The sequence below is a fragment of the Motacilla alba genome, chromosome 1A (genome assembly GCF_015832195.1).
Source record: "Motacilla alba alba isolate MOTALB_02 chromosome 1A, Motacilla_alba_V1.0_pri, whole genome shotgun sequence".
Taxonomy (NCBI): domain Eukaryota; kingdom Metazoa; phylum Chordata; class Aves; order Passeriformes; family Motacillidae; genus Motacilla; species Motacilla alba.
This window is the reverse complement of record NC_052031.1, coordinates 48189047-48465106: the sequence shown is the minus strand read 5'-3', so window position 1 is coordinate 48465106 and position 276060 is coordinate 48189047. Positions and strand designations below refer to the sequence as shown.

Sequence of the window (276060 nt, the reverse complement as noted above, 5' to 3'; positions counted from 1 at the left end):
CAGTGTGCACCCTGCTAGGGAACATGTCCTTAGCCCTGCTCACCAAGTCACACACAGCTTGGGCCATGGGAAGCATCTGTGCACTTACTTTCCTCCTAGAGAGGATGCTGTGTGAGGAAACTGCACTGGGGGAAGAGGTCAGTGGGAAAACATTTATTAATAAACCCAGCTTCTTTATTTTTTGAATCCATCATGATGCAGATTAATCTAAATTCTTGATAAAATCAAAATTGGAGATGTGAAGACACAGGGGTCCCATGGATATGCGCTGTTATTGCTGTATAAACTGGTAGTGACCAGAAGGTCATATCCAGTGAGGCCTGAAGAGAAAAGATTTGTCACACTTCTCCTTGATGTGCCTTCATACAGACATAAGAACTTCTGTCCTTCTGGTGAAAGAAGAGGCCTGAACACATTCATGTAGTGCAGGGGGAATGAGGAGCCATGTGCACTTACTTCCAAGGAGCATCAGTTGAATACATACAATGTGAGAAATGTTAGTTTTACATTCCAAAGATTGTTGAGGCCATGCTGGCAAGAGTTGAGGGTAGCTTTTCCAGTACAATTGAAACCAAAATAGTCAAATTGTGAGACAGAAAAAGCATCAGGAGAAGAACACCTGTTTTCCTTGCAGGTTTGAGCCTCAGCTGTAAACTGGTGTTTTTTCACTGAAATAAACTTGTATTTTGGAAAGGAAGAAAAGGAGTGATGATTTCAATAATCAGATCTTCTAGGAACTTCAGCAGGTACAAAAACAAGGCAGAGAGACACAGGTCAGCCAGGAAAAATCCAGGTTCTGTGGAAGATTGAGAGGAGCAGGGTGGAAACTCCTGAGAGGTGGGAGGAAGGCTTCATATTGAAGGTGGTTAATGCCATCACACAGCAGCCTGGCAGAGGGAGTTTGCTGTAGATGAGAATCCTCAGCAATCCTGTAACGGAGCCTGCCTACTACACTATAGAGAAACATTTCTGGGCAGTGACAGCAGATGATGCAAATGCTGTCATCCTCTTCATCGTGTTTGCTGCTGCCATTGCAACCAGGAACAGGGTCATGTTGTGTAGTGTCCTGTGCACAGTGAGCAGCAGAGTTCCTGACATGCATGAGATGGGGAGGTGTGTTGGTCACTGGCTGGGCACAGAGGATGTAACTATGTAGGGCGGCTGGGGGGAAAAACATGGGCCAGAAAGCAACAAGCTAAATAGTAAAAGAGGCCTGGCTGGGAGTGACTAGTTGGAGGGAAGTGGAGGAGGAAAGGCTGTGGGCACACTGGCTGAAGCACACAGCTGTTTGATTTGTGGTAGAGGAAGGCACTGGAAAGACTTGGTTGGGTATTATGGGATGGCTCTGGGCAGAGGTCCCGTGGACACACAGCTATTGTGGCTTCCTGGAAAGCTGCGGGCTCTGGTCAGGAGCTGAGCCATGTCTCATTCAGCCTCACCCTTTTCTCCCCAGGATGGGAGTGGACAGGACAGGACCTGTCCATTCCACATAACTTCCCTCCCTTCCCAGACTAATTGTCACCTCTTGTTTCTTTGCGGTTCCTCCTCCAGGCAAGAGCAGTGTGTCCTGGTGCCTCTGGGACAGGAGTGGTGCTTCCTGAAAACTGCTCCAGGTGCAACAAAGACAAGAGCAGGGACCAGACCAGATGACAGCTCCAGCTGACTCATTTCCCACCACAACAGTCCTGTCCCTGGCAGCTCCCAAGATTGCCTCTTTCAGGAATGCTCATATCTGCAATTTATCTTGTGGATGGCAGTGCCCCAGAAAACTATTACTTGTTCCAGAGAGCCTTAGGAGGCACAAACATAGCAGAGACCCCATAAATTGGGTCATTCATAACCATCTGAATTAATCCTCCAAAAAATTACATTTACCCAGGGGTGGGATAGAAGTCTCTAAAGCTAGATGCCAGAGTAGATTTGGCTTGCTTTGAATTGGAAAAACACTCAGCTCTGGAGGTGCTCTTTGTCACATTTCCTTTGTTCTCAGTGGATTTCCTATGCCTGCCTTAGCTGTGGGCTTCCAATAGCGCCGTGGCCCTCCAGGCAGATGGTTGGGAAGGATGAACAGCTGCATAGTTTTGCTAATGGAATACGAAGGCACGTGCCCCCATCTGTACCCCAGCACAGCTCTAAGACAGAGAGGGAAAGTCCTGCTTCCATGGGAGTGAGATGGCCTCAGTTTTCCTCAGCAAAATTGCTTGAGAATAACTGCAGCACAGCTGGACATTGCCCTTGGGAGCTGTGGTGGGGATTCAATACAGCAGCAGTGTTTCAAAAGAAGCTCTAGGCAGCCTGGAACTTCTCCTGTTTGAGACCATTCATTTCTTGGTTTTGGGGTATCAGCAGCCAAACTGTCAAAGCCTTTTTAAGGGTCATTTGTTTTCTTTCAGCCCACATGCCTTCCCCAGACTCAGCTGACTCCTGTATCTTTCTGTCAAGCTCAGACCTCTTGTGCTATGATGCTGCAGGATCCCTGCTCTTGCTGGGGACCATGTTGTCCTTAGCAGGTATGAATAGGAAGAGATGGCTGACAGACAGCCTGGGTCCTTACAGACAGCCTTGGTTTGGAGAGAGAAGCAGCCACAGGAATGTATCTCTTGCTGTCCCACCCAATGCTCTCCCATGGCCCAACATCACAGGCCTTGGATTTTCCCATCCCGATTTCAACTCCTTGGTTTATTGCTGCTCTTGGCAGCTCGTGGACTCTGCCTCCTGCCAAGGCTTGTTCCAAGAGCTCCCAAAATTGCCTCTGTCCAGGCTGCCAGAGTGTTTTCAGAGCAGGGAAATGCAAAAAGGCAGCTCTAGGTGTCCTTCCTGCCCAGGACAGTACAACTTCTGGTGATCCCAAGGTCCTTTCTCACGTTTTCTCCCTGCTCAGCACCTAGTTCTCTGGTAAATGGCACCTCACAAGGGAAGGCCACGTGCAGAGAAGCAGAGCTGTGGTGAGCCCAGCTGCCATGTGAGCACCCCAAGAAGGGGGAGATGTCTTGGCGGGGCTGGTGGGGAAGCAAAGCTCATTAACTTTTTGGCACTTGTTTTGGGGAATTAGTTTTTAGAAATTCTTTTGCCTCGGGCGGGAGGTGCAGGCACTTCCTTCCACTGAAGTTCACTGCTTGGCTGGCAGATCCCAGTGCTGCTCCTCCACACAGGGAGACAGGCAGGCACAGTTGTACGCATACTTAGGCACGTGTATGCATGCCATACCCTGCTGGGGAAGGAAGCCCTTTCAGAGGTAGGAAGGGAGCTCTGAGGAGTGAGGTGTCTGTGTGACATGTTGATACCATCCAAAGTACCCAAAGGGTTGTATGCCCATGTTGCAGGCACCAGGCAGGGTCTTTAGCCAACAAAGAGCCCTAGTCCCACTTTTCCCTCAGCTGTACACCCTCCCATGCTGGCCTTCTCTCACCTCCTTTTCGTCAAAGTAATCTGCTGTGGATGCTGACACCCCTGTGGTCTGGCCACAGCCTTCCCTGCTGCTGCCGTTCTGGGTATTCCTGCAGTTCCGTGGATGTTTGTTGGCACTAGCAGCATCTCAACCCAGAAGAAAACAAGTTTCTGGGATGTGGTGCAAGTGTCCTTTCAGAATGGCCATGGTAAAACTCAGACTGCAGGCCTCTGCCAAGGTGCAAAAAATTCCTTACCAAGCCCAATGTACCACACAAATAAATAATTAAGTCTGGAAGCTGTAAGGGGAAGGTACAATTGTCCCGGGAACTAGTACAAGAACAAAAAATTGTACAGATGTCTGTAAAGAGGCAGTGATTGACCACTGGCAAAGGGCTTGCTTGGATAAAAGAAAGAGGAAACCACTTACCAAGCTGGGTTTGGTGCAAGAATAAAACCCTGCAGGTGGGCCTGGAGCCTCCACACAGACTTTGACGAGTAGGCTTGATTTGTGGGATGTGCAGCAGAAGACGTCTCATGCGAGGAGGTACGGAAATTTCCAAGTAATGGCTGTGCTGCCAATGTGAATGGTCTTGGGTGACTGAAAGAAATGGAGAAAAAAAAGGGAAATAGTCTTGCTTCAAGAACAGCAGAATTCGCAAATCTTCTAGTGGTTTCTAAATGTTTTTATCCTTTTTTCCAGATTCACTTCAGGAGAGTGTCATCTTGTATGTCACCACTAAGTCCCCTCAGTACTGCTGGCTTCTGCCTGTCCCTTGTCACTGCAAATGGCCCCCGGATGATATAGAACACATAACAGCAGGTTTTATCTCTGGGGAGGCATTAATTTGACTCTCCTCTTCCTAGCTTATCTTTCAAACAGAGAAAGATATTTAAATGTATTTATCCCTTTGCCAAGGTGAGTAGCATGCTTGGGAATGGATGGATGGATGGATGGATGGATGGATGGATGGATGGATGGATGGATGGATGGATGGATAATACTGTTGTATAAGCTTTGTGTCCTTAGAAAATAAGACAAAAAGTTTTTATTTTCTAAGAGAACACATTCCATTAGATTACCAAGCCAAACTTTCACCTTATTGGAGGAAGCTGAGATAAAAGCAATTAGTAATAATACCCACTAATGCCTTTCTTTGGTCAAATGTCATTGCTGCTGCTGGGTTCGCCATGAGCTGTGCTTTCAGGCACACCTGAGAAACAATTAAATTCCCTTTTGTAGTGATGGCCTCATAAATTGACGAGCAGCCAGGTGCCACCACCAAGGACAAGACTCAAGCAATAATCTGCAGGAGTTTCTGACTGAGGAGGCACACAAGTGGGGCACTGGCTCTTGTTTTGGATCTGAGAGAGGCTGCAAGACACTGGCAGGAGTGGAAACAGGGGAAGGGCCATTCCAGAAGTGCTGGGAAAGTGGCCCTGTGGAGGAGTTGAAGGAATACTCCTGAGGCTGAGGGAAAGATGGCAAATTGGACCCATGAACAGAGAACCCCCTTACCCAGCTCCTTAATAAGCAGGGTTGTATCAGAGGTCTGAAAGTCTGAAAAGATTCTTCAGGGTCTCAAACTGCCAGCAAGGCTGTACCTACGAGTGACACCTCAGCAGTATTGCTCTACAGTTCTCTTTGGGCCCGATGGCACACCTCTCTAGAGAGGTCCTGTCAGAGACAGGAGAAGCATTAGAGGTTTTGAAAGAGACATTTACATGCTTTGGTGCCAGCAGAAGCACCTGAACACTGCAGGAAGGCAGAGAGAAGGCAGGGGAAGGAAGGTATAAGAATTGGTTGCTTAAAAAAAGAACAATTATTTTGAATAAAAATGTAAAAGGAGGGAGAGTATGGACCAAGGCAAATGTTGAAGGACCCACAATCCTCCCCTCAGGACTGCTGAACACACTCCTCGGGCAAATGTGCTGAGAGGTTCAGCCAAGCACAGCTGGGTGGTGCGGGTAGCTGCCCAAGAGACCTGCAGAAAAGACAATGAAGTTAACCCTGGTCTCTGCCAGTTAAATTTGCGTTCCTGGAGTTTGGCCTTTGCCATCACATTAGGTGCCTCCTTTTGTGTGCTGTTGCAGTGTGATTTCATGGTTTGCTCGGATACCCTGGGTTTCTTCCTGAAGATTCCTTCCCCAGGTGTGTCAATCACCTCTCCTTTCCCCACCCTGACCCCTGCTGAGTACTGTCTATCAATCCTGGGATTCCAGAAGGGCATCAAGTGATTTGGCAGATTCAAAAGATGCCCTCCACCGCAGGGGGGCACTGGCCCATCCAGGTGGCCTTTGTCCCTTGGGACCTCCTCTCCCATACCTGGTTGGCAACCCCCGTATTCCTTCCCTCCCCCTCTCCCCTGAGTAACAGGGCAAGCAGACCACGTGGTTGAGGAGTTCTGTTAGAGCTGGTGCTAGATTCAGAGGCCTGCGGGCCACAATAAAAACTCTGGATTAAAACTGTAATAAATGAAGGAATTAATTTGCGCTTATAAATGTTATGTATGAAATAAAATATATCTGTGGGATGCCTGTCTGGGATAGTTCCGAGGTTTACCAATCACACACCTGGACTCGAGAGATTACCTCACTACCTTGTGAAATCACAGGTGGTCACTGAATAGAGTTCCAAATTAGCAAGTGAAGGAGCTAGCCACTGCGGAAATGTCGGGCATGTTGGGCGATTTCAGGAACACCCAAGCCATCAGTGATCGGTAACGACTCAAGATAACCCAGAACCCGGCCCGCCCCATAAAGTAAATCCGGGAGATTGCTATTGTACACCTAGGAACTGCTTTGTCCACCTGGAGACAGTCTTCTTCCAGCTCCAGACAGAGAAAAGAGACTGTATGAATATTCGAAGGGAAAGAAAAGAACAAGAGGAACTTTGCCCCGGGCAAGAAAAATAGTATAAGACTCAGGCTAACCAGACAGGCTCCGTGAACACTGGGGGTTCTGATGCTATAGAGATCGGAACAAGGTTCACCCATTGCCGAGACCCGAGCTCGACGCTGTCCTTTTGATTGTGGCTATTGAAATTTTATTTCGATTCGAAAATAAATTCTGTTTCTTTTATGTTAATTTGGCTCTCTCAATTATTGATTTTCGGACCAATCATATTTTACCTATAACAAAACCCTCTATCAGAACCGACTCCTTTCCTTCACTTCGCCTTAAAGCTTCTCCGTCAGAGGGAGACCTGAGGAGCGGACCCTCTTTGAGAGGAAAACTCCAGCCACACCACCGGAGCTCTGGCATGCCTGAACTTGCTCTCATGTGCCCTGTTGCAACGTCTAGCCAGCCAATAGTGTCTCTGGGGTGAAGCACCACAGTTGCCGCTATTTGGTTCATTCGCAGGCACCAGGCAAGCCAAGGCACGTCCCATCAGCAATATTGGTAAATTCCAATGGTGTGCCATCGACTTAGGGCCAGTATAAGTTGACTATGGCTGGTTGAGTCTGTGAGAAAATGTGCCATTGAGGGCTGACTGGGTTTCTGAGTGATGGCTGGAGCAGAGCTGCTGGCACCTCCACTAAAATGGATCACAAAACCAGTAAAAACATATCTGATCTGACAACAGTGCAGCCAGCACAAGTGATGCAATCTGTGGCCATGCCTGCATCCTTCCAGAGACATTTCAACTTCATTCGCTAAAGCAGCTCAAATGCTCTGCTCTCCATGGCAGGGACATGGGGGCAGACAGACATTCCCTACTGCTATGACTCTACTCCATAGTATATTTTCTGATTTCCTGGGGCTTGTGGACAGGGTAGCGTTGATGCTTTCAGCTAGTGATGTTAACCAAGCTCTTCTGGTGGGCAGGAGCTCACTGTGCTGGAATTCCGAATCAAGAGGGACATACAGTATTGGTAGGAGACTTTGTGGACATGGCAAACACCAGATGAGATGTATATCTTGTCACTCTCAGACCTCTAGACAAAAATTAGAGATGTCCATTGCAGGCTAATAATTCAAACTGCTAAGAAACAATTTAGATGATCTTTAAGGTACTTTCCAACCCAAACAATTTAATGATTCTATGAATTTTCTCTGAATTAATGTCTTCATTTTCTGAAGCCATAAATGTCAGTCAGTTGCTGCAGCAGTGAAGTTGTGGAGTTCTTGGGTCTCTCCAGACATTTGGTCAGATGTTTGTTCAGCTTTCATAACAAGTTTGAGCCTGAGACAAAATCAGGGGGTCTAGCTGCACCTGGCTCTGGACATCTACCATGCTCCCCGTGACTTTCCCATGCCAGTCTGTGATAAGAAGCAAAACTAGGCATATATGACAGCAGCTGTCCCAAACATCAGTGATGCCTGGCATGACTGAATGGACTGGAAGATTTCAGGAGAGGACATGGATGTCCTGGCTGTCAGGCTGTGCTCCAGGAAGGAGAGATGTGATCATGTCTCTTGCTCACAGGAGCCAGGATGCACGGACCATCTGCAGACTCTGCTGGCTCCAGCTTTGGGTGGGTGGAGAACACTGTAACAGTCCAGGGTTAGTATGGTACTGTTCTCCCTGAATGGCTTCACCACTGATGGTTATGACTGGCTCAAAATCTGAACAGGTTGTACTCTACAACATGATACAATGTATCATTCTACTAAACTACCTGCTGTCTGATTTCTGAGCCTGATTAGATTGGGATCTAGATCACAAGTCTTCTCCAGCTAAACTCAAATTCTCAACTCCCCAACCTGGCTAGATAATTCCTTCTTTTTGGTTTCTACTGGGTTAAATCAAATGCATTTCTTTATGGAACCAAACGCCATGCCTGATTTTGCTGGGCTGTGTCCAATTGCTGTGGCTCACAGACCAGCGTAGGAATACCTGGTTTCCACAGACTCACACCGGCACTCTAAGGCTGAGCCTGGCAAAACAGACAGGAATAAACTGAGAAATAAAGGCACTTCTGTTGAAATATCACACTCGGCAAAAGAAAAGACCACAGCACATGTAAGATGCTACTTTTCACACCAGGTTCTGAAAAAGAGGATCAGACCTTTATCCTCTGGTCTCCACTAGTTTTCTCCATGTTAAAAATTTCACTGACAGGAGAAGAGGGGCTTTGTGTGCTCAAGATCTTACTTAACCAGCTGTTACCAGGGTATTTGCAGGGTTCATGAACTCTCTTCCCGTACATCACCGCTCTAAGAAAAGGCTGTTTGCTTCCTGGTAAAATTCTGTGGCACTTCAGAAGAAAAAAAATCCATATTTTGGGGATGATGCATACTTTATAAGAAAGTGCTATAATCAATATTAACTTAGGAGGGACACACAGTAATTGTTGCATCACATACAAATAATGTCACTATCTTCATCTCAGCTGAAAAGTTGCAGGCAGATGCAGACAGCATGCGTATCTCCCTGTAACAGCCTGCACAGCTTGGAGCTCCTCAGAGCCTTCCAAGAACGTGTCAGAGGATCCCTCTCCTGTTGTGTTTGCAGCCAACGTGTACACCTAACAGCACACACTTGCTTTTTTTCCCCTTCAGACACATGTATTTGTTATAACACCTTGGGAAGGAAAAGGGTGCTGCCTTTGCAAAGTTAGATAACTGGCCCAGTTCTTTGCTGCCGGATTGGCTGGGAGAAGCCCTGTAAAACCACGCTGGCCAGGCGCCCAGCCCAGCCCTGCAAGGCTGCGAGCTATTTCCACAATTGGCCACTTCGGAGTGGGAGAGGGGGAGGTGAAGACAGCCGGGCAAGCTGCATCTCTGCCAGGCTGCTTCCCATTCTCCTTGTTTTTTCTCAGCCGGAGCAGTTCGGCAAACCCGCTCCGGGTGCCCCCGAGCCCATCTCGCAACGCCCAGGATAGTGGGGTGTAACGGTGGTGGCCGGGCACCTGGCCCTCCCTTAGCTCTGCTGGCACAGTCCCAGGACAGGACATGTCAAGCTGCAACAACCCTGGGGGCCCCACTGCCCTGGACTTTCCGGAAGTCCTGAAGTCCCTACTGGAGTATTCTTTGCCCTGGACCAACAAGATGACAGGTAGGACTGAGGAAATATGTACTGGGGGTTCTGTTTTGGTTTCTCCATCCCCTCCTTCAGTTGCAAGGTGAGAAAGGGGCAGATCTTGTTTGCTGCAAGCCCTTCTAGGGTGTGTTTCCTCAAAGTGTCCAAGTCAGACAGGGAGTTCTGGCACTGTGCATGTTGTGCAGCTAGGAGGAAAAACAGCAGCAATGGATTGATTATAAAATCATGCTGAGCTCCTGATCCTTTTAATCTCTGTGCTCAGCTACTTCTTGGAAACCCTCAAAGATTCATGCACAGGAAAGGCTTGGGCACAAATGTTCATGCTCACATAGAAGCGACTTCCAGGATTGCCTTTTGTTATTGTCCTATGGTTAATAACCACTAAGTCTCAAGACATTGCCTTTTCCCAGACTCAGACTGTCCAAAGAGCCCAGCCTGCACAGGGCAGGCTGACTGCGCAAACTTTAATTGTTTATCAGTGAAAAGCTGGGATAGAGAACATAGCAAATGCTGCATTTTCTTTGCAAGAGCACTTCTGTACTCCTAGGCTTTCTCAATCTCTGTGCAGCATCCTAGAAAACAAATGGAAAGGACCCAGGAGGTTATTTAGTTTGGGCTTTTGCTGTGCTGAACACTTTGCTCATGCTGCACTGATGGCTTCGCTAATGCTGGGTCTGCTCCAAGCACCCATCACACAGCTTGAGTACTCTCTGGTTTTGGATAGGATGCTACATACCCTTGACAAGCTGCTTTTTAGTTGCTGTGTTTTAACATTTGCTGCACAGGGCTGGGGAGGTGTGTGGGAACACCTCGGCTCAACAAGCCTATGTCTGGGCATGAGTGAGTTGAGCTCACAGAAACAAACATGCACAGAGCTTGCTCTTCTCTAGGAAGTTGCTACCAGGACATCCAGGCAGCTCTGCAGTGTTGAGGGGCAGCAGAACCCAGGAGCAGAAAAGCCAGACACACAGTGTGGAGAGGGACCCTGCTCACTCTCCAGGGTCAATGGGAGAAAAGGCTGCTCCTGTGACAGTAAAGCATTTATGTAAGGAAAGGCACCTGCCTACACCTGCTGTAATACAGTGAGCCCTATGGCACACGCACAGCTCCCTGTGGCACACGCACAGCTCCCTGTGGAAAAGGGAAATAGGGCAAGGGGAACTGCCGCACCCCTAAGGGGCTCATTTTGTCCCATTGCTCTGCTGCCTCCTGAGAGCTTGCTCTCTTCTTTGCGGAGGCTGCCCACTAACAGGTGTGTTTACATCCCACACCGTAAGAAGTCCCACTGTTTGTGTGGACCGGGGCATGTTTTCCCAGCTGACAGTACCCAGGCAGAAAGTGGAACTGCCTGGGAGGAGGCAGTAACAGCCAAGGGCAGCTCATGTGGTGCAGAGCCTTGCTGTGGCTAAGCTGAGTTCAGCTGCTTTTCTGGGATCTCTGCTCTCCACAGCCGAGTGGATTCAATTAATCCAAGGGAGGAGTGCTGGCAAGACCTATCTGTTTAGAGTAGGGGGTAGAGGAGAGAGCAATGATTTGAAGGGAGAACAATTTAGTCTTAACTCAATATGACTTATTTGGCAGCTGAGAGTGCTGTTTTGTGGCAGCTTTCTTCCTCAGCTCCAGGACCACCCTGCCTTTCCGCATCACTTCCCGTAGTCCTCAGAACTGTCTTTATTATGCTGCCTCCCTCTCCAGATCAGCATTCCCATCATGGCCCTCTTCCCCAGAGCTCAGTTCTCTCCTTCTGGGTCTCCATACTTGGACAGCACTCATCTGGATTTGCTAGTTCTCAGGCCTCTCTCTGAAATCCTCTGTTCTGCTATTCAAACCTCCCAGTGGGGCTTGCTGTACATCTCCCCCTCACACCCTGTGCCCAGCAGTGAGCTGCTTATCACTTGCCTCCCTCCCTGCTGCACCCCAGAACCAGGCTGCTCTGTATCATCTGGCCCTGACAAGACTCCCAGCAGCAACTGCCAAGGCCGCTGCATTCCTCTCCTCACATCTCATTGTCCTCCACTCTTCCTTCTCAGCTGCAGACTGAAAGCAAATGTAAATATCCCAGGCAGATCCCAGCTTCACCAAGAAGGTAAAGCTTGTGGTACAGTGCCTGCTTTCTGTTGGCAATTGCTTTGAGCACCTAATACCCTGAGGCAGTGAGGAAAAGCTCTCAGGGCAGCCTCCCTCCTAGCTGGCAGGGCAGCGCTCATGCTGGAGCAGGGTGATGTGAGAAGCAACCCACAGGAATGTGCCTCAGGAACTCCCTCCCTCCTGCCTTTGGGAAGAGCAGCTAACACTGTGTAGTCTAGACCTTCTCCAAGGACAGTCACAACTCACAGTGGTGCAGAACAAAACTTAATACAGTGGAGCATGGGTGGAAATGTGATGGAGGAAGAGCTTGGTCAATTTAAAGGGAAAAGCCCTGGAGTAAAAGCTGCTGAGTGGTTTTAATAACCTCCCCTCACACAGACATTACCCAGCAAAGCAGCTGCCATTGAGCTCTGCAGGAGCAAAGTGCGCAGACCCTGTTCCTTGAAGGAGTGTTGTACAGTACTGAGGCACAGCATCATCCTTGGGGGCCACCAGCATTGACAACAATGGAACAAAGTGACCATGAGAGCCACAACTGAATGGGAAGCCTGCAGCCTGCCCCACTTTGGCTGCGTCTACTTGTCTAAAAGCTGCTCCTCTGTGACCTCACTTGGTTGTGTTCTCTATCTACCACCTATCAGTAGCTGTTTCCTAGACAAAAGCACCACTGCGGGCTTGCTGCTCCTTGCCAAGCTGTGTGTGCTGCCTCTGTTGTGTGTGGTCTGACATCTGTGTCTCATTACCCTCTGTGAAGTGGCATCTCCTTTTCACACATGTGCCTTTTCTTCCTGCCAGCTGAGCTTGGCAAGGCAGAGGGAGTCCATGGAGGGCACGTAGCAGCCCTGGAGCACACTGGGCAGTGGAGCATGACCTGCTCTGCCTGCTTCTTACAACTGGATTTATCAGCCTTGATAAATGATGCATTAACCTGAGCCGTTGCAGCCTATACTAACAGGGTCTCCTTTCCCAAGCTTCCCGTTGAGCAGCATGTGTGCAAGAGTTGCATCGGGAGTCCCACCCGTTCCCTGTGAAGGAGGGAGCAGACTGGGCCTCCCAGCCCACGCAAGAGAAGTAGCTGCTGGGTATGGCAGCTTCACCAACCTCTGCCCAGGTTGGGTGGAGATGTCCTCTGGTCCTCACTGCAGTAAGACAATGGAGAAAAACACCTAACCTGCGTGACTTCAAACCCATTCCTTTTTCTGGGGCATGTGGAGAAGAGTTTAGACCTGATTTTGGTTTTGGGGTTTTTTTGTCACAAAGACCACCAGGGTTTATTAGTAAGGGTCAGGTAAAATCGTGCCTTGCTAGTTAAATGTCTGAGGTTTGTGGCAGGGAAGTTCAACCAAGCAGATGCCCAAGTGCCTACCTGAGAGGAAGATGTCTTTTTTTTTCTGCTGGCACGTATGGGAATGCCTCTGCTCTCGCGGCTGTGTTGGATGCAGACGGGCCGATCCCAGCGGAGCACACCCCTCCCTTTCCCGGCTCGCAGCACTGGCTCGCTGCAGCCCATCCTGCCGAGGGAAGAGCAGCCACTGCTGACAGGAGAAGCCTGTGGCTGCAGCATGACACTTCTGCGAATTTATTCATTCTCATGAGAGGCTCCTCAGTATCCACCTGGGCTCTCGGGAATGATCTTGGCAATATTTGCTCCTTTTGTGTGTTCAGCAGCTTAAATCCCAGCACGGCATCCTTCCTGCTAGAGCAAGGGAGCCGCTTGGAGTATCACAAGAATTCTTGTGATCGCGGTAATTTGGAAAGGCGGCCTCTCCTCCCTTCCCCCAGCAGCCCGCCCATGCCAGCACTGCAGTGAAGTCCCCCTCCCTGCCCATATTATGTAGGGCACGCCGCTGCGGGCATCGTGTGGGACGGAGGGAGATTAAATCCAGGGCACGCGCGAAAGGTGATTTCGGGATCCTAACTGACGATATGCAAGGGCGGGCTGGAGCGTTGGCGCCGGGACAAGGAAGGGAGGGGAGGGGGTTCGCAGGCGTCGCGCTGCCGGGACGGCCCTCACGGACGCCCGGTCGGCCGCGGGCCCCTCAGGCACGGCCGGGCCGCAGGAGGCGCGCGGCCTCCCCCCGCCTCCTCCGCCCGCTGCCGGTGACGCAGCGCCCGCGGGAGGGGCGGAGCTCCGAATGCTAATGAGCTCCGTTGAGACCCCGCCCCTGCACGTGCCCTGGCGGGCGGGGGGCGCGTGCCCGCGCCTGCCGCGGGGAGGGCAGGGCGGGGAAGGCGGGGCCCGTCCGCGCGGAGCCGCCCCCCTCGGGGGGCACGGGCCAATCCCGGGGCACGGAGAGGCCGGGGCGAGGCGGGGCCCCGCAGCTCATGAATACTGAAGCACGCGCCAGGCGTCAGCCGGCCGCGCCTGCGCCGTTCGCTCCGCGCTTCGCCGCTGCCGCCGCCGCCGGGTCCCGGGGAGCCGCCGCCGCCGCCAGCCCCGCGCCGCCGGTGACCGCTGACAGCCCGCCCGCCCGCGGGGAGTATGCCCGGCCGCGCCGCGCACCAGGAGGCGGCGGCGGCGGCGGGAGGACCAGAGCCCACTGCAGCCGGGGGGAGCGCGGGGGCCGCCGCGCAGCAGGAGCGGCGGGGCCTGGCGGGCGCGTTCCCGCTGGTGCTGAAGAAGCTGATGGAGAACCCGCCGCGGGAGGCGCGCCTGGGTGAGCGCGGGGCGCGCGCGGGGGCCGCGGGAGCGCGCGACGCCCCCCGGTTCTCCACCCCCACCGCCCCCTTCCCGCCCCGTGGCTCGGAGGGCGGGACTCGCCGGGTCACGGCGGGACTGGCCGCGGGGGGAGCACCCGCGGGAGAGGCCGCACGCCCCGGCCCCCTCCCTCCGCCCCGTCCCTCCCTCCCTCCCTCCCTCCCTCCGCCCCCCTGGCCGGCCGAGCCAAGAGCCGGCAGCACGGGATCGCTCCCCGCCTCCCGGGGATCGTCCTCTCCGGAGCGTGTAGGTGCCTGCGCTGGGCAAAACCCAGCGCTGCGGGAGCGAGGGGTGGGCAGGAGCCGAGACGTGACACGCTGGTTTTAGTCCCTCGGCTCTCTGCAGCCTCCCCCGCCTGTAGACGCGTAGCTGGGAGCAGCGGCGAGAAGGTTTCCAGTCTTGCTTGACCTTAATTGCTGGGAAGTTGCCCGATGACACGAGTAAACAGCGGATCCCCTCAGATTAGGTTCGGTGATAATCCATAAGGGTATGAGTGACTGCCTGTACATGCAGTCCTGCATGGGCCGGAGCTGCCTCTCTGCCACTGGTGATGTGGACAGCAGCTGTGTAAATAACAGTGCTGCTGCTTGGAGTCTTTGATGCTGATGGCACACTTTCTTTTTTTCTTGGCTTTTTTTTTTTCTTTTTTTTTTTCTCCTCATCTGGCAGTATTTTTGCCTTTCTGAGTATCAGTTTCATTTCGAGGAAGGCTCAGGGTTATCTGCACTGCTGTAATGCCCAGTGTACTGGTGTATAATAAAAGAAGTCCTTACACCTATGAATTTTGAGGTTAAAAATAATTTTTTTGAACACTAGACAACATCCAGGGTAAACCACAGCATAAACAAGGTTGGCAAGATTGTTGTCAGTGAGGATCCTACCTACCTTGCATATCTAATATTGCACAATACCCTGTAAATCCATTTTGTGATTCTGGAGACTATCTTTCTCTCCTTTCTGCTAAAAAAAAAAAAAAAAAAAAAAAGTCAGTTTGTGATGAAGGTTTTAGTATGTTGCTATGGAGCAGGATGCTGCAGCACACAGAATCTTGAATCTTCAAAATAATGGGATTTCTTAAGATATTTCTGCACCCGGTCCCGGTCCTTTTTAAAGACATTAGTGCCAGCAGGGGCATTTTCAGTTCATATATGGTTGCTGATAGGGATGTAGTGACTTTGTCTTGGGGCTGATTTTTGTGTTCAGAATCATGTGATGTGGCCTATGGAGATGTAAAATTCTGAAATTAATATGATTTTGAGGTACTTCATTTTTCCAAAATTAGAAACATTTGATACTAGATTGATTACTGGATGACCCCATTCCAGCTGGTGAAGGTGTTCAGCTGGATCCTCTGAAGCTTGCTAGTGAGTCCATTTCATCTTGATTATCCCTCTCCATTCATGGTGTGGTAAAGTTCAGGTTGTTCTTGTTCTTAAAATTTCTCCATAGATTTCCTTGGTTCACCTTGTTCTGTTTCACTTCACACTTTGTGGAACTTGTTGCTCTCTGTTTATTTTGGTCTCTGATACTTTTCTTGTTTGCATATTCAAGACAAAAGAAAGAATGCCTTCATTGTCAGCAGGTAGTTACTCCTGATTTACAAAAGGCTTGTCAGTAGACCTGTGACTCAACTGACTTCAGAGGGTCCTTGATTATTTTCTGTTCTTGTAGCAGTGATGCACTCAAAATGTTAAAAAATTACTCATTCACCTAATCCAGTGGTGCACTTTCAGCAAACTTTCCGAGAAAAGACTCTGTGCTGTTGTCTGCAATGCCTATTGACAAAAACACAGTTTTCTGTCTTACTCTGCGAGGAATTAGATCAGCTAGCAGCAGCGTCTGTCCATTTGTAGTCTCTGCAAGCTACCTCTGGGTCTTCCAACTGCTGTGGGTAATTTGACGACCCAGTCAAAGCAAGCAGCTTTGTAATCCTCCTGAGCAGCAGGGGAGGGAGCTCAGCCAGTTCCAGCAGAATGCCATCCCCTTGAACGCCCTGCCATGGCCCAGGTACAGCTCACCAGCCTGGCTGGAAGTTGTTGTTGTGTATGTTGGAAGGATTAAATAAATAAAAATAATGATATTTTTATATAAAAAAAAAAGGAAAAGTCCCGTGGGTTAAGGGAAGGCAATTATTATTCTTGAGCAGGAGTGTAGGCCTCTTCCATTAATAACGAGCTGCTGCATCCTCTCCAAAGGATGCCTTCCTTAATCACCAGTTGCATGCTGCTGTGGCAGGAGAAATGCCTCAGCAAACATCACAGCAATGGGCATTAGGGGTAGGGATCCCTGCAGCCTGCCTTGCTCCATCCTCACAAGTGGGACTAAAGGTTTCATTTGACAATATTTTTTTCGGTGAACAAGAGGAAGTTTGTCAAATAAGTATTTGTTCTGTTTGTGGCTCGGCTAGTTCTTGACAGCGTGGTGGCCAAAATCTTTTGCTTGGCTTTTGGTTTAGTTGGTTTTTTGGTTTTGAAGAAAAACCAGGACAAGGAATAAAGCTCTTTTCATGCTGCTGCTTCTGGTTAAAACAGCAGTATTTCCAACAGTTCAGTAACTGGAATGGTCCACTTAAGTCACTGAGCAGAAACTGGTGTCCTCACTGCTAACAGCAAATGTGTAGGCCAGTTAATAGGTCACAGGAGCAGAATGAGGGGGCTAAATCGGACAGGAGCCATCATCTGCAGAAGTACAGTTGGGATTTATCAGGGTGACCTTGAATCACTGCAAATGGAGCCTCTTAGGATACTGCAGCTCTACTGTCAGGTAATACCTGTTTACACTATAAATATCTGAAGAGAATTAATCTTTCAGGTCCCTGTGCTGAGGTAGGCAGAAACTTCCCCCTCAAGATGCAAGAAGTTAATTAGTGTTTCATTAGATATTGTGCACCCAAGCAGGATGTTGTGTGGCAGAAATAAAGATTAAATGAATAGAAAGAAAGCCCGTGGGAAAACATCAATGCAAAAATGATCGTACAAAGGTTTTACCATGTTATGTATTGTCTTTGAAACAGATGAGCTCCCAATATGTGTGTTAATTTCTGCTATTTTATTTCAGATCCTGTTAGAAGTGAGGGAGGAGAGAGAGACAGCATAGCTAAACAAAGACAGCACTGGGGGCCCAGCGCTTGCTGAGCTGTCAACTTGTAGCAAAAGGACAAAAAATTTCAAATGCTTTTCTCACATGGAGGAAGGATCTAATCTGGTGTGAGCCAGGGACAATCACAAGAGGAAATTGGAGGAACCACAGTTTTTTCAGGTTACTGCAGGACAGCAGAATGATCGTGCACATACAAAAGGCATTAAAAGATCTGAGAAGAGCCACATATGCCAGTAGTGTAGTCTTTTTAGCATCTGTCTTCTGAAAAATATTTTTAAGCCTTATATTCAGTCTAACAATCAGTTAATTTTTGTTCTCCTCTCTTGGAGGTGTCATATTAGATGTTGCAAAACAAAAGCACTAATAAAAGTGGCATAACATAATGGTGTACTGTTGTTTTCAAGAGTTAAGAAATTATTTTTTCTTGTCAGTTGACATTTTGACTTGACATTTCACAAGTTTTTTATCATGCTAATTAAAAATAGTTATTTACAAATATGTCCTTATTGTTGCTTGGATTTGTTTTGGTGCTGTCTTTACTAGGATATCATCCACAACATCCAGTGCAAATCTGGGTTTGGTTGTGCTGGGCACTATGAAATGTTGGGGAGTACACAATCTCTTCACAAGTGAAATGTTGGTTCCAATTTGGTGGGATGTGCTCCAGTAGTAAGGGAAATCCTCCTTATATATGGAGTAGATGCTTTTTCTTTACTGGCTTCAAGTAGGAGCTGTTTAGAAACATTCTGGTTATTTACATCGTTACTGTTAACCTGCATGTTTGCTTTGCCCAAGCAAAGGGTAGCAAAGTTTCAAAAGTCCCCACGAAAAGGAGTTTATAGCAGGAAAAGGAGCTGGAAGATGGGGGTTTGGAGGGAGCAGTGTGAAGTGACAAGGAGAAGGCCAAAAGCTGCAAAGTAATATTACCAAAGCTTAGGTCCAGGAGCCACTGGTCTGAATTTAATGTGTCCTTTAGGTACTTGCTCTTGATCCCAAGCTGGTGGCTGGTGAATACTATCTCAGCTGCTTGGTTTAAAATCAGTATCTTTTGTATAAAATATTCAGAATATGGTAGATAATTTACTTTGTATGGCAGCAGTGTTATTTAAGCCATAGAAAGCTCTTTCAGTCTCAGATCCACACCAGCTAAGGCAACAGCGGAAGGAATGCCACTTTTATCAGAATAGGTTTTATATAAATAGGCTTTTCTGATTTAGAGCTGAGTTTCACCCCCACTTCCACCCCCGATAAAGAAAAATGCTTCTTTAGCATATTGTAGCCAGTCTAGAAAACCCTAATGCTAAAGAGTGGTGCATTTATTGGGCTAATCTCTCTTAATACTGGAGATCCAAACTGGTCCAGTGTATGTCCTTGGAGTCCCTGTTCTATTGAACTGAGTATTTGTTGGCTTCCATGGTAATGCCCATTTTGCAGGTGATTAGGGTACAACTGGTGACTGTCCCTTCCTTTTGACAGCAGTGCTGGCTCAGTGCTGGCAGTACTAGCACTGCTTCTGGAATGCCTCCTTCACTGCTGATAGAACTGCATGGCTGCATGGAGAACTGGATCAGGAAAATTACTTGGATTTTTAATTTTTTTTTTCTGCCAGCTTATTTTTATCTCTTAAATTATGTAATTATTCCATAACTTGAGTTTTCTGCTTGGATTCTGTCCCAGACAATTGTTAAGATTCAGTAGCTATGGGGAACATAGAAATAGCCATTTTTCTGTAATATGTGCACAGTAGCACAGTAAATGGCAAAAAACTCATCAGTCTCTTGTGACTTGGGGGTGTGATGTGGGAGTGTGCCTTATGAGACATCTCCCCAAAGAGTGAAAATTGTATGTAGGTACTCTGAGCTATCTATAGTGAGCAGCACTTGGAGCTATTGCTTTCTGTGGACATGCTGAGTCATTTCAGAGAGAAATGCTTCTAAAATGCTGAACAATAAGCATCCAGGTCTCTGATGTTCTGTGGACCTTTTGACTGATTTTCAAATGTAATCTGAAAACCCATATTCCTCTCCTGTTTGTATTTAAATTATTGTTCTGCACCTGCCTTCTTTGTGCATAGAGTAAGCTACTCTGCTTCCTCAGAATTTTCTTAACGATTTCCCGTGGAATCCTGCTTAGGGACACTCACCTTCATTGTCTTCTGAGATGGGTTTGTGAAAACCAGGCTGTTTTGCAGTGACTGGTTAATAAGCTCCATGCAGCACTTCATCTCCCCTTGGTAAGCTGTCACAGCAAAGATGCTGGTCTGCAAGGCTGCTCAGCTGCCTGTGGCCCAGCCATCACAGGGGGTTACAACGTTCCATACGTAAATGCTCCTTTTCAACATCTGGTTTTCCAGATCACGTCATGAGGCAGAACCATGAGCTTAGTGAATTTCCTTTCATGGGGATTTTGTTGGACTCTTAAACCTTGAGTCTCTCCTGTGTTTCAGCTTGTACAGTGACCTACTTGTATCTTACAGATAAAGAGAAGGAGAAAATAAAGCTTGAAGAAGATGAGGCAGCAGCTGCCAGCACTATGGCAGTCTCAGCTTCCCTCATGCCACCCATTTGGGACAAAACTATTCCTTACGATGGCGAGTCTTTCCACCTGGAGTACATGGATCTGGATGAGTTTCTGCTGGAGAATGGAATTCCTTCCAGCCCTACTCACCTGGATTTGAACCAGAATCCACTCTTGCCTGTGGCTGAGCTGGAAGGGAAGGAATCTGCCGGTGCTTCCACTGGTTCTCCTGCATCATCCTCTTCCACTGCAGTTTACCAGCAATCTGAAGCAGCCTCCAGCACAGGTAGACGGAATAATATGGGGCTCTGAGGGACTTCTGTTGTTCTCATATTAAAAGGTGTATCTCTAGATCAAAGAGGAGATATGCTAACCTGTCAGTGTTTGCTGTGGCAGGTTAAACAGTACAAACATGCTCAATGTAGAGCCTTAGTTCATGTGTCAGTTCATGAAGATGCTGCCTCTCCTTTTCTTTCCCTCTTCCCGTCCTATAAAGAAGGAGTGTCTGTCAATGTGCAGTCTGTCTATCAGTGTGCAGTCTGTTTTGCTTTTAAAATTATAAGAGCTGAAATAGCAGCATAAAGTATTTGCTTTCTTGGTATTGCTAATATAGGAAGAAGCTGGACAAGTTGAGAACATGCTTTCTCAGGTTATTTTACAACAGATTTGATAGCTTGTCACAAGTAATTTTTACTACCTTGGTCTGCTTGGGTGAACTTATGTGAACTTAATGTACCTCAAATAACAATGTTAAATAGAAAAACAATGCAGCAGTCTTTATTGTGGTAGCCTGGGAAATGTGAAAACAGACACTTGGAAAAGGTGTTTTAATGATGCAGTTTGATGTTCTTTGGTGCTTTGAAGTGGGAATGGAGGAACAAACGAACAAAACTCTGCTTAAATGGTACTAGGAAACTTCATTTGTACTATGGAGATCTTCTCTATTAAAGAATTCAGCTGCTCAGTTTGCCCTAGATTTGGAGTTTAAACATGATAGCCATCACAGTACTATTTTACGAGCAAGGTTTAAAGAAAGCATTTTGCTCTGGACCTCTTTTGTGAATCTGTGGGAATGATAACATGGAACTCCTTCCATAAGCTACAAGGTGTGGTGGCTTTTTTCTAGGTGGTATATGCAAAACTTATTTATTGATCACTACTGCACGTTGCAGTGACATGCAGTTTTGCAACTCATGTATATGAAGTTTTGTAAACAATAGATAATTATGATAAAGCTCATATGAGCACTACCAGTGTCAGACTTTCCTGTTGGGGCATTTACTTCTGTGTGGCAAAGAAGAAGAATGCCGTTGCATTTGTAACAAATCCTCCTTTATTTAGTCAGTTGTTTGGAAGTCTACTTGTCTGACCTTTGAAGGTCCCAGGAACTGGCGTCTTTGGGCAGGCTTATTTCTTTAAGGATTTGTATGGTACAAAACTCAGGCTGATACAAGTTTCTCCCTTCTTACTGCTGCTGGAAGTGATTTTTATGTGTGCAAAGCATGTAATTTTTGCCAGGGAAGTATTAGCTCCTGTCCTGCATCTGTCTGCTCATGTCTGTTATTCTGGCATATGCTCCTGGAGTTCTGTTACAGACTGGACTGTGAACTCTTTCTCTGTACCAGCAGCGGTACAGCACCCACCACACCTCAGGGAAGCACCAACTAATTCTGTTAGATCCTTCTCACCACAGGGCAATAAAGTTGCCTTCTTTGTTGATTCTCTTCTTCCTGCTGAATATATTGTAATTTCTCCTGTTGTTGCCAGAGTCCCCACCACAAAATGAGAGAAATACGCCCAGCCCCATTGATCCTGACTGCGTAGAAGTTGAGGTGAATTTTAACCCTGACCCTGCTGATTTAGTGCTGTCCAGTGTGCCTGGTGGTGAGCTCTTCAATCCTCGCAAACACAAGTTTACTGAAGAGGACCTGAAACCACAACCTATGATTAAAAAAGCCAAGAAGGTTTTTGTCCCAGATGAGCAAAAGGTAACAGATTTATTGCTGCAAACTCTTCTAGGCTTTGATAAAATTTTCTGACTCTTTGTCCAAACACTTTGATACACAGAGCTAATGCAGTTTACCTACATGATTGGGCAGAAGCACTGCCAAGAATAGAATTGGCAAGCCAACTGCTGTGCTTGCTGGTTTGCAGGTTTTGGTATCATGAGCTAATTACTGGCAAGGAGCAACTGATCATGCTATACACAGAAATTAGAAGAACTATCAAGTCAAATCCTCATCACCTGCACTTTTGAAGGCCATTGTCTATATTTGCCCAGTATTGTGTCTAATCTGGATTTAAGCAACCCAGATGACAGAACAGGTGGTTTTATGTAAAAGTTCACTCCTGAATTGAAACTAAGTAAAGGAAGCATTTCAGTTGGACAGCTTCTTAATACCCAAGTCTCTAAATCTGTTTAGTTCTAGCAAGCCACTGGGTTAATCCTAAAAGAAGACTTGTGTAAAGATGAAATCTTACAGTACTGCGTGGTCTCCATTTTGATGTCCGAGCCCTGCAAACCTATGGAGGAGATTCCTCAATATAGCAGTCAGTGTGAATATCATCATACAATAAGAGGTGTCTCCAAAGCACTTGTCAGTTTGGTATCTTTTTTTTTTTTTTAATACAGGATGAAAAATACTGGACAAGGCGAAAGAAGAACAATGTGGCAGCAAAGCGTTCCCGTGATGCTCGGCGATTAAAGGAGAATCAGATCACAATTCGGGCAGCCTTTCTTGAGAAAGAAAATACAGCCCTGAGGACGGAGGTGGCAGAGCTGCGCAAGGAAGTGGGACGATGCAAGAACATTGTTTCTAAATACGAGACCAGATACGGACCCTTGTAAGCACACCCTTTTCCTTGTTAGGGCTCTTTGTTTTAGCCTCTTAGACTTCTCTGCCTTCTGTAGAGACTCCCAGAAATAAAGTTTATGGAGGCTTCGCCATTTTGCATCTACACTAGAAAGAAACCAACAAAACACAAACAAACCCTGTTTCTGTTGGCACAACTCATTCAGGCCCTTTCCTGATCATTCTGTTGTCCAAAATCTTAGTGTCCATATTTAGAACCTTGTTTTCAACGCTGATAAAACATTTTCTGATGTCATACAATTGAACAGATTCACCTGTCTAGAGGAATAAATGTGGATCCCTCCAGACTGGAGAGAGCTTTACTATCTGTTCTAACCTTCATTTTTAAGTGGAGAAAGAGCCTAGGAGACTCTCCTCTCAATTTTTTTTTTCTTGTTTTGTTTTGTTTTGTTTAATTTTCAAACTCTTGCTCTTTTCTCCTCTCCATTCCACCTCCCTCTCCAGTAAAAGTGTAAAACATAATTTTAGGATATAAGTAGATGTTGCTGGGCAGCATCATTAAATTGTTTCCTCTCCCATTCAGAGGCACTAGAAAGTATCTGTTGGATAGAACTCTGTTTCTGCTGAAGAGGAATAAGAGAACCTTTAGGACAGGAAGACAGGAAAACATTCAATCTCTTGTAAAAACAGAAGTATTGCAAGGTTAATCTATGAATGTTATGCAGAATGGAGTCAGTGCAGTTTAGATTACAATACTGTCTAAATGTCTTGATAGGTTCTAATCCTGGATAACTTGCAGAAACCAAGGAGAGAGAACACTAGTGAATCACTCGCTTTACATATGTGGACAAAATAATTTTATGTGGGTTCTAGACTATTTCTACCACCACCCCTCCTTTTTTTCCTTAGAGGGTCTTCCCTCTTGAACTGCTGATAAAGCAGCGTGTTGCACTTAACTGAGAAGTAAGGGAGATTTAGAAAAAGAGGTCTGGCTCATTAGGCTGAACCTTGAGTCCCAGCTGTTAAAAAATGGCCAGCACCTTATGCTTTGAAAGAAGGGGCTTTTTTAAAGAAGTCAACAAGCCACTGTTATTTTACTGCACCTTACCTGTTGTGCAAGAGATTGAGAAAGAGTTTTGGTCCTTTGCCTTGTGAACACACTATGGGATAAGCTACACCCACTATAAACATGAACAGTTTACCTCACTATCTCCTGTGTAGCAGTATATCTGGTCTCTCCACGCTTGCTGGTTCTATCTCCAGCATGTTTCCTGATAGAAAATTAGCACACAAGACTTGCCCTCTCGGAAGTAATCCATTCTCAGCACCAAGCACTGCTTCAACAATATATGGTGTTAAAAGAAAAAAATACGCTGTGTGTGATGTTGAGACCTTCTACACGACCTACTACTGCAAGAACTAGAAGCTTTACCACATGTATATGTCTAGAAGTCCTCTTAACAGAAGGAAAGAGAAGCTTCAAAAAAGAAGCTGTCTTAAGATAGTGGCTCTGTCAGAACTCTTAGGCTATACTTCCTGGGATAATATTTATATTAAGGAGTAAATATGGGATGGTGGTGTTGCGGGTAGTTGCAGTTCCTCTATTGAAATCTGAAAATACATTAGAAAAGCATTAGGGTTTATTTTCTATGCTAAAGACTAGCTTGTCTTTTAAACACAATGTGGAAATTATGAGTTTAGAGCAATTTTGTGTTGAATTCTTAAGGAAGTGGAGAAGCGGGCTAATCCACAACACCTAATGTATGCTTTGAACTATTCCCCCCCCACCCCCCGCTGTTTTGCTCTTAATTTGACTAGAGTGGCTCTTGATGCAGTGTTAGTCTAATTTCTTTCAAACATACTAAAAATTGTCACCCTTTCAGCAGGGGTTTTTTCTTTCACAGGGTGGTTTGTGGTGGTGATGGTGGGAAGTATGTTATAAATAAATTGTCACACTTAACACTTTGCTTTGTTTAAAGTGACTTATCTGATTCCGAGTGATGCAACTTTAAAGACTTTTAAAAACAAAGAAACTAAAAAGCACACATGAATCGCCAGACTTCAGAGTGAGCAGTGAAATCTATGAGGTGTCCCAACACAAACAACTGATGATGACCCTGCCTGCCTCCTTGCCTGCAAGTACCCCATCTGACTACCCAGGGCTGGGCATGATGAAAAGTACAAAGTCTCCTTAATTCTGTATATGGCTTTCTTATCTGTCTTTCTCACTGTAACTATGAACTACAATAAGCTTACCTACTGGGGTTTTGTCAAGACACTCAAAGTTCATGTCTCAAAGTCTGTTGACAGCCTGTGTGAATAGTGACTCTTCGTTTTGGCACTCGAGTGGAAGAAGAGAGGGAGTTTTAAATGAAAGTGTCTGTATCTATAAAGAACTGCTATATTTTAAGACTCTTTTCCCTGCAGTATAATGAATTTTATTTAATACTGCGGCTCACTTCTGGTACAGTGTAGCGTATTGTGGAGTACTGTGAGTGCAGAACTAAAGACACCGGGAAGACAGCAGCCCGTAATGTGTGTGACTTCAGTGCAGAAGATTACAGCAGATGTACTGAAATAATCCAGAAAGCACCACAGTGTGCCATACAGAGAGTAATAAGCCTCTATCAAATGTCCCACGTAATAATAAACCACGTCAGTGGCTTTCCTGCTCCACAGCTACACTGCTGTAACCTGCCTTTTCCTTTATTTCATTTATGAGGCTCACGTTCTTTTACGGTATCTTGCTGAAAAAGGATCTATTCTTCTGCTAACGACTTAGCAATCATGGAAAAGGTGCTATTCTGAGCTGCTGATCTCCGAGTCTTTTGGCAGTCTGAAACTACCGAATGAGAATTAGCTCCAGGAAAGCAATGGCTATTAGTTGCCATATTACCATTTTCTGTCTCTTGACTGCAGGACAACTGTGATGCTGAAGGTGAAACAGCCAATGATACCCCACAGTTACAATGGGCAGTTTAAGAATGAGGACCCTTGTGCTCGTATGGGAGGGTAGATGAAAGCTTGGATGGATTGCGGAGATGTCTATTATGTTTAGAAGATGGTGGAAGTAGGTGGAAGTTCTTCTGTTATAAGAATTTCATCAGCATAACAAGAATCTGCTCTTATATTAAGGGAGCTTGAGAGCTAAATCTCTGTGGGAAGAGCAAGAGTAATTATTTTCTAGGAAAGGAGTACAGGGCCATGCTTGTAGCCAAAATGGAGCTTGTAAGACACGAGTGTGTTCATGCCTGGAGATTGATGAATAGCATACACCTCAAAAAAAAATTCTTGAGAGCTTTCTGAAGCACAAGTGCCAAAATTATGAGGCATGACTAGTTACCAGCATAGTTCAGTGCTATCATATTGAACAATTATTTTGACTTTGTGTTTATCCAAGAGATTCTACCCCTAATTTCAGAGCAGAAACGCAAAGAGAAAAATGTGAGAAGCAGCAGCTAATATTGTAAACTTAATAAAAAAAAATTCAAAACCCAGGATTCATAACCAATGTTTGACAGCATAACCTTTGTACAGAGCTTATATATTAAATGTAGTTTTTGACCTATCATTTTTATGGACTATGTACTGAAGTAAAGAAAGTGTTTTTAATTTTTTGCTGGTTACCAAAGTATGACTTACCTATGACTGTATTATTATAAAGCTCTGAGATAATCTTGGGATATTTTTATCAAATAGATAGATATCTTAGTTCCATGTTGCTGATATGGCAGCATATATCTCTACCTGTATTGAGTACTGCTGATTTGGACTGATATTTTCAGTATGTACTGGTTTTTGCTTCATTTTGGTGATAAAGGCCCAAACCATGGATTAAGAAAAACAAACCAGCAACAAAACAAACAACCATGACAGCATGTAAATGTAGCAACTTTTTTCATTTATGATTTCTGAATTTTCAGTTAGCCCTGGCTGTTCTTAAACATCATGCTTTCTGTTTAAATCACAAAGCGAAAAGCTAAATAACTGGGCAAAGAAGTTGCTTCATTTGGATCCTACTGTGCTTAGGAATATCTTTTAAATACTTATATATTGTGTACAGGATTTGGTTTTGCAATATGTCATGACATTTTAACAGCAAAATATTCAGTCAGTGAGATTAGCATGTGCAATTCTGTTGTTTTATTTCTGTTATCTTAAAAGCTTACACATTGGAAACCAACAGCGAATGTTCATTAGATCTTTCTTTCAGAGAAGACTGTTAGCAAACATTTGTGCTTCCCTGTAGGACAATGCAGATTTGCACAATCTGTGATTCATGTGTCTACGGGTTGCAAAACTGGAAAATCGCACTTTAGGGTGAGTGCAGCTCAACTTTTGTAGCTGGAGAATTTGGTGTTGTTGTTATTAAGAAGCATTATCTTTAAAGATAGATGAGAAGGTAGTGACTATTTAAAGGAGTGCAGATATAGCCAGACAGAAAATACTGTGCAATGCTGAATTGCTTTCTCAGTTTTTGCAGTCTCAGGAAGTTAAGTTTATTGCTCCAGAGCTCCCTGCTCCTCTCAGAATGATTCACTATATCATTTTGTTCCTTTGACTAGGATGACAATCCTATCTGTAAGTGATAACTTGGGTATGTTTTCTCAGTGATCATAAGAAGACAAATACTCTTTTAGCTCAATTTGGATATTAAAAGATGCTGAATTGACACTGTTAGGGTTTGAAGTTCTCTAGCTTTGGAACATACTACATAGAGGCCATAAGTTTGCCTGATGCCAGCCTACCCAACAAAGGGACCATCTCCAAGGGGAGAGAATAAAGGGCATGTGCACCTTTCAGCATCACTGCAGGAATTGCCAGGAAAGAGAACAGTTCATGACAACTGTACTTTTATTAGGAAGAAGATTGACACCACATGGCCGTTTCACAGTACTGACTTTGAAAATATATAAACTGTGGATGAAATTTGTGGACAATGAGAGTCGTTTTTACTCTGCAGAAGACAGCAGCTATGAATAAATAATGTGCAATTTTTAATACAGTATTACTTTCATACATGATGATCTAATCTACGTATAGTGGGTTTGTGTCTAAAAATTCCAAGAAGCTTAATCTTTCACCTGTTGCCAAGATCTGCTTCCACTGAAGCTAGTAACAAAGATCTCATTAACTCCCACAGGAAAAAGTCTTTACTCTTATGTGGTTATTGTAAAGTTTTAGCAAGTGCTGGAGTCATGGGTGTCTTTGCTTTACTCCGAAGCATTTTGTGCTGGGATCAGGTGGATGCATCTCAGATTGCAGGTGTAGTGTTGGTAAACTGGTCCTGATAGTTTTGATGTTCAGATAATCTGAACTCTGCTTTTTTTTGGTCCTCCATGGACAGAGTGAAAAAGTAGTGTACTATAAACTTGTGTTGGAGAAAAAAAGTTCTTGGGTTGTTTGGTTTTTTGCTAAGCATCTTTTTGCAGTAACATTTTATATCTTTTCTGACAATTCTCCATTTCCTTGCTGTGCTGCTTGAAAGCCCAAGGTGTTCTAACTAGAAATCAGCATTTCAGCATTATCTGCAGACCTGCTACTAATTGTACCAAATCAGTTTCAAGTTGCAAGGTGCAGTGGAAGCCCAGCAGCTTTGGGAATACTGTAATAAAACCACTTATGCAGATTTTTTTTTTTTTTTTTTTTTTTGTAGATAGCTAAAGTAATGGACCTGCACAGAGAAGAATATTGCTGCTTCAGTATTGTAAGCCACCTGAGCATAAAAGGGCTTTGTTCCTTGTGATCAGGTGCTTTATTTTTAGTAAGAGAGAAAGTATCTCAGACCTTTGTAAAATCCAGATAGGCTTTTGTTCACCCCTAGTTTTAGCTGCTAAGTACAAGATGAGAAATGCAAATTTATCTTAGTACATAAATCTCATGTTTTTGGCAACATACACCTAAATGCATAAAGAGCAAAATCATTTGTTAGTGCTAGCATTGTGCCTTTGCAGCACTACAAGACTCAGACTGGCTTTCTAGATGTTCAGATAATTACTCTGGTCTGTATATCTGCCACTGTAACATGGTGAAGATAGATAAACTCACAGTTGAAGACTGGGAGAAAGGTAGAAGGAATAAGCTTAACTAAATATCTGTGGAGATGCTAACAATGCTAATTGAGAAATTACAGTGATTTAACTCATCCTAATGCAAATTGACATACGGATGTAATTTGTTAGTTTGATAGTTCACTATCCCTCATGAGTCACTTTTGCAATGCAAACTTCTTGAAGTTCAGACACCTACAGGGAAAAAGGAATCCTTTGAGTAGATACATACGTAGATAGACATAGATACTTGGCAAGGAGAGCAAAGAATGGAAGAGGAGAGTAATGCAAGAGTCTGACCTGAGTGAAATTGCTAAAACTAACACCTCACTGTTTACAATTTTAGGCCAATTTGAATCCCCTCAGTTTAGCATCATACTGAAGATAAGTAATTTTTTAGGTCTTGGGAATCTCCTTGTCTTGATCCTACTTCCACAGTCCAGAAAGAAGTGAAAGGAATATACAGATAGGGAGAAGAGTTACTGCAGAAAGGCATGAAAAAAGAGCTGTTGCTTCAACTCAGTGTGCTGTTGCGCTGGGACTTGACCTGCCAATGTGACCTGGTCAGTGCTGTCTCATGAGGAAACTACTATCTGAGGCCCCAATCTTTTAAGGCCTCAATTCTGCTGTCATTTCTGCATGGGAAGAGCCCTATATCTATAGAGAACCATGTGGACTTCACAGGATCTGTTCTTGAATGTGAAGCTCTGCCCAGGCAGTCAGCTGCAGAATTGTGTCCTTTACACACTGTCCAGTTGTAGTTATAGGGCTGTTGATATTAAGTGTAATCTGGGTGCCTGTTATATAGCCAAAACCCTTGTTACTTCATTTTCCTAACTAAGGCATGAGCAGAAGCCCTTTGCTGTACAACATCTGTAAAAAACTTTAAAATGTACTTCACATACGTCTAGTAAATTAAGGCATGTGATTTTGGTCTGTGGGTCTCAACAAACCTTGCTCGTGTACCTGCCTGAATGTTTTCCTAGATCTGCAGCTACGTTTCAGTGAGAAGGGATAGTGGGATTTGTTCTCTCGAGGGGGCACGATAGCAGCTCTCACCTGTCACTCTGGGGTGACCGCTTGCTACTGGCCGTGATCAGGGATGGATGCATCCTCCGCACTTTTATGTGAAGTTGTCTGAAATATGGTGATTAACATAATTATTGGAATACTGTATTTTGTATAACTTAGAACATGTAAATACACTTTTAAAACTAATCTGTTCTATGAAGTAATAAATAAGTGCTTCCATTGTAATATCTGAATATTGTTAATGCTTCATGTAGCTTGATTTGGGATTATTTCTTTCCTAGAGAACTACAGAAATCAAAACAAAGATTGATGTTGTGGAATTCTAGTCTAGTTGTGATGCTTTCTATCAACAAAAATGTTTTAAAAATAATAATGAGCTACTTTTAGCAGAGAAACTAAGGTTTTGAGGGAGCTGATTCTCTTCCAGTCTTTCTTTAACAGTAGTCACTGATTCCATTCATAACTACTCTTCCCATCCTGTTAGCTGGACAGTTGATTTATTTGTGAGTAGCATTTGGAAAGTAGCAGTAGTAAATTATTTGTAAACTTTAGCGACTGAGGAAAACTAAAGCTGGGTGGTTTTTGTTGGGTGTAGTTTTTTTTAACTATTCTCTCTTTTGGCTCAAACAGATCTGTCTCCACCCTTCAGCTAGACTGCAGCAAGTTGCAGTGCAACAGTGAGTGACTGTTACTGAAGCTCATTTGTGACCTAGATAGTCTACATCTTTTTTAGTTCCATTCTGTACACAGATGACACAGGTTTCCTGTTGTGGTGTGGAGAGAGAGAGAAAGTGATTAATGACTTGTGGTTTTGCTGAGTACATGTTCACTGGATGCTGCACAGCTGGACCTTTCATCCAATTTCATGACCTTTTCTATCTTGTGTTAAAAAGAAAAAAAAATAGAAAACAGTGGAGTAAGAATCGTAAGTAGTCTGCTAGGAAATCTGAACGCTTGGGTTTTGAGGAGGAGGTGAGATTAATCCATCAGCCTTCATATAAAGAGATTAGCCTGTGATGACACTTTCTCCAGCCATAATGTAACTTTGTCTTTAATGCTGTACTGGAGCAATCTCCTCTCTGGTAACAGCTGTGTCTGCAGTGTTCCATAAATGACAAAGCCGTATCTTTTGTAGTGGGCAGAAACAAGGGCATCTCTTTTTATTTTCTTCTGTTTTCTTTCCTCCTCTCTCAGCGTTTCTAGGCTGTAAAATAGCTATGAAAAAGCTAAGCAAATGTGCAAGTTATTCTGAAAACTCTGTTCTTGTTAAGCTTTTTCAGACACATACAGTTTTTAACTGAATAATTTGAGGGAACTCCTATCTGCTATATTTGGCCTGAAATTCTGTTGCCTCTTGGATAAAAGTATTTTTTTGTCTTCAGATGTGACACTGATCTGTCCCATTCATTCAGTGGGATGGATGATAAATCTGCACAGTATTTATATAAGATATAAATCTGATCTTAGTTTTACTGTGTGTTAAGTTGTTTAATCTCTTGGATGTCTACTCCTTGAGGTTGTCTATATAATTCCTGTATATGTAGCTGCTTTTTGAAGCAGTCCATCAAGAGCATTTGAGATCATCCTGACTGAAAAATTCCATAGAAGTGAAAGTGATAATAAAGCTTGTAAAGCAGCTGGGTAAAACTGTATTGCCATAAATGGTTTTAATTTATATATGACTTTTCTGTCCCAAACTGCTTATTTTGTACATAAACCTAAACACTCCTGGCAGCTGATGGGTGAAAATAAAGGTGCTTAAACAGCAATCTAATGAGGAAAGGGCATTTCACTATTACAGAGTTGGTATTATTTTATATTTCCATTTATTACACTTTTTTAAATGTATAAACCACAGATTTGAATTCTCAAAGTCTTCGGCTTGGATTTTGTGAGTAGTTTAAATCCTCTCACCTCTCTGCTCGTAACTGGTTTTTAAGAAAAAGAAAAGCTTTTTGTTTAAAATGTAAAATTTTGACTGTATTAAATTCTGTTAGTACCCTTCCTTTTTAAGAAATAAAATGTATATTCCACTATGCTGACATCCAGTAATTTTGTTCTCTAGATAGCATACTGTGTGGTGTACAGCTCCACTGCCAGCGTTACACCTGCAATTTGCAGTGAAGTTGGTAGACACTAAAGCAGCTGATCACCTTTTGGAAGCAGGCTCTTGCTGTGTATTTCCCATGTGTTAAGTGTGCTGGTACAAGTATACAGTTCCCTGCTTTTATTTTCTGGATTAACTGATTTCAAAAGCATTGCAAGGTTTTGTGTTTGTCCTGCAATGACTCTTGGTTGAACTCTCAGGTAGGGGTAAAATCTGAGAACAAGTCAGCCACAGACACTTGGACAGTGCTTTGTTACATTGAGGCTGAAAACATTCACAGAGTAATCAGAATTTTTTTTTTCATGGGAAGAAGTAAGGTTCTGAATAAGTAAGTTTTTCCATGAGGACAGCTTTCTCTGTACCTTTCTATTCTCTTTTTCTTTTTTTTTTAACTAAACCTTGGTTGGTTGGTTGGTTGATTTGTTGAGGGTTTTGGCTGGTTTGTTGTTTTTTTTCATTGGTGGTTGGGTTTCTTTGTTTTTGTTTTCCAAAAGCTGGTAATTGAAGATCAACCTGGTAAGAAATTTATTATGTCTTCTGTATATTCACTGCATCTCACACATGCTTTCAAGGTAGACAAGATCACTGGTGCTTCAGTGTAATCTCTAGATAAACTGCAGTAAGGATCTTCACTGTTGGATCTTCACTTTTGTAGAAGGTATCTTGGATGATTGGTGATGGAGGCTGGTAGCGAGGAACAGTCACTGAGTTGTTTTTTCTGGCTGTTTTCCAGAGCCATGGCAGGATTAGTGACCCAGGTAATTTGTTTGTGAAAGCAGAAACCCTTCCTCTTTAGAGGGAGGGGCCTGACCTATACTACATACCAAAGGCCAAGGACTTGACATGGCCAAGCGAAGGATTTGCCCTAGAAACTGAGTGGATGCAAGGCTGTGCTGGGTGTATCCTTCTGGTGTTACATGGCCTTAACAGAGTGGAGGATATTTGGCATTTTTTCCCTATTGAGATATCAGCTGGCAGCAGCAACAATGTTTGTTACACTGCCTTCTTTTCAGGGAGCTTGAATGTTCTCTTGGGTGGGTGGGGAGTGAGTTTATAAATGTACTAACTCTGCACATTATATTACTAGTTCCCTTTGGGAAATGTTGCAGCTATTAGTGATCTGAAATATGACAACTCCTTACTCAGCCTTCTTCCTCTTGTGTTTTGGGAAGATCTGCTGATCTTGGGACTTATTGGTACTCATTTTTGCTCCTGTTGGCTACGCCAGATCCACAGAAGATCAGAAAGGATCTTTCTCCAGTTGGGTCTGTAGCACTCCAAAGTGGCAATGGAATGCTGTGATTGAGAAATGTGCAAGAGCTGCATCTGCCAAGCACCTTGGGGCTTTTTGCTTGCTCTTGGCTGTGGTTGTTGGCTGGACATGACCATTGAGAAAATGTGTCTTAGGCTTCTGAGGAAATGGAGAGCAAACTCTCTCCAATAACAATAAGAGAGTAAAGCCAGAAGCTGATGGTATAGCTATGATAGACATGTGCTTAAGTGGGTGGAGTGTCCCTGGGAAATAATTGCAAAAGAGTAATTATGGGACTAGCCTTCTTCCCCTGAGGAGAGGAGGTGAAAGAGGCTGGCTTGGGAGGTGGAGTGGAAAGTTGCTGGCAGTATTCCAGATGTTGCAAGAGGCGAGTTCACGTACCTTATCCCTCTGTGCCTGATCACAATTTTAACGATCAAAACTGGCTCTTGTATGCTTTATTCCTGAAATAAATAGTCCTAAAATATGCTTCCAGCTTGCAAGAGCAGGCTCATCACCCACGCCACCCCCGGCTGAAGGTTGGAGCAGCAAGGCTTTGAGCCAGATCCATGTGTGTGTTCCAAGGCCCCCTGCCCAGGCTTGGTGCTGTGGCTGCACCTTGTGCCGAGGCGCTGCTCACCCCCCCTGTGCTGGAGAAGGGCGCGGGTGGCTCGCAAGCAGCTGCTGCTTCAGCCTTCGTAATCTGCTGGAGCATTCGTTTTGTCCTGATGATTGCTAATTTGTTCCTAAAGCTTCATAGGGTGTAAAATGTAAACTACATAATTTGAGGAGAAGTAATCTCATCTTCTCCTAAGTTCACATACTGCCTCAGTCCATCAAGCCACGGTTTGATGTCCTGCTCCTGCACGCTGCTTGCAGCCAGGGACACGCTGCCGTTCCAAACCTTAATCCTGAAGGAACGGCCGGCTTCATCAAGTCCTAAGACGGCAGTCGTACTGCAGGGCCCATCCCGGGGTGTGACAGGGTCTGGGGGCGCGGGCAGGGAGCGCCCGCCGCCCCCTCACGGCCCCCGCGGCGCCGCAAATGGCGGCCGGGCCGCGCCCTCCCGCGGCGCCGCCAGGTGGCGCTGCCGCAGCGCGCACCGCCCCGCCCGGGCCCCGCCCGCCCCGGGCCCGCAGGCCGCCGCGAGTGGCGGCGCGGCCGAGCCGGCCCCGCTCGGCTGCGGCTCAGCCGGGTCAAGGAGCGACCTCGGTGTCCTGCTACGGCACGTGCCGGGCTCCGACAGCTTTCCGCAGTCCTCCGACCTGACTACCCGCAGCCCTCACGGAGGCTCCCGCGTCAGGGCAGGTGTGCCCCGCAGCCCCAGCACTGAGGGGCACAAGGGGCAGGCACACATAGCAGGTCGCAAAGGCTGAGGGTCTTGTGACAGTGCGGGCTCCGTGCCACGCCGAAACATGGGCCTGAGGCTTTGGACTCTTTTGGGCCTGCCCGAGTCAAGGCACTTGGGAACCACCCAGGGCACGTCCTGACTGACTGAAGGCACCCTCTCCCTTCCCGTTGCCAAGGTCCGCAGAAACCTAAGGATGTGAACAGCAGCAGGAGTGAGCGGGAGAGAGCAAAAGTGTCTCTAGTGTTCCCCAAGCACCTTCAACAGGGGAAGTGCAGCCAAGGAGCCCCAGAAGGGCATTGCCTGCCCTTCTGATGAGCAACACCTCAAGCTCCCCAGGTTGCCACAGCACACCAAGCCTGAGGGAAATGCTTCCCTAGCCCTAGAGCTGCCTTTGTCCTGAGCCTGTGAGCAAGGCAAACCAGCACACCCAAAGCGTGACTAAGAGCAGCAGGAGTGACCCTGTCCTCCCTGCCTCACCCCAGCCCCGTGGCTACTGTGGCCAGAGAGGTTACAGAAATAAAGGAAATGAATTTCCTAAAAACCCAGAAGGAAAAGAGGTGACCTCTTTCTTGCCTCTTTAAAGATCTGGGAGGACCCTGAAGCATGACATTAATGATATGTAACCAACCTACAGAGGATGCAATACACTGCGGTTTCAGCTCTGTACCAATACCTCTGGGGACCAGTTTGGGGACATGATTGCAAGCTTCATTTCAGACCTGCGTATGGCTCATTCTGGGCTCCCTCCTCTTCTGCCATGCAGTGACTACCAGCCTGCTGAGTCTCTTACCAAATTAGGCTTCTTCTGCCCACCTTCCAGCCTGACAGGCTGTCACAGAAGTTTATACCATGGCTGGCTAGGAACTTCTTTCTAATTTTAATTCTAAATGTATTTATGATCCAGATGAGCTTCTGAGAGAACAAATTAGACATTTGCCCTAGCATATATTTTTTATACATGGATGCCATCGCCTCTCAAATTCTCCTGTTTTAGATTAAACAAGCTCCACACTCAAAATGGCCACTCACAAACCTGCTTTGTATCTGCTACAGGCCGGCTCCATCTTTCCTGAGGAGGGGTGTCTAAAGCAGCATCTGCAATGCCAGGTGAAGAGGTACCTTGCACTTACTGGTCTCTCCAGACAATTCTTTAATGGGTAAATCCTTGAACCAAGTCTTTATTCAGAGCCAAACTGGCAGCACATGAGCAGAGTCCACCCCCTGCATGCCTTCTTCCAATGCTCCGACTTGAGGGGTGTCTTGTTCACAGCATTCTGGGGCAAAACACTGCTGGTTTTGACAATTCTCCCTGTGACTGTCAGAGCCCCTTTCTTAGACAGCTCCTCACCCACCTTGCCTCTTCCCTACTGGTCCCTGTGCCAACAACACTCAGTGGGAGATGGGACAATTATGCAGGCCCTTGCTCCAGACCATCTGTCTCTTGCCCTCACTCTGAGGGACAGGGTGATGCTGGGGTATCATATTTCTGCAGTACAAGGTAGGTTTTTCCCCCTTTAGATCCCTTCTGCTCTTCTCCAAGGAACTGTGATAACCCTGTGGCTCAAGGAGGAGGGAATGACCTTTCTAAAATTACAGAGAGAGGCTGGGGGAAAGAAAGGAACACTGCTAGTCCTGCCGACAAGCAGGGCTCTGAGAGGTGAAGGAGAGAATGTCGGGGGACTGTTGATGGCCCAGGAGAGCTGGAAGAGGACACGTCCTCTGGGTCCCACCAGCCCTGTGCTGAGGTGCTGCATGTACCTCTGTGGCAGTACAAGGAATTGCTCAGGACCTGTTCAGCAGAACCCAGCAGGACCAGTTGCCCCCATGGGCTGGCCATCCACACAGTCTGGCTGAGGCTGTGGGGAAAAGAGCTGGAGAAGAAGGGCAGGGGGAGATTTAAAAATAGTTCCCCTCTCATTTTTGCAGCCGTCATTCATGGTGCACAAACCAGCCCGAGGCTCCCAGCTCCCATCCGCATTACGCCTTACATAATGGGAGACACGCGGGCATCGCTTCGGGCCGGGAACAGGCATCAGGCTGCGAACAGGCAGGGACGTGACATTTACGCTACCCTGCCAAAGCCGATGAGCAGCTCCAGGGTGTCCAGGCCCTGAAAACAGCCTGTGGGTTGGGGAAGGCAGCTTGTGTGGCTGTCAAGGGCAACCCAGCTACAGCCACAGCCTGGAGAGGAGGCGAGGGAGAGTGGGATGCAACCCAAGATGAAGGCTGGCCTCCGTATTGGCTGCTGGCAGAAAGCTGGTCCAGCCTGCCAAGCCACTGTGGTGCTTCTGGAGGAAACTGCTGTGGGAAGGGGTTGGCGGCTGTGGGGAGGTCTGTGGGAAACACCACAGTAGGTCCTGGGGGGTGACTGTTTGCCAGAGGGGAAGATGTGGCCCCAGGCAGCAGACAAGGAAGGAGGGGTGCAGATATGGCACAGAGAAGCAGAGAACAGGGATTGTTGAGTAGCCTTCCAGGGAGGGGAGCTGGAAGAGAAGCACAGGAGGTGTGGGAGGACAGGTCTGGGGAGAAGGAAAGGGACAGGCAATGAAGGATGGGATAGTGCTGAGGGGAGCTGGTGTGAGAAGGGGGCTGAGGGGATGAGGAGAGTTTTGAGAAGGAGGCAGGGTGGGAAGGGCAGTTCTGGAACTGTTGGGGGTTGAGGAAATGAAGTATGATTGAAGTGCTAGAGGGAAAGGTGAAGGTCCACCAGAACCATGAATACTGCCTATCCTTTTCTGCCACCTTGGTGCTACAGGACAAATGTTGCAAAGGGCAAAAGAACATACGACATCCCCCCGTGTCAGCCACACTGGGCTCAGGTGCTGCTCCCACATGTTTTTTTCCCTACCTCCCAAGCCTCTTCAGCTTGGAAAACTGCTAGCTCGGGGAAATTCCAGCGAGAAGGGGCTGCACATGTGGCAGCAGGTCAGGAGGACAGAGTTGGGCAACACTTGGGAGGCCACTGCTCTACACCTGCGAGCCTCAGCCTCCCAGCAAATCTCGTTTAGAAATGCTTCTACCCCTCCCACCTTCTGGCCAGGAACTGAGCCATATGTCTGCTCACTGTAGGATCCTCTCTTCTTTCAAAGATCATCGGCTTTCATGCTTTATATGCCAGCAGCCAGCCTGCCTTGGGTAAGGCATGAGTCACTGTGGTGTGGTTATTTAAAGTGTGTCTCCTTAGCGCCAGCCACGTGCCTGTGCTGTGCAGGCTGAGAAGGAACGCGCTGCTGGACCCCAGAGTTTGCACATGGAGGTCCAGCCGCTGAAAGAAAGGCTGAGACTGGGCTAGCTTCTCCCAGAGCAAAGGGAAACCTTGACATTTCTCAGCAGCTCCCTGTCAATGGGGAGAAAAATGCGGCTCGTCCCAGTCTCAAACCACACCGGGCTATTTCTGCATCCACGAACCAACCATACTTCACAGGAGGTGGCTGTGTAGCCTGGGGGCTTGGCAGATCTGGGGCTAGTTTGGCAGCCATGCAGTCACCCGCTGCACAGGAGGCATGACCTGGACTCACTAGGATGGTGCTGGGATGGTGCTTGGGTTCTCCTAAGGCTGGAGCAGAAGATGGAGTCCGATCCTGAAATTTCAAGCATCTAAGGACTTCTAACAACTGTTGGGGAAATGGATGCCTTAGCTAGTAAATATTTATGGCATATTCTAACTCCTCACTGCTGTTTTCCATTAGGACTGACATCCCAGAGCAGTGAGTAAGTCCTACTGTATGTCCTCCCTGGTTCTGCATCATTCAGCGGGACCCGCTGCAAGGCTGCTGGCTGTGAATGAGTCAAGGTGTGGGGAAGCTCGTTCTCCCCCTGCATCCCACTGGTACCAACTGAGACTCTGGGCACACACTGTGCTTAGGCCGAGCCTTGCCACTGTGCCCCACTAAGGAGAGGTAGTAAGTAAGAGTCAGCCTTGGCAGAAGTTTGAGGAGCTGCTGCTGGCCAAGCTGAAGCAAAACTGGGCATTTATAACACATGGAAAAGGAGGTGTCTCTGGTGAGCGTGACGTCTGTGCTGGCAGTCAGCACAAGGAGCTGAGAGAGTAGAGCAGAGTTTTGCAGGGCCACCATGTGCAGGCCAGCTAAACGGAAGATCTCATCTATGTTTCCTCACACAAGTGATTTTCTCTGGCCCAGAGCAGAGACTGCACCTCTGATCTCCCAGTCCGGGGCAGCAAAAGCTCAGAGCAGGGCACTGAGATGCCAGGATGTGTCCGCATCTTTCTCTTCCTTTGGACCAGGCCTCTGAGGATCAAAACAGCCCTTTCCTGAAGCATGGCTGCTTCTGCTGCCTCTTGTGCAGCCTGGACCCACATTAGCCTTTCAGGGAGGGTCTTTTCACAGGGGTGAGAGATGCCTCGTTGAGCCCATGCAAGATCACTTTTTCTCTCCTGTAACATTTGTCATTTAGATGCACAGTGTTACAGAATGTATCAGGGAAGGTATTTGAGATAATTGCTCACTAGGCATTTGCAGAAAAAGCCAGGCTCATCTCTTCCAAGACAGCAACAGCAGGAGAGAAATGTGCCAGGTATGGGAGTTGCTGTCCTCTTCACACCCAGGTCCTTCCTGCCTCCCTTCTCTGGCCTGTTGGAAGGCTGCTCTGTCTCTTTGCGTTACCCTTTGCTTTCCCCTCCCTCCATCTCCTTTGCTTGGCTAAGACTTCCCACTAATGATATTGTTACCCTAACCTTAAGCATGCCAGTCTGAACTGTGATCTCTTTGCAAGGCACCTTAGGCCTGCCTGGTATTAGGCCAGAAAAAACTGTAGTTGTTGGAGTTGGCACCAACCACTTGGGAGCCAGCAGTGGAAGGCTCTGCCGCGATGCCCAGTCTGGACAGCGGGTAGCCCGGAGCCGCATTCAGGCAGGATGCTACCCTGATACCTTGACAACAATGTGTCCAATTAAGCCCCGTGGTATTTTTGTAATAGCAGAGCTGTGAATTGCAGCTTCCCAGCTAAATTGCACTTGAGTAATGCTCTCATGACTTGACTATCTCTGCAAATTTTAATTAGTCATTTCTGTCTTCCTTTCCACGACATGGTATTAGTACAAAATTATCGTTATTAGTACAAAATGGTACTAATGCCATGATACCCATTGTCACACAGCTCTTTTCAAGATGGGGCTGTGTTTCAGCAGCAGTGGGTGTTTTTGGAGCCATTGGGGGAAAGAAGCATCAATATAACAGATGCAGACCCAAGAGCAGACTTTTTCACTCCTTTTCTTCACAGCCCACTGAGGGCCTGACACCCAAGGGCTGTAATGCTTCCACTGAAGTCAGCTCTGATACTGAGTGCAGCAGAGGCAGAAACAGGTCCTGGGGAAGGACAGCAAAGACAGGAGCTTGGGATGGAAAAGATTCAGATGATCCATGTATCCTGACTCCTCAAGCATAAGCAAGCAGAGCTGGATCTATACTCCTGCTTTATGCAGAGCCCCGAAAGGAGCAGTTTGTACTTGTAGGGTAACACAGCAATGGTGATCATAAAAACCTGCCTCCCTTTTTGGCTCGAGCAATTAGCCCATACTCAGTGTTTCCATTAGTAAGAGAACTGAATGACAGCATTAGGTAGTTTGACATAATCCTGTTTGACTACAAAGAAGGTACAAACTCCTGGTTCTGTAAGCACAGCAGGAGTCAAACTGCATCAACAGCTTCTTTGGTCATAGCTCTAAGCCTCTTTTTAACCAGTTCTTCAACCTGCTTGGAGAAAGCTCCTCAAGCTCTTGCTGCGTGTCAAATTGCATGTTCTTCACTGCACTGCCTGTACACTTCTAGACAGTTTCTACCACCACTCTTCAGCTCCTCTCCTCTCCTCTCCTCTCCTCTCCTCTCCTCTCCTCTCCTCTCCTCTCCTCTCCTCTCCTCTCCTCCCTCCCATCTTCCTTCTATAGCTTTGCTTTAGCATCAGTAATTCCCAACTGCCTCAGGTCATTTGTGATAGACACACAGTGCAGGAATTTGGTAAGACAGAGCTTCTTTCATCAGACAGTGACATATTTTCCCCTGTGTCATAATGCTGCATCAACATGAGTGACATATAAATGCCCTGTTGCCACTTTGCTTCTGATTAAACGCCTTTGGGGTTTAATGAGTTTTCCTCCTGCTGTAAACCAGTGGCCACAGCTATAATCCCAAAATAATTTTGAACGTCCTGGGAGGGGTGGCAGAGCTAAATGCAGCTGCAGCATCCTTCAGAGATTGAAGGTTGTTTTGGAGACTTCTGCAAAGCAAGAACACACCTTGTAAAATCCATGATCTCAGCTGGTCTGAAAAGACTGGTCTTAACAAGCTGCTCCAAATGTGCTCCCCTCATCTCTAGCCACCTTCTGCAATCCTCCCATCTGCCACCTGCTCCATCATTAGCTCTTGGGCTGCAGCCAAACACTGTGGCAACACCTGAGCTACTAATTGGGCTATTGCAGCAGTGGTAGCAGAGCAGGGATGCGGCTGCGAGCCAAGCCAACTGCTCCAGGATGGGCCAGCGTGCAGCAGCGCTGCCACTGTGCAAGCAGCCCCCAGCTCCTGCAGCTGCCTGCTGGGCCGATGGTTTTGGAAATGCTGTTTTGCTGCATGGAGGGCAGCTGTTACCAGACAGGCAAGGCATATGTGGGAAGTGGAGAAGACCGGGAAGAGCTGTAGAGGGGGAAAAAGGGGAATCATCTGCTTACAGGTGAATGGCACAAGGGGGTTGGTACAGCAGGAGTCAAAGGGAGAGATGGGGCTGCTCACTGATAGCAGAACTCTCCCTTACACCCTACTGCTGGCTGCTGTTTGCTCCTAGGATCAGGCCCCAGCGTTTAGGGACAATAATCCCTTGGAGCAAGGAAGATAGAGAGGTGAGGGAAAGGATAGAGCTTTGGGCCCAAGTTCCCCAGGAGGATGAGCTCCTACCTGGGGAATGTAGCACCCATAGTGATGTTAACTGGTGTCATATCCAGAGTGCTGGGAAGCCTTTCCATACCCTTGGGGTCTTCCTATAGCTTTTGGCAGCATGTGCACGTAACAGGAAACATTACAGGGGTGCAGTCGCATCTGTTCACCTTCCTTTCTACTCCACCTGCTGAACAGATCCACAAAGCAGAGCAGACACTCTCATCTCTGGGTCAGTTTGAGTGTTTAACTCCCTGTTTAACTCCCTGAGACCTGCTTTTCTTGGCAAGGTGTGAAGAGGCCAGCATTCACCCAGCATGAGTTTTGTCAGGGCAGGCTCCAGGCAGGAGTGAAGACAGCTGCACCCCTGGGTTAGAGGCTTTTAAATGTTTGTGGGGTGGAGAGCCACAGCCCTGCAGCCTGCTTTGCTGGTGGAAGAGCCTAGAAAGCCAGCCCCTGTCACCACAAAGATGAGTAAGATCCTGCCAAGTACCAATTACCTCTAGGAGGAACAATTACCACTTCCCTCACCAGTATTTGCAGGTTAAGAGAGTGGTCTCACCAGGCACGGGAGCAAAGGAAAAGCTCTCTGGGCATTTGGCTGTCAGGGGAGCAGCACAGCCTGCAGTGGAGAACCCCTTCTGTCTGCAGACCTTGCAGGGAGAGAGGATAACATTAAAGACAGTGAAATAAACGGGGGAGGGGGAGGGGCTTGCTAATTGTACCTTCCTCAACAGAGTTGTATCACAGAAAAATACTTGGGAAGGGTTTGTTGGGGGTTTTCGTGAGGTCAGAGCCAGCTCCCTGTACCCAATTCTGTCAAGGCTAACAAGCGTCGCTGGATAAAATCATTGGGTTTTTGTCATCCAGGCAAACACAGTGACACCCTTTTCCTTTGCCCTTTTCCTCCCGGCTGTGGAAGCCAAAAGGCACGTCCAGCCAATTGTGGGAAGCTTTGTCACATCACTGAGGTGACAAGGTCTCCCTCAGTGTAGTGCTGTGGTCTGGCTTTTGTGGCTTCCTCTTGGGGCCCACCCCCAACAGTTCTTGCAGCCCTGTGAGAGCGGAGCAGTTCTGAAGACACTTGTGCAACTTTGAAGCACATTCCAGGTATGTTAAAGGAAGATATCCAGCTCAAACCGGTTCTGGACTATGAAGCTCTACTGGCCAGGCAAGGCAAGGGTCAGCACACAGTTACCAACAGAGACCTCCACTTCCTAGTCACACTTTGAAGACTGCTATTGTGGCCCTCCGACGGCCTCATTCAACCAGTTCATTCCACCTTCCAGGAAAGCTCCATCACAGGTAGAGATCAATCAGGTGCTGCTGGAAAACCCACAGGTCTTAGCAATTACTCTGCGCACTCAGAGGAGTCAACAGTTCAGTCTAAGGCACCCCACAATACTGGAATCAAGCTTGGATGGACTTGGGTCCTTTCATAGGTGCGCACTGGGAAGCCTGGACTCATTTCTTTAAAAATATAAAGTAACAAAATCTTTTCAGCTGTGATGTTGTCTGTGTGTTCACATAAAGATGTGGTCAGTGGCTTTCTCCTGCAATAAATAATATAATGTTACTGGCCTCGTATGACTGATGGAGCACATGCTGGTTACATGCTGTATTATTCTCTGCTGGCAGTGGAGCTCTTGTAGCCCCCACTGTCACCTCTATAACCATTGACTTTGGGAAGGTTTCTACTCTAAGTTCTGTGACTGGTCAAAAAATTTACATAACAAGTATTTCCATGAAGGAAAATTGGGTTTTTCAAAGAGCATGGTACCTTTGGAGAAGACAGTAATTCCAAGATTAAAAATAAAGCCTTATCAAAATAAAATAATCTTTCTTAGCTGTCTTTGACTGGTTATTCTCAATGGTCACGTCTCTCATTTGAAGAACCAAGTGATGTCTCTTTTGCATGGTTGATCTGTGGTGTGATATATAATCCAGACCGTAAGAAATGTGCTTTGTTTATGTTTCTAAACCCCAGCAATTTGTGGTTCCTGTGCTGATGTGTTAGCCCTTAGACTGTGGGTTATAGCATCCAATGCCTCGTCCAACAGTGACAGCTTACATTGCTCTCCTCAGCAGTGCAGATCACCTTCAGCTATGCCTTGGAGCATCACAGCCTACCTGTGCTCTTTCTGGTCTTGTTTTGTTAGATCCTATTTTGTCTGGATTTGTCAAGCCTTTTCCCTTCCTCAGTGGTGGCTGGCAGCAGCATGGCTGCAAGGGATAAGCTGCCCTTCCCCACCATGTTTCCCTCCCATCCTTTTGCATCACCTCCTTTCCCATTCAGAGCAGCTCCCGGCGCTGGAGGATCAGCGTGAGGCAGCAGAAGACACCAATGGTTACCAGCCCAGTGCTCGTACTCCCTGGGAGTGCAGTGAAGCCATGGCTTCCCCCCAAGCCTCGGCATCTCCACGTCTCTGCTGGAGGCAACGAAAGCACCATGATTCATGGCCCCCCTGTAAGATCTGGCCAGGTCCCCAGAGGGGAAACACTGTGCCAGGATCAGCCCAGATTGAGAGCTGGAGGAGGATCACGTATGAGAGTTTGACAAGCAGGGAGCCAGGTGGGGATGAAGAAGCTCTGCTTGCCTGCACTTGCAAAGAAGGAGGCCCATGGAGCTGCTGCCCACGTTGGGTCAGTAGGAACATGCACCTTTTCACCACGTAGGGATGGGGAGAGTTCCTGCCTTCCTTGCCTCCCCGTGACATCAGCACCTGTGTGTAAACACCTCAGAAGTCCCTGGGGTGCTCGCCTCCTTCCCTGTGCTCCTCAGTCCTTCCTTGGCTTCATGTTTGTGGTCTTCCAGACACCACTGCTGCTCTTTTCCCTGTGTTCTCCACTGTGCTGCCAGTCTGTCCCCACAAGGATGCCAACCCCAGTTCTCCCCTGGCAGATTAAGTCTCTGGGGTTCCCCTCAATTTTTCTGTGTGCCACTCACTTGCCCAGTGCATTGTGCAAGTGCTGCCACTTTGGATGTTGTGGGGGACGTCCAGAGTGTTCTCCCAGCTGCAGCTCAGCAGCCCAGCAATGCTGGAAACAGGTAGGGACAGAGGATGACCTTGGTAGATTTTGGAAAGGTGCCCGAGGCCTGCTGTGACGCCACTCATGCCTCTGAGGGAGCCTGCAGCAGCACATGTTGACACTGAACCTGACCGCAGGAAGATCAGGAAATGCAAGAACGCCTGTTGCTGAGGGAAGCTGGACTTAGCCCTCGCCTGAATTTGCTGAGCTCTGCAACCAAGGCCTGTGAAAGAAGCCTTTCCTGCTGCAGCAACATCGCCCATTGCCCTCCCTACACATTGTGTAGGTCATTTCATTTTTGCCTGATGAAAGCCCCAGCTGCACCTTCTGCAAGCAGTTTCTGGCTGATTCACTTGAAGGAAAACTTTGTCCTTGGTGGAAACACCCTGCCAAGTGGGAGGGACACACTCCCTCCTGAGGATCTGCTTCCTTCAGCATGCAAACTGCGCCAGTAGTGAGAGGCCAACAAAAATAAGCACAAATGCCCCCCCACACCTAGGACTCAGCAGCTGCAGAATAACATGGGGATTACTCTTGCCTTCTTGGTACCATTCCCTGCCCCTCCTCAAGGCAAAGAGGGAAAATTCAGTCCTTACCCTCTTTTCCTACCTCATTCCTGTGCCTTCTGAGGGCTTTTTAGAGAAGAAAAAAGACTTCCTTCCTTCCTGACTTATGCATGTACCATGCTGGAGTCACTTTTGCCACTGGCAATGGCCACACACAAAATGTGCCCTTCACTAACCAGTAGAACTCAGAAGTACCGTATGTGCCAGATGAGGCTTATCCTTCCCTGGAACGTCTTAGGGATGGAGGGTGAAAGGTTCATTCTTCATCAGCTTTATAAAAATACCATGTTTCTGGAGGTGACAACACGGGCAGCAGTAGGGGGACACTGGAAGAACAGCTCTGCAAGGCTGGGAGTGAACATGCTCCGGGTTGTGTTTGAATTGGAGCCCTGCCACAGAAACCAAAGGAAAAAGCGCAAGCTTTTGGAGGTGGCTAACCTTGGCTACAGCCTGCAGCTGGGCTGGTGCCTGCGCTCTGGCGGAGGACACGTGGGCTGGAAAGATCTGTCTAGCCCTTTGCAACCGTGGCGTCAACCTTGCCCCTCACACCCGCTGGGGCCACGGGCAGTGCTGCGGCTGCAGCCATGTGAGCATGGAGCAGGTGGCATTGGCAGGAAAACTCCTCAGGGATGCCAAGGACTCAGCAGGTCCTGCCCCCCCCACTAGTGGTGTTTTTCCACCTCTCGGTTCTGGCATGTCGGCAAGCGCTGGGACACAGGGAGGCACCCGCTGTTGGCAGCGCCCATGCCATGTGTTTTTCAATCCCAATAATCCCAAGTTTCCAGGAGGCTCTGCTGTGGTAGCAGGAAATCCTCTCCTGTTGAACTAAACTCAAGCTATTTTGCCGGGCCTGTATTTTAAACACAGTTCAGGGAATGGCTTTTCATGCTTGTCTAAGGCTTTCCTCTGGGCACCAGCCCCTTCCTATCCCCCAAACAGCCCAATTCGAGTCAGACGCTGCTGCTGCTGTCACAAACTGAAAAGCCCCAGGCTGAAGTGTGACATTTTCTACCTGTCTCCTCCTTTCAGACAGAAGCCCGCCTTCTTGGTGACTCAAGTTGCAAGTTTCCTTCTTAATAACGGAGTCTCCTATGACGAGTGTCTAAACAATACCCCCACGCCCCTCACTTTGGAGGCTTCAGGAGACAAGTCCCATCTTGTTGCTATGCCTTGCTGGAGCAAGCTGCTTGGGGACTGACTCGGTCACTGTCCAAACATCCGGCAAACACTCCCACACCCAGGCACTACCCCACACTGGCCCAACACGGGGCTCCAGCAGCTCCCCTCTGAAGGCTGATGGAAGGCAGAGCCTCTCCCTGCACACTGCACTACAAGGGATTCAGCTCCCTACACTCCTCCTGCTCCCTGAGACAGCAGAGTGACAAATACCTCGGGAGGAACAAGGCTATACTAAACCTCTTCCCTAATCCCTGCCCAGGCTGTGCAGCTATCAGCTGTAAGCCAACTCCAGGCCCTACCTGTGCCCAAAAAGGGAAAGGCTCCGTGTCTCCCTGCGTCACAGCTGAGCAAATGCAGGGCAAGGATCAGGAAGGCACATAGTCGCCCTCGATTTTCCATTTCCAAAAACATGTCTAAGGGCAAGCGTTGTGCATGCTTTAGATAAATGATTACAAGGGGTTTGAGACACAAAGGGGAAAAAATAGTTTTGTTGCCTAGTGCAGTGTGACAGTCACGCGGCACACGGTAGGCATGAGCAGCAGCCCAGCTCCTGGGGCTCACAAAACCAAGGGCACAGCGAGCTCTCCCAAGAAGAAATTCAGGCTAGAGGGGCTTAGAGGGGCTGAGGAGGCATGGGGGATGCTAGTGGGCGTCAGCTCCAGTTCCTTGTTTGGTTTCCTCAAGGACATTCAGAGCAGCTCCCTTCAATAGCTTTTTAAGGAGGCAGCATGGGGAACTTGGGGCACCCCTCAAGGAGGAGGCAGCAGGAGCGTGGTGGGGCTAGGGAAGCTGGGTCAACAGCCAGCAGCACATATGGGGCATGACAGGCATTTCAGCACCCTCCTCAGTCATCTAATCTCCCTTTGCTAAAAAGGAGCTCTCTTGAACAGAAATTCTGATTGAAACTGAGCAGTGAGAGTTTACAAAGAAAAATGAATTCAGACCTCTATCATTCCTGCATGTTCTCATATCCAAGCCTCAAGCCCATCCCATCATGGGAAGTCACCTTGGATGAACATTCACAGCAGGGATGACAGAGCCTGCATATGTACCTCGATGCTCCCTTTGCTTAGCAAGTACCCAGCCACCCCAGAATAAATACAAACTGGTTTGTGCAGAGGGGAAAGAAATCAACCCAAAATCGGCACCTCTCTGCAGGAAGCACTGCCATGGGGAGCTTCATCTACCCCGTGAGTTACACCAGAGGGCTCCGAATCTGGCCTCAAAGGTGATAGTCTTCGTGAGCTGCCACAGAATTCAGGTTTTTTAGGAACTTTGCTGCTTGACTGAAGGCTCTCTCTCCTCTCCCTGAGAGAGGAGAGCCAGCTCTCCTCCCCCCACTCCAGGGAGCTGAATCATGGCAGGACCAGGGATGGCCAGGCACATCGCCACTTTTTCCTATGTACTGCTATTCTTGGCAGCAGGAGAGGTCACTGAGACAGCTGTCCTGGCCCTGTTGCACAATCCTGGGCATCACTGAGCTATTCCTAACGCTGTGAAACCAGGACCTTGCCTGCAAGCCTGACACTGAGCACCACTTCATCCAAAGGCAGCAGTATCCCTCCTTACCCAAAACTAGGCATGTCCAAGGTGTTCTCTCTGCACTTAGCACACATCACACAACAAATGGTTATTATATCATGCTTTTAATACAAACTTAAAAAAATCTGGAACAATAGAAACTGTACAGATTTGATCAACCTTTTTGTGGGGTTTTTTTGTTTGTTTTTAACTAAATCTCTAGACACACCAATATCCCGTTCCAAAATATTGCACAACATTCTGAATACAAAACTCTGATTGTATTCCTCCTTCGCTAAAGAAAAAAAAAAAAAAAGAAAAAAAAAGAAAAAAGACAGCAACCCCCTGGTTCCCCCTCTCAGTAGTCCCCTTCTCCAAAAAAACCCCAAGCAGAGCACACACAGAAACCCTCCACTCGGAGACATACAGACTTCTGTCCTCTTTCACTCCTCTCCCACAAGGCAACTGTCGATTCACTCCTTGGAGAGGGGCAGGAGGAAAGGGAGGCTGAGTGGGGAGAAAGGAATCTTCACCGCTTCTTTTTTTTTTTAAAGTTTTTTCCTGAAAAAATATTTTTTCTCTCCTCTTAAGAAAAAATCTTGAAAAGAAAAAAATTACATTTTTTACGTTAGAAATATACATATATTATATATACCTCTTACATTTTACAAATGTAGCAAATTATTCAATACAAACGGACATCAACAAAAAGAACATAAACCCATAAAAAATAAAAGTTAAAAAAAAAAATCTTCTCTCTTCTCTTCCTAAGAAACCAGGTAAATTAGTGCAGGTTTTTAAAAAATAAAATTGAAGCTGAACGCCTACATCCAAGACTAGAAAAGACCTGAAAAGGCCATTAGTTTCCATTGGTGCCTGATGCTGGAGGAACATTTCTGAAGCACACTTTTTTCCTTTAAAGATGCAAAGAGGTTGGTCCCTCTTCTTTTCCTCCTTCCACTCACACCACTATTTTTAAAGCAGGTATAATACGTGTGGCAGGGCAAAGCAGCATCAAAGCTTCACACACACATAAGCAAGTGGACAGGGGACATCCCCACTTCCTCCCTCCCTCCCTGTGCTGGAGGAGAGCACACTGTCTCACTGCAGCAGCTCGCAGGTGGCTTTGCCAGATGTGGGAACAGTGGGGGGCAACTGGACCAGGTCCTGCCATCAGGGGCTGAGCACCCCTCACAGTCCAGTGCAGCATGTGGGGTGGCACCCAGCCACCTGTTGGCTCCCTGTTGGGGAGAAGGACTCCATGGCAGTGGTAGCATCCTTTAAAAGCAGTAGGTTCAAAGAAAAGAAAAAAGGGAAACACAACAGCTGGGCCATTCCTCATCAACATGTCCTACTCTGGAAACCTGCAGGGTTGAGGTTGTGGGCACCAGCTTTGGGCAAACTGGCTGGGCTCTGCTCTCCTCACCCACCTGCTGCATTGGTCATAGCTCAATAGCAAGCAGCCTGCTTGGGAACCCATGCTGGGCACAAGGTCAGGACTCTGCATCCCATCACCCATGGAGGGGAAGGGTACAGTGGAAACTCTCCTGGGAGAGTTCTGGGCAGAGACAATCTCCCTGGGACAGCCCATTACCTTCTGCAAATGCTCCATGGCAACACAACTACAAAAGGGCTGGCATGCCTCCATCTCAGTAAAGGGAGCAGGAAAAGCACATGGTCAAGCTCATCTCACCTGAAACAGAGATTTCTTTAAAGAGCACATTGGTTCCACAAGTGTGGGAGGAGTGGATTTCAGACTGTGCTCCAAGAAGCATCATTTAAGAAAACCAAACCTCAAGTTTGGGAAGCAGCAAAAGCTTATTTTTCATTTAAACTGAGAACTTCAAAGACTGGAGTTTCATCATCTCCATCTCTCTCCTCTTTGCACACTTCCATGCTCACACAGCAGCCTCCAAAGAAACCTCCCTTCCCACCAAGAAAGCCTCCATCCTTCCTGGGCATGAAGCAGTCCTCCTTTGCCTTTCTGTGAAGGTGGGTTTTGGAGTCCTCAACACAGAAGGGGATCAAGCTGAACAGCCACTGTTGCCTGACTGCCACACATTATCCTGGAGAAAGGTGCAGAGTCCCATATCCCATCCCTGCTGTAAAGAGGCACCATACATTCATAGACTGAGACAACCATTTGCCTTTGGAGAGCCCATCCCAGCTCTTCCCTAAGCTTGCTGCTGTCCATGCTGATGTGATCTGGCTGGAATGAGGAATTTATGATAGGTGCCTTCTTTTCTCACTGGATCAGCCACCTCCTCATACTACTCCAGAAAGGCAAGGGAAGGGATTTAGTCAGGTGCATACCTGGCTGAAAGCATAAACCCTTATGCTACCACTCAAGACAGCAGCTTCAACTACATCACCCTATCTTCTTGAAAAGTTGTGCTCCCTCACTAACTAAAAAGAAAGGAATTTCCTCTCTGAGACAAGATTAATTCACAGCAGATAATGAGAACTCTGACTTCAGAGGCCACCCCAAGTGGATGCTGGCTCCTGCTGCTGGGGAGAACATCTGGGAAGTGGGGGAGGGATCCAAGTGGGGTCCAGCTGGTTCAGAGCTACCTCCCCCAAGTCACAGAGAGAGGCAGGTGGTGATTCTACACTGCAAGGGCTGTCATCCACACTGACTGGGCAGCCCTGAGACAGCATAAAAAAGCGCTCTTGCTCAGGTACAGAAAGATCCAATAACCAGAGCCACTAAGACACTGTGCCCCTGTAGCCACAACTGGAAGTGCAGATGAGGAAGGGAGCAGGAAGAAGCCATTTCACAGTAATCCTGTGCCCTGACTGTGATGTGCTGCGAGATGGTCAAGGAGAAGAGTTAGTGCTTTTCAGCACACAGAACAGCTGATGCCAGCTTGGGCTAGAGCCACAACCACACAATGGTCTGCACCCGTGGGCACAGGCGATGTTCTCTGTATACACAGAAAAAGCAAGCTCGCCCACCCATTATGGCTAGCACGCAACAAGACTGTGTGTGTCCCCACCAACACTGACTCATCCTCTTCTTGTCCCTCCTCCGGCACAGTGGTATGAAGGTGACATCCCTACGCCCAGGTAGAAGGACCCCATGTCCAGTGTGGGGTAGGGGGTGGTGCAGGGAATCAGGAGCACTGTGACCTACAGTTACACCAGTCCTGGGCTGGGGGGGGGGGAAGAGGGCACACAAACCAAAAAAAAGCCCAAGACTCATTTTAAGGAGTAAAAAAAGTGAGTAGGAAAAAAGCACAGGTACTGAGTTAAAAAACAATTCAGTGCTTCAGGAGCGTTACCAGCACAGCGCAACAACACTGAGCTCTCTCTTTTCCCAAGAACCTATATTTGTAAGGTTTTAATATTTTCTGTATATTTCTATTTTTCTTTTCTCTCCCTCTTGTTTGTTTGTTTTGCTCTTGTTTCCCCCCTCCCTCCCTCCCTGCCCCAAAATACTCTCCTTCTGTTGTATTCAGTTGGCCAGGACGACAGGCTGGAACGACTGGCTAGGATACTGCATGGCATTCAGGTTGTAGCTGAGTCCTTCCACGAAGGGAGACTTCTCCAAAAAGAGGCTATTGGTGCTGCCACTGAAGACCTGAGCCATATCAAAGGTACCACCTGTGCTGGCGTTGAACTGCGATGCTGGCGGGATGCTGCTGGCCTGGCTCTCACTGGCAACACCGTCGAAGAAGAGGCTGCTGGCTCCCGGCGAGGCGCCGCTGTAAACGAACTCCTTGGCATTGGGGGAGAGCTGTGACTGTGGGGCTTGGCTCCCAGCGCTCCCGACGAAGTTCAGAGAGTGCATAGACAGGGAGAGGCCCTTGTGCTTCAGCAGGTTGGTGGTGGGAGACCTGACCATTCTCGACTGCTGAACAGCCCCTGCTCCACCACCCCCTCCTCCGGCTCCTCCACCCTTCTTCATCTTGGTCGAGCCAAACTTGGTGGCAGCAAAGGTGGCAGTGGTGAAAGTGATGGGCTGCGCAGAGCGAGGGATGAAGGTGGGGCTGGGTGACTGGCCAAAGGAGGGGGATGGAGAGTTGGACAGTGAGTTGTCCTGGCTGCCGATAGGGACGAACACCTGGGCGTCGGGGTTGAAGCTGCTCTTGATTTCTTTGTCCAGCTCTGTGGCACTGCAGCCCTCACTGTCATCTAGGTAGAGAACCTTAACAGAGCCCTTCTCACCGATCTGGTAGGAAACCTCAAAAGGATCAATCCAGACACTCAGCTCTTCTGGCACATTGGCACGCACATCCTCCACAGCCAGCCCGCTCCGCTTGGCCGCCAATTCCACCACCGGATCCACCGTCTCCCCTATATGAACACAGCGATAGCCAGATCCCTTCAAAGGTTTCTCTGGGTACCAGTGACCCTCATATTTCTTCTTCAGCAGGCGCTCTAGCTCCTCACCAAACAAGTCTGCCCGCCTCCGAGGAAGCTTGTTGTACAGGTATGAGATGATGAAGTTAAGAGCAACTTTGATCTCCAGATGCATACTCTCTTCCCAGCAAGCAAGTCAGGGCAGTGTATTAAAAGTGACAAAACGACAGAAACATAGACAAGTTTTGGCTCCAAAGAGACCTAGGGAAAGAGAGAAAAAGATGGATGAAGACTAGAGAACACAACTCTCCCCCTGTTGAGATAAATAACTGTGCCTTTTCATGAACAAAGCAGAATGAGCAGTTTGCACAAATACTAACAAGAAATAAGGCTCTTTAGGAGAGGCACCACAAATCTACTGATCCTCAAAACAGAGGGATGCTGATAGGGAGAACTCTCCCTGCTCCTCCTTCAGAAGAAATAAGGGTGTAGCCACTACCCGCACACAGGTACGTACATCACGCTCCCCTCGCTGTCAAGCACTGCTGCTGTAGCTTGGCAGGCCACTGTCTGCTCTGGCAGAGCTCTGTCAGCACACCTACAACGCCTCTCCTGCCCCAGCACTCAGCTGCTTCCAGCACAGCTCACCTGCACCAGCCTCTCCAGAGCACAAGTGCAGCACCCGAACAGCCTCGTGACTCGCTCAGCAGCTTTGTGCAGAGACCTGCCTGCGCTCCGGACAGCAGGGCCAGCCTCTCCTCCGGGAGGCCGGGTGCTTGTGCCGGGTGCCACGTCCTGCTGGCACAAGCGCGGAAGGGACGAGAAGGAGCGAGGGAGGGTGCTGGGGCACCAGCTGCCAGCCCATGTTTACTATCCCCTGGACTAGCAGGCACGTATCTTATGAAGTGTACCCAGTTGCGACTCTGCCTAGCTACAAGCATAAAATCTCAGTTCAAGTCTGCTGAGTGGGGAGAGTGGGACAGTAAAGGTGCAAAGGGTCACAAAACACAAACGTGCCAACAGCCTGTCCAGTACAGTTCACATCGCTTATCCCTGCACAGAGGGAAGATGAGCTCTGCCAGGATCAGATACCTACTTAATAAAAACTGAAATTGTTTGCCACAGATTGAAGTAATCCTCCCTCCTCTCTCTCTCTGCCTCGTAAGGAAGTCTCTGAAATGGAGAGAACCCACAAAGGCACGATGCAAAACCACAACACTCAACTCTCCCATTATACACAGATTTGCAAACGATGTTCATCTGGGTACAAAAAACCCAAAACCAGGTATGTCAGCACTACACTCTATCACTCATCCAAGGAAGATGAATCTCACCGATATTTTAAGAGCAAGCACACTTCTAGTAGCCTCCACACCTCGCCAGGGGAAAGAAGAATATCCAGTTTTTAATTGGCAGCTTAGTCAGAGGCTGCTGTCTTCAGCTGCCCTCACCTTGCTCAAAGAGACACACTGTGTTCAACCGTCTTCCTAAAATGGGCTTTAGGGATATTCCTGTACAGCACTCAAGCCAATGTTTACGATATGTGACAATTATTTGGGGGTGGGGATGAAGTACAAACATACATAGCTAGCATTCCCCTGAAAAAATCCCAGCAGCACAACCAGATATCCATGCTGGCCTAAGTCAGCAGGAGTTAAAAAACTGACCAGACCTGTTTGCTTGGTCTAGTTTAGTGGACAGGAAGGATCAAATAACTTTGAAGAAGCCCTCAAATATTTTAAAGCTTTACTGCAAAAAAGGGACGCAGATTCTATGTTTTTCTGTAATACTCCACATTCACAGAGGCTTAGCTTTAGGAAGATGGTAACCAGAAACAGATAGCACACCTCTGATCTGCCAACAAGGAGGCCAGTTCTGGAAGGAACCTCCTTTGGGTTTGACTCAGCAACATAAAAACACACAGGAACAAGGGAGTGGAAAAGAAGTCTTGCCTTTAAAACTAGCTTAAGGAATTACTGAAACGTAACAAACTTTGGTAGGTCACTGCGACCTGACCAAATCTAAGTAAGAGCACCACAGAAATAAGCAAGCACGGTTTTTCTAAGAACAATTAAGAAGAAGCCGTTTTCAGAAGGCAAAAGTCTTGGCACAATGACAAAGCCTTTTCTACAAAAATTAAGTATGAAGCAAACCCCTAAAGAGCACACCTAAACCCTAACAAGAGGTTGTATAGACTGTACTACCTCAAGAGAGGATTACACGGAGCTCTCTAACTTCTTTGGCTTTGAGATGTTTAAAAGAGAGGACACCTTGGGATCCCAGCAAGTTAAGCAGGAAGAGAACAGCCAGTTGGTAAGTCTTTTATCTTGTGATAAATTCTAATCCAGATCCAAAATCTATTATGAGATCAGATAAGACTGGGAAAGGAACAGTGACCAAAATTGGTTAACAACCTATCTGCTATACAAATGTCTCAATACACATTGAGGACCCCAGATCCTCATAGACTTTTTTGCAGAAAGCTGTGAGGAGGTACAATTACATATAATTTCCTTTTTTCTTTTCTCCAATTTTCCTAAAAAGAGAATACTCTGTACCTTGGTTATGAAAAAGCTAAGTTAATTAGCCTAATAACATCAACAGCTGCCAAAGTAGAGGCATACAACTGATACCTTCCAAAGGCACAAAAAAAGTCACTGGCTTCTCAGGTTGTTGACATGGCAAGACAAGCTCCAGTAGGATCCCCTCAATCCACTGCACTGAAATGTGATCAAATAATAAAAAAAAAATAAATGTAAGAACCCCCAAACCCACTGAAATCCAGCTGAAGCAGTGTGGGTCTGAGAGAAGAAACTACTGAATATCAATTGTAAGAGATATTCTGAGCAGTCTTCCATAAAGGCTAGCATTTTCAAACTAAAGGCTTGCTGTACATCGAGGGGCTGGCAGGGAACAAAGAGCTGTTTCTCTGCTCTTCGAGGGAAGGCAAGAGGCCCCTCGGACTGCCCGTTTATCGGTATGCTGAAGGAGATAGGCCACACCACCACTTACAACAGAGAAGAGCGAACACGGGAATGATTCCCTCTCATCCCGGCTACACCAACACGGTGGGTGACCTTGCGGGCATCCCCCTTCGACCTCTTGAACGAGGCCCGACCCTGCGAACAGGCTGGCCGCCGCCTCGGGACTTAAACAGACAGCTGTCACGGCGGCCTGCGGGCCCACAGCCGGACACACCCGTCTGGAACGAGAGCGCCCTCCCCAGCACCCCGCCAAGGGCGGCGGGGAGGCTCCCCCCGCCAGCCGAACGGCCCCGCGGGGACGAGCCCCGCCGCCCCTCCGTCCCCGGTAGCGCGGCCATCGCCGGTGCGGGCCGGCCCCGGCACGCCGGGAGCTGTAGTCCTCGCCCCCCCTCCCCGCCCCGCGACCTACTTCTGCCCGGACTGCGGCTCCCGGCGCGCCCAGCGCCCGGCCCGGCGCGTCCCCCGGCGGGGCAGGGCACAAAATTTTCCAGGGCACATGCGCGCTGGGGCCGGCCCGCCCTTCCCGGCGCTGCCCACGGCCGGGAACACGCCCCGCGGCCCGGGACCGCCGGGCAGCCGCCCCCTTCTCCCCTTCCCTTCCCCTCCCTCCCTCTCGGCAGGGATGGGCGGGCGCGTCCCCACCCCGCAGCTGATCCCCCCCCACGGCCGCGGGGCGAAGTCCGGGAGGCCAGAAGCCCAGTAACCTTGTGTCCCTCTCCCCCGCACCCGCTGCTTGTCCCCTTCGCCCCGGTGGGGCACGCGAGGTCGCAAACAAGGTTCCCAACGCAGCAGGTCGGATGGACGGGGATATGTCAACAAGAGCGAGCTCCCGGCCCCGCACACCCAGCGGGGCACCGCAGATCGGGGTGTCCGGCAGAAATGGGGGAGGGGGGGGAGGGGGGTGCAGCCCAGCCCAGCCCCGACAGCGCCTTTGTTGTCGCCGGGCTTCTCCCTCTCGGACCTCGTCGTGCACGAAAGGGAACACCCCGGCGACATCCCGCTTTCCCGGGAGCCCAGAACGCCCACCACCGCCCTCGGGCCCAGCCTGCCTTTTTTGGGGCTGCTAGGGCTGGGGCTGAGCCGCATCCCGCTCCTGCCCCCCCAACCCCCCGCCCCTCAAACTAGGCTGTGGAGAACAAAATGGTGAACTGGGGCACCGCAAAGCGTCCCCGATCCAGTGACTTTCTCCTCCATTCTTCTCCCTTGAAGCCCCATTAATCCCCCCGGGGACCATAGCCGCACAGTGACTCCACGGACGGGCAAATCGCTGTCCCTGGTGGGGAGGGGGACGATGAGCCCCCTCAGACCAAGCTCACAAAGAGGACGCGCGCTGGAGGGGTCCCAGCCCAAGAGGGGGTATGGGAGAGGAAAGCAGCCCCAGCTCCACTTACTTCGCTCTCGGATCCAGGGCCGGCGGCTGCTGGCGGCTGTCGCGGGCGCTGCCGGCAGGTCTCGTCTCCGCTTTGCCCCGTCTCGTCCGTCCCCTCCCTCCCTTGTCCCCGACGGCGCGGGGCGGGCCCAGTGCTGTGGTGCGGATGCCGCTGCTGCGCCCCCAGAGCCGCCCGCGCCCTGGCCCCGAGTGAGCCAACTCACGGCAAACTTTCACCCTTAGCAACCTCTCGGCGCACGGATCCGCTCCCGCCCCGCGTGATGCGGCCGCGGGGGGTGGGCCGGGACTACTTCCCCCTCCCGTCGGCGTCCGCAGCGCCCCGGGATGAACGCGGCGGGGGGGCCGGTACGGTGGAACCCCCTTTGCTGCCCTCAGGGCACCGGGAGTATCCCGAATCCGAGCTCAAGGGAAGGAGGGAAGGGGCCGCGGCCTTAGCGGGGATTGACCTGAGGATTTCCCCAAGCGGCTTAGCCTGAGGCGCCGGGGGGATGGGAGTGGAATCGAACGGAGCGAGGAGAGGCGGGACGGCCGGCGTGGTCCCCGTCCCCGCGCACCATGGGTACGGTCAAGCCCCAGCTCAGCGGCAAGGCCAGCCCCGGGACTCCCCAAGGGACAATTCTCTGCACACCCCAAGCACGTGTGCGAAGACCCCCGTGGTAGAGCCCCCCGCCCCGCAACAGTGGAAGAGCTCGGGGAGACGCGCCCACGGGCAATCCCAGCTCCCTCCATCATTGCATACCCCTCGGGATCCCCCGTCCCCGATGCGGGCCGGGACCCCGGTGGGCTGCGAGCGCATTTCCCCAGGGAACAACGGGGCAAGGCCAAAGCGGGCGGGCTGGTGCCACCGCGGGGAGAACAGGGGCACCACGGCCACCTCCGCGGCCCCGAGACGGGGACGGAGACCCCGCCCCCGGCACGCACTCCCGCCTCCCGGACTATTTTGTCTCCGCACGGCTGTGTCCCTGCGCCTCCAACAGAGCAGAGAAGAGCCGGCCCCGCCGCGGCGGCGACGAGAGACCCGCAAGGTGCGCGAGCGCCGGCCGTGCTAAAAATAACTGCGGCGTGTTAGCAACAGCCTTCCCATTGGCTGGCCAGCCCCGGCGGCGCCTTCGGATTGGAGCGCTGCCCCAGCCAGTGAGTCGGAGGGGGCGTGCGCGGTGGGCGCTGCCGGGAGATGTAGTCACCGGGGCGGCCGCGGCCTGCCCCCGTCCCGGGTGCTGCCCCCGCACCGCGGGGCCATCGCGGGTTCGGGCGGGGCTCGGGGTCACAGGCTGCCCTGGGGAAGGACAACCACGGAGACAGGGAGCCCTGGGGCCGTGGGCCGACGGCGGCACGTCCACTGCCCAAGGCCGAGTTGCACCACCCACTGGCAAGCTGAAGGCACTCTCAGGCAGCACACAAACGGACCCGCACCCTTTATTTCAAAGCAGACTCATTACTAGGGTTCCAGGAAAATGAAGAAAATGCCTACAGGCATCCCCAGGCCGTGTGTGTTACAGTCCAAGGTCACACCACCTTTCACACACGCCGCTTGCAAAGGCTGTCTGCTGTCCACACTTAAAGCAACTTCTGACCCAAGTAACACTCCAGACTAGTGGAAAGGACACCGAGAATGGTGTTCCCAGGCTCTCCCAGCCGCGTGTCCTGCATCTTCCTCGTGCTGACACAAGCAGAGGGTGACGCAGGCATTACCACAGTTCCTGTTGCAGCAGGGGTAGCTGGCCTGGCAACCATCTCCAAAGTGCAAAAATACAAAGTTCATCTCTTGCCCTATTTCCACAATAGCCCTCAGCCTTCTTCTGGGTTTGGTTTGTCCTCCTCTCTCGTTCAGGAACATTTTACCTCAGGTACCGCCTTTGCCACAGAAGAGCATTTCTTTTGAGGCCAGCCAACACCATTTGTTAAGAAATCCATTAATGTTCCTTCCCAGCCACAGCAGCCAGCCTTGCTCATTTTCCCACTGATTACAAAAAAAAAAAAAAAAAAAAAAAAAAACCAAAAAAAAACCCAGTAACTGCCACCATGATTTATTTTCTTAAAAATCCCTTTGCCAGGATTTTTTCTCCTGAGAAGCTGAGAAGCCTCAGAAAAGACTGAAAACAATAATTATCTGATTGGAGTGTGGTCTGGAGGTTGTTTACCAACAGGTGCATGTTCGATTGGTTCCAAGTGAATTGTTTTAATTTAATGACCAATCGTGGTTCAGCTGTGTCGAGGCTCTGAGGCAGTTACAGGTTTTTATTACCATTCTTGTTAAGCCTTCTGATGTATCCTTTCTCTCTTTCTTTAATATAATATCATAAAATAACAAATCACCCTTCTGAAGGACATGAAGTCAGATTCTCATCTCTTCCCTCATCCTGGACACCCTGCAAATAACTTTTGAAGTTATTTTATTTTCTGCAGGGAAAGGGGTAAGAGAAGAGGAAGATTTATGAGAGCTATTATGAGCAGCCTTACTTTTGTCACTCCTATTTTAAAAGGAATTTACTTGCAAAAGAACACCTTTTTTTCTTTTTTCCCCCCCCAATTATTCCCTTGCTTTGCAGGAAGCAAGATCATACTGTCAGCCAGAGATCAGGAAATTAAAATGACTGAGCTATTTTTAGCATCATTAAGCAAAAAAAAGGCAATTACATTTCTAAAATTCTATTATTGTTTTAATAAGGTGTTAGTAAGAGGGTGTCACATATTAGGGCTTTTTAAAATACCTGTGCCTTGACCGTGCTCCTTTAATTATGGCGTCGCCCTTGTACACACGCAGGCAGAGGAATTCTGTCACAGTAGCTGCTCCTGCATTCTCAGCCATTTGGCTATGAAGCCAAAGCAAAGCTCCCGTGTCACGTGTGCATGGGGAGGGGAGCAATTGCCAAGCCACTGGGACAGAGCTCGTTTGGTTGGGTTATTTAATGCCAAGGAAGGGGAGTCAGGTTATAATTGGACATAATTGATATCGCCGTACCCTGAATCCTCTGTACATTCAATTCACGTGACAACCCCAAGGAAATGAAAAATTCTTTCCTGCTATTGAAAGAGGCAAACATCCCCGGCTGATGTCTGTAATGAGAAAATAACAGCTTCTGTGCAGATAAGGTTTCAGAAGTGAGATTTTTGTCCAGGCAGCTCCCACAGGAAAAGCTCACAGGCGGATTCCAAACCTCCACCTACCTTTTCTTTTTCTTTTGTTTCTTTTTAAAGAGAAGTAATGCTTGGGGCTCAAGGGCTTTGTCAAGACGAGGTCTAGGTGGTTCAAGGAAGTGGATGTATGTTACAGAGCTATTTGCTGAGCTCAGCTGTAGTTGTGGCTGGCAGTTGGTCTGAAGGGGCGTGTAACAGGGAACACCTACATTTCAGAACACACCATTGCCTTGTTAGTACTGGCAACAGAGGCCGATTTCTTAATAGGATAAAAGGTCCTACGTTCTCTCCTTCAATGTAAATATTTAAAATTGAAGGAGGGGGTCTTTTTTACTTGTGATGCAACATTTTAATAAAAAAACTAAAAATAACACTACCTAGAAAAGTAATGGCAGGAAGATACATTTAGCTCCACACATTAGGATTTCAAGACACACCACGGGGGTTCAGCTGCCACGTTGACAAAGCTGTCCCTGTCTCTCCCACTCTTCCCTGCTGTTGCCACACAAGTACTTCGCAGCTGGCAGCCAGGGAGCCCCTGAATCTGGCTGCATAAAACTCCATGGATGGATTAAGCCCTTCCAAAGCTTGGCCTGCACACAGCAGCAGGACGTGTCTTGTTTCATTTTTTTCCTGTGGGGAAGCTCACCCTTTTAGCATGTGCTCTGGTCTCCAGTACAATCTCCTTCTCCTGGTGTTCTCCTGGACAAGTACTTTAAAATCTATTTAGGTGAAAAATAATGCACTTTTCTAGAGGCCCTGCCTAGGTATCATCTACTGGTGCACAGAAATCATTACCAAGCAAGCAAGGTCATGTTTTTCTGGGCTACACAAATGTGCCCATTACCCTTGTCTGAATTAGCAGCTTCAGGGCAATGTCCCATCCATGCTCTGAAAGCACCAGAAAGGCAGTGGCACTGAACTGATCCGAGCACCAGCAGCATTTGGCATGCTCCCCAGAGCTGTCTGAGCAAACAAGGCAAAGGGGAAAAAGCCTGTCCCTCCCTCTCTCCACCTGCCCAGTGACTCAGAACAACTAGAAATGGCAGCCTAACTCTCAGAATACAGACCAATATATCCAGCAGTCAGCGTGAGGGCATCGGGAGTGCCAAGGAAGTGAGTATGTTCAGCTGTTTTTGGGGATGGGGGAAGGGATGGGGATACTTGTACCTCTACAGCAAGCCCTGCCTGGCTGATCCTGCTAAATTATTAGGAACAAGGGGTGCTCTAAAATTAGCTCACCAGGGTGTATTGGTTCTGAGACAAAAAATAATTCCTTACCTAATTTCCCTGTACCTTTACTGAAAAACTTTGTCATCGTCCAAATTTCTGGGAAAGAAAAAAGTGTGTACAAACCTTCTGCATTCCTAATGAGATAATTTGGGCGGCCTGACTGAGGGTAAGTGATAAATTCTGGTTGAAGTGATAAAGTTCCAGGTACAACAAATCTGCATGTCATGGCCTGCTTTTAAAGAAACACAGAATTTAAAATGGCCGATAACAGGGCTGACATGGACTTCCCAGTCTGCCGAGGCAGTTGCTTATTCCCATAGAACTGCTTTGGGAGAATAGGTTTGCTGTAACCGATGAGCTAGATTGCTCTGAAAATCTTGGCAAATGGCATCCATCAGAAGCTGTGTAGGGAAAAAGACATTGATACTCTCAGAACTGCAAAAAGCTTGGAAGAGAAACCTGACAGAGTTAATAGCTGGGGCAGGAGAGGGAGGAACAGCTGAGATAGCTGTAGGGCCAGTGACAGCTACAACCAGCTGCAGCAGGGAAGAATTATTTTCGAGGGGAGGATAATCACAACTTGTGTGCTTTTCACTTTTATCCAAATGGTTGGAGCAGGTAGAAGAGGTATTTAAGCCAAGGAGTGTTAGAGGAATTGGTACTAGCCTCAAGGGAATAGCTGAAATCCTGGAAGGGGCACAAAACAAAGAACGGTTTTGGGGCTCTGCACCCCAAAACTGCACAAAGACAACTGTGTTAGTGTAGCACACGCTCTGCTCAGACAACAAGCGCTTGAAGGACTGCAAGGCTCACTGAGCCAGGACCCTGATTTAACCATCTGAGGAGTACACACCCATGGGGAACTCGGTTCCGCCTCTGCACAAAGGCGCCTGTTCCCAGATCTTTGCTGAGCCAACAGACTGCTTTTAGCCTCTACTGGTATTTGACAAACAAGCAGCCTCTGGTTTCCAGCACGCACACGGCCAATAGCCCAGAACACAATGGTTGGTTTCCCGTTACAGCAGGGAAGGCTTTAACTTATTCACAAGAACAGGACAGCGAGTCAAATAGCTTAGTAGGTTTTAGAAAGGGATTGGATGTTTGCATGGTGAAACAACATCCACGGCCGTATTAGCCAGGATAAGGGTTACAAGCTCAGCGATCCTCATGCTACGGGACAAAATGATCAGTGGCTGGGATCACAAGCAGACAAAAGCAACAGCCGTTCCCTGAAGCTCCTTGTGGCAAGGTCACGTGGCCATAAGCAGACACTGTCAGAAACCAGATAACCCATTGTAAAGTGCTAGCTGGGCTAATCCTCCATGTCCCCAGCAAGCTCCGGAGGGGCTAGGCACAGAATGAACCAAATAGAAATCCTTGTTGTACCAAAAATAAAAACCCAAAAGAAAAAGCTTTATTGGTACGCATCCTACAGAAATGGTTACAAGAAATGGCCTTGGATTTATCTGTCAAAGAAAACATGGAACAGCTGTGCTCTCCCTAGGAAGGTACCAGCCATAAGCAGATTCCTTACAAAACAGGGCAGCATGGAAATATACTGGAGGAAGGGAGGAGGGGAGCGGATTGATGTTTTGTTCTTCAACACTGATGGATGGGGCAATTTCAAACAATTGAGAGGAGGCCCAGTAAGAACAACCACAAGGTGTTTCTCCACACTAAAAAGAGCACTTTCCATTTTTACATGGCTCCTTCTACGTGTAAGTGCTTGCCCACTCTGCTTTGTATAGAGAGTTGGGGCAACTACTAGCAGAGCTTCTGCAAAGGCAAAAGACAGTAATCTTCATTTGCCCTCTCTCATCAATTGTTCTCATCAGGTTTCAGTCCCCACTCCGTCTGTTATTTCTCCAATCCTAAGTGTATTACTGAATTTGTATTGCTTTAGAAAAAAGTAACCAACAAGTTTTCAGTAAGAGTAAAGTCCAGAGATGTTCCAAGACCCTCTTGCCAACCCAACAGGAGGTAGCCACGTACAAATAGGATCACCTCTTCTTGAAGCCATACTTCTTCCTTTCATAGAAAAGATCTGTCTTGGAACTGCCCAGGTTGACGATCTTAGGGCAACCATCTCTCTGTAATAAAAGAAAATGCAAGTTAGGAAATGGGCAAACACAGAACAACATCATAGTTGTGGTAGGTTCTCAGTTCCTACACTCCTCGCCCTGTCCTCAACACATTTCAAACACCTGTACAGACAAATTGCTCTCCAGCACTGGTTACCAGTAAGACAGTGGAACAGAGAAGAGCATGGACGTTTCTTCAGCATTACTGTAGGACATGGTCTCCCTCAGGGCCAAAATGGGAAAACAGCTCATAGAACATCAGCCATTTAATGAAAAGGATGTGCTGTGCCTCAAGACCAAATTCTTTCTAAATCAGGATAGCAGGACTTCTAGGGCCCAGAGGAATAACCTTTCCCCTCCTTAGCCAAGAAGAATCTTGCTGCTCTAGATGTCACCAAACCATTCTTGTGTTTAGGAACCCCTCACCAGTGACAGCAGAACTGAATCTCAGATTTCTTGTATCCTGGATTGATTACTGCAGAGGCTGTGGGGTCAGCTACTCACAGCAGCTACATAGATAAGTTCTTGTACCTGAATTCCAGCAGATGGTGAGAAAAAAGCCTCAAGAAAAGCAAGGCAAGTAGGGGAGACCCTCCTGAGAGATGTGGTTGCAAAACCAAATCAGAAATGCCCTCTTGGTATACCTGGGGAGATTTGCCCGTGGGCCACCTGAGCCCAGCATCTGCATAATTCTTTAGGGCAAAACATTATGACTGGCCACAGCAGTTGTGAGGGACCCAGCAGGCAGAGGAACACGTGTCCTCAGCTGAAGTGCAAGCCTGAGTGCATTAGATTTAGAAAGCCCCTGGGCAGATGTCAGATGCTGTAGAATGTGCACCCAAGCTGCCTGGCTCCCATGCCAGAGATAATATCTGGTGGGGAGGATCTGCATGATGGGGATAACAGGAGAGGTGGGGAACAGAAATCATCCCTCCCCCACACACCTGCCACGACTCATTTCTAGCTACTGTCTCCTTATTTCATTTTGAACCTCAATAGTAGGACTCTTTCAAGACTTCCTCCCACAATCCATGGAATCTGTTCAAATCTTGACAGCCTTATTGCAGGGCTCTGTTCATTCTTCCACCTCCTCCTAAGGACACAGCTCATGAGCACCCTCCTTTCTCCAACAAAAATTACTATTTACAACTCAGAGATGTCCTGGGTGACAAGGTGGGATTCAGGCCCTTACCCACAGATCAAAGTGGGCTGAAACAATACCTCATTCCTTCCTCCACCAGAATAAATGAACCAAGAGTAACCAGGTCCTTTGCTTTGTGCCCAATAGCATTCCATCTCTGCCATCCATTTTATTTGCTTTCTTGCTTCACTATTTTTCCCAGTCTTTCTCTGAGGATGATGAAAATGCTGTGGCTGAAGCCTTGGACTGTTAAAGCTTCAGGTACAGAGCTCTGCCCATGTGGTTTTCTTATTCACATCAGCACCAGATACCATAATTGTGACAGGCAGCAGCACACTAAATTTTTTCTTCTTCTGGGCTCCCTATGCTTGTGCAAGCTTTCTTCAATCCTGCAACAAATCATGTCAAATCTGCTGTTTCAGACCTGCAACTTCACATCTGCAATAATATGTAACATCTGAGTTTTCTGCTACAGAGCAACTTTCTTCACTCACAGCAGCACTCACCCAGGTGTCAAAATACCCCAGACCTGTTATTCTTCTCCAGCTCTATGTTTTCTACAGTCCTCCCTGACAGAGCAGCTGGTTATTTCACACCCGAACCAAACATAAGATACAGGTAATCTTAGGTTATGAAAAACACTTGTTGGGAATCCCAACGAATTGATAAAACTAAAACCAAGCCTATTTTACTCATGACTTATAAAGCCAGGCACCTTCATTCCAAAGGCAAGTGAACAAAATTACTGTTTCTCACAGCATTTATAAAGTAGGAGGCAGCACCCCCCCTCAAAGCACTTATATCCATATTTAGATACAGAGAAAGATTATGGTCCTGTTAGATCTGATGACTAAACTCAAAGGAGGACCTGCTCCTGTTCTGGATTTGGCTGCAGGCCTCTAGAGAAAACAGGCACTAGAGAGAATAAAAACAGCAACTCGCTCAGCTGAGGACACTCCTGTAAATCACTCTGAACAACTCTCTCAGCACGTTCTTCACAGTCATTGGGGTGTGTAGGAAATGGCATTTGCAAAGCACCAAACAACTTTTAACAGACACTCTCACAGCTACCAGGCCTACATTCTGGGATAGCAGAACAGTAAGCATCATGTTCTTGTTCTCCTGTGAGATCTTTCTGATGCTTTGTTGCAGTTCATGTTCTGCACTCATTGTGTTGGAGTATTAACAAAGCCTCAGGAAGGGTGAACAGCTGCCTCATTTCCCAGGTGCAATGGCTTTCAGCACAATATTGTAAAAAGATGATAGCTCTGGCTATAGACAAAAGGGACCATTACACCAAAAAGCATTAGAAGAGAAATATCTACAATACAGACAATTCCAGAAAAGAGTAAGAAAATATACATTGTATCCCACTGAAATTATACAAGAAGCATCAAACTCTGAAACACAATTACCAGTGGAGCCACTGGACACTAAGGACCAAATCTACCTTGTTATTAAAAGGAAAAGAAATGTTTTGATTCCACAGGCCTTATAGTACCATATGTGCTCTTCATCAACGGCTCATAATGGACTTTAGGGAGGCTAAAGCTGCCTCCCTAAAGCTGCTTCTGCCACCGCCTTGCAGTGTCTGCAATATTTCTGACCCTGGTGAAACCTAGGCTGGAGCTGTACTAAGATAACAACCTGAAGTGTTATCAAGCAGTGTGTGGAGGAAATGAACTGTGAGTGTGCAAAACAGAGACCCTTAGAATGAAGGGAGTTACAATACCTCAAAATGCTTTGCAAACACAGAGACCCATCGACAGGGGAATAAATGTTTCAGGTATCGCAAACAAGAGCCAATCGTCCCACCACTAATTTCAGCAGCTCCAAGCCCCTTAAAGGGAAGCATGACTACTGTGTAGCTGGGATGGCAACTTACATCTTTTTCCTGGATGGTGCACTCCTTGCAGTAGTAGGCGTCGGACACCCCGGGCCCCCCGCAGATGACACATCGGCCCTGGTAGGAGCCGTAGTTACACTCGTCGCAGATGCGCACCAGGGTGCAGGGCCGCACGTAGGAGTCGCAGATCACACACTTGCCATCACCTGCGAGCACAGCACAGCCTTTGGTTACAGAATGTCCTTCCTGCCACCCCTGCATCAGAGGAAAAGCTTCCTGGTCGAATAACTTTCCTGTACACTCTAAGGCAATACAGCTGAACTGCAGAAACGTGCCTTGCAGGCACAGGGCACAACTTTGTATTGCACACAGACCTCGGAGCAACAAGGGCCGTGGCCTGCAATATTTGAGGGTTTTTTTAAAATTTAGTCATTCATTCACAGTCAGAGAAGAAACCCAAGTAGTTACTTGGGTAACTACTTTGTGATTAATCAAGACTTGCTTAGATTGTACCACTACTTTTACTCTAGAACTTTTCCTGACTTATTCATTTGCAAAAGAAAAAAAGCCAGAGTGACAGGACTAGAGTCCTTACCTACACAGAAGCAGCAGCGTAAGCTTCTCCCACAGTGCCACTTCAACAAAAGTCTGGAGTTATTATGCCCAAAGAGATAAGAGATTATACTCATGGGCCCTTTAATCCTTCATCTCTGACAAGGCCAAAGGAAGGGCAAACTGGCATAAGCAGCCATTTCACAAAAGTTGCTCTTGCGCTCTCACAAGGAACTGAGTGAAATTCAAGTACTGATATCATACAGGCAAGGAGCCAGCAGATGCCAGTGACAGTTTCTGCTGAGCTGGACCTTAACCAAAACACTGACCTACGGATGAAAGGCTTCATATCCTATTACCAGTTCCCAAGGTATCTAATCCTGACGCCCACAAACAGCTTGCCTAACCTGCTCTTAAATCTCTGGCGTGACAGCCCTCAGCTACTACCAATGGCAATCTGTTTCACTGTCAGGTGCTCTTGAAAATTATCTTCTTGCTTCAGGCTGTCCTTCTCTCACTTTACTTATTCTCACACTATTTTTGAGTCACAAAGTACTCACCTCATTTGTTCTGTTCCCCTACATGATCTAACAACAGATCACAAGGATCTAACAACAGATCATACTCCTTCTTCCCTTTCACAGCTAAGCATTTGATTATGGTCGTTTTTCCTGCTCTGACTTTAGATGTTTGCCCTCCCTTTCTTCTTCTCCCAGCTGCTAATGGGAACCTTTCTCACAGTGTGATGAAGCCAAAACCCAAAAATGCATTTTTCCCCCTGCTTTAAAATGATCAGGATGATATTCTGGTATTACAGATTACAAGGATTCAGTGAAGCAGGCACTGTAGCCTCAGCCCCTAGAAATGCTGGCAGCAGGTACTCCAGTACTGCGTTTGTGTGACAGTCTGTTTGAGCTGGCAACGTTAAGGTAATTGCTCCCTTCTCAAAGAGTGACGTTAAGTTTGGGGTTAAAGCAAAATAGATTCCAACCTTCAAATCCAAACTGCATGCTCTGACCAAAACACCACGTTCTCAAGCAACTAAATGTGGATGCTATACTTACATTTTTCACAGAGTCTTCCGATTGCTGGGAAAAAAAAACAAAGAAAAATTTATTTGAGGCAGGAGAAAAATCTAAGTACAAGCTTGAATGTCAAATAATTATCTTCTGCAATGAGCAATCCTTAAAAAATTAAAGGTTAAGATACAGAAACAGTTTGAGCATAAATACCAACATTCATGATAAACAATACATATCCTCCCAGAGAGATTTACCAGGACCAAAGATGCACTATGAATGCACAATGGCACCCCTCTGCAGTAAGAGAACCTACATTCATCATTCCATTTCAAACACAGCCAGTGTGTCTGACTGAAGGAAATGTTGTACGTGAGTCCTGGCACAGGTTTTACACTGGTTTTAGTAGGGGAAAAAAGCCAAAATCAAGTGTTTGCTTAAAGCAGTCCAAATACCTTCTTTGCTTTAGAACATGAAGGTAGTTAAATGTATCCTGGAAGTCTGGTCACTTGTCTGGGACACTCACAACAATGATGTTAGAAACTTGGATAAATGTAATTAATATTGAGTGCCAAAGACTAAATGTGCACATCCATAAAGACTAAATATTGATTTGTCTGAAAACTTAGAGAGAAGGGATTTGTCAGGACGAGACTTTTCAAAATAGACAGATAGTTAAAAGCTCTGACTATTCTAATAAGAGATTTCCTATGGACAATGCAGCTGAACGCTTTGCATTTATGGATCTTACTGAAAGCTGCTTAATTTGCTTTTCCAAGGAGTGACAGGAACCTGGAAGGGATACCTCAACTCCTAATCTTGTCTAAGAGTTCTTTGAACCCAAATGCTGACTCAGATGCGGCAAGGGTAAACCCCGTTATCTGTATCACAGGAATAACCCGGAAGATAACTTGTCTCGCAGCCAGAAAGATGCTCCCAAATGCTGCTGGATCCAAGACGCACGGCGGGGCATCGGAAATAAAAGGAAAATAAAAAGAAAACCAAAGGAGGAGGGAGGAGCGGGTGGCGCGCGCCGCCCCGCCTCCACCGGGCCTAACGGCCGCGCGCGGGCCCGACGGCCGGTAACGCGCGCGCGCCTCCCGCTCGCCCCGCGGCGGGAAAAGGGCGAAGGGAACACCCCCATCCTCCTCCCCGGGGACCCACCGACGCCCGCCTGCTTGCGGCAGAAGATGAGGTCCGGGTGGTGCTTGGCCATGGCGAGGCGACACCCGCCCGGCGCCGCTGCTTCTGCGGCCCCGCGGAGCCCTCACCGCCGCGCCGCCCCCGGGTCCTGGCCGGGGTGAGAGCAGCGCCTGCCAAAGCGCCTCCCCCGAGCGGGAAAACGCCGAGGAGATGCCGAGATAAACCCTTCCCCTAAAGCCACCCCGTCTCTAACCTTCCCCCGCCCAGAGGAGCCCCTCGTGGCGGCCGACGACCCTCTCCTGTCGCGGGTGTCTCCCTGCCAGGACCCGCGCGGCCACGCCCCCCGCGCGCGCGCCGGAGATGTCAAAGGGGCCGCGTGACGCCATCGCGGCGCGACTCCATCTTTGTCAGTGAACAAAATGGCGCCGTACTGCGTGCTGGCGGCTCGGCTGAGGGTGAGCGGCGGCGGCGGGCGGGGCGGGCAGCGGGCGGGACGGGCGGCGGGTATTGCGGCAGGGACAAGATCACTGCCCGCTGGGCGGCCACGAGGGCGGCCGCTCGCCCGCAGCCTCGAGGTCGGGCCGTCCCCGCCTCCGCGTGTAGGTCAGCGTGTCCCCGGGGCGGCCCCACGCCCTGTTTCCATGGCGATGGTGGGGCAGCCGCGGCTTTGGCGGCGGTGGCGCGGCCCCTGCTCGGGCCCTGGGGCAGCATGTCTCCCGCCACCGACCCCGGCTGGCCGTCAAGGTGAGTGCAAGGTGAACGGGGCGGCGGGGACGCGGCCTGGCGCCGCCGCCTCTCCTGTCTGCCCGAACCCCGCTGCGGAGGGCTGGAGTCGCTGTCAAAGCCCCGGCCCTGGCAGGGCAGAGAGCCCGAGGGCGCGGGCCCGAACGGTGAAATAAAAGATCTTTCCCTGGGGCAGGCATTTTTCTTTCCCTCGTCTTGTATTACTTCCCCTTATGGGCATGGGGCAGCACAAGGTGACTCCTTGTTGTGTGAGTGAGCTGTCCTTTGACTACTTTGCTTCAGAAATCCTTCTTCTAATAGAAACAGAGGCCCCTGGGTGACAAAGATGCCAGCCTTTCTGTGTGGGGAACTAGGACGGCTGAAGAAACAGGCGGGTCAGGCACATAAATTACCTTTTTTCCCTGGCTGTGATAGAGGCTCTGATAGTCTTGTCTGTCATGACCTCTAAAACTCACCTTCGCTAGTAACATGATCTTGCCACAGAGATTGCCTTCCTTAAGGCTTTGTTGTGTTTTGTGTCTGGTCAGTAATAAAGGTTTCATATCTTTTAAGGCCTGTAAGGCAAATACCAGGTGCAGTTTTCTGTTTAGGGCTGCTAAGGGATAAGGAAGCCTTTACTCCCTGTGATAAAGGCAGGCAGCGTAACTTCTCCGTTTGCCACTTGTGACCTTGGCCAATGTGTTCCCCTTTCTTGGGGAACTGAAGTAAGAATTTGGTTGGCTTTTAGTATTCTAAAAGTCTTTTGTGACTCCTAATTCCGGTTTGGTTCTAATTGTCTTACTTTAGAGGTAGATGCTTTAGAAAAGTGTAGTAGTTTTAAAATTTAAATGAAAGTCACAGAATAGCACCATTTCAGTTAGATTGGTACACTTGTTCTTACTTGTTAAATAGTTTTTAGTTTGTACTTTGAACAGAAATGACTACTCATAAAATGAAGGCAAGTCTTTTATTAGGGTAATGAATTGGTTCTTGTTTTATGCTGTGACATTGCATGAGAACAAGCAGTCATTTGCTAAAATTAATATTGTATGATCTAAACAAAGGCCGTGCTAGCACAGTCAATATGGGCAATTTAGTATTCCAGGAGGCTGTCATCTATTATCAGGCTTGGGATGCGTATTTCTTTCCCCCCTGTGAAGGACTAAATCTGTGATGCTAATCACTCATGCCTCTAGGGGATATCTTCAGGAGGCTGGGGTTTTTGCCCCTGTGTAGCAGCCTAGAGATTAATGAATATGAGCATCATCTTGTCAATCTCTGTGATAGTGCCAGCATTGACTGTGGCACATATTGCCACTATTGGTTCTGTTTGCCTCCCATCCTGGAACTGTTTTGGAGCTGGAACTGCAGAGAGAGCTTGCCTCTGAGGGAAATAAATTGGAATTAGCCTGATTTGGACTGACTGTCCTATTTATAGTTCTAATAGCCTCAAAGGGTCAAGATCTCTTTTCTGCCTACCTGAAATAATGCCTTTAGTTGCATTCAATTTTTCAAGGCACATTGCCTGAAGATTGACTGAAAGGGAGGGCTGTAAAGCTCTAAACTGCCTGAAATATCAGGTTTATCGAAGGCATTGTGGGTAAGTACCGAAATTATGTGTGGGCAGCTTTGTGTATCTGGCAGAAATGTTGGCCAGGGCTAACTGATCTTCAAAACCATCATTTTGGTTGCTCTTTTGAGGTGGGTCTAGAAAATGAGCCTGCATTTACAATTTGATTATACCATGCTGCTTTTTTTTTTTTTTTTAGGCTGAATCATGGTGAATGTTGGAAACTTGGCCAGTGTTCTTAGATCAGGGAAGATGAGGAAAGATGGTATTTTGGGTTTTAACTGGGATTTCTAGGACAGATTTCTTAGATAGAATGTAATACAGTTGCTACTCTTTTGGACATGAGCTTTTGCTCACTGGGCTCATCTGCCTTACTGGCTGCCAAAATGCAAGTTATTTTCTGAATTCAGACTCCCCGTGCATCTGGAACATTCATTGTTGTGAGCACGTTAGCTACCTTAAAATTGTAAAGAGCAGTGTTAGCTTTCTTACAAAGATTTCAGAAATAATGACCCATTTATTAGACTGGCTTTCTTGTGTCTTTAAAGGAGGCTTTTCACCTCGTGAAACACCAATAGGCATAGGAGCCCTGTAATGACTACTGCCATTCCTTTTACTGAAATTTGAACAAGGATACTGCAAACTGGAATAAGGGATTCAGTGCCAGGTGAGAGGAGGTCACTTGCCAGCTTTTTGGTCAGCCTGGGAATAAACAGTTCCTGGATAAAAGGGAAAATTTATAGATTTCTATAATGCCTACCTCCCTTGACCTTTGGGCTCAGGGCACTTCTCACTGCTTACCAAAAACCACGATGAAAGCCCCCACAAAGCACTTGTACATTCCCTCTCAGAGAAGAGTGAGAGGGAATGAAACTGGGAACTGTCAGGCTTGTGACTTTTCCTTAATCTTGCAGTTCTCCCACCCTGTTTCTGAGGATGCAGTAGGAGAAGGACAGGCATGCAGAAGAGACAGGTGTGATGAGTGACACCGTGTAGATTCTTTGTGAGAGAGAAGACTTTTGAACCAGGCAGTTTATACTTGTTGCTTGGTGGTGGGTGGTGGTGGATGCTTAGACTTGCTGGATGCCAACATGAGAAGAACCATATTGAATCAAATTAATTCCCAGCAGAAATACAGGATTATGTTTATATGGTAAAATGGTAAAATGAAGATGGCACTTTTTAAATAGTTGCCTTTTAAAATTCTTATGTAGAGAAAAATGCTGGTCTAGTCTACTGAAGCTGATTGGTTTAGGCAGTTATTTTCCCTGGCTCATATTGGCCATTACAGAAATAGACCTTCAGTTTTCCAGATTTCTCCAGGTCCAGACAGAATCCTTCACCTTAAACACACTTTCTTCCTGCTTCAGGTAGTCTGAAGCTGAGGTCAGCAGAATTCAACTACTTTGTATTGCTGATCTTGCAATTACCAGCTGATCACTGACATAATATTAGAAAAAATATTACATTTCCTTGTGCCATTTCGTGAAGTGAAAAGACCCGTAGACATGTATGATCAAACAGAAAAGATTTTACCTGATTTTTTTTTTTTGAAAAGTTTTGTTGTTCCTCTCTTTGGAGCGCCCTGCTTCAGATTTCTATTTTAATCAGCTTTGGTCCCAGGCAAGACTGAGATGCTATGAAGCCTGTGCTATTACTTTTATTTGCATATCTGTTCTTCTTTATGATGAATTAAAAAGAAATTATTGCATTAAACCACAATACATTTCCTGGCCTGGGAAAGAGATTCTTTTTCCATGAACAGTGATTAAATAGCTCAGTGGTTTTTTTTTTTCCAGCCACTCCAGCAGTTGGAGACTTTCACAAGACTTAATATCTTGTGAGGTAAAAGAAAAAAAAAAGGCCAGAACAAAGCAAACATAAAAGTTACGTGGCTGCTAGGTAAAGAGCAGCTTTGCCTAGTTTGTATGTTAAACAATGAGAAGCTGGGTGGTGTTTTATTGGTGTGGGTGGTTGTTCTAGTTTTTTTTTTGGGGGGGGGGGGGGGGGTTGGGTTTTTTTTTTTTTTTGCTGGTGGAGGAAGGAGAGGTCTTAAATCTGACACCTGTGATAAGTTCTGGAAGTTCTAGGATTAAAGTGCAGCACAGTGAAATTTGATGACAGGGTTTCCCATGCACTCAAGGAGGAGCAGTGCCCTCTGTACCACTAAGTTCACTTGCCTCAGATATTCTTTCATAACGGTGGTGTACAACTGCTGTAAGTCTGTCCTGCTTCTACCAAAAGCTCTTTCTGTAATGGCTGAGGATAGCTTGGTAAAAATGCAAACTGCACCCTTCTTGCTAGTGCGCTGAGTAGTGTCATCTTGTCTAGCTTTCCCAAAATTTTTGTTGCAAAAGATACTAAAAGATGTTATCAGAAGGACAATAAAACAAGAGATTTTGCTAAAAGTTGGTGATGTCTCTTTCATCGTTATTATTTCAGGCAATCTTTTCAATGCTGGTAACAAGAAAGCTGGAAAAAATATTCACAGGAAAACATGAAAATGCTTGAACAGATTTAAAGAATTAAATAAATTTTCTTGACAGTGGTTAAAAACCCCCAGTGGTAGGTACAATGATTATGTTCTGAACAAGGAATATTTACAATCACACATGCAAAAGGGGTGTTAAGTGTAATACTGCTCCATTTATTAACCTGTACTTATCAAAACTTTGTAACTCTGAAATAGTGGAAGAATAGAAGAAATGGGATTGACATTAAGGTATAGTACTGGAGGAGGAAGAGTTCTGAACTCTTTTCTTCAGTCTGTTTCCAGACTTCTAATGCTGACGAGTGAGACTTTGAAAGCATGTAAGAAATGCGTGTGCCAAATCCTTGGAAGTTTTTCTGGAGGCTGCTGTCTGACTCAGTTTTCAAAGCTGCGTGAGAGCTTTTAGCCCTGGGCACTGACCCATCTCTTTCAGGTCAGGTACTGTAGAGGTGCCTCGCCATAGCCTGCCCTTCTCCTGTGTTCCAGGAAACTCTCTCACTGTGGAGGCTGCCAAGTGAAATTTGGGCTTTTTTTTTCCCTGGCACTTTCTGCTGATGCATTCAGCTCACAGTATAGTTCACCTGTCGTGCAGCTAACTCACCTGTAGGGTAAGTGCAAGGCTCTTCAGAGGCAAAAGGTGAGGGTGCCTTTGAGAGAGTGAGGAAAAGAGCACCAGCCAGGCTGGTGGAGCTGGTGAGTTTTTTCCACATCTTGCTTCTCCTGCTGTGTGTTACATTGCAGACCAGGCCTGTACACCAGTCTCCTCGTGGAAATTTAATATGTTTTGTAGCATTATGGAGGGACCTTGCCTAGGAAGCTTAGTATGTGATGGTGGAACAGAGGCCCGTCCAGTCAGACTGGCGCTGTGTCTTCGCCAAGGTCAATTTCAATGTCAACACAGTGCCAGCAAGCAAATACAAACCCAGGGATAGTTTGCTTTAGAAACAGCATTGGTTCTTCACCATGACTCTGATGTGTCAGGAGCAGGGCAAACTGGTGCTTTCTTGAGAATTAGCTCATCATTGCCTGAAAGCAGATTTCTCATTTGAAAGCATAAGGCATCTGGTGCAACAAAGAAAAATGTGGAATAATTTATTAAATGTTACCTGTTCTGGGTACTTTGGAGTATTATGATGAGTATATGGAGTATTGTATGATGAAATGTACTTGGGTGCCTTTGCGTTCCTCAGTCTATAAAATCCCAGTAACGAAAACTGAAAAACATTTTTAATTGATATGTTACAGAAATTCAGTCTGCAGGGTTCCAGTTTTAATACTCGCCTTTTTTTCCAGCATGCCTTGAATAGTGGGGTACGACGCTACCATGTTGCTCCTGTCCTGTGCCAGCGGGCCAAGGTGGCCATGAGCCACTTTGAACCTAATGAATACATAAATTATGAAAAACTGGAGAAGAACATCAACATTGTCCGTAAGAGGTAAGAGTGGAGAAGGGAAGAAGGGAGGGGTCAGTGTATTGAATTGAGCTCTGCAGTGACAGGAGAAGAAGAAGAAATTGTTGTGGGGCCCTGGCACAAGGAACGTTTACCAGGGAAAGCAGCACTGAACTGTGGCAATTGTAAATATAGTGAAGCATGAGTTGTATTGTCTCCTTATAGTGGTGGGGCACTGTGGGAAGGGTTGAACGATATGATGGAGCACTGCAACGTGCAGAGAACCAGGCCAGTGCAGAGGAGGTGCTAGAAAGGGCTCCATCCTCTTTGTTTAATGCCCTCATTGAGGAGTGTTCACATTGGCCCTTGCTTCTTTCTGGGGCAGCCGCGCATGGGTCATGGTTGTTATAGGCTAATGCTTCTTAGCGCTGTGTTCTGCTGTAGGTGTTAGGCACGGAACAAAGGGCTAGGAATTCATAGCATATGTAAACACAGTGACCTTAATCTGCTGATCGAGGCTTGTGTGCCTGTTAATTTGTCGTTCCTGCTGCACTTACTGTGGCGATGGTTTGTATGACTTGTCCTTCAGGCTTTGTGTCCCTTGTTAAATCTGGTAGTTCTCATTTCAAGTTGTTGTGTTGATTTAGTTACTACTCAGAAGATCTTGCTACATACATAAATAGATCCTCAGCTGATACAGCTGCAGAATGAAAGGTCTGAGGTCACGGAGCTCCACTTAGTTATATTTGCTGTGGGATCTGGTATTTGTGAATTGAGTCTGACCTCTGTCTCACCTCTACATTTGCTGTCTTGAAGTATGACTCAAGAAATGAGCAGTCAATGTTTCTTTTATAGTATAGGAAGATTAGAAAAGAAAGCATAAAATGACATTAATTTATGTGGTTTTGAACTTTATGAACTGAACCCTTGTTTAACCATGTGCCAGTTGATATTTTAGTGCTGTAAGAAGAGCATGGAGGTTTCTCTGTGCTAATAAGTCTTAACAGTCTGAGCAATATAGGGAAGCATTCTGTTACATGCTTAAAATGGCAAATGTTGAAGTACATGAGATGCAGATACTAAAATTATTCTCCCCAGGCTTGACCGCCCTCTGACCTTGTCTGAGAAGATTGTATATGGACACCTGGATGACCCAGCAAAACAGGAGATTGAGCGCGGCAAGACCTATCTGCGCTTACGGCCAGACCGTGTGGCCATGCAGGATGCCACAGCTCAGATGGCAATGCTTCAGTTCATCAGCAGCGGGCTGCCAAAAGTGGCTGTGCCTTCCACCATCCACTGTGATCACCTCATCGAGGCCCAGTCAGGTGGTGAAAAGGATCTTCAAAGAGCCAAGGTCACTATTGCAGAGACGTAACTTCTGTCGGTTTGAAAATGTCCTTCCAGTTGAAGGATGAGCTTATTTTAAATTTTTTTCCCATAAGGACAGCCAGGAGTCAGATATGGTAACAGATTGCACTGATCAGATATGGTGACAGATTGCCTGTGGTGGTCAGCTCTGTAGGTCAGATGCAGTGAAGAAACAGACTAAATGAATTTTTGGGAGTTCTCCACCTCAGATTCATCCATTACATGGTTTAAAGGACCATGAATGTGGGAAGAGCTAGTCTTAAGTTGTTAGTGATGGAAGCCCAGATCATGTGTGTTCTAGAGAGAGAAGATATTTCAGCCAAAGGAGAGAAAAAAATTATTTCAAAGGGAAAAAAATGAAGTCAGATTACTCTATGTTGCAGTATGGCAGTGTGAAAAACTTAATGAACATATGTCTGCATTGCACTGGTGTATCCTGTGAGGGGGAGGCAAGTAGTTACTTTCCCAAGCCATTTGCTACTGATTATCTGAAGGGCAATAACTGCAGCTTTCATGGCTCATGGGTATAGTATAAATGTGTGTAAAAGTATGGAGGATGTTGGGTTTTATGTGGGAATTTCAAAGTGCTGTCCAACTGCTGATTCAGTGCCATTTTAAAATTTTCTACTCAACTGTTTTACTGCTTATTCCTCCCCAAATGAGCTTCTGTAATCTATAGACACGTTTATCTCTTACCAACGTACCACAGTGCATCTGCCAAGGAAATCTTGTTAGTCCAAGTGGACAAGTCGAGGTCCACTGTCAGAGCCAGGAGGAATTGTACCTGCAATGTTGATACCAGAATTTATGAACAGTAAATGGGTCAGCTGCATTTTAAGATTTTAGTCCATATCTATTCTCAGAAACTTGTGGTGTTGAAGTATCTGCTTTTGGCTTTCTTCAGTGGGCCACAATAAATCAGCTTGCACCACTCAAGAGTGATTTGGGGAGTTCTTGCTCTGCTTGTCTCAGTCCTAAGCTGTGCAATTAACAGTTTGAGACTTAACTAAATCAGACAATTTCTTTTCTCCTGTTCACCTCCTGTTTTCCCTTTTCCCCTATTCCTGCATTTATTCTCCACAGTGCAATTATATTTGCTGCAGCTCTGAATTGAGCTGAGTCCCTTCTTTGCCATCCACTCTGAGCAGAGCAAGTAAAGGTCCTGCCTTCTTCTGACTGGCGTCTGCTGCTGCCAGCTGGCACACAATGAATGCTGGCAGGCCAGAGGGTGGTTTGGGTTTACTGGGGGAGGGATGCACAAACAGAGTGGAGTGACCCAACTCCCAGTGGAAAACAAGGCTTAAAGAGCTGCTGTGGCCTCTTGGGAAACTTCAGCAAATGTGTGCTGAGACAATTCTTCAATTAACTCGTTTCCCTTTTCCCTTCATTCTGAAGCTTAGCTGCATGAGAACAGTCTTTAAGAAATTCTCTCCTTCTAGTGCTTATCTTATCTACTCCGGCACTCTCCTGCCAAGAACTGTTAGGATATAATAGTGTCATACTTCCTTGGCAACCATGGTTTTTCTCACAAGCAATTTTCACGGTGTGACCTCCACCAACAATGGTGACAGTGCAGCAAGAAAGACAGCATTGTGTGGGTCTTAAACAGGGGACTTGCTAGAATGACAAATGACACTCACCAACTCCCCTGGCAGTGAACACTTCCAGTTCCATTTCTTAATCTGTAAAAATAAAGCCAGAATATTTATCTAAGGGATTTGAAATGTCTCCAGAGCATCTGTATAGGAAAAAGAGCACTTGGTAGAGAAGGAAGGAGGGGCTAGAATGAGTGAGGGAAACAGGTTAATAAAAGCCCCTGAGAATAGGGAAAGTGAGCACAGCATATTTAAATGTCTTATTGGCAGGGTTTTCCTTAAATTGTGCCGTTTGGAATTAGAAACTAAAAAACTTTTAGTAGAGCTACAAGTGGGATGAAATTAAATGGTCTGTTATAACTGTCTGTCAAACAGTCTTAATCTTGACCTTTTGGTTTTAAAAATTATGTGCACCTCCCTCCAGCTGCTGCAAAACTGGAAAGCAAACTACAGGCAGGCATGTAAAGGAAAGGAATGTGTTTGAACGAGCTTTTGATGTATGGAAGAACAAAATGTGGTACTAATGCTCTGTGCTTCCCTGTGTGAATAGGACATAAACCAGGAGGTGTACAACTTTCTATCAACGGCTGGTGCCAAGTATGGAGTGGGATTCTGGAAACCTGGGTCAGGTATCATTCACCAGGTAAAGTGTGTGTGTGTTTGCCATCTTTGAACATGCAGTAGGTGTTTTACCTTAGGGTGGAGAGAGAACTCAAGCACAAATCTTTAGAGAATTTTACTGGTTTAGGGAAACAACTTGCTTTGTTCCAGGCAGGCGAGGTTTCTTACTTGCTCTCTCTCAGTTATCTTGACCACAGTGGGGTTTTTTTTAAAGGTTATTTTGGTCAAACTGTAACCTGATGTATCATTAGGTAGTGCCAACAGCATGCCATGTGAATTACAGAAGCTTGAAATACCTTAACTCCTTGTGGGCTGGCTCCTCTTAGTACAATTCAGACAGTACGGTGAGGTCATGAAGCTGGCTACATAGGGTTAATGTGAATTGCTTTTGTTGGTAAGGAAAGCAGCCTTGGGAACATACTTTTTTAAGGATTATTATGTATGCATTTAGTTCTATAAAACCCAGAAGAGTATATGAGGACACAACAGAGCAGCATACTTCAAGTACTCAGGAGTGGCAACACATAAGGAGTTGCTAGGTGAATTTGAATAAAATGCAAAACAGTTTCCAAGTCTGAGATTCTCTTGTTATTACACTTGGATCTAAAAAAGAATATGACAGTCCCAAAATAATTTACCACTTAATGAGGCTTTTTTTTTTTTTTTTAAACAAACACCTCTGTCAGGATGTCCCTAACTTGCTTGTGGGTTATTTGCTTTGAGGGTCCAGTAGTCATTTTTCATTGTTCCTCTGAGTCTCAGGCAGCAAAAGTTGAAGAGCAGCATGAAGCAAAAAGAGTGGAGAGGAGAATGGATGATTGGTGAGCATCCTGTCAGCAGGGAACTCGTGACCAGGTGCAGTCAAGAGCTCTCTGCTACGTTTTCTTAGCTACAAAATGAGTTACTAAGGTTACCTTAACTTAATGTGACGCAACAGATGAACTCTTCAAAAGGTTATGGGAGCACCTCAGGTCATTTGTGTTCCAAAAGCACTCGTAACATCTGTCATGCGGCAGCATAGTCCGTGCTGTGGTTACCAGTCTTCTTGTGGCTGACTTTCTCTGGCTGGAGGAAACCGGTCCTGTTGAATAGCTTCAGAGTACAACTGTGCCAAAGTGAGGCCTTGAGAGTGACCTTTCTCACAGAAATATGTTGATGTGGCTACAAGTATATAAAGCTGAAAGTTCTGAAAGCAAAGCCTTGGTCTTTTTGGTAAAGGACTGCCTTAGTTCTGTTCAAGCTGTTCCATGATGCATGTGCTGTGAGTTCTGTGCTTCCCACAAAGGCTGTTCCTAGTGTTGGTGTGGCACACATGCAGTGAGAAGTTCATTAGCTTGAGTTCTCTACAGTGTTGCTACCACAGAAATCTAATTTTTTTCTTGAAGAACGGTTTTGTGGTTTTGTTAATAGTTGAAAAGTCTTGCATGGAACTGGTAGCATCAGTAAGGGAAGGGAGTGTCTTGATGAGAAGTTCCTCTACATAATTGAGTTTTGGCTGGCAGCATGGATTGAGGAGCCTGTTGGTATTCTACTGCTATGGGGCACAAAGGCTACAGAAGGTCTCGCTAGCATTGTATAAGTGAACTGACTTGCTCAGCTGTTAATTAAGGGTATGGAGATTATGGAACAGACTCTTGAGGCCTAACAAAGGTGGCGCCTTAGCAAAAGCCTAAACTGGAAGGAAAAAGAGGAGATTGTTTTCTAAATTTTTTTATTATCCTGGGATGAGCAGGGATCCTGGGGCTGAGACTTGGTACCTTGTTTTGTCATTATATCTTCCACAAGGAGTTTGAAACAAAAGAGAATTTCCAATCCAACACAAATTCAGTTATTTTCTTGCTACTGAAATCTGCAAATACAAACTGATCTAAACTCTTGTTTTTGTTTTCTTTCTGCTGTCTTCCCCTCCTTTCCCACAAAACAAGCAAGCAAACAATCCATTTTTATTTTCAGATCATTCTGGAGAACTACTCCTACCCTGGGGTTATGCTGATCGGCACAGATTCACACACCCCCAACGGAGGTGGCTTGGGGGGAATCTGCATTGGTGTGGGTGGAGCTGATGCTGTGGATGTCATGGCAGGAATCCCTTGGGAGCTCAAATGCCCAAAGGTAGGAGCAGAAGGAATATGAAGCTTTGATGTCAAGGGTGAGATATATGATGTGTAAGGAGCATCGATTTTCAAGCACTGTATATAAGGCACCAGATACCATTGCAGTGTGACAGGATTATACCCCACAGCAGAACTATATGCTGTTATCTTTCTGACAGGAAGTGGTGACAGTATTTTTTTTCCCCCTCGTTGATGTTGCTCAGGTTATTGGTGTAAAACTGACTGGCAAGCTCTCAGGCTGGACTTCTCCTAAAGACGTGATCCTGAAAGTGGCTGGCATCCTCACTGTCAAGGGTGGAACGGGCGCCATCATTGAATACCATGGGCCGGGTGTGGATTCGATCTCCTGCACAGGTAAGTCAACACAGATCTCTTATCTGAGTGGATTGTTGGTGGAGCTGGATATAGAGCTGTCTGTGGAGGCTGGGAAGGGAACCAAACAAGAAGTACTAAATGTTCTCCCTTAGCCTAGCCCGGCAGTTTGTACATGGCAAACTGGAAGAGCGGTGTAACAAGATAGCGCTCCCTCTCAGTGAAGAAGTGACTTCTCTCCATTAAATCTTCTTGTGATTTTGAGAACACGGAATGGTTAATTGTGAAGAATCCTGTAAGATGGTGTGTCAGGATAAGAATAAGCGTGAATGTATTCCAATGTAAACTTAGAGGGTGGAGATGTCAGCAGTAAAGGAATGACATATTCATTTCAGCCTAAAATAGACTGTGAATAGGAAAAAAAAACAGGGTAATGGGAATATATGTGTGACAGCTGCTAGACAAAGAGCAGAGGTTCTGAGACCAGAAGGCAGTTTATAACACACGGTTTATACTAGCTAATTATGGATCTTAGGCGCTGAATTTGAACTAGCAAAAATTGTAGTTCTCTGTAATATGCTGGTTAGGACCAAATTGCAAGAAACATCTTCCTTTAGCTTGATGTGCAGCCTCAAGCTGGACTTCTCTCAATTTGCATGACTTGACTACAACTTGGAATACTTGGTTTACAAACTGAGAGCAATTTTGGATTTTTCTTCTATGAAATCAGAGGAATTTTATATCTGCTTCTAGCTTGTTAAATGTAAAGCAGGAGCTCCTACAACTTCATTGCTGTGTCCTTGAAAGGGACAGTCGATCCCAGTGCTGTAAGCAAATATTTGGGATTTTTTTATTGTGTTCCATCACTGGAAGCATTTTATTCAGCCCACTAAATTTCTCACAAATGTCTGGCTCCTCCAGTGAAGACAAATGAGATGGTAAGGAGGGACAGGACACTCATTGCAGGTAGCAGAGACACTGCTCACTGCTGTAAATTATTTGATGCTCAGTGCAAACAGGAATTCCTTGTTATTTCAGTATCTGCATGTATCAGTAGCAAGAAACTTTTGGCTCATTCCTTCCACAAGAGTCTGGTCACAGGTCCTGTATTGATCAGAAACATAGAGGGCTGACCCAGCCATTATGTTGTCAGTGTCCTCTCAGCTGTAGCTTTAGGTTTCTGTGGCTGATGCCCTGATCTCTCTTAGCTTTGCTGTCTTTTGCATATACTGACTTCTGGAGAATTGGGTGGCCTTGGACTTTCTCATTTGACCCTGTGGTCTCTTCTCCCACTTCTCTAGGAATGGCAACAATCTGCAATATGGGGGCTGAAATCGGAGCTACCACGTCAATCTTCCCTTACAATGAACGCATGAAGAAATACTTGGGCAAGACTGGGAGAGCTGGTAAGAGGATTTGGGGATTGAAGTGGGTAGAAGTATGGGTTCAGGTGAAGGTGTATTCTGGGAGCAGTATTCTCCTACAGTGTTGTCTGATGAGATTTTTGATCTTGTGTGCTCCTGTAGGTCATCTGCTACAAGCAGGCAGTCTGTAGATGAAGTGGCTGGGGAATTACGCAGTTGACCCCCCTGTGTTTTCTATACTTTTTTATCTCCCTCATGTTTGCTGCACTTTTCACATCTTCCTTCTTTCTTATTCCAGATATAGCTGCACTGGCGGATGAATTCAAGCAACATTTGGTACCAGATTCTGGTTGTCAGTATGACCAGGTGATAGAAATCAACCTCAGTGAGGTAAGGCTTCATTTCTTCTTGCCATCTTGAATGCTGTGATGTGACTCTGCTTTGTGTGACTGAAGACCAATCTGGGAGTTTGCAACACCCCTGGTGCTGTTCTAGAACATGTAAAATACATTCAGGTCTGCTTCACCTGCAGTTTGTGCTCCAGTTTTCATGTAGGAGAATCTTAGTTAAACAACTTCCACACAGAGCTGTGAAAGGAATTGATTTGCTGCTGTGTTTTGGGGTTATTCTTTGCTGCTGTGATTTCTGACTTTGTCACTGTTTCTTAAAGCTGAAACCACATATCAATGGACCTTTCACACCAGACCTGGCGCACCCTGTGTCAGATATTGGTGCTGTGGCAGAAAAGGAGGGCTGGCCTGTTGATATCAGAGTTGGTGGGTAGCATTTGCTCTTTCCTCTGCCTTTGTACTTGTGGCATAAACATTGTTGTCTTGGCATAAGTTGTTGGTCACATAGCTTGGGATCCAGTTTTTTCACTGCTGCTACTGCTGCTGTCTGTCCTTTGACTTTGGTGCAGTGTCATCTGTTCATGGCCATGTGAATTTTCTGGGAAAAGTAGTGACTGCATGGGCCAAATGTGTAGGTTGAGATGCAGGATAATAGAAGGGATTTTAATCTGAAGAGGTAGACCAGGTTTCTTCCATTTTTGAAACGTTTGAATGTTTGGATTGACAGGAATGTTACCCATTGAAGATCGTTTTTATTAAAAGTCTGTGGTATGGATTTACTTGTTGCAGAGAGTTGTCAGGAGCATGATTGTCAGCACTCCCAGCAGTTGGCTGTTGAACTCTTGGGACTTAGTAAAGTTAGTAATTGCTGTCCTAAAAAGCAGGCTTGGAAATTTCTGTGCTTGCTTTTGGGATGGTAACTTGTGGGCTGACTTCTCAACTGTTGCTCGTGGAGTGGAGGAAGGAATGAAAAGAATGGAAATACATTGTAAAGCCATGTCCCAGGTGGGAAGTGTATTATATTGTAGTGTTACAAATAGGATACAGTTACAGTAGCTGTAACTGAGAGAGAATTTTTATTTTGCTGCTTAGCGCCAGAATGCTGTCACGATGGTACAGCATGTCCTTGTGTGGTCTTCATACTGTACTGAAGATGTTTTCTTTTCATCATTTTCCTCCATTTCTTGCCATCTTGATTTAAAGCTTTTTCTGTCTTTGTGGAACAATACCTCTCTTTGGTTATTTGCTTAACCAAAGTGCAAATAGGTGACACTGAGGTGTTGTAAAACAGTAATGTAGTCAGATTAGACTAGGGACTGAGTAGTGTGTTCTGACTGTGCAACTTCCAGAGCTGGACAAGGGACTGCTTGTGACCACAGTATATTGCTGGGAGGCTTGGCAGTGTTGGTACCTGAAACCCTTTCAGATTCCTTATCAGCAGATAAGGTGGTTATCCCTTGTTTGTTCTTCGGGGAGACGGGTCAGGGAGAATCTTCCAAGTACCAGGGCTGCAGTAACCACCCCACTGTTTCTGTCAAACACCACAGGCTTGATCGGCAGCTGCACCAACTCCAGCTATGAGGACATGGGACGCTCTGCAGCGGTGGCAAAACAGGCGCTTGCACATGGATTGAAGTGCAAATCCAAGTTCACAATCACACCGGGGTCAGAGCAGATCCGTGCCACCATTGAAAGAGATGGTTATGTGAGTATGGCTGCTCTTTGCACTTCCGAACAGAAAGGCTTAAATTCTTCAGGACAGTACTCGGAGGGCCGAGTTAACTAATGGAAACCTCCTAAACTTTGTCTTCACTTATTGTTTGAGGTGCAATTACTGATGTAGTAACTGGTCTTGTGCTACTGTGCCTGTGGGTCCTGCCATCATCTTGACAGTGTTCTGATCTGATATCTTTACTGCCTGGGCATGTAAAAACAGGATTAGAAATGAACAGGGCTGAGGCAGTTGACAGGAACTGGGGCCCTGAGGAGAGAACAAGCAGAGCAAGGGATACCTCATGCTCCTGGGATTCTGTAGATGGCCATGGCTGACAAAAGGCTGCAATCCACTTTTATCCCAATATATAAAGAGAGCATGCTCTTTTGTTGGAAGGTGGTTCCCAGTTTATGGCAAAACCAAATTTATGGCAAAACTCATATTGGCTTTAAAAGGAATGTTTCTGTTGAGGAACTGTTACCTACTTTCTTCATTTTTTTTTCTGTGCAGAAGATGTTATTTTAATTAGCTTTACTATTTAGTAAATTTTAGATGCTGTCATAGTGCGAGGACCAAACCTTTACATATGGATATGTCCAGCCAACGTTTGATGGCTCTTCCAACCAAGTCAAACCTTTCCTTACCAGCTGCCCCCTTAATTGAGTTGTTTGCTGAGTAGACTGAGCAGGCACACATACTTGCCTGCACTGTTGCCAGTTCTCTCCTTACATGGACAGGAAGTCTATAGAATATTAATCAAACTAGACACTGCCCTTCAGTCAAATGTCTGCAAGTAGCTGGATTGCTCAAGTTGAAGCAGGTAGAGAATGGGACCATCATGGCAAAATATCCTGTGCTCTGCCCCAGTGTTAACTTATAGTCTTCCTGGGGTCAAACCCCATGTATTTATAAAAGTGACTCAAAACTGAAACAAGGAAGGGAATTTTCTCAGGCTCGGTGCACCCTGTTAGTGTCTTCTTCCTCCAAAAGAGCAACCCCAGAGACTCATTCCAGGCATTCTGTGGTAACAAAGTTGTTTTCTGTCCCCAGGCAAAAATCCTGCGAGAAGTTGGAGGGCTGGTTCTTGCTAATGCTTGTGGGCCATGCATCGGCCAGTGGGACAGGTAAAATGAAAGATGGACCTCACTCTAGCTCTGTATCTTTTAGCTTCCAGAATGCTCTGTGAAGCTGATTTGATTATAAATACAACACACTGGAAATTAAATGTTTAAAAACTAACTAGCCATAGCTGTCTGGTGTGTACTGGAGGAGGCGAAAAGAAGGACTACAGATTTATATTGAGCCTTTAGGTGAATAAAGCTGCAGAATGGACACACATTCTGGAGGCTTTTTGTAGAAGGCAAAGAATGGGGAGAAAGATTTGTCGTCTGTGAGAAGGTGGACTGAAGTTTGTATGGGCCCTTTTAAATAGGAAAATTAAATTGGTTCAACTTCAGTCATTGGAGTGGCAGGAGGAATAATTGCCAATAGAAGGGATGGGAGGCACATTTTTATGTTGCTTTATCATGGCTGACCGTGGGATATCCAAAGGCAATATGCTTAGTTGATTATTGTTTGGACAGTTCAACAGTGAACAACATGGGCTGTGAACAACATGGGCTGCTGCAGGAATCAGTGTTTGACTTGGGTTTGCATTCATTCATTTTAGGTCTGTGCTTAAGGGGGGAAAACATGTACAGGCACCAGCTCATGTTTCTAAGATAGTGATTGCTGCCAAAACCAAGCTGGGGGATTCTAGCAGTGAGACATCTAGAAGCAATATTCCATTTGGATCTGATGAGCATGTTTGCTTCTTTCCCAGGAAGGACATCAAGAAAGGAGAGAAAAATACAATCGTTACATCCTACAACCGGAATTTCACAGGGCGCAATGATGCCAATCCAGAGACTCACGCATTTGTGACTTCTCCAGAGGTAAGAAACAGCCAGAGGAGGGGCTGTGGAATAGTTCAGGGCACCTGCAGAAGAGGCCCAGTGTGCCTCGTTTAGTAGCTTTTGGCTGGTGGCTTTGAGACTTAGATGTAGGGCTTTCAGGTGAAGTGATGGGAGGTAGAATATGCCTTTAAATTTATCTTTTTTTTTTTTTCTTTCAGATTGTCACAGCCCTGTCCATTGCTGGCACTCTAAAATTTAACCCTGAGACAGATTACCTGACAGGAGCAGATGGGAAGAAGTTTAAACTAGAGGCACCTGATGCAGATGAGCTGCCCAAGCTGGTAACTGCTCTGTCTGGGGGCAGAGGGAGGGAAGACCTGACACTAGCAGTGTTTTCTTAAAACTGAGGGAACCTGCAGGCACTGACCTCTTTCTTGACACATGCTGGTAGAGCTAAAATAGGTGCAGTTGCCTGTATTGGCTTGTTCTTCACATGCTGTTGGGGATGGCTGAGGCTGATGATTTTCCTTTCTTCTTTGGAAGGAGTTCGACCCAGGCCAGGACACCTATCAGTACCCTCCCAAGGATGGCAGTGGGCAGCACGTGGATGTGAGCCCCACCAGCCAGCGTCTCCAGCTTCTTGAGCCCTTTGATAAGTGGGATGGCAAGGATCTAGAAGACATGCTGATCCTCATCAAGGTCAGGAACAAAGTGGGGGAGCATCAGCAATGACAGGTCTGCTTGAACAGGGTTTGCATAGCAACTGCTAGAAGCTTTGGATGTGCCTTTGAGATACCTGATTCCCTCCCCTACAATCGTGTTGTTACAGAAAGGGAAGCAAGGGGTCTTCCTTTGTTCCAGGTGTTTCCTTCTGATACTTCTTTCTGTTACAACTAAGTGACTCTTCTTTGGGCTAGTGGTTTGCTAGTACTGTGCAAAAGCAAGCTTGTTATAGCATGTAATATGATCCTGTCCAAACCATGCAGTCTGCAGAATTTGTCCCAGTTACAACCTGCAATAAAAAGGTGGATGGGTTCTTTAATTGGCATCTCTAATACTGACTGTTCTAAGATGAATTTTGTCTGAAATTAGGTCGTTGGGAACTTCTCATCCATCAGTATGCATGTTCTCTTCCCACTCTTAACAATGTGAAGAAAAATTACTTCACACTTGTTAAACATTGCAATTTGGTCTTTCAGTGGAGACATGGGTTTCTCCTCACTGCTTGAGGTGAGTTAACAGATGGGAACTTCAGTTGATATGGTGAGGGGTTCTGAAATGCAATCCCTTATGAACTGACCTTTGGGAACATTCCTGATTCTCAGTGACAGAGTTGGATGTACTCCCAGGGCCCATACTGCTGTGCAAAAGTTTTTGATATAGGCGATTCCTTTATAAGCACTTTAGAACTTAACCAGTTGGAAGGCCATTATCTCTGATTGGGAATTCTGTTCTTACAAGCTGAGAAGGCTTATGTGCAGTTTGGAAACTTAGAGGGTAACACTTGGCATCTTGTTGAAGTTCCCCAGCAGGAAGGTTGGGCTGTAGCAGGAAGGGCTTAATTGCTTTTTGTACCTGAACAGCCTACTGCTGAGGGAAGTGAGGACACAGCAGGAGATGTCATGGCTAAGCTAATTTTTGTAATTTACCCTTTGGAAAAAGAATGTTCTTCTTACCCAATGCGTGCAGAATGACCACTGTGTTCTGCTTTAGAGGGCCTTGAATCTGTAACTGATGTGCTTTTCTGGGGTTTAGGCCTTTAAAAAGAGATATGATGATCACAGAATGGGTTAGGTTGGAAACCACCACAGAAGGTCATCTGGCCCAACCTCCCTGCTCAAGCAGGGTCATCCCAGAGCACGTGGCACAGGATTGTGTCCAGATGGTTCTTGAATATCTCCAGTAAGGGAGACTCCACAGCCTCTCTGGGCAATCTGTTCAGTGTGGTCACTGCACAGTAAAGAAGTTCTTCCTCGTTCAGGTGGAACTTCCTGTGCCTCAGTTTCTGCTCCATTGCCTCGTGTCCTATTGCTTGGCACTACTGAGCAGAGCCTGGCTCCACACTCTTGACACCCTCTCTTCAGATACGTACAGATACTGTAAATGACAGGTCCCCTCTGATTTGTCTCTTCTTGAGGCTGAACAGGAGATGGTCCAGTCCCTTAATCACCTTTGTTGCCCTCCCCTGTAGCTGCTCTAGGGGCTCCATGCCTCTCTTGTACTGGGGAGCCCCAAACTGGACACAGCACTCCAGAGGTGGCCTCACTAGGGCTGACTAGAGGGACAGGATCACTTCCCTTGACCTGCTGGCAATGCTCTTCCTAATTCACCCCAGAATACCATTGGCTGTCTTGGCCACATGGGCACACTGCTGGCTCATGGATTGCTTATTGTCTACCAGGACCCCCAGGTCTTTCTCTGCAGAGCTGCTTTCCAGCAGCTGGTGCATGGAGTTACTCTTTCCCACGTGCAGGACCCTGAACCTGCCCGTGCTGAACTTCAGACTGCCCACCTCTCTGACCTGTTGAGGTCTCTCTGAAGGGCTGCAGAGCCCTCTGGAGTGTCGACCACTCCTCCCAAATAATGCTTCACAGTTACGAGTATTGAGGAAGGGTCAAGTACATTGTCCATCCTGAGACATTCTTCTCTTCTGCTATGCTTTAGGTAAAAGGGAAATGCACCACTGATCATATTTCTGCAGCCGGACCATGGCTCAAATTCCGTGGCCATCTGGACAACATCTCCAACAACCTGCTCATTGGCGCCATCAACATCGAAAATGGCAAAGCCAACTCTGTGCGGAACGCGTTAACCCAGGAGTTTGGCCCAGTCCCAGACACAGCCCGTTACTACAAGGTGAGACCTTCCCCTGACAGGCCTATTTTAAGAAGATGTTTACACTTTGGGCAGTCTGTACCAAATATAAGGATCTCGCCCTCCTGCTCTCAAGTAACAGCAGCTGCAAATTCATTCAGCATTGAGGCATTTTCTTGGTACTTTCTCTAATGATTCCAGTTCCTGTAGGAGATTTTGTCCCTACCTGCTATGGGGAAGAGGGAGGAAGATCTTGTGACTCAGAGGGGACCAGAAATCATAGACGAAAGAGGAACACCTTTAGGCTCTGCACACCTTACAGGGCATGGGTGCCATCAGACTAACTAAATCTTGCCTCCTGGAATGCTTCACCTGTGACTAGTCTAATGTTTAAATAAATTATAGTCTTATCCCCTTTATTCTTTAACACTAGGCTTCAAATCTCAAGAAATGTCCTTTTACCCTCTGGACAACTTGGCAGTTGTTTCCGATTGGCTCTTTCAGTAGAGAGAAGTTAAAATTTTCCATATCCCTTCCAGAAGTAGAGCAGAGGTCATGGCTCATGCAAACACGGGTCTGGCATAGCATGATGGAAGGAGAGGTGGCAGGAAAAGGAAGGAAAATATTTGCTCTGAATCTGAGCAATCTTCCTCAGCCCTTGTCAGCAAGGATGGCAGTGCCTAACTACCCTGAAGCACTAAACTCCTTATTTCTCTCCTTTCTCAGAACCCAAAGGAATCTTTGGGAGAAGGTGTCATAGCATAGCAATGTCAGTGAAGTACTGAAATTAGATATGTGGGTGGGTATTAATTGTTAATTCCTCACTTGAGTAGCTGCACAAATGTAAATCTGTGTCTTTTGTCACAGAAAATGGGTATCAAATGGGCAGTTGTTGGGGATGAAAACTATGGTGAGGGATCAAGCCGGGAGCATGCAGCACTGGAGCCACGTCACTTGGGAGGAAGGGTCATCATCACCAAGAGCTTTGCCAGGATCCATGGTGAGTCAGGCTTCCCCTGTGGTGTTTGTAAACAGGATGTGTTCAGCTTGAGTGGAAGTGGTGTTTATACCTTGCCCAGGGCTCAACACCTACAGGCATGAACCCTCGCTGCTGACAGATGGCCAGGTCCCTCCTGTCAGGAGTCCTGTTACATACCTAGTTGGATATGCCACAAACAACGGATATGCTGATTTTGCTACAAAGATAGTAATCGTTGTTGGAATAGTAGCCTGAGCAGCCAGAAGGTAATCATGCTTCCCTGGAGTGGGATGTTACAAGTGTGGTTGGTGGTTTGTTCTCCACAGAAACCAATCTGAAGAAGCAAGGTCTACTGCCTCTCACTTTTGCTGATCCAGCAGACTACAACAAGATTCATCCTGTGGATAAGCTGAGCATTGTGGGGTTGAAAGACTTTGCACCTGGAAAGGTAACTGTCTGGGTGTCTTGTCATGCACTTGGGGGCAGGAATGTGCCACTGATGGGGATCAGTGGGGAGTTGTGTGCTCGTGAGGCAGCACTGGCACTGATGAGCAGCACAGCCTGCCAGCCAGGTGAGACACAGTGGGCTGGGAGACACAGGGCAAGTCAGAATCAGTGGTGTTCTGAATAGTTCAGAGAAACCTTCGTACAGTACTCTGAATTCCTGGACCTGTTGACTTAAGCATGAGTGTTCCCTAGAAGGAACTGCAGCCTCACTTTTATGTTAAGATCCACCCTGAGCTGGAATTTTCCCTTTTCAGCCTTTTAAAACCATGTAGAATTTTTCCTACAGATAACCTTCTCCCTTTAAAGAGAAGGGAAAATAAAACTGTCTTCTTCCTTTAGCCTCTGAAATGCATCATCAAGCATCCCAACGGCAGCCAAGAAACAATCATGCTGAACCACACCTTCAATGAGTCGCAGATCGAGTGGTTTCAGGCTGGCAGTGCCCTGAACAGAATGAAGGAGCTGCAGCAGAAATCAAGCTAAGTGCGCACAATGCCCCAGTGCACTGGACTCGATTCAGCTTTGGCATTTTCATGAAAGTGCAATTCCATGCCTACTCTTGGAATAAATGTCTGATCAAATGTAACCATAGCTTCCTTTTTGTTATGGTACTTCCTCTTCACTGACACTATGAAAAGGGAGTGCAGCTAGGCTTACTTTTGTCTTTTAAATTCCCCAGCTTCCTTTTTCTATTTTGGCTCAATTTCAGTTCTCACACAGTTATTTATATTTGGAAATAACCAGCAAAGGTGGGTTTGTCTGCTCAGTTGGTTGTTTTCTGCCCATTCACTTTACTGATGGCTAAAGATTTAAAATGAAAATAAAGAATGTGACCATCTCTTCTGTCATGTGTTACTGTATTCATCATCCTAATGCCCGTCACTGTTTCTGGAAGGGTGGGAAACAACTTCTCCTAAACCACTGCTATATGGAGAAAAAACCCAAATTGAACAGTAACTCAGTGTGGTAAAGAAAGAGCCCTCACAGCTGTCCTGGACTGTTTAGCTCTTGACATTAACCTACTGCAGGCTACACTTGTGATCAATAACCACCTTCCCCCCTACATTCCTGTCTAGGGCAACACTGCCACTATTGCAGCGATGACAAACTTGCAGAGAACACCTGCTGTATCTGATTTCCCAGCACCGCACACTTAGTTTCCTAAAGCACAACTTAGAGCAGGAGCCAGATGTTGAGGAGTCTCTCATGAGAGCAACACACAAAACCACGTTCACTATACTCCCGGGAGCCCTGACCCTATCCAAAAAGAGCTGAGCAAAACAACTACCTGCAGTAGCTGGACTGTTTTCTTCCCCCTGCCCTGGCACTACCCCAGAACAGCCTGTGTGGAAGCTCCTCACTTGTTTCACACAAATTTCCACCTATACCAACAGCTGTGGGGTTTCTGCAGTTGTTTCCATCGCAGCTCGATGTCTGCATGTGTGAGCACTGCTGCTCTGTAGGTGGCATTCAGTAAGCTTATTCTGTGCACAGATGGACCTCAGTTACTATGTGAACCTAAAGAATTCTAGGCTCCCTTTTAATTAGGGCATTGCACCAGGAATAACAGTTGAGAATTAAGGGGTTCTAACGATGCTGCAGGGAGGGCGCTGATGACTCAGGCTTTGTTTCCACAGTTGGAGGTGAAGCAGACCCACTATCCTAGGGAATTACAGCTCCTTCCTGCCAAACGTGGCTGGCTTTGTAATTATGTGCAACATCACTCTCTTGGCAATGGGCCCTGCATAGATTTTACTCACTGTTTTGTTCCCTCCTTTCCTTGTACTGCTGTCAGGGAGGGTGATGGCAATTGTTTGTCATTGGCTGTTAGCATAGAGCAAAGCACTGGCCTCAACTCTGTCTGCCTTGAAATCCAAGTAGCTAAACTGCAGGAGGCAAGTGTTTTCTTCCTGCTAGGCAGGAAGCTAATAGTTTCCCCACAAATTGTACAGGAAGGCAGGCTGTGTGGTTTTTACTGTTTATTCCCTTTACGGTATTAAAACCCCCACAAATGAGGATTTAGGTTGCTCAAAGCAGCCTTCATCCATTTCAGTCCATAATTTCATATTTTCAGTCAAGCTCCTGCAAAGTTTAGCTCATTCTGCACAAATACAGCCCACCCAAAAAAGACATTCCATTCAGCACAATAAGCAGCCTGTCGTTTTCCACAGTGGTCATCTTCACTAAGCCTGAGTTACTTTTGGGTAAACTGTCATTCCTGTTCCGTCTGGCTGACTTGGTGAAGTTTCCATACTTAGCAGAACATCACCACCACCTCCCCTGCTCTCTCAGCAGAGCATTTTCCAGGTCTCCAGAGTACCACACCTCTACTAACTCAAGCCTTTTGCTGTGTCTTCTTCAGTTCCTGTCAAGAGAAGGGCAGATTTCTACTCCTCTGAGATCAAGGAGTGGTACTTCTCGATAGGTATTCTCTTCTGCCTTTACTCACTAAACTCAACTCTTTCCTTGATTCAGGCAAGCAAAGACCTCCACCATTTTCCCTCTGGGGCAGGAGACCAAAGCTCCAGCTGAGTTTGTAGCTGCTGTGCTCAAGGCTTTTTGTGCCTTTAAATTCACTTCTGCACATCAGTGAAGACGTTTCTTGAAAGCAACTGTCTCTCTGTGGCAGCTTGGAAGCTGAAGGGAAAACAGAATGGCAGATCTAATTTCTTATTCAGCTTCAGAAGAGCAATGAGCACCAGCAGGGTCCCATTATCCCCCAAACATCCACCGGAAAGACTTTCTGTGGAGCAGGCTCTGACGGCAGCTAACTGTTTGTCCACCACGACAGGAGGCCCAGGCCTGGCTCGCTGATTGATCCCTGCTCAGAGAGAGAAGACGAGAGCACGCAATTGTAAACTGCATAGAGAACAGAGGAAAATGCCTAAAAATGCATCATCTTTCCCATCTAAGTACGGAACACAGTTGCCACTGGTTCAGGTCCACCTTTCTCATGCATTGTACTCGGGTTTTATGCCAGAACATTGCAAGGAAAGACCGTTCAGCTGCCACATAGACCTTGATGTGTTACTACCAGCTCTGTGCTCTTTATGCACACACAGTTTGCTTTAAATCAGCCTCGTGGGGGAATCGCCAACAACCACGAAGTGTTCCAGTGGAAACACTCAGAAAACAGAGCAACCACGAGAACAACCTCATTTCTCCCCTTTCCCACTCCTTTCATTTGGTGACTCTGCTTCATGGTCAGCTTAAAGCAATCAGTTCCTTGGGAAAGGGGTGCTATTTTAGGCACTGAATAAACCACAACACTCACAAAGCCGTGAGAACTAATGCACATAGTTACCACAAGAGTGTAGGGCGCCTCTTTCTTCTGGACTTCTTCTGCAGCATTTGAAGTGGAAGCCTCTGCAGAGCTTGGACCGGTTGGTGACGTATCAACAAACGTCTCATCCACGACTCGGAAGCGGATCTCTTCCCCAATGTCCATATAAAGGTCATGGGCCCCTTCTTCTGTCTCATATTCCCACACCCACACCTGCTCTGCTTCATCACTGGCCAAGGATTAAGGAGGGAAACAGCATTGTGCTTGACAGATCACTTTCTGACAGTTCTGAGAATAGGCTCGATTCAAAGCCTTTTCACAGTTATTTCCCAAACCGCAATGTGCCGTCCCAGGTCATTGTCTGCACAGCCCAGCACTCCCATCTTTCTGATTTTCCTGCATCAAGCTGTATGCTGCTTGTCTACACATCCCCCAAAAACACCCAGCAGCAGAAAAGACCCCCAAACAAGCAAAACTCCTCAGACCCAAGACAACTTCGCCTACCCCACTGAAGTACATCAGACACACGTGTATGCAGACATTACATGATACGGTAAAACCTGCACTCGATCTTCAGCAGCGGTCAAGACTGGAGGCAGGGATTACAGCTGGGCAGGGGACACTGCCATTTGTTTCTATCAGCAGGCACAATGATCCTGCAAAACCTAATGAGCGTGAGGGCCTGTCTAGCTGTGATAACAGTCTGTGGGACCTGCCCGACAGAGGGGCTCAGCTTCTGCCGCTGAGCACCTTCATTGTTGCAGTGGTGAATGCCTGTTGGGCCAGCACTGCACAATCTTTTGAAATTAAGTGGTGAAGTTATCAACTGTGATCAAAGGATACAACTTAGCTGGCTGCTGCAGGGATTCTGGTGGGATGACAATATCATCAAAGAATCCAAGAGAAACTGCGGAGAAAATAATTTGGTTAAGACTGAAACAATTCTTTGCAAATGATGTTCCACAGTGATTCCTAAAATGCATTTCCAGGCTCATTTTCCTTCCTCTCTCAGGAAGGACATTGAGATTATGCAGGAATTATTCTTTGAGCCACAACGCTCAATTTCAGTTGGCAGCAAAGCAACCACTCAGCTGAAAGTACATACAGCAACAGAGGGCACAGTCTTCGTGCCCGCTGGGAAAGGAAAAGGTTGTTTGGAGCAGGAATGGAAATGAAAGCGTTCCAAGAAATGAGTCAGATGCTATAGAGGTCTGTGACAAAAAAGAGCTTAGAAATCACAGATGTAGTACGTTAAATAAAGACTGATATAACGTTAGAACAGCCCCCACACCCCCCTTAAGATTTCATGATGTTGAATTTTATCAGGGAATGGACCATGCCCAAATTCAGCAACAAAAGCAGCCAAGGTAACCTTATTGTCCTAATTTAACAACGGAGCAGCAGAGCTCCCTTGCATGGAGGACTCCGAGAGGAAAGGAAAGCAACTCATCAATTATATATTCCATGACTCTGGCAGCACTTTGTGCTCACAAAGACATTTCCCTGACACCTTTTCAGGTGCAGGATATGAGCACAAATTTGCACAGCACTATAGGAAAGATACATCAGACCAACACAAGCCAATAGTTCCACTTTGAACAAAACAAATTCTGTTAACTGAAGCAAGGAAAGGAAACCAGTCTATGCTCCAGACAGGTTTGCCTGTTATTCTTGGGCAAAAGGAAAAGGGAGTGAGGACAAAACCATCAAGGTCAGGGGAAGCTGCCAGGCTCAAACTACCAATCACCCTCAGATCAGAGCAGCACTAGAGGCCAGTAGTAGCCATTAAACCAGCCACAGAGAGCATTACTCCAGCCAAAATCAGTGTCTCAGCAGACCCAAGCACTCTGCAGCTCACGTGTCCCTAATGTCAGAAGTTGCAGTTTACCGTGGACGCCATCCTGACTGCAGCTTTTAATCTGTCCAATCAGAATCTCATCCAGGAAGGGATGGAAGACCACATAGCGGAAATGCACTTAAAAGAAAACACATCATTAATGTTATGTTCATGTTAGTAAACTACAGCCCTCCCACAGGGTGGCAGCCATTAAAACAAAATCCAACATCCTATATGCCCTCTAAAACACCCAGTTTCTTTTACAACTTCTTTGCAGGCACTGATTAGATAGAAAAACGGGAATAAGAGTTCTGATTCCTAACTGGTTTGTACAAATTCTGGCAGCAGATGATCAGCAGTGTCCTGTTCCCAGCTCCCCAGTTTTGCAGAGTTCACCAAAAGACAGTGTAAGATGACAAACATGGAGCACGGCCTCTGATTAAGTTATGATAGAAGCACAGTGCTTCACGGTCAAGAGGATCAGTTGAAATTATACCTTCTCGTAAGACTTCTGCCTTTTATCTTTGTCTGCAATGCTGTATTTTGTCTGCAACGCTGTATTTTCATTCAATGAAATCTTTTAAATCAAGTGTTATCAGGTTAAACAAGGTTCTCTAACATAACTGGATTTTTCCTCCAAGCTAGATAAAATGTTTCTAAGCACATGGCATTTATTATTACAAGAATGCTACACTAAGACAATCTCAGGCAAAGGATGCTTCTGAGAAATTTGACATCACTGCAGCTGTACCTCCTCAGTGCCTCTCCTTTACATAAAACTAGGCAATGCATTATAGAAAGAGTTATTACCAGGCACAGGAGGATTTATCAAAGTGCTACCCCAGATTCTGAAAGCAGACTTTTTTCCCGAGCTCAGAGAGAAAAGTTCTCTTCTTTCAGTTCAAGGAGTAATTCTAAGTTGAGAAGCTGAATGGAGATTAAAGCAAGCAAGAAAGCCCGACATCCTCCTTCAGTATTAGAGAAGCTTTTATGTGCAGGAAATGAGTTCTACTGGAGTTAAAATTCAGACCAGGGAAGGCACATATTGCCAGTGCAGCTCCCTTCTAACAGGAGATACTTCACGAGCTCAGCCTGTGATTCCACACTGTAAACTGAAACTAGAAAAATGCATCTCTTACCAGTTTAAACCTTTATTTTAACTTAAAAAATGAAATTTGCTTTTATGCACATCCAGTTTTACTCAGATTTGGCAAGAGTTAAAGTAGAGAAATTAGTAATTTCTTATTTTAAAAAAACACTAGAAATGTATGATGAACCAGATCTGTCTAAGTTTCAACAAAAGTGTCATAAAACTTCCAGCCAATACAAGAGCATTAAATGCTGTGCAAATGCTATATGTAGAAACAGGTTTCACATCCTAGCTAGGGAAAATAAGCCTCAAAAAGAAAAAATATCAGAGAAATGCAGACCAATTATTACAACTTATTTTCTGTGGGCAGACTTTCAATAATTTTTCAACTAAATTAACCCTTTCCTTACCCCACACCTATGGCTCTAATTGTGGAACAGAGATGGGCTGCTGGAGAAGGCAAGGACTGGCTATTCAAAGCTGTATTTGTACCCAAAATGGCAAAGAAAATAAGAGACTTTCACCATGTTCCTCTTGCCCCTCTAGCAGGAACACAGTTAAGGCTGTGAACTTAAGGCTGTTACTGAACTCAGCTTACATTTCCAGGTCATTAATTAACCTTCTGCAACACACCATAACCGAGGAAAAGCACTTACCTTTGGTATGTGATGCACCATCCCCAGGAAATATGTATGAATCTTCCAGCTTTGTGATATCATACAGACAGATGCAGAGCCCAACATTGTATACGACCTGATAAAAGAAATAAAAAATTAAGAGCAGTAAATCAAGCAACCCGCCAGGTAAAATCAAGCAAACTGTGGAATTCATCCATCATGCACACCTTTTCAAAAGGCAGCAACAGAGGGGTGGCAAAATGGGACAGAGTCTGTTTTGGAACACTGCCTTCAACACCACCAGCAGCGAAGGGGAGCCCCAATCCAAGCTGTGGGAGCACATGTTCACTGGCACTGGAAACAACACTGCTACAAAGAGAAACCCTTGGGGAAATGGTCAGCGGTGAGAGAACGTGAGCTGCCAAGACAGTGAACAGCTCCCCATCATGCACCAGCCCCACAGCTTGTCCAAATGCTAAACATGTTTTTTTGCTAGAGCTACACTCTCAGAAGCCTCCAGGCTTGCCTTTGTTTTATATTATATTAGCTCTGGGGAGACATGAGGCAAACTCTTGGATTCTCTGCTACTTCTGAGACAGCTTCACTGCCTACAAAATCTGAGGCATCTACCAGTCATCAGTGGATGAAGAAAGCCTTTTGCTGTTCATAACCTGCCTGTATAATCTGCTATTCACAACCCTCGACCCCTTCAGGTTGCTCTTTTGAGCTCCTTTCACGTTTACATTTTGAGTTTTGCATTCTTCACGTTTGCATTTTGAGTTTTGCAGCTGCCCTGTGCCATACATTAAAAAAAATTGAAAGCCATACATTAATCACAGGCTTCACAGGGAAACTCTGACCTCCAGGTCCACCAGAAAACACTTTTCATATCCTGCTCCAAAGACCAACTTCTTACTGCCACCATGTATTCCAATTACTGTATGTATTTCAATTACTAAGCACGAACCAAAGCAGCTATTAACAGCAGCTTCATTTCTCTTCCAGTATTACTGTTCTACATGTGTTTATATAGGTCTTTTTCTTGAAATTCCCCACTGGATGGATTAGTTGGCATTTGTTTTTCAGGCTGCACTTTGGATTGCTCCTTTTAACACAAACCAGCAGCTGCTCTCACTTCTCTTCCATGCTCCTCTGCCCCATGTGGTGTCTCAGTATCTTCCCATTCCAACATCAGCCATTAGAAAAATGTCCCCTTTGAGACGATACGTGGCCTTCACATGAGCCCCTGTGACACCTCACCCACGCACCTCAGCGGGCACAAACACAAGGAAGGAGCGCTCGGGGATGTTGCGATGCCTGCATCAACCTTTACGTGACCCACGCTTTACCTTGTTGGCCAATTTCTTGTTTAGCTCTTCAGCAATGGATTCGTTCAGTTTCCTTTCAAACTGCCAGGGAGGAATTCTTACAGTGTCAGTCATCTCCACCAGGACAAACATGGTGGCGGGGTGGGGGGGGCGAGGAGACGCCAGCAGCCAGGGGAGCGGGCGGGCTGCGAGGGGCGGGCTGCGAGGGGCGGGCTGTGGGGCAGCGCAAGGCGCGGCACGGAGCCCCCGGGGCGGTGTCCCGGCCTCAGGAATTGCTGTCCCGCGCGCCCGGGAGCGCCCCTCACTCACCCGCCGCACGCGGAGCCGCGCCGCGCGCCCCGGCCTCGCGCCACTTCCGCCGCCGCCGCAGCCAATCGCGCTCGGCTGGCGGGTCGCGCGCCCTGATTGACACGGGGCGGGGCGGGGCCCCCGCGGCCGCCATTTTGCCCGTCCTCGGGCTCGGCCCCCGCTGACACCGGAGCGCGGCGGGACCCGGTGATGGCCCGGGGGCCGGTGTTGGCCGGTATAAACGTGGAAGGGGGGCTAAGCGCCCGAGCGTCCTTTGCAAGGATGCGGTGTAGTTCCCGCCTTCCTCTCCGGCAGGTGGGTCCCCGGGCACTTTCTCCCGTGCCACAGCTGGAACAATTCCCAACTGCGGTTATTCTGATTTAATTTATCATTTCCATAAACTTCAATCCAGATAGGGCAGCAGAGATCATAAAAGCACAGAAAAGGTCAGATAGGAAGGGACCACGGTGGGGCATCTGGTCCAAGCTCCTTTCTCAAGCAGGGTTGATAAATAACATAAAGAATATAAATTTTCAGAAATAGTCTCCTGTGTGTCCTATGTAGATAAAGAATGCCTGCTTTCTGATGCTTCAGATTGTGTTAGAAAGTTTGTTTTCCAGCCATTTTGGTATCGTGGTCATCCCAAAGTACATGGCACAGGAATTGCGTCCAGAGGGCTCTTGCGTTCCTTCTCCAGCGAGGGAGGCTCCCCAGCCTCTCTGGGCAATCTGTTCCAGTGGCCGGGCACCTGCACAGTCAGAAAGTTCTTCTCCATGGTCAGGTGGAACTTCCTGTGCATTCGTTTCTGCCCCATTGCCTGTTGTCCTATTGCTTGGCACCACTGGGAAGAGCCTGGCTCCAACCTCTTGGCACCCGTCATGTACTGATACACATTGGTGAGGTCCCCTCTCAGTCTTCCCAAGCCTGACCAGGCCCAGCTCCCTCAGCCTTTCCTCGGAAGAGAGGAGCTCCAGTCACCCAATTACCCTTGTTGCCCTCTGCTGAACCTGCTGCAGGAGTTCCATGTCTCTCTTGTGCTCAGGAGCCCAAAGATTAAAGTCTCTGCCCTTCCTTCAGCTGTTTGCCCACATCTCCAGCAAATCTGAGTGGGTTTATAATTCTCTTTGCACCTGGAAGTCCCTCACAGCTGTGTCTGCCCAGTGCTTAGGTCAAGGTTCTTTTCAAGGACAAACTGCCACCATATAGAGCTGCAGTAATTTGTGAGTGTTAATTGCCAAAGAGAAACCAAACCCCCTCGTATAATTTTTGAGGCCTCGGTGCGTTCTGCAGTGAGGGAATCGGTGTGAGGGAGAAGCAGCATGAGGGATGGCAGAAAACAAGGGGGTGTGCTAACGTCTGAGGTTTGTCAGGGAAAATGAAAGGAGGTTGTTTGAAGTGTGCTTAAAAAAAGATCTGCCAGGAAAACCAAACATCCCTGGCTGACAGTGAAAACTGCACTGTCAGCATCATGGCTTTGATGCTAAGGCTAAGTGTGTCATCCCCCACACTCCCCAGCAGCGTGGTGGGACAGTAATGAGCAGTTTAGGTAAGAAATCATTAAATGTTGAGCTGTCTGGGAAAGGGAGGGGGAAACAAAGTTGGAAATACCCTGGTTAGGCCTCATTAAGAAGGTACCTTTCTTGGACAAGGAGGTGTTGATTTCTTCTCAATTACTCTGTTGCATCAGGGTCTATTAGGTTGTGGGGTTGTTGTTTTTCATAAATAAATGTGGCTGATCTGCCCGTGTTTGGCGTGTTAGTATTAAATAGAGAGCCCAGAAACAAGATTTCCCCTGCCACCTGGGAAGAGCAGCATTTTTCTTGGAGCATCTACTGTCTCAACAAGGAGCTCTGCTGCCAGCACAGCAGGCACCACTCCATCAGAACACCTCAGCCCGAATCCCCAGCGTTTCTTGCTCTTCTTGTCCTACTTCAGGGAGCCTTACAAAGGCTCCTTTCTCCCGCACTCCGCTCAGGGCTGCGCTAATCTCGGCACAGCACAGTTTTGCTGGCACACATGCCGCATCCCTTGCTGCTCTGTCCTGGCCTCATGCAGGTCTGCAATGCAAGGTTTGACCTTTATCTAGTGCAGCTTTAGCAGGTGTCTGTAGCTACTTCACTCAGAAGAGCGAATTGTTCTCAACCTGTCCTGATGGCAGGGGAAGAAATAGCTCTGGTATCACACAAGGAAAGAGAACTTAGGCACTGTTGGTTTTGGCAAGGTGATCACTCTGGGTGCTTGCATACGAGAACTGTAGGGTTAAGTAGGGGCATGTGCTCAGGGAATAGTAGACAGAAATGCCTGGGAGAACATGGGAGATGGCAAGAAGTGAATTTGGACAGAGTCATATTATACTTTCATTTCTAGCCCATTCTTGAGCTAACATTTTCCACGCTTCCAATAACCGTGCCCCATCGGGAGCTTTTGGGTGCCCAATACAAAGCAGACACATCTCCCTTCAGCCTTATCCACAGCCCCCAAAAACAGCTGTGTGAGTAGCAGGTCTGCAGGGCCTTGCTTCATACTGTCTTGGGTCCTGTGAGTGAGGTCTTTCGTGTGCTGTAACGTGCAGACGCCAAGCAAGATGTGCAGAATCTCTCTCCTGTATGAGCTCTGTGATTGCCAACAAGGATTGAATGCTGTGGGCCACTCCTCAGTAAGGAAAATGAGATTCCTCTTTTCTCTGCAGCTGTGTATTTCGCTGAAACTTGTGGGTATTTCGATTTCATGCTGGGGAAACTGAATTGAAATGTGTGCAGAGAAAGCTGGTGATGGCAGTGTCGGATGAGCTCCACTGCCTCTGGCATCAGGCTGCAGTCACCCCAGAGCTGAGGCTGGCTGTCAGTGTTTCAGCCTCCACCAGTAACATCCCATGCTGGGGGAAATTGTTTCCAGTCTCACTTACTTTCTTCAGGTAGTCCCTCCCCAATCCCAAGTGGTGCATGCCTGGGCTGTCTACGCATGACAGATGTTGCTCTGTTCCCACCTAGGTTTTCTCCCTGGAGGAATTCCATATTTCATAAGTGCTGTCTTCAATGTAAAAATATAAACAGAAGCCAGATTATGCTCTGTAAAATATGGGTGTTGCCTCAACTCAGCTAATGGTAGTGCTCAGACTTACACTATATTTATTGCTGCTGCTGAAGTGTCTTGCTGTTGGAGATGATGTGAACAGCTTTGTTTTGCTGAGTTGTCTCCTCCCAATAACACTGACATGGTGAATACCCAGAAATCCACAGTGCCTGTACATAGTTTTTTACACATAGCCATAAAGTCTCTAGAGTCTCTCTCGGCAGTGTTGGGGCTTTTCCAGTATCTCAGAGCATGATTCTCAGCTGCTGGGTTGGTTTGTTTTTTTTAAGCTTGAGCTGCTGGAATCCAGGGGTTGCAGAAGAGTTTTTCTGTCCCTCAGAGAAAATACCAGACATTTCTCATTCTCTTGATTGTACAGGAAACCTGGAAAATAATATTTCAAGTTACCTGAAGGATTGGAACCTTTGAGGAAAATGAAAGGAGCCCCCGAATTACTTGGCTTAAGATTTTCTCTGTCCCCGCATGCCCATGGCTCTTGGAGAAAACTGGCTCAGGAATGCTAGGGGAGGTGAGTTATAATTTGCATCTCAACAGTTCTGGCCCTCCTTTGATTGACTCCAAAGGAATTATGTATCTTCTCACATAAAAAGTCCTCCGCGCTCCTGCTTTTTCTTCCATCTCTGCAGGCATCTCTGGCACCCCCACTCCCACTCTCTGTTTGATCAAAGCTTCCCCTCTTCTCCTTTTATCATTTTTAAAGCATGCCTGCTTTAGACTCTCTGCCTCCTCTGCTGCAGCACATGCCCAGAGTCACCTTCCAGCCAAACGTACTTCAAGTTCCTATGCATTTTCCATCAAGAGCCTTTATGTGGGAGAGCCAAAGTTGTCCCCCAAGAAAGGAGGAGCCATCTCAGGATAAACTCAGAGTGTGGACTGAGAGCTGGCTGGGGCCTCCTCCCCTTCTTTTGCCAAGTTCTGAAGGGTAGACTGGAGAGATAAGACTTGTGGTGTCTGTAGGTCATGAATGGGGCTCCTGTTCTGTCCTGGAAAACTACTTGAAAAGCCACAAACAGAGTGTGATGGGCAACGGCAGAACCCACTGGCACTTGGAGTTTCAGTGCTTCTGGGTGGCCTTGCCATGGGCTGTTCTCTTCTGCCTGTGGAGCTTTTTTCTGCATTATAATTCATTGACAGGAGAGAGACAAGTGCTTTGTGATCTCATCCTTCTGTCAAAGCCCTTGGGACAGCCCCATATCAACTCCCAGTACCGGGATGGATGGATGGATGGATGGATGGATGGATGGATGGATGGATGGATGGATGGATGGATGGATGGATGGATACAGCCAGGTGGAGCAGTTGAAACCCTCTCTCCTGACTCTGTGCCATGCCTCGTGGTTCCCACACGACTTGTGCGCCACCCTGCAGCCCTGAAGGTTGTTGTGGAACAGGTCTAGTTAGCATCACCGTGTTCAGCTACTTAGGATGTATCAAGGAAAAGTTTAAGGAAACAAAAGCAACCCACCAGCACCCCATGTCACAGGATGCTCATAACAGCTCCCTGCAGCACTGACACTGCATCATGGTCGTTTGGGGTTGTTGTAAATTTTATTCCAGGATCACAGGGATTTTCTTGGTAAAGTGCTGATATTGACTACCTTTCTACTCCAAAATTAGGTTGATATCGTCTAAATCCCCCCTGAGTTGTGCCTACCCAGTCTGTTCTTACAGCCTGCAGTGATGGAGACCGTGGTGCTTGGCCCGGCAATCTACTTGAGTAATTAACTGTCTGTTCTGTTAGAAAATATTTCCTAATGTCTAACATCAATCTTGCTCTTTGTAATTTAAACCCCATTACTCCTCACCCTATTCCCCAATGGAATCAGCAAACGATTCTGCCCTCGTCCCACTGCTGTACACCCTGGCTAGAGAAAGTCTCAGGCCAATTTAGGGCATGGCCTCTGCCCGCAGAGGAGGCTCCCCTGAGCACGGTCCCACAAGCACGGGGGAAAACAGAAAGGAAAGATCTTTTGGCACAGTGCACTGATAGAAATGAGACCCTTAGAAAGCACTCGGGTTTGTGATGGCTGGCTATGAGCCCGGAGGGAGTGGGGCCGTAAGATGGGTTTGTGGCGTGTGCCTCCTGTTCTGTCCTACTGCGCCGGCAGTGACTGTAGTTCCCAGGGGTGCTTGGGCAGGCGGGAAGAGCGGCTGCAGGGCACCAGTGAGACTTGAGGTGACAGGGGAGAGGTTTCACCCATTGTGAGGGACCCTGTCTGCAGTGCACACCCCATCCTGCTGTCCCTACAGCCTGTGGGGCCGCCCCACTGCGTCCGGCTGTGCCACCGATGTGCGTCACTTTGCACAACCGGAGCGATGCAGCCCCCCCGGGGCCGACCCTCGTCACCTCCGGCCCCCCGTACAGACTTTCTCCTTTCAGCCTAGCTAGCTCAGAAATGACCAGGCTGATCCCTCCCACCTGCCCGCTCCCCCTGGCCCGGCCCTGACGTCAGGGGAAGGCGTGCGGATGCGTGTGTGTTCGAGGCGCACATCATCCATCCGCACATCAGACAGCGCAGATCCATCAGCCGGCAGGCAGCCAGCCGAGACAGCCCCCGAGCCGGGCTGCGGGCGAGAGCGCTGCTCCTCGCTAGGCAGCGGAGGAGCGTCCGGCCCCTCCGAGCACCGATGCTCTGCAGAGCGCAGCTCCAGGGAGCCCGTCGCTGCTAAGGAGGTGAGTAAGGGGAGGCACAATGGCCACGCAGCGCGCCAGGGCTATTGTAGCTGGAGATTAAACTTCACGGACCACCTTCTTCTTTGAAACCTGCTTTTTCCTTTTGACGGTGGAGAGGTGCGAGGACGAAGCGTGACTTCCCTTCTCCGGTTTGGTTATTCCCCACCAGCCTCAGGAACAATAACTCCCCTGGGGGTGGCGGCGGCAGTGTTGCACGTCTGCTTTGGCTTGGGGGCAAATAATCCCGGGCTTTGCCACGGAGGGCTGAGCTCAACTGGGATCCGGCTCTCGGATTGCTGGGTGAGCGGGAGGCAATTTGTGAAAAATCTGACTTATTAAAGTAGGCTGATAGTGATGGGGGCTGGAATTGGGATTTCTTTGGACTGGCTGCACTATTCCTGCCGAATGCAAGTTAGATCCACAAAGGAGGAAGGAAGGACACAGACGAAGCTCTGTCTTTGAACAGATACTATGCTAATAAAAAAAAAATCGCAAAAAAGTAAATAAATATCACAAATTTGGTATTTGGGAATGATGATTATGCATACATGCTTAAAAGATAAATCAAGCCTCCATGATGGTTTCTCCCTTTGCTTCTCCTTTGCATTTGTCAGCCTGCTTGCTTTCCCTCATGGCCTCTCTGAGAACTGGGCAGCCCAGCACTGACTAAGGGAGCTTTTTATAATCAATCCATAAAGGTGACATTCATATTTTAGCGCTAAGCAGGCTGTATCGTAGGCGAGACTATCTCAGCAAAGATCTCTAGAGTTGGGAGTGTGATTGGCTTAGCTGGGGAGGGGATGCTGTCAGTGTGCATTGCCCAAAAACCGCCTAGTTTTATTTTTCCTGTAGTAATTTGTCTCATCAAAGGGGTTTGTAATAGGCAGGGTAGGTGAGAAAATTGCTTTGCTTGGTATTTAATTCTTAACCTGATCTGGTGACCAAAAACGGGAGAGGGGGGAGCCGAGAGGCTTTCATTAGCATCAGACAGAGACAGCATTTATAAAAATCTGCCAGACACCAAGGATGTGAGCCTTCTTCGAGAAAGGAAGGATGGAGAAACAGAGCCCAGCCAGCGTTGCAGTGGCCCTGCTCACGGAAACCCCTGCCTGGAGCCATCGTGGTTCCCCAGCTGGTTCCTGCCCTTCATGGCAGCCCCCCTGGGATCTCTGCTGGCCACCGTGTTGTTTTGAGTCCCTCGGCAGGTGAATATGCCCAGCAGCCGAAAAATGGGATTTTTGTTTTTGCATTGAGCTCTGGGGACGCGCTCATGCGTCTGGAGGGGTGTAGCTCTTCTCTACAGCCTGTGTTTCAGCCTGTGTCTAGACAAGCTGAGTCTGGGGGGGCATCAGCCTCCCTGAGAATGGCAGCGGGCCAGAGCATTGCTTTCTGTGCTCCACAGATGAGAGGGTGAGGAGATGGCTGCTGGCAGCTGGCTGTGGAGATGGGGTGTCTTTTTGACATAGAGACCTTTTTTTTCCACTGAGGTGGGTTTAGAGGGGGTAGTAAACCTGACTCCTGAACTGAGGCCACTGGCAGTCGCAAGGGATCGAGGAAACATGATGGAGAGTGGCATGGAAGAGCCCGTGCAGGAGATTGCTGCAAAAGGCAGCAATAACCTCCGGCTCCTTGGCTGGGGCGGGGGGAGCAGCGGCACTCGGGAGAGCCGAGTGTGGCAGCAGGCAGCATCCCGAGCTGGGGATTTACAAAGACGAGCGGCGCCGTGAAAGGGAACTGCCCATAAGGCGGCTGTCTGGCCAGCCGAAGGGTCGCGTCCAGAGCCGGAGCGTGAGGGCCGCCAGCAAAGCGGCCACCCATCCGCCAATCCATCCCGGGCATGCCGGGGCTTCCAGCGGATGGGAAGCAGCACAAAGAAACGCCGCACGGGAGGGCCGGCTCAGCGAGGGCGATTAAGCTAATTAAATATGTATTCCCCCGCCCGGGCGACGGAGCGTGAGGGGTTTTTTTTCCGCTGCCACTAATGAACGGGGAGTGGCAGACAGAGGCTGCTGCCTCTTCAAAAGCCTCTTTCCCCCCTTCTAGCGGACCTTGAAAGGCTGTTTAGTTAAACAAGGTCACAGCCAGCACCCAAGTCAATGTGTTCGGCTCTAAAGAAGGGGAGAGAGACAGTGATTTTATTTGATAAACCGCAGACCTTTCAGTCGCTGCTGATGAATGGGGTACTTGGATCTCGAGATAAAAGCTGATGTGTCTACTGCCTGTCTGCCTTAATTGGCCTGGCTTTCCTGCCTCCGCCTGCAAGGGCTCCTGACTGTCAGCTCCGCTTGTTCAGGAGCCTGCCCTCCCAAAAATATAAAAGCAAAGCTGGCTTCTGCTGCCAAAGAAGACCCTGTCACCAGAGGGCTCTGGAGTTTGGCTTTGAGATGTTTTTTTGGGGGGAGAGGAGAGAAGGTAGGCAGGGAAGGAGGTGTTATTTATAAAGAGCATCCTTTCAGGAAGCCCTGGGCTTGCAGCCACTTTCCTCCTTGGCTCGGAAGAGTGTCACCCCGGGAGACCCTCGGAGCAAAGCCACCAAGAGGAGGCAGGGAGGAGCGAGGTGGAGGTCCAGCAGTGGCAGTGGAGGGTGGTTACTCTGGAAAGGCTTCCCGTGCCCCGCAGCAGAGCCGGGCTGCTGCAGCCTCTCCACTTTTTTCCTCAAGTGACCCGGATTTCGCCCCTGCGCTGTATACGTGCCCGGGGTGGACATAGTGCTGTGGGATGGTGTCAGCCAGGCCGGGAGAGACCTGAGGTGGGGAGAGATGCTCTCATCCTCAGCAGAGGGCAGACCGCGGGAGATTGAGGAGAGGGTGAAAATGCCTCTTGTGCCGAGGTACTCCCTCCTTGTCCCCTGCTAGGGCTGCATTGTGGAGAAATGGTTGGGGAGAGGATGGTGGGGTGGAGAGCAGGGAGGGAAGGAGGACAGCAGAGGTTTTCCGTGATCTGGGTCTGGGCTGGGAGGGGAGGAGACACTGGCCAGGATACGCTCGTGTCCCCACTCTTCTTCCAGCCTGCTTTTGCCTTGAATTTAATTTCCTCGATCCCTTTGTTTGCAGCAGGGATTTAAATGAAGTGGGAGGTAGGATACAACCCTGGAGACCCCCATGTGCCAAAGCTCCTACGCAGCCTCAGCTTCACCAGCACCATCAAGGCCGGGAATTCAGCTGGGCACCAAGGCTGACCAGCAAATCTGGGATGCTTGATCCAGGTGCTGAAGAGGGGCTGCGTGAGACAGCCTCAGCCTGGCTCCAGGACAGGGATCTCTGCTCCAGCCCCTCCTCCAAGCAGGAGATAGAGCAGGCAGCTCCGTGACGCGTCCAGGCAGTGCATCCGCCAAGGATGGGGATCCTACAGCCTTGCTGTGCCCTGAGCCTGTGTTTATCCCAGTAAGCTGCCACCCAACATCCCCATGGGCCATCCAGAGAGCGCTCAGAGTGCCTGTGAGGAATTGTGCCTTGCTTTTTCTCCCACAAGGAGCAAGCTCTGCTCCTGGGGACAAACAGCAGCCCAGGAGGGCACCCTCTGCTGCTGCCCTCAGCTCTCAGGAGCAGGCTGCCTGCCTCCTCAGCAGTGCCCAGCATGCTCCTGTTCTTCACCACCCCTTGTCCCCCAAACCAGGGAGCCTTCCAGGGCACCTGGGCCTGGGCTGGTCCCACAGGTGAACCTGGGGCAAACCCATTCTTGGTTGCCACTTCACCAGAGCACACCGTTTTGTCCCTGCAAGCTCCCCCTCCTGCACACCCCCTTGCCTCTTATTTTAATTTTGCCTCTGGGAAACTTCCATTTTTTCCAGCCCCTTGTGGATGCCAACCAACTCCCTCAGCATACTAATAGTTTTCTCCAAGCATCCTTATTCAGGTTAAATACCCTCCATTGTCCCTAAACTGGTGAGGGAACAGAAAAGCCTCCTCTGTCAGAGAAAGCCGCACAGAGGAGGTGCACCGCCGTGGTGAGGCCATTTTCATAGTGACAGCTTCATGATGTGGCAGAGAACTGAGGGCTATTTCCCTCAAATCATCCCACTCCTCCAATCCTGACACCTCCTGGGAAGGTGACAAACCCTGCAGAAATGCATGGGGATCTCATCACTTTTTGCTGCCCTAAAGTGGCCAGGCTGCTCACAGCACAGGCAGGGCAGTCAAATGGGGGCACAGATGAGAGCTGTGAAGCAGTTTGGTGTCTAGTCTGGCTTTGGGGTGTCTCTCTTGGGTGCTCCCTGAGCCTCGCTGAGCTCCTTAGGCATGGAGGAAGGAGATGTGAGCCTGAGCCTGGGAATGGGAGAAGGAGATGCTGAGCCAGGGTTTGGGGAAATAGATGCTGAACCTGGGCATGGAAGCAGGAGCTGAGCAGCTCCTGTGTGGGGTGGGATGGGAGCAAAGGCAGATGTGCATGCTCCAGTTGCTGCATGGAGAAGAGGAGCCACCCTCAGGAAGGGTTTGGTGTGGGGGTGGGTGGAGAGCCAGCAAAGGGAAAGATGGCTTGGAGGGGTTTGCAGCCACAACTGGGAGTTGTCTCAGAGGGCAGGAGGAATGTGGTGGCTTCTGCCTTGGAGTAGGACTCTAGTGTGGCCTTCACTGCCTGGGCCCGGGGGTGAAGCTCTGCAGGGCTGAGAGGGGGTAGCTGTTAGGAGGCTGGCTGAGGCCCGCCCGTATGGGCAGCATCCCATGGCAGAATCCAAGCTGGACTGGCAGCCAGGCATGGGGGCCCAGTGGCAGGCACAGCCCCTGGCAGAAGAAGAAGGTGAAGGTGGGTGAGTGGAACAGGAATTGCCTGGTGCCTCCTTGACACTTCAGCTGCTCTAGAAATCTTTTCCCATGTCCTTGGTGCCTGCTAATTTCAGAGTGGAGGTGACCCCCTTTTGTGCATCCCCCCAGGGCCTTCGTGTCTCAAAAGGCCACAGTGAGTCAGAAAAGAAATTAGATATTCTCTGTGTTTCCTGGTGTGTGCAGGTGTTGTCCTAAAAGATGCTGCATGCCCCAGTGGGGTGGAAAAGGGCTGATGGGAGCACTGGGGAAGGGGATGGGATCCGTGGGATATTGGCCCCCTCAGCTCCAAGTGATGGAAACTCCTGAGGAGCAATGGAAATGGGTGAGCCCAAAGAGAGGTGCCCTCAAGCAACCCCTGGCGTGGGGCACCCTGGGACAGAGGCACCTGCGTCAGATGCAGCGACTGATCGGAATAAAAATCAACAGAACAAGGCCTTTCTGAGCAAGCAGCTGCAGTGCTGATCACACGCACATCAGAGCATCTGGGAGACTTAAAAATGCACAGCCCCTCCAATTTCATGCTGGGGTGCTTCAGTAAGGACAAGAGTGCCCACAATTGTGATTGCTCCGTCTGCAGGGTTTCTGCCCCTTAGGGCTTTAACTCCTTGCAAATGGCATGATGCCTTCTGAAACGGAAGCCTGATGATGGAGGCAGCAGGAGGTTGTGCTTGTGTAGCGGCTGGACTGAGGTGCCTGAGGGGCATGAGGGCTGCTGGCAGCCTCACCACAGTCTCCTGGTGTTCCTTCTTTCTGTAGGAATGTGCCTGGATGGGCAGCAGCTGCTGGCTGGGGTTGGGGTTGTGTCCTAAATCCTGTGGGGCTCCAATCTCCTGTGCTGAGAAGACCTCACACCCCTGACCTTGACGTACTGGCCTGTTGTCTCAGCCTTTTTCTTCGCTTTTTAAATCAGCAGTCTCAGAATGGGGGAAGTTCTCAGAGCCTGGGACTGGAGGTCCAGGCATGCTGGCACTGCATGGGTATCCTTCCCAAAATGGTCCCTGCCTGTGGCAGCCCATGCTCCACTGCTTCTTTTCCCAGGGTGTGCTTTTTAGTGACTTCATCTCAAACATGTGGGATTATCCTGGCAATTGAAAGGTTGAACAAACCAGGTTCTTCCCTTGGGATTGATTTTCTAGAACATCCCAGGTGACTCCAAGCTGGGACAGGCTTCTTGGGGCAATTCCCAGTGCTGGAGGTTGGTGTCCAACGCTGAAGGCTGGCAGCATGTAGGAGCTTCCTGCTCCCACAAATGGCTGGGAGCTGAGGGACAATTCCTGACAGCAAATTGCGCCAAAAGCCTCAGAGAAGGCCCTGTAACTCTCAGCCCCTTTTGCTCCCCAGGTCACCAGCAGTAGGCCCCCACGCCTGGGCATCCTTTCTCCTGCTGCCCACCTGCCCGATCCCAAAACGGAGGAACCCACCGACCCCACCATGTCCTCGGACCCCAGTGCCCCGCCGGCAGTGCCGCCCCTGCACTCCCCCAAGTCGCCGGTGTGGCCCACCTTCCCCTTCCAGCGGGAGGGCAGCCGCATCTGGGAGCGGGGCAACCTCCTGCTACGGGACCTGCCCAGCCCCCTCCCCACCAAGAGGACCAGGACCTACTCAGCGTAAGTACCTGGCGAGTTTGGGACTGTCCAGTTGAGCCGTGGTCACCTGCAGTGCTTGCAGAACCCTTTGCACCTGGTGCACTTTGCCACCGCGGTGCCCAGCATCGCTGCACAGCCCTGCCCAGAGTGCCGTGGGTGGGTGCACTCAGCCCGGAACTGTCGTGTTCACAGCAAAAATCTCTCCCTGTGCCTCCACCTGGGCCAGCGCCACCAGTGAAAAATCTTCCCTTTCCTCCTGTAGGACAGCGCGTGCCTCCGCTGGCCCCATCTTCAAGGGTGTCTGCAAGCAGTTCTCTCGCTCCCAGGGCCACGGGTTTATCACCCCAGAGAATGGCACTGAGGACATTTTCGTGCACGTGTCTGAGTAAGTCCCAGGAATGTGCAGTGCTGGAAGACCCCAGGGAAGCCATGCCATCAGCATGGAGCTGGAGACTTGTGGGCTGGGGTGTGGATGTCTCCATGGGGTGGACATGGGTCTCTGCTTGTCCTGTACCCACCATCACCAGTGGGTTTTCTTTTCCAAGGCACCACTGGTGGGTCAGGTGCCTTCCTTCGTTTTGGGTGGTCTGGGGCAGGGGTCCATCTCTTGGCTGCGGCACCACCACCACCACCACCTCTCCTTTCCTCTCCTGCAGCATCGAGGGAGAGTACGTCCCAGTGGAGGGGGACGAGGTGACGTACAAGGTCTGCCCTATCCCTCCCAAGAACCAGAAGTTCCAGGCAGTGGAGGTGGTCCTCACCAACCTGGCGCCCCACACGAAGCACGAGACATGGTCTGGCCAGATCATCGGCTCCTAGGCGCCCAGGGGGGCCGCCAGCCACTCAGCCCCATGGAGCAAGCCTACCCAGCCGCTCACAAGGGGTGTGGGGGGAACCGAGGCGGCGGCGGGGCCGGGGCTGCCCCCAAACATGCAGGCGTTTGCGTTCAGTGTCTTTTATAAGGTTACGGTTTCCTTTCTCTGTGTGTGTTTGTAAGTGTCTGTCGAGGGGGACAGGGGAAGCAGAACCCTCCCCGACTGTCCCCCAGCTCCAGGGGCAGCACCGAGCCCCATGTTCCATTCTTTGCTCCTGAGGCCATGGGGAATAGAGGGACCAGTCCTACGCCCCAGCCCTCCAGCTCTACTGGGCTGAAGCAGGTGCTGAGAGCAGGAGGGGGTGGGGAGAGGCTGGGTGGCTCTGCTCACCCTCCTGAACTCCACTCTGGCAAGATGGGCACCCCACTCAGTCCACAGTGGGACAGCAGCAGTGGGACATGCCCTGGTGCAGGGACAAAACGGGGTGGTGTGGGATGGCATATCACTGTGCGGGGTCTGGGTGGCTGAGACCCATCCCCATTGCTGGCAGCTCACAGCACCCACCTGAGCCACATCCCTCCATCACAAGATCTCAGGTCAGCGGTGCCACGGGGAGGTGACTGGTTTACAGAAAGCAAACATTCGGTTTTAAGAGGCAGACAGCTGCTGGCAGGGCACCCAGGACACTCGGTGCGGTGCCTGGGGGGCTGCACCTGGGCACGGGGCAGGGGGCACTTGGCACCTGTGCTCCCCACTGCTGCTGGGCAGTAATGCACTTTTCTTGGCTCACTGCTGACATGGTTTTGGGGAGACAGACACTTTCTCCTCCTTCTCTTGCCCCCTGGCCCGCTGGGGACCCCCTTCCCACACGTGTGCGTGTGTGTGCGTGTGTGCGTGTGTGTGTGCATGTCCGTAGCTTGCTGGGGCAGTGAGGGGCTGAGGGGTCTGAGCAGCTCGGTCATAGGGTGAGCACAGTCACCTCCTCCCCAGCCCCTCGGTGTAGGCAGGGTCTTGTATACAAAGCACAAACTTTGGTTTTGGTCTTTTCTGCCATACCCTGGCCAGGTGGGCTCCCACAGCCCCAGGGAGTGACAGGGCAGAGGGCACTGGGACAGTGCCACGCACTGGGCTGGTCTTGAGCTCATCCCAGGGAAACAGTGCTGACGCTCCAGGAATTACCAGCATCGTAAGGGGTTCACAGCAGGGCTGGGGACAGTGGGGTGGCAGCAGGTCCTCCCAAGCAGGGCAGGAGAGGATAGGCAGCTCCCGGAGCACAGTGCCAGGAGGAGCTGCTGGCACTGCTGGTGCTCAGCAGGGATGGAGAGGGGTGTTCGCCACCTTTTTTGCTGCCGCTGTTGCCAAGAGGGCTAAGTGGGGAGAGGAGCAGAGCAAGGCTGGTGCCACGCAGGACAGCCAGGCCCTGCGGATTCAGGACGACCATGCTGGTGTGGGGACTGCCCCAGGACCCTCCAGCCCATCTCACTGCCAACCTAAAGCCTGGCTCTCCAGGGGCTGTGGCAACTGTGGCTCAGGCTCCAGGCATCCCCAAGACATGCAGTCAGCTTGGCCAAGGCAAACTGTTGGATTTTTTTTTTTTTTTTAAATAAACTAAAACCCTAGACTTGTTGGTGTTTTTACAACTCTGGTGTGGTTCCCGCCTGTCTGACCATGTGTCAACCTTTGTAACATTGGCAATAAACCATTAAAAGTGACTTTCCCATGAGCCCTGCCCATCCCGGCTCTTTGTCCTGTGTCACAGTGACTCTCTCAGGTAGAGTTCCTGGAGCACCCAGGAATTTATCCAGACATCAGAATGACTCATCCACAGTATGGCCCCGAGCAGGCTGGAGATGCTCCACCCTGTGGGCCTGGGACAGGAGGCTGCTGCTCACCCTGAGGGGTGACCAGGAGTGGGGCTGGTCCCCCATTGCTGTGGGGACTTTGAAGTGTGTCTTGCCTGTTGTCTGGCTGCCCTTCACCCAGCACAGCCCAGCACAAAGCACACACTGCCTCCAGCTACTGCGTGTTGTGGCTTTAATAGGACTTTAATTTTATAATATACATATCTATGTATTTAAATATATTTCTCATTTAACAGTTGTCATCAGCCAGACAGGAGCTGCCCATCTCACACTGACATGGATCCATACACCAAGACAGCTCCAGGCGTGGGACCTGCCATGTCTGCTTGCTCACATCCATGGGGAGAAACCCCCACTGATGCTGTGGGCACCCACCATGAGAGGAGCATCATGGCAAGGGGACCTCAGGGACAGGCATGAAATGCCTTTCACTTCCAAGGCGCAAGTCACCTCAGCCCCCGAGGCCACCAGAGTGCCCCACACTGTCAGGGCCAGACCCTGCTCTTCACCATAACCAAGCTCACTAGAGGTCCTGCTGGCTATGAATAGACCCACAAGAAAAATAAACTCCCCAAGACTCACACATTACCTGATCCACAGTGAAACAGAGAGGAAGGAATCACAAAACACAATTCCTCCATGAAGGTTGCAGTGGAGGGCCAAAACGTGTGACCTGTGAAAAGGGTATCCTGCATACAAGCTTCTCCAACAGGGCCTCTTCTCCCACACAGGTATCTTCCCTGGGTAGAAAGAGGAATTTGTGGATTTGCTGGGGATTTCTGGATGCTGGGCAGACCGCTGTGCTCGTGCAAATGTGCTGCATCAGAGATCTATGCATGCTAGTTAGGAGGTGCAGTCAGGTGGAGGAGACAGCACCCCACCAGCACTGGTCATGCAGTGTCCCTGCTCCTATGGCCAGGCAGCAGTGCCAAGGGCCACCGGGGACTCTGCCCATGGCAATGTGGGAGTCCTGCCCTGGATCCAAAAGCACCAGTGTCTCTCGCCTGAGGAGGATGGTGGTGCCTTGGTAGGTGGCGGTAGCCAGCTGAGAAACTCCTCTCTGCAGTCCAGCTGCCAGTGGAAAATGGAGAGCCACGATGAGGAAACTGGGAACAGAAGAAAAAGGGGAGAGAAAACAGGACCAAGAGACCGGGCAGTGCCATAACCAGCAGGGATGAGGTAAGAAAGGCTCCTGGGAAACAATGGGGGAGGGTTTGCAGAAACCTCCAACGCTCTCCAGGTCCACAAACACCAGATCTGTGTACCTTGGGGAGCTACACGCAGGACATCTCCCTGGAAGGGATCCCTGAGCTCCTTTTGAGCACCAAGTTGTGACAAGTGTCACCATTGTGGCCACACACCACAACGCAACTGCCAGGAATAAAAGGACAATGTGAGGGAGAAGGTCAAAGGTTGAAGGAGAGATGTGGGTTTGCAACCCACGAAGATCCATGGAGAGGAAGAGGACATATGACAATTGCACTGGACAGCCTGTCTCCCTGAAGGTGAGCTTGTAAACTGGGTGTGTGGGATGAGATGGGGGGAAGAGCAGGCTTGGAGGGCACTGCTGAGCAGGTACCTCTTGTAGCTCTATGAACCAGGCGTGGCCGGTGCTGGCCCCCGCTGAAAATGCCTCTGGCAGCAGGATGGAATGCTGAGCGCTGAAGAGGGAAGGGGACTTGGTCTGTTATGAATGCCCTGGGTAAGGTTTTAGAAGGACACGTCTCTCTTATGAGGAGAGACTGTGGGAGCTGGACCTATTTAGTCCAGAGAAGAGAAGACTGAGAAAGGATCTCATTAATGCATATAAATATCTCAAAGGCAGATGCCAAGAGGATGGTGCCAGATTCTCTTTGGTGGTGCTCACCAACAGGACGATGAGCAATGGCCATAAACTAAAACATGAAGCTCCACTTCAACACGAGGAAGAAGTTCTTTACACTGAGGGTGGCAGAGCACTGGAACAGGCTGCCCAGGGAGACTGGGGAGTCTCCCCTTCTGGAGACATTCAAAACCCACCTGGACACATTCCTGTCACCTGCTCAAGGTGACCCTGCCTTGGCAGGAGGTTTGGACTAGATGATTTCCTTGCAACTCTAACAATTCTGTGATTTTGTGATGCACAATGGATACAGGAGTGGGAAGACCACTGGAAATCCTTCAACCCCAAACTATTCCATAGCATGAAGAGCCATGATCCTCCAGCTCTGCCAGGCAAGGTCTGACTTGAAAACAGAGAATAATATAGAAAATAAGCCCTGGGTGTTTTTTGTAAACTAAAGAGAAGAATTGGTTTCTTTATGCACTGAGCAAAGCTCCGATCAGCAGCCCAGCCATGTTAAAGCCATGGTTCCCAGGTCATCTGCACAGAGGGACTGGCACAATGTGGCACTGAGGGAAAAGACACAGTGACCTCTCCATTAGAAAGCACAACAGTGCAACAAACTGGGATCTCAGCTACTCCTTCCTACCACAGGCTTGGAGCAAACAGCCTTCCCGGCCTCCTGCCTTGGAGCAGTTCTGGTGAATGCCTCGAGCCTCAGCAGCCCCAGCCTCTCTGGCCAAGGTGCAAGGGGAGAGAAAGGTGAGCCACGTGTTCCCTCATGCACAAGTGTTACGAGAAAGTGAGCGGAAAAGGAGAGGAGAGGGAGTACAGGACGGACACACACTCACTCTTTGGCCCTTTCAAATGCTTTCTGACCACAAAAGGATCTGCATCACCGCCCACCACAGCTGAACTGTCAAGAGAAGTTTCTCTGGAGGCAAGGAGGGTCTGGTGCAGCCACACACGGGGAGCGCTGAGGGGCTGCTCAGCCAAGGCCCCCTCCAGCCACCCACCCACATTCACGTGTTACATCCTGACCAGCTCTGTCAAGTGTTTTTTTTTTTGGTCTACCCTGAGCAGATTCCTCAAATGAAAGTGCTTTTCCTGGTGGGGGGAGAGGGTGGGACTGGGGCAGGGCTGCAGGGACCGGGCAGTCAGCACTCGTTTGCTCTCTCTGGAAAGAAGATTTCGCGGCATCGCTGGACCGTGTCCTGGGGGGACTGGACACTGTGTCCTACAGTGCGGGGATCGTCATAGATTTCATAATCGTTCCCTCCCTGCAGGGGAATAGAAAATAGGAACAGCATTAGCAGGGTCTTGCCAGAACAACCTCATCCATGAATCCACATTTTGCTCTATCCCGTGGGAAGCTGGGCTGGGAGCCAGAGGCTGGGCAGGCAAGGCTTTGCTGGCCCACTTGGGGCAGAAGAGGCTGGGCTGGGAGCTCTGCTCCCTCCCTCTTGCATACCTCTTCAGTGCCAGGGGAGGAGTACAGAAAAGATGGGGAAGGTCCCAGATCGGCAAAGCTTGCCCAGGAGCCTGAGTTAACCCCTGCCCTGCCTGTGGAGGGGCTAGCAGAAGGTAGGATGGGCACATTTGGGGAGCAGAGGCTGCCAGCATCAGGGAAGAGCCGAGTGGATGACCAAGCTGATCTACAGCAGTAAGAAAGCATCATCCTCCACTGCTCTGAAGAGAAGGTGAAGCTATTGCTGCTGTTGAGGAGTCCTCTCCTAAGTGCTGGAGTGCTGGGGGCTTGTGTTCTGGGTCATACAGGCCACAGCAGTGGTTGCTGCCCTCTGAGAGTGCTGGAGCAAGGGAAGCAATGCTGAGGTGGACCTGCTTCCCAGCAAAGTGAATCCAAGGTGATTTCCCCACGAGGGCATCACAAACCCACAGCACAGGGCAGCATCTTCCCCCCGCGCACCACTAAAGGTCTGTGTTGTCGCCAGTGGGACCACGGGACCCATAGAACCCGTGATGGGGCAGCAGGAGAGAAAGCAGCCATGTGTGGGGCCAGTGGGGCATACTCACGGGGGTTGTCTCATTCCCAAAGAAGTGGATGGTGTCAAATCTCTCATCATCGAGCACATTGAGGCAGTAGCGCTTGTCCCAGCCCTCTGGGAACACGTCAAAGCTGATCATGCCACCTGCCAGGAGAAGGGAGGGCATCAGGCAACGTTGCTGGGAGCTGGCACGGTGTCCCCCCACCCTGGGAGGGGCAGGAGGATGGGAGGGGGCTGGATGTCTGAGGGGAGTCTCCACCCCAAACAGCAGCCATGAACACCAGCTCTGCCTTGGTGTTCCTCTTGGCACATGGCTAGGATAGTGGCAGAGGCTGTTCCTATGACAACAGGCTGCAGTGACATCAGCATGGCTGGAGTGACATTAACACAGCTTCCCTGCAGGCAAGCAGGAACCAGAGGGTTCTTCCCAGGAGAGGCATCTTTTGGGGGGAGATTTTGGGTCACACCTTGGAGACTGGCACCAAACTCTCTCCTAGGCTCCTGCTGGATATCACTGGCCCTTCTAAAACCACTCTTCTGATGCTCCTTAACTGTGCAGGGAATGTGGTCTCCTGGATGCTGTCTCTGCACACTGATCAAGGACTGAGGACCTTGCCGTGGAGGTACCACCACGGAGGTACCACCCGTTGACATAATCAGGGCACGACCCTGACCTGTGACCTCTTGACACAAGAGTTTAGTCAGGGTTGCCAACATCTGGAGAGGCACCAAGTCACGTGACCAACAGAGAGTGCCAAGGGAGCTTTCCCAGAGAACATGTGTGTGGACATGGATACCCACAGCCACCAAGGATTAACAAACTTCCCCGCCCTTGCTCTTAGACCAGGCAGAGTTTACCCCAGCACTTCATTGTTTTTTGGGGGCATTTGGAGGCAGCACCTTCCCCATCCTCTCAAGTTCCCCACTGTGTCCACAGGCTGCAGAGAGACCTTTGTCCCAGCACCAAGACAGGAGAGATGCTCTTCCCAAAATAAAGCCTGCAACTTAGGGCACATGCATGCTTAGGTCTCACTCAGAGCCAGAGGAACAGGGATTCGAGCTGGAATGTGTGACCTCCTGCCAGTCAGCTTGTCTTCTCCAAACAACCTACTGGAGTATCCATGAGAAATCCTGGAGTTTCACACCCTCCTTCTTAAATGATAATCCTACCTCTCTAAGGAAGAGGGTGAGTAGACAGAAAATCACAGGGTCAGTTCCTGCTGAAGAAGAGGCACTGACACCCCAGGCTGCTCAAATATGCAAGCCCTGATGCCATGCACCTCCCCTTCCCGGCTGTTTGGAGTGTCCCTGTTGGTCTGGGGATCCTGAACCAAGCCTCCTTGGAGCCTGAGAAGATGAGGATGGAGCCTATATGTCCACCTTGCAGCACAGAGACTGGACAGGGCACTGTGATAAGGATGGGAGCAAGTGCCCTATGAGCTCAGGGGAGGCTTGCAGCAGGATCCAGCACCAGAGCAGGAGCTAAACTTGGTGACATCTTCTTTTTTTGCATCCAAAGCCATTTACCTGTAAAAATCACTGCCTTTCACTGCATTCTAGCCCTCTAAACAGCGCTGGGCAGCAGGAAGGGGCTCCTGATGCCAGATGGAGCAGGTAAGAAATCAAAGGGTGAAGAGGTGGTGTGAACCAGCCCGCACTGTTACTGCCCAAGGTAGAGCAGGGGCCTGCAGGGAGACCTCCCACCACCTCCGGGCCTTGAATCCTCCACAGCCAGGAGAAGGCACACGGAGCCAGCCTGGCAGAACAGCTACAATCCTGTATGCCCTTTTTTTTGGATGCCTGACCTGAGACTCCCCACATTTTCTTTGTGGAGGAGCAGGGGCCCACAGCTCCCCTTCATGTTTTTATACAACAGGCCTGGGCTCTTGGTGGCAGCTTCCCAAAGCCCAAGGAGAAAGGCCCATTGTCCAGCTCTCACACCCTGTGCCTGAGGACACGGAGCAGCAGGGACCTTGTCTTTCTCTGCTCTGACAAATGGTGTGTGCCAGGGCTGTGGGCAGCACAGGATGCCCCTGGCAGGATGCTGAAGGCAAGTGAAGACTCTCAGAGAAAAGCTCTTGGAGGATCAGAGGGCCTGGGGTGTCACCCACTGCCTCAGCCTCACCCCCCTTGCCCTGGGGCTGGGCTGCCACATGGAACCTTCCTATCTCACATCCCTGCAGAGGATCCTCTACCAGCATCACCCCCACAACTTACACACCCTCATTTTCCTCCCTATCCTGGCCAGACACCCAGGATTGCTCAAGCCCCTCCTTCAGCTCTGCACCTTTGGTAAGCTGGCTGTCAGAACCATCCCAAGAAGCGGCCCTACAAAAGGCCATGGCAGGGAGCTGCAATCTTCTTACTCCTTGTCAGCCCTCCCTCCAAGAAGAAAGATGTTTTCCTTGCAGCTAACTGTCCCAAAAAAACCCCAGAGCCAAGACATGCATTAGTCTCCTGTGCCATTCCTAGAGAACAGTGCATGTGCCTGGGGCTCTGCTGGCTGCCGTGCTGCTGATGCTTGAGCCAGAACAGATCCATCGGGCAGCAGTGGGTTCCACCAGCTGAGATTAAGGCAGGGATAATGCCACAGGATGGAAACCTGGCTGGCTGGCTGATTCCCAGGGAAGGAAGTCTGCAGCATGGCTTACTCTCCACATGGATGCAGACATCTCGGATGCAAACGTGACTCCCCCGTGGCATCTCTCCAGGACTAAAATCTCCTTCTGCTCTTCCCAAGGTTTCCAGACACTCAGAGGGAACAGTTTGGATTCCTGCTCCCTTTCACAAAATTTTATGGGAAACATGATAAAGGCAAAGCCAAAGAAGCCCCCCCTGCTCACCTCGGGAGAAACGCAGCCCTTTGCCAGCAAATTCCCTCTGCAAGGCTGCCACAAACTTCTCCCGTATCCGCTCTTTCTGTGGAGGATAAGGAGGAAAGGGAAGGGAAGAAAAGAGGGTTTGAATAATTAGATGTTGGCACCATAACCTGTCTGCTGGGTCCCTCTGCTGCCTCCCCACCTGCACTGGGCCCCAGTGTCGTGCCACTTAGCCAGCTTCCACCAGTCCTGCCCAGTGTCCAAGCAGGCCACCAGCTCACTCCACCGGAAGGAACAGATCCCAGATTTTCCCTAGCAATAAAATGCAACTGCTCAGTTTCCCACAGCCCAGTTCATAACCAAAACCCTCCAGTTTTGCTTTAAAAGTCTTGCAAAGACCAGCTGATCCCTCAACCCCAAGAAAGCTTCCCCAGGCAGAAACTGGTATGAGCATGGGCCAAACCCCCTAGAGACCTGCCCAGCAGATCTGCCACGGCCTTCCCAGTTTGGAAAGCCTGTTAGTTCCAGGTCTGTTGGGGCTGGGGAAGTAGGAGGGAGAACACAGCTGCTGGGCCATCTCTGGGTACTGTAAATGAGGAAACGTGCTGTTAAAGAACTGCCTCATTCCCTGGGACTCTCCCACAGCACAGGGAATCCTGCTGGCCAGCCCCTTTGGTTGGTGGTCCCTAAAGAAATCAAGTTTCTTCCATCCATCTGTGTCTTCCCTTGGGTTTCCTGGCTCCCAGTTGTGTCTCCCCCTTGTTGCATATGCACAGCTTGAAGCTGGGCCTCCCTTCTCCTTGTGAGGGGGGGGAGCACGTAAGGCCTGAGAGCCGGGGTCGTGCAAAACCAGCCAAGGGGAGGCCGAGCCCGGGCCTGGCCCTTGTACCTTGTCCAGCTCGGAGAACTCGATTCGCTCCTCCGGGGTGCAGCTGCGACCAATGGGGGAGATGTTCAACATCCCATTGCGAAACTCAATGAAGGTCCCTCTGCGGTGGGCAAAGGCACAAGGTTACTGGGGCAGGGAGAGAAAAACAACCTTTCCCGGAGGATGGCTGCTTACAGAGGCTCTGCAAGAACACGCAGGAGGAGAGAAGCCATGCCCACTCCCGAGTGCTTCGCAACAGGCACAGATCAGGCACCAGCAACTGCTTAAGGTCTCAAGGAGCTCAAAGTTTTATAAAAAGAGACTGTGAGAGAAGAGAAATAAACTGTCCCTCTGTGCCCTGGGGATAGGCTGGAAGCAATGAGCTTAGGGGAGATGACAGATAACATTTTCTAATGTTGTGATAGCTGCAAGAACAGCTATGGACTGGCCTGGACTAGCTGCCTGATGAGGCTGTGGCACCTCTACCCCCCAGGAGGCTCTTAAGAAATGCTGTGTGAGCTGGGTGAAGCTGGCAGTACCTTGGGGCACTGGGATGGCCCAGGTCAGTGTAACTCGCTGTTGATGTCCGGCAGCAGGCTGAGGAGCAATCAGGGCCTCCTCGAGGGACACAAATCAGAGTCTTTGTATCTCCCTCTTGAGCCCTGCACCTCTGACTGCAGCTCTTATCTATGCCTGCACAGACAGGATCCAGTTCCTGCTTGCCACCCTCACCTTGTGCTGGGGTCACTTCTCGGCCGCTTCCTCAGTGGGGTGGCTGAAAGCACCGAGCTGGCAGAAAACTGCTCCCTGCTTTCATCTCTGGTAAAAACCCAGCTACTTCTGTTTGCTTATGGAGGAGTCGGGGCAGAAACAACAGGGGATGGCAGCTCTGTCAGTGTGAAAACAGATTGAAATTCTTGTGCTGGAGAGGGACATCCCCTCCCCTGTCCAGCTGAGGACCCCTGAGCTTATTGTCCCTCTCAGCCCTGCCTGCTGCTTCTCTGTGATAAAGTGCTTACCACTCTGAGTCTGGAGGAAAAGCTCTCCCCCTCCTATCTCCTGACACAGTGAGGAACATCGTGGAATGGACACACAGGCAGCCATGCCTGCAGCCCGGGAGCAGCATCTCTGCGGCACTGAGGGTTTGGTGGCTCACACCCCAGGCCAGCACTCAGGAGATGTGGGTTAAAGTCCTTGCTTTGCTAGAAATCCCATAATGCTAAATCCACAGAGCTTTTTGGAGCTGAAACTCTACCAAGGCTGTTGGGTAACCAGACAGCAATGAGGCAACCAAACAGCCTTGAGGGTTCTGGGTCCCAGCCCGTGCTTTCGGGGGCCTGTTCTGCCGGCAGTCCTATTGCAAGGAGCCACCCCAGCCCCCCTCACTAGTCCTTGTACTGCCACGTGGTGACTCATAACAAACAACTAATCTGGATCACAGTTTAGCAACTTCTACCAGAATAATTTCACCTGCTTATGTTCACTGTACAAACGCAGGGAGAGAGCAGGAAAAAAATCAGCCATGACAAGAGGAGGGCTGCTCCAAACAGTCCTGGGTGGCTCACGTGTTCTTGAAACTGTGATCTGAGGTGAGGTTTGACCCTGCAACCAGGCTGGTTTAACTGCAGGCTGCCTCTGAAAGAGGCCCACCTGCTCCCCCTTTCTACCTTCATGCCATCCTTTCTCTTTCTCTCTTTCTGTGCTAACAGAGTGAGCTGGTCCAATGGAAGACAACCCTTTCTTGTCCTGGTAGTGGCCTGGTCTTCCTTCAGCAGAGCTGTACCAACCCAGCTCGCCCTCTGGCTGCAGGGTCTCAGGGGGAAGAGCAGTGAGGAACACAGGGCAGGGAGCAGAGCAGGGCCAGCCAGCAACATTGGGTTAGAAACAGCGTGAAAACGTGTGCTCAGGGGCTGGACTTCCCATCTTAAGATCCATTGTTTGCCTGGTTGGAAACATATACTACCAGTGATGCCTGATGCCCTGACCAGTAACAAGCTGGTACCATTGTCCTAAATGAGATACACACGGTGGCTGCACCCTGCTTCCCAGGGAGGAAAATCCAAGGGGCAAAAGAGCAGGCATTATGCTAAAACATAGTGCAGACTCTTCAGAACAAACACACTCCTCCATTATTTGCCCAAGGTGCCCAGCTCAGGGAAACAGTGCTCCTACACAGAGCCTCTGGGCGCTAAGATAAAACCTGGAGCAAGACAAGCTCTGGAGCTGAGCTCTTTTTAGGAGAGATCTGGAGCTCAGCTCCATGGAAATCAGTGTCGTGACTTCCACTCGTATGCGCTTGAGCCGTTACCGTTTCTTGGGCAGCTTCAGCAGCGCCATGTAGTTGAGACAGAAGTTGATCAGATCCTGCAGCAGCTCCTCCCCCAAGTGGTCCTGAATGGCCTGCAGAAAGAGAAGGGCAAGTGACGATGCTTGACTTCCCACGAAGCCCACCTGGAAGAGGCAGCAGCTGGGGAGAAGAGGCTGTCCATTTGCGTGGGTAGGGCGGGCACTGCTCCCCAAGGTGCACAGGGCAGGAGAGCCGTGGCTGCAAAGGAGCTGGACTCACCTGTTTGGAGACCAGCTGCCCATTCTTGTATTGCACTGTGCCGTTCTCTGCGAAGACGTAGTCAAATTTATCAATGACTGAGAGCGGAGGAAAAAACAGGAAACATTACTACTGCTGGGGAAAAGGGGCAAAAAGGACTGGGATCAGGACCGAGTGAGCCATCTTCTTGCCTCCTTAGTACTGTGCTTTCCACAGTTCCTGTGCTCTGCAAAGGGCCACTGGCCATCCTACAGTCCTTGCTTTCCGCAAAGTGGATGAGGAGATTATCTTCTGCTCACGGGTGGGGAGGTGACGCACGCAGGAGGAAACGACCTGACTGAGGTCACGGGCTGAATCAGTTGCACGACAAAGATAAAAGCTCACAAACGTTTGGCTTTCAACTACATACGTGCTACTCCACTCTCTGCTGCGCCCTCCCCACTGCCAGGCTGCTGGGGCAATGTGGTTACTGGTTATCTAACTCCAGCCCCCCCTGCAACCCAGACGCGCAGCACTGGCGCCTCAGCAATCGGCCTCAGCCGGGAATTTCTCGGCCTCCCTCCACTAACGAAGCGGGAGGCAGAGCTTGGAGCCCAGCGGCGCTTGTCATCCGTGCGGAGAAGGAGAACACGGTGGAGGAGGCAGGCGCTGCCCCCTTGCCCTCCCACTCCTTACTCTACCCCAATCCCCCCTGGAACGTGAGGAGGAACCTGCGGAGACCCCACCACGGAGCAGCAGGGAGGCGAAAATTGCCGGCGGGGCGTGAAGCTGTCAGAGCTCTGAGGTGGCTCGCACAAAACGAGCCGGCAGCCCTGGACTGGAGCCGGCAGCACGGATTGGAGCATCCCTGCCCGCCCTCCACACGCGGGGAGAGGGAGCCAAGCAGCAGCTCCCGCCCGAGCACGGCCAGCCGCTCCAAGGGCAGCCTTGTGGCTGGATTTAGGGCACAGGTGGCCCCCGGGAGAGCTCGTCCGCCGCGCTCACCTTCGTCCCCTTCCCCCAGCTGCTCGGCTATCTTGGCATAGTCGGAGCCTCCCACCACGCCGATGTGCACCCTCTCCCGCAGCTCCCTCAGGAACGCGTCCACCTCCGGCTCGATTTTCTGGCGGGGAAGCAGCGGGTGAGGCCGCAGCCGGCGGGAAGAGCTCCGCCTCGCTGGCCTCTCCCCCCAGAGCCCCGCGCCCCCGCGCCTCGCTACCTGCCGGGCCGGCGTCAGGGTCCCGTCCACGTCGAAGAGACAGAGCACCCGGCCCCGCGCCGCCGCCATCCCGGCCGGGCTCTGCGGGCGGGGGGCGGGACCGCGGCAGCTGATGGCGGCCGCCCGCCCCCGGGGCCGCACGGGCGGGACGTGCCGCCGTGCCCGGCGCCCCTCGTCTGCTCCCCCGCGTCTCCACGGCCCTTACCGGGATGCGCTAAGGCGCTGGTTTTGAACGGCTTCCCCGCTCCTGCTCTTTCCTTAAATCATTTTAGAGCCTGGAGTCTGGGGGACGGTGCGCGTGTGGCGCGCCTCTTCACATCTGCTGTTATTACTGCAGTGCCCCCCGGAACTGAGGGGCTCTGGGTCTGGATTGTGCACCTGCTAAGTTCAGCTCCTCTGAGGTTTCTGTGTCCTAGTGAAGGGGACAGGAGCAGCTCTTTCCTAGTCAGTGCCTCACCTTGCTTTTCCAATGGGATGCTGTTAATATTTTCACTGGGGAAGCACCCTCTGCACAAAGCCAGTAGCTTTTGCTTTGACCCGCCTACCATTTACCCTACGAGTCATTTAGGATTTAATTCGACCATCTGGTCAGACCATATTCAAACGGCGCTGTATTATGCTGGCCTGATGCTGACAGCCGGCCCCATACCCCTCCTCTTTGCCCCCAACCCCCCATCTCTTACAATAATTCCTGAATTATTTTCCAAAATCAAAACCAGCCTATTTGGAACATCCAATGCTTTCTGCTCAAAAATTAGCTTGCATTCTCTCCCCCAACAGTGCTCATTGTGCTGAGCTAGGTTGGAACTGGGGAGAGATTTCTTCTTTTAGGGTCTGATTGTTTTTTGCCTCAATATAATTTGCTCCAGGATATCATGCAACCCCTTTTCCCAGTTCTTCACCAGACTCCTCTCAAAAGGAAGCATTCAGGTGGCTTCACAGATTCTGGTTTTTTTTTTTTCTTGTTTGGGGTTTATGATTTTCCTGCTCCCACTCAGAGGCAGGGGTATGTACAGAAACAATGTTAATAATTCACCTCTGTGCCATTGCCTTGGACAAGGCTTACCAAAACACCTTCAGCTACTTTCTGGGGGAGACATTCGTTGAGTCCACTGGGACAGCTGCTTCCATACTGTTCCTGTGAGCTGCTTCCACAGCACAGCGAGTCAGGAAGTCTTGGATGGGTATTACGTATGTATCTCACCCCAGCACTGCTATTTCTGCAGAATCTGTGGCCTTCTGATCAGATCCTGGTTATGGGCTCCCACCTCTGGAAAGGTGGACTCTTTTCTCAGATGCAGGGAAGCTCCCAGAATGGTTTCTTAGCACCCAGCTACTTTGTCTGCAGTTGGGTGCTGAGTTTTGAGTTGAGTTTAGGGTTATGCTCATTTATAGAACTTGTCGAGGTGTGGTTACGCATTTATCATCAGTTAATGTGTGGACACTTACTCCAGAATATGAATCCATCCAAGTGTGCCTACCATGGCATGCTGACGGGTGAGCAGAGATGCCTTCCTGGATTTGGGTGCTTGAGTGCCAGGAGCCAAACAGCTGTTCTTCAACGCAGCAGAGCCGTGAGCTAACACCCAGGACTCTCAAAGGACAGCTGTGGGGTCAGACACACCGTGAACTCCTGGGGTTTCAGGAATGCAAACCTTTATTTTTCACAAACCATGACATGGTACAAGGAAGACACTTCCCATGTCTGGGTAGAAGCAGTGTGGAGTTAGAAAACCTATTGTAGCAGTGCTGGGTTCTGCTGTAGCTCAAGCTTCTCCATGGTCGTGCCTCCTGGCAGCCCCTACCTGCAGCTTTGCCGTCTGGGAGAGACCTGCCTCTTGCACTGACACTATGGGCATCCCAAAATCAGGAGCTGCTCTCCCCAGGCTCAGGTGCATCCCTGTGCTGCAAGGCAGCAGTGCCACCTCGGGGCACTTTCTAGAATTGGGAGGTCTGCTAAAATATGGGACACGTTCACATTTTCACGCTCCTGCAGAACTGTTGGGTTTATGCTACCCAGGAGAACTTCCTGAAACCTGAATTATCTGCTGTGCTTTCTCAGCTTGTCCTGCTGCTTTAGGGAGCCTCTTCATGTCAAAATGCCTCTCCCAGGAAGCACCTTGGCAGCCATTTGGTATCAGCTGCTGAGGACCTGGGACAACTTGCTTTCCCTGGGAGCATAAACGTGCCTTGTGCTGAAGTGCACAGCTGTCCACAGCTGTGGCTGCTCCCTCAGCCGGGTTAGCTCTGAAAACAGGGCCACCGTGGTTGTTCTGGTTATTTAATACTTTGCACTCCAACCACTCCTGCTACATTCGCTTGGTTGCCACTCAGATAGGCAGCAGCTGTTGTCAGGAATAAAATCTCTGTTACCAGCAGGAGAGGCCAGGAAATTTTGTTTGAGGTTTAGAAGGCAAATAACTGTGAGCACTGGCTTACACTCTGTCTAGAGCAGCCATTAAAGTCAAGGTTTTCCTTTTAGTTTTAAAATTTAATTTTTAAAAAATTTAAAAAAAATCAAAATATCTGTTTCCAGGTATTTTGTGTGGGGCCAGTATTAGTACTTGGTAGCAAACCAGCCATCTGAGGAACACAGCCAAAATAACCACAATCACACATCTCTGTTACAATCTCTTTCTGTTACAAGACCTCTTCTGTACTGTGCTGATACAGACTGTTACACAAACAGCAAACTGTGTGGTTTATCATTTAGATGCCATCAATAAGCATGCAGAAGGCTGAACCAAGCAGAATGAATTTCTTCCCCAGAGCCAGATATTTTAGGCAGTGCTATATAATCCTCCCCAATATCCACTCTGAAGCTCCAGAGGAACCCAGTCATGGAAGTCTACTTCTTACTCTACTGCTTCTTTCCTTTTTTTTTCCCTTTTGAAAGTAGCATCAAGGCAGTCAGGAAAATACTTTTTTACCATGTTAAAACTCTGTTTGGCCTCTTCTTCAACAGCAGAAATTAGAAATTTCATACATGTAGACTTAGATGACCAAGGGCTGAAGAAAACCTGTGCTGACAGAACATCTTCATTCACCTCATCCAAGCTGTGTCAGGCTGCAGGAGTATGGTTTTAAATACTGTAGTACTTACAGAAGAAAATATTTACCAGACTTCAATAAGAGTATTGCCTTTGGCCAGTTCGAGCAAAAGGCAGTTGCCACCACTACTTCCAGTAGCAACACCTGGCACAAACTGCTTGGAGAATTTCCCATGCTGTGCTTCCCAGGTGGGACCAGAGTGAAGATAATGACTTCTGGTCAGCTGCATTGGCACATGCATTCAATCAGAAAAACGGGTTGTATTTATTTTTATTGTAATAGAAAAAAACCCACAAGTAAATCAAAACATCACTTTCTGCCTAAAGACATTATTAACATTTTTAAAATGGCACGGGGGAACCTCAGCAATACAAGACAGAATAGTAAATGTGGGCAAAAGGATTCTGTTCCCTTTCAGGATTTCAGTTTCCCTGCCCCTTTGTCCAACAGCTGGCTGAAGTTCATCACCTATATACATTTACATACACTTCTCAGTCTAGTTTGTTTTCAGCTGGGTGGAACACTGAGGGCACAGTCCTGCAATTTACAAATAACCATCTTTGGAGAAAACAGGTTTCCTAAGAGTCCTACAAGGTACAGGGATCTCATCACCCAGTAAGAGCAAGCAAAGAGGATTCCCTCTTACAGTTCTTTTGCCACGAAACACAAGAGTAGGTCCTGAGCCCAGGAGCTCTTTGACTATTGCAAACAATATATGACTGAGTGGAATTTTACCCGGCGACCTTTATGAAGGAGCATTATCTCTGCAAAGGGGCTCTGCTCAGGAGGGGAAAAGGCAGATTGCAAAATGCACAGTGTGAATGTCTTCCTTTCTTTCCTGCCCCAAGAAGAAAAGCCCTGAAGTAGGCAGCCAAGCAGAAGCTAGGCTCAGGACATCTGAAGTGGTGGACATACAGGGCATAGCCCCATTGTGTAAGTGTGTGGGGCAGAAACCATGGCACCAGTGTTTCCATCACAGGCAGCTGTGCCTGAAGTGATAATTTGCTGCAGGGCAAGCAAGCACAGCTATGCTGCTTGCAGGTACCAAACGAGCACACCAGGATGTTGGGCTGCACTGTGTCAGCTTGAGTGCACCTGCTCAACTGAGGAAGCTCCAAGATCTCTAACATGATCTACAGCATTTTGTGGCACAGTCATGTGTGTATTAAGATGAAAGGCTGGTTACTCTTCACAAACATGAATGGGAAAAAACTGGAGATGATACATATACTGGACAGGAAAACTAAGCTGTGGCATAGTAAAACCAAACACCAATCCCTCCTCCAGGAGCATCAAAAGGCATTAATAACTGACGTTCATAGAATGTTTTCTGCAAACAGAACATTTGGAGGGGGAAAGATTGAAAGCTTTTGTATAAAGCCATCTGTAGTAACTACTACAGTTACCTCTGAGTCCAGTCTGTCAAATGAAATGCTTAAGGAGGAGTTGATGGCACAAGCTGAGAATGACAAGGAAAAGAAGCATCTGGGCTGCAGGGGCCACTGCTGTGCACCAAGAGCAGGTAAACATGAAACAGCAGAATGGCCTGACTATACCCTATTCCCATCTGTGCACTGGCTCCACAAGGTGCAGGACAACAGAGTATTTGACAGTGACAAAATTGCAGTTTTCCTCTATTCCCACTCCTCAAAAATACAAACTGTTATAGTCCACACAGAGTGAGAGTGTGAGAAATTTATCAATCTATCTGCATTAATCTGGGAGAAAGAGCCCAGCAGAGGAAAGACATCTCCTGTAGGTATATAAGAAGTTTCCAGTTCAGGAAGTTTGAGATGCAGGACTGAACTTGCAGCAACACTTTTCACAACAAAGCACTGGACAAAGGGCTGTACATTTGCATAGATGCTTTTTTGGCAGCATCTGGGATGTGCAATCCCCCTTTACAGAGCATCAGCAGTGTTCTGGGGTTTGTCTGATGTCTTTCTTGTATTCCTTCCCAAATGTAACTGCTAAAAAATTGTTCAGGAAAGTAGTGTATATATATATGCATGAAAAGAAAACATTGTGCCTATTTTTTCATTCACCTGTTCTTTCCCACTGCAAGTAAATGCAAAGCTCTAAAAATCTTAAACTAGAAGATGCAGTATTGCTATAATCAAAGGTTAATCTAAGCACAGGACTGCTTCTGCATGTATCCCAAGAAACTCAGTTGTTTCACAGAAAAGCTTAATTTTACTCTTCCTCATTTTCTTTACATTTGGGGAGACCTAGCACTTATTTCTCTTAAGGAGAGCCCTGATGTGCTTGACTGCTTTGGAAAGGGCAGCACTTCTTTGGAACTCCTACTGTGTCTGCAATTGGATATTGAAGGCAGAATTGGTCCAACTGGTATTATCATGCAGTTGCCATGCTACTCCTGCCCTACTGTACAGTAACTCTGGCTTTGCAAGGAAAAAGAACCCAAGAAAACAGTTCTTATGCATTAACAAGGTTCTGTCTATCTGCTGATAAGCTTATGTGTGAGAAAAGGAAACATTTCACTTCATTTACTTTCACCTGAAATTTGTCTCTATCACTTCTGCTCATGAGATTCTGCTCTTTCAGCTGGTTCTTTCCCGTAATTCTTGGATCTGGCATTACAAGGCTCTTCGTAACCTTCAACTCCAGGTTCCCTCCCACCACAGCAAATCCCACTGAATTTCAGCTTCTGCGTGTGACACTGACACATGATTCAGCTTCATCACCTTTCCCTTACACCTGTACAACTGCAAATATTCTAATCAGATGAGTTCAGCTCTTCCCTTGAGCAAATGTCAGTGAAATATGCAGACTAACCCTGGGACACCTTCACTTCCTAGGCTACCAATACTTGCTCTGCTTTTTTTGCTAGACTTCAGCAAATACCCCCATGACAGAGGCAGTGACAAGACAGAGATGCAAGTCTGCAAGGGATGGCCAGGACATCCCCTTATTTACTTCGAGTTGGGTAATGGGCCATTGAATGCTCATGGAATGAATTTCCACTTACCAGCACAGGAGTTACGTAGAAAGTGTCAGCCTACTTGGACAAGACAGCCTTTATAAATTAGTATAATACTATTAGAAATTATGGCAATATTTTTGGTAGCATTGTTTTACATGCACCCTGATAAATTCTCTCCCCAGGAAATTTTAAAACTTGTCTTGTAACTTCTTCAGAGTTAATTCTCATGAGAAATTATAAAATAGAAATCTGGTAGATTCATGTTTAAAAAGGAAGAGGCCTGGTGAGGCTGGGCACACGGGGTCACTCCTGTTAGCTCTGTCCATTATGTCTGCTGAAGGTATTGCCTCCGGGTGGCTGGATCTGGATGGAGTCCAGGAGGGGCCTTAAAGCTTGTCCAAAAGGTCTGAGGAGGTAAAGAAATAAACATCTCAAATAATTTACTTGGTCAACAACTCCCATTTACCACTGAAGTGCACTCACTTCCTAGAGTACAATCAACCTAACATTCTAGAAGCAAATTTGAAGAAAAGACTTCCACTACAAACTAAAGCAAACTAATTTACCCTGTTAATTTACTGTTCAATAACTAAGAAACTTAAACATGATTTTATATCATATAATCATCAGAGTTCTAGTTCTGAGTCCTAACATGCCCAGACTGCTAATGTAACACTGTCTGAAACCAGCTCTCAGTAATTCATTCTACTTAAGTGTGCAAACAAAATCCCTGTTATGCAACTGAAGTGTTCCATTAAGTACATCAATATTAAGGCCTGCCAAAAGAATAGCCTCTAGCTTACTTAAAAGACAATGGTTCAACACTCCCAGAATAATTTCTGTTGCAATCTGTAGCACCTGGCTTGTCTTTCAGTAAGACTCACTCTGTTACAGACTTTATTTGATTTTGAGAGATCTGAAGTTCTAAGAGTCCAGGGCAGAAGACCGATGTCTCACAAATAATGTGCTACAGCACTGTTATGAGAAGTAAGATCTAAATGATGGAGCTCACATTGTCCTACTGGGATCCTCACTAGCTGAGAGTTAAAATAAAACAAACAAAAACAACATCTGAATTATCCAACAGGAAATTCTTAATTTCCTTTTTTTCACATCCTGTTTTCCCACCCAATCCTAGCTTTAAAACTGCAGCATTAATTTTAAAATTGTATGTCCCCTGCCACTTCACAAGCAAAGTGACACCTCTGCAATTATGGTGCTTAGAGAAATGACTTTTAACAGATACTTTAGACTTTTATCTAAGAGGGAAAAAGCCCCTTGCGCTGTTTTCTGCAGCTTCGTATATAAGAGACCATCACAAACTAGCTAGTTTAAGTTAAAGGCAGAAGAACATCCTTCTCCTCTCTTCTTTGGAACACCAGTGCCAGTTAGCACTTGTCATACAGTGTTGTAAGCGTTGACGTAAAGAAAATTGCATCCTCTCCTTAATGGTTCTCAGACAGATCCATCAGAAACTGGTACTGCTGGCTCTGTCAAATGTTTAAGCATTAGCATGAAGCAGCTACAGAGAGGAGGGGCATCCATACTCACGTGGCAAGAACTTCAGATGGAAGGTCAGTGATATAGGAAGGGATTTTTTTTCCTGTCAGAAACTGTGCCACTTCATTACTGAAGGTGTTGCAGTTATGTTCAAAGAGGTTATAAGACTCTCCTCTGTGCCACAGAAAAGAAATTGAAACAAAAAACCCCACAGGTTCAGCAATAAATCATACAAGCAGGAAAAAACTTATACCCTTAACGAAGAACATCTTACATTAGCACTTCCTCCCCCCACCCCAAAGAATTCTAAGGTAAATAGGTAAAATACAGACATCAATTCACCCTCAAATTCAATTGAATCAGGGTGGAAAATGACATCTCTCACATCCCTGACTTTAATGCAACCATTTTTGGGAGAATAGGTGAGGTCAGATTTCTTCAATTAAAACCACAGCAGCAGTAACGAGAAATCACAGGAATCACTGACTCTGAAAGACAGCCAGAACACTAAATGTTGTGCTTTCCTACTTTTGTGAGAAGCAGAGTAGACTCTTTAACAGTCAAGACCTTGCTTCTACTCATGTGAAAATCGGCAGCTTTACTACAGTGACTACCTATGACTCGCAGGGCAAACTGCTATTTACTGACGGATTTCATTTTCTCTGGTGATTATCTCAAAAACATTTCAGGCATTATTCGATTTCACAAAAAACAGTGTTAAAGACTTTCCAGAAGACTGCTTTCCCAGCCTAGGAGGTAGCTCCTTGTGTGAATTGGTGCATCAGTCCAGTTCACATTTGAAGAGTTCCAAACGAGAGAGGAAGCAGACAGAAGGCCTGTGAGCTGGATTGGTTTCATAATACCTTCCTCCATTCTGCACCTTTTTGGTATACAGGTTTTCCAGTACTTACCTGAACGCAGATTCTCCCAAAGAGGAAAGATATTCCAGAAAAATTTCTTCAGTGACTTCAGTGTTCCCCAGATCAACAACTGTGTCTGGAGGGCCAAGAAGTGTCCCTCCCTGTAAAAATGAACAGCCAGAAGATACTGTCAAATGATCAGGCTGAATTCTCTTGGAGGACTCTACTGAATAAAGCTAATATGGTTCGTCCAGGCACAAAAGAAGGAACTTTTGGTATGTTTATCAAGCAAAAAACTCCTGCTGGTCTCCCTTATTCTGCACTCAAGAGAATGATAAGGAACATGAAACTTCCATTTTAGCTGGTAAATTTGGCTCTTTGGGCTGAAAGCTCTAAGCTATGGCAAAATTCTGCTTTAGAAGCACAGCCCATCCATTTTACCTCTTTAAGAACAGAAAGGTCTGAGAAAACATCGTGGTTTGTGGCTTTTTTTCACTCTTAAAAAGTCTGCATGTAACACTTAATGATACAGAATTGGACAAGGTGTCACTCTGGCAAAGCAGTTGCAAAAGGTGTTCTGGATAGATAGACTCTACCAGAAGAAGCAATCCCCAGGCTGAATTGCATTTGGCTTAAACCCACTGTCCATGCTCCCTTCACCCTCAGTACTCTGGGAAACCATGACAAGCAGCTGGCTACAGCATCTGTCTGAATTCAGAAGTCTTTTGCTGCTTTTCTAAAAGACAGTAACACAAGCAATTCTGATCAGGTAACTTGACAAAAAATTATCAGAAAATTAGGTTGAACTTACAGGTGCACAGCTGGAGATCCCTCCACTGCCATAGAAGAATTCATCCTTATGGACTATTATGGAGGTGTGCCTGCCACAGAAAACAAAACAAAACAAAAAGTTGAAATAAAGGAAAAAAGTAAGCAGCCTAGCACATAAATCACTGATTAATTTATGAGCTCAAGGACATAATGAAGGGAATAACTGAAAGAAAAGGTCAATGTGTTTCTGTGAGTGGGAACAAGATCTGCTGGGACATGAAAGGATATGGAAGCAATGATTATCAAGCCTACTGGGATTCTGCAAGCAGTTAGGAAAGAACAGGTTTAGCTAAGCGCCCAGGCATGAGCCTCTCTCAGCTAACGGGCTGAGGGTGAGGTGAGCCCTCAGAGACAGAACTAGCCCTGCTAGCACACTGACAGAGACTTCTCACTGGCTGAGAGGCTGGTCAGACAGCCGCTGGAGACGGATCAGAGGAGAGGAAATGGATGGACAAGGGTTTAGGGGTTTTCTTGCCTCTGAAATGAAACTAAACAAGCTCTCTTTGTGTGATATCATCAAAATTCTTGGTATGAATTATAGGAAATTCGGGGTTTTTTTGTGACTGAATGTAGATACTGCTCTTATATGACAGAAGACTTGGTCCTGTAATACCTTCTTCCCACCTACTCTTTCACTATCATGTTTAGTCATGTCTGGAATTATAAGACAAAGTGCTTTGGACAAGGACACCATTTTATCCTTGAAAAAGTACACGGGTGCACAAAAACACAACAGCTACTAACAGCACCCTTTTCGTGGGGTCCACTGAGCTTTGAACAGAGTGGTTTAACTAGCACCTGACTGTTCACCATCTTACTGCCAATCTCTATTCAGGAACAAAAAGTGCCTTGGTCTCTCTTCCACCACAAAATGTTCTTAAGCTCTGAAGCATATATAACTGCATATTGAAATTACTTCCTACACCAGTGTTTTACCCACATTATGCAATTTAAATCTAGTCACTTACCAGATGCCATCCAGCTGTTTCCCTGTATGCAGAGAAAAGAAGAGTTATTAGCAATGTAGTTATTAGCAATTTTCCAGATTTCAGCCTACTTTCCGTCAATCACTTAGGAACCATGCTTATTATTTCACCATGACAGCAACACCAGAAATTTAATCCAGAGTTGCTCCTAAAAAATCCAGAATATCTTTCAAATTAACTACTCAATCCCCATATCCGTTGTACTTCTTCCCTCCTGGCAGGCAGAGGTAGCAATGCCATCCTATCCTGCCATGTTTACCTTCCTTAGGTGTTTTTCTACAGGCCAAGAAAGAAAACATTTTCGTAAAATTAGAGTCTTCAATCAGGAGCAGAAGAGTTGAATTTGACAGATTTCATAACTGCAGGCAGCTGGCCAGCAGACTGTGTTCAGTTCTCTTTTTCAGTAACTGATGAGAGGTCTGACTTAAACATATGACCAGTGGTGGTAGCCTCTATAATGTATTCCACGATTTCCTCTTTTCCCTCCCTCCCCCTGCCCTTAAAAATTAGTCTAAGTGGGAACTGAGGTAGAAAAGTACACCACTGAAATTTATACAAGATATAAAGCTGTGTGTTTTCCAGAACACAGCAGTGAAGACTTGCTTCAGGCACCACTACACTGATAATATAACTGGGTCTCAGAGAAAAGGTCCCTTTTAAAATGTGTTTCCAGTTCTCTAGAAGCAGGAGACCTAAACCTCTCTGTTGTTCATGGTAGGATCTCAAGATTAAACCTATTTCTAAAAGGTCACCAGCTTTTACTGCTCTAGGCTCAATTATTTTATCTATCATAACCAAAAGGCTTGGTCCCTGGTACCCTCCCTTTGGGAGCCTGTAGGAGCCAGTGGATGCTGTGGGAGATGTGCTATAACTTCCATTTCCTGAACAAGGTGCAGAACCTCCAAGAAGCAGATTTAGAGCAGAAAAACTTTGTGCATCCCAACATTTGGTATTTTCCTGAACCCAAGCACTAGACTGAGTACTCCTCTGCCACAAGAAAAAGCAGTCACTAATACATTTTTTTCCACTCAAGTCTGAAGCAAAATAGGTACCTGCTTCATATGAGGGTCATGGAAGAGCAGAGGCAGGGAAAAGGCTGTTGTGACAACAGAGACATCAGCTGAAGTGAGCACATCTAGTTTTGAAGCAGGTGGACTGATCCGCCACTCCCATGGGTCACAGCCAGGCAGCAACCACATTCCCTGTCAACCCATTGCACAGAAACGTAGGCTTGGAGTAGGACAAAGGCCAAGAGAGAGTGGCAATAATGACAGAACCAGAACACTGCGTTGCAGTATCTTAGAAGCATCGGCTGGCCCTTTAGCATGTCCCACTGTCGTGCTTCGTGATCCTTTGGCCCTTGTTCCACACGCTCCCCATGGGAGGTTTCACCTCACACTCTAGAGCTGCCAGCTCTGCAGCCCATGGGCCCTGCAGGCTCAGCACCACAGGCTGCACTGGCCTCTGGCTGGCTCTACCCTTTGGCTTTGCCCAGTTAGCATTCTGTGTATCTATTAACAAAATTATTACACATTTGCTCATGATAAATAACTTTTTCACTAGAAACTTGAACTTTATCCTTTCTCCTTCGGAGAAACAAACTATTTCAAAGGTGGTACATATTAGAATTGTGCCTGTTCTTTGCATGCTAAATTGAAAGAGAACATCTTAGTATTTACTTTCACACACACCTGCAGCAAACAATAACAAAAGACTTTGCAGAGAGTTGTCACTTTGTACCTAGATTCTGAATGCAGGTGAAAGAGCTATGGTAGATTTTGACAATGTCACGGGTGCTGCCAGGACCTGCTCGGGCAATTACAACCCCTACCTGAAAATATCATTGCAGCAAAGGCTACACAATGGGCTGCTCTAGCAAGGTTGCAGCCCACAGCTCAAGGGAAGTGACTCTGTCCTCTGTTTTGACACTTGTGAGACCACATCTGGAGTGCTGTGTCCACTTTTGGATCCCCACAATATAAAAGACACTGACATACTAGGCTGGAGCACTCAATGTACTGAAGAAGAGCTGAGAAAACTGGCGTGTTCATCCTCAAGAAGAGAAAGCCAAGAGTCTGTATTCCTGTCTACAAGTACCCAACAGGTATGGATGAAAGGGACCCTTGCTCTACTCAGATATGCACAGTGAAAAGCAACAGGTGCTCGCTGGAAAATGGGAAATTCACAATTCAGTAGGAAGCAGGAAAAACATTTATCATGAAGGTGGTCAAACACTGCAGCAGGAGTCCAGAAAGCATATGGGATTTCAATCCTTGAAGATACTTAGAACTCTGCTGTCCAGGGCCCTGAAGAATTTGCTCTTGCTGGCTTTACCTTAAGTAGGACTTCTAGAGGTCCCTTTTCACCAAAGTAATTGTCTGATTGTACGTACAAAACCCAAGCAGAATTGGACTTTGCTTTGGACTGCAGTCCAATCTTTACTGCTACACATGAAGTCTGTAGCAGTCCAAAGGCAGCAAGTGCCAGGGCAGTAGCAGAACAGCTTTTGGAAGTGAAGCTGCCTATCTTCACAAGGCAGGTCTGTCTGTCGCTGCTCAGCTCGGTTGGTTTGTGCCAACACTGATTTGAAAATCTTCATGAAGCTGCAGACCCGCTATTTTTCCTTGGCTCCTAAAAGTCATTAACCAAGCTGGCATTGTGGAAAACACACACCAGATCTGCAGCACTGCTGACAATAAGGCTTCTGTGGTAGCTCTCCAGCCTGCCGCAGACAAAATATAATCCCTTTCTTCCACTGATGGACTGTGTCTGGTGAGAGGCAGTGCAAATGTCTTCAGGGGCAACCCTGCTGGGGGAATCCCATGCCTAAGAAACCTGCCATTATTGGCTGCATATGCATCAAACAGAGACATCCAAGACCGAGAACTTTTGCTAAGTGTCTGCAGTACCCCAGGTTTCACAGCTGGCTGTTGTCATTTCAACTCAAACTGAGCCACAGAGGAATAAATCAATGGCCACCAGTTTGTGAGGAACTCAGGCAGCTCCCTTTCCTGCTGCTCAGCAAGAATCTCAGTGTTGCTTGTCTCTCATGTAAGAGGTTATGTACAGACATTCATGGACACAATCGTCTTCCTCCTGAAGTTCTGCCTCTTCAGAGGGTGGGGACCCTCCTCTATGACTTTTCTTGACTCAGACACTGCACAGAACAGGTGACAGCTCACCACCACTGCCACCCCTGATAAGCTACGGCAGAGCAATCACGACAGCCTGCACTAAGGAGTTCTGTTTTGCTTTTTGCTTGACACTGCTCACTACACACAAAATTTGCCCAGAGCCTCTGAAGGCTTGATACACACAACAGCTCCAAAAGCATGACCAAACAAGGCTACCAAGCATTGCTGTGAGTGCTAAGACACAAGCTGTATCCAGGCCTTGCAGCAACACTTTCTAATAAAGCTACTTCTGGCAGCACTGTCCAACTTGAAAGCCAGAAGCTCAAGGTTGCCATGAACCTCCTCAAATAATCCTACAGTGCAATTGAGCTGACATCAATTGAGTGGACTGTAAGAAGGGATTGCAAACACTATCCAGGATCCTGGCAGATATCACGTTTCCTGTTCTTCCACTCCTTGCCACAACACTCCGAACTCCTGTGGTCACAGCAATGTGGGTAGAGCTGTGTGCTGGTGCTGCCACCAAAGCCAAGCCATTTCCTCATAACCCGAGGCTGTCTATTACTATATAGAGATTCTCCAGTAATTTCCATCAGAGCTGCAAAAGCCCTTGCAGCATTAAATTGCAAGCATTACCCTTCACTCAATACCCACAGTAAAGCTAATCCAAAGGATGCACATGCTCATAATGCAGAACAGGAATGACCTGATGGGATGATGCTCTTTTGGGCACTTACTGTATCTGAAGGGAGGGTTATCAAGAGGATGGATACAGGATCTTCTCCATGGTGACAAGGAATAGGACAAGAAGCAATGGGCAGAAACTGAGGCACAGGAAGAGCTATTTGAACATGAGGAGAACTTTTTTACTGTACAGGTGGTGACACACTGGAATAATTGCCCAGAGAGGTTGTGGAGTTTCTCTCACTGAAGATACTCAGGAACCAGCTGGACACAATCCTGTGCAATGTGCCTGAGATGACCCTGCTTGTTCAGGGAGGTTGGACCAGATAACCCACTGTGGTCCCTTCAAACCTTACCTCTTCTGTGATTTTGTTATCCAGGTAAAACAGGGAAACAGCAAGATGCTAACTAGTTTAAATATTTCAAGGGTCAGTGGCTGTTGAACAGGAAAGGTTGGTGCAAATTTAGATGTACACATTTAATCACACAACATTTACTGCATATGGCCAGGCTATCAAGTATCAACCCTCCCAGAGAAATTGCCCGTGTGCCAGCTCAGCCTGAGGTAAATGTGAAGCAAATCAGCTTAGTTTGATCTGCATCCATTCCAAGCTAATGCAAATCAAGGTACCTTGTTTTCATCACAGACATGAACAGGGACATGAAAAGCTACTGCATTATATTTGTGAGAGTTTAGGGGGATAGCCTGTCAGTCCTTGGAAATATGATCACTACGTTTTTTTGTTTGGGGATGGTTTTGTTTCTTTGTTTACTTTTTTATTTTTCCCTTGCTGATGTGCTTCTGTGGCTCTTTCCCGAAAATACTCACTAGAACATGGAGGGAGATGCCAGTTCAGCATAAATCTGTGTGCTTAAGCATCTCAAAGATTCCATTTGTTTCAATAAGGCAGAGTAAGTAGAACGTAAACAATTTTTTATATTTGCTGTTTTATTTTCTTTATAACATTCATAGCTCAAATACTTTAATGGTGTTTACATGAGGCAGAAACCTATGAGAAAAATAGAACATAAACAATTCCAGGACCCTCAGCTTAGTCACGGGAACACGGAGAATGAAGTACTTAGATTAGTTTCTTGTAAAACCAATTCAGAGGAATGTAATTGTTTAGATACAGGGGTATTTTGAAAGAAGAAGCAAGCCCATATAATTTTAGAATACAATCAAACTGGATTACTTCCATGCTTAGATTTGTCTGGAAGGCCAAGCACCAGGGAGATTAGATGCTCACCCATCTTTTTTATCGTCACAGTAATTTATTAATCTTGAGGGCCAAACAATGTTGATTATTCCTGTGCATTTTAAATATCAAATGAAAGTGGCATTTGTATATTAATCCAAATTATTATACTGAAGGGCAGAAGAGTTCAGAGACATGAGGGAAGGAACTGTCAGTGCAGATGGGCCCTTAGTTTACCCCATTCAGAGTTCAGGCCATCCAACCCTCAGTGCAAGATCTACACTGGCTTTTGAGCTGTAAAGAAATAATAGGAAGCTCAGTATCTTTAACAATATATCTGTGCTCTGCAATGGATATGCAAGCCCCAGAAGACCATAAAAGACTCTAAAAAAAAAAATAGTGAACTAGTCTCCTGTGGAATCGGAAGTAATACAATTTGGTCAACCAACATGGGTGTTTCTAGCAGTGCATTGCTTTGCATATTGTTGTAATTTCTCCAGGACAATCCATTAAGATTCCTGCCTTTTTTGAATTGAAAATTACTCTAATTAGGCAAGCACTTTCTTCTCTGTGCTACCCAGCGTGCTCAACCAAAGCAAAAAAAAAAAACCTAACAGAGAGGGAGGAGCCTGCTTCAATTCCCTTCTCCTTGAGGTGCCTAAAGAGACCCAGAAGTAGGCTATATTGGGGGAGGGTAACACATGCCATTTTTCTGAAATCCCCAGCAAATGCTGGAAGCAAAGCTGATAGAATATCACGATGAAGCAATTCCAAACTGTTCAGAACAGATGGAGGAGAAGCAGAGAAATGTGCTGGCCTGGGAAAATGGAACCAAGCAGAAGGCACCTCCTTTCAGCAGTTACCTTTCGCTCCAATTCCCTCTGGGCTGTTAAGTCCCTACAGCTGAATGCACCACTTAAAAATTTCAACCAAAACATATTCCCAGTCCACTCAACGTTAATTTACACTACACTGAGCCAAAGCTGCTGTGGTTAACCAAGCTCCCAGCTCTGCGAGTCACAAAAGCAAAAACCTCAGTTACAGGACAGGAGAACTTTGAGCTGGTAGATATTTTTCTTTAAGCCTATGATGCAATAGGATTTTAATCTTCCTTAAAGACTTCTCTGCCTTTGGACGTCTATTTCAAAATCAGCACTGCAAGCTGAACTATTTTCTTTTCCTCTTTACCCTCCACATAATCAGGTGGATTATGTTTTCTGTCTTGGCAACAGAAAGCTTACTGCATTCAGGTCAACATTCCTTATTATTATAACATGTATTTGAACAGACAAATGTAGTCACACACTGGGAGAGGGGGAGAGAGGACCAACAGTAGCTATGGAGAAGATGCAGTGTAAAGCAACATAAAAAACGTGCTCCTTCTGATACCAAAGGCAACTGAACTACAATTTTTGGTCATGTACACTTCAGAACAGAAATCGTCACTGAATGACAGGAAGCTTACAGAAAAGTAAGAAGACTAAAAGCAGTCTGGGTATAGAAAGAGTAAACTGGCCAAGAAAAACAAAGACTCTCCAAGGGACTAGACTAAGTCACTCTAAAGCCTGCTATGAACTGTGCTAAACATCTCTGCCTTCCAGATTCATCCTTAAACGACAACAGAGAGAACTGGTACTGAACAAGTCAGAATAACATTTGGCAGCGAGAGCTGATCCCTGGAGGCTGTGCTGACATAGTCCACAGTATCTCTGGACCCTTTCAGTACCACAGAAGACACAGTGCAGTGATGCTCTCGCAGTGGTCAGTCTCATAGGACAGGATTCATCCCCCTCTGGCAAGGGGACCTGAGCTGCTGTTTTCAAATTGACAGAAATTGATTTTAGCACAATCAATTACCGTATTTATTTTTTTCTTTCTAAAACAATGTATTTTAATCTAGGCAATATTACAGGATTATCACTCAAAAGCATTGTTTCAAACTTAGCATTGATGAAAAGAATACTGTAAGTATAGATGCCAAGTGTAAATCCTTTAAGAAATGCCTTCCTCTTGAATTCCTATGACTTTCCCTGATGACCTACAGTTTATGAACAACACTAAAGAAAGAATTTATATTGACCATCTGAAAGTTGATATACAGAGAAATAAAAAGTTTTTTGTTGTTCTTCAGGGAAAAAAGGTAAGAGGAGTATTCTCTTGATCACTTGGCTCTTGGGGAGGTTTCCAAAATGATCTGAAACAGAGCTGAGTGTGAATGCACAGAAGACACAACTGGAAGGAAGGAAGGAAGAAAGGAAGATTTGTTTTACGGACAATCATGTCACAGGATCCACAATCTCAAATGTTCTGCAGTCTGCACTGTCACCGTGACCACGCGGGCCTAGTTGGCCACATTCCATGAACACATCTGAACACAGTTACCAGGCACTACTAGCAAGTAGCACTTCCCCTACCACCCAGAAGTGCTCAGGTTTTTAAGCTTTCCTTTTCACTGCTCAGATTCCCAAAATTTACCACCAAACTATATGACAAGCACAAAGTTTTCAAGTTGTTGTCTGAATAGATTAGAAAACATCATAATGAAGTCATGCACTACATGTTTTTATGTGGAAATTCAGAAAGCTACAAGATCCCAAGACTGACTTTGTAGGTAAGAAGTGAGCCAAAAAGCCTTTGCTTGATCTATGTGAAGACTGGCATGGGGATAATTATAGTGGCAACCTATCTCTATTACAGTCTTTACTTGGACCAACACTTTGATGTAAGAGTAGTTAAATTCTACTCAACTCAAACACAGGTAAATCATGCACCCATGTAATCTCAAGATTTATAACTCTTAGCACATGATAAAACATGGCTATTTCACCTGATAGGTGAGAAGATACTTCCCTAAGGGCTACAATAGAAGCAATTCTGACCACATGAAAAGTTTTGAGGTTATCCAGTGCAGGAAACACACATCTCCCAAAGTGGTTGCTGCTAAATGACTAACAGAGCACAACACACGGGATCCCTGTACTATTTTCTTCTCAACTTTGCAAACCTATCGTTGACCTTCATGAAACCCCATGCTAAGGTTTGGGTTTTCATTTTAAGCTTGCAGGAAATCACAAGAATCTCCTCATAGGGCAAATGAGTAAGTAAATGCCAACAAAGTGTAAAACAAGATTACACAGAGCCATCTGTTCAGACAGCGAGTCTGTTGAGAAATCTCATCCCACAGACTGCTGGTCTGACACGGGTCAGAATCTGCTCCATAACAGGTATGAAACACTCTCTTGTTGCATTCCTAACTCACGCTTCCAAAACTTTAAGCAAAACCCGTTTCCTTTCCATCCCAAGTTTCAGGTCCAGTTGGAAACGCACACAATCTCGACGAGACACACAGCAGACTCCTACGAACTCTGAAGGAGAGCGGGGAGAGCCGCACATCACCAGCCCAGCCCGGCCTCGCCACAACATGGAGCCGCTCGAACTCAGTAACCTCGTAAACAGCAGACGCCTTTCTTCAGCTGAGCCTTCCGGCCGCGGCAGCACAGCAGCCGGGGAGTCGGGAGCCGGGCTGTCCCTCGCCTCAGGGGCCAAGGAGCACTTTTAATCCGCCGTTAGCAAATACCACCCGCGCAGCGGCAACGGGCGGCTGGGGGAGAGCAGGCTGGACCCCGAGCGGCTGCATCTGCCGCACCGACAAAGCTCGTCCCGAAGGCGGCGGGGTCGGGAATCCCGCAGCCAAACCCCGCTGCGTTCCCGAGCACCGAGCCGCCGGGCGAGCCCCGCACATCCCAAGCCGCGCCGCACCCGGCGGACACCGCCGCGGCCCGGAGCGCCCTCAGGGAGCCTTCCCCGGCGGGCCGCTCCCTCAGGAGAACGACACCGGGCGGGGACGGCCACCCCCGGGGCAGGAGGCGGCGACTTCGGCCCCGTTTTCCGGCGCGGCAAAGCCGGGCCGCGGTGGTCGGTGGCGGAACGCGAAGCCCCGGGAGGCGGCGGCCGGGGCGGCCCCGGGTCCCGCGCCGTGCTCTTACCCAGCATGAGGTGGCTGAGGCGCCGGGCCATGCCCTTGGACAGGTCGTACACATAGAGCTTCACGGGGTGCAGCGCCAGCGGCTCCTCCATGGGGACGCGGGCACGGCCGCCGGGCGGCAGCCCGAGCCCTTGCAGACAAGGCTGAACGGCCCTTCCCTCCGGGAGACGGAGGGGAACGGGAGGAAAGGGCGGCCCCGGTGCCGGTCCCCGGCGCAGCGGCACCAGCCGGGAAGTGACAGACGGGGAGGAAGGGGCGACCCTGCCCGGGCGCATGCGCGGCCGCCCCGCGCCTGCCGGGCCGCCCCGTCACTGCGTGACACAGCCGGGGGCGGAGCTACAGCCGGGGGGCGGGGACGGACAAGTCCCGCCGTCATTGGCTGAGGCTCGGAGCCGCGAGCAGCGCCTGAGGAGTTCCCGCCCTTCGCTCCCCCAGTGCAGCCAATCGGCGTGGAGGGGAGGGGCAAATGCAGGGAAGGGGCGGGGCTTGGCGCATTCTCGCTCTCGCCATTGGTCAGCGTTGTTGCGGGGGCGGGGCGATCCGGCGAAGGGCGGTTGGCGGAGCGCGAGCGGGGCCGTGCGGCGCGGGCCATGGCGGGCTGGGGCTCGTTCTACCGCGGCGAGGGGCTGGAGGAGGAGGACGAGCAGCAGCAGGAAGAGCAGGAAGGGGCTGAGGCGGTCGGTAAGGGCCTCCCAACCCCCTCACGGAGGGCAGACTGGGGACCACTGCCTGCCTTCCAGGCTCCACGGGCGGAGGGGCCGCTGCTAAAAGTGTTTCCTCCCGTTCCGTAGCGGAGCAGAGGTTTTCGGGCCGGGACAGCCTCATCTTCTTGGTGGATGCGTCCAAGGCCATGTTCGAGTCTGACGGGGACGCAGAGACTCCTTTCGACATGACCATCCAGGTAGGGATGGATAAGCTGCTAGTTGCTAAGGCAAGACTCCTTTCTGAAAACTATTTTCTTGTCATTTTGACCTGGGTGCGTTTTTTTCAGTGCATCCGGAATGTGTATACCAGCAAAATTATCAGCAGTGACAGGGACCTGTTAAGTGTTGTGTTCTATGGTACAGAAAACAACAAGAATTCGGCAGATTTCAAGCATGTTTATGTTCTCCAGGAGCTGGACAATCCAGGTAAAGTGGTTTGAAGTTGTTTCAAAAAAATGGAGTAAGGAAATTGGTGTAGTAATATTGTCAATAACTGATCTCTAAAATCATAGAGCTGTCAGGTAAGTTCTTCCTGAAATCTACTCTTGGTGGTGGGGATAGATTTAGATATTTATTGAAAGGTTAGAAACTTCATGAGAGTTTAGCATTTTTTCTTAGAGTTGGTTCAGATCCTTTTCTATGCCTTTTCTTGTATTTTAATGTAGTGGCTTCACTTGCTAAACCTTAGAGTGTCTCAAGAGAACTCTTGAATGCCCATCAGAAAAGTGCGTGTCCATCTTAAGGCACCATAGATTCCAGCTGATGGAGAATATCACAGAATGGCTGAGGTTGGATGGGATTTTGGAGGTCGTCTTGTCCAGCCCTCCTGTTCCAGCAGTGTCAGCTAGAGGAGGTGGTTCAATATGGTAGCCTGTTTGGGGTGTTCCATCTCTTATTTCCATAATAAGTTCTGCAATTCTTGAATTTTGCTCTTTCATTTTTGTGAGATTTCATACCATCTGCTTGATAGCAAGTGCTGGTTGCTGAATTGGAAAGGCAGTAGGAGAAGTGCAAAGAATACATGCTAGTGGTGACAGATTGTCTGGCAGTTGAGAGTCTTCTGGGGGAATTTTGTCTACAATTTTTAATACAGCCTTTATCTCTGAGGATGTTAGATTTAGTTTCCTTTACTGGGGGGTGCAGGTTTAACGACACAGGGGCTTCTCCTGAAAGAATTGAGCCTTTTCCTGTTTTCAGAATTTATTGCAATAGAGACCTGATAGGACTGCCTTAGGTTCTTCTCCCTTTTCTGGCAGACAGTGCCTTATAGGTCTTGCTTTTTCATTTTCCTCCTTCTTCCCTGCTTGTCCTTTCTCCCATGTTAGAGGCAGTAGCCTCACCATGAGGATAAAAACAGCACAGGTGAAAGGTGGGTGTTGTTCTGATGCCTTGTGAGGCTACCTGGAGCAGAGGCTAGACAGAGTTAAAGGAATAAAGTTGGTATTTATTAAAAGGCCTCCAAAAGATACATCTTGGGCAGTACAAGAGCCCGGCCATGGCTCCACCCAAGATGGACGCGCGGTCACGAGGTTTCACACTTCTATAAGTTTTGGTCCATTTGCATATTAGGGTTAATTGTCCAATTTCAGGTTCAGGTTATGAAGTCCCATTCTCCCAGATCGCTCTCCTCAATTTGCTGTTGTTTACACTTTTTGGGCCCGAAGCTGTAACGGTGTCCTTGGTTCTCAGGCTGGGAAAGGATTGCTTTGTCTAACTGCCCTGTGAAGAGAACTTGCTAACACTTCATATGAAGTGCAGAGTTATAGACCAATGACAGAAGCTAGAAAATATGAAAGCAAAACTTAAGGCATCAGTTCAAAAGGAGCAGAATTGGGTATTTGCTGGTCCTGTAGAGCAGTCCTCTGGAGAAGGGAGAGGTGCTTTAGGATTATTGTGGAGTACATAATTATGAAGATTTACATTGAAGGACCGATGAGGAGATGAAAATAAAATAGTGAAGGCAGAGGAAAACATTTTCAAATGAAATTTTGTAAGCGCTGTAGAGCTTAAGTGAAGGACTGCTGGAATTTACCAGTATTGCTGATTGGGACGTGCCTTGGCTTGTCTGGCCCCTGCAGCTCAGCCAAACAGCAGCAACTGTGGTGCTTCACCCCAGAGACACTTCTGGCTGGCTAGATGGGCACGTGAGAACGAGTTCAGGCATGCCGGAGCTCCCGTGGTGTGGCTGGAGCTTTCTCTCCTAGAGGGTCGCTCCCCAGACTTCCCTGTGCCAGAGAAGCTTTAAGGCGATGGTGAAGGAAGGAGTTGGTTCTGATGGAGGGTTTTAATCCAGAGTTTTTATTCTGGGCCGCATGGCCCCTGAATCCAGCAACAGCTCCAACAGAACTCACCAACCGCGTGGTTGCTAGCCCTTTATACCTGGGGGAGAGGGGGAGGGAAAGGGGTTGGGAGCCACCAACGAGGTACAGGAGAGGAGGGGACAAAGGACACCTGGATGGCCCAATCCCCCGGGGGGGGGGGGGGGGGTAGAGGGCATCTTTTGAACTTGCGCAATCACTCAAAGCTTTCCTGGAATTTCAGGATTGATAGACAGTACTCAGCAGGGGTCAGGCTGGGGAAAGGAGACGTGATTGACACACCTTGGGAAGGAAACTTCGGGGAGAAACCCGGGGTATCTGAGGCAAACCATGAAATCACACCGCAACAAAGGACAAAGGAAGAAGCTCTGCAGAATGCAGTGGCTGAAAAATGAAAGCTTGTTTCCCGTTGTAGAGTAACAGGAGAGAACAGAACCTGCTGTTAAGACAGGTGGGAAAATGAGTCCCTAGCTGGGTTGAAGTAATCCTCAGAGCTGCAGCAAGGCTGTGGACCCCTGACCTGAATGTTGGTGTGCTCAGCGTGGTGATCTGTGGGTTTCATCTCACCTCTGTGTGCATCCTCTCTGATAGGAGGGGCGAGGAAGGAGGAGGAAGAGCTCTCCATCTTCCCAGCATGCTGTGGAGATGCGGGATGCATTTCAGGCTCCTCTCTTTTCTGTGGTGGTGCAGCAGTCTGCTGTGCCTCTGCAGCAGGTGCAGTTTGCTGCCTTTGCAGCTGAGCACTTGCCATTCAGTGGAGGGGGTTTGCAATACTTTGATCCCTGTCTGTTTCCCTTCCCCACAGAAGGAGCCCACATTGGTGCCAGGGCATTTTGTGTCCTCTTGCCCTAGCGGGTGCTTTCAATGGTGAGTGGCTTGTGATAGTGCAGATGTTAGGCCATGCTGGGCAGTTTTCTCAGCTGAGTGTTGGAAGGACTCTGTCACAGAGGTGCTTGGGAGCATTCCTTGGATGTCAGTCACAAGGGACCCCCGGTGCATTCTTGGAAGAGCTCGTGGTACTTCTGGCAGTATTCCTAAAGCTTGTGAATGCTGTTGCCCCTCTAGGTGCCAAGCGTGTTCTGGAGCTGGACCAGTACAGGGGAGATGAAGGACGGGCCCTTTTCCGGGAGAGCTTTGGCCACAGCGCTGACTATTCCCTGGGTGAAGCGCTCTGGGCCTGCTCCAATCTCTTCAGCGACGTCCGAGTCAGGCTGAGCCATAAGAGGATCATGCTCTTCACCAACGAGGATGACCCTCATGCCAGTGACAGTGCTAAAGCCAAGCTGGCCAGGACCAGAGCTGGTGATCTGAGAGACACAGGTCATTATTTCCCCTTTTCATTTCAGCCACAGTAAACGTGATGAATCTTTGCAGCAGATGTTAACTGCATTGCTGGTTTGTGATGGAAAAAGACGCAAAATCATCGGAACTGGGGAATGTTTCTGAAAGTTCCTAAACTAGAAATTTGGTATCTAATCTAAATTAGAATACATGTTTTCTGCTCTGGTATCCAGTAGCTAGCGCTTGTTTTCTAGGATCTCTTTCTAGTTTGATAGCATAAATGGGGACATGACAGGGCCAAGAAAATAGTTTTTTTTTGTTATTGTACCATTTTCCAGGAAGGGAATAATAACACCAAATTAACACAAAAGGAAAATTACTTTAATAGTTCCATTTTAAATTAGCTGAAGGACATCAGCCTGGGCTCAGAGAGTAGACAGCATTAGTTCAGCTGTGTAGCTGAGGTAACCAGTGATGTTGGAATTCAGGAGATGTCCTGGATCTAGAAGCTGTGGGGCTTACTTAATCCATTAGCCCCTATAACTAGGGGAAAGGGGATTTTCTGAACTTGTTACTTCCCTCTATGCCTGAGGTAAGATTATATTTTAGGGGAGCTTATCAGAGCCATTTCATATTCAATGCAGTCCAGATTCTTAATTAGAGAGGAAACATTTTCTATTCTTCATTGTTTTGACTGAAGTTAATATTCCCTTTCTCCAGAATATTTCACATCTGGTACAGAGGACAATATGGACCTTATTCTTACTTAAATTATTTGTGTAGATAGAGAAATCTGAGAGTGCTGAGATACCTGCTGGTGCAAGAAAAAAGCAGTTTCTTATCCTGCTCTTATCTCTTCCACTGTTTCTAGGCATCATCTTGGACTTGATGCACTTGAAGAAGCCTGGAGGGTTCAATATCTCTTTGTTCTACAGGGATATTATAAATGTAGCAGAGGATGAGGACCTTGGGATCCAACCTAAAGAGTCAGAGAAACTGGAACATCTCATGAAGAAAGTACGAGCAAAGGAGACAAAGAAACGGGCTTTAGTCAGGTTTGTGCCTGCTTGTGGTACATCATTCAGCAGGGGCTCCTGATGTTATTTTCAGGCTGCATCTCACTTTCGTCTTCTGGAATGATTGGCCTTTAAAGGCACTTTAAAGTGCTTACATTCCTCAATCTTAATTCTTTAGTCCAAGACTGGTGTTTCTTCTGTAGTTTCCAAGGATATTTGTGGATGAGAAGAGCAGGGTGGACCTCTTGTTTCCTCTGTGTGATATCTCCTATATTGAACTTGGCCAGAAATGAGAATTTGTTAAAAAATTACATAATTGCCAAGTACTTACCTAAAAAGCCACAACATAAAAATAGTTTATAGTGAAATCTGATTGAAATTAGACTTTTCTTGCCAACACTCACTTAAAAAAAATGCATCTGAATGTGAATGCTGGGTATTTTTTCCTGTTATTAAATAGTTATATGTTGCCAGTCTGTCTAGGTACTTGGCATGGATTCACACAGCCTTGATATTTCTAATCTCCTACTAAAAGATTAGAGATACTTAAGAGAGATTACAGGGATCTTGACAAAGCAGATAGAAAGTATTTTTGGAATCGTATGCTCCATAACAGTTGTATTTTTAGGGAGTGAGTTCATAGCAGAATGCTGTGGAAGCACAGTAAGGGAATGAACTTCAAGGCCTAATTTGTTTCCCAATAAATATTTATAAAGTATCCCAACCTGAGCTGTTGTCACTGGCATTCTTCTTCTGCTTGCAGCTTTTATTTTCTTTTCTGGGAATGTTCCTCAAATTTTTTCATAGCTGGGGAGGAAGACTCCCAAACCAATGATGCCTTTAACAAGAGAGGAAGTTGCATTTGTAGAAACTCACTGTTCTGCTCTCATAACTTGAAGATTACCTCTGTTTTTAAACTTTTACATCTAATTTTTTCTCTAACGTCTGATTTATATTTTTTTTTCTTAAATCTTGGTATTGTTTGTCTTAGTGGGTTTTTTGGGAGGAGAATTTTGCCTTCTGTGCAAACAGCCTTGAGAATTCAGGGACGTTACGATGAGCACAATTGGGGTACCCAAATGGGGACTTGTCCTCTGCTCTGTTTGAGCATAGCTGCCCTTCAGTGAAAAAAAGCTCAAAGAAATATGGTAAATTACTTTTGTTTAGATGACTTTTATGATGAGAAATGAGGACTTGCAAGAATATTTTTATTCAAGTGAGATTATGACTCAAGTGATAGTATGTTTCCAAAGATATATGTGATTTTGGGGGAGGAGAATGGGAGAAGGTCAAAGGAAATAAATGAGGAGATGATTTTCTTCTGCAGTAGTGATTTTTCAGGAATCTCAAGTCTGTATCTGCTTTTTTACACAGGCTAAATCTGCATCTGGGCAAAGATGTGGCACTTTCTGTTGGTGTTTACAACCTTATTCAAAAAGCTTATAAACCACATCCAGTGAAGCTTTATCGGGAAACTAATGAACCAGTTAAAACCAAAACAAGGATGTTTAGTGGAAAAACAGGCAGCTTGCTCCTGCCCAGTGACACTAAAAGGGCTCAGGTAACGTTTTGATGATGTGCCTGCTTTTTCTTGTCTCTGATGTGTGAGGGAGATGCCCATTCCCTTGCTGCTTTTGTTTGTATTGCACTTTCAAGATGAGATACAGAAATATTTGTATGCACCACCCAGGGACAGGCTGGTCGTGTTGTAAGCTCTGCAGGGTGAGAATAGGTTGTCTCCCTGGCCTGACTGTCACGAGAAGGCATAGCTGCTGGTGGAAGTGCTGTCAGGAACACAGGTCATTTCCTCCTGTGAGGCAGAACGAGATTGTCAGAGCCTGACCTTGGGTGACCCTGCGCCACTGCCGCTGCTGTCAGCTTTTGGTTCCTTAGGAACAGATTCGGTCCATTTTGTTAAACATACAAGTGTGAATTACGGGGGAGTTGGAGCTGTTTTCCAAACAAAAGGCATGTTTCCTTTGGAGTTTTTTGTATAAATTTTTCTTTGTTTTGCCTTCCCGCTTGAAGTTTGGCTGATGTAAATTGAGAGTCACATTGCGATCCAGCACAGCTGTATTTCAAACCAGGTTGTGGAGTTGCTAGGTATACTGTCACAAGTGTGCTTTATGTCTTCTTCCATGTTAGTAGTTCTTGAAGTTATGTCTTAAAATGTTTAGTCTATTTGTAGTGGATGTTGATTTATTGACATAAAGTATAGGAGATAAACAGAAAGCTGAGCCATAAGCCCTGATGTCTACCTTCAGCTGCTGGACTATAATATGGTTTTGATTTTGTGAGGCATGAGTGGTGCTACAGAAACATTGTTTCTCAGTCACTGTTTCTGTCAGGAGCAGGCAGCTGACTGAAGCGAGTTTACAGTTGGACAGGACCTTTGAAAGAATCTGGTATAACCTGGCCCAGAGCAAAACCAGATCAGGTTGCTCAAGGTTTTTTTGGGACACCTCTGAAGAACTCCAGAGATGAGATGTGACAGCCTCTCTGTATCAGGGCGTAGCCATTTTCTTAGAAAAGTGTGTTTTGCTTATGTTCAGGTAGCATTTCCCTTGGAATAATGGTCACAGACTGTCACTTGCCATTTCAGTGTGCACTGCTCATGAGGGTTTACACTGTCTTGTCTATAACCTTCTTTTAAATAGTGGAACACGGCAATTGCATCCTCTTCCTGCACTTCCTGCCCTGTCCTGCCTCCTGGTCCTCATTTGTTTTTTATGCTGGCAGCCCTATCATCTGCTCTTCCCTGGTTTAGACGTACGGAAACCGACAGATTGTGCTGGAGAAAGAGGAGACGGAAGAATTAAAACAGTTTGACTCTCCGGGTTTGTTTCTGATTGGCTTCAAACCGCTTTCAATGCTGAAACAGCACCACCATGTCAGGCCTTCCCAGTTCATCTATCCTGAGGAGTCCCTGGTGAAAGGTAAGCAATGATGGCAAGAGAAGATTTATCACCTTGCATTAGTGTAACCTGCTGATCCCTGGTGTGTTTGGGTGGGGATCATCGAGTGTAAAAGCTTTGTCTAACTTAAAAACTTGCTAATGTTAAGAAGAATGGAATTAACTCTTATTGCCCCTCTCAGCTGCAGATATTTCTTGTTTTCTTCTGTAGCAGAGCAGCCAGTTGTGCTTCATGTTTATCCATCGTGACAAGCAGCCAATTAAACCATGCAGAGGTAGTCACAAAGTACTTGTTTTAGCCATTCATGAAAGTGAAGGATCCTAGTACCTGACAAGAAGGTAAAGATGGTTAAAAAAGCCCAAACAAAATCAACCAACAACAAAAAAAGAAAAACCTAAATCCCAAACCAGGCGAGATAATTACTGTTTTTAAGTCCATATCAGCTATATCAGGAGTGGAAAGATGATACTCAGGAAGTATAGTTGAATTAACAGCTCTTTATAGGCTTGTAAAGAGTGAAGGCAAGGACATTTAGATTTGCTTATTTTTGCCTTTTTATGTGTATACAGACGTCTGTTTATCTAGAAATATATCCCAATCTGCAGTAGTAAGAAAAAAACCTTTAGCTTCTTGGTCTAGCAGTGGATAAAAAGGGCTGAGTTATGACCAAAGGCTTTGCAGTGTCTGACTAAAGAAGAGCCCTTATGTTTGCTTCTCTAACTGCAGTTTCCTGGCTCAACCACATTATTTATATGTCAGTCTTTCCCTGACCACCGTGTCTGGTGAAACAAATCTGAGGCAAACGTGTGCCTCAGGAGGAGTACTGAAGTCTGAATTCTTACTGTGTTACTTCCACAAAAGGTCTGTCATCTGCTTCTATTGTGATGTCCCACCAAACAAAAATAGACTTGGTTGAATACTGTGAAATTTTATCTATCTCTCAGATGGTAGTGACTTCACTTCTTCCACCAGAGCTCTCACTGCCCACTGGGAGAGACTCACCAACATTGTCCATTTTGAGACTTCACCCTTCCAAAATTTGCTTTTTGCCTCTACAGTAATGCAAGCATTTCAAATTAGTCACAGGGTTATATCTAGGGTTATATTCCAGAACAAAGGAGCAAAGCTGTCAGTCTGACCAATCCCCTCTTTCCTTTGCAGGGAGTACAACGCTGTTTAATGCCTTGTTGATGAAGTGCTTGGAGAGGGAGATGATGATGCTGTGCAGGTACACCCCTCGCCGGAACGTCCCCCCTCGCTTTGTGGCCCTGGTTCCCCAGGAGGAAGAGCTGGATGAGCAGGAAGTGCAGATAGCCCCTCCAGGTATGGGAAGAGATGCATGACTGGATGTAGTCAGTGTACTGACATCCTGTATTGAGGGAAAATATTCTTAGTGCTACCCCCGCTTAAAACTGGGGAAAATGCTTTGCAATATTCCCTTTCTTCAGTTTTGTCAGTGTAAGCATCTGATGTTGAATCTATTTTTAAAGCCCCAGCTGCATCAGTGCTTGCTCAGGTATGACCTGGCTAGAGTGTTTTCCCTGCCTTCTGCCTCTTTTTTGCCGATTCAAATTACTGATGTAGAAATGAAAAGCTCTTTTTTTCCTGTTTGAAGACTCGACAGAATGTCTTTTCTTGAATTACGTTGTATCCTGGAGTAGACTGTAAAGTATTAAATAAATAATCTCACACATAGTGAGCCTCATGCCACGCCAGACGAGTGGGGAATGATTAGGGAGCAGATTTCTGCTGTTTTGCATTTTCTCACCTCTTTGAGTACAAAAACATCTTCTGGCAGAATGTAAAGTAGGGAAGTAACACTGCTTGTGTACAAAGTAAAGTATTTCAGAATAATGTGGGCAATATCTTGATTTTTCAAACAAATCTTTCTCAAGCTCAGACCCAGTGGGAGGAGTGGACTAGTTGATCTCCTGCATATAAAGCAAGTCTCTAGTATCCAACTGGTAGCTATGAATTTAGTCTCAATGTCTTTCACAAAGCTATTGGTGATGCTGGTTACAAACATTGAGACTGGGATTGAGTGTTGTGCTGTAGGCACCTGGAAGTATTAGGACTGCTGCTGTTAACAGCAGAACAGGTAGTTAGTTTGGAGTCATCAGACCTAGATAATAACCATCTTGGTTTTTCCCATAAATGATTTTGAGACCATGCTTCTGTGTAACTGTTGTCTTCCTCTTTCTCTTCTGTGTAGGTTTCCACATAATTTTTCTACCCTATGCAGATGACAAACGTAATGTTGATTTTACAGAAAACGTGCCAGCCAGCCAAGAGCAGGTAGACAAAATGAAGGAAATAATTCAGAAGCTACGGTTCAAATACAGGTACCTGGAGATAAATAGGGTGCAGGGGGTGGCGTGGGGAAGAAAGTACAACCATTGCTTGCTCTGTTGCACATGTTGTTTAGCTGTGGTGTTCCTGAGATCAGATTTTGATGTATTTTGAAAGAAATTGCTTCTCTTTGCAGTAGCTTTGTCCAAACTTTATTCTTAATCATTCTGGATACCCAGGCACCACAATGCTTTATGTAGCACGTTCTGGAGTTCTTTATAGAATTGCTCTTGTTCTCTGGGCTGTTGTCATTTGTTGCAGAGGTATCACATTTTATTGTGGTTCTGCCACTCTACAGCAGATCAGACCCAGATCATTTAAATTAGAGCACTTTAAAAAGAAGAGTTAGGTGTTTTTTTCATTTCAGCTGGGATAAATGCTATGAAGTACTTCCATGGGAGTTTTTTTCCCAGATATGTGGAAGCCATCATAACTGTTATTAAAGTATAATGCCACTATCTCCTTTTGCTTCATACAACTTTCTAACTCTCACACTGCATTCTTATGTGGTTGATACATGACAGGATAGTGATTCAGCAGGTAAATTGCAAAGAGGAAAAGCAGTTCTGATGTGATGGATTCTTGTGTGGGAAAGAGGAAGGTTTTATTCTCACATAAGTTGGTGGTGGATCTTAAGTGTTTTGTCTGTCTTCTTGGCAGCATGCATTGACATTTTGGGGGATTCTTGACAGGGCTGACAGCTTTGAGAACCCAGTTTTGCAGCAGCACTTCAGGAATTTGGAGGCTTTGGCGCTGGATATGATGGAACCCGAACAAGCTGAGGATCTTACAAGTGAGAGATATTGGCGGGTGTGAAGGGAGGCAGGGTAGAGGACTTGTGACTTTGTTATAAGTCAAATATGTGCTACTACAAATCCAAATGTATTTTAAGAGGTATTTCAGTTGTGTGCATTTCACTATGTAGGATTCTGGATGGGTCCATTCTGAAATACTGAAACCTTATTTCTATTGCTGTCACTTTTAAGGTAAAGAAAAAATTGCTCACTTTACCATACAAAATTAAAATTGAATCACCTTTTTCCTATGGTGAGAAATGTTTTCTCTGAAATTCCTCTGTTCAAGATTCTCATTAATATTTCAGTGTGATAAATGGGCCGAGTGAAGAGAATTATTCTGCTGGGGGCAGGGCTGCCACCTGGTGACAGGGAGAGTTTAACTGTGTCTTGTGTCACCACAGGGTGGGTCAGGAGGGAAGGGACTGCAGTGGGTCATCTGATCCACCCCCCTGCTCAAGCAGGGTTATCCTACAGCACATTGCACAGGGTACGTTCCAGGTAGTTCTTCAATTATTTCTCCAGCGAGGGATGCTCCACAACCTCTGAGGGTGAACTGTTTCAGTGCTCAGTCACCTTCCCAAGAAAGTTTTTCCTCATGTCAGATGGCCCTTCCTGTGCTTCAGTTTCTGCCCGTTGTCTCTTGTCCTATTGCTTGGCACCACCGGGAGCCTGGCACTGTTCTCTTGACACCCTCCCTTCAGACACTTAGCTGCATTGATGAGATTCCCCTCTCAGTCGTCTCTTCTGGAGGCTGAACAGTTCCTTCAGACTTTCCTCATAAGGAAGCTGTTCCAGTCCTTTAATTGTCTTTGTTGTCCTCTGCTGGACCCATTCCAGGAGCTCCATATCTCTCCTGTACTGGGGAGCCCAGAACTGGACACAGCATTCCAGATGTCCTAACTCTTGATATTACCAAGAGCTGTAAATTTCTCATTTGGGAGTATCCTAACACAAGTATTTGCATTTTTGCATGCTTGCAGGACACTTGTAGACTAGTTATTACAGAAGCACTGTTGTGTCTGGTGATGTTACTGAAAAACAGTCAGACTTGTTAGCCCCAATGCAGCTTTAAGAAGCAGGTGTTCTTTCTTACAGTGCTGGATGCATGAGGGGATATCTCCGCTAAAATCATGCATCTCTAGTACAGAAAAAGCTGTTTATGTAGATTTTCTCAGAAGAAACATACATGTGGTAATCATTTCCTCAAAATCATGAACATGTGTTAGTTCCCCTTTGTGCACGCATTCTTCTGTCCCAGGGGGTCTCTCTGGTGGTCGTAGACCCTAAAGTTACAGCTGAGCCCTTGATGAACTGGTGTTACATCCAATACAGAGTGGAGTTGGCATATCTAAGCTGGTTCATATTTTGTGGGTCTCTTCTTGGTGACTGTTTAATGTGATCCTACAAAATCAAGTATTGTGTGCTTCCATACCCTAATGGTTTTGTAGAATGAGTGTTGTATTTTTCCCTCCAGGTGAGCTGATAGTTCATCTGGCAGTAGGGATGGCCTCGTAGACTTGTGATCGCACTGTTTCTGAGCAGGCAAATCTTTATCTTTTGTCAGTGCCAAAGTCTGAACAGATGAGCCAGAGGCTGGGCAACCTGGTGGACGAGTTTAAGCAGCTGGTTTATCCCCCTGACTACAATCCTGATGGGAAGGCTGTAAAGCGAAAACAAGGTTAGTAATGGTAGTGCAGACACAAAATACAATGTCTGTATTCTGTTTAGAAGCTCCTGTGTTTTCAGTTTGTCTCATAGTTTAAAGTAGCTGCTTGTGCAACAACTCTGCCAATCTCCACAATGAAGCATTACATCCAGTATTGCTTCTTAGAGAGTATTGTGGTATCCACTTGGAGAGTTGCTGGAGTGACACACTGCAGAGTGAAGTATAGGAGGTAAAATGGGTAAATTACTGCAGTGTGTGTATGTATATATATATATATGTGTATATATATGTATATGTATATATATATGTATATATATATGTATATATATATATAAATTTTAGCAACTTTCTGTTTTACAACAGAATAGTAAAATCACTCATGCGTTCAGTTTGTGTTGGTGAGACTTTTATGCATGGGCTGTTTAGCAAGTCCAAGATGGGCATCTTAAGGGCTAAATGTGTAAGCAATGCTGAAGTCCATGTGTAATTTGGGAGTCTATGAAAGACTGCATAAACTGAGTGTCAGCTGAGCTCCCCGTGGAATCATTGCATGCTGCTGTCTCAACGAGAATCCCTTAAAAGTTTCATATGGAGGGTGATGTTTTCATTAGAAGACACAGTTTCATACTTCATTTAAGATCGCTCCTATCAATGAAATACTGCATGATTTACATAGTGACACCTGTTTCTTAAAAGAAAACATGAAAACTAGATCTGTGAGTGTGTGGCTGTTGAAGCACCATGTACTAATGGCCATTAACTATGGTATGTGTAAGAAACATTGATGTCTTTCTAATTTTTAAAATCTTTCTGATCTAAAATGTATCTTTCTAGCTTCTGATGGTCAAACTGAGAAGAGGCCCAAGGTAGAAGTCTCAAAAGATGAGCTGTGGAGTCACGTGCAGAAGGGCACACTAGGCAAGCTCACCGTACCTGTCCTGAAGGATGCATGTAGGCTTTTGGGGTTGAGGTGTGGAAGCAAGAAGCAGGAGCTTGTGGATTCTTTAACTGAATACTTTAATGAGAGCTAAGCTGGTTTACTTCTGTCTGCTTAGAATCTTACTTCTGTCTGCTTAGAATCTTGTCTTATGTGAGTGCTGCATCTATTTAATCTTGCTATGAAAGAGATGGCAACTAAATGTTGCTCTCTCTAGCAGTGGAGAAAGTTTTTACTTAGTTGTGAAACATCTCTGCAAAGTTGGATTCTGTTGACAGTAGGTAAAGGCAGAACTAAATTCCCTGTGAACTCAGGTCACCCACTGCACATGGACAGAGCTGTGCCTTGCTGGTTTCTTAATAAAAGTTTGGATCTTTTCCTTTGCAACACCGACTGTGCCGTCTCAGTGTCATAAAGACAGCAGAACTCACTTCAGTATAAGAAAACACAGTGATCTGTGTTAATGGCACTGCATGAATTCAAGCAGCAGATTGAGTCTGTGTCCTAACTGAGGGTATAAATAAGTATTACTCTCCAAAACAGCCAGTGTATCAGTACTAGTAAGCAAATTGGGCTCTTTTCCGCCATCACCGTTACAAATATTACCAGCAGATCTTAAAAGAAAAAAAATCATTACTGGGAAGCAGTATCCAATCCCTTGGGCAAAAAGCTGGCACTTAACAAATCTGCACACACAGGTCTTCCCTTTTTAAATGGTAAAAGCAGAAGCTGGTTTAAAAATGGAAAACAAATTGTGTTCCCCGGAAGGCTGCAAGCATTTATCCCAATTAAATTACTGAGATGGCATAGAGCTTTTCCACCTCTCTAAGTGAATATGAGTCAGACTATTGTGCAGACTTCTGTACTCAAACATGTGCTTTCAAAATAGAAGAATAGGAAGTTGTGGAGAGAGCCCTTGTTACATACAGTATTTTTACTTTTTTAGGCGTATTTAAGAAGGCTGCAGCTGGGTGTTTTGGGTTTTAGACTTCCATCCCTGGCAGTGCAAGATGATTAAAACCAATAAACAGTTGTTGCTTTTGCTTTAGGAAATTACTAATTGTTTAGTGAAACTCTTCACTTTTTACGGGACACAAACACTGGATACCTGAGGTATCCATTTTGGTCTGCATAGTGGTTTTAGTGTCCAGATTCCTGTGTGTGGCCCACAAACTATCCTGTCACCAGTCTGTAGTGTGACACGTGTGGAGCCAGCTGTGACCACCCTTCTGGCACTGTGACTGTCCTAGCTGTGCCAGCACGCTGCTGCTCCTCTACCTCCACAATGCCTCCAGAGAGCAGCTAGCCTGCATTGAGCTCTGCAGTACTGAGACTACATTACCTGTTACACTTCCAATCAGCCTGGAATAGTTATTTTTAATAAAGATTTGCCTAAGTACACAATTTATTTTGCCCGGGGGCAACAAAGTTTATGTAAATGCTTGTCTTAGCAAGGCTTGAAGAACGGAATAGTGAGAGTATCCTGTCTGTAATTCTGTGAATTGAATTCTGCAAATACCCTTGTTAACATCTCTTTTGGCTTGCTAACCCTCAAGTACACTATGTTCCAGGCTTTGGATGATTGTGGCATGTTTGTTCTAGGTTATTATATCTTCCTCCTGGTTTGTTTTTTTTGTTCTTTTTAATAGCAGGCTAGCATATTAAGCAGAAGTTCAAAAGGGATGGTGATGGAGTGCTTCAGAGCATAAAAAGACAGTTTTGCTTGCTCAAGTATCCTTTATTTCTGCTCCTTGTGTGCTTTCTCTTACATCATCTGTCTTGGTACAACAAGGCAAATCCATGGCAAAGCTGTAGTTCTAAACACAACTAGCTCAACAGTCAGCATCACTAGAAGGGAATAGGAGCCCTTCTAAACCTCATACAAATAAAAGGATTCTGAAGTATTTGGATCAAGTTGATCTCAGCAAGGATTAATGGTATCAGCCATTTACAAAAATATACAAATATGATGTCTTCAGTCTTTCATGAGCTGACTTCAGCTGCTTGGGCTGTACTTAGGAAAGGTATGAAGTTAGTGCCTCTGTGGAAACATTACAGGAAAATTTATTTTCTGTTCTGCTATTGCACCTAATGGAGTTTCCTCACTATTTTGCTTTAGCATCCTGCAATAGGAAATAGGTTTGATATTCCAGCACAGGGTTTTAAACTTTTCTGATCGGAGCAGAAGTGCATTTATGATACAATATGTATTTAACTAAAACTAGATCCATAAAACCACCACTAATCCAGACTGCTGTTGGTGCTCTATGCTGCTTTTCCAGGACATGAGATGATTCAGCATTCTCTTCTTGAGACAAATATTAATTCATCTGAAAAATTACTTGTTCTCTGTTTCTCTGGCCATGCCTTAAAAGGGTTCATCTTCAGTCAGGTGACTAGAGTGCAGTAGCTAAAAAGCAGGGTGCTTTTTATAATCAACAGCCAGATGTAGGATACTCATCAGCCACAACAGGCTGCTCTCTGCTATGTGTTTTGTACTTCACTTCTCTAGGAAACCCAACCTCAGTGGTAACAGTCCATGCAAAGGAAACTGAAGGAGAACAAATTACTGCACTGCAATAGCCTTTAGGCAACCTGGGAGCAGTTTAGCTTTACAAGCAGGAACATTCCAGTTAGTTGCAAATACTTCACCAAGGGAATGACAATTCTATTTCGCTTTGCAGCATTTTTTATTTTTTCTTAAAAAGTCAGTATTTAAAAATAATCAAGTGAAGAGAGTTCCCCTTGTGTACTGCCGTAAGATTTCTGCTTGCCGTGCGTTTCATAAAGAAGTCTCTTGTCTGGTTTCAAGAACAAGGGGTGTGCTATGTGCGCTGATCTTGGCTCCATCTGCTGCTACACAGTGGCTGCTGCCTGCCTTACACCTGCCTGTGCTGCTCCATCACTTACTGACTCCAGCAGCCTGAACACAGGGAACCTTTTCCTCAGTAGCCTAAACCGTTCAGAAACAGAGTTACACCTGCTGGAGGCTCAAGCTTAGCAAAAATACTGCACCACAGAGAAAGCTGATAGGTGGGTTAAAAAAGCCCTGAGCAGGCAGAGAGGAAGACAAGGGGGGACTTTTTTTTTCTGTCCTTCTTTTAAACATTAAACAGGAAACACAGTTGTACAGTCACTTTTCAAGAAGTAATACAATGAGAATGAATGTGTTGGAGTGGAATAATAGAAAAGTAAGGGGATAGGAGGCGGAAACACTAGGAATTAAGCAATTATTAAACAAAAATGTGGCATTTTAAAATGAAACATTGATATCAAAACTATCATCTCAAGTGAAGCTAAACATTTCCCCTAATCTGCGCTTTCTATTTCACAAACACACTCTCATGGGCACTTAGACCAACAGTCTTTCTATAGCTTGCTGTACAGACTGGATCTGAGGCTTTAGCTGTGATCCCTCCTTGATGGTGATGGAGCAGGCGATGACAGGCCGGGAAACGCCGCACGCCCGGCCCAGGGCTTGCTTGGAGCGCACAAACACGTAAGGTACGTTCTTGTCCTCGCAGAGAAGAGGGAGGTGCAGGATGATCTCCAAGGGCTCCGCATCTGCTGCCATCACAATGAACTCTGCTATCCCTCTGTTCAGTGTTTTGGTGGCTGTAAAAGAAACGGGAGTCAGTCTAGGTCTTTCTGGAAAGCACATCTAATGTACAACAACTTCAGGATATACTGAAAGTGGCATCAGTGGGAAGATCTCGTGAATGAGACGTGGGTTCTAAGAGATTGCTGAGTTTCTACCCTTAGGAATTGTGGGATTTTTTACAAGTTTGACTAGGTGAAGCCCCAAGCAACTGTGAAGGGGGTTGTGTGCAGGTTGCACCAGAGGTACCTTCGAACGCAAATCTTTTATGGTTCTGAACTGGTTAGGCATCTGGTAACCCCAGTGCCACATCACTGAAGCGTGCATGATTATAAACCATGCACCAGGAACAGTTTGGGAATCTACTAGAACTGCATATAAATGTCAAAAAGACTACAGCTTAGTTCTGTCCCTGAATCTTGTTAAAGCAGGCTTGAAGGAGGAGAAAGGAGACACACAAGTGCAATAGCCAGGACTATGTAAAATGAGTGATTTACAGCTACAGAGAAAAGACAATCTCTACCCATGGCATCTCAAAAAATCCTTGTTGTGACTTGTAGCACACTTTCCAACACGCAACTCTCACCTTCATTGGCTCCTTTACGTAGCTGCTTATAGTTGCAGGATTGCTGCACAAGATCCAGCAGTGTTTTGGTGAGCTGGGCATCAGCCAGCGGGTAAGCTTTGGGATTCACTTCTGCCTCACTCTAAAGGAAAAAGTAAAGAATATTACAATAGGAGCAAAGGAGGCTTTAGTTCAATCAACACTACACAGGCATCATGTCCACCACACATGCTGATTTCTGAAGTCGTGTCTAATCTGCTCTGCCCATATAGAAGAAAACATTAAATTTTACTCCTAAAAGAGTAAGGATTCTTCTTGTATAAAAGGGAAAAGTAAGGAAGATATGCTTTACATCAAAGTGAAGAGTGTATCTACTCACAATCTACACCCTACAAACCAGCAGCAGTGCACTTATGGGGCAGTCTTCAGGCGTTTAATACCACCAAGACTACACAAACTGAAACACTTCAGTGCACCTCAACAGTGCAAATTAACAGACTAACAAAAATTCTGAAGAAATCACCAGAAGAGCACGTATCAGGGTGATTTCTGCAAACCGCAAGCACCTTCTAAACGTTAACATGGGTAGCGGGGTGGCACACAGCGAGGTCACAAGCGGTGTTAGCGACTGGCGCTGGCAGAACCGCGGCCTCTGCGGCTCCCAGCACGGCGCGGGGGTGACCCCAGACAGAGTCCCCCGGTAGCGGGTGTCCCCAGGACCGCCAGCCCCCAGGACCGCCAGCCCCCAGGCCTTCTGCCCCGCAACCGGCCGCACCCCCGCCCTCCACGTGCTGCCCGCCGCGCAGCCGGAGGGCGGCCTCCCTCTACCCCAAGCGGGTAGAGTGGGTAGGAGGAAGAGGAGTAGTAAGAGGTGAAGGAAGAATAGGAGAAGAAGAAGGGAGAGGAGGAGGAGGAGGAGGAGGAGGAAGGGGAGACCGCGGCCCGACGCCACTCACCATGGCCGCGGCGCGGTCGCTGCTGTCGGCCCGAGCGCGCTGTGAGGGAAGAGGCGGGAGCGCTGCTGCGGCCGCCGGAAGGGAGGCGGTGCCGGGGCGGCCCCGCCGCGGAGCCGCCGTCCCCAAGAGGGGCGGAGTCGCACGGCAGCCCCGGTAGCGCCGATGGCGGCGGGAGTGGCGGCGCCGTGCGGCGACCACGGGCCGCGCTGGGCGCTGCCGCTGCGCCCGCCGCTCTGCCTCGCCTGCGCCGTGGAGACCCTGGGCGACGGCAGCGCCTCGGTGGGCAGCGCCTGCCCCGCCGCCCCTTCCCGTGTGCGGCCGGGCCCCCGCGGAGCCCCCTCAGCGGGCCCCGCCCCGCCCCGCCGGCCGGCTGGCTGCCCCTCTCCGGCGCTCAGTGTGGGGCCGGGCCCGGCCGGTGTGGCCCTCGGCCGGTGTGGCCCTCGGCCAGTCCTGTCGCCTCGGCACCTTGCCCTGGTGGCCCTTTTCCCCTCAGGGTGGTGGGAGCAGCGCGGGGCTCGGGCCCAGGGCCTAACGGGCTGCTGTGCTTGATCCGTAGCTGGTGCGCAAGAAGCACGTCCTGTCCCGTCTCCAGGATGCCCTGGCCTGGCAGGCGCTGTCAGCCGTCCAGCTGCTGGCACCAGACGAGAGGGTGTGCATGCATTTGATAGGAACTCTCTTTGGTAAGAGCTCTGCTGAGGCCTGGTGCACCAGCAGGGAGGAGGTGGTTACCTTTTGTTGAATGCACGTGAAGCTTCCCCACATTTGAAGCCAAAACAAAAGAGCAAAAGAACGTTGAGGTGCCTGCCTTCATACTTCCACCGTTCTGTTGTGTAATTGCTCCCTGCAGAAAATGACCTGTCACTGATTTAGAATAGGTTAATTAATTTTCTCATTCCCCAAGGTGCAGGATTGGCATGTTCATAAAGCTCTTGCGATTTTTCAAAGTATCTTGACATATCTGTAAAGTCCTTCTGGAGAATAGGGAGTGCCTGGCATTTTACTCTTCCCTGAATGCTTTCCATTCTGGTCTCATGCCTCTGGAGTTATATGAAGATTCATACAGAAATCAAAGTGTGAGCCTAAAAAGGTGTTGCAGGATTTAATATTGAATGTGCAAACCACAAATCTCATGTAGTTGGATTTTTTTTCCACCATCATTTTACATTTGGAGAAATCTTTGCTACTGTACAACTAAAACCTGCTGCTTTCTGGTGAGTCAGCCTCAGCAAAATAGTGTTCGGCAGGATGTCAGAAAGTGTCTTTCCTGTAAGTCTCTGTGGTCTTGAACTTCTTTTAATGGAACTTTTCTTAATGGTTTGCATAGCAGGGAAACGTCTTTGAAATGTCTAAAATCTTGATGGAGAAGAAATAATGGTCTCAATGAGGGAACAGTAAGGCAGGAAGGGAAAGGTGGAGGGTAGAAATAAGAGTGCCTTCAAAGTGCAAATATACCAGATTCCTTCAATTCCACCATCTCATTTGCACATCACAGATAATTCTTGTTCTTTATGGAAAAGTAGCCTACAAGACCCTATCCCTGCCTTTTCACACTGACTTGTTCAAGCAGTTGATTACCCATAAATAGTTTTGGGCACGTTTTGGAAGCAGCTTTGTTAGAAGCAGAACTTCATGCAGTTTTTATTCTGTTAATTGCACAATTTTTTTAATAGTGTGTCACACATAATCCTTTAGAGTCGTGGAAAAAGTGGTGATTGTGAACAATTCAACCCTACACTGTATGGCTCTAACACAAAATGCCCCAGAAGACAGGGCTGCTGTGCTTTCCTTTCAGTGCTCTTGTCTGCTTTAATAATTCTCTGAGAAGAGAATTCTCATTATGATTGGGTAGTTTGAGGACAGCTTTGGGTTTTACTGTGCTTGGTGGAACTCTTAGAGCAGTTGGAATCCTAAACTTGAGGCTACAAACAGTGGTGTGTTCATTTTCAATAGAGCTTGGATGAACCAAGGATCATTTGGTGCAAGAGTGTAAGGGGGGACCTCCCCAGAATTCGAGCAGTTCTGTGGAGGAAGTATTAGTTGTGAATTCAGGAAAATAAATTTGGAGAGAGAATATTGGAATAAGCACAGGCAGAAGAAAGGGTTAGAAAGGTGGAATGTTACTTACGAGGTGGTGTGTTTCAGATAAGCCTGAATTTAATGCAGCTAATATTGTGATGTTCAATAGTGCTGTATACAAATCTTTTTAAAGAGTTACTAAGAACTGGGTAGATGAGGCATGAAATAAGTAATTTCTTCACCTGTCATAACATTGCTTTAGTTGGTCAAAATTCTGAGACATCATGGAGCCTTCAGAGGGGAGTTAGTTTGATTGGATGTATTGAAACAAGTGATTTAGTGTGGCAGAAGTGGGGATCCAAGCCATATGCCTGATGCTATAGGTTTGAAGGGGCTGGGAGGTGGAGTTTCTTGTCTGCTGGAGTGTAGTAGAGTGAGACAGTGGTTGTTTTGATATATCCAGTCTTAGGCTCTCATAAAATTAACGTGTGAAGTGATGCCTTCAGGTTCAATGAAATGTTGGAATAGTTTCCACATGATTGAAACCTGGTGTTCAGGTTTGGTTTCAGGGTTTTCAGTACTGTGGAGGGAGAAGACTGATCATAGTAACTGATAAGAACGGAGGACACAAAGGACAAAACCCACTTCTGTCATTCCCGGGTGTTGTTTCAGATGTGTAATACTGGATACACACAGTGAGATGTGGTGGTGGCAGCAGTTACATATTCCCTGACATAGGTGGAGCCATTGACTTCAACTATAAAGCACATAAAAATTTGCAAGAGAACCGAGCGTCTCATGTCCCTGTGTCCTGCTTATGGAGGCACCTTTTGCCATACTCCTGGAGAGTATTCATCCTCATCTGACAAAGTCAGGCTGGTGTTATGTGAAGCAGGGAAAACGCAACAGTTCTGAAAAAAAATCAGCTCCTTTTAACTAGAAGGAATTGCAGCACTGGTGATCAGAAACAGGAATGAGTTCCATGACCTGTTGTGGTTTGTCTTGTAGGGATGTTGCATTCTGTGGAAGACAGCAGTGCCCTGAACCTATTAGTTGAAGGTGAGAGACAAATGCCACATCTCAATTACTGGCAGTTTGTGAAGGGGACAATCTGTCTTGTCTGATACCTGTAGTGAGATGCTCAGCTTCGACACATCTTCAGTGGGGAAGACCATCAATATCCATTCAACAAAAATGAGTGGTCTGCTCCAATATTGGGGGGCAGGGGAGTGCATGCATTTATAAATATTTAACATTTCTCTCACAGGTTCTGTGTACGTCATGAGTTTAATATCAGATAGGTAACAGTGCCTCAACTTCAGCATCATTGGACCTGACCAAATTTTCAAAGCAAATGGAACTCTATGGGATCTACTGCTTTCTCCTCAGGAGTAGAGGGTATTTGTGATTTAGCTGTACAGGCTGTGGATTCCTCTTTGTGAGCAGTCCCTCATTTGAAAACTGAAGGAAATGTCTGTAGGGCTGACAAAGGAATTTCTGCAGTCCAGTTAACCCTGGGCACCTCTGCTGAGTCTACAGATATCAGCAGTGCAATGATGCATTTCATGACAGCCATGAAAGGTAAAAGGAGCTATGATAAACTTCTTCCAGAGGGATTTTAGTTTCCAGACACTTGCTTGAAATGGGGTTGAAAAGTGGAGAAATCTCTCTGTCGTGTTACCAGTCTGTTGAGAGATGGATGCTCTCTAAAAAAGCAATTTTAAATTAGTGTTGCCTAAGTCTTGAAAGTGTTTTAAGTTTCTGAGGGTTTAGGGCAAGAAAGGGCTATTAAGCCACTTATAAATCACCTGTCTCAGACATGCTTCTGCTGAGATGTGTACTCTGTAGCTGAAGCAGGTCTAGTATTGCCTTGGATATACCAAGAAATGGTGAGCCCAGAAGTCTCTGGTATTTCTTTTTAGAATGCTTTCCTAGGATACGAATCAAAAGTGTAGGTTTTCCAAATGAGTCATGCCATGACAGCAAGCTGCAGCCAAGACAGCCTTACCAAACCCTGTGTAGAAATGTGTGCAGCGTCTCGGTGAAGGGGCTCTTGCCAAAATTTTATCATCTGAACATTCAGGTGCCAATTCTAAAAGTACTGGAGGAGGAACTTTGCTTGCTGCAACTGGCCTGCTGGTATATGTGTGAAGGCACAAGCAGCCTGCCAGGATCAGGCAGCTCCCTTGTTAGGGATTTGGTTAGGGAAACCCCAGGTGATGTGTTGCCACTGCCTGGAAAACATAATTTCTTGCTGATTCCTGTTATTAGTAGAGAGCTGACAAAGTTCTTACTATAATAACAGCACTTGCTTGGGGCTGAGGAGGTGAACAGCACCTCAGAGGTGACTAGCACCGTGCTTTCTGGCAAGCTGTATGGGACATGTGCAGTGGGGAGGAATGGCTGATAGACTTCACTTATCTTAGGGACAGTAGCAGCTGAAGGAGGAGCTCTGAGTGTGCATCTAAGGATCCTCAGCAGTTTCAGTTCTGATATTTTCTCTGGAAGGATGCATTTTTAAAGGCCAGTTTTCATACAGTAGGAAGCCTGGTCTATTCAATTACCATAATTTTTTATGCTTTTAAGCTAGGTTTTTTTCCCCTTCCTTTCCTGATTCCTTGTGTTTACTTGCTGTCCTGAGGCCCAGTTTGTCACTTGCAGCTCATTTCCATGCGTGGTTTGTAGTGCAGCTGAAGCAGGACTGCTGGAATGATGCCTCAGAGAGCTTGAGCTGGGCTATCAGAAGTAATAGTGCTGGGAGTGCTGCTGTAACCCTGCTCTCTCAGCACGTCTGTGCTCATTGCATTTCCAAGCTCTTTGCTCACTGGTCTGCTAAAGCCCCATGGAAGATGGATTGTGAGTGCTCTTGTGTGTGTATTACTGATCCTGTTTTTTCTGCCTAGTTCTGGTGAGGCTTGTGGAGCTGAAGTCAGAACAGTACTTATACTGCATTTTGGATGAAAGTCAGAAGGAGGTCAGTGAAGATGAGTTCTCTTCCCCTTCCTTCCAGTCTTTCAGAGATTGAGGAATGAGTGGCCCTGTGAGACTGGGATGTAGCAGTGGGATCACAGAATCATAGAATGGTTTGGGTTGGAAGGAACCTTAAAAATCATCTAATGCCAATCCTTCTGGCATGGGCAGGGACACCTTCCACTAGACCAGGTTGCTCAAAGCCCCATCCAACCTGACCTGGGATGTCCTAATGCCAGTTCCCCAGCTGCGATGTTGGCAGTGTTACTGTCTACCGTGGAGTTTTTATATTGTTCTCATGATGCCTTGCAGCCACAGGGCTTCGTGATATTCTTATGAAGCTGTGTGGTTTCCTCAGATACTTCTTTTCCTAATTTATTGTTCAGTTATATGAGGAGCTTTCCCAACCTGTGCTATGGGCTCTCACTCTCTTAGTTCCTAAGTTTGTCATGGTCCCACAGGGTACCAAAAAAAGAGAAGCTGCAAAAGTGGTGAGAAATTAATCTGCTCATGTAAGAGGTGGAGCGGGGAAAGAGGAAAAGGAACAACAAGCAAGCAATTCCATGAATTAATTTAAAGACATTTTGGAGACTTAGTGTGATATTTAGGGTTTTCCTGTGGTTTATCCCAAGTGGTGAAGAGGGCCCATCTTTGGAAAAGATCCTGTTCTGGAAGGTTATGCATCACTGAGAACTTGCTGGTTTGGGTGCATTTGTGCCTTTGGACTGTGTCCTTATCAGTAAAACATTTTCCTTCTCTGTTTCCTCTACAGCTGTGCAAAGCAACTACCATGAGAAGCAGCCTGCCCACATTTTCTCTCTTGGGCAAGCTGGCAGATGCCATTCCAGGCTTTGCTGATACTCTGGTGGTAAAGCACAGTGAGTAGTATGTCATGTCCCACTGAAGGGTGGTAGTCACAGCCCTAATACACATGCATGCATGCACTCCCCTGTCCCCCAGATGAGTTCATGAAGGTCACTAAGAAGCCTGTCCAGAAGTCAGAGTGGCATTCAGGCCTCCTGGGATACAGGTCAGAACCTTCATAGCAGCTTGTTATCATGCTTTTAGCTGGGCAAAAGCAGCCTCTGTGACCTGGGGTTGTGTGTCTGCCTCACAGGCAACATACATTTAGGTTTTTCTATCTTGATCCAGTGCTTGGGAGTCTGATGAGCAATCTGAACTGTGTGTGGAGGGAGCTAGGGATGGTGGATCTTCATATGGTGAAGAGTGAGCTCTGCTAGCTGTTTATTACTGTGCCTCTGCTCAGCGGGACAGATGGTGCTGAGCGCATCACCTGATTGTGGCATTCATTAACCTGCAGACACCAGTCTGGCCAGTAGGCTTTTGCAAGTTTTCAAGGGAAATTGGTTGGTGCTTTCAAAATGTCAGTGAATGTTTGCTGTTCCTCTTTCTCATACTAGATAATTTAGTGGATCATCTGCTGATGGGCTTGACATACCCAAATGAAAGTATAAAAGCTGCTGTCTGCTACTTGTATGGCAAACTGTACTCCTCCCCTGCTGGCGCAGAACGGCTCTCAGGACACTTTGAAGAAAGGCTGTGTGGTGTCTTCTTGAATACTCTGGGGTGTGCACAGACAAAGGAGCTGCAGGTTAATTGTTTGGGTAAGGCATTGCTGAGAGAAACTGCAAGGTGCAAGGGAAGGCTTAGAATGAGGAAGAAATCCTTGGCTGATTTAAATGCTGTAATGTGGGTTGTTCCATAGAGGATCTTTATGCTGCTTGTCCAAAGCCATTAGTCCTTTCTGTTACTCCAGTGAAGTGGCTCAGACCTGCTGCTGAGCACCCCCAGGCCCACATGTACCCTGCTGCCTCACGTTTGCCCAGCACTGACTAATCTTCAGTCTCTTCAGAGCTTGTGCTATGGCCTGATCATCCCTCAAAATGTCTGAATGCAAATACTGTGCGCAGGCAGGTAGGTTTTTTAGAGACGTGGGATGAAATCTGAAAAATACAGTCTTTAGATGTGGGGCATCATGTAAATTAGATATAGAGCTAATGTGGAAGTGGCACTTTCTTGCAGTTATCCTTCCAACTGCATGTTTCAGCAGTCGCTGGGGAGCACAATCTCAGACTTCTGACATTGCTTGTTTGTAAACTATCCAGGGAATTAATTTTTCTAGAAGGAGGCAAGCAGGAACTGGATTGCTCCTCAGCTTATCTACTCAGCTACTGGAAATAGATTATGATTCCTTTGAAAGTAGAAGTCTGTAGCTCAGACGATACCCCTGTGAATTTGTACTGATGTGTACTGATGATTTTCATCATTACCTGTAGCAGTGATCTATATTGCTGTACTGAGGGAGTTTTTTGGAGTGTGGGTATCCTTTAGCTGAACACAGCTGTTTCTGTATGAGCCTGTGGAAATAGAAGGGGAAGATGAATGCCTATTTTCTAGGAAGTGTTCTAGGGAAAATGTCTTGTCATTGGGGGTAACTGACTGTTTGGAGAATAATGCAGGTCAAGAGCTCTCCCAAGAAACAGTTTAAGGTGTGGTTACTAACAGAAGGTAATGCAAGTAGGGAGCTCCTGAGATGCACCCCTGTACATATGTGACTCTGAGAAGGAACAGAGAGCAGATCAGACCAGCAAAAATATCAGCAACAAGGGGTTGCAAGACATGGGGGTCATGGCAGTATGTGGCGACACAGTGAGAAGAAGCTCCCTAAATTGGAGGTGAGGCCCTCCAGGAGAGGGGAAGAAATTGGCAACAAGTCTTAGTCTGTCAAGTCTTAGTCAAGTCTAAACACTTGTGTGTTAATATAATCTTCACTGTGCTGCTCAATATGGTGCTCATTTCTTTTGCAGGTTTGCTAAAGGAGCTGCTGAAATCTGACCATTTTGTATCTATTCTTATGAATAATGCAAAGGCAGAGGAGGAGACTGAGAACCCTAACTTTTTAGAAGGGGAAAATCCACTGCCACTGGTTCTCAAAAAGGTGATTGCTGAAGTAGTAGGGAATTGTTGGTACATATAAATAATTTGCTGGCCTGTGATGAACCTTTATCTAAGGCACTGTATATATAAAAAAGCAGAATGTTCTGTTACCAACACCAGCAATAGAGGCTGCACTGAGAAATGGGGATACCTCTGTGGATCACCTTCTTGTCCATTCCTGCATCCTGGAGCGGGGAAAATTTTAATCCTGGCCTTAGCTGATCTTACTCACTTACATTTAAGGTTTGATACAGCACATGCAGCACCAGCATGACTAAGCCTTGGGGGCAGAACTATTCTTACTCATGATCTCTGTTGTAGTTCTCATGTGCTTTTTTGAGTCTCTTTGGTTCAGTGTTTTATCTTACCTTAGCAAGTTTAATCTGTGAAATAAATGCCGAAAAAAAGACCTTAATTTTTGTTTTAAATTGTAATAAGTAGAACAAACTGTTTCCTACTCACAGCTGCATAGCTGACTTCCTTTCTCCTTTTGACTTTTGCTTCCCAACAGCTCTTGTTAACCAGAGATGAGATGTTACAGGCAGCGAGTTCTCACTGTATGGCTGCAGTGCTGGTTCACTCTCCTAGCAGATATGCTCCTGCTTTTATCCATGCAGATGTCCCAGGTGAACAGATGCAGTAGCATCTTATTGTTCATTCCCCCGTATCAAACCTGTCCCTGGCTGTTTGGTTTAGGAATCAGGCTGGCTCCATTAAATCCACTGGTGGCATAGTGTGGTGGTCATTTTATACCAGGTGATTTTAGGAGTAGAAGGAGAGAGTATGTTTTCAACTGAAAGTTTAGAAGCTGGTGTCACCAGGCAGAATGGAGTTTCCACTGTGAGAATTTGGCCAAGTATTTGAGGTCGAGGTCCTTCTTGCAGAACCTTAGATACAAGTTTAAGCAAACTGGGTTACATCTCATTCCACTAAATATTGTAAGTTTGCTCAGATTTTGGTCTAGGATTTAGCTTTAGAATGCAGCTATGAGAGATGGTTTATTATTTCTCTGTAATCCCAGAATACAGAAATACTTTAATGATACAAAGTCTTTGGGAGATGTTAAAGTCATGAGGAAAAAAAGGTCACTGCATCTGTGATTAAGGCTTGCTTTGTGGCTTTTCATTTGTGCCAAAGGCTAGATCCACAATTCAGCTCCTTCCTACTGAGTTTGTGCTGGGAAGATGCCTGCCCATGGGTCTCTGCTCTCCAGTCACCTCTTTTTGAAGCCTAGCATACCCCTGAGCATCCACTATGTTCTCCATTCCTGCCATTGCATGGTACAGCCGTTCCCCCTGTGGCTGTTGCTATGTTTCCTCGTTTCCTTCGCCTTCCTCTGCTCTGTTCTAGGAGCAGCTGTGCCATGCTGTGAGCAGCCTGCTTCTTACCAGGGTGACCTTATTTGTGTGTGTGTGTTTGCAGAGTTCCTCTTTGAGTGTCTCTTGTGCAAAAGTGAAATCCTCATCTGGTCAGTGTACTGCTGCCTGCTCCTCCTGACTGAAGAGCGCCTTTTCTTCTCCAAGTGTCACACTGTGTATGGTGAGTCATCAGCCTTTCTGGCAGAGTGACTGCAGTAATTCTTGTGCCTCTAGCTGAATTCCAGCACTTTACACACAACCACAATTTCCAGTCAGGATGGATAAAGGACTGAAAATAAGTACCTATCAGACATGTTTGTGATGTCCAACATAGCTTGAATTTATAGTGTCATCGTCCTAATGAGTTTCTGATGAGCACTAATTCATTATAATAACCAGTTATCATGATTGACACTCTTAGAGTTACTACTAAGTATTTCTTTGGATATGCCAAGAGTAGATTTAGGAAGAATGGTTAAATTCCTTCTGTTCTTTGGGACTTATCTCCAGCAGTGAAGGTTGAGGCCTGTTATGAGGGAGCTGGGTGAACACTCAACAGTTTTGGACAGTTGTTTCTATTAGTAGCTCAGAAGAATAATTGTTCAAATCTTTCTTCCTTTTAAAAATTAATTTTGCTTCCATTCTGGAATCTGGAACGTTAAAAGCCTTTCTGTGACTTCTCTTGAATGTGTACAGGCATTGAATCTCTAGTGAGGAGTCTCCAAGGTGTCCTGCTGCTGAACAATGTGGAGTTGCACAAACAAGGGCTCCTGCTCTTCACTGAAATACTGAAACGGTAAGGGAGTACCCTGTCAGGCTTGCAGGCAGAGTTTGGTGCCCCAAAATGGAGACTGTGAGGCTTTTGCTTTTAAGATTTTCTTCCAAGATCAGATATCTACACACAAGAGTTTTTGTGTTTAAAAAATGGTGCTGAACAATCTCATCTCCTTTATTCTTGCAAAAAAGGGCCTGATGGTTGTTTCTGAACCTCCCAGCTTGTCCTGTTTGTGCTTACATCCACCACTAAATCTTCCTCTTCCTGCTTCCTTACCAGTTAGGGGGGTGAAATATCTTTTCAGCTGTAGACAGGGCAGGAGAGAAGGCCAGGAAGGTCCAGGCATATGTGAGCAGGCCAGCTCCTGCTAAGTGTGCCTCTATGACAAAACAAAGCATGCAAATTCCATGGCCTCTAGTCTTCTGTCATCATCTGAGCTAAATTCAAACTGCAAAAACAAATTCTATGCTGAAATATTAATGTCTTCTGTCACTTTTTCCCTCTTGTTTTCTGCTAAGAAATAATATACACTGGCTTGTTTTTCTTCTGTGCTTCCTGTTCTTGCCTTTATGATCTTGTTCCTATCCTGTCATGCTAGTGACAGAGTCTCGTTTTTGCCACTTAGATCCCCCAAGAGAGCCCTTGAGCAGAATTTTTGAAATGTCATAGTCAATTTTGTAGCAAGTGTCAGGGTAAAAAGGAGAAGAAAAAGCAACAGTGCTAGAACAGTGTGGTGATGCCAGTGTGGGATCTGACAAAAAGAGAAACCAGGATATGGGGAACACTAATTACAGCATTTATGCTTGTAAAACAAAGAGAACACTCTGTGCAGTTGCTCTAATTTTCTCATACACCCATTCTGTTTTTCTGAGCTTTGCCTTAGAAATCATGTTTTATTTAAAATTATATCATAATGGGGAAAGGGATCTTATGCTGCAACCTCTCATCTTGGTTTTAGCTTGCAGCTGGATTCTCCTGTGTATGTGAGCCACACATTCTGGTGAGGTCCATACAGGACGTACTGCTCCCCTTGGCAGTATGCCTCCTTGGAGTGACCCTTGTCTCTCCCAGCATAATCAAAGTGGCAGGTGCAGTTTGGGGCCCAAAGATGAGAGGTTGCAGGAAGCTGCAGGAGTGCTGCCCTTCACACTTTCCCCCCAGGCCCCGAAGATATCACAGTACACCATCTTGAAAGTGGGTTTGTGCATCTTGAATGAGTCAGCAATACTCCTCCATCCCTTCTTCCCTGCATGAGTCACTGAAGACTTTTTTCTTCCTGATGTGTTTTACTTCAGAAGGTCAGTGATTAAAGAAAGGAAATACAGAGGATTAATAGAATTGTCCAGTGTGAGTAGAAGGAACTTGGAAGTTCAGTGCATCACTTGTGGCTTGGCTCCCTGGGCCTGAGTTCCACAAGTCCTTTTCCTTGCCGTGCCCACCTCACAGCTTTTTCTCACGGCAGAATGTGAGGTGGCTGTGAAGCTGGATTCCATCCCACTGAGTGACTAAAAAGAGTGGTTCTTCCTCTGTTCCCTTTTTGCAGTGTAACTGGGCTACTAGTGTAATTTCTACTGAAGTTCACTTTGCTTTCCCATTTGTGCATGAGAGCATGTGCTCCTGGCTTTCTTCAGTCAGGCATGACTGTGAAAATGGAATAACAGGGAATAGTTTTGGCTCCCAAATCTGGCTCCTGTCATGCTGTGCTGCTTTTCTTGCTTCACTTTGGAGAGACCCTCTGGCAGGTTGGTTGTGCCTCTTGTCTGCATGTAACTCTCTATCTTCCCCCTGCCCTTCCAAGTGTACCTGACTTGCCAGGAGCCAAATAAGCACAGTCTGCCATTTACACAGCTCTGTCCAATAATGGGATTAATGGCCTGTTGTCCCTCCAGGCTCTCATGCTGAATGCTCAAAGTGTTGGGCCACAGATGACCAAAGTGCTCCCTGTCGAGAAGGATTGTCAAAGCAGTTGGATTGTGTTTATATTCCTTGTTCAGTTTTCAAGTTTGTGAAGGTTCCTGCCCTGGCAGCATCTGGCATTAGGAGTGCAGTGAGAGAAGCTATTCTCATGGCATTATCCTCTAGGATGGTGATGTTTGTTTGTATACTTGAAAATATAAGTTGCTAGATGAACTCAAAAATGGCAGAGCAGATGGCCTGAACACAGAGTCCAAGGCACAGAGATTGTGGGGACCCAGGACATCCCTCTGGGTGCCCTGGATGGCCAGAGCCACTGGCAGGGGGCTCTGAGACCCTGGCATGCAGCCAAAGACACACGTGGGGTTTTGATCTTAGCCCGTGGAGCAAATCACCAACTCTGTATGAAGAATTACAAGCCACACACACAAGTTTAGGTATTGTAGTAGAAGTAGTCACGAAGTGAAAGGAAGGATTTCTGAGTGCTGTACAGGGGGGTTTTAAGCCTTGTACGCAGGGGTCCAAGTTTTGTACATGGGGGTCAGGAGTTCCAAGATGGAGGGATTTGGGTGTGCCCTGTCCTCTTTCTTTCTCCTTCCTAGCCTCCATGTCTTTGGTGATGTTGGCACTCACAGATTGGTTTAGAGTAGAAAGTCACCATTCAATATAGATAGTAGGCATTGAGGAAAAAGTATAAACATGTAGTACGTAATATATGATATAAAAGATGGCACCAGCCCCCTGGGAGGGCAGTGTGCCTTCGTCTGACCTGCTGAATGGGCCACAGCAGTTCAGGAAAAGAATCTTTTAGATAAACAACAATAAACAACCTTGAGACCGGACAACAGAAGACTACTGAGTCTTTCTTTGAAGGCACAGGTTGGAGCAGAGACTTTTCCATCTTTTGGGGTCACCCCAATCCAGGGCTGAGACCCCACAAGAGATCACTACATTTTGCAAAGCTTGTTTTTCTTGTGCTTTTCATGACTGTGTTCTGGAGTAGTCACACAGTTATCCAGGCTGTGGATGTTTTATCACGGTAGTGCTTTAGACTGGCTGAAATTTCCTCTTTATAGCAAACCCTCTACCTGCTCAAGTGTGAGAATACCTCCTTGAGAGCAGCTGGCTCTCAATACTGAAAAACATGGCTGCAATCTCATTGCTCAGCTGTCCGTTTCCTGAAATGAGGGAAGGGCACTACAGTTACCTAACTCTGACAACATTCTCCTTCCTTACTTTTTTTCATCTTCACAGGCAGCCAGTGGAAATCAAATTGTTCACAAACCGAGGCGTATGTATAGAAGCCATTGATGTTTTGATGGAGACAGTGAACTGCCCGGTGCTGGAGGTGGCGGTGGAGGCTGTGAAGGCTGTGGCCGCTTTCCTTAGGTAGGCAGGAATGTATTTGCAGACTTTTCTTCAGATAGATCTGTTGATAGCATCTTGGGCTTTGCAGTTCCCCTGTGGCTGTGTGGGTGAATGTGCTCTGCAGTGGGACTTGTGGCTGAGGCAGGCGTGGGTACAGCAGAGCCAGCTTCCCACCCACCTCAGGAAAGCTGCCAGAGCAATGAAGCTGTGGCAGGCAGCAAGTCATTGCAGGAAGGACCTAGTGTTCCAGGCAGGCTTGTACAGCAGCTGCTGTGGCTTTGTCACTCTGTGCCCCATCCAGATTGGTAAGAATAATAAACACAAGACTCTGGACAGTCATGGGCTTCCTGACTGTAGTGGGAGCAGACAGAGCACTGAGGGTGTGTTTGGGCCTATGTGTGGGTGAAGGCACTATTCAGATATTGTTAGCTTACTATGCTCTGTAAGGAGAGAAGTGGCAGTGGCATATTTCCATCAGAAGAGCAGTTATTTCTGATGGTGTTGCCTTCCTAGTGCAATGTCCCCTGCAGGGACTGTGCATCTTATCTTTGTCTTCACTTGTTAAGGAAGGACCATCTGAGCTCCCCTCCAGTCCCATATGAGGAACTGCAGAAGCTTCTGGAGGCAGTGCTGAAGCGATGTGCTGACCTTTCCCCACCACAGAGTAGTAAGAGGCATGCAGTAAGTCAAAAGCTGTTGCTTGTTGGTAGGACCGAGCAGGATGAGGATGATCTTCCTATGTTGATGTTTTATAGATGTTCCATTCCCTTGCTTACATCCCCCATGGTTGTTTGGTTCTCTGCTATTTCTTTTGATCCTCTTGCCTTGAGATGGTACCAGACTTTGAAGCAGATGAAGATGGATGCTGGTGAATGATATCCTTCTAAATCAGTGAAGTTCTGTGGGGCACTACTTGAGCATGCTACTCTCTTTATGTGTCCAGTACTCCAAAGCCATTTGAACTTCCCCTTCTTCCCACCCTCACCTTGTAGGCTGCATTGGTCAATCTATTTTTTCAGCAGTGAACATGTCTTGTTCTACATCCGGATCAAGAATGTCATCATATATGTATTGTGATCCCTCAGCAAGGGAGTTGTTAGCCATTATTTGAACCATAAACCCTTTCCCGTTCTGTAGTTAGTGTGGTGTGCTGCTGGGACCTCTGCACTTCTGAGAAGAGCCCCAGGTGCAGATGGCTAATGAAAAGACAAGGGCTGAGCCTTCTTGCTGTAGACGTAGAGCCATGTAAGTTTAGATTTTGTGCCATTAGTGGGGAGAGCACCTCAATACTCAAAGGAGTAGCAGAACTCCAAATTCATGATGAACTATTTTTGGACCCAAGTTCTGTGGTACCAGATATTGGCCTTCTCTGCCCGAAGAAGGCAGAAGTGCTTTCTGTCCCACAGGCAGATGTTGGCCAGTCAGTTTCCACACACACTGAGCTAGGTGTCCCTTTCAGAATAAGGAGCTTCACAGGAAGGAAATCAGATAGTGAGGATATGCAGGCTGTGTTTAAAGGGAGAAAAGGGGAAATGATTATACCTCTACCAAGGTATCTCAGCATGAAATGGAGAAGGAGTTCTGAACTGCCAGGCACCAGTGTGTAGCTGTGCCCTCCTCTGGTATTATGAAGACCACCACAACAGGTTAAGGCTTAAAGGCAGATTTTGAGTTCCAAGTTGTTCCCAGTTTGAGCAAATGATTAACTCTGATGCTTCAGTTGGCTTCAGGCTTAACTCAGTGGGATGCTGTGTGGGAACAAGAATTAGTACATGGATAGCTGCTTAATACTCTGAGCCAAAGTAGAAGAACTTCTAAGATTTCATTGCTAAGCAAGGAAAAGAACTATTCTGTGTTGTCTGAAGAGTACTTGGAAGAAAGAAAATTTTAAAAAGTACAAAGTTTTCTCAGAAGGATTTAAAGCTTCATTAGCTGAAATGCTTAAAACTCAGATTAGATCAAATAATGGTAATACAGACTCTAAAGACAGTGCAGTGCAGAATTAATAGCTCTGTAACTCTGTCCTCCCTTGGGAGAGCACACAAGCTGTTGAACTCTGTCCTCTCTGGGGAAAGCACGGTAGTAAAAAAATTGTTGTGTGAAGGAGTGAAGTGAAATCTGTTGTTCCTCCTGCTGCTGGTGTCGGAGGAGAAAGCTATTTTTTTCTGAAAATGGACATAAGATTTTAAAGACTTTTCTCCTTTAACAGGGCGATCTCCTATTCTCAGTGTCTCAGAGTCACTCGGCAAACAGAAATCTTGGTAGAGTTCCTCAGAGACAGGGTCAGTTCTTGCTCAATACTCTGGAAAGTTTCAGAAATGCTTGCAGGTGAGGACAAGTCAGGAAGGTGTGTGGGTGGGTGGTGTGTGTCCATGTCTGTCCATTCTTCTGTCCTTGCGACTATGTTCCTCCACCCAGCCCCACCACAGAAATATCACAGGTGAGTTCAGTGCATGGCAGTGGTCAGTGAAACAGCAGAGTCAGGGTTATGTATTAATAGTGAAAATGTTGTGACACCTGAATATGTCTCTCATGAAATTTGCCTGGGACCTATCAGTTTATTTCATGTCTTTGGACTTTAAAGGACTGCTTGAAAATTCACCAAAACTGCTGATAATTTAAGAACTATTGGAAGGTATGTGTGAAACCAGATTCCCATGCTATGTGCTTTCACTGCCAGAGGAGATTAACCATTTAACAAATGTATATCTGCTCCAGATGCTGGCCTTGGATTTGCTCGTGTCTGTGACCTGTTACTGGAAGTGGGTTTATTTTACCTCTTTTGCTGGATCAGAGCTATTTGGCACCCTTAGCTGCACATCAGACAGTGGTAGATGAGTTTGAGCATGAATCAGAATGAATCAGGATCAGCTTTTAGGGTGGTCCAGCCAAATTAGTTTTTGCCTTGCATCACTTGGGTTGACTGAGGTAATTCAGTCAGAATCAGACATGCCTTTCTGCACTGACCCAGAGTCTTGGGGTTGTGTTAGAGGGCACTCGGGTTCTGTCATGGATTTTATATCAGCCAAATGGTCCCTTGGCTGATTTTAACCATGTTTGCTGTATTGTGCATCAGGCACTCTGGTATGGCTGAAAACAAGTCTTGCCACACCAGAGCTTCCCACAGCACATGCTTTCTTCACAAAAACTAAGTCTTCCTTTCCCAATGTGTACTGTTGTGCAACCTTGATGACTTTTAATAGTGTCACTCAAGAGGCAACTGAGTGTGATTGCCAGATTCCTCTCTTTCCAACCCATTGAGCGTTTGTGGGTCCTTTATGGTGAAAATTGTGCCTAAAATGTAGTATCTCCTGGCTTCCTTTACAGAGTGAGTAGGTTTCCTCTTTCCTCTGTTATCCACTGTGTGTTTGTAGGTTAGCAGTGGAATTCCAAGGTGACTTCATGGCCCAGGAGAATGCTTTCACTGCCCCCAGCTCTGAGAGCAAAGACACACTAAGCAACTTCTCTGAGTTCCTGTTGAGGATTTGTGACAGTCTCTGCATCCCCATGGTCATGGTAGGATTTCTTTTGAACTTGGTCTGTTCCATGGGTACCTGGAAAGGTGCTTTCAAGCACCAAGAGTGGGTTGAACAAATGTTTTTTTTTGGAGAAGAGGGCACGTCAAGTAAACCGAGAACAGTTGTGCCATTTGCCACTTTTCCACAGCCAAATATGGAATTACATAGCTCATGTAAACAGTAGTGTATGCTCTCAGAGGGTGCAGAAATTCATAAAGTTTCCATTTGGATGTCAGTGTCTTTCTTCAGACTGTGCAATCCCATAGCCTACCTACCATGCTGTGGGATCCACTGCAGCTCCGGATGTGTCAGAAAATGAAGGGTGCCTGAAGTGTTATTTCCCCTTTTGCCACTTTTTCAAAACCAGCCTGTGTCCCAGAGAGCTGCCATGGTTTGTGCCTGCAATTTCATTTCTATACTTCTTCCAAGAAAGTACTGATGAGGCTGCCCAGTCTGCATGGGCAGTATTAAGTACTGTGCCTCAGTAAGGCCTGTGACATGATTTAAAAAGTAGCTGTGGAGACTCATGAGTGCTTTAGTGCTCCATACAGGCCTGTCCCTAAGACACTTCAAGCAGAATTGTCAAAACAATGGGACTTTTGTTGTGATTCCTAACATTTAGTAAAGTTCGCTTGTTCTTTGTGACTGGCACAGGTGTATGGACTCTTGCAGTTGTTAGGAGCTTGGAGATGTTTTGGTTGGTGTTTTCTTAATCAATCTCTTGGTAGGCAGCTGCTGTGGCACTGCTGTTCCCTTCCCTGGCAGGAGGGTGCAGTGCATGTCCAGTTTGGCAAAGCTGGAGTCAGTGTTCTCTTTCATGCTCATTGAACTTGGGTGAAAATTCATGGACTGTGAGAAAATTGTCCAGTGACCTTCAACAAGAGTGAGTTGAGTCATTCTGTTCTAAACAGTTCAGAGCTGGATTCTGTAGAGAGCTCAAATGCCTGTGTTTGCCACTGCTCAGTGAGACACTGAAGCACAGGTGTTAAGTGTTGCTGAAGTCAGCTGCACTTAAACATATGTCCTATGTTGTATAGGAGAATTAGCCATCTGACCTGTAAGAGCAGTAACTTCCAGGGCTACGTGGGCAGTAGTGTCAGGCACTGTGCATTAAGGCCTAACTGGTTGCCTGCTGGAATCCAGGAGAAGTTTCTTGTCTGGTGCAATGTCTTGCAGAATTACCAGCACAGCTCATAGCACTGGCAAGGGGGAGTGTTGTGTTCAAAGTGCTCTGTGAGCCTGCTCTGCTGCCAGGCATAAAAGAACTGCTAGTCCATTTGTTTGGATTTAGAAACCTTAATTTCTGGGCAGTCAGGAAGCTGGAAGGAAGCTGCAGCCTTCAGTGTTTATAGCATCTTGTGCACCTGATGTATTCGTCTTTCCACAGAGCTATCTGGAAAGGGCTGTCAGCCCCTCAGTGACGGAGGTTTTCATCTCAACACTCAATACCCTCTTTACAGTGGTGCCAAGCATGCGGAATAAGTTCTCCAAGAAGCTGGGTAGGAGGGTATTGTGAGATCGTGTTCTCTGTGCTCTTAACTGGTGGAACTTGCTGCTACTGCGTATTACTGAGCCAATGAGCCTAACATTGAGACTTTATGTGGAAGATTCTGTTACAAGTTTATATGAATAAGAATATAAGACTATGAATAAGAATATGAATAAGAATAGAGTGCATAGTCGTGTTCAGCAGCATGGAAAAGTTATTTGGTCTAGCAATGATGATGGGACAGGTTTTATTTTGGATAAGAGTGTTGTGTCAGCTTTATCCTTCCCTCTGGAATAATTCAGAATTGAATTGGCTGTTCCTGTAGACAGGGATTACGCTGGAATTGTTGGTGGGATTTTACTATGTAGAAATCCTAGTTTAGTCTATGTATGCCTTATTGTTCACACATCAGAGAGGTGGTGTGGACAATTCCTCTGTTCTAAACATGTGAAACGGGCAAATCTTCACTTCTCCTCCTGAGAAAACAAAAATAATGTCAGATACTCTCCTCACACCCAAGTAGTTTACTTGGAGTAGTGTACTTTCGGAGAGGCAGCCTAATAGATGTATTCTTACTGAGATGGCCTGCCCTCTTTACCAGGCTTGTATGGAGGTCTGTAGGGGTGATTATGGGACCTGCCTACCTCTTTTTCTAATCATACATGTTCTGTGCTCCTTTGACATCTCTGTCTTGCTTTCTGTCTAGCATCCTCGTCTTTCATCCGACTGACGCTGGAGCTGAAGGCCAGATTTTGCTCTGTACAGAGGTATTGTGATGTGTGCATTGTAAGTGAGCCATAAAGTTCCAGATGGGAAAGTAGATCATGCCTTATCTAATACACCTGATTAGGCAAGACGAGAGGCTGAAAGACTCAGGAATGGTTGTGTCTTACTGAAAAATGTAAATGGTTACCCACAATGAAAGAGCTTGAGGTGGGAGAAGGGAGAAGTGGTTTGGTAGGGGGCAGATGGATTTACACAGCATTGTGTGAATTCTGTGCTCTGTCATGAGTTGCACAGATAGAGCAGCCTGACTTTGGAGTGGTCAGATCAGTGAGTGTTCTGAAGAGAAGTACCAGTAGCATCAGTTCTGTGTGAGCTCTGGCTTCCTGAGCATTGGCTACCACTGTTCTTGTTCCTCATGGTGTGATAATAAATAGAAATGGGGGGAAGGAGGATAACTTCAGTAGCAGGCATTGCAAAAGATCTCCTGTTGTAGAGGCTGTGATTTCTAGGTTGAGGAGTGTTTGGGGAGACTCTCTGTGGGTCTGCAGAGATGTTTTACCTCCTCTTTCCTGTGACTGTATCTCATTTAAATAGTAAACAAAACACTTCTAGTCCAGTTTACTAGTGAGGAACTTCCAGTGGGGGCATTTGTGCCTGTGAATGGTGTGTGGTGGGAGTGATCTAGGTTTCTGAATAGAGCACTGTGCTGTGCCAAGGATGGTGTGTTACAGATATCTGCTTATGTCCTGTTCTGCAAGGAAATGGTTGGAGAGAGAGAAATACCTGGAAATAGCTGTTCTCACCCTTTTAGTTAATATTTTGGCATTCTTCAGTGTTCATCCCTGGCAATGTCATTGCTAAAAAATCCAAGTGTTGTTTGCCAGTGGAATCATGTATTGTGAGCTACCCTTAAAGAGCTCCCATTCTTTGCAGTGTTAGGGATCCTGTCCTTGTAGGACTCTCTGTGTAGACAAGGTGTGATGGTTGTGAGAGTAGCCCACTGTATGTATTCACACTGGCCCAAGGTATGAACATGTTCACTGTTGTCACTGCACACACCAGCACATCTGTGAGCCAACAGTCCATTGGGAACTCCTAATTTTCCTGGAAGCCTAGGTTGGCTCCTAGAGTCTTCTCGTGATGGGGCAGGTGCTTGTATGTGATCATTCAGTAAAATGGGGTTCTGGCAGACAGTGTGTGATATCAGAAGTAGGAAGAGGATATTTCTAGCCTCCTTTACTGTCTCTTTCTGCTCTTCTTCACAGTAATCCTGCCCTGAATCACACCTGTTCCAGCTTCCTCTGCAGCTTATGCCTGAACCTTTACTCAGCCACAGAGAAGACGAGAACTTCTTCTCAGGAGGGCAAGTTTGGGAAAGAGAAAAATTGCTTAATTTAGTTTGAGGCTCTGCCACCCTCTGTTTAGGTAACAGGTGAAAAAAAATAGAAAAGGACAAAGGAGAAGGGAAGGGGGGACACACAAAGCTTGACTGAGAGATTTCTTTTCCCCTGCTTGTTTTTAAGCTGGTCCAGCAGGGACCAGCACAGAAAACACTCAGAAAATGCTTTTTGAAGAGTTTGGAACCCTACCTGAAAGAATGCATTTCATCTGCCTATGGTTTTGTTTACATGGGGACATTTATTAGCACAGCTGTGCATGCTTAATTGAAACAAAATTACTTGCCACAGTCAAGTGGCATATCTGCAGATTAAGGTAACTTTTTCCCTCTGGCATACTCTATAAACCTTTCCTGTCTGTACTGTAACTTTCCATAATAGATAAGTCCCAAATAAATGAGGTGAAAGTTTTTACATCAGAAAAGCCACTTTTCCCATTAGCTGTGGTTGGTCACCATACAGGCAGAATCAGCAAAGGGCTGGGAATCTCAAACAGATTGTGTTTTTTCAACCTTAAAGTGTCTTTTCATCCTTTGAGCCAGCTCTGTTAAATCAGGTCTCACACCGCTGTTGATGCCAAATCACAGAGGTGTGCTTGGTGTATGCAGACTGTGGAGTTGTTCCATAGACATTGCTCATCATTTCCTGCCTGCTTATGTTTTTATTTCCAGAACAGGAGATGTCTGAGCTCCTGCAGAAGGGTCTGCCTCAGTTAAACTACACCATTGCTGAAAGCCTTCTCCTCCTGTCTGAAACCCCTGAGCCTTTCTTTTTGGATCAGTCCCTTTGCAGCCACCAGCACTGTTTCATACTACTCTTATACTTTGCCTACACCTTTGGGGACAGGTGAGCCAAGACTATACAAAGCAAGTGGCCATTACATAGCATGTATTGGTGGGTAAAGCTTATCTATTGTTACTGTTTCCACTCCAATCTCCTTCAATGCAGGTTTGTCCCAGATGCAGAATTATTTCTAGCTGCAAGAAATTTTCTCCTGTCAGCACAGGACCATGGAGACTGTCCCCCTCCACACATACTCAGAGCTGCACTTTACCTCCTTGCTGTCTGTCAGGACAAAGGCAAAGCCCTGGACATGGTAAAAGAAGATTTCATTCCCACCTCCTGGAGCCTTTTTGTTGAAACTAAGGTTTCTCTCCACTCACATCAACCTTCTTGTAGAAAGTATTTTGGCATAGGTGGTTAGCAGTGAATGAGTGAAGACTGTGCAGTGCATCTACACTCTGGAAAGTTAACTATGAAAATACACAGGGGAATATAGATATGACAGAATAAACTTGTGTATGTGTGGGAAGTGTAACTGCGTTGGATAGGCTGTGAATTCACATACAGAATATAATGAATTTCATAGCTCAGTCTCCCAAACACATCTCCAGCCTCTGCAGCAGGCTTTCTAGTGTTCCCATATGGCTCTTCGCTGCTGCACAGCTTTGAGCTCTGAATAAAGCCTAAGGTTTCTTAGCCTTTGTGATGCAAATAGGCTTCACAAAATGATGTTTAAGTGATGTGTTTGATTGTCTGCTGAAAAGGCAGTGTGCCTGTTTCTCGCAGTAAAGTCTCATCATTTCATATGCTTTATATTTAGTATTACTGACTATTTTGTTCTCTGTCTCACTTCCCCTTTCCCTCTTTACCAGAGGTCTTTATCTACCATAAGAAGGATCCTGGATAATCTTCCAGATCTGAGCTTGGTCTATGTCCACTGTCCTCTCCTGCTGAAATTCTTCCTGCGCTATCCTGAACTCATGGGGAGATTTGGACACCAAGTCCTCCAACTCTGGTTTTCCTGGGAAGACTGCAAGCAGACTGAGGTTGAAGAAGCTGATTTTGGCTCGTCCGATCAGCTGAACAGTGCTAACCCATTGCTTCCCATTCTGAAGAGCAATTCCAGCATTTTGCTTATTTTACTGGTATGTGGCTTTCACAAGGATGGGCTGCTATCTTGGTCCTGATTTGGGGGGCTTTTTGGTTCTTAAAGCTTTTAGTGATGTTATGAAACCAAGGATTTTGATAGAAGGGGCCGTGTGTGTACACAGACTTCCACCTGCAAGGGAAGCTTTATGTGGAAAATGGAACCTTGTATGTGTGTTATCTCTTTCTCTGTCATCCATCTACTGTGAGAGGAAGGGATCCTCTGAGAGTTGGCTGGACAGGGATCTGAAGAGTTATGCTGATGTCTTGTCATGAAAAATCCCATTCCTTCCTCTATCCAGATATGCAACTGAGTACTTCAGATTCTTCAGTGCCAGCCTTTGAAGAAGCTGTTTTGCAAATTTGGAAGCAAAGCTTTGGTACTTGTAGATGAGAAGGGTATAATGAACAAGAACTTTGAAAAAGCAGTGTGCAGAGAACAGGTCTGGAGGGCTCAGCTTTCTGTTTGTTTGAGGTTTTCATTTTGTCTCATTTTAACTGGAGACTCTTGTCAGATAATTTTGAAGTACTCTTGAGTTTTTAGGACTGCAAATAACATGTTTTATTGCTCTTAAAAGATAAAAAAATAGTCTTGTGACATGGAAAATTAATCAGTTCAGAAGAGAAAGGGTCCTTGAAGTAGCAGGCTGGGATGTTTGCCTTTACCTAGTGTAATGAGCTCTGTTAACCCATGTAATCATGACACAGCCTTTTCTCACTTCCACTGTTCTCACCTCCCCGTCACCCCTCCCCGTCAGTGGCCTGTTGTCCCATGACTGTTGAGCCAGTCACATAGTAAATATTTGCTAACTTTTCCACAGAAGAACGTGAGATTTGCCTGTAAGGGCAAAAGCTAAGAGCTGTGATATTTCTTCTGCAGTCCCTTAGAGAAATTAAAACTATCATTGAGAAGGCAAAACCATGTCAGCAGATGGTAAAGAAGTAAGAGGAAGCAAGGCTTGACTCTGAGTGGGTATCCACTGGGCATTACAGAACATGTTTGTTCTGATCTAAGAGGCTATGGCTAAATTTTAATATCTGATGTTACTGAAATGACTGCCAGGAGGGCTCTCCCGTAGGGCAGTTATTTCACAGTTGGGATGATATTGCAGAGCAAGTAACAGCATCCAGGCATTTAGTAACATTGCAGAGCGTTAGTAAAAGTGAGCAATGAGTTTATGTATCTGGACAAATTAAGAAGGTGAAGTGTCCCATGAGGCTTGTCCACACTGTTACCTTTGGCAGTAGTTCTGGAACCTATCACTCCGTAAACTGAAGCAGGTCTGTCAATAAGCAAAACCTAAACAGTGTCTCCCTACCCTGAATGGTACAACATTCCTGCTCTCCCTTTTCTGCCTTGCCATATGCTCTTGGAGAAATAAATTCATTTAGCTCTGTTCCAGTCTTTAAAGTGAGTTGTAATAAGTCACAGGCTTTGACAATTCACCCTTCAGTTGTGGAAGAGCATAATCAATCTGAATCTAGATGGACTAATAAAACAGTCCAATATGCAGGGATAAATATACTGTCAGATGTAAAGAAAACTTACAAGATGAATAACCTAAGCCTCAGAATGCACTAGTGGAGTGGAAAGGCCTCTGCATGGTACAGTGAAACAAAAATGAATGTCCTTCCAAGGATGACTTCTTTGCTTATCTGTTTTAAATAATTGCCTGGATTAGATATAACAGATGGTTAGTGACTTCATCTGAGACCTTGAGCTTCTGGGTAGGAAGGAACCGATTAACACAATGGTGCATTTGCCAGGACCAGGAAGGCTGTGGCCATTGGTTCATATAATTTGGTACTCTGTGTGTTCATCTGGGGGTGAATGTTGTCATGATGACACACTGTCCCACTTGTCTTCTCCATGCTCCAGGTGTGAGGTGCTCTTTCAGAGAACAGAGACGTTAGACTACATTCCTGAATGTCATATGAAGCAGATCTATGTCAGCAGAGATGATTGTGCAGACATCTCTCTGCCCATTATTTGTGAAAGTCTCTGCTAGAGACAGGAATTCATCTCAGAACTAGAGAACTTTTTCTGGCATAGCCAGCCTGTTTTTTCCTTACTTGCTTTCCTTGGGTACGGGGTCCCACAGCCATTTTCTCTGCATCATTGAAGTCTGGATGCAGTACTGCTGTGTGATAGGGGAAGGCAGCTGGGAGAAGCAGCAAGCTGTCCAGGCAGGCTGTAGGCTCAGTTGCTGAGATCTGTTTCCTGTTTACCTCTTCAACTCTACCATTGCAATGCAGTAGCCAGGACTACTGCAGGAAGAGAGAAGAGGTAGGGCTGACCTAATATGTATTGAGATGGTCATATTATGTTTGCACCACCAGGCATTTTCAGTCTGATATTTATACAACTGCCTCTGTACATTCTGTGCAAGTGAATTTAATGTTATATACCTCACCATGAAGACTATGCCCAAATTAAGCCTACTGGCTGTGGGATTCAGCTTAGAGACTCCAGACAAAGCCTTGTAGTCAAGAGGCAGGCTTGTGACTCTCCCCTTTCCTGTGGTTGATTGCTTGCCCAGCTTACATATTTTTCATGCAGTTTAGTTATGTTGCTACTGCACATACAAGGCTGCCAGCCTTTTGAAAGTTAGGAACTATGGACTGACTCATAAGCTTGATTTTAGGCAAGCATCTTTAACATGCAAGCTGATTGTTCAAAACAACATGGAGAGCAGAGGTGCCAGAGATTGTTCTCTTGTTTAGGTCTCCCTTGTCTAAAACTGTGGCCTTAAATATATGTTACCCTTACACTTACAGAACCAGATCATTCTTTAAATGGGATATTACTCAGAGGTGCCTAATAGACACGAGTCCTTCTGCTTTATTCAGTTCTCTATTTAATCAGGACATACTTAATCTTAATGGTGCTTTATTAGGCTGTTTCCCAAGGCACCAGATTAGCATAATGGTATTAAATAGTGGTGACTTCTGCCTAATCGGGGTAGAAAGGTAACATGTTTGTTTTTTCCTTTGCAGGACCTGGTCTGCTCAAGCTCTGTGGAAGTGGCTTGGAAGGTGTTGATGACTCTAAGGACCTTTCTGGAAAGAAATGAGGATGTCCTTGTCTGTGACCTCCTTCGGAGCCGATTTTTACAGATACTGCAGCAGCTGCTGGTTGAGAGCAGCTCAGCCACCCTACAAGGTGACCCCACCTCTGTGACTTGGTCTTGCTGTAATATCTACTAGCTGTAGGGACACAGTCTGGGATAAAGTAGTTTTGAACTGTTGATGTAGCTTTAGTACTTAGCTGCATGAGGGAATTTATGGACAGAACTGCACTAATCTAGTTTCATTTTTCAGAGATTAATTTTGAAGTGAGAGCCTTTTTTCTAATTTAGGTTGCTCTGGTTTCAAACTGTGATTGTTAAACCAAAGCAAGGTTCTTGTATACTGCTGTCAGTGTTCAAATGGAGATTGTGCTGGTAAATCTTCCTGCTTGAATAGGGGCCCAAGTGGTGGCTGAAAGACATCCTTCTTTTTGCCTCTTCTTTGTGTAAAACAGCTGGGTGTGCCTGAGTATACACAGTTCCCAGAACACAGAAATCAGGAGCAAGGATTGAATCTTTCATGGTATTGATCCCCAAACAGGCACTATGGTATCACCAGATCTCATAACTCTGTTAAGTCTCTCAAAGGGAGCAAGGCTGTGACTAGGGGAAATCCCTGTTTCCTTACTAACTCTGTCTGTGATGTTGGAACTGTTGTCCCAGTAAGAAAGGTTCTGTGCAAACCAGTCTGTGAACTTGAACTGAAAGATGGAGCAGTGCTGGGATGTCCTTGGCTCCTTCAGGATAGAGACTTAGCACAATTTTTACTTGTTCCTGACGGGGCCACTGATGTTTTTGAACAACTTTGCTCTGTTTCAAGTGTTTTGTTCTGCAGCAGTTGGGATGGAGACAAGAAGAAGGAAAGTGTTTTTGCCTTACCTCCAGCAAAGTCAGTAGGCTGGAGGAGGGGCATTGAAAGCAGGAACATGGTAGAGCATGAGGCTACAAGGTCTGCTAGGTCTGATCTTGTCTGGAGTTGTGCACATTTGAACTTGCATGTCCCTCTGTCACTGATCTAGGAATGCCAGGAGCTGTGGGAAGGCAAAGTATCCCTTTCCTATAGGTAGTCAGACCTATTCCTCCAAACCACTGGTGATAGAGATAGGACACTGAGCTATAGGAGCTTTTACAAGATTTGAGCCCTTCTGCTGCTGCTAATATATGTAGCTCTTCTTTGTATTGCATCTTGAAGTTGTTAACTGACATCCTGGCAACCTATCCAGAAAGTCAAACACCAGATGTATTCTGGAGGCAGACTTCCTTGTCTCCCAGCACACAGGCAGCTCTGTGGGGCGTGGGTGGTTAAGTCCAGGGGATCTGCATCCCTATTCTAACAGTAGCCTGCTTTTAGTTAAGAAAGAGGCCCAACAGTGGGACTCCATCAGGAATTTGTTAACATTAAAGACACCCATAAATGTTTCCTCCTCAGAACTGAAAACTCTTGAGCCTTTGTGAAAATGTTCACTGGAGGTGATAGTTGCTTGCTGTAGGTATGGCTGTATACAGTACAAAATCTTTACCTGTTTACAGCACTGCAAAAAAGTGAATAGTAGGGAGAGGATTGACCTGGGGGTTTGGTGGTCTAAGTAGCCCCATTTTCCTTACATATAGGCCTGATGTGTGAGGTTCTCACTTCTGTCCCTGCCCTTCCTTGTGGGATGGGATGGACAGCATTTTTCCAGTCTCACTGGATGGAGGAGAGCAGATGCTGTGCAGCTGGGCTGCTGTCAGAAGTAACGGTGATGGTCAAGTGGGCAGGAAGGGAGCAGTCTAGAAAGGGCTAATGACTTCTAGTTTATTAGCAGTATCAATTTCACAGTGTGAGGAACATGCTCCTTACATAGCTCATGATGGGTGTGAATGACCGTAGCCTCTTTTTCTCTCCTTCTTTAGTTGCTCCTAAAATGGTGTTGGCAGGATTCAAGTGTGACTCAGGCCAAGTCAGAGTGACACAAAGGGGACCTCGTCCAGAGGGGATGAGAATAAAGTTGGGGCTGTGTGTCTGTGTTCCAGAGCCAGAATATTAACAATTCCTGGCACACTTTAATGTACAAGAGTTTGGAGTTCACTGACAAGCTAAGCCGTCTGTGCCCTTCTTAGCTAACAGGAACCTGCCTGTTTTGCTGAGCCTTCTTTTCCTGGTGCAGCTGCGGAGCAAGGGCATAAGGGAGCTGGACAGCACAGACTTCAAGCTGCTTCACCAGGGTGAGTATGTGCATCCATCTTCTCCCAGGGAAGTGTTTGTTAATTGTTCCATAAGATGATTAAGGGCTTGCTCCTTGTCCTTTGAGGGAAAATTGACCTTGCATTATAGTAATGGTTGCTTAGAGGTGCTTTCATACCCAGAGCATTGTAAAGAGTTGTGGTAACTAGTTCAGTTAACAAGGCCCAGGTTCTCTTCCTCTGGCTTTTACAATAATTTTTTTGTCTGAAACCTCACAAGGTGGCCAAAGTATTCTCCTGACCATGACATGATTTCAGGGTCAGTGACTGTTGCTGGTTTGGCACATGACCGCAAGGCTGCTGTGCTTCCTGAATAATTCCTGTCCATTCTTGCTCTAACAAGCGTCTGGTTGGGGTTCAGGCCACAGTCATGTCCTGGTAATCAGCTATCAGGAACCAGCAGTCTAGTGAAATTGAGCTTTCCTTGGAATGTGAATCCAGAGTATATGGCTCCCAACAAGCTGTAGGGCTTGCCCACTCCACCCCAAAGACAGAAGAGCAGGCTGTGTTTGTTTACTGTACCATAACCTGCTGCCTTGTCTGGTGATCCTTACTTGGTGACTTCTACCTTCTTACTTGGCTGTTGGAGGTTCATATAGCTGTGAAAAAGAATAGATATTAGGAGGAAAGTTCAGCTGATCCATCCTCTCATCTCTTCCCTACTCTGACAAATTGGTTTCTCCAGCAGACTTTGAAGGACTATCCCCTTCAATATCTCAGGGCTGTGTTCAATATCTCAGCTGCCTGTGCTGCCCTTGTAAAGAAGCAGCGTTTCTCAGACATTCATTAGCCAAGGGAAGTGGGGATGTGGGGGAACCACTGCCTCTTTATCCCAGCCTTTTTAGCTGCTGTGATTTTAGAACACAGCTCAGCTTCTCCCAGGAGCCACAAGCCCCTTTTGCTCTTGCTTTCTGCTTTGTATTTTTCCACACAACTCTCTCCCTACCCCAGCCACCCCATTTATTCCCCCCTTGACCTCCAGACTGTGTTCTCTAGGGGTGGATGTGCAAGACACTCTTCTCTAATGAGGCCTCTTAGATGGAAGGGGTGTGTTGATGTGTGTTTTTTTGAGAATTGCTTATTCAAGTTGTAAGCTCTCCAAAAGATCTCCAGTGACAGTTTTGCTGAGCCCTGCAGTCCTGGATTTCCCTCCCTTACTCTTACTAAACATTGTTGCTAAGTGTTTGATGCTTTCAACAAACATGACATTTTACTCCTAGCGTGAGCAAAGTTGGTGAGAGTGGAGGAGCACAGCTCTCCATGGCTTTCCCCAGTCTGGTCACCATGAGAGACAGTGACATCGTTGTTTATGTTTGTTCTAGCACTAGAATCAAACTCACACTGTGGAAACAGATAACTCACACTGCATTTTTTTCACTGTGGAAACAGATAACCTAAAGTCCATTGCTCTTGGGTTCATTACTGCTCAGTGTGGTATATGCACTCTAATATACCTTTTTCAATTCCCCCCCTGCACTCATCCTCCACTGCACTGTCCACTCTAAAGCAAACACTGTAGAGCAGACGCCTTTGCTTTGTCTGTACCAAGCTTTGTTTATTTTCACTTTGTCTGAATTCCCTCCCCACTGACTGACTTCTTTCATTTGCTGAGGTGCTCTGTTAAGTGGGTGTCCTTGTTACACCTCTTCTTTTGTTTCCAGTCTGTAATCTCTGTGGGAAATGCAGGCCAAGGGACACTGACCTCCTGCAGCCATCCTTGAATTTTCTGTACTGGAGCCTTCATCAGACAACACCTTGTAGTCAACAGAGAGGTGAGGGAAGATTGTATTGATTGCTAAGTTAATTTCAGTGAGGTTGTAGCTTAACAATCATAACAATCAAAGACTGTATTCTAACTGTCTTAGCAGGTAAGGTGGATGTTTCCCCATCCAGACACAGTATTATAGTTAAAGACCATTTCATATTTTGGATGAGGCTTTTTAGGTTGAGGAGTTTGGTTTGGTTTTGCTGCCTTCTCATGATTCTAGAATTGGCTGCTGAAAGACAGAATCACTGTATTTTTCTTGTTCATAAACACAGCAGTGGGCCTTTGGTTCCTAGCTTGAAATATCCTGGTATTGTCATAGTTCAAAAAATTAAACAATACTAGGGAAAAGCTCTAACTGACTTTCCTACTGTGTTGTTAGTTGACTAGCTGGCTGAGCAGTTGCTTGTGCTCTGGGAGATGAATACCAGTAGCTGGACAGCCTGAGATGAGCTGTGGCAGCTGGGCTGCTTCACTGCAGCAGGGGTGTGCTCTGCACTTCTGTTATGCTTGTCAAGGTGGTTTAACCTGTGCCATCCCATCACCCTCTCTGATTATGTTTCTCTCATGCAGCTGTGGCTGTGCTGCTCTCCAACGTGTCCTTGCTAGAACTCCTGCAGAAGGTTTTGGAATGCACCTGGCTGTGGTCTCCTCCTTCCAGACCTGCCTACTTATCATCTGAAGATGCCTTGCTGTGCTCTGGATGGCTGTTGGTGGCATCTCTTTTGCTTTATCAGCATCGCTACAATACTGAGGTTAGAACCACTCTAAACCCCTCTAGTGTTCAGAGTCAGCACATGGATAAACCTTAAAAATAAATATGTGTGTAAATATATATATATACATATATATGTAAAAATATATACACATGTTTTGCTTTGGCCTGTAATCTGATTGTGTTGATTTCTCTTTTGTTATTGTCCACAAGTTATTCCCTGCTGCACCTCTCCAGCAGGACTGGAAGCTAGCATGTCCCTGAAGGTCTGAGACACAAATCATTGAAGAGTTAAAGAGGGATGCAAATCGTGTGGGGAGAAGTGCATACCCAGCCACCTGATCCAAATCACTTTCCTCTTCAGGACAGAGCAAAATATATTTTAAAACCTTTCTCAAGGAAAGACGGGGGGGTGAAAGGCACAGCTCCCATGTTGTAAACTGCTTTTTTGTTGCTAAAATGATCAATAGTGAGATAGAACCTATTACTGGAAAGTAAGTGTTCAATATTAGCAAGCTCTTACGAATGTGGGCAGCTGTCATTGTATTTGATGCTTTGCAGTCCAACAAGACATCTAAGCTGGAGTTGTCAGCTATTAATGGAATTACAACTTTGAAGGAAGCATTTTCCAATGCCAGTACAAGGGAATTTTCCTTTTGAAGTATTTACCCAGACCTCTCTTGATATGGAGTTAAGAGAGCATGTCATGAGTTGTGAGCTCTGCTCTTGCAGTTATGCCCAGCAGAGTATGCTCGTTGGGACTTGGAACACTTGTTTGCAGATGATAAAATCACATTAAGGACATGCATGCATGTGCACAGAAAAGCAAGGGTTAGATTTCTAATGCTGAGGGAAGATGTTTTCCAGAAGACCAGCCCAGACCAAGTTTGCACCCATTACTTTCTCAGCATGCAGCCTCTGCTTAGGGCTTAGAGCGTGGTACTTGTACAGACTGTCAGCTGTGGGAATGCAGCCTGGCCCTGCTGTATGAGCTGCTAAGTACAGCCTGCCTTCTCAGTTTCTAAAACAGGGCTGTGTCTGGTGCTGTGCCAGTCCCAAACGATGTTCTAGTGTCAAGTGTCAAGTATTGAGCTTCATCTTCTGGGAGTGGTTCTCTCAGCTCATATTGATCCTTGAAGTGCAATCTTTTAGCAGCTTATAAGCCTCTTGCTTGGTTTTATCAATACCACTGGCTTGATACGATATACAACCCAGAAATGTTTTTGCACCAGAGATGAGGACAGAAACTGCAGATACAGCTGGGAAATTGAAATGCTTCAAGACTGCTTCAATGTTTCTAATCTTCAGCATTTCTAATTGTCAGTGTTTCTAATCTTCTGTTGAAGGGGAAGAAGCAGAAGAGTCGATTCTCTTGCTTCTTTCTGCTGTTCAGTGTAGCTGGAGCTGCACAAAACATCCTGGAGACTCTGATAAGAGCACCTTTGTGGCTGTGAATGTGAGCTGATGATGGGCTGTCTCCCTGAGCCTGCAGTTTTTTAGAGGAGAACAGTGGCTTCAAGAAATGGCCGCATTCATCTCAGGCTGATGTTAATAGTGAGGACTTGTCTGGCCATAGCCAACTTACATCTTAACTGTGTTACTGCTGCTGGCTTTACCCTGTGAATAAATAGGGCTCATGGATGCTAGGCTATTAGAGGCTCTGGCTTGTCAGTTCAAAGATGAGTAGCCACTGGCACCATGTTGCAGGAGCTACTCCTAGTTCTTTGTGGAATATTTCTCTCTTCAAAAGAGTATTTAAAGAAATCAGCCCTGTGATCCTTATGCCTGCCTTCCCATATCAACTCTCTGGCTTGTTGAAGCATTTGAACCCTTCTGGTGTTCTCTGAGGCTTCATGCCCTTGCTCTTGAATGGCTGTTCTGTGAAGGAAACAATGCATTGCAGATTTCCCTCTCAAGCCCACCATACCTATTTCACCTAGTTCCCAAGTTCCTAAACTCCTCTGCCACTTTCACCCATGCAATAGCTCCTATCCCTGGGCTCTTGGCAGGCCCCAGCTCCAGCAGGCAAGGACAGCTTCTGGCCACTGCTGGTTTTTGGCTGCCTGGCTCTTCAGTCTCGCTGCCTGGCTCTGTGGCTAAGGTAAAGCCACCTGGGTGGTGGCTGTTTCTACCACATCATGTGCTTGGCGGGCTGACAGCCACATGCCAGAGGTCCTGCAGGAAGCAGTGAGAACAAGACAGACCAGGTAGGCTGTGGTTTGGAAGGTGTGTAGCTCAGGCTAATGGTGAGTGAAACGCGAGGGTCCAACGATGTAACTCTCCCTTCTGTGTCAGCCTCCTGAAACCCTGCTGCTGTTCCCTGGTTTTCAGTGATCATCATAGGGTACTGTCTAAGGGCTAGAAGTACATAATGGAGCTTTCCATCTGCTCCAAACCAGCACCGCTTTTTCTCTTTTATTTAATTCTCTTCTAGGTTCACCAGACACTCTCCGTAGACCTTACAGAAGTCCTGAATGCAGTCATCTTCAGGAATAAGAAGCCAATCCTGCTGTTAGGTATTTTGCATCTGTTAGGGGGATTTATCTGGAAGCAGCCACTAGTAGCATGATACAAGCAGCAAGGGAGAACTGGTGACCGTGGAATGGAATGGTGGGGTTGCTGGAGGGAATCTGGAAACTTCGGTCCATTTGACTTTGTAAATGTGTAACTGGTGGTGAGAAGGGGCAAAAGGGAAGTTCTGTAGTTCTTCTGTGTTTGGACAGATCTTCCTTGGAGGTTGGTAGTGACATCTGGAACTGAGTGTGAACTGTGTTAGTGTCTCAGAGAAGGAGATGAACAAAGCAACTCATGTTGCCATTCCTGTCTACAGCTGTCAGCAGCTGCCAGACAACTCTGGTGGGCTATTAAGCTCACATATTCTCTTGTCACCCTCTCCCATGCTATTGCACAGGCACCAACACACAGGGTAGAGCAGAGAAAAACACTGACACACGCTAATAAGCATCTCCCTGTCTAGTGAGCATCATGCAGTTCCTGAGAGCTGTCCTGCGACAGAACTTCTCCTCCTCCCTGGTGGTGATTGTTGGCCAAAACACAGCCCCAAGTGCTACTCAACCACAGCCATCATCACTGCAGGACACTGCCCTGCACCCCCTTACCATGCAGCAGGTCTTCTCGCTTGTTGTCAGTCTGCAGAACCTTCTGGTGCATGTCCAGTTGCAGGTATATAAAATAGGACTGTTGGAACAACAGTAGTGTTTGGCTTCATGCAGGAACATTAACCTGAGGAGAAACCACCCTCCTGCAAAATCAAAGGGGCTGCCTGCTTGTTTTTTCTTCTGCCTGCATTTTCCACTCCTTACAGACGTGTGATGAGGAGGAGGGAAAATGCTCTTGCTGCAGCACAGAGCAGTGAGAAAGAAGGTAAATCAAGCTATGCGGTGCTCCCTGCTGCTCAACTGGGTAGCTGAAATTCTGTGTACTAATGACAATTTCTGTCTTCCCATCTCTTTCTCTGCAGGGATGCCACATCCATAGGGACAGATGTGGGAAATGTATAACAAATCCCAGTCCATCCCCCGTGCCCCTGACAAGGTGCTTTTGGGGGTAGTGAGTGCATCAGCATACATTTAATTTGCTCAAGTGATGCTGGGCTCCAGGGGTAGTACATCAGTTTACACAGAACTCTTAAGCTGTGTTGGGCTCCTATCTTTATTCTTTGGAGGCTGTTATTTTCAGTCTCAAAATAAGTAGTCGTACATCTGTCTGGCTCCTTGATGTGACAGATAATTTGCAGCACATTGCATTCCTTGAAGGAGATGAAAGGTGTTATTTTCCTGTGCTGCATCCTGGCACTTTATGAATTTTCCTCTTGCAATAGCTGTTGACTGGGTTTTTTTTTGGTTTTTTTTTTCCTTTCTCTTGGTATTCCAGAAAGACTTGCTGCTCTCTCAGGCAGTGGTTGCCTGCCTAGAAACCTTAGTGGAATACCTGCATGTGAAGAACCAGGATGTTGGTAAAGTCTCCATGTTCTTTCTTCTCCTAGTTCCCCTCCTGCAGTGATTTTGAGCTCTTTGTTCTCTATCCAGTAGTGCTCTGGAGAAAATGTGTAATGAGTTTATGCCAAGTAAGAAAAATTATTTGTGTGCCTAAAGTTAATATTTTGCTTTGTGGCATGAGATCAGAGTGCCTGGCTCTCCTGCAGGCATGAACCTTCTCTTTGGCTCTGGACACCAAGATGCTTTACAGAAGGCAAGAAGTAGTTCTCCAGCCCTGTAAGAGGGAAAGGTTTGGGAACGGAAGGAGTGTAGGAATAGTCTTTGACCTTGAGGCCACTTATATCAAACCTTTAGACCATAAACATACGGGAGGGAGGATCGGAACGTGATGTGTCTTGCAAAAGGACAGTGGTGGTCATAGTTTAGCCCTGAAGGAAGGGAAGGGAGAACAGGATATTAGGCAGTCTTAGGGAATGGAAGATGGAAATTCTGGATTTCCAGGGGTGAATTCCGACCTTGGTTTCCAAAGTGCATGTCAGACCTAATGTATACCATGTTTTCAGTATAACATAATGTAACTGCATTGTACATTTGTACAATATACATTGTACATTGTTGGGGGGAAGAATAGACCCTTCTGCGGAGGCTCTGCTCCTTTGGGATTAAACTAATGAAATGCTGCTGCAGCAACAGCTGAACCTGTCACTTTTGCTGCTGTGGTGCTGAAGTTCATAACAGCAATAACAAGAGTCTCCTTATTCCAAGCAGAATGAGGGTCATAGCTCTATTTGGCTGAAAGATGCAAGAACACTGGAAAGAGTCTGTCCTGGACTCTGCCTCTCAGAGTTGACTCACTTGAGGCTTTCTAAAACCCTCTTTTGGTTCAGAGATGTTTCAAAATGTGCAGAGCAGGCTCATGCACAGTGCTGGTACTTTCTCATTTTCCCCAGATGAAAGATATCCCCAAAATATTTTACATTATTTTTCAGTGTTGTTTTCCTATAGAAAACATTCTTGTAGTGGCAATAGGGAGGTTATGTGACTGCCAGTGGAAAAGAGACCTTTTCAACACTCTGGTGAGTTGCTATAGCATAACAAGTTATATCAGCTGATTTATTTGTCCATCCCATGCTCCTGACCTGTACTAAATACAAGGTAATAACATTTTAATTTCAGCATTCAGTGAAAGACTTCATGCCATCATAGACTTATGGCCTTACCTAATATATGTTATCATGTATGTTCTTTAGTAAGAGCATTTTGTCTACTGACTGCATTGCCACCATCAGCCTGGCTGGTCCCTATTGTCCACTGTCTGATGTAGATCCAGCCTCAGTTTGTTCAGCTTCTGTTATAGGGCTTTCTTCATTACCTAAAGGGTATTCTGCAGCTAAATAAAAACTGAGGTCAGGAGAGTTGTCCTCATATTGAAACTAGAGGGTATTATTTTTAAAACCCCAGGCTAAAGATATTCTCTCACTGTTTTATGACATACACCCCAGGAGAAGGTTTCTCTTCCTGTACCAGCACAAAGATGGACAATATGTATTTTCTGCTTTGAAAAGCTATTAAGCTTTTGTCCTCTTGACTGAACTCTTGCCCAGAGAGTGACAGATTAAAAAGCAAGTAAGAGCAGTGAAACATATCCCTTCAGTGTTTCACAGCATGGGGTCTAGGAGAGAAAACTTGGGATCAGTATTGAAGACTGTCCTTAGCTGGGTTCAGCCTGTCACTTTGGCAGTTTTACAGCTGTCTTTGATTGGCTTCTCCTTCTCCCCCAGCTCTGCATGTTGCTTCGCAGCCGTGGCACCGATTCCTGCTCTTCACACTACTCAGTGGGGGCCAGAAGTCCTTTCTGCAGCCAGAAGTTCTCAGGCTGATGACTTTGGTGAGCAGCAGAAGGATGGGCTGTTCCCCATCTTTCCCAGTATGTTGGCACAATGCACGTGAGCTGGTTATTGGTAGTTAACCTGCGATGCAACACAGTCTCTGCTCTTGCTGTGGCTTTGCCTGGGATTGTATTCCTGCCCTCTGTTAATAATGATACTTTCAAGTGAACTTCCACAGCCTGCAGAAACTGACTGCTGTTAGTGAGCACCTCCTGTTCTTCTGGTGTTGGTAACATTTATTTATATCATCTAGGATCCCTGGGGAGGAGAGGGGAAACTTGCAGTGAGCATGCAACTGCTGTTACCAGTCAGGGAGCAAGCTGGCTGCTTGGCATCACAGCTTGTCTCCCGTCTCAACCTTACAGACCTGACTTTTCAGGGCAGGGAGTTAGTACAATATTCTGCTGTATGTGGGGTCTGTAGACTAGAGGGGAAATGTGATCCTACCCATCAGAAATACTGAAGATATAGCCCTCATGGCAGTGAATGAGAGGAAGGGGTTATTAAAGTGAACCTTCACCCTCCAAATATAAGATGGCTCTGTGAGTATTTGCTGTTCTTATTTCAGTTTTAAAGAGTTACCTCATTTATCTTAGTTCCTTCCCAGCTTAAACCAAAATAAGTCTGGCTATAAATCAGAGCACCAGCAACATAGATATTTGCACTAGTTCCATTAGAAGTGGTATAAAAATCAGGCCTGTGGTTAAGGTGATGCAGTAATGGTGCACAGAGGAGGTCTTTGCAAGTGATGAGTCACTGTTGTGCTCTTTGGGTCTTCCACTATTTATTGTCTCTATTTTTTCCTTTGTTCAAGTTTGTGAGATATCAGAGCAGCAATATTATTTCTCAAAAAGAAATTAGCCAGATTATTCAGGAGGCAGCAGAAGCCAACATAGCAGAGCTGCCTGAGGCCACGGCTCATGCTCTTCACCTCTTCCTTTCTCAGGTAAGAAAGCAGTGACTGCTTAGGAAAATGGGAAGGGAACCCCTAGGTGTTTTCTTCAGCCTTTGAAGATCTCACTGGTCTGTGTGATGATGAGGGAGGGAGTATGAAGGAACAAGCCCAACAGTTTTATGTTGTTCTGGAAATAATTTTTTTCTGACCCCTCAGATTCAGAATAGTCATTACCAGGTGGAGCCAGAACAGTCAGAGATCATTCAGACCTTGCTGGATCGGCTCCTGGGACAGAGGACCATGTGTGTAAAGCATCAGGACATTGTGTATCCTTTGACAGCTAATGCGTGTGGCAGGTGTAACAGAGATAGAAGGGACACTTAATTTGCTGCTCCTTCTCTTGTTCCAGCTGAAGGCAAACAAAATTGAAAAACTCTGAGTGGTACAGTGGCCAGTACTGAGTGGTTTCTACACTTGGCTAACTGTGGGATGAAAGTCTTCATCATGTCCTAATCTGAGAAGACATTTCGGAAATGAGGAGACAATTGGGATTAAAGAAGGCTCTGTGTGTTGGGCTTGCATTCATCTATAAAGCAGAGATGGTCTGATGAAAGAGGGGCAGGCTTGGGAGTCTCTGGCTTAAAAGCAGTAACAATCCCTGTATTGATTTCCCTGGAGGGTGAGCAATGAGTTAATCTCTGTTTGCATGCTGTCTAGAGCCAGTATGCCCATTAAGTACTGGAAACCCAAATATGACTCAAGCACTTTCAAAATGCAGAGAGCATTTGGGAATCACTGAGTGGAATTACCAGATTTTATTCTGTTTGAGCCTAGTCTGCCACTGTGAATTAAATCCTCTTCTCTGGAGATAGAGGCAGAGGCCACTCCCAGGTGCCTTGTGGAGAAAGAGGGAAACTGATGCAGTATCTGTTTTTTTCTCAAACTTTTTTTGCCTTCCTGTTTTCATCATGCTGCATTGCCTCAGATGTGTAGCAGTGATGGAAGTGACCATGGCAGTGATTTCCTGTGGGTGTGGGCACTTCCTTCACTGTGGGGCACTGTCATCAGCCATGTGTAGGGTACGTGGTGGGTGGGGTGGTTGTCCTGTCAGGAGTAGCTTGTCCTCATGCTTACCCCCAGTGTGATACTACTGCTCTGTTGTGGAACAATCAGAGGGCAAGTTGTCCTGGTGGAGGCCATCGAGCCCCATGAAGTCCCTCTCCACTCCATTTTGCTTCTTTGTACAGAGATGAAGGAATTTGGATGGGAGGTTTTCTTGCATTGCTGAAGTTACTTTTCATTTCTGACTTTTTTAATGTATTAATAAACCTTCAAATCTTGGTGGTTAGGAAGGATCTTAGATGCACTTGAAGTGCAGCAGTGGGGCTATGTGACTAAGATTGTCATGGACATGGAAGACAAAATCCTCTGGTCAAAATGGAGCTTTGACTTTTCTTCAGGTTTACCTACACTGATGTTTCTCGCGTATGTTGGGAGTGAGGTTCCATGGCTTGGGGAGGGTTGGTTTAGTAATGAAAACCTCCTGCCAGTAATATGTCAAATGTGGGAATGCCTTTCCTGTGGTTTCCACTCATGCTGTCAATGACAGATGTCTGGGAAGCGTGGCAGTGTCCCTCTCACACATTGGAGATTGAAATGAGAAGATACAGAGCACAGAGCAGAAGAACAAAGCAAGAATCTAGGAGGAGACCCCATCCTGCCATTCCTTCCCAGTGAGTAGTAGGGAGAACATGGACAAAGGAAGTTACTTGTTGCTCATTTTTAGAAAAAGGTTTGTTGAAATTAAAAAGTTCTGTTACTGAAACGGCTCAGTTTCCCCTTCTGTGCGGGATAAGGCTTGGTTGATGCCCTTCATCTATCAAAATACAGTCTTGCCTGGGGAAATGATGTCGTACAGGGGTGCTGTGGAAAAGGTGCTCTGCTCACTCGCCTGGGCTGATAGGGCTGCGGGATGGTCCCTTTGCTCTGGGCTGGAAGGGGCGGTGGGGGCTCAGCCAGGATCCCGGGGGAAGCAGATACGCTACGTGTCCCATAGGGATGAGGAGACTTCTTCCAGGTCACGAGTGACCCCTTCGATTACAGCCCCAGCCCTCGCTGTCCTGTCGCCTCCAGACCCTCCGAGCGCCCGCCGGTGCGTGGCCGGTGCGGTGCCGGGGCGGGGCGGGGGCTCAGGAAGTGACACGGCGGGGCGGAGCGGCGAAGCGGCGGTGGCGGCGGCGGCGGCGGCAGCATGGCAGCGCGGCGGGCGTGAGCGCCGGCCTCGGCACCCGGCACCCGGTCCGCAGGTGGGGGACCGGCCGCGCCGCCCGGGAGCCATCCCCGGCCCGGGAGTCCCGGCGGGACCGGGGGAGAACTGCCCGGCCGTGGTGGGGCAGGAGGGAATGGCGGGAGCAGTCCTGGGGCCGCTCCGGGGGACGGGGCGGAGGTGGCCGGTTCTCCCCGAGCGAGACCCGGGAGGGGCTCTCCCTGCCGGGCAGCCGGGACGGCCGATCAGCGGGGCGGGCAGTGCGGCCCCGGGGCACCTCTCTGGACCCTGGGTTAAAGGGCTGTGCCCGGCGGGCTCTGCCTGCCGTCGCCGCCTGCTCGCCCCGCTTCTCCTCGCCCCGCGCTGCAGCCGCGGGAGGAGCAGATCGCCGCGGCTCCGGGCAGCTGCCGTCTGCCCCGAGGGTTCGCATCCTCCCGGGTGCCGCCTGCTGCGTCCACTTGACACGGCTCCGGGTGGGATTCCCGCAGCGCTAGTCCCCTTCCCACCGTCCCCGTGTGATTGCCTTTACTTTCAGGGGAGCTTGCGGGAGAATCATCATCTCCTGTGCCAGCGGCCGCCCGAGCCCCTCGGGGTGCTACTTGAACCCCTCTGGCACGACGGGGGGCACGAGGGTGGGCTGGAATGGACCCATTCCTGCTGGAAATCGCAGCAGGAAATCGGGGCTGCCCATCCGTATGGTACGCGAGCTTCTGGGCTTGGTGGTTGGGAGACTTTGGAGACGAGCAGCTGTAAATGGCCAGGACTGTTTCAACTGAAGCAGCTGGTCCTGTAAGCCCCATATAGATATGTCCTCCTAGAGGAGTCTGAGCAGAAGTGTTTCGTTTCTGAAGCTTTTGGTTCACCTGTAACAAAAGATTAATCCTCATCTGGTTGTTGGAGGAGCGTCTCAGGAATGGGTTCATGGGGCAGGGAGTTTTCATTGCTTGTTTTGCCACAGCATGCTCCTGGTGAGGGATGATGCTTTCCCCCCTACGTTTCAGTGCCTGCAGAGGGGAAGTGGGGGGTTCATGCAAAAGTTTCTCCAGGGAACCAAAGCATTGCAGCGTGGCTCTGCCTCGCAAGCTCATTAAGTACATAAATCTCAGGATGCTTGGTTCAGATGGGGCTCCTGCAGGAAAATTTATAAAGTAATTGAAAACATTTTAATGGGAAGTACTAACCATCTATTACATGGCATCTGTTGTCATGTCTTTGGAAAAACACATCTAAATTAAGAGGTTGGTAGACAGTGAGACAGACTGGTGGGCTTGCTGCTGAAACAGCCAGCTGGCCAGGGCTGCAAGGCAATGTTGGTGGAAACTCCTTTCCATCTGTAGCATCAGGCCAGGTCCTGGCTCCCTGGACTGCTCTGGGAGCGTCAGGCAGAGCTGTCTCTGGCAGAAATCAATTCAGGGAGGAGCAGGGAGGGAAGAGAGGAGCAGCTCTGCAGTGTTTGTCTCATCTCATCCCTCAGCGGGTGTGAAGACATGAGAGAGAGTTTGTGGAGAAAGCACAGAGGAACGTCTGCAAGGAGCTTTGGCATCTCTGCCGTTACGTACTGTGGCCTGGAGAGGAAGGAATGTCCTCTGCTGTTAAAATGGGGTGAAATTGCCAGGGCAGTGAAAGGAAATAAAGCTGAGGTGGTCCCACATGGCATCAGCAGCCCCAAGTTCCCTGTGGGTGAGAGAAACAATTGGGCCCTGCTTCATTTTCCCGGGCGTGTTTCAGCCCTGATGGACAATGGCAGAAAAATAGCGCCGATGTGAGAATGAGTGCCAGCAGATCAGATGAAAAAGTGATGGGCTTCCAGTATGGCATGGTTCTCCAGTCCTCTCCTTCTGACCTTGACCCATGGGACAATCTTTAGGGCTGGTGTAGGAGGATCTGAATACATTTGCATTGCAAACATTGACCATCCCAAGCTCATCACTGTCTTGAGAGTTGGAGGCAGCCAGGCAGGCTGGTGGCCCTTGTGCTGCAGCAGCTGGTTGGTCGGCAGCTGCTTTGGCTGAGAGCCGGGCTTTGCTCTGCTGCTGCTGCCTGGAACAGGGTTTTTGCAGCTCATCTTCCCCCTTGTAGCACCTGTGGAATATCCTCTGGCCACCCAACTCCAGTGTTGGAAAGGGGGGACACTGCAGCCCCTGTCCTAAGCAGGCATGTTGGGACTGCCACAGGCAGCATGGCAGAGCTGTTGTGGGCAGCATTTCTGCTCTTTGCCTTCCAGCCTAGTCTGGAGGCCACTGGCTAACTCCAGTTTTGCTTTCCAGTTCTCCATGAGCATGGCAAATAGCCAGCCTAATCCTTATGTTGGTATGTCTGATCCGAGGGGCAAGCAGGAGCCTGGTCCTAGGGCAGTCACTCTTCGTGCTTTTGCACTGCTTCATTTCCTCCTCCCTGAGAGCTTGGGAGGGATTGAGCAGCTGTGGGGCTCTGCAGAGGAGAGACCTGTGCCACCTCACTGAGCCAGGCCCTGGGTCCTTGGCTCATGGTTTTTGGCAGGATGAAGCAGTCTCTTGGAAGGTGACCAGGCTCGTAGGTCCAACAGAACATCTGTTTGCCTGGGCTGGAGAATTTTCTTTACAGCCTTGGCTTGTTGGTGTGCTTTGTGGCATTCAGGATGGCTGGAATATGGCTTAAGCCTCACACCACAGCGGGAAGTGGGGACAGACCCCAAACCTGGCATGGAGATTTGTGCTGCTGTCCTGGCTCCGCAGCATGTCAGAAACATGGGGCGTGTTGCTGAGCCCACACGAGGGGCAGCCACGTCTTCTTCAATAATGCTGGTTGTATTTACTCTGGTCTGTTCCTTTCCAGGGGTGTAGCCTTTTACAAAGCACAACGGCAAAATACTTCAGAGGGTTTCTCATGTTTGTCTGACACTGTTCCCCTGCCTTTGCCAGGGGCGTGAAGATGCTTGGCTTGGCAGGAGGTACATGGTGGGAGCTGCTGCTGATCCTTGCAGGGCTGGGAGAACTGCTGGTGCTGCCTGCTTTGCCTTTTTCATGGGCTTGGAGTTGAAGAAATTGTATTCATTTCAAAAAAGAAAAGCAACAAGAACAGAACAAGAAAGGATTTTGTTTTGTTTCAGTGTTAGGGCATTACGGAGAGAAGTTTGGCTGGGCAGGCAAACTTGGACTCCAGAGGGCAGTGGGTCATAGGGTGAGGTCAGCTCTGGTGGCCTTACACATCTGCCTTTCCTTCGGGAGCAGAAGGTGGCTCAGATGGTGCCTCTGACGGAGCTCTTGCTTCTGTAATTGCCAGTGGCCTGTGCTCAGCTCCTTGTGCCTGAGGACAGACCACCCTGAGTTCTGCTGCCTGGGGACTGAGCTATTGCTCTCCTTTTCCATGTACAGACTGTCCAAGAGGATCCTCATTCTCAAGGACCTTTTCCTCCAGCTGTTGACTTCGTCTGAGGGACATTTGTGGTCAGGAGCACCTCTGCCCAAGAGCATCCCTGCAAAGTCTCAGACACTGTCTGGGAAGGGACTTGTTGGGAGGGAGGGGGAAGTTACCACCAGGTCACCCAACTGTTGTTTTTTGCTGTGGTTGCTCCCAGCTTGTAGTGAGGGAGAGGGTCTGGGTACCAATACCCCAAGTGGTGAGGGGAGGTCGCTGAACTGGTTGCACTGGAACTTGAAGGAGAGATGGACTTCAACCCCTCAGTGATCCCTCTCTTCCTTCCAGACCTGCTGTCGTGGCTGTTGGGCTGCTCTGCCTCACAAACCCAGCAAAAACCTAGCTGTTATTTTTAGAAGAAGAGGCAGGACTTAAATTTTCTGTTGGGTCATTGCTGGGTCAGATGCCTGGGGCTGCCTGTGCAGGCAGGTAGAGAGAAGAGGGAGACCAGGGCTTCACTTCCAGGGGAGAGCAGGCTGGCTGCACATCAGCATCACCGTGTGGCTTTGCTCTGGCCACTGTGTCCCTCAGACCCCTCATGGAGACAAGGGAGAGATGGGCAAGGACCCTGGTGCCAAGGGCAGTGTGCCATCGGTCCCATGTGGCTTGTGTGACTTCTCCTTTTGGTAAGTCTCCTCACTGACCATTGGTTTTGTTGGTCTTTTTTCTTCCAGGCTGCAGTGGCCAACATGGATTTTTTCATCGTCTGTCCCTTTCTGCTGGCCTTGCTGCTGTCCCAGGGCAGCTTCACAGACCTGGAGAAACAGAGAGTAGACTCTGGCTTGGAAATCTGTATCCTCTGCAGCCTGCCCCTCGTGACCACTAATGGCTACGGAGGCTGGAGGGAGGACATGCACAGGGAAGGGGTCAGAGACCATGGACAGGGGCACAAGGGAGTGGAAAAGAGAGGATCCAGAAGCACTGGGAAGTTGCTGCTTTGTCCTTCTGTAGATGGGCTTTAGCCAAGCTCCTGGGTTTGCCAACCAAGTGCCCGGCTTGGTGCAGGAGCAGAAATGGCACTGATGCCTGGTGTTCTTTCTCTTCCATTGTGCTGGGCGCTGAGCACATTTCCCAGTCTGCTCCTGGAAGTGGCATGGCCAGCCAGAAGGGAGAGCACGCCTGCACATCTCAGTGCTTTGGGGTCACCAGCTGGGATGGTGGAAGAGGACTCCTGGGCTTGTGGCCCTTGGTCTCCTCTGTGCCACAGGCACATGAGGAGAGATGGGCTAATGCAAGCCCTTCTTAGCACACAGCAGCATCCCCTGGCGAACAGGCAAAGTATCAAAAGATGAGTATGTGGAGACCCATGGGGAAGGTGGCAGTTCATGTTCCTCCTCCATATTCCTCCTCCCTGCCCATCAGTCAGAGCACGGACTGGCAAGTAGAGAGCTCCCCACAAGCTCTTTAGCATTGTTAAGGGCCCTGCTGGGGTGTTTGGGCAAGGGGTTCCCTGGAAATCTGTGTTCCATCCTGGCTCAGGTGCTGCCCCTCAAACACCTCATGGGGGGTCTGGGATGGTGCCAGGGGCCGGTGGAGGGGGGAGAGCAGCAATGTGGTGGGAGAGTGTTGACAGTGCCCTTGACAGTGGTGCAGATAAGAAGCTGTTTGAGGTGAAGCGCAAGGACCAGATGAATGCTCTGAAGAACTTGATTGAGCTCAATGACGTCAACCAGCAGTACAAAATCATTGACATCATGCTCAAGGGACTCTTCAAAGTAAGCCACAGTGCAGGCTGCACTCTGAGCCCACACGGGTGGGCAGAAATGGGAAGGGTTGGGGGCTTCTGTGGAGTGTGTGGCCTTAGGACCTGAAGGGAGGATGCCATGGGGTTTCAAAGTGAGGCAGCTGTGGCAGCACCTCCAGGGTGCAGGGCAGGCAGGACCAAGCAGTAACGAAGGACTCTGGCAGGTGCTGGAGGACTCCCGTGCTGTGCTCATCGCTGCCGATGTGCCTCCTGATGGGCCCTTCCCTCAGGATGAGAAGATAAAGGACGGTAGGTCCTCTCTGGTTTTTACCCCCCTCCTTTTTCTTGTGCTCTGGTGCACCACAGACATTCTTCCTGGGATCAGTGCTGGGGTAGGTACAAACCCGTGTGCATCCAGACCAGACCTGGGCTGGTCCCTGTCTGTTGGGGACGCTATTGCTGCCTCTGACCAGTTCATACTGGGGAGCCTGTTGGTTTGCCCTCAGCCTGTGCTGACGGGGCTGGTGGCTGTCGCCGCAGCATACTCCCATGTGGTGGAGAACACCGCCTTCTTCGGGGACGTCGTCCTGCGCTTCCCCAAGATTGTGCACCACTACTTCGACCGCAACTCCAACTGGAACAGCCTCATCCGCTGGGGCATCGGCTTCTGCAACCTGACGGGTGTGTTCGAGCAGGGACCCCACTCCCAGGTCCTGAGGCTGGTATGGCTCCTCCTCCCCGCTGGCGTGACCCCTCTGTGCTGCTGGGCTGGGGGAGGTGAGGGTTTTGGGGTAAAAGGAAAGCAGGGGCACCCTGTGTCTGGGGGCTGTCCTTGAGCTGAGGGATGGGGGAAGAGCACAGAGCATAGATGGGACTGGTGGGAGAGTGGGTGACCCTGTCACACAGCTGGGGGATGCGAGTGGGAGGCACCACTCCCCAGTGAGGTCTCCCCTTTGCTCTGCAGATGGCTCAGGAGCTAGGAATCAGTGAGAAATCACCCGATTACCGCAATCCCTTTAAAACGGACCAGTCAGAGGTAAGATGGCAACACTGCCAGCTTTTCTCATGGGCTCACCCATCCGTGTCACAGCTCCAGGTAGCTGGCTGGGGAGTGGAATGGGTGGCTTGTGGAAAATGGCCCAAAGCCCCTGTCACTGAAATGGCATGGCTGAAACACAAGCACTGAATTCCCCATCTGTGCTCTACTTTGGGCACCTGGTGTCCTCTCTTCCTTTCTGTGGCCACTTGCCTCGTATTGAGACTCTGTTTGTCACGTGCTGCATCTGTGCTCAACGCTCCCTGGACTGCAAGGCTTGTGCCTTGGCTTTGGTGGGTTTGGAGGGGTTGTGCCTCTCGGAGGCTGTGGGTGTTCCCCAATGCTGACTCCTTGCTGTCAACCCACAGTTTTTCCCCAGTGCTGACACCTTTCAGAAGGCCCTGCGGGATGAGGAGAAGAGGAGGAAAAAGGAAGAGAAGCGGAAGGAGATCCGCAAGGGCCCACGCATCTCCCGCTCACAGTCGGAGCTGTAGCACGCTGGGACTTGTGCCTTGGAGTGGGGGTGACACCACTGGGACACAGAGTGGCTTTCTCCCTTTTCGGCAGCTTTGGGCCGGTGCCTGGCCGTTCCCTTTCCATTTGTGCTGTGGGTTTTGTTTTGTTGCCTCTCGTTTTTGTTCAGTGGAGGTTGCGTGGTGGTGCTGGTGGGTTGGCCCGAAGGGGCTCAAGTGGGATACCCCTTCCACAGAGGTAAAGCACAGACAGGACAGCACTGGGGCCATCCCCTGGTCAGGGTGTTGCTGCCTGTGGGGAAGTAGGGTGTGGGGGACATGCCTCTGGTGGAGCCCAGGGATCCCTCCTCACTGCAGCATACCGCACACTGAAGGTGCCTCCTCCAACACGGGTGGGCTGGGGAGTGCGTCACACCAAACAGCCTCATGAGCAATGCTGCTTCTCTCAGTTTTGCTTTTCGTTGAGCTAAACGGGTGATCTCATTGGCACCCCCCACTGGGTTCTACCTGGTCTCTGCGCAGCTGCTACCTCTGCCAGATCAGACCTTCCCTTTTCCCAGCGGCTGTTCCACCGAGCAACGTGTGTTTCATTGCCCAGATGTAGTTGAAAATGCCGATGGCAGCTGTTCCTGGCTGATGGCATCTCAGGGCCACCGCAGGTTATTCCTGCAGGGAGGCAAATGCCCGGTGAATTTTTGGACAGGCGGAATTTTGGTACTTGGCCTCTTTGCAGCCAGTGCGTGGCTGTAGTGCAAGTGATGCTGAAGATGCTGGGGAGCCGGCCCTGAGCAGCTGAGAGCCTGTCCTGCAGCCCGTGCCCCATCCCTTCTCTTTGGGGCTCATCCTCTCTAAATGAGTCCCCGAAGCCCCTTGTCAGAGGACAGCCAGACAAGAGCATGTGGCAATAGCAGGGCCGAAGTAGGGAGGGAGCAGCTTGAGGGGCTGCAACCCTCCATGGGTGTTGGCTGCCATGGGGACAGAGGCGAGGGCATGGCCCAGGACCCGACACAACCAGGCTGTGATTCCTCTCCTGTGCCGATGGCCTCGCAGCAGAGCAGGCTGTTGCAGAGGGCTTTCCCCGAGGATGCCAGTTCTCTGTGTCGGGCTGGCAGCATCGCAGCCTTTGAGGAAAGGGAAATGTCTCCGATTTTTTAACAGCAGAGCCAAGTCCCTCCAATGAGGGGAGGGGGTGACAATGGGCACGTTTGGTTTTTCTTGAATAAAATAGACTTTATTTTTTTTTTGTAAGTAGAAGAATCCTGGCTCTCGCTCCCGTTCCTGGTGGGAGCGGGTGTACGCCAGAGAGCGTCGAGGTTGGCCCCCTCAGGACGTGAGGGTCCGTGGGCGCTGCGGAAGGAAGGACAAACCCCGTGCTCTATCTACCGCCGCCTTGCAGCTGGCTTTCCGCCGCCCATCCCGGCGGCATCCCGGGACGCGAGCCCTGCCCGGGCCGCGTTTCCCGTGGGCGGCGAAGGCGGCGGCGTCGGTGCCGCTCCCACGCGCGGCGCTGCCCCGCCCCCTCATGAATATTCAGCGGCGGGGGCGGGGCGGGCTATGCTAATCGCAGCTGCTGATCGCTGACGCGCCATCACACCACGCGCCGCCGCGGCCGCCGATTGGCCGGGGACGACCTGGTCTCATTGACAACAAACCGCGGGGGGCGCGCGCGCCCGGGCCGCGGGGGCGGGGCCGCGGGCCGGCCCAAGATGGCGCGGGGTCGGCGGCGCCCGCCGGCAGCGGCAGCAGCCTCCGCTTGAGCGCCCGGGGCGGCGGCGGCCCCTGCGCGATGGAGGGCGGCGAGCTGTCCGCCGAGAGCATGGACACCCTGACTGAGCTGGGCGACGAGCTCACCCTGGGCGACATCGACGGTAGGCGCCGGGGGAAGAAGCGGGGGGGTGGGGTGGAGGCGGCGCGCGTGGGCTCCCCACGCGTGTTGGGGGAGCGCTCGGGTCTCCCCGCGCGGGCCCGCGGCTGCTGAGGTAGGAGGCGTGGGCGGGTGGGCCCCGGATCGGGCTTCTGGGGGGCTCGGGGCGGGGGCGCTTCCCCGCGGTACCGGCTGCCACGCGCGCGGGGGGAGCGGCATCCCCCGTCCCGGGTGGGCACGGGCGGGGCAGCGGAGCGCGTCCCGCCGGGCAGCGCTCGCCTGGGAGCGGCCCCGCGCGTCTCCCCTGTCAGGGCACTGCTTCCGAGCGACTTTCGTGGGGCTGCCGCACGCCTGGAGTGGAGGCCGTAGCCGCGGGAAGGCGGTGGGGGTGTGGGAGTCCGAGCCGCCGAGCCCACCCTTCCACCGGTGGCCGGCGCCGGGAGAGGTCGCGGAAAGCGCTGACCGCGTCCCCCCGCTCCTGCCGCAGCCCCGCGGGGCGAGCGGCGCTGCCCACGTTCCCCTCGGGTTTCCTCGTGGCTCTTTTAAAGTAGATGCCGAACGATGGCTGAAGCTGCGCCTCCACTAGTGCCCGTGGGAGGCCGGGCCTCCAAGCCCTCCTGCATGGAAACAGCTCTGACTGCTTAAATTGCCCGTTTTCCCTCTCATCCCAAAACTTTACTGCATCGCTGGCACAGCACAGACCTGTGAGAAAACCCCTGTTTTCCGCCGAAGTGCAGCAAAATGCAGCGCCTGCGTGTGACGCCTTTTTTATGTATATTTTTGGCGACACCGAGCACCTCCTGAAAACCCCATTTAAAATGGCATTTTTCGGTGTGGTCTATGCTGTAGGCTGGTGGAGATGAGCTCCTGCCTTAGCTCACTGCTCTACTGGCCTTTAATCCTAAACGGAGCTCAGTTTTGGGGGATGTCCAAAATACCCTTGTTTAGCAGCTGAGAGATAAAATTTTACCAGTATTTTTAACACTGATTTGCCACATAGCTTGGAGTAAAGTTTATACTCCTTTTTTATTTTCTTTCGTTATAAAAGAAGAATGTACCTTACGAGAGTGCAATGGGCTTGGTTATTGCTCATAAAGTTTGATAGTGCACACTGAAGGAGGTGTTTGCTGTTGTTTGAGCACCACGTAATGAGGTCTCAGGTTCCATACGGAAACTGAGACGAATTGATGAACCCAGCAGTGGCTCTGAACTGAGGTGTGCCCTGGGAGGTGATTCAGAGCCATGAGTAACTCAGGAAAACGAGCTTCACTTTCCTCCCCACCTCCAGGGGTGGATTTTCCCGGGGAAGGCAGGGGGAAGATACGTGACGATCCTGCTTTTTTTTTTGTGCATCAGCGTGGATTCATCTCGGGGTTTGAAATTTTGCATGGACTTTCGTTTGGTTTTTAAGTCATCTTGTGGGTATTCCTCTCCTGGTCACACTGCGGGGGCTCCTCGCTGCCTGTTGCACGGATTTTGGTTTTCTGCGGTAGATCCCAGTGCTCTGGGATGGTATTGCTCTGCTCAGTGCTCTCTGGGTTCATACTTCCAGACAGGGCACGAGAGTGGCCGGGGCGCCCCAGTGCTGAGCCCAAAGGCTCTGCCTCTTGCCCCAGCACAAGCTGCTTGCTCCACCGGCCGGGCACCTTCTGCTGGCAGGGCACTGCTGGCTACCATCGGAGTTGGAGGTCCGAGTCCGTGGGAGGTCGAAACACATCGGGGTTCAGGACAGAGAGGTTGTTTCTGTTGAGGTTGGTGTCTCTGCTGCTTTCTGTTTCTCAGAGCGCAGCACCTCCAGGAGTGTGAGGAAGAGCAGCCTCTGTGCTGGAGAGCTGAGCCACTGCCTGGGAGAGGCAGCTGAAGCCCAGCCCTCGCCTTTCTGCCAGGTATTCAGGCCCTGGGCTGATGAAAGCAGCAGAAGCCCTTGGTGGGCTCAGTTTTGGTTTTGTAATACCTTTGTTGACATTTTTTAGCCTTGGGTTGGGCTGGGATTTTTTTCTGCGGTAAGGTCACTCTGGTTTAGGGCCAGAAACCTAGATACCTCTCTGGCACAAAGGGGGCAGGCACTCTGGTGACACCGGGTTTGTCACTGATGGCTCCAGAAGCATCTGAGGTTTCTCACAGTAAGTGTAGATATTCTGATTTCTGAGTAGGCAAAGGTGCTTTAAAAAGCAGAGGTTGAGATTTTGGGTGTTGGCTGTTTCTCTTGCTTTTAAATTTTTGTGTGTGGTTATTTGGAAAGCTCTTGAGCCCTTTAAAAGAGGTGGATTTTAATTAAGACTGCCAGACTTCCTGGCAGTCTTAATTCTTAAAAATTAAGCTTTAGACTTTTTGCATTTAGTCAAAGTTAAGTCTATCATAAAGATGTGATTTAACTTGTGAGAGCAGTAGTTTTTAAAATAATCTGTTAAATCTGCTGCATTGAACACAACATTCTTTAAAACACAGTGCTTAAAATTTGTTCTTAGGCTGGAATTTAGTCTTCCAGAGCAAATCTCATCCGATTTGTGTTTATTCCCTACTTGCAGTTGTGCTGTCTGATAGTGAAATAGCAATACCCATCAAATGCAGAGTTTGGCAAGTAGTCTGGATTGTCAATTTTATCATGGTGAGGGTTATTTGGGATGGGTTTAGCTGAAGTCAGTTGTTAAATATCCATCTAAATGTTGATCTTGAAACAGCCCTCTTTGTTCTGCTAGTGAAAGCCAGTTAAGGCAACGCATTAAAAAAAAAAAAATCTTTTATTCCTCTAGTGAAGAGTGGAGACAAGGATTTGGTCCAGCTGGTCCCTGAGGGTGGCTGCTGCCTCATGCTGGGGGAACTGTGTGTCCCCACTTAGTGTCAGGTTGTGAGCAGGTCAGGAGGACGCATCTCTTCCCAGGCTCTCCCTCCAATAGACTCTAGCTCTTGAGAGCAGTGGTCATGGCCAGTGCCTAAATGTGTGTCAGGGTGTGGAGGGATTGCTATCCGAAGGGAAGAGTAGTAGTATCACAGAAATATGTCGAAATGTGTGTTGAGGGAGCAAGAGGCTTGGAGGAGGATTCATCCCTTTGCTCTGCTTCAGACAAAGGAGTGTCAGACAAATTAATTGGATAATGTGTGGGTGGCATTTCAAAGAGCTGAGCAAATTAATAGCCCTCTTATTGCTGGGACATAATCCATGGAAACTTCTTGTCAAAAGTTTACTGCTTCCAACCTACTTCATAAATCAGCAGCGACATCATTTGGGGTTTGTGAATGATAAAGGGCTCCTGCTGTAAGAAGCCCTTTGCCATATTTTTTCCTATAAATCCAAAATCTATTTTTTTGCTTCCTAAACCCATATTTGTTATTTTGTTATAATCTCTCTTAGGTTTGTGGGTCCCCTCTTTTCCTGTTTCCAGAAAAAATATATAGGACTTTCAGAAAACCATGGAAGAGCCAGTGCAGCAGGGGCAGGTCCTGGGGTGGGGAAGAATGTCTGATTCCTCATGCCATGCCTGCACACAGATCAGGGAAAGCATTTATATGTCTTAAGGTATTAAATTGGATTAGATGGAGGGAAGAGGAAGCTCTGCTTATGAGCAATGATCTCTTGGTTGTGAAATGTTCACCTCTAGGGGGAAGGCCTATAGTCTTGCAGTAGGAGCTTCTTGATGTGGGTTCATAAAATCCTGGAGAAGGTGGGTTGGAGAAAACCTGTTGAGCAGTGATTGCAGGCATAAAACCAACAGAAAAAGTTATTCTGATATTTTAAACACATGCATTATGGATTTATCCTGGTACAGTTTTATAAAGTGGTGTTTTCTTTCATGGTTTTTCCCCAATTTTTGTTATGCTTGTTAGTAAAGGAGAGATAAGATGAATTCTTATCCTGTCTCTTCCTTTTCCAGATACTCCATGGGGCAGTAGAGACAGGGGACTTGAAAGCTCCCAAAAGTTGGGTGGGAGAATGGTTAGTGCTGGAATTGTGGAGGTGCATGGTTTTTTCCTTCTGCAAGGGTTAGACTGAAGGAGTGATGGAACAAGACTCTAATATTTTAGACATGTATTGGAGATGGCTTTAAATTCTAGTCTGTGCTTGGATCTTGTTTTCTGGAAAAGTGTTGTAGGAGGGTCTTACTTTTTGACCTGAACAGCAGCAGCAGTGCTTTGCTGCTGGCCACATCCTGGTCTCTCTCTGGAGGTGTTGCATTGGCGTGATGTTCTCTGAAGGTTTTGAAGGACCCAGAGCTTCTTTCTGTGCATACACACCATAATTCCATGATGTAAATGGCGGGTGTCAAAGTATGCAGGTGACGAAATAGCGTTGAACAAATTTTCTTCTGTTTTACAGAGATGCTGCAGTTTGTCAGTAACCAGGCAGGAGACTTTCCAGACCTGTTTTCGGATCCCTTGTGCAGCACCTTCCAGGGCGGCGGCGGCAGTGGCGGCAGCAGCGGCACCCTGGAGCCGCAGTTGCAGCGGCCCTACAGCCAGGTGCAGCTCCAAACCTTCCCACCGCCCCCTGGCTCCCCCCAGCTCCAGAGCCTGCCGGTGAAAGCAGCGCAGACGACGCCTCCAGCCCCTCCGCGCTCGGCCCCTGTCCTGCAGCCGCGGCCCTCCGTGCAGCCTCAGCTCCAGCAGCAGGCCGTCATGATCACGCCAACGTTCAGCTCTGCTCCCCAGACCAGGATTATCCAGCAGCCAGTCATCTACCAGAATGCAGCCACAAGCTTCCAAGGTAGTGCTTGAGGTGCTCAGGCTACGGGTGTGCCCGGTGCACCTGAGATTCCGGGATGCTCAGGCTGTGGATGTTCATGGTGCGATTGCAGTAAATGGCATCCATGTTCAAACTCCCAAGTGCATCATCAGCCTAGGTGTTTCTGTGCGACCTCTTACCATAATTGTTGTCTTGCTCTTCTCCTCTGGCCTGGCCTTCTGCCCTTTGGCTCTTGGGAGGCTTGAGAAAAGATGTCTTAAAACATCATTGTTGGTAACCATGTCCTCCCACCGATGGGTGCACTGGGCAGATCCAGTCTGTCCCACAGCAGTCTGGATGAAGGCACATTTTGTCTACCAAACTCCGGAGCTCGGTACTTGCGCTGAGCAGAGACACCTGTAGGAATATTTAGCAATCTTCCTCTGTGAGTGCTGGATGACTTGATCCTCTTCAGTAGGTTTTGATTCTTTACATGACACATAGGATCCTAGAGTCCACCAAGACCGAGGGGAGTGGGAAAGTGCAGGTGGGATGTCCTGTATAATGCCACTGAAGCAGAGTCCTGTGCTATCAGACTAAAGGGTTTTGGCTCCATTTTCTCTTAGCTGATCCTCTGTGCCTCCTGGAAAGCTGCTATTCTGGGTGCAATGCCCTCTTGCAGAAGGCACCGAAGCAGCTGGAAGTTTCCCAACATGTGGGATGTGTTAGATGAATGCTGCCTACTAAGAAGCAGCGGGAAGAAGAGGAGTGATGCTAGGAGCGTTTCCAGGCTCCAGGAGGGAGATATGTGTCTCTTGACCATTTCTGACATCTCTTCTGCTTTTCAGTTCTCCAGCCTCAGGTGCAGAGCCTGGTGACGTCCTCCCAGGTTCAGCCGGTGACGATCCAGCAGCAGGTGCAGACGGTGCAGGCCCAGCGAGTGCTGACGCAGGCTGCCAACGGCACCATCCAGACCTTAACGCCAGCCACGGTCCAGACTGTTGCTGCGCCACAGGTTCAGCAAGTTCCAGTAAGTAAAAATGCAGCGTGATAGGGGAATCCAGCAAAACAAGAAAGTACTTTTGTGGGTCTGGTCCCCTGGCTTGCCTGGGGAGAAGTGGTGAAGCTGTAAGGCTGGCGATCCTGGCTGGGATTGCTTCTGCACAAATGTTCCAAAACCTGAGAGGTTCTAGCCAGCCTGTGTCCCAGAAGCGTTTTACTTCATGCAGGTCATGTGTGAGAGTCCCTGTTGTGAGATGTGATGTGACTTCTGGGCAATGCTCAGCAAGTGTTTTCAGTAAAATGGTAACTAAATGGAGTCTAAAATAATTTTTTAACTTGGTACTGCCAAACCCAGTTGGAAACTTTACTTGAACAGTTGTTTTTTTTTTCACTTTTGCCTACTTCTTTGCATGTCCATCAGTCCATCACCTCTACCACATCTTATAAGGACTGGTTGATACTGCAATGTGTTCTTTTATTTCTTCTGTCATTTTTTTAATAGTTTTACTGTTACAGTGCCATGTGATTTTTTTTTTTTTTTTTTTTTACTCTTGTGCATCTTTGCATTAAAGAAAAATGTTTGTCTGTGAGACTCAGTATGACCAAGTTGCTATGGTTCAGTTGTAGTATGCCATCTCGGTGTTCTCAGAGAGTCAACTAGGTATTTGAAAGAAATAAGGGCAAAATAACTTACAGTGGGTTTTGGTCTGCTTGATGTTAAAGGTACAGATCCTTTCAGTGAAATTGCAGGGAGAAGATACTACGGGTGTTTGCCAAAGCAGACTGTCCTAGCTGTGTTAGACTGAATACTCAGACAGTTAATGTAGAGAGCTAATTATAGGTGTAACTGGAGAGGGGAAAGCAGCTTTTCCATCAGCTCTTTTGTGTTTTTAGATACTTGTTTACTTCTAGTGACTGATTTGTTAACCACTGTCCTGGTGGTTCCTGTGCCTCACTCTATCCAGTTCAGACTGTCTCCCGCTCAGGGTTTGCATTGGAAAGCATCCGGGTGATGCAGGGTACAAGTCAAAGAAATGCTCACCTTGCTCTTTTGCCAACCACTGAGATGTAAAGCAATTACAACTCTGTCAGTGCTTACCCTGGCTACTGAGATCGGCAGGGAAATACGTGCCTGCTCTCCTCTTCACCTGTAACTCTTTTCAACCTAGGTTCTCGTCCAACCTCAGATCATAAAAACGGATTCCCTGGTCTTGACAACCCTGAAAACAGATGGCAATCCCGTTATGGCTGCAGTACAGAACCCAGCACTGACAGCACTCACTGCTCCCATTCAGACCACAGCTCTGCAGGTACCCTATGGCTGTCCTTCCGTCCCTCTCCTCACCGATGTCCTTTCCTATTCACACAAGGAAGAGATCTGTGCTTTACTGTCCTGCAGTGGCGCAGACAAGAAGGGGTCTTGAGGGCTGTTGTACACACATCCAGGTTCTGTCAAGGGTAAACGCACAGATTGTATTGTTTGGCTGCCTTCCCATGGCCAGTAAGCAAAGATCAAGGGCACATTTCTGTTTACCTTTTTCTGGTACTACAAGGAATATGACCTAAAAACTCAGTCTAGTTTTTAGCTTGAAGCCAAAAGCTAACTTGCTCAGAGTACCTGTGGAACTTGCTTTTGCCCCTCAGTAGTGTCTAATAGTAGTATTAAATGTGACAACTAATGAAACTACTTTTCAGGGGGCATTTGCAGGGAGGATTTGTCATAATCGTTGGAAGTGGCAATTGTGCTTCATGGCCTCCACTTCTAATAAAGTCTTAGAAATTTATGCCCCCAAAAACCATTTATTATGATCTTGTGTGTTCTGAACAGATATCTTTGTATAAATATTTACTGGGGGAGATAAGTTTGTCAGTGTGGACCTAAATTTTGACTTGTTTTGCAATAGCATGGTAGGCTTCTTAGATACTTATTAGCAGCCAGGCTAAAATCTTCAGGTAATCTGCTTGCTTTTAGATGATGTTTTCACACAAGTTGAGACTTAGGAGGTTGTGTCTATCTGAGGCATGTTTGAACACATTGAAATTAGGTGGATATTAGCCAAGGAAAGGTATAGGACTTAAATTCACTTATTTGTCAAGTTCCAGCTTGATGTGAAACTGAATTAATTTCTGGTATCCCAATTAGAAGACTACTTCAGTTGGAATAGTTTCTGAAATCTCTCAGTACTAGTTTATTCTCATGGCTAGCTGCTCTAGGCTAGTTACTATGTTTTGTCTTTTGACAGAAATAACTCTTACTCTCCATAGCTACTTGCTTCCCTGATCCTTGGTGTACTTCAGAGAACACATGTGCCTTTCTAAATATTGCTTTGCTGGGTTATGCAGTCTGAACTTTCTTTCACTACAGCTCTCCTAGGAGCCCCTCTGTGCAGCTGTTCTGGTGGGATTCATCATATTTTACTTCTGAGTACATACTGCTTTAGTTTGCTTAGATGGTCTGTCCTACATCTAGGTGCCCAAGTTTGAGCTTTCCATTCTGTTGTATATCACTCATTAGTCTTAGTTCATCTTAAGGCATTTTCATAGCTTATGGGTTGGGTTTTTTTCATTTAATGAAATTCAAATCAATTTGAACTGCGTTCCTCAAGCCAGAAGTTGTTTTTTCATAGTTGGATCCTTTCCAGCATTGTCGTTGCTTGTGTCATTGGAAGTAGTGTAGGCTGTTGCTGTTTTCATGACTATTTGTCCAAAGAAAAGGTGGATTTTGACACTTGGAGTGTGAAGATTGTAAAGATTGTAGGAACAAGGAGGAGATTTAGTCCCTTTATCTATTTAAGTGGATGAACAGAGCGTAGTATTGGCAGAAGTGTTGATGCGCTTGGAGATCAAGAGATGTTCCTGTTCCACAGTGACCAGTGTGGGAGCCAGAGTGACAGATTTTTCCTGTGTTGCTGTGCCAATGCTTGTGCCAGCGAAGAAAGATGGAAGGAATTTGGCATCTCACTCATTTTCTGAGCTGTATCAACTTTTCTTCGTTCCTGTTTACGCCTTCTTTTGCCATCATAAACCTTATCTAAATTGCCTGATTGCTCTTGACACTTGTTATGTGTGGTCTTTGTAGACCCTGGTTGGGAGCAATGGGACCATTTTGACCACCATGCCGGTGATGGTGGGACAAGAGAAGGTGCCTATCAAACAAGTTCCTGGAGGTGTCAAGCAACCTGAACCACCCAAAGAAGGAGAGAGGAGAACAACTCACAACATCATTGAAAAGCGCTACCGGTCGTCCATAAATGACAAAATCATTGAGCTGAAGGACCTCGTCATGGGGACAGATGCCAAGGTAAAGATGGGAGATAAGTGCAAATGTGGCGTCATAAATACTTGTCTTCAGGTGCTCATTTGCTCTACCAAATGAAGCATTTGGGGACATGCAGCTGTTAGTAGCATGCACGCGTGTATCGGGGTGGGACTGGTGAGAATCACTTGTGTTCCATAATTGTATTCAGGAAGGTCGTCTGTAAAATACTCATTTTACTATGCTAGTGGTACTGTTTCTTGAAAATAAGCTATACCTCATGCATTTGTTCTTACATTAATTAAGTCTAACTTAAAATAGGCCCTCTAGGTAGAATATCCAAGTGGATGTTTTGATAACTCTGCTAAACCAGATCTTGCTTCAATTAAATTTCCTTTTCCATGTGACTGCAGTAAGGATGAGGTTTTACAGAGCTTTCCAATTTATTTCCTTTAGACATTGAACTGTAAAAACTCCTGATTGCTCAAATATTGGAAGCTTTCTTGCACCATATATTCAGGGTTTGTTCCTATTTGCTTTACCTCATGCTGGTGAGGCAGGCAGTAGTATTTTTGATACCTTCTGTGACTACTGCACAAATAAGTGCACTAGTGCAGTCACCTCCTGTTGCTTGAAGTGGAAGCTTTTGAAAACATGTGTATTGTGCAGTGGCTTCTTAGTACTTTTGGCTTATGTTTAGAAGATAAACTTGCCCACTGCTGCTGGAAGCAAGAATTTGCATGGAAATGGCCAAGCAAGTGAGGCAAGGAGGGAACTACTTATCTCAGAATTTATGGTGATCAGGCAGCAGCTTGTTCTATCCTAGAATTGATCCACTTCATTTTCAAATTGTGGTACTTTCAAAGGACTATTTCTGGCCGAAACTTAGGTGTGAACTCCATTGTAATGTGGATGTTAATCTGTTTCTCTTGGACTGTTTTTAAAAGATCTTAGAGAGACCTCATCCTTGTCAATCTTTGATACTTTGCCCACAGACCATGCTCTGCTAATGGCTCCTTTGCAGCTGCTGAGGGGTCCTTTTATACCCTTTTTATTCACCACATGATACAAAGGGTTGTGGTATTCCTACAGGCAGGAGTGATCCTTTGATGCTCTTAATATAAACTGCTTTTTGTGCATTTAATTCCTTACAGATGCACAAGTCTGGAGTCCTGAGAAAAGCCATTGACTACATTAAATACCTGCAGCAAGCTAACCATAAGCTGAGGCAGGAGAACATGGTTCTGAAGTTGGCTAACCAAAAGAACAGTAAGTTGTGGAGGCTCTGTAGCAGGTGGGAGGCAGTCAGCATGGATGTAGGATGTGTCTTGCAGTTTCTTATCCTTCACAGAGGTTGTATTGATAGTGGCCAGTGTTACTCCAGATGACTGAGCCAATCTGAGAGCTACTTAAGGGGTCAGGATGGGGAAGCATGTACATAATGCACTCTGATTTTTTTCAGAGCTGTTGAAGGGCATTGACCTGAGCAGTCTGGTTGACAACGATGTAGACCTGAAGATTGATGACTTCAACCAGAACGTGCTGCTGATGTCTCCTCCAGCCTCTGATTCAGGATCTCAGGCTGGCTTCTCTCCCTATTCCATTGATTCAGAGCCAGGAAGCCCTCTCCTTGATGATGCAAAGGTAGTTGTGACTTTACCTGTCAAATTCAAGCTATCTTCTTCAGGATATTTAAGAGCCAGAATTTAAATTCTTACTCTCAAGAGTGGAACCAGCAGACATCTGGCAAGCCAATTTGCAGGGCTTAGAGATTCTTTGCAAGGGTGAGGAAAGTGCATGTTTGTGTTTTATCTTTCTTTAAGTTACTGTGATTATTTCTGAGCTGTGTTACCTGAGCCCTACCTTAGTTGCTGGAAGAACTGTGCTTATCCTTCAGCCCCTGTACAGTCTCTGTGGCTTAGAGTGCATGTTCATTACCCAAGGATCCCATAGCTTTCCAGGATATGTATGTCCAGTGAGTAAAGCAGGAGAACTTGGATTGACATGATGATGACATCAGTTGTGGTTTACGAGACCATAAGTAATCAGAGTAACAAAAAGCTGTTAGCTGTCTTGGGCTTGTGGGTTTGTTTTGTGGATATCACAGAACTGGGTTTCCTGGTTTTCCTCAAAAGAGTAAGGGCAGCAAAGGTTAATCCTAGCCTAACCCAGGGATACAGTTACAGTTAATACCTGACATGACTGGAAACAGAAGGAAGTTGAAGGCAGTCAAATATTTCAGCCTTATCTTAAGCTAAGAAAAGCTTTACTGGAGTTCTTGCTGATCTGGAGCTCAAAAGCAAATTTATACATGTTCTGTTTCTCCTTCTTCCATACCCCTGCCTTGGCATAAACATTTTTTGTGCTCCAGAATGGTAAACATGGGGTTTTTTCTCCTTTTTTCTCTCCATTCCTATTCTCTTGAAGGTTAAAGATGAGCCTGACTCTCCTCCTGTGGCGCTTGGTATGGTGGATCGCTCTCGAATACTCCTCTGTGCTCTCACATTCCTTTGCCTTTCCTTCAATCCACTGACATCCCTCCTGGACGCCCGAGGAAGCCCCGAGTCCGACAGCCTGGTGCGCCATGGCTCCGGCAGGAGCGTGCTGACCATTGAGTCAGGTGAAGAGCTGGGATGGGTTGGGCCACAGAGCGTGTCCAGCCTTGCGTGGTCTCCCTAAAAGCCACCTGCAGCTGCGAAGGCTGCTGGTCACGACGTGGACAGTTGCTGTGGTTCAGCGGGATGGGTTTGTGTCTTCAGGGAGTTGTGTGACCTTTGTTTAATGGGTGGGGAGGGGCAGTAACTGCAGGGCAGGGCATGGAAGGAGAGCCAGCTTGGATATGGCTGCAGTTTGCATCCAGTGTTCTTGCATAAAACCAGCCATGGCTCAGCGTGGTGAGGTTGAGGTGGCACCTATTTGTAGCCCAGCAGCTTGGGTTTTTGGCACAGACCCTTGAAAAGTAGTTCAAGGTAAGGGGTGTCTTCCTGTCTTCACTGGTCTTTGAGGCATGTTCACTTCATATTTGTTTTTAAAGTAACTGACTGATTTTTGTCACTTAATCATAAAGTATTACTACACTGTTGCTATGAAGTCTTGCAACTGGACTTGTTGATACACTCGTTCCTTAAAATTAATAGTTAAAAGTTCATCTTAGGAGAGGGTGGGGGGATGCTGTAGGCATGCAGTTCTTTTCCTGACTGGTAAATATGGTTCCTTAGTGTCGCTTTGTAAATTTAACCAAGATTGGAAAATGATACTGGAGTATTGAGTACCTGTGGGTGTGTCTTACAGAAAAATCAGAAGACAGCTCTTAGAAAACTAAGTGCTTATTTATTTTTTTAATACATCAGTCTTGTAAAAATAATCATTTAGTTGGGAATGTTGAGGGTTGGAGTTTGGATGAAGAGGTGTTGGTTTAGGTGTTTCCTGAGTGAACTGCACTCTTTGCAAAAGCTGATTAAACACGTGGCAAACATAGCAAGACATCCTTCGGAGTCTGTGTTCATTGTATTGCTAGTCTTTTGGTGTCCAGATTAGATTTTAACTTTCCTTTTTGGGATATCCATTGTAGATGCAGCTGGCTGGTTCGGCTGGGTGATGCCCACCCTAATCCTGTGGCTTGTGAATGGAGTGATTGTACTGAGCGTGTTTGTAAAGCTCCTCGTGCACGGAGAGCCGGTGACCCGGCTGCACTCCAGGTCCTCGGTCACCTTCTGGAGGCACCGCAAGCAAGCGGACCTGGATTTGGCACGGGTAAAGTTGACTCGTTGTTTTGCATCAAATGCATCTTTTAGATGGGATTGTGGGTGAATGTTTCCCAATGAGGCAGTGGCTTGGCACTTGCAAGATACTGTATTCTTTGAATGGATCATCCTGTGTGATTTCAGAGAAGCTGTTGCCAGGTTGTTCTGAGCAGATTACTGTCCTACTCAGCCTAAGTTAGTGAGGCATGGAAGCAGTGGAAGAGACTCCTAATTTCTGTCCTTGTTGCTAGCTACTGCATCTTATGTTAGTTTGTGGTACCAACATCTTGGGTTCTGTCCAGAATCTGGGCTCTGCTGTGTCTGTCTGCTGTCTTCCAGCCTCTTGGAAGTCCTCTTTATTGTTGAGGAAACATGATATTATAATATTATACTATAACATTATATACAGCATATTGTTGAGGGACCCTGAAATTTCCATGGAGGAAAGCTCTCCTCAAGGCAGGAAGCTCTCCTCATCTAGTGCTGATGTGTCTCACAGGGTGTACAGGATCAGAACCATGTGTAGAAAGTATATTTAGGGCCAGATTTCAAGATGGTGTGAACTGCTGTTATGTTTCCAGTTTCTATGTTGATGTCCCTCTGCTAAAGATCTTGTCCTGACTTGCGCATGAGTTTGTCTTGCTCCTAGTGCCAGGGAGGTCCCAAAGTGTCTCTGATAGTGATTTTTGTTGCTGAACCTTTTGTTGTGTTATTTGCAGGGTGATTTTGCTGCAGCTGCGTCAAACCTGCAGACTTGCCTGTCAGTACTCGGACGAGCGCTGCCGGCTTCCCGCCTGGACTTGGCCTGCAGCCTGTCCTGGAATGTGATCCGCTACAGCCTGCAGAAGCTGGCACTGGTGCGGTGGTTGCTGAAGAGGACTTCTCACCAGTGGCGGGCAAGGGAGGCCACTGCAGGATTCGAGGATGAGGCCAAGACTAGCGCTCGGGATGCAGCCCTAGCGTATCACAAGCTCCATCAGCTCCACATAACAGGTGGGAGCAGAGGTGGCAGATCTGCTGTCTGGTTTTCCCAAATAAAGAGACTCAGCTGATCCTGGAGCATTCAGAGAGAGCACTACAGCCTCCCTCCTCTGGGAGGGCTGCTGTTAGAAATTAGCCTGACAAATTTTGGGAGTCACTTACTAAAACGCAACAGGTTCATGCAATAAAAGAACTCTGTAAGAATAGCTGAAGCACCAGCAGTGTAAGCTTCTCATATCAACAGGTTGTTCTTGTTTCTTTAGGACAGTAGCCCTGCAAATTGTGGTAGTATTTAGTAGCTGGTACTACTGATTAAAAATTAACACTTTTCCTTCTCTTACTGGTACAGGTAAACTTCCCTCCAGCTCAGCTTACTCGGGCTTGCACATGGCGTTGTGTGCTGTGAATCTGGCTGAGTGTGCAGAAGAAAAAATCCCACCCAGCACAATGGCAGAAATCCACCTGACGGCTGCAGTTGGCTTGAAAACCCGCTGCGGAGGCAAGCTTGGTTTCCTGGCGGTGAGTTGTGTTATCTTCCCTGATCACACCCTCAAGCAGAGATCTAGCAAAGCCTGGAAGCTGGCATTGCTGTATCTGGGAGAGGGCATTTACAAGCCCTACAATTATAATATGACCTGCCATTATGATACGATCTTTGTCCTTGGTGGTGCTGCTCTTTCCTTACTGTTCTCAATCTTGTCCTCGCCTTTCACCAGAGCTACTTTCTTAGCCAGGCTCAAAGCCTGTGCAGCTCGGAGCGAAGTGCCATTCCTGACTCGTTGCGTTGGCTGTGCCACCCGCTGGGACAGAAGTTTTTTGTGGAGCGAAGCTGGATGGTGAAGTCTGCTGCGAAGGAGAGCCTGTACTGCACGCAAAGGAATCCTGGTGAGAGCCGCTCATCTCCCAAGTGCGTGGCATCCCAGCGCTTTGAGGCAGTCTCTCCACTCTTGTCTGGGACAAAAGCGGGTGTCATGTTTGAGAGTGTGTCCTTTTATCCCCACCCTGCTTGTGGTTCTGGTGGGTGAGAGGGACGAGGAGCTGAGATGGCTCCTCAGCCTGCAGGGTCTGGCTTGCCTCCCTTTGTATCCTGTGCTGTGTCGTACTGCTTGTCTCTTTATCTACTGGAACACAACCCAAAGGTGGCCCTAAATGTCTGGGGAGTGACTTTGGGGTGACCAAGGTTTATCTTCTGCAGAGCAGTGTTGTCACTGTTCTGCTGAGAGGCTGAAGTGCCAGAGGGATCTTTGGCCAAGACTGCAGCTTTACAAGGGGATTGAAAGGATAAAAAGCCCTAAAACTTAGTCTCTAAATAATTTCATTAGTTTCTTGAGAATTTCCCTCTACTAGTCTTCCTCGTGCTCTTTCTTACATTTTGATTCATCTTTCTGAGTGTATTGGGAAATGTCTAGGGCGATATGCAAGTTAAATGGTTTGGTTTATCCTTCTTCCTTAGCGGATCCCATTGCACAAGTCCATCAGGCGTTCTGTGAGAACCTGCTAGAGCGAGCGGTGGATTCACTTGTGAAGCCTCAGACTAGGAAAGAGCTAGCGGGGCAAGAGGAGGAGGAGTCGTGGTGAGTATGTGTGGCCCACTGGGCACTGCTGGCCACAGCAGCAGGCTCTGAGGCAGAGCTCATAACCACTGACCGAGTGCTGCGGGGCAAACTGCTTGGGTGTTCCTTGTTAAAGGCTTGGAATGACAGTGCTAGTCTGACCACCACTGTTTATTAGCAGAGCAAACTCTGCTTCTTTCTATTAAAACCTCTCAAGTCAAAGGTGAACCTGGGAGTGGTGGGGATTTCTGGTGTTAGCTGGGGTAATACTGGTTGATTGCTCAACTAAATGGATGGCACTTCCTCTGCTGAGACAAAGTTTAATGTTCAGGAGGACAAAAATTAGCATGCACCTACCTCTTCTATAGACCAGGACCTCTGTCTAGGGCTTTTAGAGCATGAAGGTCTGGCAGGTAAGAGAGTGACCCCACCAGCTTGCTACTTTGTGCATGAGTATTCTTCTGACTGAGTGTGACAGGTTACCTGCAGTAAAGAACCAAACAGACAGCAAGAGGAGGAAAGATGATGTTGAACATAATTGTCATTGTCTCTAAGCTCTTTGTCCAAATGAAAGGAGAAAATAGGTGGGAAACGGCAGCTTTTTGTGTTGAACCATGTCCAGCTTTCTCCCGGACTCTGCAGGAAGCAGGAGCCCAGGCTTTGCTAGTAATTCAGCACTGTTTCTTGCTGATCTCCAGATATGCTGGTGCCAGGCGAATGTTACATACAGATATGGGAAGCTCTGTAAGGATCCTGTCCCCAGAAAGTGTGGGAAAAAGCCTCAGATGGGAAGATAATCCAGTTTCCCTACCTGTGTAGGAAAAGTACTCTATAGCTTTGGGTTTTTTCCCAATCTCGACTGTTTCCTGACAGAGAAGGAGTGACATTTTGGTTTAGTTGCTCATGATCAGATGCTGCAGTTGAGAGAAGGTAACAGGATTTGTATAAGGGAGGTGGATTGTCACTATCCTTGTGGGAGTCCTGTCTCCTCAGGGGAAGGACTAGATCTAGTACAGGAGCAAGCTTTTTTGTCCCACTCTAGGGGTGGGAGCTCAAGATCTTCATCTGTAGCATGTCCCAGTTAAATTGGGTCATTGCTGCATATGCTATTTTCTCTGACCAGTGCTGAGAACATGTTGTCACTTCTATTTTTACATATTTGCATATATGCAAATAATCTGGGAAGTGTAGTTCAGCCTCTTTTGGAGGCAGTGACTGAAAAGGAGCCTATATTGACTTGTAATGTATGTCTATGTTTGGAGTGAGCCTTGAGGTTAAATCTAGTTCTGTACTGGTGGTCATGAAAAGGGTAGATGTGAAGCTGTTCCTCTCAGAGCATTGCTCTGCACTTCTGATCATGGGGTGGTCTCTTCATTCCACCAGTGTTGTGTTACTTGTAGAGCTTGAACTTTCTGTGGGCTTAAAGGGTCAGCACTATTTAAACGTGACTTGTGAACGAGAAGTGCCTTGGTATTTTCTGTTTGACAGCATAGCAAAGATCTGCCTTGTTCCTTGTTTCAGTGAATTCTCGGGTGCCATGGAGTACCTGAAATTGCTCAACTCGTTCTTGGACTCAATGGGAAGTGGAGCTCCACCCTTTGCCAGCAATTCTGTACTCAAGTCTGCCCTGGGTAAGTCTGGCAGAACTGAAGCTCTTTCAGATGCAGATTTAGTGCCAATACAAATTTCCTCTCCTTACCACCTCTCAAACTCTAGTCAAGGAGAAATGCAGTCCTTGGAGTGAGGCCTGATTGCATGCCAGTGTGGTACCACAGCTCAGACTGGAAGAAAGTGATTAAGAAGGCTTATAAATTTGGCTCTGTCTTGTAATGCTGAGTGCCTAGCCAGGGACTGCTGCTATTTGTATTGTTGGGCAATATTTTATTTCCAATCTGAACCCTGTGCCCTCGCCTGAGAGCTTGCTCCTAGCAATGCAAAGGGAGAGGAAGGGTGGAGCATATAAACAAACATAGCAGCATTGCAGTTGAAGTACAGGAAGGGTTTTTTTCCATTTAATTACCTATTGAACTGGGTTGCCCCCACTTTCACTGTGGCTGTCAGATATATTCCTCAATCTCCAGAGACCTGCAGCCTCTGCTGTAAGCAGGCTCTGGGCATATATTAGGAGGGCTTGTTTTGGTCCCTGGGTGTATATGTAGTGGGCTGCAGAATCCCTCTGAGCCATGTGCTGAGCTGGGTTGGTAACAGGCTGCTGCAGTATTTGTTTAGCTTGGTGTTGGTACAGACAGCACCTGGCAGCTCACAGGGATGCTGGTGCAGCTTTAGACACAGACTAACTGCTGTACCTAAAATGTATAGGGCAAACATAGTGGGAAAACTAAATAATTATTTTTTTAAAGGGAAGTCTGTGCTTGGGCCAGTATTGCCATAGAATTGAAAAGCAGGTTAGAGTAGCAGAACATATATCCTTTCACCCTAAGCAGGCTTTGGGAAGTTTTTGAGGAGATGTTAAGTAATGAAGGCAATTCTTTAGGGAACCCAATGTACTGTCTTGGTGGTGATCAGTGCCAATCACGAGTGTATATATGACTGGAGTTATTATTTTGGGCTGGTGAGTGGAGATCATTGTCAGGAAGGAAGTCAACAAATTTCTAGACAAGATGGTGGGATACATTCTTGTTGACAAGATACAAACACGCCATCCAAAACTCTGCTTGCAGTCAGATGTAGGGTGTTTGCATGCTGCCAAGTTCCTTTGTGTTCTTGCAGCACATTTCAACATTCACATGGGTGGCTGAGTTCCCATGAGATCGCTTTGGGCTCATTAGCATCAATCCCAGCAGAAGACACTGGCAAGGGCCTGTGATACCTGTCCACTTCTCCAAGGGTGAGGGAGCCAGGTGTGCTCTCCTGGGCTGCAGCCGCTGGTTCTGTTTTGCAGGTCCCGACGTGGTGTGCCGCTGGTGGTCAGCAGCCGTGGCCATGGCAATCGCTTGGCTCAGAGGGGATGATGCAGCTGTGAGGTCACATTTTGCAGAAGTGGAGCGCATGCCAAAGTCCTTGGAGATGTCCGAGTGCGTAGGCCTCATACACTTTTCAAACTGCTGCTCCTTCTAAAGGGAGTGTCTCCTTCCCCTATTGCTGTCCTGTAGAGTCATACCTACCTGTGCTCTAGAGCTGCATGTCTCTTGTGCTCTGCAAGTGCCAGTGTGCTCAGTAGTGCATGTGTAGGTCAAGGCTTGCAGACTGATAGTAAAGCTGTGGACTGGAAGTCACAGTCCTGGTTGCTTCTTTAGGGATGTCTTTTGGCTTCGTTCTAATTGCACAGTCTCCCACCTTCTAAAATCAACCAAAACTCACATGACGATGGAAAGGATGGTGTCACTATCTCTATTCTTTTGCAAAGAATCTTTGCCAGCTTTCTCTCATTTCTCTGTTCTGTCTGCGTAGGTGAGGAACAATTGCCATCTTTTTTCTGTTTAAGGAGTGATGATATCTCTTGAAGGTGGGAGAGTGAAAGCTGATGCTGTAGCAGCATGACATGGTTGCTTGAAAGCAATCTGCTTTCTCTTTCAGGAATGCCCTGGTGAAAGCTACCTTCTACATGTGTAAAGCTATGCAGACCTCTCTGTCTGGGAAGGCAGATGGACAGCAGAGCTCCCTGGGTCACTGTGAGAGGGCCAGCAGTCACTTGTGGAACAGCCTCAACATGAGCAGTGGCACGTCCAGCACTGTCCTCAACAATGTAAGCATTGTAAGCCCTGAGATAACACATGGTCTGTCTTGGTTGTAAGGTTGGTCTTGCTGCAGGTGTGTCACTTCTCTGTTGTAGCTGCATTCTCCATTCACTCTGTGGATCGTGGGATTAGAGGGGAGGCTTCTTCCCTATCCTTGAAAAGGGCATTGCCATTGTTCTGTTTCTGCTGTATGGGGGAGCAGAGCCACAAGTACAGTGTCGTTCGTCTCCCTGGGCACGGTGTCAGCTCTTGCTCCTCTTGTGCCAGTAGCTGTCACCCCTTTCTGGTGCTTTGACCAGTTTGAATTTGGCCCTGCATAGATGGAAAATATCCATCTCTCTCCTCCAGGTCAAGTTGGTGATACCTGTAAACAGGACATCACTAAGTCAAGTCTGCTTGTTTCAGGCCACACTCATGAATGTTTGAATCCTCTGACACAGAAGTGTGACTATGCTGTGCTATTCCTGCGTTTGTCTGGGGCTTGTTTCTCTTCTTTCCAGGATTACATAAAACTGGAGCTTCCCTCCATGGCATATGGGACGTGGTTCTGGTCCCTTTCGTCGTTGCTGGGTGGCAGCTGTAGTGCATTGTAGTTGCATTGCATGTTGTGGCAGTGACTGTGCAATGTTTCTGCAGTGCAGTACAGAGGCACTCTCTGTTCAGCAGCACAGGCAGAGAGCCCTCCCAGAGCCGGGAGCGGTGCTAGGGGGCAGCAGCAGATGGGGAAAATCGGTTTGGCAGCCACTGTCGGCTGTGCCGAGACTGCCTCTTTTTTCTCTGCAGGTGGCACGACTGTCTTTGCTGTTTCCCACTAGTTAGTGTCACTTTTTGGGCAGGAAAAGCTCTGCAGGAGGCTGTGTTTCCATGGGATCAGTTTGTATTTGTTAGCATTGATCCCAGTGAAAGGTGCAGGCAAGGGCGTGTAACATTGATGCAGTGTGCCCTTGGCACCTTTCCTTGGCTTGGTCCAGAAATGCCACTTGGGTAAAATGCAAATGCCTGCTCCCTTCGGTGCAGTGTGGTAGGGTGACACAGTGGGGAGGGCAGGGGGAGCCCCCAGGTGGGCAGGAGGTGCTGTGGTTGCCTTCCCATGGGCTGTGTCAGCAGCCGTGTAGCTTGTCACTCGCCCAATGTTACGTTTTACTAAAAGCGTGCGCCTGGGCATCTTGGCTCTTGCAGATGATCCAGCTGCTGGCCTGTGACTTGCTGCTGTCCCTCCGCACCAGCCTGTGGCAGAAGCAGACCAACGCCAGCCAGGCTCTCGGTGAGACCTACCACGCCTCAGCCCCCGAGCTGACGGGCTTCCAGCGCGACCTCGGCAGCCTGCGCAAGCTGGCCCACAGCTTCAGACCCGCCTACCGCAAGGTGATGGCTCGCCTCTCCTGCCTGCTCCACCTCCAGCTCATCTGTAGCCCTTCCTGGGGCTGATGGGAAGCTGGTGCCCTTGCAAACATAGGGTGTATCTGAGCTTGCGTGGTTTGGGTATTTGGGGTGGCATGCTCTTCCGTACCAGCCTCTGTACTTTCTGTTAGTGGCTGATGAGGGAGGCTCCTCTGTGGGAGTTCAGTGCATGTGGGGTATCCACTTTAGTTTCTGCATAGAAAACCATCAGCACATGTGTATTGCCACATACCATGGCATCCTGTCTATTAAGGTGGCTTCAGACCGGGTCTGTCCCTCTGGGGAGTGTGCAAGGAAGCTTCCTCAGCCGTGTTGGCTCTGCTGAGTAGCTGGAGGGTCAAATGCCTTCTGCATCTGTAGAGCCCCAGGTGCTTTTCTTGGCATTTCCCCGCTTCTCTTCAGTTCATCTAGTCTTAAGCCTCTGTAGAGGAAGCAATGTGTAATACTTGGACACGAGAGTTGTCCTGGTGTTGTCCAAACTCTAGATTTCAAAGTTTGATGCTGTTACCAAAGCACTGCACTAGCAGCATACATTGAGAATCCTGTGTGGACTACAGTAGCAAATTTTGCTCTCAGATTTTTCTGCCCTATTCCCTGCTCTCAATCCTCCCCCTTTCCAGGCCACTCACAGTTAGGTGTCAATTTTTTTTCCCCTTCCTCATGGTTGTCCTGACCTGTAAATTCCCCAGAGACAGGTGAAAAGATGAGGGAGGAACGTGGAAATGGGTCTCTGTTTTTGTCAAGGTGTCAGTGCTCTGTTCTTGAAATGTCGTGGCTGAGAGATGACAGTTCAGCCGCAGCATCGTCCCTGTGCCAGCCCACCTCTCATCTTCCATCCTCCTTTCCCTTCCAGGTCTTCCTCCATGAGGCCACCGTGCGCCTGATGGCAGGGGCCAGCCCTACCCGCACCCACCAGCTGCTGGAGCACAGCTTGAGGCGGCGCACGCCCCAGAGCAGCAAACAAGGTCAGCCCTGGGGCCCAGGCAGCGACCCACTGCATGTGGGACTGGGAGGGGGCAGTGCTTGGGCAAAGGTGTGGGGTCATAGATACAACCTGCAGTGTCTTCTGCCGTGTCAGGAAAATGAGCTGCCATCAGCCTATGGCTCAAGGCAGTGCTTCTGTCATGCTCTCTACAAGCCAGCTAACATGAGCCGCAAGCCCTGGGCTGGAGGTGTTGGCGAACAGACTGGAAAACATTTGCCTTCATGAAGCTACAAGTGCACAAAACTTGGCAGTCTGGGGTTTGGAGCAGTCGATGCTGAGGCAGAAGCTGGGAATTTTAAAGGGAAGAGCCAAAAGATGAAGGATATAAGGGAAGCATGCATGCCAGTGTTGGGATGAGCCCTAGGAAGTGAGCTGAAAGGAACTGCCTCTGCAGAAGACAGGACTGACAGTTCCTACCTGACTCTAGCTCAGAGTGTTCTCCTCTGCTAGCCTAAAGGCCCTCAGGGTGCCCCCTGCTCTTGGCTCTGCCAGGGCATGCCAGCCAGAGAAGCCTGTGCTCAGTGGTGGCAGTTGAGGGCCTGTGTGGTGGGGTTTCCTCATGCAGGTGGTAGCTCTGTTACGAGTTTTCTCTCTTCACTGTTTGCCCATAGGTGAACTGGACACGTTGCCGGGCCAAAGGGAGCGAGCCACGGCCATCCTGTTGGCCTGCCGCCATCTCCCCCTCTCCTTCCTGTCCTCGCCGGGCCAGCGAGCGGTGCTGCTGGCCGAGGCTGCCCGCACCCTGGAGAAGGTGGGGGACAAGCGCTCCTGCAACGACTGCCAGCAGATGATCGTCAAGCTCAGCGGGGGCACGGCCATTGCTGCCTCCTAATGCTGGCATGGGTTCCCTTTGTGCAAAGACGGTCTGGTTGAGCATAAGCCTGGACTTCCCTTCTGGACCTTAGAAAAAGTGCTAGGTTAGGGCTGTGCTGGTGGGATCAGGATGGGGTGGGAGAGGGAGGGAGGGTTTTGGGTTTGATTTTTTTTCTAAACTTGCCCCAGGTTTAGCTTTACTAGCTTCCTTGCTTGTTCTCAGGCACTGCAGCAGGAATCTGTCTAGTTGTGGTTTTTGTCACTATGCCTGGGGCTGTTGAGAACGCTGCCCCAACACAAATCACCCGTCCCTGCTTGGGAGAGAAGCCCACAAGCCCACGGCACAGAGAAGTGGCACATCCCGTGTCTGTCCTCAGGGGTATTTTGTTCCCTTTCCAAGCACCTCTGCAGAAAGGAAATCTCTGGGGAGGGCAGAGGATCTGTTCAAGCCTTGTCCCATGGGGCTGCTGGGGCCTAAGGCTGTTCCCAAAAGAGAGGGGAAGGCACCAGCTTTCCTTGAGTTGTATGTCAGGAAACTGAAGCCCCCTAGACCCAACTTACCTAGGTGCTCTGGGAGTATCGCTTGGGGCCAGTACTGCCTGGAAAATTTGTCTACAGTTTTTATACAGGTTTTTTTATAGGAATGTTTGTGGCTTTACAAAAACATGGGGAACAATGCAGCAGATTTCCCCTCCTTTCTGCTTCACGCGTCTTTTCCTGTGATAGCTGCCTCCAGTTTTCAGCAGGGGGTGGGTTTGTGGCAGATTGCAACAAGCAGAGCCTGATAGAAGACCTTGGCATCCCTGGTCATCTGGTGCTGGGTGGCAGCAGAGGTGGACATGCAGTTCCCTGCACTTGGCATGAAGGGTGAATGCTTCTCTGGTGCCTTTTTGTTGATGCAGAAACAATTTTTAGAAACAGTTTTTTTATGTTACTCAACTCCCAGTCCCAGAACTTGTCTTCAGGTGTTTCTCCTTACCTTCTCTAACTGCTCCACAGCTCCTGCAGGATTTGGGAGGCACTGGTTTAGGGTGCAAGTCTCCCAGCTTTGTTACCGTTGCTATTCCAAGCAGTTTGACTTGCAGGTGTTGAATTGCCTTTGACTTTCCAGGAGTGGGAGGTGGATTTGGGACAGGGAGAGAACGATTTGCCCTCTTTCTCTCTGCCTTTCCTGTTGCATCTCTCCAAAGAAGTGCAGAGTGGTTGCCCTCTCACATGTGCATATGTGGAAACCAGCATTTGGTAAGTGGGCATTGCTGTTCCTCCATGTACGGCCAGCATGTTCTCCATGTTGGCAGCTCGAAGCATTTAGATACAGGCAGCCATCCAAACCCATCCTGTCCCAATCAAGCCTGTACTGCCCAGCTCCTGCAAACTTGGACTGTTTTGCAAGAAGCTTTTACATGTATCCAGCTTTTGCAGAGAGGCATGAGCTCCTTCAAAATGAGAGGAGAAAGATAAGGCTTGTGGGTTCCCTTTGCACAGGAACTTTCAGCATCTGGGAGGGCCATTTCATGTGCTGCAGTAATTGAGCACAGGTGATGCTAGTCCTGGAGTTGACTGGCTTCAAGGAGATGGAAACTGGGGCCAGGAGAAACCCGTCTCCCAGCAGAGCCTGTTTCCAGTGATTGTGGTCTGTAGCTGTGGACAAAAGTGTGGGGACCAGAAGGTGTTTGCCTACCTCCCCCACTTTATTTGGGGAATAGCTGGTGGACACCGAGCTGCAATAGCCGGTACTGTCCTACTGGCTGGGGTGTCCCTTGCTTCCTGGAGTCAGTGGTTGGGAGGAGGAGCTCATTGTTTGAGGGGAAGAGGTTGCTCTCAAGAGTGTCTGATCAGTGTAGGGGACACTGGTGGCAGCAAATTTCAGCTTTGAGCAGCTACTCTAAATGTGCAGAACAGCTCTTGATTTGTACACATTTTGATTGCTCATGGCCAAGTTCATGAGCTTACCAGTGATCCTGTTTTGGGGGAGCAGATTGCCTCTTCCTGATTTTTTTCCCTCTTCTGTGGCTCTCATGCTGTCTTCCTTGTCAAGGAGTTTTTTTCCTAAAATACAGAAACTCCTTGCCTGTGGCAACCTCTGAGTTACCTTGCATTTCTCCAGGTCTGCGTGCAGCACGTGGGCAGTTGTGTGCTTTAGTAAAATGGGAGGTAAGGCTTTGGGAAAGCAGTGATGCTGAGGTTTCACCTTGTCACTAATGGTAGTCTGAGCCCTGGGTGCTGGGCTGCAGGGAGTACTGGCTGGGCCAGGAGCTGGGAGAAGCTGTTGGGCTGAAACCCAGGTAGTGAATAGCATGAAGTACCAAGGGTCCTAGCATGGCTGGTATGTCCCTGCCCCCTCCAGAATGAGGGACCTTTGCCCTGTTTTTTCTACACTGTTCAAAAATTTGTTGTTCAGCTGTCCCTACAACTTTTTTTTATGTGTGTGTATATACTGTAACTTTTTGGTTTGTGGGTGGGAGGAAATTGTTTTATGGATTATGTGAAGAAAGTCTATTTATCCACATGGAGTTCAGAGTAGGGATGCTTTGTGATACGAGATGCAACTGGTGGTGGGGAAGTTCCCCAGGGAGCATATCTGCTGTCTGAAAACCCTGTTCCAGGGCTTCTGAGCATCTGTTACCTAATAAAGATGAATGTTACCACCACCTCCCACCTGCCCTCTTTCTCTTATCTCTGTTCATCCCACCCAGCAGCTGCTCTTAAGCAGAGGTGAGCTTAAAAAGTCCTTTAGAGACATAAAACCTCACAGGCGCCTCGTGAAGCTGTCAGTCCTTTGTCCGGATGACCTAGAGAACAGAACTGTACCGTTTGCAATGAAAGTCCCTTGGAGGAGCAAGTGTGGTGTCTCCATGCTCCTCTGGAAGCAGCTCAAGAGGATGATGGCTCGAGCAGAGCCAAGCAAGGTGGAGCTGGGCCAGAAGCCTGCAATTTTAGGAGCTTCTCTAGGGGAGGAAGGCTGTTACCTGACCTTGCTTTAGAACAATGTCCTTTCGCTCCATCTCTTTGTTTCTCTGCTCCCCCTGGTAAAACTCTGTCAGAACCATTAAAATTCAGACAGAGGAGATCTGGTTTTTGTGCAGCTGCTTGAAGGGTTTTGCAGTTGGCCCTGTAAGCTGTGTTCCCACCATGTCCCCCATTGCAGGGGGTTCCCCAGGCCCTGTGGGGGAGGGGGCTTTGAGCCCTGCTGCCCCGGGGGAAGGTTTTGTGAGCAGTGTGAAGTTCCCCAGCCAATTCATGCCAAGGCTATACAGTTTAATGTGTTATTTATTGACAAGGTGGAGGCTGAGACAGTGGGGCAGGGAGGAGGCTGGGGAGGGAAAGGGGCTGCTTGGGCTGTGCAGGCAGCATGGGGGTGGTGCTTGGAGTCAATTGCTCTTCCCTGCACCAGGATCTGTTCCCAGTCTGTCCAGCACTGGCCCCCATCCCCTGAGCAGGGTAGGGCCAGCGTGTCCCCGGCTCAGCCTCTTCCGGACGTGGGCTGAGAACACCTGAAACTTGTCCAGATGAGTCCCCAGTGCCTCCTCGATGGTGAAGTGCAGCTGGCAGTCCCCATCCCTGGGGCCAGGTAGGATGGCGAGTCTCCCGCTCTGGCCAGTGTCGCAGTTTGTCCAAGTCCTGTGATGCTCTCCTCCGGTGGGCTGCCCCCCGTTGGCAGCAACTCCCCCGTGAGGGGCAGCCCCGGTCCCGGCTGGCACTGGCCGTCAGACGGTGACCTCGGTCTTGCTGTTGGTGGCGAGGTGCCGGGAGTGGTGCCCGTACAGCAAGGTGGAGGGGCCGAAGGCCTCGGGCGGCCCCTCAGGGCGCAGGGTGGCCAGGCCCGGCCGGCGGGGGCCGCGATGGGGGCCCCCCTCCCAGCCCCCCGCCAAGGCCAGACCCTCTGGCACCTTGGGGCCCTTGGCCTTGGGCAGGGGGCAGCCCTCGGCCAGCACCGGGGGCTCGGCTGGGAAGGTCAGTGTGCTGGCGGGGGGTGGCTCCAGCCCCCCGAGCCGCCTGTAGAAGTCCTCGGTGGCGCTCTCTGTGGGGACAGGCGTGCAGTGTCACCCCTGCAGGGACACCCCTTTCTGCTGGCGGGGGGGGGCAGGGAGGGTGCAGTGCTGGAGAAAGCTGGGATGGGGCTGTAGGAGGGATGCCGCGTGCTGGGGATACCGGCAATGAACTGGCTGGGCAGTGCTGTTGGGAGATCCCGGGGAAGCGATTGCCGGGCAGTGCAGTGTGTCCCTGTGGATCCTGAACCCCGATGGGATGGGCAGTGCAGTGTGTCCCTGTGGATCCTGAACCCCGATGGGGTGGGCAGTGCAGTGTGTCCCTGTGGATCCTGAACCCCGATGGGGTGGGCAGTGCAGTGTGTCCCTGTGAATCCTGAACCCCGATGGGGTGGGCAGTGCAGTGTGTCCCTGTGGATCCTGAACCCTGATATGGGGTGGGCAGTGCTTCAGGTCTGTGTGGGATCCCGGGTGCTGGTTGATTGGGAAGCGCAGTGGATCCGTGGGGGACCCTGGTCACTGACTGGCCGGGCAGCACAGCTGGCTGGTGCAGTGGTGGAGGAGCTGCAGAGTTTCTGCTGTGAGCAGCCACCCCAGGAGCACTGGGAAACTGGGATGCTTGTCCTGCCTGCGCCCCTCCTCACTTGGTGTGTGGGGTCAACAGGGTGCATGCCCCCCAGCCACCATCCCACCCCACACGGCAGCGGCACTCACCTCCAACCTTGAGGGTGGTGTAGGAAGTGTAGTCTGGGGCTGACAGAGCCAGGCTGCTGGCCAGCGGCAGGCGCTTGCCATGGCTGTGGGGCCGCCCCAGTGAGGGGGCAATGGCCACTGCGTTGTTCAAGGGTGGCTTGTCTGGAGGGGCAGAGACGGGTGGGGGCTCAGCCGTAGGCTATGCTCTCCCACTGCCTTTATTCACTCAAAGGAACTTATTTTTCCCCGCCACACCAGTGCCTTACCTGTGCTGTTTCTGGGGGGGCCCCGGGCCAGCCCCTCGCTCAGCGGGACCTGCACACCCCCCATGAGGCTGTCCATGTTCTCAGAGGGGCTGTGGCCTGGCTGCTTCAGCAGATCTGTCAGTGTCCTGGAGAGGGGGTGAAGGGCTGTTAAAACAATATCCTGCTCCCCTGGGACCTCTAAGTTGCAGCCCAGATCTCGACTCTGAAGGCAGAGCTAGGCAGCCTGGGGCTAGGAAAGAGCCACTGGGAGCAGTGCACCCAGAGTGCCCCCAGGCTTTTGCAGCCTGAGCTAACAAGTGTAACAGCTAATTGGGATCTGGCTGGGGCTGAGCCCTCCCAGAGCCAGGAGCATCAATGGGTTAGAGTGGTGAGGGAGATGCATGGCTTGGAGCCTGCTGCAAGGGTATGATGAACTGAGGCAAAGGAAACTGATCTTATGGAAGCTGGAGCAACACCTCTAGGATGCTCCCCTGGAGCAAGAGCCTGGTGGAACAGGGGAGAGGAAGCAACACCTCCACTCAAGTCTGTTCGAAACAGAGAAGACCCCCAAGGAAGGGATTAGAGAGGCCACTTGCACCCCTTTGGGGAAGGCAATAAACTAGTGGCAGCCTCTGGCGCAGGCGCTATCTGTGCATAACACCCTCCCTGTAAGTAACAGCATTAAATATTAAACACTATTACATAAGATAAAGCCCTATTTCGTTTAACATTCATGGACAGAGATTCTGCAGTCCCACCACAGCGCGCTGGCAATGCCAGAGCAAGGCATGCTGGTGGTGCCAGAGCAGAGCACACAAGCAATGCCAGAGGGGCACAGCAGCAGTGCCAGAGCTGGGCACACTGGCAGTGCCAGAGCAGGGCACGCCAGCAACGCTGGAGCAAGGTACACCAATGGTGGTGGCGTCAGGGGAGGGTACAACAGCAGTGACAGAGGGAACACATTGGCAGTGCTGGAGCAGGACCTAGCCACGTGCCACTGCAGCCTTTGGCAGCAAGTCCCAGAACAGGATGAGATGCTCCTGCTGGCGTAAGGCTTTGTGATGAGAAGACACACCATTCCCCCTGCAGAGACCATGCCTGCATGACTGCAAGAGTGCAGGGGTGTCCACTCAGGGCTTTTTTTGGCTCGCTAATCCCCAGCTCACTGTCAGCATGCCTTGAGCCTCGAAGGCTCTGGCTGGCTCACAGACGCACACCGTGAGCTGACGGTTAGCGAGTGGTTGGACGATAAAACAGCAGATTAAACTCAACATGCATAAATGCAAATTGGAGAGGAAGGGGGGAATAATCCTGACTTGGTAGATGTGTCAGCTCATGGCACCAGAGTGCTCAAAAACCTAGTGAATGTGATGCTCGGAATTTCCAGGAAAAGCAGTGAGAACGAGGAAGAAAGCAATGAATTGTACCTGGGGGATGCTTCTGCTTGTGGGAACCTGAGAGAGCCTTTTCCCTCCCAGTTTGGAATCAGTCAGCATCACAGGGCAGGGGCAAGAGCAAAGCTACAAGGAAGGGTCACTTGACCTGTGGGTTAATTTCGCATCATTCTTGGGAAGCTTTGTGTAGCAATCCCTCTGGGATCACTTAATCTCCAGAGGGGTGAAGAGAAGCCTGATAGAGCTGAAGAAATTGAAATGAGCGAGGAACAAACCCTGGCACCTGACCAGCTGGAAGGCAGCTTGGCAGAAAAGGGCCTGGGGATCCTGGTGGACCATGAGCCAGCAGAGTGCTCTTGGGACAAAGGCGCTGAATGGCTTCCTGGTCTGCATTAGGCAAAGAGTTGCCAGCAGGTCTGAGGAAGGCAATCCTTCCTCTCTGCTCAGCACTGGTAAGGCCACGCCTCTGGAGTGCTGGCTCCAGCTCAATACAGGAGAAGCATGGATGTACAGGAGAGAGTCCAAGAAAGGGACACAAAGTCCAAGAAAGGGACTGGAGCATCTTTAATACGAGGAGAGGCTGAGAGAGCTGAGACTGTTCAGCCTGGAGAAGGGAAGGTTTTGGGGGATCTTATCAATGTATGTGAGTGTTTGAAGGATGGGTGCAACAAGGACAGTGTCAAGCTGACAAGAGATGACAGGTGCAAACAGAAATGGGAAATACTGTTTAAATAGAAGAAACAACTTCTTTTTTTTTTCCCTGCAGCAGTAGTTAAATGCTTGACCAGACTCCCTGGGGAGACTGTGGCATCTCCATCCTGCAGCTATTCAAAGCCTGCACCCTCCCATGAACCTTCCTGCAACAGACTGACCCAACCAGCATTCAGGCCATGGATGCTGCAGTCAGAGAATCTTTGGGCACAAGCTTAGGCAGGCAGTGGGCTGTGCCTAGGCAGGGCAGGGGGAGGCAGGTCCCCCGAGGCCATGGGTGTGGGCTGTCAACTCGGGGAGCTGCCGGCCTGTCAACTCCCACCTTCCCTGGGGTGCACTGCTCACCAGCCCCTCCCCACTGGACGCTGCCTGCTCTTGCCTGTCCCCGGGGCCAGCGCTCAAACAGGCTTGTTTCAACAGGAAGTCCGATGCGATTTGACCTATTTTTTAAATTATTTTTTCTTTTCCTCGGGTCTATTTATGAAGCTTGAGCAATCCTTTATCTATGACTTCTCTCCACATAAATCCGTCAATGCTCTTTCTCATCAATGTGCCCTCTGCGCTGACCGCTCGGGGCATGTGGACAATAACAATTAACAACAACGGCACGAGCAGCAATTAATGAGCTGTTTTGCTAAGGTGAGAAGCACGCACGAGTCCCCAGCAACACTTGGATTCACCCTGCCCTTACACCACGAGTAGTGCCACTGGCCAGGGCTGCCAGTAGGGCTCTCAGGGACTGCACCCCTTCCCTGGCTCATCCCCAGGTGATGCAGTGCAGAGAAGGTGGACATGGAAGGTGACACTATGGAGGAGTTGTCTCACTGAACATCACCTTGGGGCTTTTGAGCCTCAGTCTGGTTCTGCGACTGGGGGCTTGAGGAAGGTCAAGCCACATCTCCCTACGTCACCTGGTGGTCTGCAGCACCAAAATTGATCTGGAGTGCAGATGGAGGCAGGGAACAAAGAGCAGATGTAGCTTCAGACTTGCTGTATTCATTTGTAAAAAGTCCTGGTGAATGGAATCACTGACGCCTCCATCCACACTCTGGCCATGGATGCAGAGAACGTGAGGCCATGTGTGCAGGTCGCTTTGCCACCCAGCTTGCCTGGGCGTCAACTGGGCAGGCATGCAGCCACCACCATGGCAAGCCTAGTTCTGCTTAAGGGCGTGACAAAGATGCTGCAAAACAGCCTAGTGCAACACCTGAGACCAGGTACAGAGGCAGATCCAGAAGCAATAATGATGGAGGCCAAGAGACCTTCACAGCAGAAGCCATGAATGAAGCACTCAGTGCTCTTGATCCATCCCCAAGGGATGTGCTTGTGTGGGAGCAGGATGCTGACCTGGCATGGCAGCCCAGTCCAGGGCCTGACTCACTTTTTAGGAAGCCCAAGCCCCACACCTGGCAAGCCCAGCAGAAGAGAGTATGCAAGTCCTGACAAGGGGACAGGGAGCAATGGGGGGAGCACTGTTGTGATGCACTGTATAGGTATTTAGATGTTCTGCACTGGGTGTTGTGTTATACAAATGTTTCCCCCCTTTTCTCAAATGGTGCGTCCCTCAGATACACCTGAGGCTTGTACCTGTGGTCTTGTCCTTTGAAACCCCTCCCTTTTCCCTCCCCACTGGTGTGGCCTTCTGTCCCCGCCTCCCATTCCGCGGGTATAAATGTCCCTTGAGTTGGGACATTCGCTCTCTTCTTCACCTGGAAACCCTACGATGCAGATGTCCCCTTCCAGCTAATAAACAGGACATCAGAACCACGTGGAGAGAGAGCGCTTCTCGTCCTTTACTTCGTCTATGTAGGACCCGTGCGGGCATAAATCCCAAGCTAGCCGGGGGGATTTAACAGCCCGAAACCCACGGGTTCCTTCAGAGCACAGCCTCCAGGAGAGAGAAGAGATAACAAACTGATGGGGTGAGGTAACATTGCCATGAGCTGAACCCTTGGTGGGGACACAGAAGGTGGCAGCCACTGGATGAGTGGGGTGATGAGGTTTGGAGCAGAGGTGTAGCATTGCAGGAGGCACAGAGCACGCTGCAGCCACAGGTGAGCATCCCGGCTGCTCACACCACCACTGCACCCAATGAAAGCCTCATCTTCACCTCCCGAGGGAGACATTTCCCACAGCTTATGGCGTGTCTGCTCCGGTCAGGGGTGCCCATCCACACAACTGAGCAGCACAGGCACTGTGGGACACCTGCCCAGTGGGGCTGGTACACTCAGGGATGCTCAGGAAGGCTTGGGGTTATCAAGGTGTCTTTGCAAAATGGGAGTCGCAGTGGCGGATATTGGAGCTTGGGCAAAGTGGAAATGAGCATCCCCAAACATTACGTTTAGTCTAGGGACAGACTTCCAGGTCTCCTTCCCTACAGGAACTGGATCCTTTTTCATCCCTCAGAGAGCCAGGGCAGCACGCGATAGCACACCATGCTGCCTGCAAACACTTTTTCTAGTTCTTCACCACTACCTGCTACCGTGGACATCAACTGCAGGCAGGGCCCTGGACTTGAGCACTGCCAGAGAAACACCCAGCACACCTGGAGGCACAGTGGGGCCAAATTTGGGGACCCCAAATAGCATAGGGAGACCCAAGGAGTGAAAAGTCAGAGTTGAGCACTCACCTACTGCAACTGCCAGGGCACCGGCTCCTAACAGCTGTTTTGCCCCTCTCCAGAATCCCCCCTACTCCCTAGGAGGCTTCTCCTTGCCCAGTTCTTCCCATAAGGTTGTTCACACCAGCTATAAATTTTAATTCCCACCCAGGAGGTTTTCTGGGAGAGGTCTGGGGCACATGCTTGCTCTCAGTGTAATGGGCACAGACAGATCCTAGAGGCCCCCAAGGACCCAACGTCCTCGGAGATCTGGGGACTGAAGAAAAACACAGGCAGGTGTTCCTGACTCAACGCGGGGTTTGGCCAGGCTAAGCGAGTGCCGGGGACAGATGCCAAGCATGAGCCGAGCAGGAAGGAGAGGGGATTGCAGGAGCTGCCATAAGGTCCTGCAGGAGGAAGGCGGATGAGGACGGGAGGACAAACCAGGTAGCTGCAGTCGCTTGAGCACCCACTTCCCTGGGTGGACCAGCGGCCAAATTCATGAGGAGACAAAGACACGTTGGAGATGGCCAAGGTGTGAGGGTCTCAGGACAAGCTGGACACAGACTCAAGTGTCTCCATCAGAGGGGAGCTAATGGACTTTTTGCACCTGGTCACTCTTCTTGGGTTTGGACCATGACAAACAACATCTGGAGGTGCGGAAGTGGTTGACCTTACTCCCCAAGCGAGAAACCTGCAAGCAGCAGCAATGGGAGCTGTCCAGGGTGGCACAAAGTGCTCCCCAGGAGCGGAAAAACCCCAGCAGGAGGGAGAGGCAGGAATGGAAATCAAGACAACCGTGCAACAGGGAGCTGGCCCAAGGCCATGATGCGGTGCCCAAGGAGCAAATGAGACGCTCCTACCTGAGGCGCCAGGAGAGAGGCAAGGGGGCACTGCCCATGCCTTGGACCATGTGTGGGTGCAGTGGCAAGGCAGGTAGAAATAGTCCTGCTGTCTCAGAGGCACCATATTCCTCCAGCTGCCCAGGCACAGTGGAATGGAGGTGACAGTATCCCTTTTAGGATGCTGATGCTGTGTACCCAGCCTTCGGCACTGTCTCCATCAGCCCAGCACCCAGGAAGTCATGTCAGCCTGGCGTCTTGCCTGGTTCCTGGGGCTCTGCACCTGATGCACCACTCCTGCCCTGCCACAGCTTTCCAGTCACCATCCCTGAGGAACCAAAGCTGTTCACAACTTGCACTGAAGGACATAGGGCACAGAAGAGGGCAAGACTTGTCCTGACTTTTGCAGTGAAGGAGGTGCCCTTCTGATTTTGTCCCTCAAAGGTGGATGAGGAAAACTCGTCTTCTCCCAATTTGTATGCTGGTGCCCAAAAGATCTGTGGCTTTATGTGGCTTTTTAAATTTGGCTCTATCTCTCCAAATTCAGTGGGAAAATTCAGGCTTGCATGAGTTTACAGGGAGGGGGGGACCAGGGGAAACACCCAGCTCCAGCAGCGCAGAATTGAGGCTACCCACAGAAAACAGCCCCTGATGAGTGGCAGCAGTCCCACCAGCATCTGGTGGTGGGAGAAGGCAATACCCAGTGGCAGGGGATGAGGACATGGGTCTGGGTGTCTCAGGGTCTGACCCCTCCCCGAGCACAGTATCTCCTTCCCAGGAGGTGGGGGGGAAGACCAAAAAAAGATACGGCGGCAGGCGAGTGGAAGGGGATCAGGAGGCTGGCAGAGGCCGTATTGATCCTGTCAAGGTGCCAGCACTTCCTCAGGCAACACGGGGGGAGGCGTGGGCACGCAGCAGCACACAGCCAGGCTCCCTGCCAAGGTGGGGGCACAGCATGGATCCCCCCAAAACTGCCTCTTTGTGTCTCAGGAGGGTCCTATGACCCTCCTCCAACCAGGGGTGATCAGCCTCTGCTCCCCTGGGTGGGTGCAAGAAGTAGGATGGGTCTGGATTTGGGGTGCAGCACCCAGTGGCTGCAAAGTCCCAAATGGGCAGGGGAAAAAGGGTGCTCCAGGGGAAGGAGAGAGTGTGTCGGTGCTGGGGCTGCAATCAGGACAGTTGCCTGATCATCCTGATGAAATAATTTCCACCAGCCCGGCTTTTCCTTTTTTTAAAAGCTAAAATCCCTTAACGAAATGGCATGGAAATGTGTTTCTCTCCAGGCTTGATGTCCTCATCAGAAAGATGCAAAGTAGAGCCCCAGAATGGGGAGAGAAGCATGTGTTAGCAGCAGGAGGGAGAGGGGAAGATGCAGCCACAGCCACAGCAGCAGCACAGGAGTTGGGGGAGATGCAGGAGGTCTCCAGTGCCCAAGTGTGTCTGACACCTTGACCTTCCCCCTGCCAGCCCTGTGCTCAGCCCCAGGAGTGGGCTGAAAAGCGGGGGTTAGAGCCACAGGGCATGGGCTTCAGGAAGAAGCTGCCCAACTTTCCACTGGAGGGTGTGCTCCAGGGGCTATAAGAGTGTGGATGCCCCCTGCAAGGGCGGTGTCCCACGCTGGTGCACAGAGCAGACACCAGGGCACACCCGAGCACACGCATACACGTGTGTGCACACATGCACACAGAGTTGGCGCAGCAGCCACAGTGGAGCTGTCATTGTCACCTTGTCTCCCCCAGCACTGCAAGCAAGGCTGAGATCAAGGGGACTGCAGTCCGGAGTCACCCCACACGCAGTCAGACTGGTCTCACCTTCCTGGGACATTGGGAACCTGGGACATTGGGAACCACACATTTGTTGGGGAGGGAAAGACATGTCCTATAGCTCACATGTCAGCCACCCCACTGCCTGGTGGGTTGGCACTCCTGAGACAGGGACATGCCTCCTCAAGAGACAGAGCAGGTCATTTTGAGAGGAGATGGGTGTACAACCACCCCTTCTCATGGAGGCTGTCCTGGCTGCCAGCCCTCTCTACCAGGTTAGTGGGCAAGAGCCAACCCACCCCCTGGCGTTTCAGCATGCTGGACAGGGATTTTAGGGATCGCCTCACCCTCTTGGCAGTCCCAAGGAGTCTATGCAATCGGATAGGAATATGAGCTGCCACCCTTGGGGAGATGAAGCAGGGAAGGTGGGGCGACTGGACCCCTTTACCTGGAGACGGTCATCTCTGTCTGGGGACCCTGTGCCTTCTCCAGGCCCAGCTTGGTGAAGATGCCCACCAGCACCATGATGGCCACCACACCGCAGATGATGTAGACGATCATGTTGGTCTTGTCACGAGTGGGGTCCTCGGGGGTCTCGTCCACCCGGGCAGGCGGCTGGCCCGTGTTGACCCAGTTGGGGGTGTCGTAGTTGGAGCAGCCACTCTGGTCCAGCCGCCCGGGCTTGAACTGGCAGCAGAAGCGGTACCCGCAGGTCCCGCAGCAGTACTGGTAGATGCCGGCGTTGCAGTTGAACGGCGGGTCCCACTGCCCCATCACGTCGTAGTACCCGCGACAGCGGTCCCCGCCCGGTGGTGCCGCTCCGGTGGGCGCGGGAACCGTGGTCTCTGGCGGCGGAGCCTGGCTGCTGTTCCCGCTCTCCCCGGGCCCCCCGGTGCTGGGCTCGCCGCTCCACACCCGGCCCGGCTCCAGCAGCACCAGGCAGCAGATACCCACGACGTAGCTCGGCTCCATGCGCCCGCGGCTCCGGGGGGCCATCCGGGCGAGGAGACGAGTTAGAGCCGCTCGCCCGGGACCGGCCGCATGGCCGCCGAAGAGCCCCGCTGGAGGAGAAACGGGCTGGGGAGAAGAGGGGCGTAATGGAGCGAAGGCAAAAAAGGATAGAAAAAAAGAAGTGAGTGAAAAATAAAAGTGCGAGGGGACGTACCCCCTTCCCGTTTTTCGCCAGATCGGCCGACAGGCAGAGACTCAGAGCAGGGGGCGAGGCGGGCGGCATGGGAGAGCCGCCGCCTCCCGCCGGCCGGGGAGGGGACGCGGCGGCGGGCGGCGGGAGCGGGCGGGCGGGTCGGGCGCCGGCGGCCGCCCCATCCCCGCGCCTCTGCCCGCGCCTCCCGGCACCGCGCTCCGCCGAGGAGACAGGGAGGAGAGAGAATGGAAAAGCAGCAAAAGCCCTTCGCACCGGGGCGGGAGGAGCAGGAGGAGCGGCAGCAGGAGGAGGAGGAGTGCGGGGGAGAGGGGGAGGGAGCCGGCGCGGCCACCGAGGCGCAGGGGGCTCGGCTCCCCCGCCGCCTGACAGCCTCCCGAGGAAATCGGAGAAGGTCCTTCACCGAGTCCTCTGCCAGGCTCCCCGCCGCCACCGGGCGGCAGGACACCCGCCCTCCCCGTCGGGCAGCCGCCGCGGGCGGCCGGACACGCGTGGCACCGGTCCCGCACTGCCCGCCTGCCCCCGAGCACCGCCAAGCCCCGCCGCGGCACCCCCGCTCGCCTGGACGGGAGCTGCGGGGCCGCAGGCAGGCACTCGGTGGTACAGGAGAGGTGTATGCTAGGGGAACAAAGCCCCCGGAGTGGTGGGGTGCCCTTCTGCAGCCCCTCAGCGAGGGGACACTTAGGGAAGGGGGGAGAGCAGCAGTCCCAGCCCCTTATGAACATCTGAGCATTCCCCAAGGGAAGCTGTCGACTGGGGGGCTGTAGGATGGGCTACTGGGACACCCCTAGAAAGTCATCCTCCACAGAGTGGGGATGATTTTCAACTAGCCACTGCCTGGCCCTGTGTTTAGACTTCGAAGTTCGGACTCTCTGGGGAATGTGCACCCACTGCTCTGGTCCCAGGCTGGTGCCGCCCATAGAGGTGGTATTCATCCTCACTGCCAGCTCCTCTTCCCGGAAGGGCATGATTTGCTTTTCCTGCTCTGGGGATAAGAGCAGGAAATTGCAATAAGAGCAGCATGGGGCAAACTGAGGGGCTGTTGGGCCCCTTGCCCAGCACTAACACATTGTACAGCCTGTAACAAGGGTGGCTGGGGTGAGGGGCAGTGACATATGGGAGCTGTGGCTGCAGCCTCGTCACCTCCAGACAGACCTAAATCCTGTAGCAGGGAAGGTCAGCAAATCTGGCCTCACCACTGTGTTCTTGGGCATACGTTCCCTCCATGCCCTGTGAGAGGATGAATAATGTTCTGTCTTGCCTTGTTTGTACTCTAACCTGGGGGATGTGGTTGTCCTTGGGCTGCATAGTGCTGGCACAGGAGACCCCAGCCCCCCGGCAAGTGGTGATACAAAAAAGATTATAATGATGGAGGTGGGATTAAACAGGTCGGGGAGGCTTACCTCCCTCTGGCAGATGCCTCCTTCAGGCCAACACCGAAGCTCCATGGACCAGCCTGTCCTCAAGGCATGCCTTACCTGCCACACCACAGGGGACAGGCTGAGGGTCTCACATGGGATGAAGCACTCTATCATCATCCTGCCTGTGCATCATAGCAATCTGATATTTCAGGCTGGAGCTTTGCACAAAAAGCTTCCCGCCCCATCGAGGGTGAAACACTCGTGTGTTTTTCTGGGGGATGGATTTAGAGGATAAAATATCCTTTCCCTATTCACCAAGCCTGAGCCCTGCAGGCCCCCGGTTGCTTCCCATCTGGAGTCTGGCAAAAGTCAAAGACATTGAAAGCATGGATGAGGAGAGCAGCTGGAGCCTGGGACGTGTCCATCGGTCCCAAGTGCCCCAGCCTAATAGAGATCCATTAGGTAAGGTAGCTTGTAGCCTCCAGAGCTTCCTGAAAGAGATAAAAATCTAGTGAGGCGGAAAAGCCACACTTTCCCTGCATCTCGGAGGGCTCTCTGATGAAAGGCCCCATCGTCTGGAAGTTGCAGACATGGGGGTCGTTACCACTAATAGCCGAAAGCAGCATCGGCCTTGAGAGAAGCTGCGCAAGCGAAGTTTGCGGCTGCCCAGGTAACGCCAGCAATCGTTTCCCAGGCACCGGCTGATCGCTCCCGACGTGTGTGCGAGCAGAGCTGCCCCGGGGGCCCGGAGGGTTTAACAGACTGTTAACAGGCAGAGCGAAAAACTGGCCAAAATCGGGGAGTTTGCTGGAAAATGGTTGCCTGGCATGACCTGGGAGAAAGGGAACGGTTTTAGGGCGGGGGTGAGAGTGTTTACTGAGTGTGAAGCAATCGATTTAAAGGGTCTCTGGGAGCGAGAAAGAGGGAGGAAGAGCCGCTCGCAGGCGTTAGCTGCGTGCATCAACCCAGAAGGAAAGCAAAGCCAAGGGCATGGTTCGGAGGAGCATCCGCCCGGCACGTCCCCGGCGCGCAGGGCCGGCCGGGGCTGGCTCCGCGCAGTGCCGGCACCGGGGGCTGCAGCCCGCAGCCCCGCTGAGCCGTCAGCTCATCTTTGTCAAATAAGTGACCCAGCCTCTAGCTGCATCCCCAAAGGGAGGGGGTTGTGAGAGGGAAATCCTGTAGCTCGGCACCTACACTCTCACATCACTGGGAAGCAGCGGCAGGACCCGCAGGAAAATTCAGGTCAGCAGGGACCTCCGGAGAAAAATCAAAGAACATGCTTGCAACATCCGCGGACACTTCTAGGGACGGGGATCTGGGAGAAGAGCTCCGTTAGACTTTGACCACCAGCCTTGGAGGATGTCACGGAAATATTCCCTGTAGTGCCAATGCCACCAGGACTGCAGAAGGGTGTCTCTGCGCCTGCAGGAATAGGATATTCGGGCGGTTCAACACCGAGCGGGGAGGGATGCGCCGAGCACTGACACTGTAAACAGATTGTTTCTGGCAGGGCATGGTGATCTGGAGAAGATCCTCTCTGTCACAGCCAGAGAGCCCGACAGACCCAGATCCCTGCTGATCATGGGGGTGCAAGCCTCGCAGAGCTGCCAGGCTCTTGCCCGAGGAGCAGGAGGAGGAGGGAGGCATCACCATCATCAGTGTGAAGTAAAGCCCTGGGAGCCTCCCTGAATGTGGGAGGATTTGGGGTGCAGTCAGGTCCTGAGAAAAGCTGGCAGTAGTTGTTTGGAGCCCTAAAGCTACTCAGCCAGCTCCCCCTCCCCCCCACCTGGGGAATCAGAGACACTTTCCCCTCCCAAAAAAGTGATTTTTACCATGTAGGATTGAGCCGGACTCAGGGCCAAGGGGTGAATGAGGGAAAGGGTGCTGCTGTGGGATGGATGCCCCATCTTGAAGGGCTGTGTGGCAATAGGAGGGCTCCAGCACCTCGCGTTTGTGTGCTGAGGAGTGCTGCCAGAGTGGGTTTTGCTGCTTGCAAATCAGCAGCTAACACCCGACATCATCATCTAGGAAGAGCTGAAGGCGAAGGAACGCTGTCAGGAAGAGCTTCCAGCATGCGCTGCGACACTGTCCCCTGCCTGGAGGCAGAGGAGAGGCAGAGCTCCTGCCACTATCCCTGGGGGTACCTGGGGCGTGTGCATCCCCCCACACCTCCCACCATTCCCCAGGATACACCAGAGAAACGTGCTTCTCTCTGAAACTTTAGCTGCTGAAGCTAGTTCTGCTCCTGCCAGGGCTAGAGCCAGGGAAGAGTCTCCTCTTGCCTTTGTCTCTGTGAAGGAAATTTCTTTGGCCATCAGCATCCTGTTCATAAGTTATAAGTTTTCTCAGACCCATTGTCTAGGACTGGGATAAGGGACCCCTGGACTGTGGTTAGGCATCCCTGGGGTCGAGTGCTGGCCTAGTGTGCAATAAGATGCTACTCCCCTCCTCACATTATCATAGGCTCAATGGATTAGGGAACCAAAGCAGATCTTGGACTACTGGCATTGGAAAACTAAAGCCAGGGAAAGTTAACTGCACCGGGGGAGGAACAGAGATGAGGTGGCTGAGCCCAGAGCAGCCACCATCCACCCTATTTCCAGCACAATGTGCACAAGGTTTTTTTTTCTCCTGCCTGTGCTTGATGCTCTGGCTGTAAAACGGCTGTAAAAGAACAACTGTGCCTCATAACGGCTTATAGAGAATACAGAAGCATATGTGCTTTACCATTACCATCATAACTGCAAACATTCAAAAGTTGAGATTTGCGAGCTTCCAGCTTCCCAAACGCGGCTGGATTCGAATCCAAATGACATCCAGAGGAATGAGGAGAAAATCAGCTCAAAGCAAGAGCTTATTTTTAATTTATGTCACAGTATGGGCAAGCAGGATCTGGGCTGGAAGCCCGAGCTCCCTCAGCTGCCACTGTTAGAGGGCAGCCGTGCCTCCACATACAGCACAAAGGTCCATGAGCATCAGCTGTGACCCCCAGGCCCCCAGGCTGTCTGCATATGGACTTTGCATTTAGGATTAAATTGGGAGACACTGCTGGTAAATGCTCCCCCTTTACAGGCACTTGGTACCCATCAGCTCGTTTGCCCAGGGGTTTTGCTGGAGCAGTCTGGAGGTTGTGTTGGGGAGGGCTGCAGAGTCTTTGCAACCCTGTTTACACTCATCTGAGCTTCAGGGCAGTCAGTGGGACATTGACCCAAAATTGTCCCCTCACTGGTGCCTGCAGGCTGAGCAGGAGCACCCCAGCCTCAAACCTCCTTCTATACTGGGCTTGTGCGGCAGGTCCCTGCTGCTATCCTGGGTGGAGCCCGAGTATTTTCACCTTTTCTCTTCTGAGTAAGTTTCTACCAGTTTTTCAAGCATTAAAAAGCCATATAAACACCTGGAAGCAGTAATGCACAGCCCAGCACTCAGCAGTGCAGTGGCATCTCAGGCTACACTCCCTCTCTCCACCCCCTCCCCTCTCACCGCTGACCACCCCTCCTGCAACGCGCTGATTCAAACCACAATCATTTAGGGCAAAACACACCCAAAAAGGATGAGAGCAGCCATTGCAATGCAGGGCATCCTTAGGACTCAGTGTAGCAGCTATGTGTGAAGGGGGTCTGCTGCAGGGAGGATGGGAGGCAGCAGGGCCAGCCCCAGGCTGCTTTAGCTAGCAAAAGGGACCCAGTGCTTCCCCTCCCGTGCTTGAGTACCTGAGGTGGTGGTGGTCGTGGTGGTGGTGGTGGCAGTGAGCTGTTGGGGTTTGCTGGGATGGGGGATTTAGGGTTCCGGCGGCCGAGGCAGGGTCTGCAGGAGGAGGCCATATGGCCGGGAGCGGCGTGCTGCGTGCTGTCCCGGCGTCAGACCGGCAGCAGCGGGCAGAGCCTCTCCTCGGGAAGGGCGGCCGTGCCAAGCACAGGCTCTGGCACAGGTGCCGGCCGGCTGCCAGGTACACTCAGGTGCTGCGGGCGGCTCAGAGCCGGCAGGGCAGCACGGCATGGGCAGCAGGGCAGGATGCTCCTGTGCAAACCAGCTGTCCCTCCTCATCTCCTCATCCCCTGGAACCAGGAGACGTGTAGGGCGTCTCGACCCCCACACAGCACAAGTTTGGGCCAGGTGGATGTAACTGTGCGTGTGGTTGTGGCGGGATATGAATGTTGATGAAATCTTTGCTTCTACAAGACCAACGTTTTGACATGGAAACGGAGGATTGGTGGAGCATTGGCAGCAGGAGCGCATCCACCTCCTCCTCTGCTAGCTCTTCCCTGTGCGGGGGGACAGGCTCTTCCGGCAGAGATTTAAGGGGCTCAGCACACTCCTCCTCTCATGATAACCCTTTTCCAGCAAAGACTAGCTCCACAAAAGGCTCCCGGTCCACTGGGCTCCTGCCCTTTCTTGAGATGCTCAGGAGAGAAAAAAAATCAGGGATGTGTCCTGAGAAAGAAGACCTTCAGGTAGATACCAGGGAGGGCTTGTGAGCAGAACAGGACAGGGAAGACCCTTAATTAAAACCAGGGAAGGGCAGGGAAGACCCAGAGAATCAGTTTTGCTTTTCCAATGGAAGAGAACAAGGGGTAAAGAAAACACAGAGGTGTGGATGTGCAGTGCCCATGCACTACCTCTGCACAGAGTGGTGTGCTGCCTGTGGGACCATCGCTTTCCCCTGCCTGCCCTTCCACAGGCACTGGTATGTGCCAAGCTGCCTCTTCCCCTCTGTAGCAGCAAACTGCAGGCTCTCTGTGCCCTTGGCTTCCCAAGAGTGTCCCAGGATGGATGTACTTGCCCTTTGATGTCTCTTTTCAGTGGATTACAGAGGAAGGAGAGGGCTTTGCTGTCAGAGGGCTGGCTGCGAGCAGAGCTCCCTTGCCCGCCGGGAGCCTGCGGGCTTTTGAGCCAGCTTCATTTTGGCATGATCCGCCTTTGTGAGTGAGACCTGCTGAAGATGGCCCAATCCTATTAGTGGCAGGGATTTGCTTCTGGTCTCCTACCATTACCCTGATGACATTTTGCTGTGCAATAAGCTTCTGTCTTTTGGGAGACTAAAAATCAAGCGTGCCGCTTTCCCACGTTGCTGCAGCAATCAGGAGTCACCTTGGTGCTCCTACCAGAGATGTCATTTTCCTTCTGCCTCCCAAATCCCAGCCCAAGGACAGGACAGATGCCACCAGCAGCAGGGCTTTAGGTGAAACAAGACCTGTGTTTTCCACACAGGAAGAGCAAATTAGTGAATAGCTTTGAGACTAATACAAGGACAGCTGGAGGGTGCACCCACCAGTTCCCCCAAGGGGAACAAGGGACCAGGGCACCCTGAAAACTCCTTTCACCAGGGATGCAGGAGGATCCATGGCAAATCTTGGGGGAAAGAAGGGAAAAGGAAAAAGGCAAGGTATTAGCTCCCAACAAATAATTTCTGAAGGTCTGTATGAGGTTTGCAAAGTGCTGAGGCTGGATGAGGGGCTCAGTAACTACCTGCAGCTCCACAAAGGACAGGGTAAGGGGCATAATATACAGTGAGGGGAATAGGAGTAAATTAAGCAGAACAGGAGAAAAACTGAAAACCCAGACAGAGAGATGTATGTGGCTATAGATAGGCCTCAGACTGGAGCAAGAGAAGCACCATTAAAAACATGCCAAAAACAGCAGACAGGGATCAGGGTGGGAGATGTGACAGGTCTGCTCTCACTTCTGCAGCTGTCTGAGTGCAGCACCAGGGTGCAGGTGGAGGGGGCTGTGAAAACTCCTGTGAGTTGGCTGATACTGTGGGCAGGGAAGGTGTGTGACCGAGTGAGGAGAGCTGTGTTCAAGCCTCCCAGGTACTCATCCTCACTCATCACTCCTCTTGGAGGACCAGTTCACAGTCTCAGCTCTTGCAGAGGCAGATGTCCCTGATGTCCTCCAACTGGGGCTCTCACTGCTGGACATTCATCTTGTCACAAGAGCCCTTGTGTCATGCTGTGGGGCTGTCCTCTGGTGCTGCTCTTGGCTTCATCCTTTGCTTTCTGGCCTTCACGCTCTGTTTCAAGATGTACCATCAGCCTTTTGCAGTCAGAGAATGATGATGGCCCTGCCCTGGCTGGAGATGGGTTGTGGTTGCAAATATGAGGAGAAAAATAAACTCTTGGCATCCACCAGCAGTGGGTTTCTGCTCTACCAATGGCAGCACGGAGAGCACAGCAGGCTTGGTCCTGGGAAAAAGGAAGCCATGTGCTGAGCTGGGAGCTGGGAGAAGAGTTTGGCCAGAAGGCCCCTTCCCCAGGGTCCTGCCTGGGGCATGGGAAGTGGAAACCACACCCTGGGTAGAAACCAAGCTGGCTCAGGAAGCTGCTTCCCAGCCTGCCCCAGATATTCCACGTTAGCCCAGATGTGTCACTGGGCACAGCATGGCCAGAAGATCTCCCGATTTCTGCTCCCTTGGCATGTAGGATACTGAGACCAGACCCTGGACCTCTGATTTTGGGAGGCATGAAGGATGCAGAGTGACAAAGATTTGCAAACATGGGAGCTCTCTTACCTCAGTTTGTCCCTCTTGAGTGAAGGCTGGAGCCCCTGTTTCATGGGGAAGACTGACAGCTCAAGGCTGCTCTCGGTAAAGAACTTCCAACACTTCAGGAGAAGGAGAAAAGCCCAGACACCTGCACCAACCTGCAGTGTGAAGGTAGTACAGGCATCAGAGATAGCAAATGGCTCTTTAGAGGGGCAGGGGATGTTTTAGTATTGATCTCACATTTAGATGTTTAGCTCACATTTCCAGATTGTCCTTCAGCTCTGAATAGGAGCTTGCTGGCTGCGTGGTGACAGTGGCCACCACCAGCCTGCCCTCATCAGGCAGCAGGACGAGTGGGAGAAGGGGTGGCCGGGTTGGTGGTGGCAGGGAAATGTCATGCCTTGCTGAGCAACAGAATTGCTAAGACAAAAAAAGCTCGTTCTTGAAAATTAGCAACACCTGAGTGGCCCTTCTGCTGTCTTCCACAGCATCACCAGAGACATTTCCCTGTTGCTCCAGCTTTACCTCAGGGGACGGGTGCCACTGCAGGCCATGCTGCCCTCACTGCCACTCTCATGCCACTTTCCCCTCCCTGACCTGCCAGGCAGGCTCTGTAGCTTTAGAAATCAAAGGGGCTGGAGCGCCAAAGGCCCTGCCAGGTTCCCCACCCACCAAAGTGCCCGTGGGGCTCCGCCTTCATCAGCAAGGTGTGGGTTTCTAGTCATCCTTCTCACAGAGAAAAGACTTGAAAAGGTAAAATGAGTGTAGCCTAGAGGCTCAGGAGCCTGAGATGAAATAAGAAAATTTCCCAATCTTCACTTATTTCCTTCTTTCTGTTCTACTCTCACAATCTTTCTGCCAGTTTTTGGCTTTCTGCAGGCCTGGCTCCTGCCCTGAGGTGCCTGAGGGTAACACTGTGCCAGGGCCCCCTGAGAGAACTGCTGGTATTCTGGGAGGGCTTTGCAGTCTCGTCCTGCAGCAAAGATGCTTTCCCCCTGGAGTGGAAGAGGTGGGCTGCTGGCACCCACACCGCTCCCCCTGCATGTGTTGGGGGTCCCAGGCAGGCTGCCAGCCCCTCACTCTCCATCTGGCTCGCACCAGGGTGAGCAATCCCTTCTGCACAGTGTGCCTGGAGCTGTGGCTCCTCTCTGGGACATCTCCCGATGAGCAGGTCCGCCTCCCTTCGCCTCTTCCCCAGGGCAGCCGAGCCGCGTGGCTCTGTGCAAGTGCAGCAGGAGGACAGATCTGAGGAGACAGGAGGAAAACGAACTCCCTTAAATGTGATGGAGGCGACTGCCTGGTTCTGTCAGCCATTGCCCCCTCTGCCCCCCTCCTCCCCGCACCCAGCTTGTCTCCTGCTGTTTTTCTCTCTCTCTGGCTATAAGATGTCACAAGGATTAGGCCCAAATCTCCCTGGGTGCTGCACTCACCCCATGCTCATCTCTTGAGGTCACCTTGAAGTCGAGCGCTGTCCCCTCTAAGCCGGGAGTTGCCACAAAGGCGACTGCAGTGGAAATCTCACCCTTAAAACGCTGGGTGGGAGGGAGCAGGTGTGAAGCTCTGTTGTCACCCTTCAGGAAAAAAACATTTAAAATGGTTTAAATGGTAACCGGCTAGCATTGCTGCTGGAAGAGGGATCACTGCTCCCTCTGCCCAGAATCAGCTGGGCTGCACCAGCACAGTGGGGCTGGAGCCAGGGGAGTGCTCAGGCAGAGCCCTGGTTCTAAATCCTTCAAATTTTGCTACAGTTCCCAGGATGGTCACCAAATGGGAGTTTGTGAACCATGGTGCTGGCACAATGATCGCGAGGTGCACAGATGTGTGAGGCAGTAAGCACTGGGAGTCATGGCAGTGGCTGGCACTGTCCAGGCAGATCACCATGGTTTGGGGTCATTGCTGTCAAATGATGTCATCAAGTGTTACATCTGCTCCAAGACCTTGCTGGCAGCAGATGCAAACCTTATGGACTCTCCTAGTGAACGTCATCTCCTTCCCAAAATGGCTGAGAGGGGCCATACTTGCCCCCAGTGCCCCAAAGCCATCCCTGCCACCCTGCACCCATGCATCTGGGGTGTGTGAGATGGGTGCGGTTTTCCTGCTGTTCCTTTCCCCTGCACATCTGTCCATCCCAACACACTGCCTCTGCCACCATCAGGGCAGCAACCTGCTTCTCCACTGTCCTGGGAGACAGCCCTAGTTGTCCTGGCAAGCAGCAGCTCCGCAGTGGGGCTGCCTCACCACTAGCCTTTAATGAGGAGTTAATTGCAGCTGACACTGCCTGGGCCCGGGAGTTCTCTCCTGGGTCTCCCATAACGCTTGGCCAGGATGGAGTGCAAGAGGAGGAAGAGTCAGCGCTGCCAGTAAATGTGCTCTAAGACAGACAGCGAGGGAGCAAGGGCTGCCGCATCTTTATTCCCTGTTGACCCATTTAAAGCGAGCACCGGTGACTAAGGGAGCTGGCAGGAGGATAAAAATACCTCCCACATGTTCACTAGGAGGCCAGGGACAGAAATAGGGGTGCCATCACCTCTCTGGTGAGTGGTTGGGGTCACGCAGTGTTTAGCGATCCCAAAAGTGGAGTCTCCGGCGTCTCTCACAGAAAACACAACCTGCCACACTCTGTCCCAAGAGTCAGCTCCCTGGCAACCTCCCTTTCCTTTCTTGGGGCTGAAGCAATCAGAAAAAAAACCCAAGCAAACAAACAAGAAAAACCCCAGAAGCAGAGGTTCTCCCTTACTTCCAACAAAAAGAGGAAAACATCACACAAGGAAATCTTCCCTGCAGACCTCAGCCACGCAGGTCACTGCACTGCTGCCGAAATATCTGTGTCACTGCACTCCTCACCCTGTTGGAGTCACATCCCTGTGGAGCTATGTCCCACTGCAGCCAGAGCAGACAGATCCTGGAGTCCTCCTCACCTCCCTGGCATGAGCTCCTCCAGACACTGCATTGCCACCTCATGGGAAAACACACATGATTTTCTGGATTGGCAGCTGGGATCCAGTGCTGCCTTCCTGGCCCCTCCACACTGGCACACCTGGGAGCTTTGGCACTTGGAGTGGGCTCAGTACACAGTCTTTTTGCTAGCAAGATGCTGGAGATCAGTAACCACACCTGGTACCTGGTATCTTATTTGGTCTTCTTCAGGTCACACAGCTGCTGCTTTATTAAACCTTGAAAGACATATTTTGCAGGCAGAAAAATACTGAATCAACCTGGTTTTTTAGCAAACCAAAATGTCTCAAACCAAGCAAGTGGACGACAGCAGATAACCCATCCTCTTGACTGCACTTAACAATTCAGTGAGGAAGAAGAACCCATGCAGGAGAGTGCTGTGCCCCAGCTCACAGAGGGCACCAGATCTCCTCACGTGGGATAGCACAGAGAGGTGTCACAGGGAGGTATCAGCCACCTTCCCTACCTAATGGGCACAAAGCCCACTTGCCAGGCATGGGGACAAGGGTGGGTATGGGCCAGGCATGAGTTCAAACCCATGGGTTTGCTAATAATTTGTTCATAAAAAGACAGGGGCTTGGGGTGAGTTACAGCACAGAGCTGGCAAGCTCTGGCTTTCTCCCTCTTCACTCATCCCAAACTCCCTGTCAGGGATGGAGAAGGCTTGCAAAGCAGCAAGCAAACAAGTCTCTCTTGCCTATGGGTTTCAGGGACTGATATATCCCCAAAATCTGGGTGAGCATTAGCAGGAGACTGAATGTTGAGGCAGAGGCTTACGGGCACCAGCCAGTTGCACAGCATGCTGAGTGGGCAGCACCAGAACCCAAACACTGCTGTCCCTGAAGGACTTGCTTGCTGAATATATCCACCCAGATATATAAGTAGACTGTGTAGGGCAATGCCTTAATGCTAGTGAGGGTGTAAATTGGTCTCCTGTAGAGTTACAGTCATTGGGAGAAGCAGTATATGCTGAAATAGGCAGTCCTGCTTACTAAATCTGTAATTCCAGCTCTGGCTATATTTTCATCTTTCTAATAATATGTGCAAATATAGTAAGGATGAATCACAGGCTGCAGGCTTCAGGGGTTTTTTTCCCATCCTTTCTCTGCAAATCCATCATGTGGGGGAGAGGGTCTGATGGAGAAAAGGAGCTCAGACCCAGGGGAGATCCTGTCCCAACCAAGCCTAAATCCATCCCCTGGTACGTCTCTGTGCTGTCAATCCCAGCCAGGAGCAAGCGGTCCCTCCCACTCTGATTTCCTCCACCATTTCAACCCTGCGGTGTAACATTCCTGCCCAGGAGCAGTTATTTCCCAGGACACTCCTGAATCATTCCCAAACCAGTGGACCTGTCCCATCCCTGTCTGCATCCCAGGGCTCGTACATCCCCACATCTGGATTTGCCTGCTGGGAATTTATTGCTTTGTTGCAAGGACCTTTTGCAAATGTTAATGCTTTCCTTGCGCTGGAGAGCTCTTCGGCTGATCTGCCAGAACACATTTCACACGCTTCTCCTAAAATTATGCCCTTTGCTTTTCCCGGCGTTCAAGCTGAGGCAGAGCCCGGCGTGCCAGCGGCATGCAGGGAGAGCAGCGAGTGCCGGGCTGCGGGGGCAGCAGGGCGAGGGGTTAAGCGCTGCCCAAGTGAGCGTTTGCTGCATGCTGGCTCCTGGGCAGAGCGGGGACAGCAGGGGTCCGCATGGACCCACCCTGTTGCTTGGGCTTCGTGAGTGGAAGCTGGATCGCGGGATGCCTTGAAACAAGACGGGCTTCAACGCTGCCCCTGCGACAGCGCGCGTAAACCTGGGCTCAAAGCACGTCACAGTTTAGGCATGGGCATTTCAGCTGCGGAGGGCTCTCTGGATCTGGGCTGAAAGCAAGGGATGAGCTAAAGATAAGCTCCTCTTAACACCTCCAAGACCAGCAGTTCCCCCACAGTTTCTCTCTGCTGGAGCCCACCCATGCTCGGGTAGACACACTCCCTGCGCAGCAGTCAGCCATCCCCTGCATTGCCACTGCTGCTCTTTGAGCCACGAGCAGGAAAACTGGATGTGCCCCAGCAGGTCCCTGTGGCTGAGGAGCAGAGGGGACTGGCCGTGATGTGAGAGGCAGCAGGTGGAGAGGTCAAGGAGATCTCTCCTGAGCATGGGGCCGGTGCTCGACTGGCTGCAGTGGACACTCACTGTCACAGGGAGGTGGTGTTTAGGGGGCTCTTTCACTGCTGCTCCCGTGGCCCTTTGGCATCACAGCTGGAATGGGGCTCAGGTGGGCAGGGGAGTGCTGGGGCAGAGGGTTCCCAGCAGCCCTCTGGCACAATCTGCCCCTGTAGATGGACATCCCTCTACAAGCCCTGCATCCTCCCAATCCCCTCTACCTTCCTCATCCCTGCATGTATTGTATTCCTCTGTGGCCTCTGCATCCCCCACCTCTGACCACGTTCCTCACCTTCTACCACATCCCCCACATTGCTCTGCATCCCTCAAATGCTTCTGCATCCTTTCATCCCCTGCATCCCATGACAGTTTCTATAACTACCCACATCCCCTACATGCCCCACATCCTCTGCAACGCCTCATTCTGCCACCCCAGAACACATGAGGCTTACAGGGAGCTTGCAGTTACCTTAAACTGTAAATGAGGACATTTAGTGTTTACTGTCCACCAGCAGGGTTCCCCCCAAACAACCCTGTTGGGAAATGCCATGAGGGGATCCGGATTCTGTCCTGCCTCTGGCCCTCCCCAGCTAATGCTGGCAGTAAACAGTTAGTCATGACTATCATCTCTGTGGTTGGAGCTGTTTAAGTGCCTCTTAAATGACTCACTGGGGAATTTTTATTATATTTTTAATAACTCATGGTGTCACTACAGGACGTGAAGTTTGCTTTGCTGAGTTTGTTTTCCTGTTCCCTTGCAGAGATAAATAATTGAGGAGCTGAAGAGCAAACCCAGAGAGACCACTCCTGGGAATATACTGGGAAATGTGTCACCCCAGAAGCATTTATAGATTTAATTTTGATAGTAGTGGTGAGGGACAGGAAGAAAGACAAAAGGGAATTTGTCAGGAGTGTATTAAGGATGCCATTGGCCTTCTTGGCCACCTGGACATCTGGATGTTCCACCAGATGTCAATCAGTACCCCCGGGTCCCTTTCTGCCTGGCTGCTGTCCAGCCACTCTGTCCCCAACCTGTAGTGCACAGGGGGTTGTTGTGGCCAAAGTTCAGGACCCAGCACTTGGTCTTGTTAAACCTCATATTATTGGATTCAGCCTCTCTATCCAGTCTGTCCATGTCCCTTTGCAGAGTCCTCCTGCCCTGTAGCAGACTGACATTCCCCTCCAACTTGGTATCATCTGCAAATTTGCTAATGGGAAACTACTGGACATCACTGGAAATGCAAATGGAGAAGGCAAACCTTTCAGTTAAGGAAAACAGCTTTTATTTTCTTTTTCTTTTTCTTTTTTTTTAATTATCCAAAAACTTTTGCAGTGCTGCATTTAAATCACCAGCTTTAAAATTATCCTCACTTCACAAAGAATTAACAGCCTTACAAAATATTATTATTGTCACAGAATAAGAATGGCAATTATTTTTGGCGGAGGAGGAAGATGATCTTTTGTGTGTCACCCCCACTATTAAATCCTATTTAAATTGCCATCCTGAGCTCAGTCTTGGCCACAGTTTTTGGCTGCAGGTGCCTTCATCCTGGAGTTTTGCCACTCCACAAAATGCCGGCACTTCTCAAATCAGGAAGAAACATCTGGGTAGTGCGACCCAGTCAGACTGCAACCCCCGTAGGGAAGGAAATGAGAAAGACATCTGCATCATTGAAACCTTACAGGACAGCAGAGTGTGTGTGTGTGGGGGGGAGAAGATGGGGGAATGTCCTGAGAAATCCCACCTGCTCTTCTCTGCCTGCAGCCCTCCTCCCAACATGCCTCCCGTGGCTGTCACCCAAACCCCCACACTTGCCCACTGATCCAGGCTCAGAATAGCTCCTGTCAGCAGCCAGGGAGCTGTGGCCAGCTGACACTGGAGGCAGCAGATGAAGGACATAGGGCCCTGTCCCCATAGCACCCTACTGCTGGTGACCTCCTCCCTCTGCACCCTTGTGGCTGCACCCTGGGGTCTCATCATAGCCCCGTGCTCAGAAAAAGAGGGAAAAAAGAAGAAATAACATAAGGCAGGAGAGGGAGAGGAGGATGCAATGCAGCTTGGAGCAGGGCAGGCTGCACCATGTGCTCTAGCTCTGGCACCAGCCACCTTGCTGCCCAGATGACCCTTTTGGGGGGGGTCCAAAACTGGATCCTTACTTTTGGGGATCTTCCACATCCTGTGTCCACTTCCACAGCCCTTTGGGAATGCCAGCTTCCCAGTAGGAGAGCCCTGCATTCCTTGGAGATGTCCCTGGGAGTGAGGGGGGGCCAGTCCCTGTCACAGCAGCACCTCGAAAGGAGTGCACAGGCTCTCCCTGCACAATCTGCCTGTCACCATCGATCACTTCAGGTGTCACATGAGGTTTGTGTCACTCGGCAAGGTTCTACTCGCCTCGCTAGCTGTGACCAGGATGCAGAATGGGTTTTAAATGGCCCCATTTGCTGTGGGAGAAGGGGAAGTTACCCCCCTAAAGCCCAGGGGATGTGCAGGTTTGCCCCATACCTGCCTTGGGCCTTTTCTTGGAGCATCCCCTGAATGGGGGCAGGCTGATGCCATAGTGCAGGGCTGAGCATCCTCCTCCATGAGGCTGAGCGTCTTCCCTACCGAGCATAACCCTGACCCTGCATCCCCAGGGTGCTCTGGGGGATGAAGGTCCTGGGCATCCTGAGAGTATTTGGGACAGCTGCTAAGGGGCAGGGAGGGGGTTTCCCTCACACCCCAGTATCGTCTCTCTGCCCAGGTGCAGCTGCAGTCTGGCAGGTAGCTCTGGGGGCAGGTGGCATCACCGCAGGGCTCGGGCAGAAGGGGCTGTGTGAAAGGGTTTGGAGGGGGTTTTCTGCAGGTGGGGTTTCTCCAGGCAGGTAAAGCTGACTGCATTGCAGTCCCCGTCCAACTGCTTTGGTTGCCGAGGTCCCGTTTTGGGTGCTCCCTGGAAAGCCCAGTATAGTGTCTTCACTCCACAGAGATGGGGAGAATGTGGGGCTGTCCCTTGGCCAGCTCTTTCTGCCAGGAGAGCTTCTGTCTGCTCACCGCAGCCACTCAGGTGGTTTTGGGCTGTTCCCTCACTTTATACCCCGGGAAGCTGCTCACTGATCACAGCCAGCAAAGCCGGGAGCTGTGGGGGCGGCCCCAAGGGGGAGCATCAGCCTTTCCTCACAAAAGCAGTGAGGAAATCCCCTCCGTGCCAGGTACCCAGGCAGGCACTGTGCCCTGCGCCCCCTCCCACAGCTCCCTCGGCTCTCTAAAATACCGGCGATTCTGAGGGGTGTGTGTGTGTGTGTGTGCAGATATTGTGTTTGAAAATGACCAGTGCAACATCTCTGTCTCTCCCTGGTGTGCCTCTGGACCGAAGTGATCCTGACACTAAGTAAAGGAAAAAGAGGCTGATCAAAGCTGAGTGGAATTTTTTTTTCAATCCTTCTTTAAGTGCGAACACCATCTGTCTCCCCCAACTCCGTCAGCGCTTCCAGTCCCCAGGCAGCTTCGTTCTTCCTAATTACTGTCATTAGGCACTGGGTAGCAATTAGGGAGGGATGCTGATGAGCAGCATCAGGAAGGCTGTGGTCCCCTGACAGCATCGCACAGGGAGCCGGCCAGCCCTTTCTCTCCAGCCCTGGCCTTTCCCACCTGGGGAGCTTGTGGGTAGCACAGTATTTTCCTTTTTGGCAGAGGCTGACAGGGAGGGGATGGAGAAGGGAGATGCTGGGGGGCAGGTCCATGCCCTGGAGAATGCTCAGAGAGGTCTGACACCACTGGGAATGGGCTGCTCGGGGAGCAGGACGATGGTCAAGGTGCTCAGTGCTGTTGGGGGATGGAGCAGCAGCTCTCTGTGCCTCTGGTTGCCCCACAGGCGTCCGGTCACCAGCGACCATTTCTCCTGGGCAGCCCAGAGGCCATGGTGATGGGTCGTGTGGTCGGACAGAGTCAGACCCCGCTGTCACCCTTCCGTCTGGCCCAAGTGGGGCTGGCCACAAGCCTGCCTGGCTCTCGCCGGTCCCCCTGGCAGCCTCGGGGCACCGGCCCTGCCGGCCCCTCCCTGCGGTGTGTGGTGTCAGTGCCACCTCGTGGCAGGCGCCCCGGGACGGCTGACCTCTCTTCTCCTCCCGCAGCCTCCCACGGATGCTCCCCGAGGATTGCAGGGGCACCCACGTGTCGCCATGCCATGGCTGGCGCTGGGAAGCCAGCGATGGGAAAGGCTCCTGGGGGAGGGGATGAGACCCGTGGTCCACAAGCAGACGATGGGGTGGCCCCACAGCCCCGTCCTTGCAGCAAGTGGGGGGATCAGAGGCTGCACCCAGAGACAGACAGACTCTAGTGGACATTTGCCATCGGGGCATTACTTCGTGTATGGGATGAAACGGTGCCCACTTGCCCTGCCTGCCCCGCCTGCTGTCAAGGCCCTGCCCAGGGAGGGGCAAGCTGGGTCTGCAGGGGCCCGGGGGGGCTTTAGGCTGGAGCACTTGGGCCTGTGGGGGAACTAGCAGGAGACTACACTGGTGGGTGAACCAGTAATGGAGTGGAGAGGAGCAAGTGAGGGAGGAAAGCCTCTCTTTGGAGTCTGGGGAGCCTGTGGGATTGAGAGGTTTGGCAGACATGACTGATGGCTGCAGAAGACCCTTAGCCAGGTGTTCTGTTTGCCAGCTGGCTCCTGCCTCTAGGACCATGGACCAAAACAAACCCACGTCCATACGGACACCAAAGCTTCTTTCCTTTACCATCAGAATTATTGGTGAGACTTGCAGGAGCTCAAATATGCTCATGACTTCTTCCAAAACAGGGTCAGTGGAGTTGAGATGTCTAGGGAGATACTGAGGTGATTTTGCAGTGAGGAGGGTTTTAGCCTCAATTGCTTTCTCTTGCCCAGGGGTTTCCTCAGACTTTCCCCTGGCTCCCTCTGAAACCCCATGCCCCTGCATGCAGCCAGGTGAAGCTCAGCTTCACCAGCCTTTCAAGGCAGTTGTGCAGGCAGTGGGGTGAGTGCCAGGCTGAGGAGGAAGCACAGCTCCTGCCTCACAGAGGGAAGTGAGAAACTGCTATGGAAAGTCAAAGACAGGCAACATCCCCACCCCACAACCCCCAAAAAAGGCTTTCCCCAGTCCTTGTCCTAATGGCCAGCTCCTGGCATGGCTGTGGGGAAATGCAGCTGGCCAGGCTTGGCTGGCTCCCAGCCATGCAGGTGGCAACGTATAGGGAATGTGTTGATAAAGCCACTGCCAGGGGAGCCTCTTCAACTCAAATCCCTGCTGTACCCCAAGGACCATCATGCTGGAGACCCCTAAGGCCAGGAAAATGGGGACCCCATTCAGACCTCTGAGCATGCATTGATGATGGATTCACTTTATTCTTTAATTTTTACTGCCATGTTTTTTATCTCTATTCCCTTGGCTTTCCATGCAGACAAAATGGACAACCCTCTGCCCTGTACATAAGGATGGAGAAGCGCACAGAGCAGGTTACAGATCCTTCCTGGGCAGATTGGGCAGAAGGGCAGCACTGCCCCACCACAGCTGGCAGTCGGGCAGACACGATGCAGGGAAGACACCTCACGTGCCGTAACAGAGAGGAGATCCAAGGGGCACGCACTGGTTGAGGAATACAGTGTGGATCCAACTGCCACTATGCATGCTGCAAATGCCAGTGGCATTCTGTATAGGGAGATGCCTGGCTTAAGCTCCAGCAGAAATGAGAACAGACGTCCTTACCTGAGCAGAAAGAGGAGCTTTTTCAATAGGATTTGTATGGGTGTTTCTTTTTCAAATTCCCAGATCATCTGGGGTGGGCAGTGCATCCACAGGGCTGGGCTGCTGCTGTCACTGGGAGGGAAGTGGAGGTGGCTCCTGACAGTTCTGCTCCGTTTTTGTATCACCCCCATCTCCTCTGAAACAGGTTGCTCTGTCTCCCAGAAGCAGTTTTCCAGTGACAAAACATCTCCCAACCTGGCTTTGACTCTTTTCCCCACTCCAGATACACAAAGGTTGTTTGAAGTTACTTCACAGGGTTGGGTGTGGAGCATGAGGAGATGTCTGATTCATGCTGCGGCAATACCCGCTCTGCAAAGGGCAGCATGGCTGTTGTGAGTAGCTGGGACACCAGCCTTCGAGCCTCCAGTTTCTGCCACAGGTGTCTGGAGCCCGAGGAGACAGTCACTGGGCATGTGGACCACCTCATCCACCATCCTCAGCCCCAAGGCTGAGATGGGGATGCCATCCCATCCTGGATCATGCGGAGCCTCAGTTAGATGAGGGTTCACCTCTGCCAGTCTGTTAAGATCTGGGAGAGGAATTTTGGTGAGTAATTTTTGGCCTTGGCACTTGTGGCAGCCCTGTGATTGCCCTTATGGGACAGATGCCATGAGTCTGGCTGCAGTGCAGAAAGGGGAGGAGAGAGGTGGTCACCCCTCAACAGTAGCATCTGTCCTGCAGCCCCAGAGAGAACTCAGGCTTGGGCAGGGAGTCACCTTCCCATCATCAGAGGGACATCGCCTCCACACAGTGCCTCCAACTGACCCTACTGGGAATATGGCACTTGGTGGCCCATTCGTGCCTGGTGTCAGTGCCCCCACACCTTGCTTGGCCAGCTCTGTTCAGTGTCCAAAACCTTCTGGATGAGGAAGCCGTCTCATCTAAGGAAGAGCAGACCCAGAGATGGTGCTTCCCTCAAAGCACTTCTAAGTGACTAATCACCTTCTCCAGGGGCTTCTCACCCAACGCAGAGTCTCTGTTCAGCCAGGGGGCATCAGCTGCTGTAATTACTCAGAATCAGCAATCCCACACAAACGAGTTCATTTCCCAAACCGAGCCCTTCCTGTGCAGTAAAGCCATTTACAGACGGGTAAAGAAATCCACCTACAGGGAAATGCCTGGAATCAGCAGCGCCGGCCACTCTGGCACACAGGCAAAGCCTTGAGGACACTGTCATAAATTAAGTCATCCTGCCTACGCTCACATCACTCCCTGACTGCTTTTGTGCAGTGTGGAAGCATCCATCCCAAGTGACACACGGTATTTCTGTAGCGACAGTGAGCTGAAGTGATGGTTGTCTGGGGCTGTAATGACACTTTCAGGGAGCTCCTCTGGACTAGCTGTCTCCACTGCCTGCCCCTGGTCCTCCCTAACTTCAGGGATTATAGGTCAGAGCAAGGACAGATTTTTTTCTCCTCTTCACTTTTTTCCTATCCCCAGGGTACCTGGCTGTGGAGGGGGTTCCCATGAGTGCCGGAGGATGCCTGCCACAGTGTGAGAGAGCCCAGAGGGTGGGAAGACCTGGGTATCACAGGGTGCAGAAGAGAGGGTTGGCAGGACTGTAAATGGAGTAGATGCTGAGTGTGCCTTGCTTCACACGGCCTCAAGTCTCCTTTTATTGAGGTCAGTAGCAAAAATCGAGCTACTGCTGTGTGGGATTTGGTCCTAAAGTAACTCCCTGCTTCCATTTCCCCTGCAGTTTCTGGTGTTCCAGCCCCATGTTCCCAGCAATTACCCATGCAGCGGGAGACCTGTCCAGGCACATCAGCTGCCTTGCAAATGGCACAGCAGTCCCTGCCACGCTCCATCCTCACAGGCTGTGTCTCTGCCTCCTCCCAATGGCTCAGCCATGGCAGCTGTCAACAGTTCATTGTAACCCAGCATGATCCACTTTGGCTTTCTCCAGCATTTACAGGTGTAACTTGGGACTCAGCACAAAAAGGACAGTCATCTTAAAAGACTGATCTTGGTCCTCGCAGAGCTCATACCCATGGAAGGCTTCACTCGTCCCAGGAACAGGCTGTCAGTGTCCACGGGGATTGGCCAGAGCACTCCAGCTCCATTCCCCTTGCCCTCAGACTCTCTCCTCTCTGGCGCAGTTCTGGGTGGTTTTGGTGGTGACCAGCGCTGTGGCCCCCAGCTCAGTGGCAGGCAGTGGGAAGCCGTGGTTGCGTTCCTCATGCCGGGGGTACACAGCGGAGAGCAGAACGATGTCACCATCAGCATCGCCCTGGCAGCACGGCCTCTGCTTTGCCCTGGCTTTCCTGGGTGGCTCCGGCACCTTCAGGCTCCCAACAAGATGCAGGCATGGGGCTGGGTTCAGGGCACCATCTCCCTCTGGCACGGCAGAGTCCTGGCTCGGCAGGGGGCTGGCGGTGTCTATGTTTTCTGGGAAGGGACAAGAAAAGGGGGTTACTGGGCTCATGGAATGGGGTCAGGCAGATCCCAGGGAGATGGTCCTGTCCCTAGGGGAGAAGATGGATCTGGAACAGGAGGAGTCTGCAAGGTTCCCACATCTCCCCTGCTGCAGAATTTCTCCTGCTTACAACCGATAGGCTTTCCCCCCTCTAAAAGGCAAGAGGGAAGGGCCGAAACTTGCACTTCCACTTCAAGTCCTCTCGCTCAACCCTGCTGGCAGCAGAAGAGCCCAGCCCGTGGCAGCTTGCTCTCCCCGACTGCCTCCCACTTAAAAATAGACTTGTTTACACACTTCGAACGCAGGCGTGTGCCTCCAGCCCCAAGCCTCCTGCCACTTCCCACACATCCAGTGGCGCAGCACTGGGCTTGCTGTGGTGCAGCCGTGGGGGACACGGCAGATGTGGACCAGGGTATGCAACAGAAGACTTGAGTAGTGCCTCCAACACCCTCCATAATGGCCGTATCTCTCTCACTGCTGGATTTCTCCCTTCTCTTTCGCTTTTGGTATTTTTCCTAGGCATGTGCGTCACAGGCTGTCGCAGAGCAAAAAGGCCCCGGGTAATGTCCCCCTGGTCTGAGTCACCATCCAGCAGTGCCAGCAGTGTGCAGGCAAGCCCGGGCACATGGACCAGCTGCCCCACTGTGGACACCCACTCGTCCCTATGTGGCAGCCCCTCTTGGGGGTCCTGGGCAGCCATACGCCCTACCTGGGAATGGGGAGGGGTGAAGCCAGGCAAGACCACTTTTGAGAAGATTGTTCAAGGCTGGATCAGCGCCAATGCAGGGGCCCCTGAGGGAGGAAAGAGCTGCCCCAACAAAATGGGCCATCATGGAGCACTGTGGCCTTACTCTCCTGGAAGCTCCCTGGTGGGAAAGGCTCAGCCCCATTCCTTGAATCCCAGCCCTAATTTTGATGCACCAGATAACCCTGTGCAGTGCTGTCAATGGGGCTGGCCCTGACATCCCACTGGGGTCTTTGGGATGCATGTTGGAGGATGCTGGGCATCTCAAGCACAAGAAGCAAGCTGGGCAGTCCATATAGGACCTCCACTGCAGTGCCACAGGGAGAGGCTGCCTCTGGAGCCATCCCCAGGTGTCCACCACTGCCCCTACTACTCCCACGCCATCTGTGTTCCTCTGGCTAGTGGGGAAAAGGGCTCTCACAAGTGAGCTCACAAAGCTCCTACATAGGCAGTGCTCTATACGTGTCCCCTGTGGAGAGGGCATGGTGCCAGGACACGCTTTAAACAAACAAAGGCACAGGGAGACCCAGCAAAGGAGGGATGGCTCAGCAGGGTTGCGCTGGCAGTCAGGTACAGGCATAGGTTCCCAAGGAATGCAGGACACTGTCACTCAGGCAGTGATTCAGATGCCCCAAAATGCCATGGGATGCCTGTGGAGCTGATGTTGAGGTGGAGGAGCTAGCCTGGGCTGTGCTGCAGTGGAGCCAGCAGTAAGTGATCCCACCTACCCCAAAGTCCCCAGGGTGTTGTGAGAGGGAGAGGAAGAGTTCTCCTACCTTTGTCCTCTTCATCTGCTGCCTTCCTCTTTCTCCTTCGCTTTCCCTCCTTGCAGGCCAGGAAGACACAGACGGCAGCCAGAACCAGGATGAACCCCACCACCACCGGGACCCCGAAGATCAAGAAGGTGCTGGTCAGGGTGGGTGCCAGGGTAGGCTCTGCTGTGGGATGAGATGTCAGTAGTGTCAGGAGGGGAAAAGCTGAAGGAGGAAGGAGGGCAGCAGCATTTTTCCCCTGGCTGGCTGGCCTGCGGGCTGCAGTCGCAGGAAAGAAGTGTGGCACTTAATTGTGACCCACCTGCCACCACCAAGAAAATATCCCTTTGCTTGATGAGATCTCTAGGGTGGATCATCCAGCTTCTCCCTACACCATGTTCCTCTCACTGGAACTGGCTGCCCTCTTCCCCTCTGGTTTAGGTGAAGGCGGTGCTCCATCCTCCATTGCCACCTCCATAGCCATCCTCAGGAGAAGGTGCCTTCCACCTGCCCATCCCTGGGGTGCCCCCAGCCTCCTTGGCCCACCACCACCCAGCCCTGGGGAGCTCAGACTGCAGCTGCCCTTGTGCTCTTACTTGTGTTGTCCTGGAACAGGTCGGAGCACTTGATGCACGACTTGGTCAGGGTGTCGAAGCACTCGAAGGAGAGGCAGGAGGGGGCAATGGCAGCTTTTCCTGACGAGGACATGCCAGAGTGGGAGTGAGAGCCCAGCTCTTGCATGGCGTAGCAGTGATAGGACCGCCGGAGTGTGAAATCGCTGCGCCCCAGGCCCCGTGGCAGAGGGAGATACAGTCTGTCAAGCTGCGTCGTCTCCCTTGGGGCTGACAGTCACTGTGCTTGGCCTGGGGCGGATCCTCACCAGGGAGGAGGAGAGCAAGCAACCAAGCCCTACCCCTGCCTGCCTTTGCAATGTGCCCTCAAACTACCCCTCTCCTCCAAAATATGCTGCCAAAATCCCCGCAGCCCCCTGTGTGCCTCAGCCACGCAGCACCTCGTACCCAGGGGTATTGTGTCCCAGCCTGACCTCCTTGATCCTCACTCCTCCCCTGCCCACCTGCGTGTTGCCCCCGGCCCAGGCACATCCCCCAGCCTACACCCTCCTTTGTTTACACTGAAAACCCCCTCCAGTGTCTACAGGAGACTTCCCTGTGCACAGATCTTTACAAGACTCCATCCCAGGGGCACAGATCTGGCTTGGATTGAAAATGCAAAGGTCCAGAGGGCACACTGCCCCGAGGACACATCCTGCCAGTGACTGCTCTGCAAGCAGGCCAACTGTTATATGTTCTCCACCCCTGCTGACGGTGCCCTCCATCACCTTGCTCTCTCCAACGCAGACCTAGACCTGTGGCTCCTCAGCACCATGTCTCATTCTCTGGGGTTCAGATCTGGTTCTGCTCAGTAAACGTGCAAGGCATGGGCAAAGCAGGTCACACCAAGCCAGCCTGGTCCTCAAACCATTGGAAGGGACTAAAAAACCCTTTAATAGTCTTAGGCATTCCTAATCAGGAGCAGGTGAACTGTTCTGCCACCAATACCCACACATCAAAGCCTGATGCTTGAGACCTGAAGAGATGGATTTCAGGGCTGTAGATAGATCTCTTCCATTCCTATTCAACAAAAGTCACATACTCTTTTTCTTAACTCCATAGGAAAGAAAGGAGCCAGCCAGAGTTGTTGGCTGGCTCTCAGCTGAGGGAAGCAACACTAGTGACCTGCCCTACCCAGGAGATCCCTAATAGGGCTTTACTGCTGGAGTCATGTCCTTCCAGCAGCTACAGCATCTGGACTCCTTCTAGTAAGGCCTCTACTGCCCACTGTCCTGGATAAAGGCTGGGAGGGGAGGAGAAAAAAATCCAAAGAATGCTCTGGCTACATGTGATGGAGTACCAGGTGCCCCCACTTGGCAGCTGAGGTCCTCTGAGACAGGCCTGAGTACTTGGTCCCTGAATGTCCTTGCCCCTCACCAGTGACTGTTGGACAAGCTGAGCCCACAGGGTCCACATCCCACCTCCTGAAGTTCTGAGTAGGATGCAGTCACCAGCTCCCCATGCTAGATCTCAGCCCAAGTGCAGTTCTTTGGTACTCCATGCCCTGCAGGGGAGGAGCTGCCCTACAGCACATCTCCCTCCCTGCCAGCAGCATTTCCAGGGGATAGTTTGCATCATAGCAATATCAAAGCAGCCCCAACACAGTCTCAGCCTGTGCTGAGGGCGTGCAGGGCTCCAGGCAAGCCAAAGTCCAAAAAAAAATACCTGGTCACTGCCCCCCAGTTCCAAACCTGCCATGATTTCACTTCCCCTTCCAGCCAGTGTGCCCAGGCACTTGCTCCCTCACCCCTGTGCCATGCCAGCAGGAATGGCTGCCAGAGGGCTGTGGGCTGCACAGAGGAGCTGTGAGAGGCTGGCCATTCTTGTGCCTGTGGCTCAGTTATTCCCACTCCATCTGAGTCAAAATTAAACTCCCCAGTCGAGTGGGGGCATGCCAAACACTTCCCTCTCTTGGCACAGCCCTGAGCCACAAACGGCACAGAGAACTCAGCAGCCTCTGCCTCGATGCCTGCCGTGAGCGGGCTGCGCTCACCCTGCTCGTACCTGCTGGGGGAGCTGGGTCAAACAGCAGCACATCTCTGCATATCCCACTTCAGCTGCCCCTCTGCCTCTTGCACACCCCAGGGGAGGACCAGGGCTGGGGTGCAGGCATGGGAGTTGGAGAGTCAAGTGTCCAGCAGTGGGAAGGGATGGAAAGCTGTGGTGCAGAGCCATGACGCACAGCAGGGGGAAAAATAAAAGCCAAGGCTCACTCCAGTCCACATCTGAGCTCCACAGTGGAGAGACCTGGCAAGGAGAGGGCACCTGGAATCTTCACTGTCCCTTGTAGGCAGCTGTCAGAAGTGCAAGTGTAGAGTCTATGGCCAAGAAAATACTTTGCCTTGTGGGCTGGTGAGGCTGAGGACATGCATGTAGGCAGAGGATCCCCACAAAACATCTGGTGCTCTGTCAGGATACCAATCCCCAAACCACCTCCCTGCTCCAAAGACTTTGCTGTTCCTCTTGCCCCAGGGTATTCCACCTGCTAGTCTCCTTTTCCCAAAGAGGTATGCTTCTCCATCATTCCGGTTTTCCTCACCTCTCAAATGCCCCCACTGTACTTCCCCCATGTCAATCATCTCTCAGGGACCCCCAGCCTCTATTTCTGTGGGTCCCGCCACAGGACTGTCACCATGCCCCTCTTCCCCCTGTCTCTCCTCCCTGCTTGGCTTAAAGTGCAGGGTGAGAAGTGGTTCCCAGCATCTGCTGTACCACACTTACAGATTAACTCTGTGAGCCCAGTCAAACCTGCGCGCTAGGGAAAGCCCAAACCAAGTAACCTACACAGCGCTTTCAACATGGAGGGCAAGATTTACATTAAAGCTCAGGAGCTGACAGATCCCATTTCAGTACATGGAAAGAAAACTTGAGGAAAACTTGGAGCCCAGGGATGGCAGCTGTCATGCCCTCCTGTGAATGAAGTGCTCTCAGGTCCTGTTACATGGAAGGAGGTTGCAGCCTCATTGCTGCCACTGACATTACCCTATTCCCTCCCCCCCATTTTCTCATCCCTCTTTATCAAGCTCTACAGGTCTTCCCTGCCCTCGTGCCAGCTTGTCCTCCTCCTAGGCCAAGAAGATATGTTTGAAATTACACATGACAGTGCTTACTCAAGGAGAAAACCAGTGCTCACTACCCCAGCAGCACTCACATGTGCGCCCGCTCATCAGCACGGCCCAGGTTCTGGGCATCAGTTGTCCCCCTTTTGGTCTCCCCCATCTTTGCCTCCCCTACCCTTCATAACTGTAGTCAATCATTTTTGGAATAGCAAAAGTTAAAGCTTGGCGAGTAGTTTGAGCTGTTTGCATCTCAGAGCTGAATACGCTTGATAATCGCACAAATGCATAATTAAAGAGCAGAAAAAATGACTCACTGGATAGGGAAATGCGCTTTTCTTATCTCCTCTGCAGAGAAATGAAAACCCCAGGAGCCTGGGTCTCTGGCTAAGTCCTTTTATTAAACAAATAAACCAGAAAAGATATCAAATGAGCAATTCAAGAATTATGTCTTCATCTCAGAGTCAGACAGTTTGATTTCCAGTGCCATTTGCTCCCATCCCACACCTGGAGGGCTGGCTTTGGCTGAGGTCAGCTGAGATCCCTGGGATCCCTGTGGGGGACAGGGCAGTGCTGGTGCTCCAGGAGCATGGAGGGTTGCCAGCGGCCTGCGAGGGCTCGTGCACACATGAGTGACTGGACTCGTGTGAGCGATTCCTCTGGTGTCAGGGGGAGGTGAAGTGACTCACGCACGCACTTGCAAAACCGCGTGTAGCAGAAAATATCCCCCGAAAGTTCACCTTGTGCTCGTGCACACCGGAAACCCAAAGGCTTGTCGATCAGAGAAGCTGTGAGGTGTTTACTGAGCAGACCCAGTTACCTCAGGACAAAGCTCTGACAGGATGCACCCAGCGCCCCGGGAATATCTCGGCACAGCCTGACAGCTGCCCTGCATTCAGATGATCCAGCTGGAGCCAACCCCCAAAGCCCATTCAGCACCTCATCCCAGCACCCCTTCCCAATACTCCTTTGCTGGCTGGTGGGAAACATCCCTGCCCAAAAAGTACCACTATGGCTATTAGGAGCAGATTTCTCACAGCTCCAGCATAAACCTTCTCCTCGGGATCCACTGGGATCCTTCCTAGAAGCCAGCTGGACTTAACAACAAAATCTGGGAAGATTTTAGGAATAATATGGAAAACCAAAGGTTTCAAGATATTCACAGTCACTCTAAATCCCAGATTCCTCCATAGGTGCTCTGCTTCCTACCAAGGGGGTTTGTGACACGGCTCAGTCACCTGCATGGGGTGTTTGGTGTGGGGCAGTGCCCCACCCTGTTGAATGGAATTTGTCTCCCTGCTCCTTGTTTATATGTCCCTGGAGCTCTGCTTGTCTGCAAGGCTGAAGAAAAAAGGGCAGGTGTCCTTGCCTCCCTCTGCAAAGGGACCTTGATAATGCTGAACACCCAAATTAGGCTTCTCAGTGGGCTGCCTGTTGAAGAACCCTCTGGGGTTACAGAAGGGTGCATCAACTCTTCTTGAGCTCAGACTTCCACTGCCCATTCCCCCTCCCTGATCCACAGAGCCCAAGAGGGACACAGCAGCACAGAGGACATGGGAAAAACCTCCCTTGTCTGATCTAGCCCTGGAGGGGCTGAGCCCTCGATCTCCCCAGGTGGGGAGGAGTGAGGGGTGTTTCCAGCCGGTGTGGTGGCTGTTTTTGCTGCTCTGCAGAGTGTGGGGGGGCTCAGCGAGGTTTGGGTCCCTGGCACTGCCCTGGCTCTTGAAAGCCCCCCCCCCCCCCCACCCCCCGCCATCATGAGCAACACAGCGTTAGCTGAGCCTGACTCTTCTGCCTGAATGTGAACAAACAGTACTCAAACTCTCTGCCCACTCTGCCTTGCAGCAGGGATGCTGCCACATCCTGAGGAGAAGTGGCTTCTTGTTCTGTCTCCCTTGGGCAACTGGGAACGGGGGGGGGGGGGGCAAGTGCCCCCCAAGTTTTGCCTATGGCTGTTCATAGGGAGTGTTCACGTGCCATGACAGGGCCAGGCAGCACCTCCAGCACCAAAACCAGTGGCTGAGGGTGATGTGCTGCCATAGGAAAAACCTCAGATTTTTCACAGGAAAAACCACAGATGGGTTCAGCCAGCTCAGACATCCTTTATGCTAGGGCAGAAATCTCCCCAGTACTCACAGTGGGAAGTCCCACCACTGCACTCTCAAGGCATGAACCTCCAGCAGATGACTCTAGAGCCAGAAATCAAAGCCACGCTTGCCCCAGTACCTCTACAATATCCTCCAGCTTCCCACAGACGTTTAGATTGAGCCTGATGTAAAAAGGCCAGAGTGATTTTACTTGTACAGGCTTGAGTGCAGAGTAATGCTATGAATTTCCATGAGTGTATTAAGGATGCAGTGTTACAAGAGAACTGACAGGCGGATTTGGCCTGTGCACCTCCTCTCCTGGCTGGCATCTGGGCACAATGCCTTGGCCATCCTGCCAAAGTCCAGAGAAGAAACAGGAGTGCAACACACAGAGCAGGGAAGGAGATAAAGGGGAGGATGAAAAGCCGCTGCAGCTGCAGGGCTGAGGAGGTGGAGAGTGACTGCCAGCAGCCCTGTGCCGTATTCACCACCCCTGAGGATGAACTCCAAGGAACCTGTGGGCAATCTCCATTGATTCCCTTTCAAGGGGAGAGCCCTCCTCACAGCTTGCAGGCATTCCCTCTGTAACAGCCACACCAGCTTCTGAGCCTTCGGGGCTTCAAAGGCTCTAGCTGGAGGAAGGATGAGTTGCTTTGGCACAGGCTGTCACAAGAAGGGAGATGCTGAGGGGAGTGAACGGTTCTACCAAGGCAGGCGGATAAAATTCCCCCTCCCAAGATCCCCTCCCCACTTCCTATCACACTGTAAACACCTGTATGGGAGGTGTTGCCCTTTGCCACAGTGCCCAGGGAAGGCTGGCTGTCCATCCCCCTGGAAGTTGTCCTGGCCAGCCCTGCAAAGGGCTAGACCACCAGAGGATGCAGGCAGGCTTCCGAGGGGCTGTGCAGCAACGCAGCATTTCCCATCACCCAGCCTAAAAATGCACATTAGAGGCTGAGGGCAGGAACAGCTTTATACCCCCTAATAATCTTGTCTCTAAGCTAGATAACTAGGACTGCAAATCCCTGGTGATAATCACAGCCACCATGCCTGCAAGCTCTCCCCCAGACCATTCATCTGGCTTGATGATGCTTTAAAGAGACATCTAATGAGGATAATCTGATTCAAATCCCCTCCTGCTTTTGGGCAGCAGAGAAATTCAGGCCCCCTCAAACTCCTTCTTCCTCCATGACTGTCTTTATTTCCCCTTCTTATATGAATCACTGTGGGGTTTCCTTTGCTTTTTGCATTACTATTTTAAATCTTTGATATGACCACTGCAATCAAGATTCAGTCCCTTTAGAACCTAATTAACATAAAAACAGACTCAGTTTTACTCATAGCCTTATAATGGGATGCTGGCCGCTGCTTCAGCTCTCACTTTGGGTGGAGGGAACATTGCAGCCTGCTAAAAAAATTCCCTCTTTACCTGATTCAATCAGAACCACTTACAGGAGATACACACATTTCAAGCTGGCAAGAGAGTCAAGCTTTGGGAAGTGGGGAAGATCTCAATCACAGTCAGCTTTCAGTGCAGAGCAGATGGTGAACATTCCGACTATATAATTTATAGGACACCATCACTATGTAT

The 276060-nt window shown here is 48.7% G+C and overlaps 15 protein-coding genes across 24 annotated transcripts; 7 read left to right on the top strand and 8 right to left on the bottom strand.

Annotated features, from left to right (window-relative positions):
- Positions 1-9047: 9047 nt before the first annotated feature.
- On the top strand, positions 9048-31706 carry TEF (TEF transcription factor, PAR bZIP family member). Of its 3 annotated transcripts, none has more exons than XM_038153762.1 (5): positions 9048-9388; positions 19735-20061; positions 21543-21763; positions 22408-22619; positions 24568-31706. In XM_038153762.1, the coding sequence occupies exons 1-5, from the start codon at positions 9286-9288 to the stop codon at positions 24587-24589; spliced, it is 885 nt and encodes a 294-aa protein (XP_038009690.1). In that variant the 5' UTR covers positions 9048-9285; the 3' UTR covers positions 24590-31706. The 3 variants fall into 3 exon arrangements, with proteins under 3 accessions (XP_038009690.1, XP_038009688.1, XP_038009689.1); XM_038153760.1 differs by lacking the exon at positions 9048-9388 and adding an exon at positions 13862-14118; XM_038153761.1 differs by lacking the exon at positions 9048-9388 and adding an exon at positions 13862-14118 and having other exon boundaries at positions 22408-31706.
- Positions 31707-47666: 15960 nt separating this feature from the next.
- TOB2 (transducer of ERBB2, 2) lies at positions 47667-60326 on the bottom strand. 2 transcript variants are annotated; one of them, XM_038153759.1, is made up of 2 exons: positions 58948-60326; positions 47667-52123 (listed from the first exon to the last, which is right to left on the bottom strand). In XM_038153759.1, exon 2 carries the CDS (start codon positions 52035-52037, stop codon positions 51015-51017), a length of 1023 nt encoding a protein of 340 aa, XP_038009687.1. In that variant the 5' UTR covers positions 52038-52123; positions 58948-60326; the 3' UTR covers positions 47667-51014. The 2 variants fall into 2 exon arrangements, with proteins under 2 accessions (XP_038009687.1, XP_038009686.1); XM_038153758.1 differs by lacking the exon at positions 58948-60326 and adding an exon at positions 56238-57223.
- A 142-nt stretch (positions 60327-60468) lies between these two features.
- Positions 60469-91038, top strand: ACO2 (aconitase 2). Of its 3 annotated transcripts, none has more exons than XM_038153754.1 (18): positions 60469-60490; positions 74467-74609; positions 75663-75921; positions 78081-78173; positions 80105-80263; positions 80469-80619; positions 81879-81983; positions 82240-82331; positions 82612-82717; positions 83839-83996; positions 85056-85129; positions 85828-85939; positions 86119-86241; positions 86444-86599; positions 88565-88756; positions 89582-89714; positions 90020-90141; positions 90540-91038. In XM_038153754.1, the coding sequence occupies exons 2-18, from the start codon at positions 74536-74538 to the stop codon at positions 90681-90683; spliced, it is 2253 nt and encodes a 750-aa protein (XP_038009682.1). In that variant the 5' UTR covers positions 60469-60490; positions 74467-74535; the 3' UTR covers positions 90684-91038. The 3 variants fall into 3 exon arrangements, with proteins under 3 accessions (XP_038009682.1, XP_038009681.1, XP_038009683.1); XM_038153753.1 differs by lacking the exon at positions 60469-60490 and adding an exon at positions 68705-68844; XM_038153755.1 differs by lacking the exon at positions 60469-60490 and adding an exon at positions 69113-69133.
- Positions 61988-68805, bottom strand: PHF5A (PHD finger protein 5A). Of its 3 annotated transcripts, none has more exons than XM_038153764.1 (4): positions 68643-68805; positions 67292-67315; positions 65715-65881; positions 61988-62697 (listed from the first exon to the last, which is right to left on the bottom strand). In XM_038153764.1, exons 1-4 carry the CDS (start codon positions 68773-68775, stop codon positions 62608-62610), a joined length of 414 nt encoding a protein of 137 aa, XP_038009692.1. In that variant the 5' UTR covers positions 68776-68805; the 3' UTR covers positions 61988-62607. The 3 variants fall into 3 exon arrangements, with proteins under 3 accessions (XP_038009692.1, XP_038009694.1, XP_038009693.1); XM_038153766.1 differs by lacking the exon at positions 68643-68805 and adding an exon at positions 68411-68598; XM_038153765.1 differs by lacking the exons at positions 67292-67315; positions 68643-68805 and adding an exon at positions 66271-67267.
- Positions 91039-92164: 1126 nt separating the features above from the next.
- POLR3H (RNA polymerase III subunit H) lies at positions 92165-98708 on the bottom strand. Its single transcript, XM_038153763.1, has 6 exons — positions 98377-98708; positions 97067-97163; positions 95372-95458; positions 94327-94390; positions 93505-93712; positions 92165-93021 (listed from the first exon to the last, which is right to left on the bottom strand). The coding sequence occupies exons 1-6, from the start codon at positions 98485-98487 to the stop codon at positions 92968-92970; spliced, it is 621 nt and encodes a 206-aa protein (XP_038009691.1). The 5' UTR covers positions 98488-98708; the 3' UTR covers positions 92165-92967.
- A 5440-nt stretch (positions 98709-104148) lies between these two features.
- Positions 104149-113297, top strand: CSDC2 (cold shock domain containing C2). The gene is made up of 4 exons (XM_038154729.1): positions 104149-104410; positions 110515-110780; positions 111022-111144; positions 111416-113297. The coding sequence occupies exons 1-4, from the start codon at positions 104204-104206 to the stop codon at positions 111576-111578; spliced, it is 759 nt and encodes a 252-aa protein (XP_038010657.1). The 5' UTR covers positions 104149-104203; the 3' UTR covers positions 111579-113297.
- Positions 113298-113594: 297 nt separating this feature from the next.
- Positions 113595-124854, bottom strand: PMM1 (phosphomannomutase 1). The gene is made up of 8 exons (XM_038154728.1): positions 124695-124854; positions 124481-124598; positions 123518-123594; positions 123260-123351; positions 120973-121072; positions 120108-120183; positions 117293-117408; positions 113595-116538 (listed from the first exon to the last, which is right to left on the bottom strand). Exons 1-8 carry the CDS (start codon positions 124761-124763, stop codon positions 116416-116418), a joined length of 771 nt encoding a protein of 256 aa, XP_038010656.1. The 5' UTR covers positions 124764-124854; the 3' UTR covers positions 113595-116415.
- A 2460-nt stretch (positions 124855-127314) lies between these two features.
- Positions 127315-144176, bottom strand: DESI1 (desumoylating isopeptidase 1). Its single transcript, XM_038155745.1, has 6 exons — positions 143870-144176; positions 134849-134870; positions 133861-133930; positions 133101-133210; positions 132241-132363; positions 127315-131095 (listed from the first exon to the last, which is right to left on the bottom strand). Exons 1-6 carry the CDS (start codon positions 144141-144143, stop codon positions 131002-131004), a joined length of 693 nt encoding a protein of 230 aa, XP_038011673.1. The 5' UTR covers positions 144144-144176; the 3' UTR covers positions 127315-131001.
- Positions 144177-144392: 216 nt separating this feature from the next.
- Positions 144393-158904, top strand: XRCC6 (X-ray repair cross complementing 6). Its single transcript, XM_038155743.1, has 12 exons — positions 144393-144549; positions 144660-144769; positions 144860-144998; positions 147956-148210; positions 149043-149226; positions 150562-150748; positions 151955-152123; positions 153264-153425; positions 154315-154444; positions 155144-155244; positions 156813-156926; positions 157749-158904. Exons 1-12 carry the CDS (start codon positions 144459-144461, stop codon positions 157943-157945), a joined length of 1839 nt encoding a protein of 612 aa, XP_038011671.1. The 5' UTR covers positions 144393-144458; the 3' UTR covers positions 157946-158904.
- A 664-nt stretch (positions 158905-159568) lies between these two features.
- On the bottom strand, positions 159569-163093 carry SNU13 (small nuclear ribonucleoprotein 13). Its single transcript, XM_038155748.1, has 3 exons — positions 162971-163093; positions 162036-162156; positions 159569-161466 (listed from the first exon to the last, which is right to left on the bottom strand). Exons 1-3 carry the CDS (start codon positions 162971-162973, stop codon positions 161204-161206), a joined length of 387 nt encoding a protein of 128 aa, XP_038011676.1. The 5' UTR covers positions 162974-163093; the 3' UTR covers positions 159569-161203.
- Positions 163094-163119: 26 nt separating this feature from the next.
- On the top strand, positions 163120-201322 carry MEI1 (meiotic double-stranded break formation protein 1). The gene is made up of 30 exons (XM_038155740.1): positions 163120-163249; positions 163527-163650; positions 165995-166045; positions 167890-167960; positions 168729-168834; positions 169378-169581; positions 170785-170915; positions 171426-171540; positions 172337-172453; positions 172969-173068; positions 176216-176350; positions 176896-177010; positions 178539-178657; positions 179704-179845; positions 181235-181346; positions 182043-182103; positions 183328-183425; positions 184131-184305; positions 184408-184555; positions 185115-185387; positions 188386-188551; positions 190557-190661; positions 192341-192451; positions 193018-193199; positions 195594-195675; positions 196137-196342; positions 197054-197135; positions 198900-199006; positions 199822-199953; positions 200119-201322. Exons 1-30 carry the CDS (start codon positions 163133-163135, stop codon positions 200284-200286), a joined length of 3855 nt encoding a protein of 1284 aa, XP_038011668.1. The 5' UTR covers positions 163120-163132; the 3' UTR covers positions 200287-201322.
- A 190-nt stretch (positions 201323-201512) lies between these two features.
- Positions 201513-210526, top strand: CCDC134 (coiled-coil domain containing 134). 2 transcript variants are annotated; one of them, XM_038155746.1, is made up of 7 exons: positions 201513-201635; positions 206239-206356; positions 207158-207279; positions 207473-207557; positions 207789-207970; positions 208213-208284; positions 208653-210526. In XM_038155746.1, exons 2-7 carry the CDS (start codon positions 206254-206256, stop codon positions 208776-208778), a joined length of 690 nt encoding a protein of 229 aa, XP_038011674.1. In that variant the 5' UTR covers positions 201513-201635; positions 206239-206253; the 3' UTR covers positions 208779-210526. The 2 variants fall into 2 exon arrangements, with proteins under 2 accessions (XP_038011674.1, XP_038011675.1); XM_038155747.1 differs by lacking the exon at positions 201513-201635 and adding an exon at positions 202131-202208 and having other exon boundaries at positions 208653-210525.
- Positions 210527-210543: 17 nt separating this feature from the next.
- On the top strand, positions 210544-235371 carry SREBF2 (sterol regulatory element binding transcription factor 2). The gene is made up of 19 exons (XM_038155741.1): positions 210544-210625; positions 214937-215323; positions 216130-216311; positions 217453-217593; positions 219363-219584; positions 220694-220808; positions 221002-221183; positions 221967-222159; positions 223111-223292; positions 224002-224275; positions 224613-224782; positions 224980-225148; positions 225717-225837; positions 227338-227447; positions 228719-228851; positions 229354-229522; positions 230694-230879; positions 231769-231880; positions 232512-235371. Exons 1-19 carry the CDS (start codon positions 210544-210546, stop codon positions 232730-232732), a joined length of 3351 nt encoding a protein of 1116 aa, XP_038011669.1. The 3' UTR covers positions 232733-235371.
- Positions 235372-235965: 594 nt separating this feature from the next.
- SHISA8 (shisa family member 8) lies at positions 235966-246308 on the bottom strand. Its single transcript, XM_038155744.1, has 5 exons — positions 246115-246308; positions 245398-246026; positions 237662-237786; positions 237417-237557; positions 235966-236734 (listed from the first exon to the last, which is right to left on the bottom strand). Exons 1-5 carry the CDS (start codon positions 246181-246183, stop codon positions 236421-236423), a joined length of 1278 nt encoding a protein of 425 aa, XP_038011672.1. The 5' UTR covers positions 246184-246308; the 3' UTR covers positions 235966-236420.
- A 17921-nt stretch (positions 246309-264229) lies between these two features.
- TNFRSF13C (TNF receptor superfamily member 13C) lies at positions 264230-270247 on the bottom strand. 2 transcript variants are annotated; one of them, XM_038155722.1, is made up of 3 exons: positions 269312-270247; positions 268740-268898; positions 264230-267190 (listed from the first exon to the last, which is right to left on the bottom strand). In XM_038155722.1, the coding sequence occupies exons 1-3, from the start codon at positions 269454-269456 to the stop codon at positions 266877-266879; spliced, it is 618 nt and encodes a 205-aa protein (XP_038011650.1). In that variant the 5' UTR covers positions 269457-270247; the 3' UTR covers positions 264230-266876. The 2 variants fall into 2 exon arrangements, with proteins under 2 accessions (XP_038011650.1, XP_038011649.1); XM_038155721.1 differs by having other exon boundaries at positions 264231-267190; positions 268740-268901; positions 269312-270246.
- Between the last annotated feature and the right edge of the window lie 5813 nt (positions 270248-276060).

Coding starts and splice junctions, on each gene's coding strand:
- SHISA8 (XM_038155744.1), bottom strand. CDS start 246,183: ATGCCGCCCGCCTCGCCCCCTGCTCTGAGTCTCTGCCTGTCGGCCGAT. Junction 237,558..237,661: donor CCCCCCCAGAAACAGCACAG/GTAAGGCACTGG, acceptor CTGCCCCTCCAG/ACAAGCCACCCTTGAACAAC. Junction 236,735..237,416: donor CACCACCCTCAAGGTTGGAG/GTGAGTGCCGCT, acceptor CTGTCCCCACAG/AGAGCGCCACCGAGGACTTC.
- XRCC6 (XM_038155743.1), top strand. CDS start 144,459: ATGGCGGGCTGGGGCTCGTTCTACCGCGGCGAGGGGCTGGAGGAGGAG. Junction 144,770..144,859: donor CTTTCGACATGACCATCCAG/GTAGGGATGGAT, acceptor CGTTTTTTTCAG/TGCATCCGGAATGTGTATAC. Junction 152,124..153,263: donor TGAGGAGTCCCTGGTGAAAG/GTAAGCAATGAT, acceptor TTTCCTTTGCAG/GGAGTACAACGCTGTTTAAT.
- SNU13 (XM_038155748.1), bottom strand. Junction 161,467..162,035: donor ACGTAAAGGAGCCAATGAAG/GTGAGAGTTGCG, acceptor TTTCTTTTACAG/CCACCAAAACACTGAACAGA.
- DESI1 (XM_038155745.1), bottom strand. CDS start 144,143: ATGCGCCCGGGCAGGGTCGCCCCTTCCTCCCCGTCTGTCACTTCCCGG. Junction 134,871..143,869: donor CCTCAGCCACCTCATGCTGG/GTAAGAGCACGG, acceptor CTCTGCATACAG/GGAAACAGCTGGATGGCATC. Junction 131,096..132,240: donor CCATCTGAAGTTCTTGCCAC/GTGAGTATGGAT, acceptor TTACCTCCTCAG/ACCTTTTGGACAAGCTTTAA.
- PMM1 (XM_038154728.1), bottom strand. CDS start 124,763: ATGGCGGCGGCGCGGGGCCGGGTGCTCTGTCTCTTCGACGTGGACGGG. Junction 123,595..124,480: donor GCTGGGGGAAGGGGACGAAG/GTGAGCGCGGCG, acceptor CTCCGCTCTCAG/TCATTGATAAATTTGACTAC. Junction 116,539..117,292: donor TTGGGAATGAGACAACCCCC/GTGAGTATGCCC, acceptor ATTCCCCTGCAG/GGAGGGAACGATTATGAAAT.
- POLR3H (XM_038153763.1), bottom strand. CDS start 98,487: ATGTTTGTCCTGGTGGAGATGACTGACACTGTAAGAATTCCTCCCTGG. Junction 97,164..98,376: donor ACAAGAAATTGGCCAACAAG/GTAAAGCGTGGG, acceptor TTCTTTTATCAG/GTCGTATACAATGTTGGGCT. Junction 93,713..94,326: donor CTGCAGCAGCCAGCTAAGTT/GTATCCTTTGAT, acceptor ATCCTTGGCCAG/TGATGAAGCAGAGCAGGTGT.
- SREBF2 (XM_038155741.1), top strand. CDS start 210,544: ATGGAGGGCGGCGAGCTGTCCGCCGAGAGCATGGACACCCTGACTGAG. Junction 221,184..221,966: donor CTCTCCTTGATGATGCAAAG/GTAGTTGTGACT, acceptor ATTCTCTTGAAG/GTTAAAGATGAGCCTGACTC. Junction 231,881..232,511: donor GCCCCAGAGCAGCAAACAAG/GTCAGCCCTGGG, acceptor GTTTGCCCATAG/GTGAACTGGACACGTTGCCG.
- TEF (XM_038153760.1), top strand. CDS start 13,944: ATGCCCGGCCGCGCCGCGCACCAGGAGGCGGCGGCGGCGGCGGGAGGA. Junction 21,764..22,407: donor TTGTCCCAGATGAGCAAAAG/GTAACAGATTTA, acceptor TTTTTAATACAG/GATGAAAAATACTGGACAAG. Junction 22,620..24,567: donor GAGACCAGATACGGACCCTT/GTAAGCACACCC, acceptor CTTTGTTTAAAG/TGACTTATCTGATTCCGAGT.
- MEI1 (XM_038155740.1), top strand. CDS start 163,133: ATGGCGGCGGGAGTGGCGGCGCCGTGCGGCGACCACGGGCCGCGCTGG. Junction 181,347..182,042: donor TAAGTTCTCCAAGAAGCTGG/GTAGGAGGGTAT, acceptor CTTTCTGTCTAG/CATCCTCGTCTTTCATCCGA. Junction 199,007..199,821: donor TTCTCAGGCTGATGACTTTG/GTGAGCAGCAGA, acceptor CCTTTGTTCAAG/TTTGTGAGATATCAGAGCAG.
- TOB2 (XM_038153759.1), bottom strand. CDS start 52,037: ATGCATCTGGAGATCAAAGTTGCTCTTAACTTCATCATCTCATACCTG.
- ACO2 (XM_038153753.1), top strand. CDS start 68,809: ATGGCGCCGTACTGCGTGCTGGCGGCTCGGCTGAGG. Junction 80,264..80,468: donor GGGAGCTCAAATGCCCAAAG/GTAGGAGCAGAA, acceptor GATGTTGCTCAG/GTTATTGGTGTAAAACTGAC. Junction 81,984..82,239: donor GGGCAAGACTGGGAGAGCTG/GTAAGAGGATTT, acceptor TTCTTATTCCAG/ATATAGCTGCACTGGCGGAT.
- PHF5A (XM_038153764.1), bottom strand. CDS start 68,775: ATGGCGTCACGCGGCCCCTTTGACATCTCCGGCGCGCGCGCGGGGGGC. Junction 67,316..68,642: donor GCTCCTCTGGGCGGGGGAAG/GTTAGAGACGGG, acceptor TTTTTTTCCCAG/CAATCGGAAGACTCTGTGAA. Junction 62,698..65,714: donor GCACCATCCAGGAAAAAGAT/GTAAGTTGCCAT, acceptor CTTTTATTACAG/AGAGATGGTTGCCCTAAGAT.
- TNFRSF13C (XM_038155721.1), bottom strand. CDS start 269,456: ATGCAAGAGCTGGGCTCTCACTCCCACTCTGGCATGTCCTCGTCAGGA. Junction 268,902..269,311: donor CCTGTTCCAGGACAACACAA/GTAAGAGCACAA, acceptor CTCATCCCACAG/CAGAGCCTACCCTGGCACCC. Junction 267,191..268,739: donor AGCAGATGAAGAGGACAAAG/GTAGGAGAACTC, acceptor GTCCCTTCCCAG/AAAACATAGACACCGCCAGC.
- CSDC2 (XM_038154729.1), top strand. CDS start 104,204: ATGCGTGTGTGTTCGAGGCGCACATCATCCATCCGCACATCAGACAGC. Junction 110,781..111,021: donor AGGACCAGGACCTACTCAGC/GTAAGTACCTGG, acceptor TTCCTCCTGTAG/GACAGCGCGTGCCTCCGCTG. Junction 111,145..111,415: donor ATTTTCGTGCACGTGTCTGA/GTAAGTCCCAGG, acceptor CCTCTCCTGCAG/CATCGAGGGAGAGTACGTCC.
- CCDC134 (XM_038155746.1), top strand. CDS start 206,254: ATGGATTTTTTCATCGTCTGTCCCTTTCTGCTGGCCTTGCTGCTGTCC. Junction 206,357..207,157: donor AGACTCTGGCTTGGAAATCT/GTATCCTCTGCA, acceptor ACAGTGGTGCAG/ATAAGAAGCTGTTTGAGGTG. Junction 207,558..207,788: donor GGATGAGAAGATAAAGGACG/GTAGGTCCTCTC, acceptor CTGTCGCCGCAG/CATACTCCCATGTGGTGGAG.